This window comes from Molothrus ater, chromosome 9, assembly GCF_012460135.2.
Source record: "Molothrus ater isolate BHLD 08-10-18 breed brown headed cowbird chromosome 9, BPBGC_Mater_1.1, whole genome shotgun sequence".
Lineage (NCBI taxonomy): Eukaryota > Metazoa > Chordata > Aves > Passeriformes > Icteridae > Molothrus > Molothrus ater.
The window spans coordinates 8,545,338-8,795,960 of record NC_050486.2 but is presented as its reverse complement, the minus strand read 5'-3'; the positions used below and the strand labels follow the sequence as shown (position 1 = coordinate 8,795,960).

The 250,623-nt window shown below is 38.2% G+C and overlaps 2 protein-coding genes and 5 long non-coding RNA genes across 8 annotated transcripts; 1 reads left to right on the top strand and 6 right to left on the bottom strand.

Annotated features, from left to right (window-relative positions):
- Nucleotides 1–9,712: 9,712 nt before the first annotated feature.
- KCNT2 (potassium sodium-activated channel subfamily T member 2) lies at nt 9,713–124,790 on the top strand. 2 transcript variants are annotated; one of them, XM_036387642.2, is made up of 30 exons: nt 9,713–9,949; nt 37,779–37,858; nt 43,282–43,381; nt 46,257–46,313; nt 47,012–47,060; nt 48,355–48,414; nt 51,656–51,730; nt 52,232–52,315; nt 52,884–52,978; nt 72,219–72,399; nt 74,455–74,619; nt 76,150–76,286; nt 78,085–78,148; nt 82,801–82,909; nt 88,193–88,301; nt 90,539–90,595; nt 91,676–91,825; nt 92,956–93,185; nt 93,907–94,123; nt 95,365–95,470; nt 95,700–95,872; nt 97,546–97,617; nt 100,339–100,473; nt 104,632–104,743; nt 108,460–108,561; nt 111,300–111,383; nt 112,669–112,797; nt 118,991–119,291; nt 121,158–121,242; nt 121,576–124,790. In XM_036387642.2, the coding sequence occupies exons 1-30, from the start codon at nt 9,855–9,857 to the stop codon at nt 121,685–121,687; spliced, it is 3,525 nt and encodes a 1,174-aa protein (XP_036243535.1). In that variant the 5' UTR covers nt 9,713–9,854; the 3' UTR covers nt 121,688–124,790. The 2 variants fall into 2 exon arrangements, with proteins under 2 accessions (XP_036243535.1, XP_054371699.1); XM_054515724.1 differs by lacking the exon at nt 97,546–97,617.
- On the bottom strand, nt 63,319–74,150 carry LOC118689397 (uncharacterized). Its single transcript, XR_004980612.1, has 4 exons — nt 73,642–74,150; nt 66,598–66,845; nt 65,810–65,899; nt 63,319–64,551 (listed from the first exon to the last, which is right to left on the bottom strand). It is a non-coding gene; the product is annotated as an uncharacterized LOC118689397 (long non-coding RNA).
- LOC118689399 (uncharacterized) lies at nt 78,049–86,716 on the bottom strand. Its single transcript, XR_004980614.1, has 3 exons — nt 86,562–86,716; nt 81,146–81,265; nt 78,049–78,146 (listed from the first exon to the last, which is right to left on the bottom strand). It is a non-coding gene; the product is annotated as an uncharacterized LOC118689399 (long non-coding RNA).
- LOC118689398 (uncharacterized) lies at nt 110,005–120,753 on the bottom strand. Its single transcript, XR_004980613.1, has 4 exons — nt 120,617–120,753; nt 115,291–115,371; nt 114,967–115,207; nt 110,005–110,129 (listed from the first exon to the last, which is right to left on the bottom strand). It is a non-coding gene; the product is annotated as an uncharacterized LOC118689398 (long non-coding RNA).
- Nucleotides 124,791–128,769: 3,979 nt separating the features above from the next.
- LOC118689396 (beta-1,3-galactosyltransferase 1-like) lies at nt 128,770–130,159 on the bottom strand. The gene has a single exon (XM_036387643.1). The coding sequence runs from the start codon at nt 130,055–130,057 to the stop codon at nt 128,870–128,872; it is 1,188 nt and encodes a 395-aa protein (XP_036243536.1). The 5' UTR covers nt 130,058–130,159; the 3' UTR covers nt 128,770–128,869.
- A 1,690-nt stretch (nt 130,160–131,849) lies between these two features.
- LOC118689848 (uncharacterized) lies at nt 131,850–137,545 on the bottom strand. Its single transcript, XR_004980686.2, has 3 exons — nt 137,449–137,545; nt 134,222–134,321; nt 131,850–132,082 (listed from the first exon to the last, which is right to left on the bottom strand). It is a non-coding gene; the product is annotated as an uncharacterized LOC118689848 (long non-coding RNA).
- Nucleotides 137,546–139,934: 2,389 nt separating this feature from the next.
- On the bottom strand, nt 139,935–144,750 carry LOC118689849 (uncharacterized). Its single transcript, XR_004980687.1, has 3 exons — nt 144,609–144,750; nt 142,408–142,500; nt 139,935–140,032 (listed from the first exon to the last, which is right to left on the bottom strand). It is a non-coding gene; the product is annotated as an uncharacterized LOC118689849 (long non-coding RNA).
- Nucleotides 144,751–250,623: the final 105,873 nt, after the last annotated feature.

Here is a 250,623-nt window from a genome sequence, read left to right as displayed (position 1 = left end):
AAATTCGTGTGAATTGTGTGTAAAAATGAACTTCTCTACACATACAATTCCAAATATAGGTTGCAAACAATCAAAATAAAAAGCAGGCAAAAGTACAGAGTGACTAAGGGGTCACTCACTGGTTCTTATAGAAGATCACCAACTACCCACAGCAAAGGAAATGCATTTGGTCATATTCCTCATTAAATAAACCCAGGTGATGTTGAAGCACTTCAGCATCACATGAGAAATGATAAAAAGGAGAAGATTTGAATGCATTGTAACACAGATAACGAACCTTCCAAAATAAAATATAAAGCTATGCAGAAAGGAACATATATATATGTATATATATACACACATATATATATATGCCTAACAAAGGAACTTCCCATGGGTTTATGTAAGCAATGGTCTTAGCAACAATTTCATGAAATGTCTTGGCTTTACAAGTGCTCTCCAGTGGAAATGTAGATCATATGAAGAGAATTGTTTGAGACTGAGAATTAGGGAGAAAAAAAAAAGTAATAGTACAAAGTGCTCACAGGAGATGAACATAAAACAACCACAGGCCAGATGCCCCACAATGGTGATGTCTGACTGGATGGAGTACACACAGATCCATCTTGTGCATGTTCCTAAAAACCCACATAACATATCCTTAAAAATCACTAGCTTAGTTAGTGTGCTGCTATAGGATAAAAACAAGTGTCTACAGATCAGATCTCAAATCAAACCTGAATTCTACAGCATTTACAGCAGTTAAAACTTTTTCTCTTCTTAAAATGCAGGTGGAATATTTATTTTTTAATTTTGGGCTGTGTTTTCAGTCACCAATTCTCAGAAATGGTCTTAGTAAAACTGGCATTCAACTGTTTCTCCTGCAGAAATGACTTCAGAGAACAAAATGTCTCCTCCTTTCCCTTCCCCTTGACAAATGACTCCTGTGGAGAATGAACTCTCACCATGCTCCATGACCCTGTGATGATCGATCTGCATCCAGTTTGCAGTTACGGGTGCACACCTTATCAGTAAATGGATATTTCATGCACCCGTTGAAGTTGCAATTTCTCCAGTTTTAAGTATTAAATAGTCTGATGCCATGAAGCTCAAATTGGTTCAGGTTTTATCAAACTGCTTTTGGGTTATCAAACCAGATCAGATAATATGGGCTTGAAATACAGTCAAATAATTATGGGCTTGAAATACAGTCAAAGATACTTTCAGGTACAGCTGAACCAGAACTGGAAGTGATATCACAAATTTCTGGACTGCTCTCTATAAGTACAGGCATCGCTAAAACTATTTAAGCTAAAAGATAAGCACACAAAACCAGATATAAAATGTCTATGAACAGATTTAAACTGAAAATTAGAAGACTCAGTCGGTAAAGCTTTGAAGCAGTATTTGTATACACATAACATAGGCCTATACAAAAAAAACCCCCATCTTCAATCACAAAGTAAAGACCACAAAGACTCAGTCCTTCCCAGTCCTGGGTTTGTGACCTTCTTAGGTCATCTATTAAACTTACCCTAGGCAAATAGAAATAGAATTAGGAGCTTAAACTTTCTTTCCTTCCTCACCTCTTCCATGGGCTATCAAGTTCAAGATCTATTGTCTTTAATTTGGTCTCACTTTGTTCAGCCACCTCCAGTCTCAACCAAAACATAGTACACAGACAAACCATGCCTCAGGACCTCTAAGGCAAGGAGAAAAAAAACCTCATTTTTAGAGTTTACCTCCTACTCATGAGAAAAGCAGAAACATCAAAGTAGTTATGCAACCAAGAGCAGCTGGATTTCATCTAAGGAAGCAGAGCTGCTGCTTTGAGAACTGGTGTGACTGCACTCAAAATACTGCTGTGGACACAGCCAGACAGCCACAACGTCACCACATATTCTCTGTACTGCATGTCAAGGTGTGAGATCATAGGAAAGTACAGGTTGGAAGTTATCTTGCCCAAAACTCCTCCACAAAGCAGAGTCAGTGTGAGGTCAGAATAAGGTACTCAGGTTTTTATTAGTTCCTTACTCAACATGGAGGCTCAAAGTTCAGAGTGTTTGTCCAAACCAGAATAATTTTGAGACCAGTGTTTGGAAGCCATTTTGTGTTAGGAACACAGATCTCAGGAAGTCAATGTATTCCGTAGGGGACTAATGATAACTGGTAACAGAAGCTTAATTAGCCACAGCTGAAATAGTATCTCTGGCCAGTATAATTTCAGCATGTTCTAACAGCATGCTTGCTGTCACACTTGAGTTTAATGACCTCATTAGAGCACACAGAAGCATCAGCCACTGCTCTGCCCAACAATTGCCATGAAAATGTCCTATCCCACTGCATTAATAGTGAGATTGTCTTTGCAACCTCAACATTTGTCTCTCCTCCCACTAGCACACGACTTCTGTGACTCATAATTATATTAACACATCAAATAACTGCTACAATCACAACCTAAGGGTGTGACAGGGAAAAACTGCTCACTTTATTTCATTTAAAGCAAATCATAATCAAACTGGTTTATTGATTTATTAATAGAACACAATTAACTGGCAATCAGTGAAATATACTTTCAGGTTCAGTATGGGCAATACACTGTTAAACAAAATGTCAATAAACACCTAACAAATAAAGAACCTTTCTTCACTAATCCCCCAAAGTTCTAATCATGCACACAAAGCTGTGCACCCACCCACCCACAGCTGTACACAGAGTTTCCCTCTCACAGGTACCCCCGCAGGAGATGTGGGTACTTACCGTGCACTTGGCTGCTCCTCACCACCTGCTGATGCACACAGCAGGGAGGAGGCACCACGTCCCAGCTGCCAGTCCCGACCTGTCCCAGCTGCCCGGTCACTGTCCGAGCGGGACAAAGGCTGCTGGCATGTCCACACGGAGTTCGTGATGGCAGGGGCTGAACGTATAACAAATGGCGTCAAACCCGCCTCCTCTGGTTTCGACCACTTGCTCCATTCCCACTGTTTTCCCTCCTGTTACAATTTGTCCCATACATTTATTTCCAAATTGGCCCTTCCCTTATTTCAGAACTCACTTGATAACTCCCTAACAGTTCACCATCCCCTTTAACAGGATCAGCTGTGCCACAGGCACTCTCAGACAGGTTTGGATGCTTGAACTTGCATTCCTGTCTCAACAGCTGTTGCCCTTCAGGCCATTTTACCAAGAATGGACCATGGGAGCATCCTTGCAAATAGAAACACAGTATTAGGAATTCTTTAGGAATATTCCTTCAGCTTCTCCTAAGGTAAATTAGGTAACAGCACGTGCTTAGACACTCCTGTCTAATATATATAGCATGTCCAATTCTAAATTTAATATAAACCTACTTCTGATTACTTGTGTTTAACTACCACCACATTCTCCTGCCTTGGTGCTCTATACTCAAAAAGTGAAGTGAAAATTACTTGAAAGGGTGTTCTTTGCAAAAAAAAGATGTTCTCCTCCTATATAAAAGCAGCTGTCAGTAACCCTACTTTGAAATGAAGTTAGTCCTCCTACTCACAGCCAAGTGAGGATTTACTGGAAGGCAATTCCCAGGTTATCACCATTTCCCAGCAGCTTGCTCTGCTCTCCTGTGATGCAGTGTGCTGCTCTCGTGGTCCTGCAGCTCCTTTCCAGGTCACACAGATGCCAGAGGGTTGGAGTGCACCAGGCCCCAGGTGGCCCTGAAGTGTGCACTGTCCCTTTCAGATCTCTCCTCTGATGCCTTAGCACAATAAAACAATAAAAGGATCAGGTGATATTGGATGTCCTGTGTCTCAAACAACTCTCTACAGATCGTGCAGATCGTACAGATCGTGAGTCCTGCTCACTGGGCTATGGAAAACATGCCTTCTACCTACCAACACTGCAGTTTAATTAGATACATGAAACCACCAAACCACCTCCTTTTTTTTTTTTTTTTGCAATGCTTTCAGAGGAGTTATCAAATTTGAAATCCCTCATTTCACTTTGTGCCCTAGCTTTGGAGCTTTACAGTGACCTTAAAACTCTGTTCTCACTTTGGGCTATTTCAGTCTGTTACTGTTTCTGAATCACTATCAAACCTTTCACGCCAGCAGAACAGTCTGCTACTGCACAGCCATTTAAAAAAACAGGCATCAAGTGGAAAGATAGAAGGACTCCAAGAACATTTTTTCCCCTGAAGTTTAAACCATTCCAAACATTGCAGCATTGCACTCTGGAAGATATATCAGACAATAAAATAAAGAGATGTGCAAAATAGACAATAACAAGTAAATGGTATAAATAAAGACTTAAAGGTACATAAGAAGGTATACAAGAATAAAGGCATATAAGAATAGCTAGACTTGCTTAGAAATAAAAAAAAAACCCAAACAACAAAAACCAGCATGGAGCAGTCTGGAGATTGAAAAAAAAAATAAAAATCATAATTTTTTACAAAGTTTTATTGCATATCAGTAGTATTCCCCCAGTGGTTGTACTTTCCTAAAGGACAATTAAAGTTACCATCAACTCTCCCTGTTACTAGTCCAGCATATGACCCAGCTACCTAGCAAGGAGGTGACACAAGCATTTCTTTCTGCAGAAACTTACTGTCTACACTATCATTTTTATGCTATGGTAATACTCAGATCCCACCCCCACACTGTACTGTAAAATTGAGAATAAAGCAAAAATGGGCCTTATTCCCAAAAGCCAAGAATCCCATTTGTGTAAAAGCAAACAAACAAGGACAAACCCAATAAGCTAACATTGCCCTAACTCCCTAGGAAGTCCTTTTTAAGAAAGGGATGTGAAAGAGAAGAGTGGGATTGCAGTGACAATTCCTTTGCAGGAAGGGAGAAGTAAGAAAATGATAATGCTTTCACATTATAATGTGTGTGAGCAGAGGCTGTTAGGAAAAGATGCAAGACGAGTAATCATCTGAATAGGAAATGATGCAAAAGAATAGGGCAGAGTCTATGCAGTTGATGGAGCTGAAATGGAAATAAACAGTTTGGTGGTATGGTCACAAAAATGGAGAAGATAAAACAGGCTGCCCTCACCCAGCAGTAAATGACACAGAAAATAGGCCTAAGAGATTTTATTTTAGATTACATGAAGAAAATGTGCAAGAATGAGATACTGTGGAGGTAAGGATCTAAAAGCACGATCTCAAAGTGCTGTGGGCTCTACAAATGTTGCACTGCTCAGCAACATCCCTTTGCTTTCCATCAGCCTCAAGAAGCACAAATACTGAGTGCAGATAAACCAAAGGCTATAGAACTTCTAGGTCATTGTGCCCTCCTCCAACTCAATGCCCCCTTTGGCATCCTGGCCAAGGTCCATTAATAAGGATTATCAGGGGGCAGTAGTTTTAAAAATTAAAAATTGCAGTCAATGAGTTTAAACCCATTCAGACATTCACTGATGTATTCTTTAGTCCTACACTCCACATCATTAAATAACAATCCTGTACCAAGGCAGGTAAACAGGGAGTGTCCTCAAAACACACCTCTCACCAGTTTTTGCTCCTGATTTGATTTAACCTCTCAGATCCATTCACATTCCAGGATGCTGAGACTCAGCCTAGCACAGCCAGTTTTAGTCCAATAAGGCACCTGTACTTCAGATTTGAGATTCCTTTTGCAGTTGATGGTCTGAAAGCCCCAGGAAAGAAAAAAAGATGGTAACAAATTTATTTTAAAAGTAAACAATGTTGTTTTTTAACTGAGAAGTATGCCTTTCTTAATGCTGAAATTCAGTTTTCTGATGTAAGGAGTATTTATCAGCAAGGATTATTCAGGCTTCCATCTAGGTACATTTTAACAAATATAGTCATGATGCTTTTTCCTACCAACTATTTTGGAAATGAAACTGCAGCCTAAGTAAATAAAAGATTAATGAAGTACAGTTTACTAATCTAAACCCCAAATAATTTTTGAACTCTGGATGCTGAGTTCCTAAATATTCTATTCAGCTCCCAAATGTGCAGAACTATCAGTACTGTAGTTCCCTGTTCTAGCCTTAAACCCAAAGCCACACAAACATACTTGAGTGAGAAATGATCACCTGGCAGAAATGTGAGAGTTCCAAAGTTCCCAACAGCAACACAAACATCCACATACTTCTTAATTATGGGGAAGAAAAATAAAAAAAAATAAAAAAGAGACTTGGGAAAAAACCTCAAAATGAGCTTGATTTTTTTTTGTTTAGCCAACCAATTTTTCAGCCTGCCTAACCCTTTAGTAACACCAACAGACAAATCAAAAATAAACACACAAACTCTGCAGAGAAGGAATTTCCACTGACCATTTTCCACTTCTGCCCAGACTACACCTTACAGTGCCTTGTGCATGAGTTACCTGAATGCCATCCAGACAATACCAGACTATTTTCCTTGAAAGGACAATAAATACAAGTTATTGATGTTACAGAACTCCTTAAAAGGTCTACCATGCATTAACACCTCATCTTTCTTCACCCTTCTGTCAAAAAATTTGTATTTACTGATGTTCTTTCTTCCCCAAAACTCAGACTGTTATTTAGGAGAATAAAAACAATGGTTGAGATGATAAGCTTATCAGCTGGGGAGGGCAAGTCTCTGAGCCAGGGTAGACATTTGAGCATCAACGGAGGGAACAGGGCAGAAATGTGTCTGGCAGGACAGGACTATTTCAGCACCTCAGTGCTGAGGACCAGCAACACACTCACAAGCTGAAAAGGAGCAGTTTATCATGGCCAAGATGCTTCTCCAACTCCAATAAAGTTTGGCTTTGTTTTACCTGAATAATTTTAGGTATCAATACCATCACTCAGGAATGCCCCAGTGGTTCTCAATAATCAAACTGATTAATTAAAGAGAACCTTGCAAGCATTTTGAGCAAAATATCAAAACCTAACCTGCTTATCTGATTTACTTTATTACAGAAGATTGCATAATTCAGATAGCAGGGGAGAACATCTTGAATTAAGAACACTATTAATAACCCATGTTTCCCTCCATATACACTGCTATTGTTCAAAAAGTCCTGAAGCCATTTGCATTGCTTCCATCTGTTTTACCTATATACCATCAAAAATATGGTAACCTAAAAAGAAAAACCAAATATTTCTTTTGTTCTTTCTGTACCTGAGTATGATCCAGGATTTAAATCCAGTCACTAGCAGTAAACTCAGATACACAGTTCTTAAATGCCCTCTCTTTCTCAGACTTCAGAGTCAACTACTGAGAGCTACCCAGCTGTACCCACTTCGACAAAAAAGAATGGATCAATTGAAGTCTGTTTTCAGTCCCTAAGTCAGGGTCACAGATGCACCTGACACTTCTCAGGGCCAGAACCATCCCAAAAGCACAAACCTACATTTGCTCCTGAGTGTGGCTCACAGTTTTTCTTTAACACAAACACCTAACAAGGAACACCTGGCTTGAGCACGGTGACCCAGTATAATGGCTCATAAGCAGCACCTGTCTCCAAGCAGATGACTCTGTCTCCTCTGCTTGAAGACAAAAGTTGCCCAAGTGTTTTGAGTTACTAATCAAAATATTGGATTTAGCTGACTAAAACCCCCTTTCTGCCCAATTTTATACACTTACAGCTTTTCAGAGGGATCAGGCATTGGACAGTCAGACATGTAAAAACACATTTTACATTGCAAAGAGTTTCTATTACTTGGGAGCACAGAATTAAGCATCTGTATAAATTATATGACTATAGCCTCAGTAATGAGTTTGTTTTCTATTAGCTCTGCTCAACTGCTCACCAGGTTGCTCATTTCCCAGTCAGCTATTACCTGTCTGAAGTGCATTTCCATGGTAGAAAAAGAGCAGAAGCTTCTCCTGCTACTTAGCTCCTCAAGTATGAAAACACATGTTAAATTAATCAACTCAGGTGGAAAAATTAATGAGGCTGCTAGAAGGTAGAGTAGAAACACCATTAATTTCCCAGCTAGTCTAGGATTCATAGACTTCAGAAAAGGACTGAAGTCAGCCTTAACTGCTTTGCTTTTATAACAAAACATTATAACATACAGGCTTCACCCCACCTCATGTTTTGGTAAAATGAAAGATACTCAGGCAGAGAAAGGAAACAATGTTTTCTTACAAGAGAGAGCTCCTTTAACTGGACAAGCAACTGAGAAAGAATAAAGCGGGCAGCACACAACAAATATTCTGAAGAAAGATCCTAGACTTTTTAAAATTAGACTTTTAGAGAACTCTGACCTCAGAACACACCATAGTAAAAATGGCAAGAACATGGATGCAGAATAATTCACTATTTTATTTATTTCCTATATCAGCCAAAGCAAAGAACAAGTTACCTTTGGACTCTTGCCACATACATCTGTTTTGCTTCACCTAACAAGGCTTTCTGAGAAGCACATTGTAAATGCTGAGTGCAGCAAGCTGTGAAAAAGGGTAAGCATCATACTCCAGTGATCCCAGCGTTTTACAGGGCCGGGGACTCTACACTACAACTCTCCAAAGAAACAGCAGTCACCGAAGCTGTGCTTAACAGCTCTGTGCTAAAGAAGCAAGGAAAGATGCAATGACTGTAACAACAGCACAGGAAATCTGAGTCCTGCACTGAGCGACCTGTTGGTTACCTGAGGAAATCTGTGCATCACAGAATGGAGCTCAGAGCTGGATTCTCATCAGGGCACATTGCTGTGTGACACATGCCAGGCTGCCATACTTGGGCTGATCCTACGTGTCTAAAACACTTTTAGAGTGTCTCACGCTTACAGGCATTACCTGCAAATCTCAACTATGGGAATAGTTCAACTTCTCTGTGGTTTTTCTCTTTTACAGGGCCCGCACCACCTGCTAGTCCAAGAGCAATTAAGCAGGTTCAGAAATTGACGGAACGCGGAGCGGGCTGCACCTGGCATTGTGAGAGGAGCTCTGGCTGTGCCCAGGTGTGCCCGGTTACCGCGGGCTGCACCCGGCGTTCCAGAGAAGCTCTGGCTGTGCCCAGGTGTGCCCGGTTACCGCGGGCTGCACCTGGCGTTGAGAGAGGAGCTCTGGCTGTGCCCAGGTGTGCCCGGTTACCGCGGGCTGCACCTGGCATTGTGAGAGGAGCTCTGGCTGTGCCCGGGTGTGCCCGGTTACCGCGGGCTGCACCTGGCGTTCCAGAGGAGCTCTGGCTGTGCCCGGGTGTGCCCGGTTACCGCGGGCTGCACCCGGCGTTCCAGAGGAGCTCTGGCTGTGCCCGGGTGTGCCCGGTTACCGCGGGCAGCACCCGGCGTTCCAGAGGAGCTCTGGCTGTGCCCGGGTGTGCCCGGTTACCGCGGGCTGCACCCGGCGTTTCAGAGGAGCTCCTGGCGTTCCAGAGAAGCTCTGGCTGTGCCCGGGTGTGCCCGGTTACCGCGGGCAGCGGCCGAGGCTGTGCCAGCCCCAGCCGTGCCCAGATGGCCGCACCGTCACCAACACAGCGGTTTCTGCCTGAGGTACGACACCCGTTTCTCACGTTTCGGGGCCTACAGAGAAGCACCCCTGAGGCAGCCCCGGGGGGAGGGGAGCAGGCAGGGAGCAGCTCGGGGGGCGAGGCGGCTGCGGAGCCCGGCGCGGTGCCGCCGGCCCGGCCGTGGCACGGCCCTTTGTTGTGGGCCGCGGCGGCGCGCTCGCCGCCCGCTCGCTGTGAGGGTGGGCGTGGGCGGGGGGCGGTCGCGCCGCCGCCGAGGCCGCCGCCCGCCGCCACCTGCCTCCCCCCGGGGCGGGACTTGGCTCCCGGGGCCGAGAGGCTCCCGCTGAGCCGCCGGGGACCGCGGGGGCAGCCCCGCCGCGCCTTTGTGCGGGGCCAGCCCGCTCCGCGCCGCTGCCGCCGCGCCGCTCCTGCCCCCTACACGCCCGGGCGGGTCCGGCCGCTCCTCGGGCGGCGCGGCGGGGCTTCCCCTCTCTGGGCAGCATGGTGGACCTGGACAGCGAGGTGCCGCCGCTGCCGCCGCGGTACCGCTTTCGGGACTTGCTGCTGGGCGACCAGGGCTGGCAGAGCGACGACAGGTGAGCGCGGGCGCGGTGTCCCCGGCGGGGTGGCGGCGCCGGGCAGCGGCCCCGGGGGAAACTTCGCCGGGAAGGGGCTGCGAGGGCCGGCTGGGGCTGCGGTGCCGCAGCCGGGGCGAGCCGGGCCGGCGCCCCTGGGCCAGCGCGGGGCATCCCGCGGGTCCGGAGCGCTCCCGCCGGCGGCCGAGCCGTGCCCTGCCCCGCGGCACGGCAGGAGCAGCGCAGGTAAGGATCGTGTCCCTGTGAAAACGTCCCGAAGAAAACATGCTTTTGCCGTTTGTCCAAAGGCTAACTGCGGTATGCTTTCGTTGTCCTATACCCAGGCTTCTTCACATGCAGTTTCTTTCCATGCTCGGATCCTAGGCATGGGCGCAACTACCATGATTTTATTCCTTTATGAATTCTTTCAAGTCTGTCGGTGTCTTTATTCACACCCGATAGAAAAAGACTTGTTTGTTTCAAGTCAAATGTTTTCCTTAAAATCATAAACAAAGAGCCCTTTACATTGAAAGAAACAAGCAAACCGTGTGCATGTGTGTTCAGTTTCAAGATGTTGAATGAAGAGCGTTCGTGAACAGCACCAGCATCATTCCACTCTGCTGGACCATACAACGTTGTGTCTCAACAGACTATTACATGATCCCATTGCAAAATTATGTGTCATATCCACTCTCTACTAACACTGTCTTGTAGTCAAATGTCAGAAAAGCAAAATTGGCAACATATTTAATTCAATATATTTGAATTGTCAGAGTATGTCTTTAACTTGGCAGTCAGAAACTTTTGATTTTAATGCTGTTCTACATTGGTCAGATTTTCACTACTTTTCTAAGGAGATATGGATTCTTAGTGATTGATAATCACAAGATCATGCAAATATGTAACTAAATATTACCCTTGTTTAGGAGAATATGCTCTTCACTGAAGCAGTTCAACAAATGCTGTTTATTCAGACAGTTATGAAATGGTTAATGACATCTTAATATAGTCACAAAAATGAATGCTGTTGGTTGGAAATGACAACATTGTAACTACCTAATGGAGACTTAAATAGTATGCTTATCAAAGCATGTTTTTACTGTGTAAAAAATTGTAAGTGTATTGTAATGTAGTCATTACTTCTGATTCTTTGAGATTTTAGAAAATGTAATCTTAGCGTCTTACACCTGCATCTTATTTCCTACTGGAATAGGAAAAAACCTCCACAACCTTTCTTATTTTAACAACTTCTTTTATTTGTTTTGGGTTTTGATGGCTAAAATTTACAAAATATGCTTAGTATACCTTTTTGGATCACTCTGGGGCTTTACACTTTTTCCACCTCTAGTTTAAACTTCTGTCAAGCATTTCCCAGATGCCAATTGTTTGACTTGCACTTCATGAAGTTACCTTCCACAGAAGAAGCATCATCTGGTCTCAAATTGCAAATACTGTAACTGCACAACCCAGAGCATCCTTTTAGCTATTATCTATTTCAGGTCTATGTGCACTTAATAAAATCAAAGTAAATAATCCTTAAAACAATCTTGATAGCAGAATTATAGCACAGAAGTCTCCCAGAGCATGGTTACCATTTAAAAACTCCAGCAAAGAACTGGTGAAAAATTAACGGTCAATTTTAATTATTTCATTAATATTCCAACAAACATTACAAGAGAGATCTCTGGCACAATCTGAAATACAGAAATGTGAATGGCTTTCTAGATCTTTATGCACTGTCTGTGCTGAGGCTGGGCACAGCTGCTCAGTGGTAGGAAGGTGTGCAGGGAATTCCCCACAATGCAAGCAAGATTGTGTTTTACACGAGGCTGTGACAGCAGCACGCTCTCCTCCAGCTCTGCAAGTTACCATAGCAGTGTTTTTGGATACCAGCTGTAACTGAAGGAGAGCCATTCTTACAAAGATCTTGTGTATTATCTGTTGTTTGTCTGTCCAGATTCTTACTTTCCTGAACTGGAGGCTATCATGTAATATTGAAGTATTCATTCCTTCCTATGTTGCTAGAATATTACTATCCATTATAGAAAAAGCTTGCATGCTCTGCATAGAAATAGTGCCAAGTGGAATGTTTAGAATATTAGACATACTTCCAGGAAATACTGAATGAGAAAGAATGCAGACCTATGGGGACCCTGAGATCAGCTTCCTATTAGTTTGCAAGATTGGTGTTACACAAAAATATATTATGTTTGTCTGCTTTATTGTCTTTTCTTTGCACTCTTAGGTAAATGGCTCTTGGTTGGTTTTGGTGAAGCACATCCTTTGTATTCTTTTCTAAGCAGTGTGCAGTATAGTCGGGTTTGTAACCTTCAGTTGAATGGATGTTAACTATGAATGGAATATCTGAATACTGAAACACAGTTAAAGTAGCCTTAATAGCTACTATAGGCTGCACATGATCAAGATAGTTCATTTTAGTTATTGGACTTTGGCCGAGATGCTGCAAAAATTTTCTGCCTGTTTCCAGTTCACTGCAACTTTTTAATTCCACTTGCTCTCGACTCTGGCAGGGTGATGTTTGCTAAGGGTTTTCCATCTGTGTCATCTGTGAACTTCTGGTCTCTTACCAGCCAAACTCTGTCTTGTCTTAGTTCCATTCTCTTTTTGATCTTCCCAGCTTGTTTATCCTTGGGGGATCTCTTTTCTCATTCCCTTTTGCCCTTTCTGGAATAATGCTTGCTTTTTGCTGATAGGATCCATCTCCTGGTTTTCAGATGCTTGTTGGTTTTTTAGAGTGGAGAGGAGATGGAATTATTCCCACCCAGGATTTTGTGTCACCAAATCATTTTTATAGCATAGTTTGCCATTGTATGTCATGGTAGTGTTTAATATGACTGAAATTATGTGACCTCTCCTCTTTTTGTTCAAAGATATATTTCTGACATAATCATAGTTCAATTTTGAAACCTTAATGGTTATGTTTCTTTAGGGCGAGAGTTTCATCACCTATTTCTTTTAAATGTTTCTGTTAATTGATAAAATGCGCATGTGCTAAAATGCTTAGCTGATTATAAAAGAACTCTCATTCGGGAATTTTGTTCTTAGATCTCTACCTGTTTGGAAACAGCTATTTTTTTTTTCTTGGGGACTTCTATAGTAGAGCTTCACTCAGACATTTTTTTTAGCTATCTAGTTCATGATCCATTCCTTACCTGATACCATTCCTGTATTTTTTCAATACAGTAGCATCCATCTCACTGCTTTTGCATTTCTGTTCCCTCCCCCCAGAAATTCTGCTTTCATAGCTTAGATTCATAGCCAGCCTTGCAGTTGGCTTCAGTAACAGATGGGTTCTGGGCTGTCATCTTCCACAAACCGCCAAATTGGATTGTATATTATTTTTCATAAAAAAAGTTGTTCAAAAAAGATGTTGCACATTCAGAAGAACATGCTGAATCTTTGACGAATGATTTTGTTCAGTAAGAAAGCTACTTCGAATGATTTATTGGCATTCTTGAATTTGCTGAATGGTTTGGGTTTTTTTCCAAAAAAAGGACGTTAAAATCAGTTTTGGTTTTTGCAAAGCTAGATTTTCAAAGGAACCTGGTTCCCTTTGGAAACTGGAGATGATGTTTGATGCTACACTCCACTCATTTTATACAGAGAACACTTCTACAAGGCAGCTAGAGCATGTGTGTGTGTCAAGTGGGTGAATTCTGTGGCAAGTAGGGTGATGGCTCAGGTTTCCTCTGGCCACAGAAATATCCCAGGCACTGGGCTAAAGGTAAAGAGAAGATTGGATCCTTGACTTTTTCACTTGTTCTGTAAATATTGCTAATATCCCTTTGTGAATCTTACATTTTGCTTTCATTATTGAAAGTATCTGAAGATGAAACAGAGTGTTTTGATTTGCTGGATATTCTGAGATGTTTATTGACCTTCATGATGAAATTTACCTTTCAGTTTGGCTGCTGGGAAATGAGCAGAAATAGAGGGGGAACTAAGTGATTAGCACAATTATTCACCTATTAATTCAGCCAGATTTCACTAAATTGTGATTGTAATAATAAACTATGCAATGAAATGTTTCATAACCCTACTGATCATCAGTCCTTATTCTTACCAGCTGTGTGGAAAAGCTACACAAATAAAATTAGAAAACATCCTACCTGGTGAAGAGGTGACATGTTCAAAGTTGGTCAATTGCTGCAGAGGGGAGGATAAAAGAGAATGTTTATTTTTAGGTTCCAATGTAAGTTTGGGAAGGCTACAATGAAGAGGTTTTTGTGTACATAAATAGTTACCACGTGCTTCAAAACAGTCAAGCCACAGCATGCTAGAGGTGTAAAGAAAGAATTCCAAGTTAAAAATTAAAAGCATTTACATTCTCTCCATATCACTGCCTTTTTATTAAGGCCTTTTGTATCTTGCAGAGCACAGTTTACCTCACATTTCTTAAATCATTTATGCCCAGACATTTAATCCTTTCTTTAGAAGCTCTTGAAGATATAAAAATTGCATTCATTTGGTTTAGTGAATTCTAGCAAGACGGGAATGTTTCTCACCACTGAAGCATGACTGCTTATTCTGATGAACTGTTCAAATTCTCCTCTGCCTGCTCTGACAAAAATGTCTTGAACTCTGCAGGAATGGTTTGGCAGCTGGAGTGTCCAAGGAAACAATATGAACAGATAACTTGTGGGTTGTTCAACCCCCACCTTCAAAGCATCCCATTTCATAACTTTTCTATATGCTGCTGCAAGATATTTTTACAGTTTCAGTCATGGAACAAAAATTTACATTTTCCAATTCTGTAAATTTTTTTTCTATTCTGTACAGATATAACAAGAACATTAACTGGTACTGGAAATTCATTTCAAATCCTGCTTCTGTATTGAGATTAAAATTTGAGTCATTTTGCTACAGTATATACTTCAATTTTAAAACTATAGAGCTAAATTTTACCTTTGTGAAAGAACTGTTCTTACACTGAGTACTTATAGGATTAAATTAAAATCAGCCCTCCATTCTGGTGTGCTTTCTGCATAAATGCACATTACCACCTAGCTGGAAAGGAAGGAGATTCACATAATACAGAACACCTCCACACATCACTTGGACAATTGTATCCTGCTGGCTCTCATGTTGACTGCTGACTTTCAAGGAACAGCTCCCCACTGTAAATCTCAGAAGGCACTTTAACAGTCATTTGTCACGGTGTGAATTAGTGAGTGAAGCCTTCCTCGTGCCTTTCCTTTTGGAAATCACCTGAGATTGTTAAACTAAAAAGGGATAAAAAGCCCACACGTTTCTGATTCAAGTGATTTAAAACAACTGAGTCTAGATTCAACTTGACAAAAAATTCTATTATAATTTCCTCAAAAGAAAATTCTATTGCAGTTTCTTCAAAATAATCCTCCTCTTTCCTTCAAGAAATACTTTAGTCAATTTGGCATCCACATTTTAGAAAACATTAGCTTACAGAAATTCTTTCATTTAACAGAGGCTTGAGCAGATATTGTCAAATTTATCTCGATTTGCCCTTGTAACTAAATTTTCAAAACCCATAAAGAGATTTAGAAGCATAAATTCTAATGTAAATGCTTGATTTTTATTGAAATCGCTCTAGATCCTAACTGTCTAATTCTCTAAGAGAGCAAGTGCTATGCTTTTCTGCATAGCAGTAGTTGAAAAGTTTGAGTTTCCCTAAACCCTGAAAAAACTTGCTGTGTGTACAGGCCATTTTTTTTTCACTGCTTAAAAAAAAATTATGATAAATATTGATGTTGATGAAACGTCTGCATTTACCAAAGCAAAAGGCCTGAGTTTACACTCTTGTGGGAGGTTTAGGAGCACAGTCCCAGGAAAGTAAACTGGTAATATATTTCCATACTCACCATCCTTCTAAACTGATCTTGACTGGGTCCCTGTTACAGATCAGACACCTGTGGGTAGAGGAGAAGAAGCAATGCTTTGTAGCAGGCAGTGCCATTAGCCCCATTCTAATTTGTGTTTTACCATATTGCTTGCAACAACAACAGAGGCCAAAATGCATTGTTTCTGTGTTCCTGTATTCCACTTAAACTAGCACACACTGTGGAACTGGGAAAGGACACGGAAAGAAAAGAGTAATTTCAGTGCTGCTATGACTGGATCTGTCCAAAGTCGTTGGTAGCACATCCCAGCAGAAGTTTTATACAGCACAAACCATTTAAGTGTCTCATCTTGAAAACTCTCCCAGACCAAGTAGTTTTCCTCCTCTGGGACAACATGATGTGCAGTTTGTAAATGTACTTGGTACTTCAATCATTACTTAATTATAGATTTATTGCTAAAGCTCTTATTTTTCCATCTACAACTTGACACATACTACTTTACATCTGGCAGACTCTATAACACTCCATGGGGAGCTAAAGCAGTTCTTTCACTCCTAATTTTATGATTATTATTCTATCACACCCAACGATTAAGACTATTTATTTTATAATAGTAAGTTCTGTGCTGCACTCTGCCTTTCTTTCATAGTGACTCTTCTTTAAGAAATGGTAGGATTGATTCATATTGTCTTCCCTTTATCCTGTAACAAAGAAATAGATCACTTGGAGCATCAGAAATGTCTGCACTTTCTTTTATAGAAAGAGTAAAGTTGTAAAATCTGCTAACCATTGCTGTGCTATACGTTCAGTTTCTAGACTTCACAATCAAAGGTGATCTTATCTGAATTCTGACACAGTATGCCCAAATGCTTGTACTAATCCACTAAACACGTTAAATGTGGTTTCTTCACCTTTTTTCCAAGCAAATGAACAAGTTATGTCTTCCTGGAGGGCTCCACTCCATGGTCCCATAATCTGTGTCATTGGAGAGAATGCCATTCAAGAGCTGGAAGTATTCTGCAGCACAGAATATTTGGTGCAGAATGCTTTAAAACAGCTGTTAAAGATTTCAGCCTCCCCCGTGCAATCATCTGCTAATTATGTTAGCAGTCAACTTCCTGGTGGGAAGTAGCAATAAAACAGAAACAGTCATTAGGAGACAAAACCCAGTGTTTATCCTCACAGATAAAAACAGAGATATTATTATTTACTCAGAGGTATCTTGAGGGACAAATCCTGTCTCCACTTAGGGAGATACCTGTTGGGAAGTGCAATATTTTTGTGGTGGAAAGCAGGTTGCCAAGTCTGTCATTTCTGTGCCTGCCTTGCCAAGTACCAAGCTATGGAAGATGTGGAAGGAAGGAATTAGATTGTGATCAGTGCAAGTTATCTACTGAGGTAGCAAAAAAGAGAAAACTGCCTACCCCTGTGCCTGGGTGTGACAAGTCTCCTGCCAGATTTAGCCATTAATAACTGCATCTCCAGCAGCCACCAGCACAAGGGTCATGTGCCTAGCAGGGACAGTGACACAGTTTGAGCAGCAGTCCTCTCTGTGGGCTAGCTCTGCCAGGAAAGTCTGGCCCTCCCTCCTGGATTCTGTACCCTGAGTCAAACCCCTTCGGCATTTTGTAAAGAAAATTGTTTTGCCCTTTAGCTTTCTGTGATGTTAAAGTTAATGGCATTTGCTGTATTTATAACTTAAAGTTACAGAGCTCCTTCACAGCATAGTGATTGTTAAAATATGTAATGAGGAGTAAACATTGAAAAATGGCCTTGCTAATTAATTGTTCTGAATAACCAAAAATGTTCTAGAGGTTTTATGTCTTTCTCACTTTGTTTTCTCTTGCCCTTGTGGCTCAAGGAAACTGCAATACAGACAAAACCAGGGTTACCAAACCCAATCTGAACCAAATGCCCATGGGAAAAAAAACCAACCTGCTGCACTGCAAATGGAAAACTGTGGTTATACTTGTCACTTATGAATAACAGCTGTTGATATACAACATTCCCTGACCCTGGAATGGGATATAGTTTTTCATCTTCACACCAAATTCAAGAGAAGCTGAGGGCACTGGTCACACATCACTGTTGCCCTGTAGTTCTCACCATGGAGCAGAGACAGCTCTAACAGGGGGACTGAAGGCTAAGCTCTATATTTAGCTGAATGTTCCCTTTTGAGAAGTGGGCAAGCCATGTTTTCACTGTGTACGGCAATCTAGAATTTGATCGTTGCTCAAAGGGGTTTCAGTTCAACAAATACCTTTTGAAAAGCAATTTTTGTAGATAATGTCCTATCCAAAACAGTTTAATTACTGTTTTGCTCTCTCAGTAGTAATTCAAAGAACATAATACAAACACAAAAAGTAGAGCGACCTACTCTGTAATGGGCAGATGTTGATTAGTCAACCTCATTTTATAAAGACTATCAAAATCTTAAGTAGATTTTTCACCCACCTAAAATTCTCATCAGAGAGAAGCTAATCTCACCAGAGCCATTGCAGATATCCTGTGTCTCACTGACACTGAGGACTGCATTCAAACAGTGACCCACATGATCATTTATATTTGTACCAGCACTGACCACAGATTGCAAGAAAACTACAATTTAGCTAAAATGGTACAAACAACATTGAAAATGCACTGAGTTAATTTTAAAGTCTTGATTAGTTTTCCCTTCATTTTTTCCTATTTTTTTTGGCAGTTCACAAATCACAGTTTGAGTTCAGAAAAGAACAATAAAGTGAGTTAAATTCATGCAACATTATGAATCTATTTAAGACAATTAATTGTGGCAGTCACTGTGACCAGCTCAGCTGGTGATTCAGAATGTTGGGATTTCAGTGTGATGTAGCCAGAGCATTTCATGTAGGAAGAAGAAGGCTGGCTGCTGGGAATGTTTCAGATTATGGAGGAAGTACCTCTGAGTGTGTAGGAGAGAGGAGAATTTCAGGAGCCTCTACAAGGCACTCTGCTGTGATACAGCATGGGCTAGCCTGAGAGTGTTGTGGAAGACCTCAGGTTTTGCTCCTAATTTCAGATAAGAACAAGCTGTTAGAAGATCACTGTTATCAAGATTATAAGGTGGCTGTCTTCTTCTAAGGCAGATGAGTGAGGACACAGAGCTCTGCAGCACCCTGCTGCTACCTGACTTCAGGCTAAGCTGAACTGAGCATTTAGAAATTCCTTCCCTTTCTGGGATGGCAGAGCCACTTTGCAGTGACAAAAGTGGCCAGACGGAGAGAGCTGGGAATACTGGGATATTACTGTGGGAATATTACTGTGCTTTCTTGTATCACCCTAGACATTGGAGAATTGGCTGTCAGACCTCCTGGCATCCATACACCCTGTTCTCTCCTTGTTGTATCCACATATCCCACCTAAATCTGATCAGCACTAAGGCCTAGGTCAGACTTGCAAACAAGATGACAGAACAACACCTGTCCTGACCCACCTCACTGATGCAGTTAGCTAAAGAGATTTTAAATAACCTGTCAAAAAAGCCAACAAAATCTGAAATTTATGCATTCATTTTGGAAGTTATATTTAAGGGGAAAAAAATTAGTGTTTACATTGACTATCCCAGTATTCTGAAGGCACTTGCTAAATGATTTTCTAAGCACACACTAGGCACATTTTGAAAGCTTGACGTCATTATTCTGAAAAATTAAATACTGGGCAAACTATTCTGCCAGCCTTAAAATGGATGAACAGCATTTTACTTCAGAGAGTACTAAGTGTTATTTAATATGAATAAAGATGACAGAATTAAACTTTTAAAATATTGTGAAATTTGATATTTTAAATTTTTCTAAAACTAATGAAGAGATAATTAAAACCATGTCGTATGATTAATCAGGAAGTGTAATAGCTCACTCTGAATAAGGAGACTGAGATTTATATGAAGTAAGTAATTATGTGTACCCTGTTAGCTGTGGAGAGAGTAGAATCAGACAGGTGACATTTTAGAGGTAATAGTGACTTTTAAAAGCACTTGTTCAATTAAGCGTTCAGAGTTCTTGAATCATTGCCACTCGTTAATGAGACATTTATAATTTATATGAAAATTTTGTAATTTTTTTCCATGTAAAACAATAATCATATCTGTGCATCAGGCTGCATTTGAAAGGAAGGAATCCATTCCAATCCACTGTCAGATATATTGCACTGTATATGTATGTGAAGCTGCAAGTATTACTTCAGAAATCCTACATATTTTATCTTCCATCTGGATGTCATCATTGGAGCCAAAGCAGCTTTAAGTACTAGAGAATAAAGACAGATATGTATCAAGGTGCAATTCTTTTGGAAGGAGTCATCAGCAGGAAATGTCATCAGCACTCTTTTCCTGATGATTTGGTAGAGGAAGGGGAGTCTCCACAACCTTTATCTGTGGAAGAGAGGAGAGACTGTCTCTGTGGGGAGCATCAGGAGAGGCACCTCCTGTCAAGTACTGGGCTTTTGGTTTATGTCTGTTCCTGAGTCTTTGCTGAATTCTCCTTCTCTTTGTATTTCTCTGTTAAAATACTCTCCTGTTGTGCACAGCTCCCATCACTTCAGGAAAATTGCTATAATCTGATATTCAGCCCAGTATTACTTCTCAGAGTTGTTGGCATTCTAATGGCATATTTTGGGGTGTTGTCTAAGTGTTTCCAGATTGCATATGTGGACTGTCTCAATATGTAACTTTAAAAAGACACTCCTTTTTATAAAGTTACCCTGCTCCTGGGCATGTGTAAAAAGCATATGTGGTATAATTTTTTTTTCTTTTTCACTTTTTAACACTTCAGCTATAAATGGAATCTCAGAAAAGTTCTTTCTAGGCTTGTTAAGGTGTCTGTGGGAAGTTCCTGACAAATTTCATTTGACTTCTTATGACTTTTTCCCTTCCAGATCAGGCATGGCTCCCATAATTTCTTGCCCTGTAATAAACAAATACTTTTAATCTAAGTAAACCTGTGGACAGGTGGGGAATCGAGCAGAGTACAGAAAAAAAAGATTTAAGTTTTTAAACTAATTTTATGTATTGCCCATGATGTCATTGTCTTGCATCCTACCTAATCCTTTCCAGCTAGAAGGAAAAATGTAGCTTGGAGAAGAAATAAACACGCAAGGAAAAATTAGATGACCTCATGTAATGCTATTCCATGCTGCTGCGTGTTTTGTGACAATGGTCAGTACATAATTTTGGAATATGATCTGAAAGATAATGGTGTAATATTTTCAGTTACTAAAAACTCTAAAAATAGTAAAAATATAATATCATTACCTTTAGGAGTGCTGTTATTAACTAGTGATATTTCTCCTTTGGGAATACTTCTGACTATGACTAGAATCAAGAAAGAGCTCTAAAATTTCAACCTCTTTGTCTATTGTTTTGGGTGTTTTCCTTACAGATAAATTAAAAACCCAAATAGCAGCTCTGTTCCTTATTTGCCACGCTCTCCTCTTTTCCTAGTCACTCCACCTCCAACAGATCTATAGTTGAAACTGTGAAACTGTGAAAGCCAAACACCAGTGTTTTACCTGTGAGATTGCCATGCCACCTAAAGTGCATTTGTACTAATTGTCCATCACTAGTGTGCATTATTGTTTTGGCTAGAGTTGTATTCCCTATGTGTCACTGAAATACTGTACACCTACTAAATCTACATGAAGAGAGTTAGCCAGAAAGTGTCCTGGCAGATATGGAAGATTTTCATCTTTTCATGTTGAGTACCACCTTCTAAAGAGAAGTTCATTTCACGGGTCTCAGTCTTAGTAGAAGAGGGTTTTTTTTTTCCATTGAAGTACCAGGCAATACAGTATCATGACATCTCATCAACTTCATTTAGTGCACCTTGATCCAGTGTAACTTATTAAGGCAGCAGCTATAACTGCAGAGATTTCCCAATATATGGAAATCTCAAAGCTAGCTTCAATTGCCTTTATCACTAGAATAAATATAGGCATAATAGGTAAAATAGAAACACAATTGAAACAAAAGTCCTGTAAATTCTGTACTGAATTTTTCACTATCAAATGTGAAATAATAGTTTATTACTGTAAGTCTCAGTTTGATAAATGAGTCATGAGAAATGCATGATTACATTTTCAGCCCCTACAGAGTTAGGATGCACGTATAAGTAGTTGGAATTGGAATATATGTATTCCATGTATAATTGGAAACCATCCTGTGCTACCCTGTATTGAAGTTCATGGAGCATTCTTCCAGTGTCCCCCTCTTATTTTCTATATTTTAAATGGCAATGCATACTGTCAGTTCCTAAATAGAGTATTTCAGGTGACAGCTTAGCCACCAGTGTTTGACAATCTAAAAATATTCTAGGAGATTGAGAGGTTCACAGATAAGACATGTATCAGTCAAAATGTTGAAAAGAATATGCTAATTTGTTGTTATTCAGTATTCTGAGGATGGAGGTGCTTTGGGTGCTTACGTAAATACAACCTCTCTACAAGTCCAATGCTAAACAACAAGCAGATACAAAAATAATAACTGCATATTATAGCACTTGGTTTTCTTGCAAACCTTAGCACCAGATCCCATTTCAAGTATTATTTAAAGAGAATGTAAACTGGCTAATTTGGAGTATCAGGAGCCTGGGAAACTAATAATATTAAGAACCAAAGTATGACCAGTATTTTATTTTAATTTGGAAAGCACCCCAGGCTGAAGTTTACAGTGCCAAATAATAAACTGAAATATTCTTTCTTTTGTGTGTAAAACTTGACTTTAAAATGTAATTTATCATCAGAGATAAGCTAGCATTAAAGTAGGTGGCATTTAGGTAGGCAAGAGGAAGTTCTGCTCTCATTAACCTTACAAAGAAGTCTCTATAAATTACTACATAGCTCTTTAACCATAGACAGAAGATCTAAATCTTACTCTGAAGTCCTGCTGAGATTTTGATAGAATGTTACAAAGATAAGCATTAAAAAAAAATTACATGTCAAGTTGGTCTTCAGAATAAAAAAAAATGTAGTCATATGTGTTTAAAGTTAATTCAGCAGCTTCACTGAAAATTTGGTGATTTTTAAAGGCATGATAGAGAAAAGCCAGAGTGGTATAGAAAATTTCTCATTGGTATTTGATCATCTCACCCATTATATGGCAGCATAAGTGGGATTGCTGGATAAATGCTGAAATACTGCCATAGATAGACTCCATAAATACAGTAGGAATGCTATCTAACAGTATATTTGAATATATCTGAGACACATTTTTCCGTTTCCAGAGGAAAAATAGTTCAATACAGTCAACTGGAATAAAATTAGTCTATTGATAAATTATACTAATTTCCTTTTCAACTGTGCAGAATTGGAAAAAAAAAAAGATTCTGAGGAAAACAAAACCAAAAATCCAGGTAGACTAATTTATTTAATCTCTGAGTCTAGACTGAATTTGCTGCAGCTTTCCCATCAAATTCCCCCAAGTCAGCCATTATTGCACAGCTTCATTAGTGATAAGAATCTGGACGATTTTGAAGACAAGGCATTTTACACTCCATCATCTTAACTGAGACTGTTTCATTCACATTTTACTGATTATGATGTACATTTCACAGCACTCTGAGGTATGAGAGCCTGATTTTATAACTTTTATCTGTTTGTCGTTTTTGTGGAAACCTTTTAGAGCTGGAGAGTAGAGTGCTGAAATAAGCAAGTGACCACAGACAACATGGGAAGCCCAGGCTACAGCAGGGATTGGAATCAAAGACATGCAAGAGAAGGGCATGTTTTGTCTTAGTGCCTATGATAAAATGAGTGGATTGGATGTGTAAAATGCAGGTAGCAACAGAACCATTGTTTTCCTGCTCTTCCAGTGAAGTTGGTAAACTACAAGTCCTAAGCTTGGCATTGCCTTTCAGATAATTTTTCAGACTTCCAGCTGTAACAATGCAATTTTAGACCCTTAGTTCAGTCACAGAGGTACCAGGAGAAAAAGATGGATAGAGCTATTAGAAAGGGAAGAAAAATTATTAAAGGCCTTGGAACTGTTTGATTTTCCAAGCTGCACAATCCTGGAAATTGTTCATACTTCTTTTCCCTTGTTAAAAATATATACCCTCCACTTGCATTGCAAGATAAAATCCTAGGAAGGGGTGCATGCAGTAGAATATCAGGAAACCTGAGCTTGAAAAGCTACTGAAGTAGACTAATTTCCTTATAACAAAGGGATGTAGACTGAAAAGTGAGCACAAAAATCAAAGTTCTTACCTCTGCTCCTGCTTTATGAGACATGAAGATGAATTCTTAGCCTGTGGCGAGACAAACAGCAAAAATCTCATTTAATGTAGCAGAATATATTGCTTAGGGGGCAATTGTATATGGGTCTTTTTAGCATCTCTATGAGCAGATGCACAGAGGTCAGAGTGTGGTTAATAAATATTGATGAACATATTTTTACCTAAACAATTAATGTATCCACACCATAGAAAGAGACTAAAGTATATTGACTCACAATTCCTTTGAGTTCAACTAAGTAGATGTATACAATTTGAAAAATATTTATTAAATGCTGTTGCTTTATGTTCTTATTGTCTGGTTTCAAGGCAAATAAAGATTAATTTTGCTTTGCTTTATTTCTGCTTTATAGCTGCAGCCAGCCTCTGCTTTGCTATGTCAATAAGTTACCTGTTTTATTCTACTAGAAGGCTCTCTGTTCTATGTGTACATTCCTTTATGAAACAGGGGTTTGTGCTATATTTTTTTTCAAGTTGTTACCTTCTAATTCAGTATGTTCTTCTCCTCTGTGACTTTTAAGCTGATTTATTATATTAAAAATACAAAAAAGGCATGTTTCTACAGTATTTTTACTGATCATAGGCACTCACTTTATGATATATCAGAACCTGTTTAATTTTTGTGTTGTTTACTTCTTTTCCTTTGTATGAGCATGTGATTTTTTACCTTCAGTATCAACCTCTAGAGAACCTTTTGAAATGCCTTATAAAAATTTTAGTACATGATGTTCACTTTAGACTTCCCCCTTATCTATCTCTTCCAATTATCTCATAATGGAGCAGAGTGCTACAGCTCATAGTCTATTTATATCTGTCATTTGCTTCATTCTTAGTTTGTTCCCAGGCTAATCCAACTTGTAGATCTTGGCATGGGGGCCATTTATTCTTTTTTCATCTCTTGTTGACATGCTAATCAGTAGTTATATTTTTATGTCGATGCACATTATGAGAATATTTTGGGTCGCCTTTTGCCGTGGTTTTGTTTACCTGCTATTTTTAACTTTACTCTTATCTGTAATGCTGTGGTTACAAAATATGTCAACTCAGTGTCTGGCATTGAAGCCTAGACACTGTAGAGAAACAGAGCAGCACAGGATTCCCCTCTCAAAAAGAGTGGGGCAGATGTCAAGCCATGTGCAGTGAGTAGATGGGGGCACAGGACCAGGATGTACAGATCAAATATGAATTGAACAATGAAAAATTCAGGGTACTGAACAACCCTTAATCTGGAAGATAAATGACACTTGAAAGATGCTGTTAGAGGGTTTTGAGGTTGGCTTGGTTTTCTAAAGACATTTGAAGACAGCAAACATGAAAGTGGAAGAATGAATGCAGGAAAAAGGGCCAAGATTACAGCAGTAAATGGAACACAGCCTTCCCCTGGGCAGAGCAGTGGCTCGATAGCCTTCAGGTGTAGACTTGTGTTTGTGTAGTAGTGTGGGACAGGGGATTTAGCTATTGACTCTGGCTATCTGCAGCTTCTCCAGAATCAGTTTAGCACAAAAATATGACCCTGTGAAAGCCTCCTTTTGGGAATACTGTGTTTGTGCACCTTCTTACTTGTATGTCTGAATTGCACTTCTGACTATGCCTGTAAAAGGATCAATTTTGATTTTATAAACACTACAAATTGAAATAGGGAATTACAGAATGCTTTATTTTAGTAACCTAGCAGTGTATAATGCTGTTTCAGTTGATGCTGAAAATTTACACAGTTGAAATTTAAGTTCATAATTTTTCTAAATGCCATTGTTAAAAGGGGGAAAGCTCTTAGAATTTTTTTTTTGCCAGCCATATTTGTCTTTCCTCAATTAGGTTTCTTTTAAAAACTGAAGGGAGTCTGCACAAAGGCAGACTTAGTCTGTTACTTAGCAGAATGAACTGGTCTGTTTGGTCATTTATTTAGCAGACAATGGTTAAGTGATAAAAGGAAATAATGTAAGAGCAGAGCAAGTAACACACTGTTACTGATTTTAATATAGCCTCATTCTGGTATACTCCCTTTCTGAACATTTCCCTCCATCAACACATCTCATTTCCACAAATTTCCATATTATCTTAATTTTGTTCTTACCATCAGTATAGTTATTATTGAAACAAGTCATCAGCATTGTCCCAGTGACACCCAAGTGGTCCACATGCTGTGTTCTGAAGTGCTAAAATGTCCTCTGGAGCTTTCTGTTAGTTAACATTTACAGGCAGTGTCATTAAGAAAAGGTTGCAGAGAAGCATTTGTAGCATCTTAGACAGGAGTAACTTGTGTTTGTGAAAAGGGCTTTCAATGGATGATTATTAGCATGGTCAAGTAATAATGTGATGTGTTCTGCAAAAACTACCTCTGTGATCACAGTTAGGAATGCACTTCACCCTGCACAATCCTACAGCAGAGCTTTTGGTTGTTGTCTCCCCACCCATCCTTTCTTCCCATTATTTTGTTTACTTGGACATCTAAGAATTTGTCCATTGTGGCAGCAAATTTCTGCTGTCTTTTACACCATTACAAAGAGGCTGCAATCACTGTAAGTCAAACACTGCCTTTTCCACTGTCCCACAGTGCTTACTCCCGCTCTACCTTTGCATTAGGTGTTGGAATCACAATGATGAAAATAAGTGTGATCAACAAACTGATCTGATTGAAAATCTCCAAAGGAAAGAATATAGACAGTGTCCAGGTAGAGCAGAGTCCCAGTCAGACTAATCTAGAAATCACTCATTTTTAGGGGTGTGAGCAGAGACACTCTCCCTCACTTGTACAGATGGCAGCTTCTTCCACTGGTCATAAAACAACAGCCTCACTTGACCACGTGCCTCCTGCTGTCTGCCAGCAGTCAGCACTGCCTGACTTGGGTGATGTGGAGTCTGTATCTGGTTTGTACATGAATCTGTACTGGTGCTTTATCTGGTAATGAGCAAATCAAGTGTTGGTTGGTCACTACTGATAGATTTAATGATAGCTGGCAAGCAATTGCATTGTTGAGAGCAGTGAACTACGTGTTCATAAATAATCAACTGTCTAGTTCCAATGTAAATCAAACAGCTACTGTCTCTGTAAACTAAAAACTGCCTAGATGACTCTCCTGAAAGCCTGATAAACATCCCACAGATGATTAAGTGAAAGCATACAGCTGACTATTCCTTAATGATTTTGCTGCTTCTGCAGAGATCCTAAATATATACTTATAAAAGAGTCTATGCTGAATAGACACACACAAGCACAAACATTTCCCAAGCTGTGTATGTCCTTGCCTACAAGTTTACCAGTCTTACCCCTGATGTTCTGAACCCCTCTGCATTGCCAGGCTCTGGCACAGCTCTCTAATAGCAAGCTCAAAGCAAAGCCCAAGGCTTGGCCCTGTCCTCCTGTCAGGGCTGCTCTTTGCTGCTCTGCAGGCTGCAGGAGAAAGGGAACTTTGTGCCCTCTGTTCCAGCAGGCTGAGCCTGATGACACTGTGTGCTTGCTGCTACAGACACTGAAATCATGGGCAGCTGCTTTTATTTGCTACATCATAATGCTTTGCTACTGCTTCCACCAACCTGTGCCTAAGCCTTTTTGTGGCGGTTGCTCACTATGACTCCTTTGTAACATTTTTTTTTCATACTTTTATGTTTCTGTTTGTTTATCTTCTAGTTGTGTTTTTTTTTAAAGACACAGCTGGAGAAATAATAAGTGCTATTATTTTGGCCTTTGTGGATTTCTGCTGCAATAGTGATTTGGACTGTCAGACTTCTATTTACACCCTGTTGCACTACAAGGCACCTGTCAAGCACAGTTTTCAGGCAATTTCTATGGAAGTACAATAATCTTAACTTGTCAGTCCTATATAAATAAACATGTTTACACTGCAACGTAGATATATATAAGGATTTACCTTGCACATAGCACATCTCAGCCAGCCTTGTTTGTGCTGTATGAGCTGCTCTGAGCCACTCTGCTGCAGAGGGCCCTGGAGAGCAGCTTTGGCACCTATTCCACACTCATCACATCCCTCTCCGGAGGGGATGAGGAGGTGACAAAGCAAACTGTGCTGACAGCTAGGGGGTGGCAGGAGGAAGTTGCGAGGATTAGGGATGGGAGGAAGGGAGTAAGTAGCAAAGGTGATAACAAGGAGTGAAATTGAGCACTTGTCTTTCCTGAGCTGAAGGAAACAGCCAAGAGGTCAAATAATGGGAATCAAAGATGTGTGTATCACAGGTGTGGAGACTGCACACACACAGGCTACAGATAAGAGCACTGAAGACTAAAACTTCATTCTGGTTAAGTCAGATTTAAATATGTGAAGGTTATTGTGTCTTAGGAATTTCACTGCTTACTTTCCTGTGACATGGCAGTAAGCCCACTGGTATCTGAAAATGTAGCTCGTACCTGGATAGCCTTTGCAGAAAAATGGGCATGGGCGAGTTGAAGACTGAGTTCCAAACTTTCACTGGAGATGAATTTTACCTGCAAGATTTTTTCTGCAGCAGAGTAAATAGTTTTTGAGGGAATTATGTGAGTCAGGTTTTGAGGCATCATCTTATTATCACATCACAGGAAATATAGAAGGCACATTCTGTTTTAATTGGGTCAAAAATCCCAGGTAGTGTTAAAATTGAAATGAAAACAAAACAATACTTTGGTTGATGAATGCATTTTCCTTGGAAAAACTGAGTCTATTTTCTACTTAAAGAACTGTAAAGAAAATATAAAATACAATTACCTCATTGAACAAAATTTTCAGAGGGGAAAAAAGGACATGTTTTTACATGACATGTTGACATTTCTATCTTAGAACATTGCATTTCTGAAATTTCTCTCCTTATGAAATGTTAATCAGTGGGTAAGACTCCATATAATATTGTGTAAATTCACACTGAATGCTGTAGTTTAATACAATTTTTCATAAAGATCCATTTCCTTTTGGGTAGGTATGGCTAATATTCCCCTGTAATTTTCCCCTATAATCCCCCTATAAGGTAAAAGTATAGATTAACTTACTAAATCCCAATATTTGAGTTTGGAAAAAACCCCAGAGCCTTTGAAATACATTTTTCTGACTTGATATAATTGTACTGTGCATTTGTTTCAGGAAACACTGAATAAATTGTTGGCTATAATTGAAGACTGCCAAGTATAACTAGCATAATACAGTAAAAAAGAACAAAAGAACAAAAGCTAGCAAACAGAAGTAATAATAGAAAAAGATGGTGACAATAAAAAGCTGTGGAATTATATTAGAGTAAATATATAGATATAGATTAAATATGCTCTATTGAATCTCACATTGACCTCCCAGTTAAATGTAAAATATGTTGTACAGTTGATACAGAAAGAAATTTACCTTTATTTTAGGTGAAAAATACTAATTAAATGCTTTAAGCAATAGGAAAATATCTAGTTTGAATGTTTTTACTATTTGATTATTTTACTCAGCTTTAAGTGAATATAATGTTCCATTAATCTCAGTGACTGGATCAAATCTGCTAGGAATAGGGTTCTGGTTTCAGGTTACATATTAACAAGTCTTATTCTTATTTAATATAATACTTTACACTTGGTCATGTGATACTTAAAAATGACAGATTTGGATTCACCCACAAGTTTTTTTTTTTAAATTTATTTTTCTATCCATCTGCTTTTTTACTTCCTTCTGCTTTACTTCTGCTGTGATTCCAGAAAATTAAATCTCCTTATATCAAAGTAAAAATAAAACTGGGATTAGCCATCTAATCTGTGGGGATACCAAGGCGCTCAGCCTTGTTCTGCTTGCTGGTTTTGAAAAGATGAAAAATGAGAAGTACAAGATACCTTACTGAAGAGGAGTAACAGAACAGTCAGAGCCTTAGAAATGAGAAGTAGAGTTTAAGTAAATAGTGATTTGAATTTCTGCGGTAATCAGAAGCTAACTGGTCCCTTGCAAGGGACCAAAGTGAGAAGAGTTTGTTCAGCATTTCCTTCATGTTAAGACATGGATTTACCCTTTCTCTTGTTAACAGGAGACCAGAGTTCACACAGTGTCTCTTGCTGGCTTAAGGTCTGGACTATTACACCTACACCAAAAACCCCCAAACCAACCAAACCAAAAAACAAGCAAAGATGACACGTTTCATTCACAGGTATTTCTTGATGTGTAAGAAAGGTGTATGGACCTGTAAACTGCCATATCTAAAGTAAGCAATGAGTCTCCAAGATTTTTGTTCATGTAATTCTTTAGGCATAACAAAATCTACCAGAACAGTTTGAGGCTGTTATTTCTCTGAACACCTGTTTCTATCTTTATCTCGATAATCTCCATGACAATGTCCCTCATCGTGTTTACTGCTTGTTTTCTAAGAGAAAAGTGTTAAATGGGGGGCAAATTGAATCAAAACTTATTAAAATAAAATCCACAGAGAAATAACATCACATGTTAAACGTTTGGGTCGGAGTGACTCAACTCCATCACTACCATCCATCTATTTTGGACATAGAGTGGATGTTTTTACAAGTGGTCACCAAGTGGGCTTGAGGAAGAAGGATTTTTAAGGGCCATAGCACCAAAACTGAGATGCCCACGTGGCATTTAGGCAGTGCTGCAGAGTTTATTTATTAAAGCCCTGATATTTGTTGGGTATCCTAATGTGCAATAATGGAAGTAGACTTGAGGGAATAATTCAAGAGTAGAGAAAAGGTAAACATCTCAAAAGACAGGTTTCTCAAAGTCATGAAATGATAACTTTAGGAATAGTGAAGCTACAGAGTCCAAGTTACAATTCCAGATGGTGAGAATGTAAAGAAGAAAGATATGTTGAAAGCAAAGGTCCATGTAGGGAATTAGAGCAAAGAAAAACCCCATGGGTGGGACAGTGTGCCATTTCCTCAGCGTTTTCAAGTCAAATAGTGAAATTGTGTCATCCTCAGAGAAAGGAAGGAAGGAAGGAAGGAAGGAAGGAAGGAAGGAAGGAAGGAAGGAAGGAAGGAAGGAAGGAAGGAAGGAAGGAAGGAAGGAAGGAAGGAAGGAAGGAAGGAAGGAAGGAAGGAAGGAAGGAAGGAAGGAAGGAAGGAAGGAAGGAAGGAAGGAAGGAAGGAAGGAAGGAAGGAAGGAAGGAAGGAAGGAAGGAAGGAAGGAAGGAAGGAAGGGTGAAATCTGCAAGGAACTAGACAAAAGGAACTGTTAAAGAAGGGACTGTAAGTTTTCTTAAAATCTGGATGGAAGAACAGGAAGAAGGAGGTGCAATGAGAGGACTGTGGACAGTAAACTGTGGACTCTGAGCATGGATGAAGTAGCAGGGAAAAGGTTTCAGAGAACCAAAGAAAGAGACTGGGGGCAAGAAGGCAAATAGATGGAGGGCTACCAAACTCCTTAAACTACCACTGACCCTACAGACTTTCTTCAGGATAGACATGGGTGTATCTACTTAGGAAAATAATTAAGGGGTTTTTTTTTTGAGAGAACAAGAGTCTTACTGAGGTAACAATTAACTGGCAACATTACATGCACACAGAGAAGTTTGGTAAGCAAAAATAAATAGCTCCAAATGAAAGGTGTGCAGTGCTCAGCATTAAAATCCCGTAGCAGAAAGTACTGTTACAGTTTAAATCAACAACTCGAGACATGTTGTTACTCAAGAACAGTAACTTGTGTGTGAGATGTTTGCGCAAACTGCCTGACCCAGTGTGTGCTTCAGCTATCACAGCGGGGACAGGGGGAGTGCTGGGGTTGCAGGGGAAGGATCTTTGTTTTAGATCAACCACGGATAAGGGATGAGCAGCTGTGATACAGAGGAATAGAGTGCAACAAATAGCTTGCAATGGGTTACTTTGTATTTTGATCCTAATGCTCGAATACAGTTAAACCCAGGCTGGCAGAAAGGAGTTATCACAGAACACTTGATTTCAACGAGTTCCTTTCAAGTCTGTTTTTGACAAATAGTTGCCACTACTATAAAAAGAAAACAAAAAGCAACAAATTAACTATCCTGCTCTTCAGGTTTGGTTAATTGGCACAACTCCATAAAACTGAGCAGTGCCTGGAATCAAACTCATGGAGCACATCCTGTTACTCAGACTTAGCCAGTAAAAACCCTTGCATAATGGATTTTCATTGCAGCAGCTCTGTGCTGGTGGTATCCTACATGTGAAGTATTTTTGCCCAGAAGTTAAAAAGAGCTATTTTTACATGCAATAAAAATATTTTAAAATATCCATTTCCTCACCTTGTATGGGATAAAAAAGTCTTAGAAAATCTACTAAGCATCTTCCTTCAGTGGTTTTCTTTGAAACTTTAGCTTCAAAGTGCACTATTAATGCATCATTCACATTTGTTTTATTAACTTTCTCACCTCAGCTAATATTTGCAGTAAAAAGTCAAGAGTGTGAAGGAAACTACTTAAAGATTTCTTTTCCCATAGTAAAGCATGATAGTATTTTCTCCTTTAACAAAATTTCTAATGACAATTATTACAGATTGCAAACTCATTATTTTTATTACTACACCATTACTAGAATGGTGAATTCTTGATGGATTTTCATGAATGCAGGGATGAGATAATAATTTCCTTTTTTGAGTGTACAAGACTGTGAATAAGGGATTAAATCAAAAGTATTATTAATTGATTGAAAACCATGCATACTACCTGCTGCTGAGTCTCATCTCTTGCTGTTAGTGTTTCTCTTAAAAATCTTTCCCTCAAAGGAATGAAAAAAATTGAGATATCTTCCACAGAAATGTTTGATAATGTCATTTCCTCTCTCTGTTGCTGTAATATTAAATTGCTGCCATAGACCTGTATCGGTTTCACGAGGACAATTTTATGTAACTAATTGCAAAAAGGAGGATGAAGCTGGCTACATTCAGATTTCAAGATACATTTCTATTTATATCCATAAAAATACAGACACATGTACTATTTAAATTGTAAGGAAGATAGTTTTAATTAAGGGTTGAATTTTTTTAGCATTTTGATGTTTGAACAGTTAAGTAAATGAAAAGTTTGCCTTGACATAGAAAGTATTTTTTTTGTGGTTGCAGATACAAATTTTTACTGTGTGCAAGCTGAAAAATTTGGTTTCGCCAGTTTTTTGATGCTGTCTTAGTTTTGTTTCAATCAAAGCAGCACTTATGGAAGGGAGACACTAAAAAGAATTTGAGCATAAGATACAGTTCTGATCTCTAAGATTATTTGTACATCCTTAATCCTTTATTTTATAGCTTGTTATTAACTCAGATTATGCTATTTCTGTTTCATTAAAGCAGAGAATAATTTACAGTGACACTGGTAACACCTGGTATCTATAAATCTGTTAGTTATGTTAACATCCAATTACATCACCTAGTGAATATAGGTAAGCTTGGAAAAACACTAAAGAGTTTAACTCAGATTCACTGATATGAAAGGGAGCTTCTAACTAAAAATCCCTGTGGAACCTGTGTTCTGTCATGTAGTTTCCCAGTGTCAGATATCATAAAGAATCTACAAGACAATACTGCACATACACAGTTCTGCAGAGATCTTGAAAATATTTATTGGTTTGTTCCTACTAAACTGATGAGAATCCCCATCAGAAAATGATCTTATACCTGTCAATTTTAAGTACTCTGTACTTGTTAGAACCATATTTCAGAAAGTGCAGGACCATATTGCAAAAGTTAGATTTTACCAGCACACTGCATGGCAAACACCTTCAGTAAGTGTTCTTACTGTGCTTTTAAAAGAGTTCCGAGTGCTTCAGAACTTGCAAAACTTCAAATAGAAGTGTTACCCATGACAGTCATCCTTAAAACACACTAATCCTTTTCATGGAAGCTATAAGAAAAAAATACCTATTTCCTTTTTTATTGCAGTAAAGTAAGATCTCATAATAGCAGTTCACTTTAGCAGTTCAGGTGCTTCATTTTTAAGCACCCATCTATACCCTATATAATAAGCTTTCAGGTCTGAAATCTAACAGGATTTCACATATATTGAATTGGCAAATCCCAATAAAAAAAAACCTCCATATTCCTTTCCTATTTTGAGGCTTTCTTTGAAGGAAAAATATGAGATGTCCTTTTCCAAAATGACAGATTTAAATAAATGTAAGTATTTTTCTTCAGATTGGCTCTGTTTGTACACTTAATACCTTTTCTTGATTCCAACATCAATAAATAGTAAACATAAGCATTTACAGCTCTTGGCATGCATGTAGTGAGAAATCCAGCTCATACTTTCATTTGTGAAATGATTATTTCTGCCAAATCTGGTTTTTTAACATGAAAGAAAGACAATTTGTCGCTTTGAGGGTGCAAGATAATACTGTTACTATAGTAAAGTGTGGCTATGGGGTTAGAATGACATTGTAGATAGTGATGGAAAAATGCAGGAAAAATTAGTTAAGTAGCCACAGCACAGAGAGATTGGTGCCAATCTTTTACAGCCACCAGCTGTGTTCTGCATTAGTGTCCTTGACAGGAATTAGGATTTTCCTTCTATACTTTGTATTACATTAAAGTATACTTCTCAAATTGCATCTTAACTGCATTATAACAATGCAGTGAGGACTTGGGGTACTTCAAGATGATTGTTGCAGTTTGAAAGATTTGAAATTATTTCAGTGATGTCACTTTTCTTTGGGTTTAAACTAGTGATGGCCACTACCAATGGTAGTGAGTTTTAACACACCACTCTGTTTTCAGGACAATAACAGAGCTTCAGTAGTTTTTGCTACAGGTGCATCATGTATATGTGCATTTTCAACACAGCTGAAGTAAGAGTCAGTAAACATAAGACCTGTTCTTTTAACATCCAAAAGCAGCTTTTCATGGAATATTCAATACCAGCTACATGCACTGAAAAATTCTGAAGCTATTAACTGACTACAAAAACAAAATCTTTACATTCATCAACCATTTCTCTCCCATTTTAATCCTTCAGCTTGACTTCCTTCTGGTTAGGGTGGACTGTCTTTTACAGGAAGATAAACATGAAGCAAATTGTTGAAACTACGTTTTCAAGTTACATTATAAGTACTGAATAAACCCAAATGTATTCTGTAGGCCAGGTGATTTGCATGTACAAATACTATAACCCTGATCTGTGTGGTGGGCCATTTTGTCAAAACCGTTTGCTTGCAATCAAATTTCAAATATCCTGCAACAGAGTAATCATGTTTTATCAGAGTAATCAAGTTTTATATAAGTGTATCCCAAGAATTTCATTCCCTCACTTGAAATATCCTTAATAACCTGTACCAATTTAGTCCAGGAAAATCTTGTTCAAGCCCTTTACCACTGCTGCTACAAAATGTTATCAATATTTCAATGGGGGGGTCAAAATTTATTTTTTGTAGGTTCCCCAAAACCTCCTTTTCTAGGCTACACTACATAGTGGGAAAATACAGAGAAGAGCAAATACTTGAGTTAAAACATTAACCATTTAAAGATTGTAAGGAACATTCAAGTAGAATGAGGGTTCTCCTTAGAAATAATAAGTAGTCTTGGGAAAGATCAGTATCTAGAGATTTATCTCCTTGCCAAGGGCTCCTTCAGCCAGTCATACTTAACTTTACTTATCAAATAGCAAACTTCAGCAAACAAACTGAAATATTCTCTGGTAGCCAGAGTATCAGGTGAGTGCATTGATTATAGATGTGTGATAATGTATTTCTGCAAGTGTAGAAGGCCACTACAGTTTTTACTAAAGTTTAAAGAAGTCAGGGGATAGAGAAGGAGCCACAGAAGTGGCATTAGCAGCATTTGCAATCCATTTTGCCATGGAAACTGCTGCACTGTGGAATCCCAGTTTCCTGTGAGCCCAGGTTTCTAAGAAAAGCCAAGTGGACAGCTGTTAGAAGGCCATCAGAGCAATTCATAGTGCTGGTGATAGGAGGGTGATTAGCTTCCACAGCCACTTCCCTCTTTATCATTAAATCATGGCCCACTATTAACATGTTGCTTTTTCATGGTAAGTGATTACTGAAATTTTCTTACCAGAATGCTGATAGATTAATTCAGAATGTGTTAAAAAAAAACAAAAACCAAACACATCATGCATCTTTTCAATAACATCCCTTACTTCAGTAGCTTGTGCCACTTCGTTTAACTCTTGAAATATATCCTTGAAGATTAAATATGTACACTTAGCATGTGGCAGCTGCCAAATCATGGGAGATGTTTCCCACTAAAACTGTCACTGCATTAATGACAGTAAGTACCTTGGAAAATAGATTCTTGAAAATAAGGTTGTGTTTGTGCTTCCTTTGAATAGGAAGTAGTGTAAATTACCCATGCTGTAAGAAACACTAGAATAAAACACACCAAAGGCAATGACTAGTTAAAATTGACTGACTTCACTGAGTGAATCACAGAGCCTTCTTTTTATGACCCTGTCCTACAAAGTGATATGTCTAAACTTCTCGTAATAGGCAAGCATGAAAAGTCACATTGCCTGAGATGTCACCCATTCTAAGCCCATAAGTAAATAACCCATCAATTCCATAAGTGCATGGAAAGATCTGGTATAGACAACTTTTTGAGAGACACTACAGGTAACAGTATATCGTACAAAAATTGTTTCACCAAAAGGCTTCACATGCAAGAAGGGAAAAACTAAGGTCAGGATTCTGCTAGAAGAATATGACTACCTATAAAACCAAGTAGTTGAAGTTATGTGATGAAAGACTGCTGAGAAGAAATGCTGAAATAAAGTTCAAGCATGCTTATGAACAGAAAAGTACATGCAGCTGTGCAAAACATGATGCACTACAGAGAAAGGGAGATGTTGGGAATTAACTTACTCATGTGGTGTTACTTTATTCTTGAGCAATAATAGACCTTCCCCAGCTGAGCTCTGAGTGCTCAGGAAGACACAGATGTGCTGGGGTAGAGATTCATTGCTCGAGGACAACTGGCTTGGGGAGGGAGAGTCAGTAATTTGGGTAGAGCAGGGACTTAGTGAGAATGAGAGTAATGCTGCTCTCATCTTCCAGCAAGCACTGCAGCTCCACAACTCTGAACAGCCCGAGGTTTTCTACGGAACTGGAACACACCTTCCTCCCTGGCCAGTCCCTGCAACAGTTCTCTCTTCTAGTCTGTGTAACTATTGCATGAGCGGTACTCAGGTGAACTGAGGGACAAAAAGATGAAATATATCCAGGCACCTCTGAGGGAATGGAGGAAAGATGCCCTTGTTGCTTTAATATAATCAGGAGGAGAGTTATTTTCTGTACAATATTGTGTGAGTGCAACATAATTTTGCATTCAGCTCTCACTGTTTCATGGTGACAAAACCAAGTTCAGAGAGGGTTGTTTTGTTTGGTACACAAGTGATGATAAGGGAGTACAAACAAATGGACTGAAACATGAACATTCAACAGAAATATGAAGAAGACAGAAAAAAGAAGGATCATTAGAATGTCACTTTTACAGGAAAGGAGTTAAACTGAGATGGGAGGCTTAACCTGGACATCAAGGAAATCTTCCCTACTAACATGCAAATAAGAGAACGGTCATCCAATGAAAATCCCAAAAGCATAGAGCCTTCATATTTTCCAGTGTACACTGTTTGAGTAATATGAAAATAATTCTGCATGTAAAGGGGATAAATGAAAGGTCTTCTGCTTGGTGGTGGTGTTGGGGGTTTTTGTTTATTTGGTTTGGGCTTTTTTTTAAACTTTCAACATTAGTCATTCCAGGCCAAGTGAGCTTTTGGCTGTACACTCACTATAAGTCCCTTCAATTTTATATCAAGAACAGATGATTAGAGAAACAAACTATTATGAAATACTGATTTATTATCTTTCATAGCCAATCCTAATATTTTCTTTTTTTATTATTTCAGGGTGCAAGTTGAATTCTATATGAATGAAAATACATTTAAAGAGAGACTAAAGCTCTTCTTCATCAAAAACCAAAGATCAAGTAAGCAGTTGGATTAATTTCTGTTAAGCATATTTATGATACTTTTAAGTAAAATCAAATTCAGTTGAAGGCCACAGTGAAGTTATTAATTTTCTTCTGAGTTAAAATATTTAAATTTGAAAATAATGTGCTCGTGCAGGATCAAACAATCAGTGATGTCACAAACTGTTAAAAAAATCATAGTTTTATTTCTGTGTCGTGACCAAGTTGACTACTTTGCAATGATCTACCAGCAATGCTCATTGATAAGTCGTGACCTTGTGACTAGGAAAGGAAAGACACTTAGTATGGTAAAGGAAAAAAGCTGCAAAAGTACTCAGCTTTTTGAAGCCTTAAGTATTCCTAAAATTTCAAACTTTATCTGACCGAAAAAAAATAAAATTTGGAAATGAGACTATTGGGGAGGTGGTACTTCAGAAATGTAGTCCTGGTCATTAGCCTATAGTCTAACTTAACTTCTAGTCTCAACAATATAGTCTAACCTAAATCTATCTTCATTGAGATATGTGCTTAATGTCATTGGCCTCATGGAAGAAAATAAGGTGGAGGAATTAAGATATTCATCTTTTTAAATGCATCCATGCAGCTGGTCCAAGTGGGTGGAAACATGGAATATTATCCAATCTTGGTTAGAACAGTGGAGCTCATAGGTCAGAAGATCAGTAACTGACCACAATTTTCTTCTGTGTAGCAGGACTGAAGTTACCTCTCTTTGCCTTTCACATGTAAAAACTAAAATTACAATAGCTTTATACATAAAGCTTTTAGACTACAGAGAATACATTTTTCCTTTGTGCAGTTAAAATTGTTTCATGGTTTTGTGTCTGGAAAAAGACAGAAAAAATAAAATAAATTTGATGTCCCAGTCTGAAAATATCCAGACAAACAAAACTGGGGAGACTAGATCAAGCTTTCAAAAATAAGACATAGCAAAAAATCTTCTATCTGTAAAAGCTAGCAATAAATAAATACTAGCTTTATATCACAGAACTTGATAATTTTATTGGCTAAGCTTCTTTTATTTTCCAAGTGTAGGAAGAAAAATATTCCTCTAAAAGGAAAGAAAAAAAAATAAAAGGCATCACGAGTAACAAGAAAAATCCCCAAGCCAAAGTGGTCAGTATTAATAAGTGCAAACACTCCTTCTGCTTATGCAGATCTTGGTTCTTGTCCAAATACTCAGAACCAGAATCTCCCTAAGGAAAGCCTCCAAAGAGCTGCTGCTGACACTGTAACCTGCCTCTCAGTACAGTTATGTGTACTCATTCAGTCCTGCACTGAGACAGGAGGAGTCTCTTGCCCAGAGGTATCAGGGAGCTGATAAACAAAGATAAGAGATTTTAGACATTGTTCAGGGAGAGCACTAAAAACCTTCCTTCACATATTAAAGATGGACTTGCTGTCATTGAGAAAAAAATTGTCAGTAGAATGTTTTGGATAGTGTAACTAAGTCAAACCTGTTCACCAAACAGTTTTTGATAATATCACATGGTTTTGCCAACCAGAGCAGTCAGGGCTAGAATTTATAAGCATTTTCTACAGAATAGTGTCCTGATCTAAATCACATATGGGCCAGTAACTTGAAACATCAACTGTATTATTAATTATTATCCTTGTGTAAACTGATAAAACTAGCCTTAATCTGTGTCTCATGTCAATCTAGTTTCCACTCAATCTTCTGCAAGCAAATGTCTAATCAAATTCAAACAATTTATAAAAAAATATTGTACAAAGGTGTCACTCAGCACCCTCACAAAAAAAAAAAGAGAGAAAGAGAAAGTGATATAGTCATACAGGCATGACTTGCTTGTAACTTGCCAGGACCACACACTGGATTATCACAGCCAAAATAAGTCACAAAGGGAAAAGATAAGTGAAGTTTCAAGTCAATGAAGAGGGAATAAAGGATAACTATCACTAGGATATGAGCTATTAAGAGCATATTTTGGTCCAGCTCCTAAAGCCAGCTGCCACTGAAATAATTTTGCTGAAAATCAGCAATATATTAGTGACTTATGGGAAAGGAATAATAGGAGATAATTCTAAAATCCTCACCTGGAATCTGTCACTCTGTTTAGACCAACTCTCTAAATATGACATTTAATCTACAAAAATGCTTGCAAGGAGAGCATGAAGAAATTATAATAAAAGTGAAAGTCACAGTCAGAAGTGGTAAAACATAGTGTATCACTCTATACTTAAAAATGCTTGCAAAAATAGCAAATGCTTGTTTAAACTGAGAAGGAAATGTTAAGATTTGACATAGTTATATTTAGTTCACAAAACAAGCAGCTTTTTAAATGTTATTATCAATTCTTCTTTTAAATAAGACATGTATGTATGTAACAACCTTATTACATAAAACAGTGAAATTGCATTCCCATTAAACAATATATAACTGCATAACAGTGCATGAAGGCTGGAGCTGAACACAAGTTTCAGGCACCACTCATATCCAAAACATAGAGATATTCTGTGCCAATGACCCTGCTACTTAAGCAATCTGGCTCTGAATGGAGGAAAAGAAATTAAGTCAAGCAGACAACGTTGATCCATTGACAGCATGTGAAAAACAGAACAGAAATAGACAGGAAGCAAACAAATATGAAATGCTTCCTTTGTACCAGAATAATGATTGAAAACCTGTTTTAAATGCCTTCTGTAGTGTTTGTGCACTTCCTTCCCCCATTTGAAATCCTACATCTCCATGATAGTGGAACACATGCATTGCTTCCAACTCACATGAGAATCCTCAGCTATGAGGCTGCAGATTCTTTCTACCAGAGTAAAAACCCCATTTTTTAGGCCTGCATTAATTACCCAAACTTTAGCAAGGGTGGCTGCATATGTTACTAATGGCTGAGGCACACAGAGCAAGGAGAGGTGACCCAGGACAGACTTGAAGCCTGTTTTTCCTATTTATATTTTAGTAACTGACCCAATCACCTACGCTACAGAACCTGTACTTTGCCTTGCTTTATAACAGTCCCAGCCACAAAATGCACTCTCTACTGAAAGCCTTAGATGAAAACATGGCTGGTTTGAAAACCCTGCCTCCCATTCTGTAGGAAACAGCCATTCCTATGGAGATATCCAAAGCCTGAGTTCCAGAGCTATCAGAACTCAGATTTGAGAGTTAAGGATTTGAGGCATCAGGCTGAACCATCAGGCTGCTGTATTGATGTAGCTTTTAATCAGAAAAGAACCATTTTCTCTTGCCATTTAAACCAACATATAATTTCAAAGGATGATTAGAAACCAGGCCATTATCAATGCAGAAAACAAGTGTTTCACACGAAGAATAACATTAACAGAGCTAAAAAACAGGAGAAAAACAACAGACTTTTCTACTTACTCAAGAAAGTTAGAAAATACAAAATTAGTAGGGTTTTTTTGTTAGTTTAGGTTTAGGGGCTTTTTTAAACATTATCTGCTTTCCTAGTTGTAATAGCCTGGCAACCAATAGGGCAATCATTCATATTCCAGCAGACTTCTACAAAAGGCTTAGGACAAACAAATAATTCATGTTTTCTTCAGCAACAGTTCAAAAAAAGCTGCAAATGAGGATCATATCAATAGCCAAGTCAAATAACAGGATAACACTTCCATGCTTCCTTCTGTCCTTCCCCTCTTCAGGCATGTTGGGGAATAAATAATCAGTGACTAATTACTCTTGATAGGGGAGCAGGAATCCTTTAGCTTAATGTTCTCAAGCCCAATTGCCAGTAACAGCTGTGGGACTTCTCATGGGATTTTAACCCTTAGTTCACAAAACAAGGTGCTGTTAAAGTCCATCCAGTTCTTCTGTGATAACTGCAACTTCACAGTTAAAGTAATAAGCAGTTTTATGTAATAAACCTAAAGATTTTGCTCAGAAATTGCATAGTAAAATATTTAAGAATCCATTTCCTATTTTTCTGTGTTTTTAGTAGATGGAGTTTTAATGGGAAAGGAACTAGGAGACATAAAAACTGATTTATCAGTTTTATCTCATTTTGAAGATTTTGAACTTAGGACTGAGTAAAGTTAAAAAGAAAAAAAGTAATATTACCATAAAATGATTGTGATTCTCTCCTTAGAAGGGAATGTATGCACACAGCTTTGGGTATGCATTATTTGGGTAGTTGCTAAACTGCAGAAGTATTTACATTGAGTTCCACAGACCTGCTGAAGGATTTGCAACACAACAATAAAGCACAATGTTCTTGCTGTGACTGGGGCAAGGGAAGTCACATCTGGGTAAGACTCAGAGAATTCTGCTTTAGATAGAAGGGCTCAGCCACACAGAACTGGCCTCTCAGTTTGCAAGACTAAAAAAAAATATTGCTTAAGTGACCTCCAATCACCTAACATTAGTCAACTAACAGTTTTAAATTGATTAGTAAATGAATGCTTACCTCTAAGAGTCAGATGAAAATATTCACACTAGCAAAAAAGTCTGCTGAATTCAATAGCAGAACTAAAAATTTAAACCTTAATCCTCTAATGACTGCAAAATCACATAAAAATACAAAAAAGTTCAATTTCAGTAGATAACGGCTCCAGTTGGCAGTGAAATAAATTACCTGTGTGATAGCAGTAGGTGTCCATGTGGATCCATTTGATGGAATCCTGTCTGTGCATTAAACCTATGTTTGTGGGAAATAGTGTAATATTCTGTGATAGTATTTGTGGCCTATCTATTCAGCTAGAATATTTACATGGTCTGTAGTACAAGCTGTTGATTCAGTTCAGTTGTGCATTCAGCATGTCCTGATTCTTGAATGCATAGTTATTCAACTTCAGCATTAAATAACTCCAGTTTAAAATTTTATAAGTTGGAATAGAGTTATATATTCTGTATGTGCAGCTACTGCATGAAGACTTTTTTAGATATTAATATTTAAATGCTTGCCACTGCATACCCCCTGGCTATGGCTGAAAGTTTGTCTCTTCATGTTGCTGTATCCTGTTTCTCAAAAAGCATTACATAGTTCTGGTTCCCCTCCCAAGAAAGCAAACTTTTCAAACTACCAAAGACCCAAAGAATGGCATCAGTGAAGGATTAACAGCATAGAATAGCTTTCAAACAAATGACTGCATAGTCCTTTACATTTACATTGGTTCCTTTTATTTTTATCTTGAAGGTCAGTAAAATTTTAAAACCCCTGAACTTATTTTCTTCTTTTCTTCTTCATATCTCTTCTCTTCTCTTCTCTTCTCTTCTCTTCTCTTCTCTTCTCTTCTCTTCTCTTCTCTTCTCTTCTCTTCTCTTCTCTTCTCTTCTCTTCTCTTCTCTTCTCTTCTCTTCTCTTCTCTTCTCTTCTCTTCTCTTCTCTTCTCTTCTCTTCTCTTCTCTTCTCTCTCTCTCTCTCTCTCTCTCTCTCTCTCTCTCTCTCTCTTTCTCTTCTCTTTTCTCTTCCTCTTCTCTTCTCTCTCTTCAGGTCTGAGAATACGATTATTCAATTTCTCTCTCAAGCTCCTAAGCTGTTTCCTATACATAGTTCGTGTGCTCCTGGATGATCCTACACAAGGACTTGGATGGTAACGTTTGGGTTTTTTTTTCCTCATTTCTGCTCTCAAAGCATTATTTAAGCTATAAGAAATAAATTATTAAATACATGAAGGATTTGTTTTATGTCTTCCAGATATTTTGAAAGAATTGCAAAGCTGCTCTTACATTGTGACTGGAAATAAGAACTAAAATAACAGCATTATTTTTTCCCTTTACCCCTAAAATAATCCTGTCTCTCTCCTTAGATACTGTGCATCAGATGTAATTGTGCAAACATATATTTGAGATGTATTATTACATGACATTTCTATGTAAAATTGAAAATGTCTGATTCCCAGTTTATGCAACAATTCTTTTTGGATTTTGCTTAAATTACTTAAAACCCCAGATCCCAGAAATGGACAGACAAACATGTGAAATTGAGCTTTCATGCAGATGATATTGATGATCATTTTATAGCCTTCTGCTTTCTCTAAACACTTCAGAAGAGTGAGACCAAAGGTACTCACAATAATTTAGGGATATAAGGAATGATGTAGCACACCCAGAATTGCCAGTATGGTATTCTCTATCACCCTTTTTTTTAACGTGTTACACAATTAATCAACAAATGTAGAAGAAATTGAAATTTATTTAATCCTGTACTTCTGTTGTATTTATATCCTGGGAATATTGAATCTCCTCAATTTTTAATGCTAATAAGCATCACATTTTATTAATGTACTTCCTTTCATTTGATTTGATTCTTTTGTCTTTAAATGCTGAAAGAAACAAAGAACATAAGAAAATATTCGGTTTAGGATGATGGAACCAGCAGCCTTCACACAATTTTACCTAGACCCACATACTTCACACAATTTTTACATAGAGTTTGATTTCTAATTTTAATATTTGGATATCAGTTATATCTAGTAAGGGTAACACCAAAAAATCTAATGCAGGAGAAATACTCTACTTTGCAAGAATGAAATCCAAAGAAAGAGAAGTTAAGAATATTTGCTTTATTCAGCAGTGCATGAGAGAAGGATATGCGAATAGGAAGTACAGAAGATACATTTGAGAATTTTTTTGATCAAAATTTATTGTGAGAAATTGTGAGAAATTGTAAGTTCTGAAAAAGGGCCATGAAGGAATTTCCTTGAAAAACAAGACCCGTAAAAAAATACTTTTGACTCTACAGATACTTTAGAATGTCTCTTCAATCAGAGCAAACAAACAGTAAAGTTTCCACAAGAAGTTGTGGAGAAGAAGAAATCCATCCTTAGATGTTTAGGCATTTTAGCAACTCAGGGATTTAACATTTTCCATCTAATCATGGCTTCTGGCATGCTGCAATTCCTTCATTATGCAGCCTCTGGTGAGCCCAGATGAATATATTGTACTGCATGGTTCTGTCTGGGTGTGCAGGACAGGTTAGAATATCAGACCTTGTGCCAAATATACTTTTGTATTTCTGTGCCAAGATGCATATTCATATACATCTGCAGACTGCTGAATGCCTCACACTCCTCCTGGCATGTCCTTCAATCCAAGTGTTTTACAATTCACCAGAGAGTGTATTTATATTTTCTATACATGTTATTCCCTTACATGGTGTTGTGGTCCATCTAAGAGAGTAGTTGGTGTGTTCTGTCTCTGAATAACATTTGTCTGCCTGAGAAGATTCAGGTAAGTCCTTCTGCCTGCTTACTAAGGCCCTAATCTTAGAAGCTGTGCCAGACAAACAAATGCCATCCCATTAGGGCCCTAGAGATCCTGAGGGCTTGATACCAAAACTCCTGCTTGAATGCATTCTTAAAGATGTGGTGATGTGAAAGAAAAAATAATTTCTAGGTACTGTGTCATAACCCGATGAAAGAAACTGTTCAGCATGCTGAGAGTGTGGCCACAGAAAATGTTTTCACCTTGTTGGTTTTAAAGTGACAAATCTGGGAGGAATTCTTTTCATCAGATTTATTTCCTGTTTTTCAGAAATGCCTGCACAAGTTGGTGTCTTTCATTTACTCTTTCAGGCACAGTGGGTGTACAGGAAAGAGTTCAGGACATAAAGCATCCTTATTAATGGGTACAGTTTAGCACTGTCCCACTCAGAGCTGGTCCATGTACAGTTGTTGCTGATCTGTGGGCTGCAGATCCCTTTATTTTCTGCTGACCTTGCTTGCTAAGGATGAGCAAGGACATTTGTCATCACTTACAAATGATATATTCCCACATCCTTATGTGACCATGTAAGATGAAGATTTGTGCCAGCAATTAAAGGCAAGATAACATCATGTGTATAATGCCAATGTATATTTTTACTTGGGTATCACCAGTTTTGTACTTGAAATCCTGCTGCTTGCATCTCCAGCCCTCCTCACATCCTCAGAAGAGGTTAGCAAGAGTCGTTTGCTGCAGTCTTTCCTGTTGAGAACATGCTCTTTGTATCACAGCCTATCCATGGGATAGGATTTCTAGGGTCTCTTGATCTTCAGTATATATTGTGTACTTAGTTCATCTTTATAAAGTATCATTTCAGTTGTCTTGTTCTTAAATTTGAAAAGAAATCTTAAAAAAATGTAACCTGGAATGCTTCAGACTCCTTTATCTACAGATATGGAACACATAGAGCAGTACTTTCTAAAAGTTACTTTACTTTTAAAAATGTCAAAAAAATGTAACCTGGAATGCTTCACACTCCTTTATCTACAGATATGGAACACATAGAGCAGTACTTTCTAAAAGTTACTTTACTTTTAAAAATGTCTGTATTGATTGCCTTGGGTTTCAAACTATTGCATGCATTTCTTAGACCAATTAGTGATGTAATTAATATCCCTTTCCTCCCATATGTTTTTATGACTGTGTTCCCATATACATTTGCTAATGGAAATGGACTTTGCATGGATGTATGGCAACTATCAGTAAGGAATTAAACCGGAGTTGTTCCCATCAAAACTACACACCTGGAACAATTGATTGGTGAGTTCCTAAGTTAAAACTGCAACCCAAAAGTCCACAGAATGGTGGGAAGGGACACAGGAAGACAAATCCATTTCCATCTGGAATGGTGGCATTTTAAAATATAGTAGGGATGTTTCTATAAATCTCTAGCCATTACTTATATTTCTGAATGTTCAAACTGCATTTAATATTTTAATTATTTCTCTTGATTGCAAAGTGAACTGCTGGACTGGCTGCTGGTGTGAGATCTGGGTTCCATCAATGCTGACACCTTGCAGAAATAAAAAAGAATGCCCTTAACTTAAAACAACCAGTTCTGAGTAGCAGTAAATGATTAACAGGAATTTATTGTGCCATTGAGAATGTCCCATTCCAGTGGTGCTGTATCAAATGCCTATTAGCATTAATAGGATTATTCCAAGATATGAGAGCCCCTAAGAGTTAGATACCATTTATATCATTGTATAGATAGCAAATTGTTCAGTTTTCCACAGGATTGTCAGTTTTCCACAGGAACCTAATGATTTGCTGTGGATTAGAAATACAAGACATGTCAATACTCAGTAGGTAACTACTGATTTAAAGTTTTTATTACTGAGAATTTTTTTTTTCAATAAGTCTGCTCTAATTTCCATTCACATGCACAACTTTTTTTTTTTGTCTGAGACACCAGATTATGATTAATTTCATATTTATTTCCTTACTGTAATGAACAGGTCTCCCATTATTTGGGTGAATCGAAGCTTACCTTTATGGGGATTACAGGTAATATGTAAATGACAAATTCAATTATTTCCATGTAACAACTGCAGATGATACTGATTTATAAAATTTTAGCAGTATTAAAGGATACTTGGAAATGTTGCTGATTTGTCAGCAAGAAAATCTTGAACACCAAGTACAGCAAAAGCATAAAGATCAGCTGATCTGTACTGATTCTCTCTGCGAAATGTAGTTTTTCACTAAGAAAAAACTTACTACTTAAGCTTCCAGATAGATTATACCATTATATTCTCTCACCATGACTGGTGCAATGCCAATGCAATGATTGTACCACTATGTAATACACAATTTTCCAAGGGAAGAAGCCCTTGAAAATACTGTAGAATATTCACAGTTTGAATAATTTTGACCTAGTGTTCAGATTATTAAATTTAATTTAAAAATACTGAGATATTTATTTGTCTATGCATGCAGTCCTTTTCTAATATGTCTATTTAGTAAGGGTAGGAATTTATTTGAAAATAAAGGCTGAGTTTATCTAAAACTAATAATATATCAGCTTTGGAGAAGCTGATATATTTTGACTGCCTATTTTAAATCTTTCCCAAATCATAGCATCTTTTTTTACTTCTAGATAAAGACACTGTGCACCCTTCAGAGTTTTCAGCTGTAGGGAGCATTAATTTAAAATTTAAAATTTAAAATCCTGAGGCTTGACCTCAGGCTCCAGCCTGGTATAGCCATCTTGATGGAATATCCCCATAATACACATTAAAATACAAATACTTTCTGTGCAAAGAACATCAGTGAATTCTTAATATCTATAAAGTAAGATAAGTATAAGGTATTTTGTTTTACTATTTTGATATTTGGCTATTTAAATATTTTAAACTATTTAATACACCCACTAACTACATAATCTAATTGGAGGCTGGTAAATTGAGCTCTGCAGCATTTAAATCTTAAAATCAATAATTATTCATCTGTATAATTTTTTTCTGCTTTGAACTTTCTGCATTATACACAGTAAGAAAAACAGTTGCTATTCCACACATTCACAACATCTTCACAAGAAAGTAAAGAGCTGACTGAGTTTGCTTATTTACAGTTTCTTTCTCTCTCTCTCTGTCATGTGGGAAGATTTTGGTACTGCTTAGGAATAAATGAAACTCGGAAAAATAACAATATCTAAGCTTCAAGCAAAATGCTCTTAGCTGAGAGAGTTTCAGAGGTTTCATGGAAGAGCTGTTTTATATAATCTTTTATTTTCATTGTAATGTTAATATCTATTCTCTAGAAGCTGGTATTAATACACTTTTTTTTCACTTCACTTAAGGTGTCTGTGGCTGTAATAAGTCTCTTTGAAACTCTGTTGCTAAGTTATCTAAGTTACAAGGTAAGTATTCTTTGTTACTTTTAGGCAGAATTAATTAAAAAATAATGAGTTAAATATTTCAATCTAAAGTTTATGTACCTGTGCCCATGCTGGTGTACAAAGCAGGGAGTTGAGAAAAACACACTTTTCGAGGATGGCATAAAACACACAGGCAGCCCTGTTTCCCAAATTTATGAGCAAACTCTAATATCTAAAGAGTGGAAGTCAATAATTAAATGCTCATTGTTTTCCATTGTAATTTGAAAACACATTCTCAGAGGTGACCTTGATTTTTTGACACTGATTTTAAGTTGTGCAATTTTATTTGTCTGTCCATAATGTATTGGACACAATTGTCATTGATTTGAAAGCTGTATCTACTCAATACATATAATTCAAGGTTTAGTCCTCTAAAACTGTGCCCAGAAAAACTAGGCCAAGACAGTACTTAAAAAAAAAAAAGATATCAGATATTTACATACTTATGTTCATCTGTTTGATGCTATTGGAATATAATTTCAAAATGTCTTGAAGTCATTTGATGTGAATACAATATATTTTTGTATTTGCATTCTCCTTTAAAAGTTAATTTTTTAAATATAATTATTCAGTTTTCTTCATTCCATTTTGTTCTGCTATACTCTGCATTTTTAGTATCTCTAGGAGAAAACCACTAAAAGCATTTGAAATCATTTACCAAAGAAAATATGAAAATACTTGGTTTCTAAAGCTGAAAATATCTTGGGGGATAATTTTTTTTTGTATTATACTTTGTATTACTGACACTCAGTAGCTATCAGAGCCACTGCTGAATTTAGAGACATGTATTTCAGTGTGCTTACTGAGTGATTATGGCATGAATGTTTTCCTTAGTGCCCAATAATGCTAAGAGGCTTGCAGTTGTCCGCTGTCTAAAAATTATTCTTCTTAATCCTTGGAGCATATATTATTTAAAGGTTGGGGTTATAAGTGCAAATCAATTATGAGCAGAAATAGTCCAAAATTTATATCCTGGTGTCTAAACAGTAAAGGGCAATCACAGTTTGTGCTGTTCCTGAGTTTATTGGGCAGCATTTTATCCTCATCCATTCTGCTTGTAATTTGTTTCAGTTTCAGTGGGTACAAAAGATGAATTCTTGGCAAATCTGCTTCCATGAGAAGTTACTCATCAGTGTGTGATGGATGGGAAGCTCCACTGATTTGCTGCATACACCTGCCACAGAAGTTGAGGCAATTTTGTGATTCCACTCCCCTTAAGAGAAAGAACTAAGGGATTAATCTGAGGAACAACAAAATTTGTCAGTCACATCAATCCACTTGATGCAAACGCCTCCTTTCCTCTGGTCCTGTTTTCCTAGTTTTATTTACACCATTCTCTTGAAGCTAAGCATGGTATTATTTCACCCACCGTAAGGCTTTTCTGCACAGCCAAGGTGACCAAGGGTGCCTTGGTTCATGTAAATCTGTGGCAGGTTACTTATTTTATGGAAACATTTTCAAAGCTTTCACCTTTAAGGTAACTAACTTCTACAAGTCAGAGAATTAGCAAGCGAGAAAACAAGAAAAAGATGATTGTGTTTGCATTGGAGTGCACATTACTAGGATTTCACAAATAACCTGTAAAATGAATAAAACAGTCATTTGAGAGAATACTCTGAGATTGACCTTTCTGATACCTGGTCCATGACATATGAGAAATGATTCAACATGCAGAATAGTGAGGGCAGAGTAGCATATCATGCTACTGTGATACAGCGAATTTGCATTTTTTATAGCTTTTAAATGGAGAGGAATGCAAAGGATGTAGCACTGTGTTGTGATGCTGATCACTTGGATCAGGCAATGGAAGGTTTACAATCTGCATTCTCACAGCCTGAAGTATTACAGGAAGGTTTGTCCTTAGCCAGAATTCTGAAAGATGTCTATGTCAAAAACCTCCATTGTCAAAAGGTACCAGAGACATCTGGCAATGCTGCTTATGCCTGGTGCTCAGGTACTCTGAGGGCTTTGAGCAGCATCATACATTCTCACTGCAAAAGGCAGTTTTGCAGAACTCATGATGCATTTATGCATTTCCATGTGGAAGCCAGAATCCTACAGCTGCACACATCCCTAATTACCTGGAGCCCATCCAAACTGGCACTTTGCCTGCACAGTTAAATTATGTGACATTTTTTCTCTGTAATGCAGAGGAGGAAACTCCTAATGTTAAAAATGAGGAAATTCGTGAAATCACAAAATGGTTCAGTTTGAAAAATCAGATTTGATTTTGATTTTACTCTTCATACAAAACCCTCTCAGTTTGCAGCCTCATGATTTCACTTGTATGTCTGACTCCAAACAATTGCAATTATGTGGAAGACAATAATCCGTGTCCCTGAGATATAGTGGCTTCCAGATGTGGAGAGTTAAAAATAGAGAAAGAATTATATATGATATAGAGGTTGTATTTAATTTTAAGTGGCTGTATCTGGTGGTTATTTTTTCAGGGAAGATGAACATGTTATTGCAACTGAAAATATAACGCTCTACTGTAAATTCTTGTAATACTGCCATGGTATGTGCTACACTATTATTGCATTACCTATGATGGAGTCCTGCTACACAGCATTAGTAAAGCTGTGAGTCACTGAAGTTCAACTACCTTCCTTTTCTAATATGTGGATTTTCATCTCAACATTTAATCAGTCACAGCCACTACGCAGATTTGGAAAAAAAGTAGAATTATCCCCATCCTGTTGCTAGCAGTAAGCAAATTAAAAGATCAATGCCACTCCACTGAAATATGTGGGAAGACCTCTCATTTCATGGAAGCAAGATCAAGTTCCAAAAAGCCCTGAAGTGTTCAGAACAACACTGTTCTGAAGTGTTGGTGGCAGAAACAGAGAACTTGATATTGTAGTCCTAATTCAAATATTAAACACTTGATTTGTTCCTTACTTCCCTCGCCAAAACCGACGGGAAAGAAAAAATACAAAGTAAAGATAAATGATAAATGCAAAGTATGAAAGGAAGGAGATTTAAAAGTACATATCTTTTACTTGGGAAGTACATTATGATAACCTGTAGGAAAAAGGATCCACAGTGATCTATATTCCATATTCACATTTTCCACGTGTTTAAATCTGAGATAAATGATATTCCTGAATTTCAGGTGTGGGAGAGACTCCCTGTGTTTCATTGGGTCATCACATGTATTTCTCTTCAGAAATTTGTTTATAAGCTGACTGACATTGTGGTGTTTTTTTCCTTTTCTTTGAAGGGAAATATCTGGGAACAAATTCTGAGAATACCCTTTCTCCTGGAAATAATTAATGCTGTCCCTTTCATCATCACGGTAAACATATTTGAATTAATACATTTGCACATTACACTTCTATAGCTGCACAAATATTCTTACTTTTTAAAAATAAAATTTATTCTAATGTGGATGATGAGTTTGTGCCTATGGGAACAGAAATTTGCCAACAAGAAGAAGATAATTTGCTGCTGGAGTAAAGCCATACAAATAACTTTTCACTTCTTCTTCCATGGGCACAATCAAAACCAAAACCCTCTAACTCCAACTACAGCACAAGCAATAAAATAAACCAGATGGTTGTAGAAATGTAAGAATCACTCATGTCTGCAGTGAAAACTGACTGTGTTCCTATTTTATCTAATTATCTTGCATGTGGTTAATCACAAAGGAAGACAAAAATGTTATTTAAAGCCAAATCTCACACTAGAAACACATTAATAGTAAGTATTTTTCCCAAGTTTTTCATTGCTGCTTGAATAGTAAAGCTCTATTCCTCATCAGAAAAGCTCCTAATGAATTTGTTAATTCTTCTTGCAGATTTTCTGGCCAGTCCTAAGAAACCTGTTTATTCCTGTATTTTTAAATTGCTGGCTGGCAAAGCATGCTTTAGAAAATATGATTGTAAGTATGCAAAGGAAATAAATATTCTAGAGTTGTGAGTTTTTTTGTATATTGTCTTTAGTGGGATTTTGGCAGTACAGTCTAACCGTAATAGGAAGCTAACCAGATCTGTATTTAGATTATCCAAATGGTCAAGCATTACTAAACTGCTTTCTGCATCAAAATGAGAAAAAAGTAAGACATGAAATGAAATCTCAATTAGTATAAATTGTTACTGTGCCAATACAGGAAATGGCAGTGGATGGTTCTTTTGCTACTCTGCCATTCATACACAATTGCAGGGAACTCAACTGTTGGGCCATAATTGGGCCTTGCAGCCTGTAATTTGTAAGCTAGACATGAGCAGACCTCAAGGCAGCTTGCAGTAGGATCAGAATTGTGCTGGGATGAACAAAGAACTACTTAAATAATCACAGAATCACAGCTGGCCCTTCTGCACCTTCTGTATTATCAGAAAATGCGTAAGTGCATTTGGGTGACTGCAGGGTACTGCATATTTCCTCTACAGAATCAGATCCTGACTTATTGGTTCAAAGCCAAAAATAACACCTATTTTCCATTACTACAGAATGATCTTCACCGAGCCATCCAACGCACACAGTCCGCAATGTTTAACCAAGTCCTCATTTTAATATCTACCTTACTATGTCTCATCTTCACTTGGTAAGTGGCCAAATCCCCTCTGTTTTTATTATACATGTTGGCTTGCCTGGTGGAAAGCATGCAGTGAAATAAGAAGGGTGAAACACTTCAGTGAAAGTGTTAACTACCACCTGTACTGCTGGGGTGTGGATGCACTGGGTTTGGAAACAGAATGTGCATGCATGGGAAAAGGAATCCTTCTCACTCTAAAGAAGGAAATACAGATGATGCAAAAACACAGGGGGAGCTTTACATATATACCAACCTCAGCAGAGAAGTCACTCACATGTGAAGAGTACCAACAGAAGTAAATTGACCCACACCAAGGTCACCTTCCTCTGTCTGCTGGGACAGAGAAGAGTGTGCAATGTCTCAGCCATAAGACTTTGACTGAGTCAGGTTCCCCTAAGGATTACAGGGCATAGCTGTTTATAATCCAGATTACAGACAGTGCAGAATGCATTAATCTAGAGTACTGATGGCACTGGATGGTAGGTTCAAACAACCAAAATGTATTACTCTGAAGAACGTTTTGCTGCGAGAAAAACTTCACATGCACAGGAAACACCACTCCATTGCCCCATGTTTACATTGTGCCAGAGAGATATGGTGTTAGCCAGGGCTGGAGGCACATGAAGGAGACTATATGATTAGTCTGGCTATCCAGTAGCTCTGTAGCTTACTTAACATACAGAACTTTCTCACCAGGAGTGCCTGAGAATTGAGAATCATACTCAGGGGGAATACAGGGCTGTGTACAGTGTGATACAAGCTGGTGTACTAGAGGACAGTGAAGAGAGAAGATGGTTCTGTGTGGAAAGGCTAAATCACCTGTATTTGTTTTGCCAGACAAGATGCCTTTAGGTCAGCACATTGATAAAGTTTGGTGTGTCATTTTGGAGACAGTAATTAGATATTCTCCTACTTTATTTCTCTAGCTTGCTTTTCTGATAGTCACTGTTATGTGCTGCCTTACCCTTTTGGTAATAAGTGTAACATAGCACATGGCTTTTTAGAGGAGAAGTTTGCTCTACCCAGGCTAAATGATTGGTCCAATTTTACCCTCTGTCTTAGGGCTACACACATGCTTAATAACAAATGCTGCCTGTTCTAGACAGTAATGAATTTTTGTGATATTTAATCTCCTGTTGAACATGATGTAATTTTATATGCATAAGGACTTGGACATTTTTAATTTTGCTTTTTAGTTTTTTAAAGTACAAGGTGCTATTGAGTAAATAATCCTTCACCTCTTTTACCTCCGTACTTCAATATTTTACTGAAATGCTGCACAGCAGCAAAATGCTTCTCACCAGCAAGCACTGTGGTAACTGACAGTAAAACATGCAGGAAGTGGCAAGCTCACCTGTAATTATGGCTGGGCTCAACAGCTGCAGATACTGCTTCATTATAGTGCATTATTTACTGACCTAGGACTGACCCTGCTAGACTTGAAAATAAGCTAAATGAAATGAAGACACCCAATGAACAGTAACTAAGGAAACTTTTTGGCTGAGAATAGTAGTTCAAACATCTGCAGCTTCTCTAAGACTGGAGTTATGTTCAAGTGATTGTTACTCTTGTCTATGTGAACACACATAATGGCATTTTTACACATTTTTTCTTTATACTACTGGTTTTATATTTAAAAGACCCAAAACAACATCTATAAACAGTCCAACTCAATTAACTTAAGAGTCTTTGATTATGTTATATCTATGGCGAAGTTGAGAGGAGTGTTTAATTTTATAGACATCATTAGAGCTGATATGAGTTCCTTCCTGCTGAAGGAGGACCCAAGTCCACTGCTGGAATCTGTGCACCTAAGGGTGCCTTTCACCAGACTGATCTTTCATGTTTTCTGCAAAGGCAGGCAGTACCCAGGTCAGTATCCTCAAACATGTCTGGGAGCCAGCACTGGCACAACACACAAAACTTTTCAACCATCACCAGTCTGTTCTCATAAGCATGCTTTGGTTCCATTTAGAAACACTGCCCTGCTCCATGTAGTGCCATGGCTTCAGTAAAGCAAAATGACTAAGCCTGGATTAGTACAGTGCCTTCAGTAGCAGAGCACTTTCCCCTCAGAGGATGAGGGACATGCTCATGGTGTGCTTTTGGCACCACTGGTACCTGCCCTCATCGAGCCTCCCTGCTGACACTCAGGGCCTGGGTGGATTCAACTGAAACCCCACAGCCCCCATAGCTCCTGCTTGCCAGGCTTGTGCCATCTGCTGCAAGAGCAACATCAGCACTTGTGAAGCCAATATAGCTTTAAAACACAGGGTTTTCTGTTCAAAGCCACCTTTTTTTGGCAGACACATAGACAGAGATGGAATGGAGCTTTTTATGGGAATTACATGATAAGATGGTATGAAGCCCAGAAAGATTCCTCATTGGCTTTGTTCCTGTCTGCATATAATAAGAATTTTCAAAATAACTTTACCATAACTAGCAGGAAACCCACAGAAAATGATTTTCACCTCATGCATCATTTGTAAAGCCATCATTTACATCTCTTAAAAGTAGTGGTTACAAAGATAGGCACGTGCCAGCTTACGTCTTACAACTCAGGTGGAAGCTTTCCAATGAAAGCTAAAAGAAATAAGTTATCTGAGGTTACAACTGATTGGCTAATCTCACAGTTTTTAGATACCATTTTTCAGGCTGTCCTTTGCACTTAGAGTACAGTAGAAAAAGACTTTTTCTGTGTTTTTGTACAGAGCTGACAATTTTCAATGTTATTATGGAACAAACAGTAATCACAACAAAATTTATGCTCTACCCCACTCTTTGCTCTTTGGTGATAATTGTTTATGGATGTGGGGGTGGAACTCATTTGCAGGTCAGTAAATCTATAAGACCATTTTCAGGTATCTGTAATTTATAGATTACATACAAGGGGTTTTTTTTTCTGTCTTATTTCCTGACTTCAAAGATAGATTAGGCTGTCCAATGATTTTCTTTCTTTAAACATCTCAGTGGCCTTGTAGCCAGAGCAATTTTACATCTACTAAAATATGTGTGCTCCAGTATGACAGACTGTTCAGCAGTTACTATTGAGAGTGTTCTACTGAGAGTTACAGACCTAGTCATAATATGTGTTGTGTCATTAAGCTAATGGATGTTTGCACTTGTTTGTCAAATGGAATACTAATTATTTCTGTAAACTGTACAAGAAGACAAATAACAGTGAATGAGTATTTCAGGCATCTTTGTGTGACACAGTGAATCATCTATTAAGAGTTATTTTGAATTTTAAAGCAGTGTTAGTCATATATCACCAGTGTAGAGTGATTAGCTTGTGAAGGAAGTGGCTACAAATTCTTTGAGATGGACAGTTATTTTTTCATACTCAAACCTGCCCAAACTTTGCTTATGCTTTCATGGAAAGCTCACTGAGGTCAGTCTTAACATGTTTTTACACTTCAGTGCTTTCAGCATCAGAAAATAAGGATGTAACAGTAACTTGCAGAATACCTGTAGAATGCCAGTGCTGTAGCCTCAATGGCAGTTACCCACTCACAGTTCTCATCCAGAGGAAGCAGTAGGAGTGAGTTGCTTGAAGGGATGAAGACAAATCCCAACAATGATCTAGTCCAAACAAGACAAGTCAAGACTGTAAATAATACAAAATGAATTATTCAGCTATTACAAGAACCCCACAAAACACTGAAGTAATAGCAGTGATACTTTTCTTTCTCTGAAACAAAGCAGATCTGTCAGGAACGTGTTTGTTTCAAACACAGGATCTCTGTTTTTTGTTTTGAAGTATTCCAGTGCAGTGCTCTCCAAACATCAGCAAGTAGATCTGGAAGTAGGGCAGTACTGGCTCATGCAGTACCTTTCACATCCATTGGAGCAATCCCACCCTCCCCCTGTCCTGCTGCTCAGTTCCTGGAACCAGGGCAGCCTGGATGGGTGCTTTCTCTGGGCATGTGTGCAATGAAAATTGAGGTCGAGTTCAGACACTGCTTTAACACTTCCTTAGGTGAGGGACGATGAAAAGGCTGTGCAGCTCCTGGGAGGTCAACAGCAAAGCATTTCCTGAAATATCCACTTGCCATTTGTGAGGAAATAATCTACAAATTCAGCTAGAGTTTATGTGAAGTACTGCCTTCTGGGAAAAACCGTGTGCCTGAAATCAAGGCCAACATTTTTGTGAGCTTTGGTAGGAGAAACACATATTGAATACAGAGTTTATCTCTTTTAGGTACAGAAACTTCTAAGGTGGCTTTGCTGAAATCTGCTGTATGAGACACATGCAAAAACAGTGTTGCCAAAAATAGTTGCTAATTCTGATTATTTAAATGAAAGAAATTCAGATAAAACTCCTAGAGTTTCTTTTGGAATTTATGGGATAGCCACACTTCTTTCACCATTGCTAGCACTGGGATCCATCTGCTTACATGCCCATGATTAGTACTTAAATGGCCAAGGCTTTTCAAAAGGTGAGCAAATGTAATAGAAAATTACCATGAAAGAATGAAATAAACCCCGCAATTGTTTCTTTGATTAATGCCTTTTCATATTTTTATGCAACTATTGTATTGTGACAAAACAGGAATATTACCGTATACAATTTTCTTTTTTGCTAGCTCTGTATTTGTAATAATACACTTAAAATATTTTTGCATATTTAAGTTCAAGAGTTCAGATCTGAAAAAAGCATGTGGTTGATTAGTGCTTTTGAGGAGTGTTGCTGAAGATTGTAGGATAAGGATGGGTGCTGGTTGGCTGTTTGTGAAAGGCAGATCAGAAATCATGTATTACAGGGAGAGCAGAAGTATTGAAGCTCAATCAGAAGTCTTTTTGGCTACCCATCAAAGACAGTTTCTATGGAAACCTAGATAATTATACAGTGATTTTCATGCTATTTTAGTTATTAATTTGGTAGTGACATAATATTTCCTTTGTTAATCTTTTTAGATGTTTCTACATAGTTATTTCTAAAATAATTAGGTCAGCATCTTTCCCATGGCTCATGCAGGGAATTCTCTGAGCCACTGATGTAATGGAATATTTAAAACTAGACACAGACACCAGCAAAATTAATAACAATTTAAAGAGTCTATTTACTGTGATCTGTGGAAAAAAGTCATAAAGGTTAGAAGGTTCAATCTCAATTATCTTCTTAGTGTGAGAGATACATTTGTAGTCATCTTGTTTGCTTAAAATAAAAAATAATCAGACTAAATGATAGCTCAGAAAGCTGCCTTCACAAAGCCTCTCTAAAATGGAGTATCAACAGCATTATTTATAAGCAAATTCTCCTATTTGGAATATATATAGAAATATTAAATTAAGCAATTAACAGTGTGATTATCTTCTTTATTTCACCCTGGAAAATGAGTCAGCTTCATGTACTTGTGATCTTTTCAAGCTACAAACTTTGCTAATTTGACCAGGTTGCAAGTCATTTGTTAATCTGAAAATCAGTAGTTCCAAACTGAATGTAGATAAAGGTGTGCAAAGTTAAATTTGTATAAATTTGAAAGGCAAAATTAACTTACCCACATTTTTTGGTCTCTGTTGTAGCACACAATATCTCAGTATTTCAGTACAATATGGTGTGTACCTTTACATTATGGGTCAGGTGAATCATCCTTTGACAATTAATGTAATTGCAATTTCACAGTCTGTCCTGTGTATAGTATATTCTATAAATCAGTATTTTAAATTGACACTGGGAAGAATTTTCAGCCTCTCTTGCAAGGCCTTTACTCTTGGTGGAAGTCAGACATTGAAGCACTTACTTACCTTTCTGAAAGTTCCAGCCTCTATCCTCTGAAGCATTTTTATCTTTCTCTTCTAACAATTTTTAATGCCATGTGAAGTACTGAAACTTCAGTAATCAGAATATACATATTTAAGGAGAGTGCAAATCATTTACTCAAAATTAAGCCCCTGCCCAAAAAGGAGATAAAATGTCACTCAGGCTCTTTCCCAATATTCCCCAATAACTTCCATGGGACGTAAAAATCTCTCTCAAATAGAAAGGGCTGCTAATATTTACATCAATAATCTTGACTAAATTTCATTAAAGATGCATTGAGACTATTAGGGAGTCACAATATTTTGGAAAACGTTATGGACTCTGAATATGCAATTGGGAGAATTTCAGCTTTTATTATCATGACATCTTGCAATAGAGTAATAATATTACCAGATACCATGACAAGCAGAGCTTGTTCTGGCAGCAGAGACCAATTACCATTACAAATGGAGGAAAAAAAAGCAAATGATTTTGAGTCATATAACATTTGGACTGTTAGAAATACAGTTCTAAGACTGCATTTCTATGGTGTCCTTTCTCCAGCAATTGTATTTCGAATTCTGTGAGAGATAATAAAATCAAGCTTATTGCGAATATTAACTAATTATGGCTTGCCAACACATGCAAAGCAACATGTAAAATTCCTCAAAGTTGGTCTAAATGCATTCCTGTTCTTGTTCCTTTGCAGGAACAAACCATAAAATAGAGTGACTGTGAGGAATCTGTAATGCCTCAGTAAAATAAAAAAAATTAAATGTAGCAAAATATGTCATAAAATGGGGTTTGGAGAAAATCTAGAAGTGATTATCCAAAGAGCAAGGATAAATAAGGAATAACAAAGAAAAAAAGAATGCTATATTCCATTAAAAAACCCCAAACAATGACTGTATTTTAATATGTGCAACATGCATTTGAGATGTGCATGTTTTCAAAATTATCAACACTTGACAAAGATGCACAGGAAAAATGCAGCCAGATGAAAGGATTTGACATAGGGAGCCAGAGAAGTGAACTAAGCAGGCATGCAGATTATTAGGATGTAAGTTTTCTAATTGCTTTCCATTGTTTTATAAACACACAAACTTGTAAATAGATCCCTTGTGTGAAAATGTAAATGTTACATATGCAAAAGATGTTTGTTACCTTCAGAACAAAGGTGACAAGAATAACTTCTTGTTAAAAGTAAAATGCTGGAATGAAAGTTGATCTGGAGAGTAACCAGAGACTGCAGGATGTGAAATACTGTGGGATCATACTGGCAAAATAAATCTTAGGTTTTGGTTTGGATTTGGGAAGACGTAAATAAAAACAGGTAAAGTTCCCCTTAAAGGGTCAATTTGATGTACAAAATAAGTGTTAGAACCTTCAGTCTTCCATCTCTTTCCTTACAAGAAGGCATTACATTTCATAAGCTTCATTTTTTCTTTGCACTAAAAAGAAAAACCTGATACTCACATGCTGTCTTTGAAAATATTCTATCATTTTAGACAGTAGCAAATAGAATGCCAAGTGTAACAATGGTGAGTAACTGTGTTGAGAATGTTCATGGTAAATACTTCACCATTCAGTAGCTGGCATCAAGCCATCATCACTCACAATTCCTGGCTCAAAAATGAAGTTGTCATTAGCATGCAGACTTAAAAAAATAAATATATCTTTCATTGACTGATTTATTAGGCTGATAAACCATTTATTTTACTTTACAAAGATTTGGTGTTTGTAGTGGTTTATGCTAACACATGTAACTGTGTTATCAGATGCCATCAGCTATTCTGGTTCTCCAGTGGGCATTATGGTGATTTGGGATCAGCATAACCTCTTCAGTGCTTTATTGGCTTTTGTTGTCTGTTTCACATTCCAACTATATTTTAAGGGTGTGAAATTTAGCAAAGTTCATATTTCTCAAATGAGAAAGAGAAGAGTTAAAAAAGTTGTTTGATATGCCTTTGGCCATACAAACAGAACTTGACTCCAGCCTCCAGGAACTGTTCCCTCACTCTGTGTCTGTATTCAGCATAACATTCTGGCATGTTGAAAGCACATCTCAGAGGCTTTGTCAGAGATCAGATTGTGATACAAGTTCATCTAAAAAGAAGGGTTTTAATGCACTTACCATGGCTTTTAAAAGGAAAAAATTACATCTAGAATGCACTAAAAAAAATCTATTCTGTATAGTTGATATTCCATTAGAAATTACTATAATGTTTAGACAGATGTTTTTCAAAGAAGTGAAGAGTAGAGGCACGGTCAGCCATAGAGTGTCACACTTGGGTGATAAATACACATAAACCAGTAGTTTGTAGATATAGACATTTTAGGGTATAATCCAAATAAACAGCACTCTGATTAGTGAGTTCTGTACTTCCACTAGCAATTAAAACCTTCTAAAAAAAGTTTAAAAAGTTAGTACATTAGTTGAGTTGTGTTACCTCAACCTCAGTAAAACAGCTATTATAAAGGAAGTTAGATATATCCCAAAAGCTGAACATATGCCCCCATTCTTTGCTCAAACACAGGTGTATTTTTTTCACATTTCTGGAAGTTGTGCATTTCTGCCATATAGAAGTGTATATTAGAGTGGAAGTGCCTGAGTCACAGCAATAAGGCACTAAAAATAATCCATGTTCATTTGTAAAAACTGAAGACCAAGCCATGGGTTGACTTTGTGGACTGCAAGCTTAACAGCAGGCATGAAATGTGATTGTCAGTTCCTCTGGGCACAGAGCACTGTGATGACCCTGCAGAGCAAACAGGGCATTCCCTCCTGCTGAAGGGGTAGGGGATCACAGCAGAGGCAGGGCTGTTTAGAGGTACCCAATACCTTACAGTCTGCTGGGACTGCAGGCTTTGTTCAGAACTAAACTCTTTGTGGCATTCCATTTCAGTTACTTTTTTTTTATATTTTAGGTCATTATTACCATTGGCTTTTGTACATGACAAGCCTTAGTCAACTGCTGAGAATGAGCACTTAATCTGCTTTTTGGTTTAAATACAGTTAAAATATTTTGCAAGTTTCTTTTCATTAGAGATGAGCAGAGGAAAAACAAGTAAATGCAAATATCTTACGCAAAGGAGTTAAAAATAAAGTTACTGATGAGAGGGCACAGCTACATATGGGCATGTACTTACATTTACTAAAATTGGATAAATCACTGAATATTTCAAGTTGGAAGGAACCCATCATCAAGTCTAACTCCCTGCTCCTACAGGGTTACCTAAAACTAAATCATATGACTAAAAGCTTTGTCCAGATGGTTCTTGAACTCTGACAGGCTTGGTGCCAGGACCGCTTCCCAGGGGAGCCTCTTGCAGTGCCCAAACACCCTCTCAGTAGAGAAATTTACTTCTGTTTTACCTCTCCCTGTGGCAAAAAGAATGACCATGGGTCATCTTTTAAGTGTCCTCCTTCACTTGATCTCTTTTTGTTCACTTCACTAGCATTTGAAAACTATAAAAGAAAAAAAATGCACAAAATATTCAGCCAACTTTAAGACAAATATGAAATGCTTCCTCTTGAATATTCAGAGTGAAAATCTAATTTTATGAGTTGTAGTGTGTGTGTTTGTAGTAAGAATAAAATCTTACTGAATATTCTCCATTCTCCATGGGACAAGCAATCAAGGGGAAAACATGCCAGACAAAACATACCAGAGATTATAGAATATGCTGTCAGTCCTGGTAGGCACAGTGATCTTCCTTCTTCTTCCTCCCTGCCTTCACCTCTCTGGTGTTGTGATCATTAATCCTATTTTCCTGGCTGGTGGATGAAGTTCCCCTTCTCACCCACGTGTCTCCTGTTTTTTGGTCATTCTGACACCACCTGTGCCCTTGTTTTAGATGATGAGTATTAATTACATACACTATTTTTTTTCCTAAACATGCTTGTGTTTGTTAAACAGTTAAACCTCGCATTTCAAGAGTCTTGTGAGGTTTTGGATTTCAATGATTTCTAAAGAGAGTAATATGTATACACCCATTTGAATTTCAGCCAAAGTAACTAATAGATTTGGAAATTTTTTTCAAGCAAGCACATTGTCAAAACAGGTGTCCCAAAGAAAATTTCTCTTTCAGAAAATTTTAAGTATTAGAAGTTCAGGATTTTTCACTCAACTAAAAAATTTCATTGAAATCACCGGATTTCAATGGAAACCAGTGTTAACTGTAGTGAGGAGCAGGAGGAGGAAAATTATGATGATGGTGAAATCCCAGAGCTTGCTGATCAAACTGAACAATACACAGGGAGTTCAAAGTATACAAGCTCTCTGGCTCATGGCTAAAAGAATTGCTGGGTTTCCAAGCAGGAACTCCAACCACAGAGGAGTCTACCCTGTAAAGCATGACAGAATATATTGCTTTTATCTCCTCACAGATTACCTCCTGTAATTTTCACCCCATTACACAACCTCTATTTAACACTTCCCCCCTTTCTGGTGTTTTAGCAAACCTAAGCATTAAGTCTGGTGCTTAATTATATCTTTTTCACAGGCCAGTTGTTTCCTTGGCCCTGTCCAGAGGGTTGTCTCTAGCTAAGACTGTAGGTCAACAAGGAAGTGACTCTGAAGTAAAAACACCTTTCCAGAAGGAACACAAACAAGGAGAATTTATTTATGTGGCACACATTTTCATGTGTGCTCCTGTTTTTTTCATAACAATTGTTATGAATTAAAAGAGCCAAAGCATACCATGTGAGTATTTAAAAAAACCCAGGCTATATTTTAGATGACATTGCATTTCCATACACCCCTTTATATCTTTATCTCTGCAGTGAACTTTCTGCTCATCAGGAATCTGCAGACAGTCTTCTAAATGGACAGACTGGGTATATCAGTGCACTTTTCTTGGGTCTGCCCATAGAGCCACCCCTCTAAGCAGCTGTGTGGACGCTCCCCTTGCAAAGCAGCAGCACAGCAAATGCTTCCATTTAGTTCACTGCCTGTTTGAAATGTCTTTGCCTTAAGACTGTCATGGAATCTAGCAGCTACATTGAGGACAAAGGGAACACACAATGCAGAGGGTTTACTTTTGTAAACCCAGATTCAGCAAACATTGCTGGCAAGCTGCAGACCTCTCTCTGTAATTATTGGCCAGATTTTCTATTTCTAATGTTGACAGGAAGGTTACAGATCTGACAGTAACTTGTGGCCTTTGTTCCTTACTGTATAGGTGACCTCACTGACAGAGGTACCAACACTTAGAATACCTAGGCATATGAAAGAAGCTTAAATGATGCCAAATTTGTGCATGTAACAGCCAAAATATTGAAGGGAAACACTCACCATGAGAATAATAACCATAGATGAGTCAGTGTTTTTACAGGGCATCTTGAAATGCAAGAAATGTACACCACTGTCCTCACATGATCTGACTAGAGCCTTTTATCTTAAACACTCTTTCTATATTTATTTTCCAGAAGGGAGACCAATAGAAAGTTTCCCATTACCCCAAGTCTCAGGAAATTTAAGCTGGAAAGGGAAAGTCTACTTGAGAGCTTTCCAAAGGGCTGCATGCCTCATGGCTGTGGTTAAGGGGGATAAGACAAGAGGCATTTGATTCGAATCACTTGCAAGTTTTAGACCACTCCAGCCTGTATTTGTTACTCGTTTGAGTTTCACAGCAGGATAAGCACTACAAGAAAGTCCATTTTCCTGAATATTACTTATCTGTTATTTTTTTAAGTTCTTTTTTGTTTATTGTGCTAGCAACCATAAAATGTTGCAGCTGGAGTAAGGTAACTCAGCTTGTCCTGAAGCAGTTGTTTCAATAGCAGCAATGAGAGCAGCAAAAAGAAGTTGCACTCAAAGAGCAGACAGATGAAAGGCTGTCAAGGAGATATAAAAATGGATGTCAGCGTAAGGACGATCCATGAATATCCTTAAAAATCAAATGAAAATGCAAAGTCTGATAAGGAGAGAATTTTGACTTAACAATAAAATTAAATCCACTTGACATTAAAATATGCCATGACTTGAGTTAGGTTGAAAATTAACAAAAGGTTTCTGTCACTAGCTAACAGAATATTCTACATGCTGGGTTAGCTTTTTCTTATGCACATTTAACAAATACTCAGATAATGAATCTTTCAATTGTTAGTTCAGTTTGATTGAGGGAGTGTGGGTGGTTTGCATAACAACTGTTACACCATAAGAGTGTTTCAAAACTATTGCAAGAAACATTAAACATGATGTTCTAAAGCATAACTTACCGGGTGTATTAAATTAGAGGTTTGAATTTGAATTTTCCAGCACAACACATACAATTTTTGAATATTATAAATAGATTACTTAATTATTCTTCCCAAGGAAGGATAGGTATAGAATGTCACCTAATTCTGTAGCACTCTGCAGGTGAGGAGTATCTGGTGGTTAAGGAGTGAGTGCACGATTCTGTTTCTCGAGTAGTTCCTGACTCCTTGTGTGAGCAGACCAGAGCCTCAGGCTCCAGCAGGCTCTTGGGTGCCACAGTGTTGACACACTGAAGCTGGGCTGCCAAATTTTACTTTGTTTACCATCAAAGCTCAGGGGCAGACTGAGGGCACACACAAATACAAGTGCTCATTTGAGCTTAGAGGCTGAAGTGTGGCCAGACCTGCCTGTGCAAGCACACTGAGCTGAAGGCTGCCCACAGAGGCACCCTGCTAGTGCAGCCTCAATGACCAGAGCTCCTCAACTGCAGCTCCACTTCTTATCCCACCAAAGGCAGCAGCAGGAGTAGAAAGGTTCTCACTCAGATTCAACAAATATTTATATACACTTGGTCATTTCATAATACCCTATTCTGCTTAACAAGATGTTCTGCAGTTGCTGGAAGTCACATGAGTTCCTAGGGGGAGAGTTTATTTTTATAAGTTGAGCTTTTGCAACCATTAGCTGCATATAATGTTCTGATCTTTGGGGAAGGAAAATGCTTATAAAGGACACCATGGGTAAGTAATAATCATATCATCAAACATCATCATTTGGGATAAAGATAAAATTGGAATACAAACAAAAATGACCTTTCCATCTGAAGAGAAAGTCTGAATTAATTTCTGACATGGTGGCATTGTTGTGTAGTGAAAGTAAATTCATCGCCCTTACCTCAACTTGTGTTCCAAGTCCCACAGAACTGAAAAGTGTGATTCAAAGCCTGCTGAATTAATCCAAGTCTTACCCTTCCCTATTATGATTCTAAAAAAAAAAAAAAAAAAAGGGACAGTGTTGTATGAAAATAAATGCTGGTCTCTGAAAAAAACATATCTGAAAAAATAGAAAGATTTATGTTGAACTGTCAGATGAAGTGACATTAGAGTTGCAAAAATGTCTGAGATTGTTACAACTTTTGTCCATTAATATTAAGAAACCACAGTGTCCAGTGTCTGTTTTTTCCTGTCAGGGACTACCTTGCAGCTGATCTGCTGCATTTGTTAGATCAGTTGTTGCCAACTAAGAACAGCAAGGGAATTTCTCTACCTATTTACTTTAAAGGCACCATGACAACCTTCATCTTTCCAGTCAGAAGTTCTCCCTCATTTCTTTCACTGTCTTGTATGAAATTAATATTTTCTTTGCCATGAAATTCAGTAATTCCTACAGCTTTAAAGCCTTTTATGTGGAATGAAAGATGAAAATAGCAACTTCTCATTGTAATGCTTAAATTTGATACATTTTACATGATATATTTTACCAAATTCTGTCATATTAACTTTATGAAAATTGTACATCTACTTAAACTAGTGGGTTTTTTTTTCCTATTTTAATATTGTTTATGGAAAATTGCTTTTAGAAAATAAATTAGAAAAAATCCATTGATTTTAGAAAGACCTGAGAAGAGGCACAAGGCTTGGAAAAAATTGAAGTATTTGGTTTTTAGCAAGTTAAAAGCTCACCTTCAGGGTTTTTGGATGGGATTAGCATTTTGTTATTGGTCAGAGTATTTTGTGATTGTTGCTTCACTCTTGCTGCATTTTCTGCATACCCTTGTTCTTTTTGTTTGCCTCTTCATTATTTACACAAGAGTCAGGATTTCTATCAGAAGGCATCAGGTTTTTAGGTCACAGGTAGGGTGATTACCAACACCTTCACATTCTGCATGTATTGTCACTCAGAAGTCAACAGACAGTATTTCCATATGCATCTGATACAGGGAATGAAAAAGAAATGCACTTTAATGTCACTCCAGTTATATTAGTATTCAACCCGGAGTTTGTGAAAATTGCATGTCTAATGATCACATGAATACTAAATCTCCACACTGAGAATTGCTGTTCCATAATGTCTAATTTTAAAATATGGGACAAAACTGCATCTGGCTCTACATGATGTTCTAGAGAAGACTGAACACCCCACAGAGACAATTTCTAGTACGAAAAACTGTTTTCCTCTGTGAAAAGCAGGGCATTCTCCAAATACAGCATTAGTCCCAACACCATTTTAATTTCAAGGATTTAAGACTGGCACCAGCTTAATATTAACGTCTTTGGCAAGTAGTGAGCACCTTTTGCCAATTTTAAGCAAGACCTCTATAAATTTATCAGGCTTTTTTGAGATATTACATCCTCTAGAGTGAGACTGAAGAATGAAATGTTCTATAGGTACATTTTATTTTGGTGTAGAGATTGAGGAAGTTTCCATAAGCAGTTACAGTCACTAACATGGTAGAATATGTCTCAAATGTATTTCCTGGAAAGTCAACATGATCCTTTTCTTCAGTATTTTTCTGTATTTGTACTTTACCCATGAATATTTGCTAGAGTTAGTGGTCTGTCAACAGTTTTGTTGACTGATAGTTCATTCCAATTTTTCTCATAGAGAAAAAAGAAAAAAACTGTGATAGTAAGCTCATAAATTGTTAAAATAACATTAACAACAATTGGCAGTACAGGACAATCAAATAATGAGAGTTTAATTTCTAATTTTTTCTAGCATCACAATTCTCTGGTAGGATATGAGGAAATTGTTCAGAGTTTTAGATGTGAGAAACTACTGAGGACATTTGCTTGAGCAGGATTGCTACTCTTGTGAGTGAGTTCAGGTGTAGCTTGTGTAGTAGAGAAGCACTGAGCCTTTGCCCCAGAATCACACTGAATCTGCTAAAATGGATCCATGTGGATTTCAACACATTCATTAGCCAGGCCCTTCAGCCAGTGGCTGCAAACATGGCAAAGTCATTACACAAGGTGGAGCTCAAAGGTACAGGTCCAAAGGGAAGTGCTGGCAATTGCTGCCTAATCCTCAGCACACAGAAACAGCTCTGACTTTTGGCTCAGCCTCTGGTGCATTATTCTAGACCTCAAGAAGCTGTATGTGTAAACAATAATTTTCTCTAGAAGTGAAAATGTAGAAATCAGATTAATTTGTCAACGCTGACAAATGAAAATATAAATTGATATCGAATAGACTCTAAACAATTGGTTATAAATAAGGATAGTTAATGTACAGTGTTTGCAAAATACTATCCAAATGGTTCTTGTTACATCCATTTCTGTGACAAGCTTCTGCAGCATGATAAAAAACTGACTGTCTCAGGAATTATTTTACTCTGCAGTATTTATTTCTGCAGGGCATTTAGAGACAGCTTATTTACAAACAGGAGTTGGTTTTGGCACATAAGATACTCAAGCAAACAAAGGTTCCTGGAACTGGAAAGAAAGCTTCCAGTAAAACAGAGACTGAACTCTCAAAAGTTCAAATAATACCCAAAATAAACATTACCAATCTTCAGAGATTACATGTTATTCTCTTCACTTTTTGTTTTTCAAGTGCAGTGGTAGCAGAGTGTTTGGAAAGATACTTCTATCCTCTGGATGTTTATAATGCATTTTCTAATACTACTTTTGCTTCAGCAGACACTTAGTTTGGCTTTCTGTGGTTTTTTTAAAAAATACTAAATCTCTGCATTGAAGCAATTCTGTTTTGTTTTGAGTGTCTCCCTTAGATCCATTGTGAAAAGACAACCTTCCTGAATTCACAGGAGTCCTAAAACTGGCGTAGAAGGTGCTGAATTGGCCTTAAGTTTGACTAGGGACTCTCTGTGTACTGATTATTACAGTGGTTTATTTTCTCCACAAAAACAAGTAGGTGTTAGCATTGCCTTTACTGTACGTTCCTTTCCTGCTTGAAATAATTTTGTTTATCAAGGATGACTAAATAAATTACTTAGCTTCAGGAGATGAAAGAGGAAGAGGAAGCAAACAAGGAGGTAAAAATATCAAACCAGGCAAAATATGAAGCCTGAATTACTGCACATTTCATTATGTTGGGAAACATAAGAAATAAGTGTACTTTTCCATGCAGAATTTATGCTGAAAGTTATGATTAACACTTCATTTCTGAAAAAGAAAGCTGATACTACTATTTATCTAGGAATTGGGATGTATTAAAAGATGTCAATGAGCTGTGGGGAATGGAATAACTAATCCACGTGGACTTGGCTTCTTGGGCATCCACTGATGTTCCACTGCACTCTCTGCAGTGTAATCAGGTAATTCCCAGACAGATGGGAATGTGCTATCAATGTAACATTTCTCTAAAGGCATAGTTGGTGAGCTAAAGTGTAATGTTCTTGGGAGAGTAGTCACAGAGGTAATATTTTAATTTTTAATTAGACTCCCTTAAAGTTGTCTCTTTGAAAATTGGTTTTTTTCTGCAGTTTGGTGCTCTCTGGCTCCAGTAAAGACAAATAGCAGAGCACCAAAACACCCAGACTTGGTAACCTGATTTTGGATTTATTATTCATTCCCTTGTATACAGGGTGAGGGCTTCAAGTACAGTTTGGTAGAACTGCAAATGAGGTGCAAATAATTTTGAGAAAGGAAATAAATTTGATCAACAAGTTGTTAAAAGAGCTGAATTTCTTCTTCAGCAAAGAAGCAGCTCCCTCATCTTGCTGACTTTAATTGTTAACTAAATGTGGGAAGCTCTGGCTCATGCCCACTAAGTTCAATGAGAAACATCTTGAATCCACATTTTGGATCAGACACATTATTTTGATGGCTTCAAGGAATAGGAATACATAGATCTATAAGGGGATAGACCTGATCAAATGAAATCTTGATCTCACCAAATTCAATGGGAATTCTGTTGTTCATTTAGAAAAAGCTGAAATGGTTCATGGTATATTACCTTATTTCAATTCAGCTGGGTGGGCTGGCTATGGAAATCTTACTAATAACAACAACAACAGCAATAATTCAAGACCTGAATTTTTCTATCATCAAACTATTAAAAATGTTAAGGTTTTACAAAAAAAGCAAGAAATAAACATTACTAATTCCTCGAAAATTAGAAAAAAACAGCCTGATGGTACCAAATTTTTATATTTTAATCCATCCTGTCAGATAGAGGTGGTAAAGCTGACCTTTTGCATTTACAAACACCAAGCAATTTCACAGGTATGAGCACCAGAAAAATTACATTTCCACCAATGATAGGCTGATGCATTATGGTTCAATACAACCCCATCTACAGATATTTAATCTGCTGAGGGCAGTGGTGTAATAGTCCTGTTAGAGGGGGAACCATATCCCTGGCTCAATGCAACCATTGCATTCCTGGCCCTTGTGAGCTGAAATCCTTAAGTGAAGGTTATGTATTTTGGGATATATTCACAAAAGGCAACTATAGACAAGAAAATGCACACAGGTGAATAGGAATAATAAAAATAAAGAATTAAAAATCCATTTCCATTCTGCGTTTAAAACTACATGTAACGTATCTGAATATTGATATTAAAATAGCTCATTTTTCCATGCTTCAGTGCCTTTATAATATACTTCATTATTTCATATTAAAGCTAGAAAAGGCTTTAGCTGAGAAACTTCCTTGTCTGAGACCAAAAGAAAGCTTCATTAGCATAATTACTTACAGTCCTTCTGTTAGTATTTTCAGGGACAAAAATATAATTATCCTTTTACTAAAAAAAACCCAAAAAAAAAACTCCAGTAAAACTGTGAACATAGTGAAATAATGGAAGATCTGGATTACAACTCCAGTGAAAAATGTGGGATGAACTGGATAGGAATATAAATATCAGTTCTGACTGAAGTATGAAACTTAGGCAAACAACAGGGAAAAAAGCCCACCCTTTTTAGAACATTTTGAGATGTGTGAAAACTACAAATGCTAGAACTGTGAAAAGGAAACAGGGAATTTGATCCATATGTTCTGGAAATGCCACTGCCCACAGCTAAATTATATTTGGAGAACAGAACAGAGAAAAGAAGAACAACTGCTAACACTGTTATAAACACAGGGTCTCCCTGGTGATGCAAAGGTCTTCCCATGGCAGATATTAATGAGGGACTCTTACCATCTGGATACCATACATGAAGAAATAATATTTAGTACGTTCTAGAATAATTACTGAGGAATATGATATGATTTATTAATTATTTATCTAATTCTCTGAGGAGAAATCATCCTGCTAGCTCCAAGGGGAAAAAGTGCTGTTCAGGGTTGTTCACACATTGAGTTTTTTGTTTTTTTGGTTTTTTTTTACGTAGATGAATATAATTTAAAAGCCTGAACTGAACTAAGTAATTCCACTGTATCAGAGAAGATCGTATTTTAAGCTTGGGGAGCTCTTTGCCGTGATACATATTTACAAAGTGAAATATTTTTGAAATCTGCAATGTTTGAAATAGCAGGATGACCTCTGGTGAGATTCTGTTACAGCTTCTCAAAACCAAAAGCACATCATGCTGATTCCAAGAAAAGTAATTACCAGTTAACTTGGGCTGCTGTTTACTTCTTCTCAGGAATGTGTGACTGGAAGGGGTGAACTCCACTGGCTCTGCTATTACAGACCCAGCCCAGCCCCGTATTTCTACTCTGTACCTTCAGCGAGCAGAATCTCACCAGTTGCCACCTCCCACTTCCTACCTGAAGGCTGACCTTGGATGCTCTTTCCTCTGATAACTCAGTACTCTGCAGTTCTCACATTCACTTTGTTCCAGACAGTCAGTACCCATTTGTCCCAAGAGAAACCTCCCAGTATTCAACGTGTGCTCTCATAACTGGTTCACATCAGTAACTCTGCCACAGAAAGGGCCAGAGCCCAGCACAAAGAGAGACAGATTTACAGAAAGCTGTATGTGCAGTTTTCTTGGCCACGGCAGCAAGCCTCCCTGAAAAAGTTGAAACATATCTATAAAAAATGTTGAATGGTGGCAGCTCTATACCATCTGTTTTGTTCTGGTTTAGAAAGGAATTGCATCAATCCATGATGTTCTATATACCACCTCTCCTTCACAACAGCCACTAAGCAAAACCTAGCAACAGTTGTGCCTATCATATTAGAATAATCAAAAATGTGTTTCTTTTATTACAAATGACTCTTGAAAGTTGTAACAATATAACACTTCTGGTTTGATATTAATTTTTACTTTTCTTTGAAAAAAATATCTTTGCTAAGCAATTTATAAATTCTGAAAATAGTTCTCTGCACGTATAATCATCAAGCTTGAACAGTTTTTATTTTTCATGTCTTTATTCATTCTTTTCTACGTAGTATTTGTGGAATTCAGCATCTGGAACGAGCAGGAAACAGGTTGACTCTCTTTGACTCCCTTTATTTCTGCATAGTGACATTTTCTACTGTGGGCTTTGGGGATGTTACACCCAAGATATGGCCTTCAAAGCTGCTTGTTGTCATTATGATCTGTGTTGCTCTTGTGGTGTTGCCCATACAGGTAAATCTGGATTTTTTTTTTTCTCTTTAGAATTGTTTTTGAAACAAAGGAATAATAACTGAAATAATTCATTGTTACTGTTATTATTGCACAGAAAATGTCAGAAAAAAGAACCACCTATCTCTCCTAGGGTTTTTCCCCTTTTGTGGGTTTTTCCCCTTTTTCCTGTATGTTCTCCTATACTCTAGATTTATACTAAAAAAACAGGGTATTGATAACAGTTTTCAAGTGCTGATGAAAGTTTTCTGCACCAGTCATGTACTACAGAGGCCTTCCTTTATCCTGAGATATGGATTTGTTATTAATGGAGCAATTACAAAAAAACCCCCACAACAGTAGCCAGCACTTTCTTTATGAGTACAGCTTTTCCTCTGCAGGCTCTCCCTGTTTCTAATCTTGGTTCTCTCCACTTCCTCTCTTACTCTTACAGCTCAGTGCTAACTTGAAAAAAATCTCATTAAATCTGCAACTCAAGCAAATTGGGTTCACAGCTGTGTATGGAACACATGCACACAGAGCCAGCAGCACAGTTAGGAATTTTTCATGCCTGCCTAAGTTTAGGACTTCTAACAGTTTCAACAGGGAAAGAGCAATTTATGAAAATCCAAGTATTTCAAGGAGTCAGTCAGCTTTGTTAAATTTGTACCAAGCGTTTTCCAGCTCATTAGGTGAGGCTGGATGACAGAAACCCTGAGGTTACGTGGGAAACCCTGCCAGGATGTTCACTGTTCCACACAGGGTGATCCCTCAGCCCTTGTGCCAGCAAAAGAGGATTTGGGAGACACTCTGCATTTTTATCAAAGCTTACAGTAGACCTGCTAGACCATGAAGCTCCAAAGTTTCTCACACAGCCATAGTTTCCAGTCTCTGCTTCTTTGGCAGAGAACTAAAGCTCAGTGTGGGCAGACAACACACAAGCCCTGGGAGAGTGGAAGCTCAGGCTTTGAGCATTAATTTTCTTGAAGTTATTTAACACTCTAATTAAATATTGAATGTATGTATTCATAGCCATATGCACCACCACAATTATATTCTCACTCAGTGAAAAATTAGTAAAATATATATTCTATTGAAAACTAAAATGTGCTGTGTTTAAGACATTTGGAATTTTCTAGGACATAGAAATTTCATCCTTAAGGTGGTTCTGATAGATACTTCAGGCTCCCACAGGAGCAGTAAATAACCTAGAATCTACTGGAATTTCAAATAAATTTACCTATTATTAGCTACTTTATTTTATACCTTTGTAGTGATAATGAGGCTTCATATAGTTTTCCATACACATAATGGAGTGGGAGGCATTCTCTCCTGAGCCCTGCAATGAAATGAAATCAGTTATTATTCATGATCCAGCCTCTCCATCAGTGGAAGGTGGAGGAGAAAAAGATGCTATCACACAGCCATACAGTTAAATTGATCTCAGTATTAAGCACGTGTTACTTACAAGAAGCTTTAACTGGCATTTGTATGTTTCTTTATATTCTCTTACCTGCATATATTGTTCAGCTGACAAAGGCAACATTTCTGTATCAGCAGCTGCTGTGTATTTAAGTTGTATCTAAAATTATAAGGCAGTTAAGAGAGTTTACAGAACATCACCTTCAGGACATTATAAAATCTCTGGGAACATTTACTGCCCAAACTAAGAGAAAATGGTGCCTCTTTCCAAGTCTATTCACAGTATGTGTGTGAAAACTTAGCCTTTCATACAAGGGAAGCAATTATGTCACAATACTAGAAAAAGAGAGCTTAGAGGCATAAAATACTTAAAGGAATGAGGTACCAGCCTTCATTTTTTTCTAAACTCCTGTGATTTAGTGTATTCCCATGGTATTTTAATGAATTTTCACTGCTGTTTGTGTGTGATAGATTCTGGCACTATTGCTGTGGTTTGTGATCCCTTATTAGGGAACATTTTACAAAGAAAAGATAATGGGGCTAAAGGCAGCCTTTCATAGGGGGGTGAGATGAACAGTGCAACATTGCCAAGTCATTCTAGAGTTGTAGCCCTCACCTACTGGTCTCTATTTTACTGACAACCAGCATCTCTTGCAGTTTGAACAGCTGGCGTATTTGTGGATGGAGAGGCAAAAGTCCGGAGGAAACTACAGCAGATACAGAGCTCAGACGGAAAAACACGTTGTGCTGTGTGTGAGCTCTCTGAAGATTGACTTACTCATGGATTTCTTAAATGAATTCTATGCCCACCCCAGACTGCAGGTACTGAGAATGAAAAATAAACCCCCAAAAATCCCCCAAAAAACACTGTTTGTTTGTTGTTTTGGTTTTTGTTTGGTTTTTTTGTTTGTTTTAAGAAAAGTATCTGAAAATGTTTTTAATTTGTAAAACTGATTTTGGGAATAGATAGTTGAATTGGGAAGGTATACCTGCAGTAAGAAGCTGAGATACATAGTTTGGAGGCATTTTAAATTGAGGTATTGAGGGGAAAAGACTAAATAGGTAGAATTAGTGTCTTGTTGAATTGTGCCAATGCTTTAGAAACAGGTATTTCCATGCAAATTCCTTAGATTCTACCCTAAACCAGAAAATAAATGAAAGCTATTGAATTTATTTTTTCCCATTGTTTTGGGACTGGATCCAAAAATCCTCACAATTAAAAACATCCTTTGATTTTCACATTGTGCTTTGTTTTTTGCCAGTGCTAGGAATCACAGTATGGGTCAGGTTGGAAAGCACCACTGGGGATCATCTGGTCTAACCTCCCTGCTCAGGCAGGGTCGTCCTAGAACACATTGTACAGGATTGCAGAGATAAGATCCTCTTGGAATTGTGGAAATGAAGAAATAAGTACATGTACTTTATAGGACAAAGATGTTGACAGAACACACAGATTTTGTTAGTGCATACATATTCCCTAGGTAATGTAAACTTGTCATATAGCTGGAACATACAGAAGCTTATTTCTATGAGATATCTATTTGGATTTATTATCAGTGTCTTTGCTACAGACTCTCCCTTTTAGTAAAACTTCTCTGTTTCTTTTGCTAAGTTACCTGTGGTATCATGCTTCATTAACTACTGCAAGAATCACACAAATACAACCCTCAAAGAGCTGAGCAGCAATTTGCCAAATCCCAAATCCAAAATATTCCCCAAAACAATTAGCTAGTAAGAGGCATAAGCAATTGCACAAAGAAATCCAGTTCTTTATAGATACAAACACAAATTGAAATACAACACTTCGTTAACTAAGCTGAAGAATGAGTCAGGCTCTGTGATACACTGGAAACAAAGAAGAAAAGCCCTAATACTACACAAGTAACTTAAAAGGGCTCATATACGTTCCCTTCACAGCTGAAATTGAGTAGGACTCAATGATCTTGGAGATCTTTTCCAACCTTAATGATTCTGTGTACCAAGAAGCTGAAGGATTACAGATGGTGCACTGCATCCAATGCCATTTTTCTTTCTGCAGAAATCTCTCTGTTGGAGAAAAGGAGATTTCTATGACCAGCCTGGTCTAAGCTCTCACTCTCCTCTCCCATGTTCCATTTATCCCTCCTTTTCATTTGTGCACTTATGGATCCTTCAAACCATCCTTGCTTTTCCAAGCAGCACAGGAAGCAGCTTGGAACTGGCCCAGTAATGTGAAGAAGAAATTTTGAGGAAATAAATTCTGCCTGTCAGCATCTTATCTGAGACATTTTTGACATCTCAAGTCACTGGTGACTCATTCTCCAACAACATTAACCATGACTATTTCCCCTTTTTTTTTTTCTATTTTGACAGGACTATTATGTGGTTATTTTGTGTCCTACGGAGATGGATGCTCAGGTCCGAAGGGTGTTACAAATCCCAATGTGGTCCCAAAGAGTTATCTACCTGCAAGGCTCAGCCCTAAAAGATCAAGACCTATTGAGAGCTAAGTAGGCAAATACTGACCATTCTTTTTTTACTTTTTCATTAATACTGTTTGATAAATGAGTTTAACAAGCAACAAAAGCTGTGCTGGAAGGAAAGCTGTATTTATTTAGAAGGTGAAGCAAAGCTCTTTGATAGAACTTGTTTCTCTTAATATCTGAAATTTTGAACCCAATGTACAGTTTTGTTTTTTTTACGTTCAGCCTGGTAACATTAAGCAGCTCTTCTGCTATAGATACCTGAACTCTTCAGGGCCCTCCTCTTACCACATACTTCCACCACTGCTAAGAGATGCCCTCTGCCAATTAATAGTGAGTGACATTTATCAAAACACATCAGTCAAGCAGAGTTCCTCACACACACTTCCCTCCAGTACTCAATCAGTTGAGCTGCAAAGGAATTCACAGTGAAATTCATGCAGAAGGGTCATCTCTTTAAACTCTCCAAAGAGAGGGAAAGCAAATAACTGATTTAACTCATCTGCATTTCTCTGTGCTGTAGATAACTAAAATTAAGCCATTACCTGTCTGGCTATTTGTGTCATTCTTTACCTGAGGGGAGTTATTTCCAAGAATCTCATCTGTGAGGAGATTCATGAGCCGTGTTACCTTCTCAGACTTCTGCCACTGAAAAAACAGTGTTTAAAATTTGACAAGACAAGAAAGCTTTGTTCAGGATTAGAAATTTTCTTTTGGAGAGATCCTTCTTTCTTTTTTTTTTTTCCTTTTGCTTTCTTGCTGATTTCAAGAAGGAATTCATATGTGAATTTAGCTGACATTTCTTCTACACATTACAAGAATTAAAATTAGGCTGTTCCCTAAATATAATCTTGAATTTCACTTATAATAACCTGGAGGTAGTCAGCTGTTGAACTGTGCTTTTTCCTGCAGAACATGTAATTGAATGTACCTGTCACAGAATAATTTCAGCCTCTCCTGAGGGAAGAAGCACAGTGGGAATTTAATAGAACATTGGATATGAAATATAACCCAGTACCCAAGATGTTTAGTGCATTTGTTTTTAATGAGAACATAATGTACTGAGGAGCTAATAAGGCACATGATAAAATTCTTTTAATAAATAAAGTAATATTTACCAACAACAAAAAAAATAATTGAGAAGGGTCTCATTATCAAAATGTATCCCTATATTATATGTGAACCAATGTTAAAATAATATGATAAAGATAACACCAAAAAGTAAAGGAATACAAACAGTTGGGTGACTGCATCAGCAGTGAATAGCCAATTACAAAAGACTGCATTTTTGCAAAAAAATCTCATCTGATTTTACTGAATTTTCTTTCCTATGACATCTTTCCTGTCTTCCCAGTACTACTCCTATGCTTAGCTGAAATTACTCATAGAGCTCCCATGACTTCTTCTAATCAAAGAGACTGTGAACTGGAATACTTCATTTAATGCATATATACACAGAAATGTCTGTTATTTATCCCAAACACATTATTCTTGTACATCTACCCAACCTTCTGCTCTCACTAGGCAAGACAAGTCTATTACCTGCCCCTCTTGTTCATTCTCACCAGCAATAAGTTGGGCATATTGCACTATTACACACCAGGCAGACTGGTGCTCTTTATTCACCCTCCATACTCATGGCAGATAAATACTTTGCAAATTGAGTTGGAGGCCACTCTGCTTTTACTACTTTGGTACAGCTTTTACTGTCAGCAGGGTAAGAAATGAGAACAGACTCAGCTTTGTCTGTGCAAGATCTGACTGTGAGACACGAGTCCAGTGGGTACCTGCTTGGGCTGTGACAGGTTTGTCTCCTCTCTTCCAGGATGGACAATGCTGAAGCCTGTTTCATCCTGAGCAGCCGCTGTGAGGTGGACAGGACAGCAGCTGTAAGTGGGGAGGGAGAAATGACAGGATGGACAGGTTTTACTGCCATTACTCCTTCTCAGCTCTTTATTATGCAACAAGGGCAGAATAACATAAAAGTACTGTCGTAGTAGATACATGGACACATTGATAACTGGTCATTAATCACTTCCAAGAATGCTGCTCTGTCAATATTCCGAGTACCTGAACTGCTCTAGATATTCAATTTAATCCGTTGTATTTATTAAATCAGAAAAGAGACAGGTATCAACTGACTGGTATATTCAGAACTAATGAAGTAAAGCCTGAATTCAACTTCAAAAATAAATTTGTGTCTAATACAAGTAACCAATATATATGACATTATTTGACCATTTTTCATATTGGTCATTTTTAAAAATGAAAAACTGCAAGATTCTTTAAATAAGGTTCTGTGGGTTTGCCCATGCTGGTTGTTATTTGCAGTCAGGTAAGTTACTGTCCACAAAGGAACACTGCTAATACCAACTTCTGTGCAGTGCATCTGTGATAAAAGAATAAAACTGTATGAACTAGAACTCCTACAGCTAATGAAATTATCTACTGATCACAGATATCCAGAAAAAATTCCACTGAGGATGGATTTATGAACATGAAATCTTTCACCATGTGCACTACAATAAATTCTTGCAGTCTTGCCTCATTCTGTTCAATCTTGAACTCCAAAGGGGTTCAGTATTTGTCTGAATATCCCTGAAGATGCTTGTAAATTGGCTAACAAGACAGAACCAGTATTTATAATTCAGTAATTATATTTTAAGCAATCTCAACTAAAAATACTGTTTTGATGCTACATTGTAATAAATAGCAATTATTTTTCTAAATGTTGAAAACAGGTATAGTAAAAAATGGGAAATGAGAGCTTTGCATGACATGTGTAGCATTACTTAATATATTTTCTATCACTTATTACTTCATCTGCCATCAGAATTTAGTTAAAAGATCTTAGCTAAAGATCCTGTTCTGGACCCATCCCTTGCAGAAATTCACTGAGTTCCCTGAGACATTAACCTGTGCTCCAGCTATAATATTTAAACTTACTGACCTAAGGACTCTGAATTTGATTCATCAGCAATAGACTCCTGAAAATACAGCAGTGAAAGCCACTGAACTGGCAGTAAGTAATCCCAGAGTAGTCAAGCAAGGCAGAACTACTGCTTGGAAGTGACAGAGGGTCTGGGGTATTTAAAGGTAAGAACAAGCAGGAGTTCTTGCAAATACCTGTAACTTCTAGGAGGCTGAAAAATTCCAAAATAGCCCAGGTGTCTTAGCTAAATCAGCCATGATTTCGTAATTCAGAATAAATCAGCTACAACATCTCATTTCACATAATGTACTTGAGAGTTGCACAGTGGTTACAAATGAGAAACCCCATAAAATCAGTGTGTGATTTATACTGCACTAGGAGAGTTTATGCAGCATTAAGGACAGCAATACCACCAGTCAGCTGTTCATCTCTGCTCATAACTGCTTCAGAATTTATGCAGAGAAAAGCCAATTTTCAGCTCTGCTGGACTCTGCTGTAGGGCAGGCAGTGGGCTCTGCATGGAGCTCCCATCCATTGTGGCCAGCATGGTGCAGCTCTGGCTCTGGAGCCATGGCCCACTGCAGCTCTTCCTTTCTGCCCTCAGGAAACACTAGAATGGTACCTGGCACACTTCAGCTGCCACTACAGACTTCTACTAAATCTCATTTCTCTTTGTACCTGGAGCACACAAACAGGCACATCTCACTAAACTCTCTCTCCTGATCCCTTCCCCTGGGCCACAGTGATATCTCAGGGTCAGTGGGATCTGAAGCTTTGAAACAAGGTGTCACCTCTCTGCCTTGTTCTCTCTTTTGCTGTCAGAGTACATTTTCACAGGGAATGCAATTGTTTATACTGCAAGTAGAAAATTCTTAAATTTTTTAGAAACTATTTTGTCTTACTGCCCCCTAGGGCTGTGAAATGAAATTTATTGTATTTCCTACACTGCTCCAGCCTCGTGTTAATATACAGAAGGTTTGTTTGTCACAGGGCAGAAGGAAGTTCAGCTGTCATCCCAGTAACAATCTTTATGAGTACCACTGATTTTCCACCCTGCTGTTGCTGAGAAGCTGACAAACTGCTAAAAGAGCCTTGGATCCTCTCCTATGCATGACACCTGTCAAAATAAAAGGAGGAGATTCCTGACCAGAAGAGCTGTTGTTACTCAAGTGATTTTTGGAGGGTTTTTATCCCCCCAGCTACAATGCTCAAGCAGAGGATTTACTCATTTGCCATGGATACCCCTGGCTGTTCATTGCTTGCTATTTTGTTAGTTAATAACTTCTAGTGACAACACTTCTGCTGTTGCTGACGGCTTTGTTCTGATGCTTTCTGAAAATTCAGAGATGGTCCAATTCAAGCTTGCACCTTTTTTTTTTCCCCCTTTCATTAATCAAATTGTGTGACTCTGCTGTACTGGTAATCTAAATTACAATGCCGTAATGGCATCACAATATGGATGCAAACATAGCAGGGTATAACTAATTTATATAATTTATCAGGTTATGTGTGACAAAAAAGAGATTCAATTAACAGAACTACTTTAAAATACATATTAAATGCATTTCCTTGAGTTCTTATGATTGAAATACACCCACTTTAAACTTGCAGCTTTTCATACATGAACTTAAATATCACCTCTATATTAATCACCATTTGGATCTGTGGTAATTTTTGATCACTGACTGCAGTTCATTGTGTGGAGATCACATAGAAGAGAATATATTTTTTCACTCACCTTCCAAAGACACAAATGTTTAATAATGGGAACAGAAGCATAATTTTGTTTCAGTTACCTCTGTTTGTTGTGTGTACATATATACCATATATTGGGAGAAAGGTGAACATTTTTTAAAGTGACTGCAATATAGCATAGAAATTGCTACATTTTAAAACAGAGAGCCACAATACTGTATGAAGAGACTGAATCTAAGAAATCACTTAAGGTGCCTACCTGTATTTTTCTTTCTCTCCCCTGGAGTGCTTCTTCAGAGTGGAATTTGGGTGAATAACTGAGCAAAAAACTTGGGAACCAAATAAGCAGCTTTTGTACACAAACACATGGATATACCAACTGGAAAGAGAAAAAAAGAAACAATAATGCAAGGTTATTAGATTAACAGTGCATACCCACTGAGTTGATCTATGGGTCTAGGTTTGTTTGAGTTTTTAACAAAATAGTGTAATTTGAATCATTTTATAATGAAAGCTTCATTCTTATATTTAACAATCATTGCACATTCTGATAAAACCGGGCTTAAAAAAATTATAATTTAAAAAAATCCAAGAAAATATCTAATATAGACATAATTGTATTTCTAGGCATGTAGCATAGCTGTTTGACAGCCATCTAGCACATTACCCAGTCATTTGCTGCTTCTAAGCTGTGTTGGTATGTCATTACCTTAAGAAAAACAGAAAAAAACCCAACAGCACACACAAACACAAAATCCTGAGGAGGGTAACTTGCCATATGTTATAGAAAAGTAAAAAAAAAAAAGTGGCTGCATACAAGGAAAACCTACAGCAGGTTACACCCATGCTCTTAAATCTCCTGGCTGGCAGAGCAATCCTACGTCTATAAAACTACTAATAAGAAAGATGTGAAATAAGATATTTTGCCATCCTCTTATGACTCCATTTTAGTTTTTCTAGTAGAAAAACTTGCTAACATCTCAATTGATAAGAAAATATTATAGTTTGAAAATGTCAATTACACACTCTGTTCCAGGCAGAGATTTTCCCTTGTGTTCACAAGTCTGAAACCTTTTCTTACTGCTGATGCTGCAAACATAATGAATCATTCTTTATATTTTATCTTTAAATACCACCAATTTCATTACTAGGTAAGGCATTTCAATCCAGGAATGGATTCCTAGATACTGCTCTGAAATGTTTCTTTTTGTTTTGAAATAAATAAAAACTGATGGATGATACACTGGAATTAGTCTTACATCACAAAATTCAAACTATGAACGCACTATCACATAGATGACTTTTATGGATAGCAGTGTTCACCCTGCAGTTAACTCATTCTTGCCACTTGGTAACATGAACAAAAACTAACAGCCTGAAAAATCTCTCGGAATCTTTGGTTAATAGCTGGCTAAATCCTGACATTGGTTGTGCAAATGTTTTAGTTCCACAAAAATTCAGATCTGCTTTTAATTAAACTGATATTTTTAGAATTACCCACAATTTTAAACTCTCAGTTCCTGATGTCGTCATTTAATGCTATTTTAATTATGAGTCTCTTTGTAAGGACATCTATGCCACATAATTCTTGATTAATTAGACATAACTAATCACTGCTATCTTAAGTTTTCACACAATCATTCCATATCCAAATGCTACCCCTTTCCAAATAACACAATCATTAGCATTTGCAGAAAGATAGGAGAGGGTCAAAATACCTTATTAGTGGAAGATTGCTGGAAATTAATAAGTGATAGTAATTATATAACTTGCACATAAACATCCATACCAGCTGGTGCCACATGGTCTTAAAATGAGTTTTCTTCAATGGAGCAAGTCTGATAATAGACTCCTTTTCTAATCTGACATGGTTATTTTTATTTCATTGGCACCCTCTCATACTCTTATTTCTAGGATCACCAAACTATTTTAAGAGCATGGGCAGTTAAAGACTTTGCTCCAAATTGTCCTTTGTATGTTCAGATACTGAAGCCTGAGAATAAATTCCACATCAAGTTTGCAGGTAAGTGGAAGATTGCTGGCATTTGAAGCACTTGTTAGTGTTTGATGGTTTGTTTCATGAACACAACAAAGTGAGAATACCTGGGCATATTTACTACTTAGAAACTGATTAAATGTGCAGTTTTGTAAAATAATATACATCCTAGCCATGATAAAGACTTACTTACAAGCACTTTAAAGAATTAATAGTTTCATGCTACATAATATAGAGAGTATGATTATGTGATGTATAACTGCTCCTTCATTCCAGATCCAGGTAAGTCTCCAGCTTACTGCACCCATGGCTGAAATTCACCTCTGTCTACTAAAACATAGTTACTAAGGGGTATATAAGAAGATCTATTCAGATTTAGTCCAACAAATTATTGAGGGAAAAATCTTCTCATTGGACTGTTTTTTACCAAGTGGTATGGAAAACATGATTTTAATTACTTGCAAATATTTTGGAAAGAGATATATAATTTAATTCTCTATCTAGTAAAATGCATGCCTTAGAAACCATGGCATAAAATGCAAAATGATGTTAAGAAATCTGAGAAAATCACTCTTGTAAGAAGAGATTACCACCTTTTATTTGACAAACTATTTCTCTGCATTATATGTTTCTCTTTCTTTCTGTCTATATCAAACAGTCACATATGCAAGTACGTAGATGTACAAATGCTCATGTGCAAAAACACACAAATACTTTTGGAGAAATAGCTCTGAAGTAAAAGAGAAGCTTTCCTTTTCAGCTGCAATTTTGAAAATTCAATTTTCTTGAATGATATTCCAAGGAAGAAAAGATTGCTGATTCATGCAAAAATAAAAAAAAAAAACTCTATGGAAAAATATTAGTCTCCTCCATCATCCCAGGATGTGATGAAAAAGTAAATTCCAGCAGAATGGCTCCAGAGCAACAGTTAAAGCTGTAATTTTAAAAGCTGTGGAATTTACCACTGGGTTAGAAAGAAGAAGAAACCCCATCAGTGGCAGTTCTGAAGTTATAAAAGTGTAATCTCAAGCTATGAAATGGCACAGAGGGGAATAAGGCTCATGCTGTGATGAGAATGATGGTACTTTTTCATCTCCCCCTTAAAACCAGCCAGCACAAACATAATCCCTGCTCCCTTAGCCATGGCCACTTTCCTTTATCAGTAACAGTGTTAATTTGTTGTTCCAAATTGTGCTTTTAAGAGAGTGTCATTATTCCTAATGGCTTGTCTCTGTAGGAGCTTATATACAACTAGACTTTTGAAACAGAGGCAATTTTTCATGTCTGTTCAAAGTGATATAGAATTTGGACTATATTTAAAAAAAAAACAAAACAAAACAACAAAAAAACCCCACCAAAAAACAAAAACAACCAAAAAACCCAGAAAACCTCTTTTGGTAAAATTTCCTTCAACTGAACTTCAGCATCACTACTGGATGTTCCCCTATTGCAAATGGTTAGGCACTGCTGGAGCCACGAGAACAATATTAGCTGGCATACATTTTCCTGAGAGGATCTCCCTTTGGTATTGACGTCACCCAACACTTCATCATCCTGAAACATGTACCCAGTGGGGGCTGCAGACTACAGACCTGTCCAGAGTGTTTACGAGTGAAATTTGTCACAACCATCTGGAATATTTTTCTAAGTGCTTTTCCTATTATGATTCAGGGCTGCTTTATTACTGCCTTAATGTAAAAGCTTCTTTTAAATCTGATATTCCTTGAAAAAATGGCTATTTTCTTCCAGAGGTTTCCCAAAACAATACTGGGCATTTTTATAAACCTGAAATGCTCAGTAATAGGATTTCTTCTTCTTCCTTTTTTTTTATTTTTTCTTTACACACAAGTTTAGAGACTACAGCTGTCAAATATGACGAAATACAACCAAATAGACCTCCTAACTGAAGTTTAACTTTTAAATACATTAAAAGTGTATAAAGCACTAGAAGTCCAGTTTCTCAGCAGCTTATATTAGGTTGACCAGTCCTCCTAGATTGCATGAGGCAGTCCTGAAATTCAGACACTGACTGCCTGTTCCTATAGGAGTAGGGAACAGTATATGGGAAAAGCAATTGTTATAATGTATTCCCATCCTGCAAACAAGAGTTAAACATCCTCCCTGTCTTTAATGAGAGAATGAGAACTTATTTTTGTCCTCAAAGCAAGAGAATGGAGGCACTTTGGCCAGGCTCATATGACCTGTCAGAAAGTCAGGTTTCCTGACTTCCACCTGGTGCCACACACACATCCTTGCATTCTGTGCCTTCTGATATTTTTTACAGTGAATTTCAACTACTTTGTTTAAAATATTAACCTGCTTAACATTGCTACAGTGGCATAAATGTTTGTCCCAGCAAAGCCCTTTGCAAGTTTAAGGTGTGAACACTTTAAATACACAGCCACTGTTAACATGACAGTTATCTGATGGGGAACTATCTTATCTCTTAAGCTGAAATACTTTGATTTCTCCCTAGTAAGTTCCAAAATAAAAATGCCTTAACATGCCCAGTTTTTCTTTCAATAATGCTGGCAGTTAGATTCTTAATCTTCCCACTTTTCTGTCAAACACACAAGTCTACAAAAGGCCATGTACCCGTGGTGCAAGCTCCTGGCCTTGCATTTCAGCACAAATGGGAAATAAAGTGAAGATTTTCCACAGCAGAGCAATATATTTTTGCAATTCACAGACTACTAAATTCAATATTTTCTGAGCTGAACTTAAAACTTTTATAATTTTTGTGTGTGTGTATGTGTGTGTATATATATCCTTTACTCTGAATATTTGGAAATTACATATAGTTACAATTCCAGGAAATGGGGATACATTTTGACATTCTCTATCTATTCAAAATGCACCCATGAATTAGCACGGACTGTTGAAGTCTGACATCAAAGCTTCAGTAGTTTATTTCAAAGAAACATAGTCCAGATTCACCTAAATGGATATTAAATGCAGCAGATGATTAATCTGTCCAATTACAGATAAAAATAGTCCAGAGGTAATGGATGGGCATTTTTCTCTATCAGATCTGGTAGTGGTCATGTTAACTTATCAAATTGACAAAAGTAAGGTTTCTCAGAATAATTGTGCCAGGTCTAGGTCATTCTTCCCACATGGCTGCTGCTGCAGGCATAAATCAGTATTTTGAGTCTGTTTTATCCTCAGTAACATCACAGAAACCATAACTCACCCCACTGCATTACTACATCCATTTGAGACAGACTTAGCAACAAAACTGCCTTCAAAATAGATTTTCAACAGAAACAGCAACTTACAGAAATTCTACATGTAATATTTCTTTAGTATAAACTCAATCAAAATGCTTCTTTTTCTGGCAAGCTGACATGACATATTTAATACTCACTTCAAGACAAACTGCAATTTCCTGGGCTGCCTCACTGTCGCACTGCATGAGTAATTTGCTGATTCTGGTGCCTGCTGTCAGGGGCCATGACTGATGTCCCAGACCTGAGGAGGGGGAGAGCTGTCCTCCAGCTCCCTCCCTGCTCACCTCTGAAAGATGCAGCAGACAAAGTTCTGTGTAATTCTCCTCAAGACAAGGCCTGAGCATACACAGAAAACACAGGAACATTATAGGAAGGCTAGAAACTGTCAAATAATTGGAGAAATGAGCAAGGCATTTTTGACCTGGTCTGTGTCTAATATAGGAACTTACCTGTGGAAGGTCAGAGTCTCCAACAGGTGCAGAAATAGTCCGCAAGTCCAGCTCCAAGGCTCCTGATGTAAAAACACTTGACAACACCATGGGAATCTCTTACACAGACATAATTAAGAGGCTATTGTAGGACAGCAGTCTGTTTGCTGTGTGCTGTATTCTTTGGTAACATTATATTTTACATAAAGATCTGCCAAGAAAGTTCACCATAGATGTTAGAGAGTAGAATGCATCTGGAGGGTAGAAGTTACAGTTTTCATCTTCATTGTGCCATCTGTGATTTATTAACTTCCGTTTGTATATATTTGGGCCAGTGTGTACATTTGGGTTCAAATACAAGATCTGAAATAACGGGATGAAATCATTACCCTGTGTATTTTTTCTTTCTTGTATTTTCAAAATGTTTAGCGATAATATGACAACATTCCAAACAAAAAATAAGGGGAGGTTATTTGGCAAAATCCTATACAAATTAAAAAATCGCAAGAATTCTCTTTCTTTCAGTGTCAGGAAGTTGGTATTCACTTCCATATATCTTTGTCATCTCACTAATGGTAATGGACTGCAGATATTCTGTTCAAGCCACCAACTATGCCTTACCCTCTCTAGTTTGAAATTCAAGTAGGTTTATTAATGGCATATGGTCAACTAAAAGAACATATTTCTATCTGAAACATTTTCTGCAGAAAATATTTAATTGCTACAGCTGAAATATATTTACAGGAAGAAAAATCTAATTTTGTCCTATATTTGACAGTGTCTTTATATAACTAAATTCATCCCTTCCCTATGACATTTAAATAGGCCCTGATCTTCAGAAAATAGGAGAATTAATTACTCAATTCAGTAGTAAATGATTCTGTTACTGAAAAGCCTCTAGATATTTCAAAGGAAAAGGAACAGAGAAGGCACAGTATGCCTTCACTTTTATTTTCAGGAAGTGTCATGCTTATAGCTATAAAATAAATTCTGCTAGGAAAGCAGCTTAGAGAGGCATGGTGGTTCTAAGGATTTCAGTGTCACGTTGGTGAAACCAGAAGCAGAGAAATTAGATGTGCAGAGTTCAAGTCTAGCTGGGGAGGTTGTTTGCCTGCCTTTACTCAGCAATTTTCATGTGCCTATGTTTTGATCATCAACTGTACTACTTGTAATATTCTTTCTGTTTAGGAGCAAATTCTGATCCCATCGAAAGAACCAAAGACGAAATTCAGAGGGGAAAAAACTGACTTGGTATTAAATGCCTTCATGGTTTTACAAAACCTCTCTGACTTTATGTTTCTACACTGACAAGCAGTTACAAGTTTTGTGCTTGTCCCTTTTAATAGCCATTTCAATACTGTCACAGGTATATGGGAATTACATTAAAAAATTATTTCTATTTCCTTTTCATGCCATCAGCAAGCACTGGAGAGCATTTAACTGTGATCTGGATTTAAAACAGTAGCCATCCATGTTAGATAGCACAGACAGGGAAAATCATACACAGCTGATTTTCAAGTTCAAGCAGAAAATGAAGATGTTGGGCCAACTTTTGATTGATCCATCTTCACCATCTTCCTAGACCAAGGAAGTGATAATTCTGTTCTATTAATTTTGTAAAATAATTTGTATCCTTCTTTTTTCCCCTACAGATCATGTTGTATGTGAAGAGGAATTCAAATATGCTATGCTAGCTCTAAATTGTATATGTCCAGCTACTTCTACATTAATCACTCTGCTGGTTCATACATCTAGGGGACAGTAAGTACATACTACCATAGAAAAAGTCATAGCTGATATTTGGAAAACAGCTTACCCTGGATTCCCACACAACTACAGTTTTAAAAAAGAAAATTGAACTTTCTGCACAATAAAAGCATCAAAACGCCTTACTCAAGGCAGTGTAGTTTTGAAGAGAACACCCCTTCCCCCAGTGTTTAAGGGTTTGTTGCATGCCATTGTGCCTTCCACAATATAAAATATGAAAAAACTGAATTTCTAGTTTAGTTGATTGAAGTGTCTCTATCACAAAGTTCTACTCATGAGCAGTAACAAGTCCTAAGAATACCTATTCTAATAGATTAATTTGAAGGTGTGTTTCAATGAACTAAAAAAATGGTTTTCTGATGACTTATGGTATTTGCTTCTCTGTGCCTGTATGTTAAGAGGCAAACAAACATCCATGATTTTTATTTTTAACATGACCACACTGCTGGAAGGGGTGCAGAATTATGGTGTCTCTGCAGACTGCATAATCACACTAAAACTTCTCTGAATTTACTAAAATAATTTTACCAGATCTGGTGTACCTCTTTTATGCTTATTCTTGGAATAATAAGGTATTCTTAATTTGAAATGTTGAGGGCACACAGATGCAATAAAGAGAGAATCTCTAAATATATTTGTAGAAATGGAATAGCTGCATATACACTACAGAAGTCTTGTAACATGTTAACTTCTTTTTCAAGTAATCATGAACCCAGTAAATATATATATTTATAAGCAGAGTTATTTGACCTTCTATATGACATTTCTAGTATTCCCCTTTACCCAGAATGGGGAAAACAGAAATTATTCCTGGAACTGTTACTACTGAGAACAACAAATGTCAAGATTTTAGTGGCATTGTGCACTAGAATCTGCTAGTAGGAAGACAACAAAACATTGTTTGGATACCTGCTGAGCACTGTGGTGAAGAACATTCTTTATACATTATTTTATCTGCTTACCTTGTAATTCTGTGACATGCACAGAATCCAGAGCCTGTTCCAGTTATTTCAGATTACATGCATGTAAAAGAAGAGCAGTGTTCCTAACAGCTGTCAGGGATTTTTCCTTCAGCACAAAACCATACACAGAAAAGGGAAATGATTTCTGCTGTACTTAGGAACTTCAGCATTTCATTGTTTAACACAGTCACATTGATCATTTACAGATTCCCAACTGTGATGCAAAGTAACTGTCACAGGATTCAAAAGTGCTTAAGATTTCTTTTGCAATCAGTTAATAGATGTAACCAGCATAATAAAAGAGACTCTTTTCTAGTCTGGTCATTGTATACTAGGAGCAAAAAGAAAAAAGTTTTTGCACAAATAGTTGTAGCATTACTTTGAATCCAGAAGGATTAAAATAATGTGTGTTTCAGTAAGAATGTACACTATATGTTACTGTAAGAATTCTCTTCTGTATTTAAACAGAAAGACTGAAAAAGTGAAAATGTCTAGTTATTAATTATCTACTGTAGTCAGCACTGTTCAGAGCATTTATTCTCAGACTTCAAAATAAGGACATTTGTCATTGTACTGCAGAGATAAACTGCTTGGGATTTGACCAACTTATGGTTCAGAGAGAGGTTTGTTTTTTTTTTTTTCTTTTCCAGATGTATTCTGTTGTTGAACAAGAGGTAAATTAACTGCTAGTTGTTAAAGAAGGTGAAATTACCATTATTTATGCATATGAAAGATGAAGTGAGATGAGCAGTTGAGTTAGGCTAAGTAAAAATATCAGGTGAAAGCAAATTATTTAAACTGCAAATAAAAATTTTATATACATGTATTTATAAACCAAACCAAATACTAAATTAGATCTACATAATGAAAATAATTTGTTAAATAGACTTCCCAATGTTAATAGTGAAGTGCTTTCCTTTACATTACTTCCTGTTTAATTATCCTTTTATCATCATGGTTGCTATTAACACCTGCATTAAACCTTATGTAGGACTCAAATTTTAAATACCTGTTCAGGAGGTGCAAATAATCCTGTTGTCTTCTCAGCTGTTTGTGGAATTCAAAACTTTAGTCTGTGAGACACCAAAATTCTACCTTGAATCTTATTTATAATCTCATTATTAATTGTAATTAATCATCTTAACATTTATATTTAACTGTTACCTGTTTATCTAAACTAGTAATACAACTCTATTAGGGTTTGTTTGATGATACAAAATACTGGAAGAAAATAACCTTTCTGACTTGGAGTTAATGTGATCTTTACAGTACAGCCCCATGGGAAGCTTTCAGACAACTCACTGGAACCAAGCAGACATTAAACAGGTGACCATTTTATTTTAGGGGGAAAAGTGAAATAAGGGAAAATGCTCTGAAATTACACAGCTAATTCTGCTGATCTATACCTACTACACTATTTATAGTATTGTAACAAAAATGGTTCACGTATTTTCATCTTGAAACAAAATGTTTTCATGATGAGAGTGAAGAAACATGGTAAATGGGAGAAAAATATAAATTGTGTTAAGGTATTGAGAATGTATAAATGAGCATTAAAGGAGCATGTCCAGGGACCTTGAGATCTTCACTCCAAGTGGCAAAACACAGGACACACTTGGCAGATTCATGACCTATCTGCACATATCTGTGTGTATATGCACCAGTTGCCTCCAGTGAAAATCATGCAGGCAGAACCTTGTTTCCATGTGAAACTTAATCAAGAAGTTCCCAGGAGCTCCAGGGCTACAAGTGCTGGAGTTGCTGCAGTTTGGAAATTTGCACTGAACTGTTTGCATTAAGGGCAGCAGCTGCATAGAGTAAAGGGTGATCTGCTTTGTAATTTATTTTCTTGCACTAGAGAAAAGAAGCTATGTGCTTGTAATAGTCTACAAGACACAGGAACCAAAAATCCCCAGAGAGTATAAAGATCAGTGATAAGCAAATGCAGAAAAATTTCTCTTACAGAGCAAATGACCAAAGACAAGTGACTCTTTCCTACATAAGTTGGTATTAATGATACTCAGACAGGAACCAAAGAGTCTGCCACAAAGCATGTGAAGGAACTGTCTTTATGAATGTCATGAGAGTGCTGCTGGTTTTACCTGTCATCGTCAAGCTGCCATGGATGGACTTATTATGGTGTGATTTTAAAGTAATTGAGCCACCTCTCTCCTGATAATAAAGTACATACTCTCATATGTCTATTACGTAGCAGAAAATGCTCTTTAATAACATCAAAATAATCTGTGTACTTAAAATATTACCAAGATTTGATCTCAAATACTTCTTTCAGATTAGCCTATGGGACCTTTTCAGTAGACATTTGTAGTTTCTATTTACAGGAAATACCATTCTGATTAATAAGAATTTTGCATTAAGTGTTAAATTATTCTCTTTATGTTTCAGGGAGAGTCAGCAATCACCAGAACAATGGCAGAAAATGTATGGCAGATGCTCTGGTAATGAAGTGTATCACATCAACCTGGAAGAAAGTACAGTTTTTGCAGAGTATGAGGGGAAGAGCTTCACGTATGCTTCTTTCCATGCACATAAAAAGTATGTTTATTTTTCTTATCAACCATCAAAAGTTCAAAGAAATAATTACTTGTTTTGCCTGCAACGTAGCTCTGCACTAAAGGCACAGTACTGCACATTGATCTGTTCCTGGGTTTAAGTATCTGGCCACTAATATGGATTTATTTCTGTGAGTTGGAGCTGGTCAGGTAAAAGCTTATGTTCATCCTGAACAGCCCACCTCAGTCTAAGAGAACAGTGTTCTACAGATATAAAGGATAAGCTGGACAACCAGAAAAAAAGGGCACTTTTTGGAGGTTTTTCAAGAACAACAATCCTTTTCCAAGTCCAAAACAATCTAGAAATGAATGGGTGGGAGGGTGTGGGGTTTTTAAAATTTATTTAGGACTCAGCTGGAAATCTGGCTTCCTTTGTGGCTTGTTCATATGAAGGAAAATGTTCAGTTTAAAGGTGTCACATGGTACATTCTGGTAATTGTTCAAACGTAAAAATCTTTTTTCTGTTAGATGATAACATACCTGCTTTAAGGTCCAGATGATGCACCACTTTTCCAGTGCTGCTCCGTGAGATAAACATGCAAAATAAACACAAATCACGTATGTTTATATATTTGATAAAATAAGCATTTATCAAATCCTAAATGCTGGGTTCATTGTCATACTTAATCAAGAAGAGAAAGAGGTTTTTTTTTCTATAATTCCTTCTTTTCTATCACTAATCAAATACATTTTTAAAAGTGAATTGGAAAAATGAATTATGAAAATGGTCTCCATTTCATACTTATAAATAATGGAACAATTTAACATGATTAATAATTTTTCGTATCGTGTATCCATTTTTCTACCAATATTTTCCCAAAAAGGACTATTCATCTGACAGAAAAAATCAACTAGAATAACATTAGGAGAATATTATGGGCATTACAAAAAACACTCAACTGCCTAGGAATTCATGAGCTCATAAAATCTGCTTGATTTGATGTGGCCTATTTAGCAGAAGACATTTTTCAAACATCCTTGTCATCCAGAAAGCTGCAAATGTTCATAATGTGCAAAGAATAAGAATATACCTGAGGTTCATTTTTGACAATGGAAATTCTGGTGTTTGCAGGACTATGCAAAATGAACCATGCCTTTCCTTTTCTAATTAAGGTTTGGAGTCTGTCTGATTGGTGTTAGAAAGGAAGATAACAAAAACATTTTGCTGAATCCAGGTCCTCGATATATCATGAGTTCTACTGATATATGCTTTTATATAAATATCACCAAAGAAGAGAATTCTGCTTTTAAGAAGCAAGAAAAGCATAGAAAAAACCATGAATCAAAATTATCTTATCATGGAGCATCTAGGTTACCAGTACACAGTATAATAGCCAGCATGGGTAAGTAAAAAAAAAATAAAAAATTTCAAGATCACAACATATTCTTATTTAATGAGTAGCACATTTTAAAGCATCTTCCTAAACTTTTAAGAAACTGTAATTATGAATAGAGAGAATGAATATCAAAACTTCAAACATTTGCTATCATATTTTAAAAAAACCACAGACAAACAACAAAACCCAAACCAAACCAAAGAAAAACTCAGACAAAAACAAGCAGGCAAACCAAAACCCCCAAACAAACAAATGGAATTTGATTTCTCTTTTACTTGACAAGGTGGAAGTAAACTACTTAAGACTGTAGTATAAAAAAGTAATAATGAAGCACATGCAAAGCAAAACCAGTGGGTAAATCATATGAGTACTTCTTTGTCATTCATACCTGATTGTTTGTAAGAAGTTTTCATGAGCTTCTTTAATTTAAAAAACACCTTAAGTAAAATCTGCAGGTTGTTGATGCATATTAATGCGGACTGATTATATAAGGTATGATTTTAAAGAGGCACTTAACAAGAAGACACAGACTAATTGTCAGGAAAAGCGTTGCTTTCCTTGAGTACAGCTGAAGTATTTGTTTTATTTTAATGGAATAAACACACCCAGCACAGTGTAGCTGCCAGTCCTTTGCCATGCAGCCAGGCAGTCCCCAGTAAATGCGGGAATGCCGTTCGCAGGTTCTGAGCAGCACTGAGGAGATGTTTTCCCTGTTTTCCTGCCCTAGGGACCGTGGCCATCGATTTGCAGGACACGGGGTGCCGCGGGGCCAGCGGTGCCACGCTGGCACTGCCCGCCCAGGGGGGCAGGGAGGGCAGGAGGCCCAGCATCGCCCCCGTGCTGGAGGTGGCTGACTCCTCCTCCCTGCCCACCTGCGACCTGCTCAGCGACCAGTCCGAGGATGAAACCACCCCCTCCGACGAGGAGGTCTCTGCAGGCTTTGAGTACGTATGTTAAATAAAGCGAAAAGTTAACGCTATATGTAAAAAGCATCGATAATCTTTTTGGGAATGCAGATCAATCTGAGCACTTCTAGGACAGAAGTCCCATGAAGTCCAATTATGGAATTATTTCCATCAAGGAAATGCTAGCAGAATGCTATAAGCCTACTTGGCAATACAAAACCACCCAACAGATAAACTCGTCTGTTTGCTGGAGATTTTCTCTTTGCGGTTCTAAAAGCTGAGGTTATGTATTGCAATGGATTCATAGCATATTCTAGGGCCTTTTATTTTATTTCTATAATTATTACATTAGCACTCAACAAATTTGTAAACAGATAAGTATTCCTGTCATGAAAATGTAGTGATAATCAGATCATCCAACAGGCTTTGGAACTCTGGAGCTCGGTGTGTGACTTCAAAATGCAGGAATGACAAAAAAACAATACGGGACAAAATTATCTCATCTAATTCAAAATGCTTGTTAGTGTGTTACTGAAAGTAATGATGCATTACTCAGATAAACCCAGAAGATTCAATCTTGCTGTGCAGATGAGCAATTATGTTTATTGGGTTGCTGACAGGGGTGTTAAAACTGAAATACACAATTAAGCCAGTGCCTCAACCAGCAGAGTTTCCCATCTCCACCAATGGCAAGCATGAGAAGCCCCAGGGAAGATTATCAAGCTCCAGAGAAAAAAATAATAGGAAAAGTCATGTTAAATGTGCAGACTGAAACAGCAGGATTTAAAAGGTCTCCTCTAAAAAAGCACTAAGACCAATTAGAAATTTCACCTCTTTGGGAAGAGGGTTTGCCATTTAGAATTTATTTCAGCCATTTTGAAAGTACATTATTAAAGCTAAAAGGTAATGACTTCACTTATTCTTGGTAAATGTTTGAAAAAAAAATTGGAGAAGGAAGAGCAGAAGTACAGTTACTTCTTTTTTCTTTCCTCCCTTTTTTAATTTTTCCAGTTCAAAACACTATGACAGCACACTATGAAAAAACAGACTTTTCAAAAACCCAAGCAAAATTCCTTCAGTCCCCAAAAGCATGGCAGCTTTCACTAAGTTCTGTTGAACTGGCTGCAAAATACATTCTTTTGACCTCTGTTAAACATAGTTCATTTTATGTGCTTGGTCTGAAACTTGGACGTATGTATAAACATCCCATAAAACACTTGGGTAGGAAGCTGTGTTTTGCTAATTTGCTATACTGAAAAATGGGTTTTTTTCTATTTTAGGTATGCCAAAGGCTATCCTCCTTACTCTCCTTATATTGGAAGTTCTCCCACCTTTTGTCATCTTCTGCATGAAAAAGTACCCTTCTGTTGTCTAAGACTAGATAAGGTAAAGGGGGCTTCTGCTACTGGATAATCCTGCACTCTCATTCGTCTCTTGCATCTGAGCAGAGCCAAATTCTGATTTCTCCTTAGAGATGAAGTTTGTGCAGTATTTTCTATAATACTATATTCTCTCCTCCCTTTCATGACCAAGTGTTTATGTCTAACCAGGTCTCTGTTGGGTCATCTAATACAATGTTCACATCCACTGAACTTGTTTTTTACTCTGATTTTAGGGATGCCAGCATAACTACTATGAAGATGCCAAAGCCTATGGATTCAAAAACAAACTGATTATAGTTGCAGCAGAAACTGCTGGAAATGGCTTATACAACTTCATTGTCCCACTGAGAGCTTATTACCGACCAAAGAAAGAACTAAACCCCATTGTATTACTGCTGGATAACCCGTAAGGAAAATGTTTTTTTTTCCCTTTCTGATAAGTTTTAAACTCATTTTACCATTATTCAATAGATGACCCCTTTTCACATGGCCGGCTGAAAATCAAAAACATTATGGCACACTTATCTTTGAGAAAAGTTAGTGACAAAAATCATACTGCATGTTCACTGTCATATACAAAACTGAACTTTTATTGACTGTTAACGGCCATAGTAAACTTAAATGTTCTTATTCTTCATGGCCAATGTTTCAGCTAAGTTTTTTTTTTTAAATCACCCCCAAAAATGTGAATGTTACTGCTAAAATTAAATAGCTTAATAAACACTGTAAAAAGCAAGCTGTATAACAGTTTCACAGCTACATGACAGCACTAACCTACTTAACACAATGCACTTAGTGGCCTGGACCAGTTAGGTATATTTTTAATAACTCTACACTCAAAGATAAACAGTTCTTTAAGCCAAAAGGACACCCCCAGACACATTTTATCTAAAACTATTTAAAGCCATGGAGGAAAATTTAAACCTGCAGTATTACTGTTACTTTTATATTTCTTGGTGACTACTGGAATTTTTCTCGTTGCCTGATTTTAATATTTCAGAGAAATTTGCCTATGTCAAGACTGGTTCATTTATAATCTGATAATTAATTAGCTTCTTGGGGTTTTTTTTGCAACACTTTGGTACAGCTCAGCTACTTAAAATCACAGTTTGAAAGACACAGAAATGGAGGTTACCTGTACACAGAATAGTAGAACAAGCTAAGAAAGCAAAAATGTCTTGTAGGTTGTGATTCCAGGGCTGACACTTCCATTTGTGCAGATCTGTTGCAGTTTAAGTGATTTTTTCTACAAAGGCCTGCTTTGTAGAAAACCTATTTCCTGCTGTGAAGTGTCCCACTTTCCCTCAGGCAGCTCCTTAGTCACCTGTGTTGGCAAAACAGAAGGTTTTTATGTAGGTACTATGACATACAGTGAATTACACAAATTAAGAAGCCTAAATGAGGCTAAATCACTTCCACTGACAGTGTGAGAGCAAAGCCACGGGCACAGGGGGCCCTCTAGTGCCAGCTCCTTTTGCCAGCACAGTGCCCAACTTCACACACTTCAATGCTGTTGTGACACTTTATAGCTAAACACACTTTTGATGGATTAATGTGAAGTAAAAGCTCTGCTTGCTAATTAAACCAGCGCCCTTACTGTTGTCTCTCTCTATGCAGAGCTTGCAGTGACTCCTCTGAAAGGGAGTAGGCTTGAAAGCAGTAGGTGTCACAAAGCCCAAATGATGATTTGATTTCCACTTTACATTTTAATTAAGAGTTGTTGATGCTTATTTTACGTCCTCCTAAGACACCCATGGGAGTATAACTTGGTAGTGTGTCTTTGACATTACTCATTTGTTCTTATATTTGGAATTGTCCTGTGCCATAACATTTCTGATTTTAGAGGTGCATTTACTAATATAAGCATGTTAATTCTGATCATTCTTTATGATCACAGCAAAGTGTTGATTCACAGCTTTCTGAAAACCTATTTCCTGCTTTAACTGACATCATAATGCCAAAGTTTAAGAAAGTTATTTTTTTTAAAAAACCCCAAACTACCAGTTGATTAAAATATTTTGGAAGAGATGCTGCTGTTGTGATACTGTGTTTCATTTTGTAATTCCATCTGCTGCTTAGGCCAGATATGCATTTTCTGGATGCAATCTGTTGGTTTCCAATGGTTTACTACATGGTGGGCTCTATCGACAAGTAGGTGAAATAACTGTTAGCAAACTTACCTTTGTAGTCTCAGTGGTTTGGTGTGTGTATTGTCATTGCATGCTCTGCTGTGTGTGTTGTAGTTGGAGATGAGCTTTCTGCATGCATAGTCTGTGTCTGTCTGCTGTAATTTGGGATTTCACATTTCTGATTTATAAAGGAGCCCATTTGCGAAAAGCATGACAGGGAGCACAAGTTAACATGTTCAAAACCGTAAGATTAACACTTATTTAGGTGAGTTTATATGTTTCTACAAATGAACAGATTATAGCCCTGATTCTAGTGTCAGTCTGTACTGAATTAAAATTTCTTGGAATTCATTGACTCAGGTTTTGTAAAGACAGCTACAGAACGTAAACAGTCTTGAATGTGTCCAAAAGTCTTCATCTTACACCCCTAAATTATCACTTACTCCTACATTTCTGTCTTCACCTCTGCTAATACATGTTTATGGATATAGGTTTAGCAACAGAACCTTAATGTGAAAATCAGGCAGAAACAAGAGAAGAGCAAGGACTCATGAATATTTTAGTAAACTCCTCAGTGTAGATTGTAAATTTAAAGAAAACTGCTTCACTACATAGTGCATACTGAACTGGGGCTACAAGCCCATAATATTAATTAGACATCAAAAAGCTTATTTCCTGCTTGTAATAGTGATACATTTAACAATTTACCTTGGTGATACCAGGTCCTTGTGAGGTTTATGAAGACCCCACAGAAGTGTTACTTACTTTACATTTTTTTCTACGCAGCAAGAAAGTGTCACACGTTATTACTATCTACTACTTTATTAACTCTTAAATACTTAATAATTATAAAAAGAACTCATAATGGCAGAATAATTAAATTGTTGCCTTTTTCCCAACCTGGAAATGAAACATGAGATAGTTTTAGTAAGGAGATGATATAAAAGGAAAAAGACAAAACCCAAATAGCATCAAAATGTGTACTCAAGAGGGAATACTCAAAGTATTTAAAGTAATTAATAACTCAGATGTTAACCTGTTCTACTAATGTAGAAAATTAAACTCTGTTTAAATTTACTGAGTTTATTTCAAAATGGAAATTTCCAAATCCCTCCCTAATGATGTTTTGTTGTTCTTTCAGAATTAAATGCATTTTTAAAAAAATGAAGCATGTAGTCTTTGGAATAAGTGATTATTCAGAATTCAGAAGTTCACAGTAATACCAGCATGAACTTCTGCATCTTTTCTGATGCAAAAATCACTTTAATTCCTGGTGCAATAGGCAACTGCAGTTTGTAGAGGGTTTTTTTGACATCTGTTATCATTAATAAGAATACTTCTAAAAATATAGTTCGTACATATTCCTTGTGTTTTCCTCACCATGTTTTTAAATCTTATACAACTAACAGATCTGACCATCTGTAGATAAGAAATACTTTGTAAAATATGCACATTTTCCTTTCTTCATTAAGGAGTATAAAATACATTCTCAAAGTACCACCTACTATCTATAAGTATATAAAATATTTATCATTTGTTAACCAGCAATGAAGTATCATAATCTCAGAGAGAAAACCACCAAAGAAATTACTTTCATTTACCATTCTTTTTTTGTTAGAAGTAGATTGTCCACCAAAAAACAGCTTTACCAGAATTCATAGCAGAGATCACTTCATCAAAATGTGTCAATTAGTAGGTACCTCTCCCCCAGCCCTTGGATAGGATTTGAGATCTGTAACTGAACAGATTTCAAAGTTGTGTAGAACTCTAGTCAATCTTGAGAAATCTTTAGCTCGAGGTACCTGAGAAGTAGAATTATAATACTTCCACATTAGCATTTTTCAAATTCTCCACAAGCCAGCCACATGTAACTGCTAAAATAAGAATAGCTGTTGAGCTTATGAAACACTGAAATGCAGAAAACCTGGATATTTCAGAATATGCTGGTATTTTCAGGGATCAACTGAAAGTCTAAAAAAGCAGAAATACAAATTATTTAGAAAAAAGTTTGGACTTCTACTTATGCACTGCAGTTGTTCATAGATCACATAAAATCAGTTTTTCTTTTGTTGTAGTGAACCATCAGTGATATTGCAGTTTCAAAAATAATGGTATAAATTCTTCCAAAATAAATTGTTAAAAAAACCCACCACAGTTGTCAAAAGGTGCTTAGGATCTGTGGAAAATGTTGTAGCTACAACAGCTGAAACATGCTTCATTTTGGAGACAAAGCTACAAGGCATGATGAGAACTGTAACTCAGCTGTCTGTGAGTGTTTTCTGTGGTTGGGCTTCACACAAACATTGTCCAGCTGTTCACAAAGTTCTGCTGCTCTGCAGCTGCTCCTAAAAGCATCCTGAGAACATTCCAGCTAATTAATTAACATTTTGAAACCAAAATAAAACTGTGGGAACGAACAACCAGGAGCATTTATTTGGGTTTTTCTATTGTCAGATGTAACTGCAGTGGAGCAATTTGTTGCAGTGGATAAGGCCAAAGTGTTCCCAAGTAACTGTCAAAGGCTTATTAAAAAAAATAAATTTATCATTAACAAAAGAGAGGGACTATAACAACCTACTGAAGTAGATTCTATATTCTATTCTGCCAATTAATTGAGATGCAGTCCTTGATTATATTAGAAGCTGTTACGTAGCTGATCTGCAGATGCCAACCCATGGCTAATCTTTCAGGTGTTCCATATTTAAGTTGCTTGTTTCTTTCTCCCTCTTTCTCTTCACAAAAGCCTAGATGACTTATTAAGGTGTGGGGTCACCTTTGCAGCTAACATGGTGGTGGTGGACAAGGAAAGCACGATGAGTGCTGAGGAAGACTACATGGCAGATGCCAAGACTATTGTGAATGTTCAAACCCTCTTCAGGTAAAGCATTTTTGAAATCTAGCTACACATCCTCACTAATTGTGAAATACTTCATGCCTCTTGTGCCAAGAGCTTATTCTTTTTTTTTTTTTTTATTCTACTTAAGTTTTCCCTTGTATGAATTTGTGTCTTACATGGGCAAACTTTTTCCCACCCTGCTTAGCAATTCTCTTAGAATCCTGAGGTATTCTCCTGATAGCTCAAATAAAATGCTTTGCATCCCAAAACCAGATAATCATTTTACAAGTTAGCTGTCAGGTTTACAGAAGGAAAATAAAGTTACTCTTGAAGACTTAGGACAAAAGATAGTTGAGAAAAGAAAATTCACAATAATGCTAAAGCCCACATGGAAAACAGATCCTTCTAATGCTGAAAGGTAAGCACTGCATCACTGTGAAGTTAGTGGTACGTGTTCACATTCTGAATATTTAGTTTTGCACAAAAGTTAGGTTTTTAGGCACATATATACAACATTACATCTGACAGCAACATGGCAAGAGTCATGAGAGTATAATATGATCAGTCTAGTAAACAGGCTGAGGAGTCTGTGATGAAAATGAGATCTGCTGTTCCTTTTAACAACTCTCCTAATTAAAGCCTTTGTGTTCAATATCTTGGTTCAGTGAGTATGAAGAAAATATGTCACTTTGAGTTGAGAAAAATATTATTTTCTGAATAAAAACACCCCAAAAATCTCACACAAAACAAAAAACAGTACACAGTCAGCTATGAAATGCCTCCCTGATTTGGGGTTTAAGCCTAGCACTTCCTGGTGTTCATTCTAATAAGACCTGGAAGTATGATTCAATGTTGCTTTCATTGCAGTTACCTGTTTTCTGTGGCAAACCTTCCACAAAAGACCAGAGAGAGATGCATAGTAAAGTGGTTTGAATCCAGTGGTTTAGAAAACTGAGCTCATTGAAATACAAAGGAGCTTTTTTTGTAAATGCAGCTCTGTGAGAATGCAGTTAAATGCTCTTTGCATTTCTGCATGTGCTCAAAGGAAGCAAAAGCTGCATTGCACAAGAAACGTTAATTCTGTATTTTTCTAACATTTCAGTTTCTGAATTGGTATCTGATACTTGCACAGGTGTGTGATTCATACTCACACCTATGAAATTTGGGTTGACTCTATAATTGAACTTTATCTGTGCATCACTCAGATCTACTCCTAACCATACAGTGCTAGGGCACTCACCGAAGTTGTTCACATATATCAGTTTTTCAGAAATACAGTTTACCCCCAAATGGAAAAAGGAGCTGTATCAAAAGTAAACTTGTAAAATTGGTTTTTCCCTAGCTGTGTTCTACTCTGTAAAAGAGAAATTACATATGATACGATGCCATTAGATGTTAGTGTACACTCCTTCAGTTGTCTTGCACATTGTTTGCAACTAGATGGCAGCTCTAAGTCGAGTACAAACTCTGTGTCTGGGTCAGTATTGTTTTAACACTGCATATTTACAATCAAAGTAATTTAAAATAAATATTTTGGTTTAGGACTTTACAACACTTTTTCATAAAACTTTGTAAACTTTCACAAATAGTGTATTGTATAAACTAGTTTTCTTTTTTTTTCCCTAGAACACATATAATAATTTCACTGCATTTTTATATTATGTGAATGTTGTAGAAATAAGTAAGCTTTGGGAAGAGGCATAAAGTAGTGGCATTCACCTGTTCTACAGAATAAACTACATTCATAGCACTAAGGTAAATAGTTTTGTAAATGACCTTTGAGAACATATTGAAAGCTTTTTCATTACTTATGAATAATTAATAATATCAGAAAGTAATGAAGAAAAGACTGGACATGGTAGAGAGCAAGAGCACTCAACACCAACTGTCGTGTTAAAGAGGGATTTTAACCCCCTGGATTTAATATGCTGCTTTCAATAATATCACATCACTGACAAAGGTTCCACTTTGGTGTCACCAGGTGAGACCATTCAGAGGGTACAGGCTGATCTAAACACCCCTGGTGTGAGTTACTGAGGCCTGAAAAAGCCATGTCAGAGCTGCAGTAACCCAGGCTCTTCAGCCCAGGCTGGCAGTTCTCACACACCAGTGGTGTCATTATTCCCCGATTTACATAAATTAGCAATCCTGCTTTGCAGGAGAGTGTGCTTCCCACCCTGGAAGTCAGAGGCATTGTTTGTAAGGACAGGGTTATTAGCACCTTTAGGGCTACAAGCTGTGCCAGCCCAATTAAATCTGTGACACAGCACTGACTTACCTGACATTGGAGTACAGAAGTGTGACTCAAATGGGCACGCTAAGAACGAGTTATCACAGCTTAAACATAAAAGGAGAAATTAATAGTCTTGGACTACACCTTAAGATGCTTTTCACTTTTGAAAATTAAAGAGGAAGCCAAGCACTGAGTCCCTGTGGACAGGCCTAAGCCTTCCTCAGTAAAACAGCACATTTCCCCAGGCAGTAGGTCTGTACCACTATAGAGTTTTATTAGTTAACCTCTTCAAGGCTGTGTTTCAAATCCTGCAGGAAGCCTGTTGCCAGCAGTACAGATTACAGGTCAGTGTTTTGGCTGGTATTTAGCTGTCATCATCAATTGAGAGATAAACCAAATGAGGTGCTATGATGACATTGCATGATTTTCTGGGTTTGTCATTGTGGTTTGGGAAAGAACTACATGTCTCCCTTGCTTGTCTGATTTCCAAATATGAGTTCAACAGCAAGCCATGCCTCCCATCAGGCTGGTGAGGGCTTTTTCTTCCCCATCCAGTCCTTTCTTACTAGAATGGGGTAGAAGAGACGGATCTTTGCCCAGAAGGAGCCTTTCCAGTGCTAAAAGCTGACAGGCAGTGTGCCTTACACCCAGGGCAAGATGAAATCTGCCCCTGACTTCCTAGAGAGCAATTTCCCCTAAATCAGCTAAAAGGCAATCGTAAGTAAAATATTTTACCAATACCAGTTTTTAAACTGATTTCCTAATATAAATTAGTTTTCATATCTCAGTGAAAGATAGGAAACCATCTTTAAGAGAAACATAGCAGCCTGCATTTTTCCTGCTGTGTATATTTTATCATGAGATTAGCTTTTAATTTCCTATTACTCCTAATTCTGAATTCAGTAGTGTTAGTTTTCAAATACAGTGTGGGATTAACACATATTGGCAGACAGTCTGGATATATGTTTCCTCACATTTAGTCTCTGCTTGAATTGCCATTTCAGTGATGTTTCTCCCTGCAAAAGTGAGGAAAAAGGACAAGACTTGCAAAAGGGTGCACTGAATTCCATTTGACACTAACTTATCAAATGCTGCTTCCATGGAAAGTGAGACAGAAGCCACATCAATGATGTACTTAGTACTACAATTACATATTGCTAAGTGTAGATAAGTAGCCCCAGGGTCAGCAAAAGAGGCTACAAATGTACATCTCACTTTCTGACACAATCTGTTAAGATTTAAATAATAATATGTGTTCTACTCCAACTTGTTTCATATTTAAATAGTGTAAACTATGATTTTCTATCTGTTTCTTGGAGCCCTGAGTAGTGGGGAGGGGCTCTTGAGTCTGCTGCTTGAAGATCTGTGTAATTCAGCCAGTTCACAGTAGAGATCTCTTCACTGCTTTTAGTTACTGGAAGGCTGAATTAGTGTTAAGTTATAAATACTTTGTATGTGTAAATATTTCAAAGTGAGAACATAAGTATACATAAACATACATTTTCTCAGCAACTCCCACAAGTGTCACTTTTCATCTATATTGCTCAGACTGTAGTCACAGCATACAAACAGACCTCAAGAAAGAAAAACCAACTGAAAGGGTACATAAATCATACTTTACATGCAACCAGGTACCAAGTACAAGCTTTAAACTTTTGCATTTTTTGTTGTTTCCTATAGATTTGTGATATTGTACCAACTATTAAATAAAAATAATGAAATTAAGTTGTTTTTTTCCAGCATTTAAGTATTTTGTGAGCTCAGTGTGTGCTTCTTGGTGAATTCTACAGAGAATGTGTTGTAGTTTCCTCTGCTGTTGGACCAGCAATTCACTGGACCCAGACCCACCACAGGTTCAGGGACTTCATTTAAAACATGGGCACAAGCACAAGCTGAAGCTGTGTAGAGCCTTACATTTGTAACTGTTACAATTAGAAGTATAACCATGACATTCTTTTAAAATGCAGGTTGTTCTCCAGCCTGAGCATTATCACAGAGCTAACTCACCCAGCCAACATGAGATTCATGCAGTTCAGAGCCAAAGACTGCTATTCTCTCGCTCTGTCCAAATTGGAAAAGGTAAGGAGATCAGTTTAAATGTTACAGTTTTATTACTTTTTCTGATTTTGTAACAAAGATTTCAAAACAAGTGGAAACAGTGAAGTGATTTATGGTTGTAGAGCTACTGTAAAAGATAATGTTTTTTCAAAAATCTGCCCTCATTTAAGAATAAAGTTTGTTTTGATTGAATCATTTTACAATATAATATTAATCAACCAACTCTCTGGTGGAGTCTGCTCATGGAAAATGAAATATTTTTTGATAATTAAATATTTAGAGCTAATGTTGGTGTCCAAGAGGCTGACACAGGCAATTAACATGGAACAGCTTTTAACTGACTAAATGCTTAAAACATACAGCTTTTAATAGAATGTATTTTTTAATTCCTCTTCATTTTAAAGGCACTATAATTGTGTCTTCTATACACATTTCTGTGTACCTGTTGGAGATACTGGCATTAATGGGACAGTTTGAGAACAGTAATTGTTCTCTGTCAGAATGAGAGGGACAGTGACAGTACTTAAATGTTAGCTAAAACCTTCATATTCTATATGCATATTTGGCATTTTCAAATTGTGGAACTGTGGCTGTATGGAGATAAATCTAATCTGCTCATTCAAAACACTGTTACTTAAAACAGGTGAGCATATGAAGTAATATTGTGCATCTGTTTAACTCTCTAACCTCAAGCACAATCCTCTTTCTCACAAATCTTCCCTGGTGATCTGACCTACCCACCATGTTCTAAGTTTGTGAGAGACAAATAATATCAGCTATGACAGTCTCCAAGGGCAGAAATCCTTCACTGCATTCTTTTCTTTCTCCCTATCAGTCTCTCAATCAGTCTGGGTTTTCTTATGTACCCTCCCAACTGGTGCACCTCAGATATCTTACATGTCTTGGTGAATTTGAATTCATGCCAAAATCATTACCATTATACAGATTTAACATATAATTTCCATTTCCTAGGTGTACCATAAATTTCCTAAATTTTGGGGATTTCAAAGTTCACTATTTACTGTACAATATTTATGTAGGTAATTTTAATATATACTTCATGGAAAAGAGCCTTTCCATAGAAACTTACCTTCCCAGTCCAGGTTCTTCAGAGGGACTGAATGCTAAAATTCAGCCTGTGTGGATGAGAGGATGAGGATGAGAAGTAAATCTTTTACTCGATTGAATATCACACTTACATGTACATATTTACACAAGATGTAAATACCTGGGTGGCCTTTAGTGACTTGTTATCTTTACCTGTAGCAGCATGAAGGCTTTATCTTGTGTCTAGGTGGTGTTCTGACAGAGACATAGCCTGGAGAGCAGTGAGGAAACCAGACAAAAGTTAAAGAGGAGCTGTTTGAGGAAGGAGGCTCAGCTTTGCTGTGATAATGCCACCCCCACTACCCTTTAAGGTTTGCCCTTGTGGCTCCTGCAGTTCCTCCCTCTGTGGTAAATCCATGAAGGATAAGCTCCAACTGGCTGGAATCTGCATTGCCAGTTCTTTGAGGGGAACAAGGGCCAGCAGCTGGCTGGGACCTTCAACACTGTGTTTCAACCAAGCTTAATGTCTTGGTATACAATGACTGACTATGTATAATTTGAAATTATTTGTTAACATATTCCCTTAATCCGATTCCAGTTGGATTCTGGAATTCTCTGTGGGCTTTCTACTTCAATGCAGTGAAACCAGGATTTTTATCTCAGTTCTTTCTTTCTTTACTTAGGCTCCTTAATTTTTCAAGCAAATATTCTGGAAATACTTAAGAATATTTTAACTTCTTGACTATCTTGTTAATTTATTGTGCAAAAGTTGTGAGGAAGGTTGAAAGCTGAACAGTTAATGAACTTCCTATCCAAACTATGCTCTGCTGAAACAGAGGTAGATAATTTATCTTAAAGAAAGAACATTTTCTTCACTGCTCTTGCAGTTGCCTGCTGTTAATATTTCCCAGTCACTTCATCTTAACATTTGCAGGGTGAACTTCACAGGTGGTGCTGTAGTTCATTTGATCTTTCAGAACTCCCTCATGCAAAATGAAAGGCAATTAAAAACTCCAGTAAAAATTACCTAAAGCAGTCAGACATACAGCTGCTTGTTATTTCTGCATTAAGCGCCTCATTTTCAGAAAGACTGAGAATATCAGGCAAGCTGCCTTGAGGTAGCAGTGAAACACTTGCAAAATTGGCTTTTCAACCTAATGGGCTGCAGAAGACAGATACACAAATCAGATGTCCATCTGCTGTTGCAGCTGCAACTTTTCTCATTTTAGAGATAAATAAATCTGACAGTAAACTCAGCACTGACATAGGAGAACGCAGTGGCCTTTATACAACAGAGAAAAGGAAAAACAAAACACCCACACTCTGAACTTGACATCTGTGTTCTCCGTTTGTCTTGCATAACAAGAAAACTGAGGTAACCACTCCCTCTTTCTTGAAAGAAACGGTTTGTAGTGTTTTGGATAGGATTCAGACTTCAGTTTGCTATGGCTTTGTTCCAAGTAAATATTGCAGGTGTTACTGACAAAAATTCTAAAGCTGTAAGTGATCATTTTGAAATAAGTACAAGGTTCCTATATCTTTTAATCAAACCCAATCCTGTGATTTTGTATCTTCCACAGGGATAAGCACACAGATGTTAGGTGAGCAGAAGTCTAGCTGGGATGGCCCAGTATATTTGCAGTAATTTACACACAGGCAGGCTGCTTTTTTAACCTTCAGGATGGGGCCTCCTATTTCCTGTCTCCATTTTTTTTTCTTTAATATAATTCAGGTATTAAACAGATTTGAATTAACATTAAGTAATAAAAAACAATAATGACATATGAGTTATAAAAAGAGATTGGTACCTCTTATTATTTGTGTCTTATTCTACATAGATTTCTAACAATTTACATAAATTCTAAAATTGTACTAGCAATTGGCACACAAATTTGACTGTTGAACTGACAGGTTTTTAGGAAGTTGTTCCATATCAACACCAGAAAAATAATTTATTCTTTCCTAGAAAGTAGGATAATATTTCTCACACATCTCTTTGAAGCAAGGATAAAGGAAAAGCAAGGCTGCAGAAGAGATGGAAGGAAACTAAACCAGCCTGGTCCAGTTGTATGAGGGTCAGCAAGGCCAAGGGCCAGGTCCTGCCCTTGGGTCACCATCCCCTCTGCAGCACTGCAGGATGGGGCAGAGTGGCTGGAAGGCTGCTCAGAGATGGGGGTGCTGGTTGACAGCCTGAGCCAGGCTGTGTCCAGGTGGCCACAAGGCAAATGGCATCCTGCTCAGTGCCAGAAAGAGTGTGGCCAGCAGCACCAGGGCACTGATTGACCCCTGTGCCATTCCTGCCCTTCTGTACCAGATTCTGCTCCTGTTTCCTGTTCCTAGGAGACTTCCTGGACCAGCATCACAGTCCACTGTCAGCACCAAGGAATTGGAGCAGGTTAACAGGAGCTGAGCACAGCTGATATCCCTCCATCTTTTAAAACTGAATGGGTGGAATGTGCCCATGCAGTTTGAGATGTGATGACTGAAATAACATATACATTGATCGATGTCTTTCAACCTGAAAAACTGCACCTGTTGAACAAAGATGCTGCATATTTGTAGGAAGAAACTATGTTTAAAGGACTTTTACACTTTTGACTTATTTCAAGATAATATCTATTTCATGTTTTTGTTACAGTCCTTCCAAAACCAGCATTAAAAATGTTTTATGTGTTTTAATTCCTTAACAGAAAGAGCGAGAGAAGGGATCTAATCTGGCATTTATGTTTCGACTGCCCTTTGCTGCTGGCAGGGTTTTCAGCATCAGCATGTTGGACACACTGCTTTATCAGGTACTATAAACAGTAATGTGACTTAACACAAGTATTGCCATCCATTTTATTGTGCTTAATTGCTAGATGACCCTATTTTCTGCCATAGGATCCATTAAAGTGTGTTTATACTGGGAGCAGTCAATGGCAAAAGACAATGGAGCATGCTTGATGTGTTAGTTCAGTTTTCAATCCCAAAATCACCCCCCTGTGACTGCACAAAATCTGGTATTAGATAATTTGATACTGTTAATGTATCTCCCCACAGTCAAATAGCTTTGATAAGGCCTACATAAATTACAGATTATATAGAATAATAAGGCTTGTACTCTGCAATAAAAAACGCAGTGCCCATTCCCACACATTGTGTCCCTAACAGAAAGGAACAGAGTTACTTTAATATGTAATTTATTGTCTCCTGCATTTGCTGATAAAGGCCTCAATTACTTCCTAGTGTCCTCTCCTCTTACTCATGTTGACTAGAGCTGCAGAGGCCCTGTCATTACACTGTAAAGTAAGCCATGCTTGCCCTTGCAAGGAATGCATTCAGTCGTTACAAAGAGACAGTGGGGGAAGAAAAGGCAACAATTCCACCTTGTGGCTCAGAATCCAGGAAGTATTGATGACAGTGAGAATCAGGGAAGAGCACAGCTTCAGAGAGTTGAAGAAAAAAAAATCAGAAAATACAGTCAGGGCAAATGGAGGCAGTAGTTGCTAGTTTCAGGGAGGAAAATAGGCCAACATTGCTCAGTCTTCAGCAGTGCCCATGTTTCTGCACACTCTGACACACCAGGGTGCCCAAGGAGCAGCCCCCAGCACCACCCTGCAAGGATCAAGGCACACAGCTTCAGCAGGAACACACATCATCTGCTCACTTGAGCACCCTCCTGCCTTGCCTCTACCTGGGGATAGCCTGTGGAGCTTTAGTACTCAGGTGGAAAACATCCTTGCAGGGAAATGAATTTACTTTGTAATTTGGTGCATGAAAGGTGTTCTTTCATCGCAATTCTACTTCCAAATCAATTTCCTGAAAGCAAATCAAACATAAATAGAAAAATTCCTGGAGCTAAACTTTTCTCAAGAAGCCATTAATATAAAAACCAGTTGTGTATATGGGCATATATATTTAAGGTTCTAGAAATAAATGTATTTGCATATAAAACATCTTCATAATCATGCCCCAGAATATAAGTATCATGTACCACAATATTAAAAAAGAAATATAGCAAAATATAGTAAATAATATAGTAAATATAATAAAAATACCAAAGACATATATATAGAAACAGATCTGTTAATCATCAATGGCTCCTACCAGCACATAAGTGACTTCCATATTTTCTATTTGCTCCTAGACATGAATAATCATGCAATGACTTGACAGAGTAACACCACTCACCAGAAAGTGTTTAAAACAATAAGCATCACATGCTCATTTTCACTTTCATTCCACCTGTCCTTCCTTTGAACTGCTATTGCTCATAGGTGATTTGTCATTTTTCTAGAATTATCTTTCTTACTCCAAGTTAGAAATTCTATAACAGCAGCTCTTTGTTCTTTTTCATAGTCCCATTTTCTGTCTTTTTCTTCTGCAAGAAACAGAGGAAATGACATGGGGAACATCAGGTTTCAGCTGGTGCTTCCCATTATAGGCTGAAAGAAAAGCCTTCAAATTATCTTTAGGACAGTGACTGAAAAAGGAAAACTTGGTCTTGCAAATCCTGGTGAATAAACTTGTTAAACTAATGAAAATTCCATGGCAGAAACGATGCTGCCAAGATAACAAATATGTTTAATTTGCAAACAAAGTTTACTTGAGATGCTCCTTGACATTTAGCCCATCACAACTGGGAGATTACCAGTGCAAAAATTAAAATAGTTCAATCACTATGTATCAAATGAAATCCATCTAGCTTCTGAGTTTGAACAAATCCAGATTCCATAGCTCTAAAGGATTTCTGTAATACCTTTGTGGGGTATTTCTTTGTGAAACCTTCTTGGTTAGCTGTGTATTTGCATGAAGCCAGCAGAGCTACGGCGTGTGTTGCGTCCCAAGGGCTGCAATGCTGTCCTGCTACACCTGAGTGAGTACAGGTGGCAAAGAACAGCTCAGCCACAGCTAAAAGAGCCCCCCCATGGCCCCCTCATTCCAGCAGCCCAACCCAGGAGGAGAAATATTTGTGATTTTAGCTGCTCTGATGTCCGTTCCTGGTCTTAGTCTACACTTCTACACTAAGCTTAATTTCTACCTATTAACCAATAGCAACACACTTTTTAGCAGAGCAACAAGGCATATTAACCCTTAAAAATCCTTCAGATTATTCACTGGAATAAAATAATAGCAGTGTCACCTCAGAGGGACCCACTGAGGACTGCAGAGCCATCTAACATCTGCCAGTGTTTCTTTTGCACAGAGGAGTTCATTATCATTTCACACCTCGTAGGGCTAACACCACACTCCACTGACACATCCATCTTTGCTTTTCCTGTGCCTTGTTATGCCTTAGTCTGCTGAATCTTGTACATTCCTTGCATGCACATGCAGAGCCAATTTGGGAAAACTTCCTTTATATAAGTAAATTCAGCCAAAAGAAAGGGATTGGTATTCCTACAGTGATTAAGATACTTAAAGAGATGGACTGTAAACACAGATGTATAATTCCTTTGAAAGTCATACATAGTGCTAATGGTTGCCTACTCCTCTGTTCATTAAAGCTTTTTTCTTTCTCTTCTGTCTCTCCTGTTAAAATATCTTGCAGTCATTTGTGAAAGATTATATGATTTCTATCACAAGACTTCTGCTGGGACTTGACACCACACCAGGATCTGGGTTTCTTTGTTCTGTAAGTTATTAAAAAAACCCAATCAGTACAGAGTACCAGAGAAGATTCTGTACTGTCTGCAAAATACTTCAACTTTCTTTGTATGGCATTTCCTTTTGTGAAAGTTCAAGGAAGGCCATCTGTTTCTTTTTTCATCAGGGAGAAGGCAAGGACATTAAACAGAAAACATACCCATTTTTAGTTCCATAGCAAAAACCATCTCCCTGAGAAAACACAATGCATTTTATTCAGCAGAAAATTGGAAAGTCAGGAAAACACAGGAATAGCGCAGTTTATATGAAATAGCAATGGCAGTTCGGCAACCAGTAGATAAAAGCCAGGAACCTGCATTGTGCAACCTGACCAGGACTATCTCCCAGTCCCCATTCCTATGGGCAGTAAAGGCCATGAGTAGTTTTTATATAAAGATCAGATGTATTAAATGACTAGGAGTTGGAGTTCAAAAGTCATCTTTTTATTATATGTGTCAATATTCCTCAATGCAGTTTAACTGCGTATATACACAAATAAAAACACAACAGAAGTAATTTTTACTAAAATAAACCCCACTTTTCTGTTTCCTCCCATACCCACTATACTCTGGGTAGCAAACAGATCACTACAAGTTGAGTTATTTACAACTTGCTTTGTGGCCATCTATAAAGAATGGCAGGAAGGTATCAATGATGGTTTAAAAAAGTTGTTTAAATATAAATGATGTATTTCTTGGCCAATCACTAAGCTTCATTACAGTGAATGTAAGAACACTTGAGAGTACAATTGACTCTCTATAAAGGAACCCATACATCTCAAAATAAAGCTAGTAATGAAGTAAGTGAGCTTCATGTAAGACTTTTTATGCCACTTATGCTTAGTGTACTACTTCCTCCCCACATATTCAGCCTGCAGTCTGGTGGACAAAATTCAACATACTCATGCACTCCAGTTTGTCCACACCAGTTTCTTACTGCTGAGAATATTTAGTTTATTCATTTAAATTTTAGTCAAAAATAGACACTGGGTGAAGGCTGCCATGTAAATTTTAAGTAGTCTTAAACCAAGACCAGAAGTTCATAATGCTAAACTGCTTCTGCTACAATGTCTTCTAAACAGGGAGAAAGCAAAAGAAACAGTCTGACAAACTCAATAGAAGTTGCAGATTTGTTGCAGAGCAAAGGTGCAACACTACAATGGGATAATTACCAGCTAGTCTTTAGTTTTGGGGTTTTCTTTCATGAGTTGCATAGTGAACAAGTGATAAACCCTCAACAGTTAAAATTCCTCTCTCCTATTATTATTTGCTCAGATGAAAATCACAGAAGAGGATCTGTGGATTAGGACATACGCCAGACTGTACCAGAAGCTTTGTTCCTCTACAGGAGACATTCCAATTGGAGTCTACAGGACAGAATCCCAGAAGCTCACAACATCTGAGGTGGGTCACTCACCCTGCTTTCCATATGTGTCTGACTGCAGAGTGCACGAGGCCTCTGCTGACACTGGCTGGTCACACAACCCAGGCTGAGCCCCAGGCTCCAGCAGTGCCCAGGGCCAGGGCACACCTGGCCTTTGGTTCCTGTGCTCCCCTCCTGGGGATGCATGGGTGGAGCCAAGGGGCAGCTGGGCACGGCTCAGGAGTGAGCTCGGCTCTGACCTCGCTGTGCTCACTAACAGCAGGGTTTGCACCAAACCCTCCACCAGGCCCTCTGGCCCTTGTGCCAACAATGTGTCCATGTCTCAAAACAGGTGGCATTTCATGCTCATGTGACCTTCTAATTCATTCTCTTGTTGCTCATTTCTAGTTAGTGTTATTTTAAGTACTGTGGGATCTTTCTAAATTTAGCTGCCAAACAGTGATAATATTTTATATATGTATTTCTGTGTTTGCCACAAATGTGTACATTTCTCCATCTCTCTGTTTATAAAAAATGGCAAAAATACTTTTCCCTGACTATTTAACATACTTTTGTTGTTTGGGCAGCTTTGACTTCTGTCATGTATTATCCATGTGTTTACATGACCATTAGTACTGCCATCTCATTAAACCATGGCTTTCAAGTGCAACAGTGAGCAACAAGCCTCTCCTTTCTTCTGAAATACTCAGACATAGTTTAAACTAATTTCCAAGATAGGTAATTTATATTTTCTTTTCCATATTTCAGAAAAATATTAGAAAACATTCAGGCATATAATGCTTAATGGCAAGATTTGCTCCTGAGGAAGTACATTCAGCTGAAGTTAGTTTTATAAAAGGATGATAAAAGAGCTGTGGAAGATTCCACCCAGCTCATGGGAATATCTCTTTGTGGACTATCACTTTCTCTGCAGGTGGCTTTTACAGCTTAGCCAGTGGACTCTGTCACTGCAATAATCTCTTTTGAACTATAGCAGCCTTAACATAATCCATCAGAATCATTCCTTGGAGAAGAAGTCAGCCTCACTGCTAATATGAAAAAAAGGTCTGTAACAGCCTTCCACAAAACAGAGGACATACTAGATTTTAAGAATTCATTAAATAAGGATAAAAATCATGGAAATGCTTTATTCTCACATTCAGGGCTGGCTCTTTAACTTCAGGTCCACAAAAAGAGAATGAGGAGTTCTGCTATTACTTCCTATCAACTTTCACAAGTAATATCACAAAGAATTTGAGTTAAATCAGGTAGAAGATTAAGGAAGGGAGGTTGGAGAAACCTTCTAGTTAAATTTTCAAATTGTCAGGTGTTGGAAAAATGTGGAAGAATGGCACTCCTCCTTTATTAAGTGAAGAAAATGCAGTTGCTGGTCTTTCTAGGCTGAAGTCTCTGAATGCAGACCTTTAATGTTATTTTCACACAAATACTTGTGCAATTTCTTGTTTAGTGAATCAGAATTTGTACAACCTTTCCCCTCTAGAGAGGGGCAGGAGAATCTCCCCTCACCTACCTATTCCCCAGAATGCAAAAGAGCAACATCTTGCTCTGCATCTGTGGCCTTTATGGATAGAGACCTACAAACACGGAGATGCTGAAAGCCCTAATCTTTCTGCAAAGTGTTTGTTTTGAAGTTAAAGGATTTTTTTACTTATTTCACTAATGAAATATTAGCATAGGTTATCATTTTAGCTTTTCAATACATTAAGCCAGAAGAATGTCATTGGGTAAGGTCTTTAAAAGAGAAAAAAGAGAAAAGTAGTTCACTCTTTTTACTCAGGAACTATGTACTTATAGCCATAAATTTGAAGGTTTATAACTCAGAGAACCTTCAACATGATTATCAATTTGAGTTTAAACAGAGATAAGAAAATTTGTACTGCACATACCTGGATGCTGTCCTGTAATAGCAAGGGTAATTTGAGTCATGAGGACACAATATGCCAATATTCATATTTAATATGTACAGTTGATCTTTTGGCTCTCCCTTTTTCACTATGCAAATGAGAAGCTCTCACTTCACTGACAGATACTCATAACTTCTTTAAAAATAAAGCAAGATTTCAGTGACCCAGTAACTAAATAAGAAGTGAATCTAGCCAGCCTCTCAATGACTATCACACCTATGACCCAAACCATTTCCACTACACTCAAAAAATATAAAAAAGAGATACGAAATCTTTTTTCATTACCTGTATGGCTGCTTTTCTGTGGCTCCTGTTTAACAGTCCATATTTGTTTCTTTAGATTCACTTCTGTTTAAATTGTCTTTTGTTTTCTTGTTCCCCTTCCTTTGTCAGTCACGACAAATGGCTTCACAAGTAAGTATTTGCTTATTCTCTGCCTGTTTCTGGGTGTCCTGGTTGAGGCAAGCCTCACACAGCTGCTGGCTTGCTTGCTCCCCCAAGATGGGATGGGAAGAAAACTGGGAGGCTGAAAGGGAGAAATCTCTGAGGCTCAGGTAAAGGCAGTTTGATAACTGAAGTAAAAGCAAAACAAGCAAATAGTTTGCTCACACTTCTGATGGGTGTTTGGCCATCTCCAGGAAAGCAGAGCTCCATCAAGCATTTCATTCCTCCATCTTCTTGCAGTTGTTCCTGCAGAGCAAAGCACCCTGGATAAGGGATATCACTTTGGTCATTTGGGATCAGGTGTCCTGGCTGTGTCCCCTCCCCACTTCTTGTGCTCTCCCCAGCCCCCTTGCTGCTGGGCTGGGTGAGAAGCAGAAAAAGCCTTGGCTCAGTGTAAGCACCACTCAGCAGTAAGGAAAACATCCCCATTATCAACACATTATCATCACACATCCAAAACACAGTCCCATACAGGCTGCTATGAAGAAATGTTACTCAATCCAAGCCAGAAACTGTACAATTGGTTCAATTGTGGGAGTGAAATCCTAGAGAAAATGGAACTGTGCCATGGATCATCCTTGAGTAAATGGATGTTAAAGTTAGTCCATTGTTCTGGACACAAACAGCTTGCTAAAATCTGAAAGCTGACAGACTGGGAATTTCAAAGATGTCCCGTGGAATTCTGGTTCCTTTTGGGCCTGCTCCCATTGAATTCTGAAAGTAACAAATAATCCTTACAAGTGAAAAGATCATCTGGTGAAAGCCTTAAGCTTACACACATTAAATGCTAGTGGAGCAAAATCCCCAAGTTTATCACAGAAGGAAAAGGTGGCTGTACTTAGCAATGGTTTAGCCAGCTTTTGGAGCAGAAAAGCATTTCTAGAGCCCTGGATGCAAGTAGCACTCTTGGTAGGCAGAGCAGTAAAATTTAGTTAGTATAGAACTTGCAGTAAGGTAAAAAATAAGTCACTGCTTCAGACTGGAACAGATGAAACTACACCTTCAAATATTTCACATCTTACATACAGCTCCCAGGGAGCAGCAAGGCAAGGGAGCAAAAATCTGAGGTGAATCACTGTTTGGTGTTACCAGCACAGATATCTCAATCACCATCACCTCAAATATGTACACTGGTGTGCCTGTGAGTACATTCCCATTCCTGCCATGTGTTGACCAGCCTAATGTTTAAATTTTAGGGCCTGAAACATTCTATTAGAGCATCATGCCTGAGTAGGTCACAGCTGTCTGGCAGCACAAGTGAGCAATCACACCCTTCAGGACACACAGTGAGACAGGAACCTGCCCTTAAAAACAAAAAGCAAACAAAACCAAGGGTTTAAAGGCAAGTTTTTCTTCTCTGCGTGGCACAGGAGTGACACCATGGCATCAATTATGCTTCTCATGCAACAGATTTACCTGATATGGAACAAGAAAATGAAATTCAGTGAAAACAATCAAACCTCAAAGTAATGATAATTATGAAAGTATTTTTAAATGAAGTTCAAGACTGGTTAAATCAGAGGGGGACACAGAGAAGTACTTTGCACTGGAATTTTATCTTCTGTGTGTTTAACAGCTGCTACTGGCAGACACACTTTTGTGCTGCTTTTGAAAGAGAGTCTGGGCTTTGATTTTGCTTTGTCTTTAAGTTGAATTTCTTCTTCTTGCATACAGCAAAGAGCCATTCTGCACGTTCTCAACAGGCAGGATAAAAGCTTCATCATTGCTGAAGTAAATATTTAGCTTTATCACCTTCCCTTGTGCTTCCAGCTCACCTATGCCAGTGTTTCAAAACTTCAAGCTAAGGATTTACAGATTTCACAGAAACAAAATACTTATTCTTTCATTTGGCCTCACCCATTTAATCTCTGACTCAAGAAGTGACTTACCTATCACTTCTGTAGTGATGATGATTGGTCTCTGCCTTTACTGCTGCCAGCAGGTCTGGTTATTTCTTTTGCCAAGAGCTTGACAAGGAAAGCTGCCAATGCAGGCAGGAAGAAAGGCAAAACAAGACCATCCTCTACACTTACTTAGTTCATACCAATACCAATTTCTTCCTACCAAATAGCTCCTTCCTACCCATAAGTAGCACCTTTTCCTATGGAATATACTCTGCCTACCTTAGTCCTTGCTGTAAAATGCCCACAAACCCAAAATGACAGTCCACCAAACACCAAAATCAAATTACATTCCTGTTCAAAGGGATCCAGGTTCTCTCTTCTTCCCTAACCTCAGTGGAGTCAGTAACAAAACTTCAAAAAATCAGGTTGTTTAAAAAAAAAAAATCCAACCAGAAATCCCTTTTCTATTGCAGACTAAGCTGAAGAGCCTCAATAAATTAGCTGGTCTTTATTTGAGGCTTATTGCAAGATCCTAGTCTAGAATATTAAAAATGTGATTTTACTTGAAGTGCTACAACATAAACATCTGTAGTGTTCTTTTTAATTATGGGGTTTGGTTGTTTTGCTGTTTGATTTGGTTTGCTTGTTGCTTTTTTCTTTTACACAGATAAAAGCTGTTTTGTTCTAAAGTGAAAAATACAAGTATCTTTCACACTGTATCCAGCTTACTCATATCAAATACTATTTTATGGACCCCAGAAACCTCACAGATCTGTGGTGAGCCTCTTACAGAAAGGTTGTATTCAGCACTGATTAGGTCAACAGAATCTTGCTTTCAGATTTCATGTTAGTGGACAAAGGACATTCAGTAGCTCCTCTGTTAAATTTCCCTTATTCACTGATTGCTACCAGCATATTCTGTCTGAGGGGATTCCCACAAACTCAGCCTCGTCATCTTTGTTTTATACTTTGTGTATTTATTTTAAACACTCACCACATTGAAATCTGTGACCAGTAACTGGGCAATGTGCTTGTACTGACACCATCAAGGACTTTGCTATTCCAGCATCAATAAAAGATATTCAAATAGCACAAGAAGAACTCAGGATTGTTAAGGAACTGGTTTTGAAAATAGAAATTAAACTACTCATTAAATTTAAAATACACATTGAAACAATTTATCTTAACAAAAGTTATCTTTTGAATTGTTTCCTCTTATGTTCTCTAGGAACTTTTGTATGATAGAAATGCACCTGTAGTCCATCCACCTGTGTTATTTCAGTACTTGTACGTGCACATACCACTGGTCTTATTTGGGTGGCATAAGGAAAACACAGCAACAGAGCAACAGATTTTGGCTCTTAATTTTGGGGGGGATTTGTCTCTACATGAGTACTGTCACTATTCCTTTATAAGGTAGGAATCAATTACTGCTTTCACAAGAGGTGCCCTGAATCACACTGAAGGTTATGCATCCTAATTTCATGTGTCCTGGAAGGTCAGGAAGACCTGGGAATTTGAGACACAGTTAACAGGCACGTTGTACCTGAGGTCACAAGAGAGTACTGAAAACAATGCAGCCAAAGTTGAAACATTACTTAATGAATCCACAACACACATGTAAAAAGCAGTTACACAAGTTGGATTTCTGAAAATATGCAGATTGGGAAGAAAGTAATTCAGAACTGATTCCTAGATTCAGGAAGGGCAATATCAGAAGGCTAAATGTGCTCTTCTTGGAATCACAGTGCAATTGGGCAGAAAGTAACACTTACCTGCTTTTGCACTTGATGAAAGTATTTATGTTATAAATGAAAGTATTCATGTTTTTACATGAAAAGTCAAAGTCTAGTAAAGGGTGCCCAGTTCAGGAACACTTGCTAAGTACAAAGAGCTGAATCCCCTCAGCTCCTTTGCAGCCAAACCCCATGTCCAGCTGCACTGTAAGAAAGAGGAGAGAACATCTTCATCGGCTTCCATCTAATACAGCCCTTCATCTCTCTTGTCCTTTTCCTTTCAAGTCTCAAATCTCCATCAGTGTGGAGGATTGGGAGGACACCAAAGACACCAAAGAGCAGTTCAGCTGCCGCGGCAACCACCGCAACTCCACCTCCAGCGACCAGTCCGACCACCCGCTGCTGCGCAGGAAGAGCATGCAGTGGGCACGGCGCCTGAGCAGGAGGGCCCCCAGGCACTCTGCTAAAACTGCTGAGAAGATCAACCAGCAGAGAATGAACCTCTACAGGAGGTCAGAAAGGCAGGAGCTCGCTGAACTCGTGAAGAACAGAATGAAGCACCTGGGCCTTTCTCCAGCAGGATACGGTACCGCTATACAGTACTTCAATAGCAACATTTGCATGGTGCAAGGTGAACTATTTGTAAGAAATGATGGAGCCAAAACCAAAATACTAAGTTTATGATAGTGCTTTTTGTTTTGCTGGTTTAGGTTTGGGTTGTTTTTTTTATTAAATTTACCAAGAGTAACTGGGAGTCTTTTTAATTCTCACCCATTCCTATGCTGAGATGGAAGGCTCAAAAGGTAGCACGTCAGTCACATTTATATTTAGTAGATGATATGTGCATACTGAATTTATAAACATTCCCCAGTCATTGAACAGCTGCACCACATTTCCACAAAGCTCTTGAAATAAAGATGAAAACAGGGCTGTTGTGAAGTTCACTCATATGTCAGGGTGAGGAGTTGTTTATATGTGAGGGATGTTGCCTTTTCCCCACAATTTTCAAAAATAACGCCAAATTATCATATGAAGTCATTTTTAGAAAGCATGTTTCACTAGGTCTTTAGATGCCATTTTTATCCATCAAATCATTCTCCAGCAAGGCTGGTTCAGGTTGCTTTTTAATTTGTAGGATTGTTTTGGGGTTTTTTAAGCTATGGACAAGAGCTCTGTAGTACTTTTTAACACATGCACCACAGCTGCCTAGGTTGCCTTTCTCCAGCCTTGGCCCTGTAGCATGTTGGGTGGAAACCCCAGGACTATGGGTTCTGATTTCCTAGAAACACCAGTAATTTCTAGATCTGTAAATACAGGCTCTTTACTTCACAGCCCATCTGAATAATTTCTATGCCTTCTTTCTTACAACATGTTTCTATACAACTCTCTGCAGAAAGATTCAGGCCTAAATATTTTCCAGGGATTTTACAGGCCACAATAACATTTGATCAAACAGAAAAATGTTTTGTAAATTTAATTAATATTTATATTAATAACAAGAAAACTTTGTTGTATTTTTGCTTTTCTTTTCAAATCCTAGTTAAAAGCCAAAAGTAAATATTCATTTCATTACTCAAATTTAGGACTATTAGATACCATCTACAAAGCAGTAAAATCTTGATAGTTAAATGCTTTACCTGATTACATTTATCTGATTCTGAGTTGTACATTTTCCTAAAAAATACAGAGGATTTAACACAGAAGCACTGCCTTCTCCTTTTGCCTCTCCTCTTTAGTCTGATAAGATTAAAACCAGTCTCACTGCAGCAGCCCAAGGAGTGCTCCAACAAAAAATGATACAAAAGATATTGCAATGGCAGCTACAAAAGTGTAGGTTAGACCTTAAAAATAAAAATTATCAGCCTTCTTTTCAGCCCATCATTAGAACAGTTAAAAATGCAAGAGACATACCACTTTCCATTTATACAGCCTTCACATTTCAAGCCCTTGGCACGGGTGATAAAAGGAAAGCGCTTCCTAGATAAACAGAAAAAAGGGAAAAAAAGGTTTATGTCAACCAAATCTGGATATGGATGAGAATGCCATACACCTGCATTTAACCTTGGTCATCATTTGAACTTGATGCCAGCCAAGCACAGGAGTCCCTGCTCAGCAGAAACTTACCTAAGCTTCAGGACAGATTGGTAAATCACACAGAAACTGGGTTACATTCAAATTGCTATGACTGAAAAAAAAACCAGAAGATTTCTAAACATTAGAAAACAGGATGTTTTTACAGCTGATAACTCAAAAGATAACCTGATAATGTCAGGTAGTTTCAATATGAGTACAGTTGAAAAGAAATTGCTAAACTTATTTGAAATCACTCTGACACCAGACACTTTTCTGCAGCTCTATGAACTTTAATCAAATTAATATGTCAGAAGTAGTGCTTTTCACAATTCATTTGTAAATGTAATTTACTTGGTACTTTTTTTCCCCTGTCCTCTAGATGAAATGAATGATCATCAGAACACCCTTTCCTACATCCTGATCAACCCTTCTCCAGATACAAGATTAGAGCTGAATGATATAGTGTAAGTTAAAGCCACACATAAAAAAATAGCCGCAAGACCTGAAAAAAAAAAGAGACACGTCTATTTAAAGAAGCATCTAATTATACTATATCTGTATATACTTTAAAAACACATATAAATATATAATAAATATATTTATAATGTTGTTAACTTGTCATCCTCCTCTTACTCTGCATTTTAAATCGAAAAAATCTAACCAATGCTACCACAGGAACTAAACCAAACTCCTTCAAAGTCTAAGTCCTGCTCAGATCTTTTCAACATTACAACTGTCTGCACTTACCCTGGCTTGCAGCATATTGTTTTAGTAACAGCTGTGGTTTCTTTTTGTAGATACTTGATCCGACCCGACCCATTGACTTATGTTCCAAATGCTGGACCCAGCCGAAAGAACAGCTTCTGCAATACAGTGGGACAGGACACCAGGGAGGAGACACAACTTTGATATGGAACTCACCACAACATTCAGAGACAGTTTTATACACATGTTGTTTCCACTAACCATTTTGCAAACTGAGTGGTATATTTTGTTCAGATTTTGGAAACAAAATGACAGTGGGTAAGTGACCAAATGCAGAAATGTGGTGCCTAGAAACTCTGATTTCAGGGATTGTCAGGTCTATGGCCTGTTCAGTATGGAAGTTGAACTTTGTCAGCCTAACAGAATGATGACATGACACCTGTTGCTATTCAACCCACATGAACAAATGTCAGATTCCACCACATTTTGCTTAGATGTTCCTAAGCATATTTAGGTGGCAGCATGTCAGCGACTGAGTTTTTGACCAATGTCAGATTATCTGATGCCCACAGAGAGACAATGCCTGATTTGAAGTAGCAAATATGTTAATACCTAAAGCTGCCAACAAGGCTTTGTGTGTCAAGAATTCAGTCTTTGAAATTATTTTCAATCTCAGCCTGTCATCCATTTTTTATTAGCACAGATTAGTTTCAGTCCCATTTCAGCCTCCAGGACCTGGGTTTTTGTTCCTTGGCTTTACACAGACCAGGTTGAATGACACAACCTGGTCACACTGCAGAGGCTGAGAGTGAGACACATCAGTGACAGAAGAGCCCAGCTGCAGGAAAGTCCCTCCCATCTCACACAGGCAGCTCTCCCAACACTGGCAAAAATCTGGGACGTTACTGTGTGAAGCTGCATACAGTGGTAGCTCAGGTGAAACAATCCTTTGAACCTTGGTGGGATTTTCTATAGAAACCTGAGTTGATTATAACACAGAAGTGAGAGCATCCCTCTAGGGAATGATTCCTACAACAAGCCCTGAACATTTTCATGACTATGCCAGAACTACAGTTTGTCCATAGCATTTCATGCCTAGTCATCCAGATTACCCAAAAGTGATACCTTTTTACATGAAATTATGTATCTCATTGAAGATTAAAGAGATTTATAACCCATTCCACTAAAAGAATGTAATTCCACATAGTGTGAAAAAGCATTATGGATCTAAAACCTCTGCTGTGGCATGATATACACACAAAAGCATCTGCTTGTGTAAGAAGCAACTACAATTGGTCAAGCTTTCTACAGAATTAAGCATGTCTGTCCATGATCTTCCAAGATCACTGTCACAAATGGGGAAGAACATACTTGAGGTTTTAAACTCCCTTCTGTTACAAGTATCCACATAGAACCAAGTAATTTTGCAGGTAGTCTAATATGGGAAAAATGATTATTCTCTGAACTCTCTTGATGTCCTATTTGTAAAAAAAACCCAAAAAACAGTCAAAACTGTTTCTATTCTCTTCAATATTAATTGGTAGACGTATTTCTGTTTCTAAAACAGAAACTACAACCAGATTGCCCAGTTAGCAGCTCGTGGATGTGAGCCTGTTTATCAGCGTTTTAAGGATACTGAAATCAAGTCACGTTCATATTAGGAATGACAGCAAATCTGCTTTTACTTCCTGCTTTCCTCTTAATGATTCCAAGGTTTAACAATTCAGTGGTTCTGCTTAGAGTCCATTATTGCTCAGTGCTTTTCCACACTTGAGTCATTCACTAGTTTATTCACAGATAAAGTATTTCAAATGGGCACTGTGGGAAACAAAGAAACAATTGAAACAGCTGCACAGACTGAAGTCTGCATTTTTTCAGAAAGAAAAAGAAACAGTATATGGTACAGGATCCTGTCCAAGACCTGTCATAGAAGTTACCCAGAAGAGTTTGCATGTGCAGTGTGAATAACTTTTCTATTTTTAATACCTTCAGGGAGAAGACTCTATTCCAGTCAAATATTTTTTTTAAAAAAACAAGTTTCTTAAAAATGTTCATTCCAAAATATTGGAAGGCTCTGTTTTTGCATACTGAAGGCTTCTTTAATGGAGTCTCAAGGAGGCAGAGAGGCTTCCAGAACCATGGCTATCCCTCCAGCAGGCAAGCTGGATATTCTGCTTTTAGCCTGAGTCACAGTTCACAGGAATTCCTGTGTGTGTACACCACACACCACTGATTTAAGGACTCTCTGCCAGAAGGACCCATAGCAAGGGCTTGAGTCCTCCTATTTAACAGCCCATAAAGCAGCAGAAACAAGCAGTCAGCTGTGTCCATTTGCCCACTTAACTCAGCAGAGTTGCTGCTTGGCTAGATTGGAATTGTGGCATCTAATGTGACCCGGTATTTCTCCAGGCTTAATGAATTTCTAATTGCTCATTAGCCCCAGAAGATTTGCTAAAGCAAACACAAAGACAGCTGGAGACACTTGGAGTCCCTAAAATGAATGCAAGGCAATCATTGTGAACCAAACACTTAGTTCTCTTCAAAAGACAAGCAAGGTAGTAAAAACTAACAGCAGCTTCTGATGAAGCAGAAGTTCTAATAACTCATGAATAATGTATCACAAAGTTCAGCTGTTCAGAATAATGCTGTCTTTCATGTTGAAAGCAGAACAGGTTTGCTTCCTCTGGAATATCTTCACAAACAGACTGCATTCTAGTGGGATTTTGATCTTCCAAGACCAGCCTAAGCACCGCTACATTATCCCTGAATGAGACAGTATGCACGGTCCCTCAGTGGCCAGGGAGGTCATTCTTTAATGGTCATCCTACAGGCAATCTTATGTTCACACACTTTTTTCTCATCATGATTATTAGAAATGTAACACAAGCCTAATTGGACTGGAGACCAGACTGAGGAACAGGAGTCTCAAGGCTCAGTGCTGGAGAAGGGATGATGAAGTTCTAGAATGAGCAGGGTCAAATGACTGTTGAACAGAGAGGTTTGAGCAGGCAACAGTTCACTCAGTAGAGGGAGAAATGTGGACCTGTGCAAAAAAGATTATTTCTATCTGTGCTACCTGTATGTATTTTTCCTCCTGGCTCACTTCTATCAACAACCCAAAGACGGCCCTCGTCCCCAGCACTGCCTTAGCACAGCCCAAGCATTTGGTACGCAGAGTCACAGACCCAGAGAGGGAAGTGCTAGCTGATAATAACTGCTTCATTCTCAAGGGAATTTCCAGCAAAGCAGGAACCTATGAAAATGTGTTACCTAGTCTGCAATAAAAAAGTCTCAAGAACTCCTTCAATGGCATGCAGTGTGTTTCCTTAACTGTTCCACTCCAATTCCACAACACACATGAATTCACGTACAAAGTAAAAAGCATAAAGTTCTTGAGTTTTTAAAAGCTGCAGTGGAAATGAATTAGTGAAGTTGTGACATTTTGTCTCAGAAATTAAGAGCGGTTATTTCCCAGCATAGATATTTTCTCTCTCACAAACAACTTTATACCACAACTATACTTTAACAACTTCCAAGTATACAAATGCCTATTACTGAATATTACACCGCTTTATTTACCCATGCACCAAAAAGAGCTAAAGAACAAATAAATGTTAGGCTTCAGCAGTGAAGGAAAACTGAAATGACATCAAATGCAGCAGAGGTAACACATAATTCTCTAGTTTCTAGAGATTTAGGGCTGAAAGCAATCATTCTGTAATTTTGGAACACTGACCTGAAATTTTGCAGCATTGAATTCTGCTTGATATCCAATGGAAACCAGCCACTAAAATCTGGAAATGAATCAATAATGTGAAGCAGCTCTATGCAGGTACATCAATTTGTACCTCAAGGTTATAAAAATACTTCTTCAAGGCAGTGCTATAAATGTAGAATTTATAAAACTAAGCAATATGCATGAAATATGGTTGCATATTCTTGATATTCTATTAGAAACAACCCTACCCACCTTGAAACAGATGTACAATGAATAAATGTCTAAAGAGCAGCACTTCAAAATTTCAGCCACTGTTCTTTGTGCTTGTATGGTATGCACTGCAGTGATACAGGAAATGAGTTAATAATTCATATTAAGTTATTAATTCATATTAAGTTATGAGATCACCCAGATTTTGCTTCTTTTCATTTTCTGAAGTTAATTGAAAATATTAATGATAATATTGTTATATACTTAATTATTGCCTCCACTGCCAATACAAGGATGTCAATAATGGTAATTTAACACAAATATAAACTCCTAAGAAGCTTAAAAAGGCAAATATTTCTATTTCATTAATTAAAAAAACAAGCATTTGACATTCCTGTGAACTAAATTTTCTACAAAATCTAGACTTTAAACTGTTATGATTTGGAACTGGCCCATGCCAACCAGCAGAGAGACTGGGAGGCAAACTATGGAAATGAAAGAGTAAGAACTACTTCATGTGCACACCAATTACTGATCCTACTGATCACTTCTCCTATTTCTTCTATCCTTTCACCAGTATGGGCTGGCTGATGAACTGGTTCATTTTGCTGGCAAGTCTATAGCTTTTAATAGTTTTAGGTTTGGTATTTATTTCTGCTAGGATTTATAAACTCTCACTGTTTCCATAAATGTACAGTGGTGTGGCAGACTCCACAGACTCCAAACAAAAGCAAGGGATTAGTATCTTTATAGCCTTTTATTTGTACAGCTGGCCAGTCTTTGTTAATGCACGTTAGTGATTACGCTGCTTGTGCACTCAGCTTCAGGGTGTGGTGAAGCCTCCATTACCTTATCTTATACAATCATGGAATCATTAGGGTTGGAAAATGCCTCCAGGATCATTTAGTCCAGCCTTTCACCAAGCACCTCCATGCCAACTAAACCACACCACTGAATGCTACGTGCCACGTCCTGTCACTTCTTGGGACACCTCCAGCAATCTTGACTCCACGACTTCCTTGGGCAGCCTGTTCAAATGCTTGACAGCTCCTTTCCATGAAGAAATTATTGCTGATGGCCAACCTGAATCTCCCCTGGTGCAGCTTGAGGCCATTTCCTCTCATCCTATCTCTGGTTGCCTGGCAGAAGAAACCAACCACCTCTCTATAACCTCCTTTCAGGCAGTTGTAGAATGTCTCCCCTGAGCCTCCTTACCTCCAGGCTCCTCATCAGACCTGTGCTCCAGGCCCTTCCAGGCTCGGTTGTCCTTCTCTGGACTCACTGCAGCATCTCCAAGTCTTCCTTGGACTGGGGGGCTCAGAGCTGGACACAGGATTTGAGGTAAGGCCTCACCAGTGCTGGGTACAGAGGGACAATCCCTTCCCTGGTCCTGCTGGGCACACTATCCCTGCTAAAATCCAGGATGCCCTTGGCATCCTTGGCACAGCTGGCTCTGGGTCAGCTGCTCTCAGCCAGCACCTCCAAGTCCTTTTCTGCTGGGCCCCATCTTCAGGAATTACTGAATGACCTGGAGAACTTCACTGCCATCCAGGCAATAGGAGAACATGTGAGGGTTGAGTTTGTTTGGTTTTGCTCACCTTCGTGGGTTGTTACTGCACAACCATGCATGACATGGTGCTCCCCACCCAGGTAAAGGGAACAGACTGCAGAGCTGAGCTCATTGCATTGTTTAATGTAAGATAAAGTTGTCAGCTATATAAGTGATGCCTTAAGTTTTAGCTTTCATGTTTTTCAGATTCTGTACTGCCTAGGGGTGTAGCTCTGAGCTTCATATGAAGTGTCAGTAAGTTCTCTTCACAAGGTAGGTAGACAAAACAATCCTATTCCAGCTTGAGATCGAGGACAACCATTACAATTTTCAGGCCCAAAAGTATAAGCAATGGAGAACTGAAGAGAGCAACAAGGAGGATGGAACTTCATAACCTGAAGCTGTAATTGGACAATTAACCCCAATAGGCAAATGAACCAAGACTTATAAAAGTGAGAGGCCAGTCATCCATTTTTGTGACCATTTTGGGTCCATCTTAGGTGTAGCCCTGGGCAGGCTCTTGTGCTGCCCAAGGTGTATTCATTGAGGCCTTATAATAAATAACTACTTTATTCCTTTAGTTCTGTCTAGTCTCTGTTCCAGGTTCAGCCTGTCTAGGCATCACAAGATGTCATGGCTTCTGTCAAGTAATCAACATATTATGTCCAAAAAGACTCATTTTTAAAACATAACTTCCTGTAAAACTTTTAAAATTTTAGCAAATACTGGGAGACCTCAGGGCCAGGAAAGCCCTGAGGGAGAGTTGTCCTTGCTAGCTGTATCTTTCCCAAGGTAAACACAAAAAGGTCTTGCAAGTCCAGATGAATAGGTGCCCATTTGAGATAGAAAAATTGTCCTGTGTAGGTATTAGCTGAGTAATAATATTGCTTAATAAAAAGGTCTAAGACCAAATTCCTGTAAGGGAGAAATGCATTGTGTTCAGTGGTTGCACCACAGGTTCCCACTGTCTTTCAGTCCTGGGTGGAATGGAGCTGCACAGAGCACACAAAGATTGCACTGCAGGATTCAGGGGCTTCTTCATGAAACACCATCATGTACATTTACAAAATGTCATTGGGGATGCATATAATGTATACTCACTTTCTCACTTCCAGCTGAAGTGTTTGGTGTTCATGTGATTGACATTTTGATTTCCATGTGCATCTGATAGAGATTTGGACTGAAACTTTTATCTTCTGAGGTTAGTAAGCACCATCTTATTTTTTACTTAACTATGAGGATATTTCATACACAGCCGAATGCCCTAAAATGTAATTTAATATACCACTGACAGGACAATCTGCATTTAATTTTCCTCTTTTTATTACATCTCCATGATAACAAATAAGTGGTATCTTGTGTGTGAGGTTTTCTATGTATATGTAACCACAGAGAGCAATAGCCTCTCTGGGCACTGAGATCTGGGAAATGCTAATGTCAGATTTTCTGAAGAAGCAGTTTCTGCCCACATTTCTGGCACTAATTCCCCAGCACAGGATATCTTGTATGCTCTCTTCTTTGGTCACACTGGAATGCCACATGAGTACATTTAATGGTACATAAGCAAATTACATCCGAGCAGTATGAAATTAACACATTAACTTATTCATTTTTAATGAAAGAACGAGCTTTATTGCATCGTCTTTGCTTTTTCTTCAGTAGGGTTGATATAGTCTCTTGCTGGCTTTAAAAATTAATTGATGCTTCATCCAAAACTAAATAAGGTAAATCAGAATTCACTCAACAGAGAAAGGCTTCTTTATGGAGGAAAAATCCTTTGAATTCAACGTAATACAAAACTTAGGCACCTGATTGAGGATGTCCGTGGACCTTGAAAGTTATCATTACACAGATGTTCTGTTGCTACTAAGAAAACATCTGCTGCTTTGCCCATTGTCAAAGCAAGTTCCTAGGATGCTCCAGGATGGATCTTTCTTTCCTGACACGTGTGTTTCTTCTCTTGCAGTGTTTCCCAATAGATTATGTGCTCATGTGGCTCAATGTGATGAGATGTAATTAGTTCATTGTACGCACAAGGAGAAAATGGGACCTTGTGTATGTTAAACAGGGAATGAGGAGGTGGTGCTATTTCTACTCCCTTTGCATTAAGACAAAACCCTACGTAAACATCTTCCAAATGTATAAATTTAATCATTAAAGAAGCATCTACAATTTTTGGAGCCAGGTCTCCAGAAAAGACGTAGCCAGTTCCCGAACAGAAAGGGTGGTATCTGTTTTCTGGGAATTCTTCTTCTGATATGTACCATTTACTGGCTTTATTCCGAATAGGGCTGTGCCCTGTCATTAAATGGCCTGTGAAATAATTCTGTGTTAGAGGTGGGAGAGGCCTGAGGAGCTTTTCAATCAGGTGCATCGTGTTGACAAAAACGTCACTGTCTGTCTTCATTGCAAACCTCGTGCCACTGCAGTAGGTGGCCACCCAGCTCATGCCCATCAGAGTTTTAAGAGTTAAGTTGTTGTAAGTGTCCAGGAAGTCCTGCTGGATGATGTCGTGATACTGCTCACTTTCTCTCAGCAGAACGTCCCCGTTGTCACCCTTGGTGTCTCTGCCCAGCATGAACAGCCGAACGACATCCGCGCCGGGAACCTCTGCTTCGCTGCCCCAGCTCTTCCGGATGGCATTTCTGTGCTGCAGCTCGGCTGCTGTTGTTGATATCAGCAATACCAAGAAAGGTGTTCTAGCTTTACACTTCTCTTCTTCATTAATAATGAATGCAAATAGCTGTGTTCGAGTGGATGTAGTTTTATTCCCAGATTTCTCATTTTCAGGTGTGGGTGTGGCTTTATTCCCAGATTTCTCATTTTCAGGCGTGGGTGCGGCTTTATTCCCAGATTTCTCATTTTCAGGTGGTAGTTCTCCATTTTGTTTCCCTGAGATTTGTTTGAAATTTGTCCATAATTTTCTAAGTAAACTCTTTTCACTTTCCATGTGAAGATCATTACTTTTAGGTCGAGCAGCAAGGTGAGAAGTATAAAAATAGGAAATCAAATATATTGTAAAAGAGATGGTGAAAACCAGGAAAAGACTTCTCTTGGGGCATTCCATGGGAGAGAAGATTCTACTACAATAGCTCATGTTGGTAGCTGTGACTGAGTGCACAAGAAGTGCAGATACTTTGTCAGAGTAGCAGCTAATTGTTTTCCTCTGTGACACAAAGTTAAAACCTGCCTTCAGGCTTCTGATTCTTCAGGATTCCTTTCAGTTTGTTATGATTAAAAGAATCCTATTATTTCATTTTAGAATAAAATGCAAAAATTTTTATCAAAAACAAAAAAAAAATTAAAATTTCTGTATTAAATTTTCAGGCTTTTCTTCCTAAGAGAAATACAGTATGATAGAAATAGTAAGAAATAAATGAAACTACATAAATACACTATTAAAAGTAATAATTTCATCAGATCGAACAGAAATTATTCAGCTCTATATTTAAATATTGAAATAAACGTAAAATATAAAGACATTTTAACTTCCTGTAGGCTTTACAAAAAGTTATCATATAATTGAATCATCCAGAGTTAATGAAATATTATGATTGATTATGGATTCATTGCATTGGAGGCTATTATGATAAATCAAAACTTTAATGCATGGCTGAAAGTGATTGTCTGGGCTCTATAAAACATTAATGCAGACAGACTTTGAGATTAAGTGCCCCTTGCCAGCAACTATCTCTGTAGAGAATGCCTGAAAAAACTGTCTTAATCTAGATCCATACATTTCAAATGGCTTCTTCAGCTGAGGGATCGTCCCAGACTGCAGACAGGTAAAGTGTAAATACTGGCTCTATGCACATACTGTAGCTTTGGGTAGATCTTTGTGATTTCCATAATAGCCAGTTTCAAATTTTGGCTTCCTTCAATGAAACAATACAAAAAATTATCTAAGCCTTGGAGATGCTCCACAGTTTACAGGGAGAAGAATGTAATCACATGTATCCCTCACACCATGAACTGCTTACACCCAAGAATGCCACCTGGAGAGAAGGGCAAGTTAACTGTGTTCAAGTGCTTTCCTGGTCTCTACATGTATTAGAAAGGGACATGCAAAAGTATAGTAAATCAGGTTTTTTTTCAGATTTTTTTTGTACCAAAACTCTTTTTAACAGATGCAATGTGTAGCTCACAGTCGAACAGCAAAATTAAACACTTCTTACCATCATCTTTGAAACTGTAGATTCATCCCAGTCATACAACCATGTGGTTTTTTTGGTAGATTCTTTAGTAGTTTGTTGCTGGTCCACAAAGAAATGACAGATTTAGGAGGACTGAAATAATCAGGAATCCTACCTCTGTACCCATGGAGAATCTGAGGACAAGCTCAAAGGTCCTTGACTTTCTGTTTGAAGCCTTTTCCAGAGGAATTGTGTATTAACACGAAGGAAAATGCAGCAGGACATTCATCTTTCTATTTGATAAAACACTCTGTCACTTGTAGCAATGAAGAGACAGCCTATAAAAAGAGATTGGATTTAATAATTTTAGAATATGCAATAGAAATGCAAAGTAAAAAATCAATTTATGCTCAGCTATAATTTAATCTGAGTAAAATAGATCTTGTTTAATAGAAATGTAAATAATGTGGTGGATAATATAAATAACGTGGATAACGTTTGGCCAGCATCCAAACACTCACCCACATGCTCACCCCACTTACCCTCAGGAGGACAAGGGGAGAAAATAGGATGAAAGAGTTCATGGGTCAGGGTAAAGGGCAGGGAGATCACTTACTGGACACCATCTAGGGCAGAACAAAGCCAGCCAAAAGGAATTTAAATGTACTGCTATTTAAAATACATTTGGATAGTGAGAAACAGAAACAAAAATAAAACCCAATAGCTCCTCCCCATCTTTTCCTGAGCCCAACTCAACTTCTTTTCCTGCTCCTTCAACAGCAGAATGGGGTTGGGGATTAAGGTCCCTCCCTATTTTTCCTCCTGTTCAAAAAAATCTGCTCCAGTGAGAGCTCTCCAAGGGCCACAATACCTGCAAGGAATGTCCAGCTGCTGGAGGTTGAGAGAAAAAGGGCACAAATAAATGTGTGTGGTGAATAAACTGTGATAAACTGGTCAGTAGTTTAATGCAGCTCACATGTACCACACACCTGTAAAACATTAAGAACACAGCAAGTAAAAGCTTAGCTCTAGCAATCTTTCTTCTTATGTTTCTAGCTGTTTAGAAACAGTATGTTTTGGCATCATAACATATTAAACATCCAGGATCCAAAAAACAAAGTAATGTAAGAAAGAACAGGGTCTCTAAGACATCAGAAGTAGAGAGGCATTTCTGTTCCAATTAACTGCTTTACTGTTATTTGAAATATAAGAATTTCAGCACGTGAAAATAAAAGAGCAGAAAGTAATGTTCAATGTTCTAAGTCTACTTCTGTACTGCAGTTTTCTTGAAGAAGCTAAAAAAATTTTGTCAAGGTGTTTGACTTTTGTTTATGTTGACAGTGCAATTCCATTAGATGAAATCCTAGTTCCAATGTGCAAAGAACAGAAACTTCAGAGAAGACTTTTCTAAGAGGCAGCTAGAATATTTATTGTTTGAATTTGATTGAGTTATTACAAGATTAGTAGAAAATTCATGCTGCTAAAGAGAATCTATGTCTTCAAAAATAGTTATAGTTTATCTTGGTTATGACTTTTTAAAATGCCAAGAAGCTCTCAAAATACAATACTCCTTTTTCTATTAATTTTTTTTACAGAAAAAAGAAAAATACTTTAGAAATAAATGCTTGCCCACAATAATTACCCATAGCATTAAACTGAAACAATTGTAATTATGAAAGTTATTTTCTAAAACCAATTGTGTAGCAAAATGCAAAGTGCACATTAGGTTGCCTTGGGATACACTGATTATTCAGATGCACACACATTTAACTACATTCAGATTTTAAAACTACTTCACATGTGCTAAACTCCCCCCCTCCTCATAATTAGGCCTTATTAAAATAATAAAAAGGAAGAAGATGACTGAAAAGGAGTAGAGAAAACAGGAAAGGCATAGGGAAAAAAGGTAAAATTAATATGGTACTGTTTTCTTGGCACTCCTGTTTATGTTATCTTTGCCTTATTTATTAGAAAAGACAGATTTGAGAGCTCTTGAGTGAAAATCTTCCTCACAATTTTCTAATTCTACCCTATCCCATCACAGATTTTGGGAAGATATAAAACTAACAAAACCAACACCTCACATCATAGCAATGCTTTGATATTTTCCCAAATTCTTGAAGTAAGGAGTTGAAGTGCAGGCCATTGAAGGTGCTCCCACAAATGGCAAATTTCTAAGTAATCTTTTGAGGAAATGCTAGGTGTGTTTGAAGGCTGCCAGAAAGCACGAGGTAGGGCTGATTTAATCCCAGACTGCCAGTTGGCAAACAGATCACAGCATCTCTGCTACTTGGCCTTGGCTTAGTTAAGCCAGCTTTTAGGTGAAATGTCCAAAAAAGACTAAACTGGGGAGTGGGGAGGAGCAGGAGATGGGGAGTAGTGGGGGAAGAGCAGGAGATGGGGAATAGTGGGGGAAGAGCAGGAGATGGGGAATAGTGGGGGAAGAGCAGGAGATGGGGAATAGTGGGGGAAGAGCAGGAGATGGGCAGTGGGGAAGAGCAGGAGATGGGGAATAGTGGGGGAAGAGCAGGAGATGGGCAGTGGGGAAGAGCAGGAGATGGGCAGTGGGGAAGAGCAGGAGATGGGCAGTGGGGGGGAGCAGGAGATGGGGAATAGTGGGGGAAGAGCAGGAGATGGGGAATAGTGGGGGAAGAGCAGGAGATGGGGAATAGTGGGGGAAGAGCAGGAGATGGGCAGTGGGGAGGAGCAGGAGATGCACCCACCTGGACTGAAGGCAGTGTCTCCTGGAGAGGAGCTCTGCCAGTGTCCCGCAGCCCTTTGGCTCAGCACAGACTCACTGTTCCTTAGGGAAGAGCAAGCTGTGCAAAGTCCTGGCCCCACCTCCTGCAGGTTGTCTAGGGGCTCCCAGGGGCAGTCCTGGAGTCTGTGAGATGAACCTGTAACTTGTCCACCCTTCTTTTTTGAATCCTCTGTTCAATTTCAATCCCCCGTGCCTCAGTATTTGGAGGATGAAGTTGGGCATTGCAGTGAATTTGATCTCGGTGGTTCCAAAGAGAAGCAGAGATGTTGCAGTTTCTGTCTGTACTATTTTGTTATTGGGTTATGGGTGGAAAAAAGCTGTCTTGAAACCACACAAGGAGCAGAGAGCTGCTTGTGCTCCCTCTTACCTGCACCATTTGGCTTCCCAGAGAACCCAGGCAACCCTTTTGTGGTTACACGTAGAAACTCATCTAAACATGTGCTGCTGAGGTGTGACATGGTTCCATGCTGGAGACAAGAGAGTGAGGAAATAAAATTATCTTGATGTGTATTGTTGGAAACACCTACACTCAGTTTTTCAAAATTTAAAATAAGATTTTTATGAGTAAAAGACATGGTCTGTGATCCTTAAAACGACTGCCTGTTACAATGATTACAGCAATTTGAACAGCAGAGGGCTTAATTGACTGTGAAGAGAATCAAGCACTTTGCATAAAGCACCGAAGAAGTATATTAATAACAATTGCACATATTTAAGGAGCATATGGAATTAATTTAAGAAATTTATAAAGTATTTTTCTGCTAGTGTAGTGTAAAATCTTTGTATATGTCCTTTTCTGATTTAAATTACGCATAGACTGAGGCAATCTCATCAAAATGCTAATTCTGTAGAGGAATAGCACCTTTTTCCCCCATTGGAATATTAATACTTTAAAAAAAAAAAAAAGTGAAAAATTGAAGAAGAATTTTAAGTTCTTTTTTCTTTGCATAAATGCATGTTGGATTTAAAAATAGTCTCCAAAGAGAAGCAAACAGCAACAGCTATCCTAGAATTTGCTTGTCCCTAGCTATCTGCCATATCCTAGAATTTGCTTGTCCCTGGTTATCTACTATATATATTTTTTTTCTTAAAGTACATACAGAAATATGGCTGCTGTATAATTAATCAGCTATAAACAGCACAATTCCCTCTCTGCTTTCCTGGAAGTGAAGTGCAGTAAAGCTTGTCATGGGACAGAAGGGGAGCACACTGTCTGCAGGAAGCCAAGAATTTCTTGTTAGTCTAACAAGTGTCCTATCAGAAAATAGCTATTGGTTTGTTATCAGCAAAGGGGGGAGTGAAGAAAGGAAAATAGTTCTGCATGCAGTCCCTGGTACCTCCCTCTCTTCTCTCTTGTCACATTCACCTTCTTCAATGCCCCTCCTGAGTCAGTGGCACCAGCTTTTCTCAAGGAGATGGACAAGGAGAGGAGTCTGTGGCAAACTGCCAGTGTCCCACAGTCTCTACCAGAAAGAACATCCTGATGTTGATGGCAGGCCTTAGCCCTCCTGGCTCTTGGTAGCAAATTTTCACGTGTTTGGCAAGACAACACTTTTTCTTTCTTGGTTCTCAGTTGCACGTGAAGCCTGATTTTATTACCCAAGGTCAACACAGCATGTGTATTTCCTCCTTGTGTTCTTTGACTAAATGACTATGACTGAATCCAGCTTTATGCACTGCCAACTGTGCAGCTATTATCATTGCAGTGAGTAATTAGCTATTGGTCATACTTTTCCTCAGTTAGCATCCCATATCTACATTTCTCTATACTTCTATTTCAGGGCCATAAAAACATACTCAACAGAACAGCTATTTACTGCAGAAATAAAGACAGGTAACTAGCAGGCTTTGGGCCACACAGTTGTGGAAAGGAATTGAGTAACAGAAGTAATTCACTACACAATTTGCTGTTCCAGCTTTAAAGAGCTAGAAGAAAGCTCCACCCTCTATCCTGTGAACTGACCTGATCACTCAGTATCCATGTGAATGATAAACTATCTATAGCTATTAACAGTAGTTATTTAGTACAAATATAACTATGTCCTTGGGAGCACAGTACACAGAATAATCTAATTATACTACAGCAATTTGCTATCTCGTTTATCTTTACTATAATTAACTGTTAGCAGCATGTAGATAGGTCAGTGTGAAAAAAATCACTTTGAGATCTGGAATCAGCAAGGAGAGAGTTTATATTTTAACACAACAAAGAAAAGGTAGCTTAGACAAAGGTTGGAAACATGAGATTCAATATTTGTTTGCTGCAGCTGTGTCTGGATTCTTAACGAAATTTATCATGGGCACAAGAACAAGAACTGCACCACTTTTCTTTATTAACTTTAGTACTTGGCTCAGTTTTTATTGGAATTGGAATAAATTAGAATAGCTATTTGTATTAGAGATGTTTAGCTAATTTATATTTTATAATTAAAAGTTCTGACAAAAAGGAGTTACTTAGATCAGTTACAACAAAAATTAACATAAATTTAATTATGGATGTTTATGTGTGGCTAGTTCATAAACAACTCATCTGCAGGATTAGTCTCTCCTAATGCCTTATGTGGAGCCCTATAAAAGCTGCAGGATGCTGAAGTCTTTCTTGCCTCATCTCTTGGTTAATCATGAACTTCTGTAATTTAATTCAGCTAAAAATGACATTTATAAAGCCCAGTATTTGCTAGAACATGAGCTCCTAGCTTTGTCTGCACAGGGGGATGTGCACATGGGAAGTCCTGAGTGTTTCTGTTCACCTGCCACGGGGGCAGATTCAAGGGGCTCATTCCCTGCAGGGGCTGGGAACGTTCCTGCACCAGTGGGACCATGTGTGTCCCATGTTCTTCAGTGCATGGACTCACCACAGGATGCCAGAACACAGGACCAGGAAAAGCAGAACCCCCTTGGTTGGGAAAGGCACTGAACCAGCCCTCTCCTCTCCTGGATGAAGTGCTGCCTTCATCTCCTGTGGGTGCTGCCACATATTTTAACGTCACTCTTACACAGGCATGAGCAATGAATGCTCCTCAGATCCCCAGAAGATGAAATCAAACTGTCATCGCATTTGTTCTGACTCAGAGGTGAGTTATGGGGAGCTGGGGAGAAGCTGGCAGCCTTTTCCACACAGTTGCTGCTGTGAGCATGGGCAGAGACACTACACAGAGACCCTGAGAAACACAAGCACCAGTGGATTTTTGGGTGCTGTGAGGATAGATTGGAGATTAGCTGAGACTTTCAGTTGTGACTCTGTACATCTGCACTCCAGTCCATGTGCTGCTGTATTTGGTAAATAATTTCACTATCTAAAGCTACACAAGGACACACAAGGTGATGCTGACCACTGGAGCTCCCAGAGTTGTTGAGAGCTACCTGATCCAGGCACAGCTTTCACCATCTGTATTTTTAGGTTTGTGCTTCTTTTCTAAACCCTTAAAGATAAGCTGCCATAAATGAGGGGGGAAATCATCTTCATTCAGGGCTTGTAATAAAAATATGTAAAGAATTATATCTTACTGAGGAAAATATGTCATGAATTTCACACAGATTAAATCCTCATTTTTAGACAATTCCAAAGAAATACCAGCATAGTGATGCACTTACCTCTCATCATCTAACTTGGCCAAAGACATCTGCAAATACAGATGCAAAGGTGTCTGGTCTTCTGGCATAACTGTTTCAAAACCACATCATCACATTTCATTCCTAAAATAATGAGAAGATGCAAAGAGCAGGGCTAAATAAAATTTAAAATAACTTTTACTTCGCTGAGTGAGAATATCTAAACTATATTCTTCCTGACAAATACTTCACCTTTCTGCTGGATCCCCAGGGATTTACTCTCTGTCCTGACAGTCAAGAAGGATTAATTTAGGAGATATTTAGCAAGTTGTCATATATTTGCCACTGGCAGGCAATTGCACTGTCTCATTTGGACAGGTTTCAGCAAAATGGGCCATAAAAGGGCAAAATTTTGGTATGCAAAAGGTACTTCAAAACAGAACTTCTTACAAGTATTCTTAAACCCAAAATACCTTCTGAGCTGATTTTTTTAAAGAAATTCTGGGAAGGAAGATTTTTCTCATATTATGACTTTGCATTACAAGGGGAAATAAGGTTTTGTATCATGTCTTAAATCCCCCATTAGGCTAAAAATAAGCATGCACTGAGATGATCATATGAATCACACTGGACTGAAGGATGAGTATAAACAGGACTCACTTTTCTGGCACTCACACAAATGTTCAGGTTACACAGTAACTCTTCTACAGAAGGCAGAAGAGTTTTCACTGTGATGAGATGCTCTACAGGCTGTACTTTGGTTACACACAACTAGTTTAAAATATTTGTATGTATCAGTTCAAAGAGGAGCTAATAATTATTCTGTGGGGGTAACTGGTATCCCTTTATCTTGCCTCAGTCTTGGCTGGGCCTGTAGATGGTGCTGTAACATCAGTGATATTAGTAGTGGACCACGGGGATATTCCCTTTGTCACTGGCCAATACCCAGCTCACATTACAGAGTAGTCATAAAATCCATGTTATCAGTCTCCATAAAACCAGCTGCAAGTACCAGTTCAGGTTTATTGGAAGAACGTCTGGTTTACAGCACCTGAGTTTGACTTCTTATTGTCCATGACAGCCAAATCATTATTTCCTACAACAGATTCCTCTGAAAATACTCCACTGTAACAAAATAAGAGTTTCTTAATATTCCTGTAGGAAAAAAGGTATTTAAATTCTCATTTTAGTCTGGTACCTAAACAAACATTACTTTTATGTCAGCAGTCTTTAAAACAGCAGCCTTGTGGCTACAAATTCTTAGAATGTATCATGCAGTCTTTACAGTACATACTTTTGACTACTTTAAAAAGCAGAACAAGAAAGTAAATTTGAAGTATTTACCAATAAACTTCATCAGTTCAGAATGAATTTATGCATAAACTGTGCCAAGAGAAAATGCATGTGTCTTCTATATTAAACAATGGGTTGTGATGACTGAGCTGATTGCATTGAAAGTATTTCATATGTATTTTTGGTTCAAAAGAAACTTCACTTCCTGTGGACAGAGTTTCTGAGTTTGAAAACTCAACTTTCAAAGTCTCTTCTACAAAGCTTGAAGAAAGTGTACTTTCCTGGTCATTAAGGAGACCATTATACTTAACATAAGGAGATAATTTTCAGTTCTTTGATCACCTCTCAGACTGGATTCTGAAATGAAGAATAAGATACCCTTTTCCTTATGTCATGGTATTTGCAGTGGAGTAGGTTCCTAGCACAGTTTTATGGGGTTCTCTTGACTGGGTTGCAATTCACATCACAGGAGCTGTGTGAACTTGTTTATACAAGCACAGTTAGTTCACATCATTTGTGAACAATGGAGAGGGTTTAATCTACAGCTTTCTCAAACACTGTAAAAAAAGATCAGATCAGCCATTAAAAATATTTAGCTTTCAAACATGAAGTTAAACTGTTACTTCCTTGTCAAAGACTCAGAACATTTTCCTCACAGTTCTGGATTATACTGCTGTGTTTTAAAGACAAGATTATGATGGCTACTAGGAAGTTATGTGAGCAACAGAATTGGAAATTATGAAAAATTGATTACAGCATATTTGATGCATATGGCTGGCCTAGGAAAGCAATGATGTCTGCAATGTTCTAAAATTAGTATATACAAAGTGGTAAAAACCTATGACTATTTTGATGACTTGCATTATTCTTCAGTTATGCTCTCCCTATTTCTCTTAGTGGTTTCTGCTATACCAAATAATGTAGTAGCTGAAAATAAATGTAGTTTAAAATTGCCTCAAGGCAAGTACAGAAAGAAGTATTTAGACATGCATATTTTTTTTCCCTGAGTTCTAATGTTCTTCCATTTTCTACCACACCCTGAGCTCCTATATTTTGTTTACATGGTCTATAAATCAGTTTTGTACTGCAGATCACTGTCACATATAATGAGAACCATAGTTTTGAAATGTCGGAGTTATTTGTCATGACATGGAAGTAGCAGAAAAAGGGAAGCTACACTCAGCAAAGAAAGCAGTGGAAAGCAAAATTAGTGATGCTGCACAGACTTACCCAGTTCTCAGAATTAGCACTTTGTTGGGTATTTCTCATAATCAAAAGTTTCCAAAGGAAGAAAGAGCAACTGCTCCCTGCTATCCTCAGAGGATCAAGTAACCTAAAAAGCAAAGGCTGAAGCTCTAGAACTCTGTGACCACTGGCAGATTTATTCCTTACCGTGAAAGCAATGAGGTATTTTCAGCCTTTGCATGACTGAAATACAACAGAGTGAGGGACTAGGAAGGGGAACAGAGCATTGAGAGCTGTAACAATACTAATGTGTGCTAAATTTAGAGATAATCAGGTCATCATAAACAAAGGAGCAAGACCTTTGGAAAATCTGACAATATTTTAATATAAACTTGCTTATTCTTCATGGTTAGGATTGAAGTAAAGAAAATCTTATGGAAGTAATAAATTATTCTATTGTTTTATCTATGGCAAAAGTAACAATCAGTTGGAAGCTTCTAACTAAATTTTGATGGCAAATGCATGTCCCTTTTACAAGCTGGCTGTTCACTTTGCCTGGCATGGAGCAGAGTCCCTTAATTCACCTGTTTTGGGGTTATCTCCATGGGCTTAGAAAAGAACTTTTCCCTTCAAACCACACTGACCACTGAAACAAACCTGGGTTTCACACATCCCAGGATACTGCTTCACTTGAACCAATATACACACACTGCTATTTTTTTTCCTCCTTTAAAGCTTCTGTTTAAGGGCTGAAGATGGGAAAACCATCAATTTTCTAGTAAATGTAAAAGGTTTCGATTGTTTATTAGGGCAGTTGAAACATTTCTGAGTATAGGAAACTCTCAGCATTAGTAAAAATACTTGAGCTGTGTTCATGAAAAACTAAATTTCTTTCCTTTAAGACCATGGTGTGTTGGAATGCAGCTTTTGTCCCTCCTTTCTTTCATATCTTGTTCCTGAAGTGTGGGAAATAATCAAATTCCCAACACCACCCCCCTAATTTCTTATGCACAACTATGCAAATACCACAATTTAAAACAGTGCTTATGATTTCCTTCCTTACAGAAGCTGCCACAGTCACTTTATTTCCTTGTAGAAATAGTTTTGTAAATAATAGTAAATGGTTCTTCTGCTAGACAATTCACATTATTGCTCACAAGGGCCATTAAGTTATGGATGCACTAAAGGGCAGCAGGAATAAAATATCTACCACCTTAGGGCTTATGATGTGTCCAAAAATCTTGGAAATTCTAATAGGCTATGATGCATTTTGCCACTGCAAGTGACTTTCACAACTCATTGTGCAACAAATTATTTAACCCTTGCCAGTCTGTTCTTGGGAATCAAAGGCATTAATTAAAATGCACTTTTATGGATATTTACAATGCCATCCTCCCATAAATAGAAATGCATGGAGAAGAAATCCCTCTTCAGTGTGAACTTCAGCTAGCAGGGGGAGAACTAGTTTGAGAAGCTTTTGAAATAGCCCTAAAAAAATGTCACAGAAGCATTACTTCAGCTTTAGGGTGGTGCCTGTGTGTGTCAGAAGATGTAAGGTAGGCTGTGGAACTATGTGAAGCTGTTATTTAAGTCTACTACCATTTTATTTTCCTCGTGCTTCTGTTTCCAGCTTTCTTTTTCTTCATCCAATTTTAATTTAACCTTTATGACTTGTGTAAGAATATTTATGTGAAACTGAAACCCTACCCTCTCTTAAGAGGATACATCCTGATCCAAACCCAGTGTTCTTAGTAGCTTTAAATTTGGTATGGAACAAAAAACAACCCTAAAGGATGTCTTCTGTGCACATACAATAAAATGTGCAAACCATTCTATGAAATAATACATAAACTTTATTTCCTACCTGTCTAACTGCACTGCAACATGATATACTTTACATTAGCTATTATTTCTGCAAATTCTCATTTTCTCTGTCAAATGATGCATGAAAGTGAGAATCACTGTAGCTTAATGGAATAAGCCTCTTATCAGTGCTATATATCAAAGGCATCCCTCTCTGAACACCTAAGGACAGAAGGATCATATGTTCCAAAACAGTTTCACTTGGATTCACAGTAGGTGGCTGAGTTTGAGGTTTTGCTGCTGCTGTGTATTTTTCCCTTGCTGTGGGGACAGTGGTCAGCATTTTGCTGTTATTTGTTCTGTACAGGCTTAAGTGTGCTGGGGGTCAGCAGGGGGGTTACAGAAAAGGAATGATGACAAGAGGGACTCCTCTGTCTTTAAAGAAGCACTGGATTTGTCTCTAGTGCTCAAGTTTGGAAAAGAAAAAATACATGTTTGAAATAATTTATATAATAATATCAATGACTGCTGTAACAGCATCAACATAATATGAATAATATAATAATTAATAATTGATGAAGGAGCCAAAAGGAGGCTGAAAACAGTGTTTTATATCCAAGGCTGTTGCCACATAGGCTCTGCCCAAAGAACAAAACACAGGTTTGAGGTAAGCCACAAGGCAGGAAAGGGGAGAGAAAGAGAATTCAAGTCCATGACTACCTTGACCTGGGCTGATCTCCTCTGCATCTCTCCTGAGCCTGTGCTAGCAGTATTTTGTAGCTGCAAGGCAGACAGCATGATTCAAGTACCATCCTGGAAGAGAGGCAAACACGTGTATGAGGGGTTGTGTCTTTCATTAATGGAAATCATAAAAAAATATTCCCAATTTACCTCTGTAGAGGGCAGAGGGTAGTCCAGGGCTGTGTAAAAGGTTTCAAACAGCACTGCAGGAATTAATTTCGAAAACTTCATACATGTCCGGTTTTTGCACATTGTTGAAAGCCAAACTTCAGCTGTCATTTTCTTTAATCATACCCAGCTTTTGATGTTGTGGGAGAAAGTGAGTCTGAGTGAAAGAGTTCAGCTGGCTGCCTACTGTTACTTCCCTTTCCAAAGTCCCACTTTCATTATGAAGCTGCATCTTAGCTACATCTTCTACCTCTATGGAGATTTATCTTATACAAACTCTGCTTCATCTTCTTAGCTGCACCCTCTTTTAGATTCAGTCAAATGGTATTTGATTCTTTTTCCATGGGACTATGTTATTTTAATGACTTTCATATTATTCTTACTTTATAGGATGTGTTTCTTGTCTTGAGAAAAGGGCTGTGCCCACAACATAGTCTATGCTCCAGAACTTTTGACTTCAATCTAATTTTTTTTGGTCATTTCTTGGTCACTCTGACATTGCATTTATCTAGGATGATTTTCTCTATCTTAGCAAATTCCAGCAGCATCCAGATGAATCAAAGAAAGAGTGAATTATTTCAGTTAAATTTGACAAAGTTTGAAAAAAGCTAATAGATATTTGAATATTTTTAAGAAGCTGGACAAACAGATTTGAAAAAGTTTCTGCATTTGCAGCAGAGTAGTGCTGTAACACTGTGCCCATGAGTATTCAGCTCACAGGTGAAGCAGTGGGAGCAAGAATGGGACCCAGATGGAAAAGTGCTGACAGAGGCAGCTGTACAGCTTCCCAGGTATGAAGGGACAGTACAGCTGGAAGCACAGAACTGATATTAATTCATTTTTTTCTTTGTGAGGCCATGAAGGCTTTATTTTTCTAACCCTTTATTCTCAGTTCAAAGAACATTTGACAAGGGCTGACTTGGTGAACCAATCTTTTTAGTGTGATTTATAGAATCAAGTCATGAATCTTTAAACCTGGTGATATAAATGGTCTCTTCAAAGTATCATGAATTGCTGAATATTATATTATTTTCCAGTTTTAATAGTTCTGAAGCAGAGAGCAAAACCAGCACTGTATGATGAATGCCATCAATTACACAACACAAAATCAGCACTGATCCTATAGGTTACATGGGGCCCTAAGTAAAGAGGATCTGTAAACTCCAAATTCAAGAATAGAGCAACCAGATTAATAAAAAGGGCTGAGTGTGATCATAGATATTAGCAACAAATACTGAAATATTTCCATCGTGTTTAATGATCATACTTTGTCTATTCCTAACACTTCTGAACTTTGCTGTTGTATTGAAAATGACGAGCTATTTCCTCACCCATACACATCTACCTATGTAAAGAAATGGCTGACAATCAACTCTCCTTTCAAAGCCACATTATCTCTACAGGACCTGCTTCCTCTGCAGGTGAGGTTGCCTGACCAGTTCAAGGATAACAAGTGAGAATGCTGGAATGAACAAAAGAACTTAGCACTTAGCAGAAACCAGGGGAGACGGGGCAAAACCACCAGTCAGCACACTGCATTAAACAAGAAAAAAGCAAGATATATTTGGGAAAAGGTGCAAAACTACTCCACACTCATCAGTATCTTAACAAAATCCATGTTTGTCTCAGTCCCTCATTACAATGACATCACAGCAGAGAGAGCATAACCCTATAATCAACCCAATTGTTCAAAGCCAATACTCAGTGCTCACACCCCATTTCCTTACTTGTGCAACTCTAACTCCAAGGATTTTACACTGATAATGAGATCAGAATCTCACTTCCTAAAAAAAAGAACCAAAAAACAACAAAGTAATGAACAAATATATTTTAAAAAGACAAAGAGCAGTTTAGATCCCAGTTTCAGAAAAAAGAGTAAATCTCTGCCATGTTTCTCACCACTGACAATAAGAGGAGACAAGATAACGAGTCTGGATGTGAACAAATGTATTTATGATATTTTCTGAAATAGATCCCACCCCTTCCTAGCCCTGTCTTCACTGATTACTTACTCATGCTCCTTCCTCTTGTTATGGTCAGCATTTTCTTCCATTGTGATCACATAATTAATGCTTATTATTTGTACTGTAACAGAAAGTCTGCAGTTAGTTATAAACATAAACACTCTAAAATGTTAAAATATATTTTCCACCTTTTATTTAATGTCAAATAACACTTTAATTCCATATAACATAGTGATACCCAGAAATAAACCAGAATGTTCACTGAGATGTTAATTTGCATTATTATAGCTGAAGCATCAGTTACATTGCTGGGTGCAAGGCACAGGTCTGATCTTAACTGAAAATAGCTAAGTTAAAGGGGAGCTTTGTTTATCAATATGATAATTTTGTGGGGGGAGGGGGAGAGCAGAATGAAGCTGCACATATATTTTGCACAATAAACATATGTGATCAGAAAAATTCTTTGTAATTCAAATAAAAAACCAGTCATCAAGAACCTTACAGAAGGATAAGCCTAAGGTTGGATTTTTTCTAGTTATTATTAGTTATTACTTGTAATAGTAATTAGTTATTACTTTGTAGGTGACAAAAGAATCCTATGTATGAAACAAAATTTTTGTTTGAAAATGCATCACAAGTCCTTGGGATTTTTGGTTAGATATTGAGCTAGGTTTTCACCTGGCTAGATATCCCCCAGTCCACCAAGAGCCCCTGTGCCAACATGACTCCAGATGCTCCAGCCAGCCTAATCCTGGGGGCTGCTTTGACTTCCATCTCTGCCAGCTGAATCATTAGCAGGAAGCTGCCACATTTCCCTGTAGGATACCTGTAACCCCCTCTTTTCACTTCTCTACTTTTCAGTTTACTTCCCCATCCCTACTATCAGCTCCCTTTTTTGCCCCCTTTCCACCTTTTTATCTGCTCTGTCTCCTAATTTCCAATCATCTTCTGCCTCTGGTCAGGCCACTAGAAACTCTTGATTCTCCATCAGATTACAAATCCCTTTCCAAGATTTCAATCAGGTACCCCAGGGTTGTTTCTCCTCCTGCCTGGAAGTTCACCTGAGGGAAGGTGTGTACCTGCTCTCACAGGGGGGCTGCCACATTTCCCTTGTAACTGCAACAGAAAAACACCAAAATCAATCGTTTCAAGGAGATGTGAATCTTCCTTTTAGGAGCTTCCCCCCTCAGCTGTGCCCAGGTCTCTGCCTGCTTCTAACCAAAGCCTTTTATCCTCCTGTCTTGCTCTGGGCATGCAGACAGTGCATCTATCTAAAATCCAGAATTAAGGAGTATGGATGTAAAGCTGCTGTTCCTTTCCCTGACTCCTTGAAGGGACTAAACATGGATTATAAAAACACAGAGATTTTTTTTTCTCTATACCTCTCATTTCAGTAGGTATTTATCAGGGGTTAGAGGATGCGCAATCAAGCATTAGTGTAAATTAACCAGGTTGAAGTAGGAAAACCAGTTACAGGCTGGTCACCTGAGCTGATCCCAATCTTGCTGTAAATCAAAACAAGCAAACAATAAATAAATCCAACTGAAGACAGAGGATTTCCATTGCTGTACACTGGTGGATTTGGTCTCGAGCACTCAGTGCCTCACTGGTATCACAGTGTGTGATCACTTCATGCCTGTGCATAGGGATTAGCAAGCAGAGGGTTTTGTTTCACCTGACAAAACACAAATTGGCATTTGGGATGGAGGGTCAATGGGCAATCAAGCTGCAGGGCCAGCAGGGTGAGGAGAGCACCAGGCACTGATGGCAGCAGGAAGGACAGAAAGCAGCTCCCTGCTGCAGCCAGGGCTGCTCTCACTGCCCCTCTCTGTCCCTGTTTGACCATCTCACACACTGCCTCCTGCCAGCTCCACTATTGCATCTGTCACTGGGACTGTCACTCTCTTACTCCAAAATAATCTCTGCATTACCTGAACAGAATATGAGGAAGATCTACTTTTCTCCTGATGAGTCTCCTGGGTGTGGATCACCTCTGGCTGGATCAGAAAGTGGAATGTACTGTTAGTTCTGGCAGGGGAGAGCTTTCTGTGGTCACTGCAAATGGCACAAGCACTCTATTAAATAAAGTATGATTTGAATTAATTTTTATTCCTAAGTGTACCAACATGAACGTCTGGCAAGCCAGGACAGTAATTAATAATATCTGTAAACAATATTATTTGTTTTGATTACATTCATAACTCTGAACCACTACTGATGGAATTGCCAAAGTAAACAAGTTGTTTTTTTTTTTACTCTTCCCCCATGTTCATATAGTTCTGATTTCTTCAGCTGCTGACATTTTATAAATGTCATAGTTTATGAGGAAATAATAAAACCCCAGGTAACACCACACAACACCATGACCTTTAGCTGAGGGATTGCTCTAAGTTCTTTAGTAAGCTCAGTAAAGAAATTTGGAGGTGAAAATTCGGGTTCTAGGAAGTAATTGAAGACTTCAAAGGTCACAGATTTTCTGTCTGTGAGTCAGACTCAGAAATATATTTTTTTTTCTAACCTGATGTTTGGGATTTGATTTTGCTAATGACTTACTTCAGCAATGAATGATAAACGGCTTTAACTGAAAATGTGAAAATTTTTCATCATTATTTGGAACTGAATTTGTTTATAGTGACCAGTCTAGTCAAACCTAAAGGCATTCCCACCATTAGGATTTTTGCCTAGGAAGTAGATTTTGTGAATATTCCCACAACAGCATTTCTGGTAGATCCTCTTAATGGATACACATTGGCATTTAATGAACCAGTCCCAAAACCCTGTAAGAGAAAAATGGATTTTGCTGATACTTAAAAAAGACTCAGAATCACTTTGAAGAAACTTGACTTCTGTCATAACTTCAATAGATGTTTTGACATTTGAAGGTGTTATCGTAACTTATCTGTCATGAAATTTGAGGAAGAATCCTCCTCTAGAGAGAATATCTGTTATATCTGTTCTTCCCATGAGCCTAGGCATGTGGATCCCAGTAGAATTACACAGATTTTTAATCCCCAGACTTCAAGAGCTGAGGAGAGTGCACCAGTTTAGTTTATACTGCCTAGAAAATGGAATTGGACACAGAATGTCAAGCTCTTTAGATTTTCTAATAGGACAGACATGAAACCACTTCTTACCACTAAAACAGCTCCATCTAAAGCTGCATTAACATAAAGCTACAATAACCAGAAGCACTAGAACTAAAAACCTAAAGCTAAACAATTAATACTTAGCCAAGAAATCACTATGAGTAGAAGAAGGAGAAATAAAAATAAGCATATTGTATGTAGGTACTCGATAAAGTAAGTCAGGGCAGTGCAGATTTAAAATAACTGCAGTGACAGTGCCACAAAGGCAAGAATAGTCCCAGCTTTTCTGTGTGCTGCATTTGGAATAAAAGCAGGAAGAACCAGCCATTCTCCGGGAAGTTGCAGGGATGGAAACTTTACTATAGGCAGCACAAATGACAATGGACAACTTCCTCCAAAATGAAGCATTACTAACCCCAGAACAGGCAGAGAGGAGATCCAACGTAAAGGAGACACGTTTGTTGCGATGACATAAATTTTCAGAGAGATTGGTGACATTGGAAAAAGTGAATGTCAAGTCACTGCTATAGGACAGTTGTCATTTTGTTCAAATGCTCTTAAACCCACAACTTGTGCTTTAATACTCCTGGGTTGAGAAAACATAAATTATATTGTTGGGATAGAAGAGGAGGTCTGCAATACACTCAGAACTTGTCCTGGACAAGCCCTTCAGAGTGAGCTCACGTGAGAGCTGTGGTTTGAGCCATGAACTTGCTGCACACACATATAAAAAGAGGTATTTTCCTGCCTGGGTTCACAGCTCCTTCCTACTCCAATCATGATTTCCAATAGATTAATTCCTCACTTTGAGAAAAAAGTGCCAATACAGAACATAGAACAAGAACGTAATTCACACTTGCCTTAGCCTCAGGTTTAAATGACTTCACTCAACTCCTAAAGCATCTTGATCACGATTCAAAAAATCCCAACAATTGACAAGTGGTGAAATGAGTTGTTTGATCAAAGTCTGAAGTCAGCACTTTGTTGCAGAGTCTGCCATCTGTTCATTACTGCCATGCAAGGAACACACCAGCTTGCTGCTGGAATGGTGTGAATTGTGACACTGCTGGCACACACACCCTTAGGAGCACTGCTATAATACTGATAATTTTGCAAGAGCAAAGGAAGCATTTGAGCAGTTTGCCATTTGTAGCCCCAATGAGCTATAAATGTTAATGCTGGTGTGAGCACTGGAGGTCTCTGAACTCTCCAAGTCATGCTGCTTTTAGGTAAGAACTGAGAAGTCAGTTCTAAAATAAATATTAAAAAAAATTCAAAAGTATTTTCAGCACATGGAGAAACATCTCAGTAGTAGGTCACTTGGTAATTCCATAGAGAAATTTTAGCATTTTGGTGAATTAATGCATCCTGTAAATAATGCAAAAAAAGGGTAACCACTGCCTCACTATAACTCTCTGAATTCTAGTGGTGCCATTTTGTAACATTTATTAAAAAATATCACAAAGACATCAAACTTACCAGCTTCTTGTGTCATGCACTCTATTCTCCTAAAGCCTGAATTGTAGGAAGAAATTTCTGTAAAATCTCTCCCCTAGGCTACAAATTCCTCTTCTATGTCCTTCTCCATTCACATTTTATGAATGCCACTTTTTTGCAGCTCACACTTTCAAATTTATTAAGTCTACTTACCTTTTTTTTTGTCCAAAGCCACAGTTTGTGCTTAGAAGGCTTTTGCATGTCATTGCTGCTTGGACCTCAGTAAAATGATCTATCATTACATCTCAGTCCTCCACTACCTACATATATAATGGATTTTAGAATAAAAGATTCATCAGAAAAAGAGTAGATGAAATCATAGATTTGCCTGTTAATAAGGGAACTCTTGCACTCACACAGAATAATTTTAGGGAAAAGCCTATTTTATACCCAGATATAACTATCTCTTCCTTAAATCTTGAAAAAGAAATTTGCTATTCCAGTTGCCTACTTTTAGCTGTAAAATCCACACAAAATTATGATTATAATTGTACAATAAACAACATTACTATTGATAAATAATAGAGGCTTTGCCAATGTAAAAAATGCATTTCTTTAAACTCAACTTGCAATGATTATGAAAGACAGCATGAGCTTTTTCTCTACAGATTTTGCAGCGTGACTCATTCATAATAACCTTTAATACTCTCCAACAAAAATCTGCTAAAACTTATTCTGTCATTAAAATGAATATTTTAAATACTTTGCACATCTAACACCAATTTATCAATTCATTTTTTCTAGAGTTGTATTTTGCACTTATATTGCACATCTTAAAAAAAATAAATTTGGGGTGACCCCACAGACACCAGCAGTGTTTTGTCACAGTTGTGACTGAATATAATAATTGCTGGGCATTGGAAAGGAGTAAGAAATAGATTTCCTATGTAGAGCAGCATGGGGAAAGTATTAATTAGAAGTTCTTAGGAACCTAATCTGAAGGTCATTTAGGAAAGGTCAGGTGGAACCATTTCAAAGAGGAAATGGAATATGAATGCCTCTCTGCTTCCCCCTTCCATCATTAAGCACTCATTAGGAGACATGATTAAGGGAGGTGTTGGAAATCCTACAATGAGTTCCTCAGTCTGTGCAGCAGCTGGTTAAAGATCCTCCTGCAATAGACTGAGCCATCTAATGAGATGGTCTGATAAAGATTTCAAGCAGAAGGAATTGTGTTCTTCAAAAATCCTCAGAGACTGAATTTTCTTATGTGTTGGAATTTTTTTTTTGTGAAGAGAGAAAATGATAAATTCCTATACAAACCCATTTGTCCCTGAAGGAAATTAGCTTTGTAAGGGGCAGGGGGTCAGGAAACTGGAATTCTCTATTCAAGATTCACTAGTAAGAGAATCTGTTCAAGGTATTTCATTATAACTTTGGCAAGAATGAGGGGGAAAATATACCTTGTTCTCATTCTTGAGGAAATTTTGCAAAGATTTGCTGCAACAGCAAAGCAGTGCTCTGAAGCAGCATCAGGGAGATCTGAATTTTTCATGTGAGCTGTTGAGAGGTCTTAAGGTGGGGAGATGGAAGTCTGATAACACAGCTCCTATTGGGGCTCCTGTTTCAGGAGGCTGTGGATGGAAGTGGAAATCTCTGCTTATCTCCTCACTGATCCATTAAATCCACCACTGGTTCACTGATCATCTTTGAGGGTAACTTCAAAAAGTTCCTGTGGTTTGTAGGAGTTAATGGCTTTGATTTCCCAGTGCATCAGAGGTTTGGGGTTTTATTGCAAGTGAGGCAGAAGCCAGCTGCTATGGGATACAGCAGGGGACTGTCCCTGGAAGTCACTTCAGTGACACTTCTGGCTCTGGCTGCAGGAAACACAACCAAGGAAGAAAGGATGCACTTTGCACTCCTTCCTCAAGAAATCCTCTAAAAAGAGGATGTCCTCTGTGGCCTGGATTATAAAACAGACTTCAGCCTACTTGGCTGATAGAGACACCTGGTTCCCATTCAGCAAACCTGTGGGAAGGGATCACTCCATAAATGCCACATCATGGATGGCTCCAGTCACAAGTCTGACACCTCCTCAGAGCTGGGGCTGCCTTTCCTCTCTAAACCTACTCTGTCCCTGCCAAATCTCCCTGCACCAAATCACAGGCTTAAATCAGCTCCTCCAGTCCCCTGGTGGAGATGCAATAAGGTTACTTCTCTTGGGACTTACTGATTTCTGCACAAGGTATGTAAATATTTAGAAGGAAACAGTAATCCTAAGAAGGGACATGTGTGCTGCTGTCCTGTCCAGGTGTAAGGGAATGTTTTTAACCAAGTAATTTTTTATTTTCTAATTTATTTTTGATTTTTGCTACATTAAACAATCCAAAGACATTCAGATTGGCTTCTACTTGGTACCAAGCACTTGTTCAGATACAAAATTGAAGAAAACTAAAAAACAACCACCTAAGCTATCTGCTCAAAATAAAGCCTCCTTTTTGAAATGGAAAGGTTTTCAAACCACCTTATTATAAAACTATCATAAGTAACTGACATTAATTAAAGTTTTAGGAGATGAAAAAACTTATTTTGCATTTCTTCCCATTTTCCTCCAACTAGGACAAAAATACCTGTGCATTCAGCTTAATACACTCATCAATACAATCCTATGGAAAAAAGGTATTCAAGGAGCAGACATTCTCCTGGTACATAACTTCATTCTCAGCTTAGTCATAATTTATGAAGAAAGAGCTTTCACTGTCTCCCAAATGCAGCAGCCACTTTGGTGCACATCATTTTGTCTGAAACAGTGAAATTACTCAGTCTCAAATGCACCACTGAAACAGCCATTTCTGCTAAACATTTGCAACAATTATTTTTTGAATGGCATTTAGAGATAAACCAAAAAAATATAAAAGTCCCAAATCAATATAAAGATTTTTAAAAAGCCTCAGTGTTTGGTTAAGAGTTTTCAATTGCTGGCAGCAGCAAACTTTATTTTTCTGGAGAAGCACCTTTGTCTTTCTCACGATTACCTTAAGAGCTGTATCCCATCTTCCTCTCCAAATGATATTCATATTTCCAGATTCTTCCTCAGAGCTGTTTGCAGAACAAGAATTCCACTTGACTAAGATTCTGAGAATTTAAAATATGGGTTTGCTCTGATTCTAAAAGAAAACATTATAATTCATAAAGGCAATACATTTAGCTGAAGACAATTTGTTTTTGCTCCAAGCAGATAATTTTTTAACTTTATATTTGGTATTATAATATCAAAAATAGCCTATATAATATTATACTATATATATAAAATATATAGGAAATACATAATATGGGTATTATAAGCTAAAAATAAAAAAATTAAAACTTGTTCTAAAAAATGTTATACTGTTTGTAACATGTTTTAACATAGAATAACGAATGTTTCCAGGCCCTTTTCTTATTTTCAGATGTTTACTTTTTTTGAAACACATTTCTAAGAATAAACCCCTGATTTTAATTGAGGATTTACAGAAATAGCTGTGAATCATTTCCTACCTGGATCAGTGAGAAACTCTTGCCACAGTGGAGTTGGTGCAGTGAAGTGTCCACTTTAGGGTGTCCTGTACAGACACTGCCAGACTGGGCTGATTTCCACACTTGCTGTGGGAAATTTAGGTGTACCCTTAAAAAAAAATCCCATTCTCTGGTGGCTAAACTCTGTCTGAACTCAGATGCCCTGCAGGAATTCCGAGGTATGGGATCCCTGAGAGGATTTCACTGAGAGCAAGTCACAGAACCAGCCTGACAAGTTTCATGTGGACAAAATCACTGTTAGTTCTTTCCAGTGATTCTTAAATATTCTGCACATATCGCTGTGTGAATGTCAAAGCAAAGTGCAACAATAAAAATGTTTGTCTATTCCACACAATGCTGTTATTACATTGATTTTTTCCCAAATTCCTCTGTTTCGGAAATCACTTAAAGTCCTTCATGTTTCAAACATCACACTCCACGCTCTTCTGAGTGACAAGTCCACCTCCCTCACAAAGCTCCTTGTTTGATTCAGTACAAAAGCATAACCAGCACCAAGATACTGAGAGTGGCAATGGCTTTTCAGTAAGATATCTTAATGCATTTAAAGCATTTTTAATGGTTTGTTTAGTGAAACTTATCAATATTTATGTATAAACTAGAAACTCTAAAAATGTCTATACTTATCCTTTCAAAATCCATTTGGATTCTTGGACTATTATTGAGGGAGCATCAGGCACTGATGTCCATACACTTAAATTTACTGTCCATCACCACTGCATTCAGGTATGCAACACTTTTTATTTATTTGCAAACCTTGTGCAAACTAAGTCCAGAATAAAAGACTGTATGAAACAGCCTTGGTTCTGAGCAGAAGCACCACCTTGAGCCCTTACCCAACAACACAGGGAAATAAAATGCATGTTCTGTGCCATAACACACTCATCTCTTTCCCTTATACATGAGAAGGGAATTATGAAAAGTTACACATTTGGAATAAAACAACAACCCTTGATTTTTTTTAAATGATGATTAAGCATCCTCCTTCTTCCAGGAGCTGCTCATTAACTATTTGCCAGCTGCCCACAGGAATATCCCAAGGATCCCAGTTCTCTCAGTGCCTTACACCAAATTTTGCATACTGCAGCACTAACCTGGGTGTCCTCCTTCAGGTCCATCTAAAGCTGGCCATGCAAGGAGTGCCAGCAGGAAATCCAGCTTAATTATTTTATTGCTTTGGCTTTTCTTAAGCCATTGGAACTTTGCTAGTATCACTTCTTCTGCCTCTCAGGCAAAAATCTTTACACCAAGAGAAGATAAGGATAAGATCTGTCCTTGGAACATTAAATACTTGTAGATTCTATCATAAATCAGGAAAACCTTTCCTTCCTTCACTTCCCTTCACATAAAATAAAGATTTATAATGGGCCACTAAAGAGTGTGAACAAAGTCTATAAAGGTAGAGCTTCTCATAGCAGATTTTAAATGTTTACTTTATCCACAACAGCCTGGAGATAGAGAATGCTGTTTCCATGGACATTTTAGTTCCAGGGCCACATTGTCTACTTCCACTCTTCTGAGACAATGTTTTTGGGTTTTTTTTTTCCATTAAAATACCTATTTCTACCTAGTGCACTTGCATCTGTCTATATAACTTTCTTCACATGCCTGCCTATCCCTTCTCCAGAAATACAAGCTGCTTTTCCATTTGGCTGCTGTACTGCACCTTGGGAATGTTCTCTATTCTGCCTGAAATGTCTTGGATTTTTGCAAAGTGTTCTGTTATGCCACGAGGATGAGTTTTGATACCCAGCACTGTCCCAGAGTGAATGAAAGGAACCTTTGGAACAGGTCTGTCTGTGTGGCCTCCTCGTGTCTGTCACAGAACAGAAGCCATTTGCTGGGTAGAAGATGTACCCAACTGAACCAGGGATGATTTGTTCCACAAGACAAGTCCTGTCAGAGTGAAGATCGTGTTCAGTTATCAGGCTGACACCTGCAATCCAAATAGTGATTATGCACTCCAAAGAGAATGGCTCATCAGCTACACCCTTGGAGTTAGAAGCAAATTAAGCAGGATGGTTTTAAAAAGGTCCAGTTTTCCACTGCTTGGGAGGAGAATTTCCCTCTATTTCAGAAGGACAATGAGCGCACTCCATGACCACTCATCTTAATTATGAGAGGCACTCATTGCTTCAAAACCCAAGAATCTTATTTCTCCACAGAAAACAAGGCAAGTATTCTGTTAGCTTCAGGAATTATAATCCTGTCATTAATGGTTTTTTTTATCTACAGAGTTTAGGCTGCTTTATTTTATTACAGATAAACCAACACATCACAGGTTTGACAGTGGTTGTATTGAGCAGACAGACACACATCTTATTTTAGACAGATTAATGAGAGGTTTTATGAAGGAGAGAGCTCATTTAGGAATTATGTCTGAGGCTGCATTGCAAAGTCTTGTCTGCACGAGTACATTAAAGGTGATAAAATATTTAGAACTACTTTAATGAATCTATTCTTATCTCCTAAAGAAAAAGAGAGGGGGGCAATACATGCAGTTAGAGCTTAATGGAAGAGGTTTATGTGCTGATGTGTACTGTTTTGTTAACCTCCCTCTAGTTAATTCATTATCTATTACTGAAAAGGCCTCTCACAAGACATGGTAAGAGATTTTCTCCTGTAAGCCAGGCCCAATAATTAAGAGAGTGAGCTGCCCTGGGTTGATACTACCACCAGTATCAGCCATGCTTCTCTGTGTCATCTACTACATACTCAAGATCTTACAGGTGCAGCCTTTTGTCTGCCCTTGTTATACAGAAGAAAGAAAAAATAAAGCGGGAAAACCACAGATAAAGTAGTGCAAAAACACTGTGCAAAACCTGCAGATAATATAAGAGCACACTGACTTAAGTAAAAGGGTTTTCATTAGCTCTGGTAAAAATATGAGGGTTTTTTCATTCGCTTCAGTGGCAGTGCTTTTATTCTAAAGCAGATTTTACTGGAAGAACTTCTGCCAAATTCACTTCTATTTTAACTGGGAAAGACTGGAAAAGCAATTCCTTTTCCTCTCACTTGGCTCATTCTTGTCCAACAATGTGTTTTCTGGTGTTTAAAAGTCATACTTTTAAAAATTTACACAATATTTATTCCCTGTTTCTATTAATTTTCACCAATGAAACATGGTATGTGAATTTTCTATCCAAATATTGCTGGATTCTCTGCTACGAAGAGACCCACTGGCTTCTTCTCTATGTGACAGAAATGTCTTAATGGCAATGAAAAATGTATTTTTTCCCATTAGAGCAAAGCATGCTGTATCATTAAAGCAAGGACTGAGAGTTGAATGATCAGGGTCATCGAGCAGCTGAGGGCAGATCATTTAGAGCAGCCTTCCCCAAGCCATTGAATCAGACAGCCAATTTAGATTTCACATATGCAACATCCATGAAAATCAGGTCAGTCATCTGCAGTGGCCCTATCCCAGTTTATCACACATGCCTTGTGAGATAATGGTCACCTCTGTGACAGTGTTTCTCCATATCTAAGGTTAAAAATGTTTTGGGTCTTTCACAAAGGTATCTAATATGGGTTAACTAATTAATTCAATGCACAACTATTACTAAGTAATTAAACCTCTTGAAGATCCACAGATGAAAGCTGCTAATGAAGCTCTGTCCTCAGGAAGCTGGTGCTAAGAAATGTGCAGTTGTTGGAAGCAGTTCTAATGAGGTCCAAACATACATCCCTCACTTCTCACTGGCCATAATAACCCATTTGGATTGGACAAAGAATGGTAACAGGTTTTTCTTCTTCCATGATTACAAGAAAGAAGGGTGAAAATATACTTACTGCTCATCCTGTGCTGCAAATTGTGACACTGAAGGGCTGACAACTGCATTTCTGTATGAAAGAAGACATTAAAGGTTTAGAAAGATTAGAGAAGAAGCTGATTTAGAGTGTAACATTATCCTCTGACCTACTACATATAATGAGTAATGTGTTCTAAAATTGGAGAGCATGTCCAGACAGGATGTGGAAAGGTTATGTCTGAATGATGCAGCATTATTAATTGCTGACTATTCGAGGCAGGTTCCAACACAAAGACACTTCCTGAATCTCTCAGGATTTTTGTCTCCCACTTCCTACAAATATGCAGTTATAGAGAAAAATATTTTCTTCCACTTTGTTGAAGACTCATGGGACTTTACCTAACTAGTGACTTAAAAAAAATAGCTAAAACTAGCTGCTATCATAAAAATTCTGGGTTTTGCAAGTTTAAAATTCAAAGTTGAATACTGTAGGTCCCCGTTTTACATGCAGTACTCCTCATGCAGCAAGCAGAGACCTTATCAGTGCCCTACAGATCAATTTGGCCTCAAGCAGGCTATGCTCACGAGTTATCAGTGTAATAATGTCTAATTATTTTACAAGTGCCTCCAAAACCAAAGAATATCCAGGTTAAATCATATCAAAGATAATGACCTTGAGCAGAGCTTTAGAAGTACACCTCACCCTGGAAAGCCTTTGATGCACAGGCTGAAGGAGACTCCAGTGCCCTTTTTTCCCACTTGAACTGGCTTTGCTGAGCCAAGACAGCAGAGAAGCCATTGCTCACTTCTATTATCAAACAAGAACTTGAAAAATTGCAGAAAGGTTTGGAAAACAAATGCAAAAGTTGCAGCAGCCTCTTAGAAGTACTTTTTGAACACTGACCAGTGCCTAACATCACAGCACATTAAACACTCTGTCTCCTCCCTATTTCCTCTTGTACCAGATACTTGCAAGAGCAGCACTTTAGAAATTTTGTGCACTCTCTCTTTTCACTTTGAAATCAAGCCCCAAAACTTTCTGTCAAACCAGCTCATTAGTATAAAAAGACTCTCCACAGCTAAAAGCTGTGTGATATACTTAGCACATCATGAGGGCACAGTGTTAATTGTTTATAACAGTGGAGATGACTTTGCTGTTTCCTTTCCTGATCACCACTTCCACAAAAAAATTCATGATGGCTATTGCATTATGTAAAACTGTGTTCAATAAAGCCTTTTTTAACATTTTTTTTCTCTTAATGTACATTGGATACAGTAAATATGAAATGTGCAAACTAGTGTCACATCCCTAGTTATGTTTCCATGTAATTGATTCAAACATCATATACAATTAGAAACTACAGAAGTGAAAGAATTTTATTCTTCCTGATTGAGGTAGGTCAGCTCTGTCCCAGCTGAGCCATCTTAACTCTTCTGAGGCAAATAATATTTGAGGATCCTTCCATGAGAAGTGTTATAACACATAAGGATTTTTTCCCCATACTAGATCATACAGTATTTAGTTATTTTTTCTGTAATTTACCACATTATATAATGCAGTATTGGAAACCACCAATGCAACTGTTGAGGGAAAATATGCCACTGTTTCATGATCCTTTAGCTGACATGGTGGACTGGGTGCTCTGGGGTGACTTTGTTTTAAAAGACAGATGAACGGAAACAGTACCCTGAAAAAAACACCCATGGAAAAAAAAACAGCTGAGAAGGAAACCCCATAAAGTAGCAACTTACATCTACAAGTCAAAGGCATCACTGAGACTGCAGCATCTAAACAGGCAAGAGCTTCAGAGCCTGCAATCCTCTTCAAATGCCAGCAAGCAAGAGACTGAAGTACTTCTGTACATTAGAACAGAGAGAGCTTTTAAAAATGAACATACAAATGTGTAATGCAGAGAAGGGCCTGTTAGCCCTGGGAAGCACAGAGGATACATTACAGCAGCAAGATGACTTTGTTATTTAGTAATATAATTTGGTACACAGGAGTATCTGAGTTAGGCTTAGATTTTCTTTCTCTCTCTGAACTGAGGCTGGGGTGAATGTGTAGCCATGTGGCATCATTCAGGAGCAGAGGCAGAGACAGTGTGAACAGACATAAAACAAAGTAAAAGAATCCTGTCAACAGTTCATGGTCTGAGCTTCCAAGGCACGAACCCCCTTTGTTTCCAGACAGGGACTGTGTTTGCATTATAAACATTCCAGAGTACAAAGCAGCAAGGGTTCAGTACTGCTTGGAACATCAGAGCCAAGGGTTTGCACAAGATGAGTCAGTCATAAAAGCCCCCAAGCAAGTTTCAGACAAAACAGTGAGGAGAGGAGCTGAACTGAAAGCCCAGGGAGGAGAAGCCACAGGGGCAGCACTGGCACCCCTGGTGGAGACCCCAGCTGCCCCACTGAGCAGGGAGGGTTCCACAGGCAGTGCTGCCTCCAGGACAGGCACTTCATCCTCTCACCTGAGCAGCAAAGCTGCAGCAGAGGAGAGCACCCCACTCCCCCCAGCACGAGCAGCTCTGCCAGGGAGGGAGAGAGCTGGAAACAGGGAATTGCTGAAAGCTGGAGAAAGGAGCCCCATCCACAACTGCCCTTGCCTCAGACCAAGCTCCAGCACTGCCATCAGCTGGTTTTATACAGGGCAATGCTGAAATTCCTTTTTTTATTAAGACATAGCACACTTAGAAGAAACTAAAATAAATATAGGACAAGGAGTGACAATTTGCCTGTCCCGAAATATTAAAGCAAAACCCAAAATCTTTGACCACACAAGGAGCTGTGAGGCCCATTTTTAAAATATGGGTATTAGTGTTGGATGTTTGTCAGTAATGGCAGCTGACTCTGTCCATGATTCATGGGACAGGTTCCTAACCCCCACAGAGATACAAACAGAACTACACCAGTGTGGGAAGGGATCTGCTGAGTGGAGACCAGAGTTTAAAGTAGTGATGCCACCAAAACCTGCTCTGTGCTCCTGATGGGGCAACCCTAGCACTGACAGCCCCTTGCTGCAGGGAGGTGATCACTGACTGCCCTCAAATCACATTTAGTCAGCTTAACACCAAAACACAGTGTGGCAATTCCACAAGTGCTGTGTCCCTCAGCATCCAGACACTGGTTAAGTGTCACATCTGACAACCCTCAGATCAAAGTGCTGGTTCCACACAATCACAACTGCATCTTTAGATTGCTTTAAAAACAAACAAACAGCAAAAAAACCCACCCAAAACACAAAAAGCCCTGAGGGGGAAAGAAGAAACAACCAAACCAAAACCCCCAACCCAAACAAACAAAAACCCAAACTCACAAAACAAACAAACCAACACCCCAAAGAGCTCCAGAAAGAAACTGGTCAGATAGAAAAGAAAGACTGATGGTAATACTAAAAATTCTTTGATAGGAGAGTATCAGAAAGGAGAAATTGCTATATTCATTCTGGAGTGCAAACAAACTTTAGATTGCCTGTTAATGAATATTGGGGTTTTAGACCCATATAACTGTCCAGTTGTGCACTTGCAGACTGTTACAAAACCTCACATGAAATAAAACAAGTGCAGTGTCTTTGGATCCTTCACAATCCACAGAGAATTATTCATGCTGTGCCACAAAATTTAAGGTTGAAAAAACATGAGATCCATGTAAAAGGAAACTTATCAGTATTAAACAATGAGAACCCTAATTTTCATATCTTTATCTAAAGAATGTTTTAAAATGGTGACAGAAAACCCAAAGTCCATAAATCTGGATGCAGAACAATAAATCTCCTAGCAATGATCGACAGATAATTGAAAAAAATTCTCATCAGTTTCAACAAACTGTAAATCAGGCTTGAGTATATTTGTGGATAATAAACTCCTTTATATGTATTTCCACAGATATGCATCTTTTTAATCTGTATTTTTATACATTCAGAAGATGAAAGAGGCAGTAAATGCTGCTTTCTGGATTCATTTTCTCTCTCTTGCTAATCAGTTCTCAGTGATCTGACTGTGAAAATATCACCTTATTTTTCACCAATGAGGTTTTATCTCTGAATACAGCATCACAGATCTGGAATAGATTCAGTTAGGGAAAAGTAACTAAATCACCAGTTCTGAATGCAAAAGAAATCTCAGACATGCCAGGTCCTAATAAAGACCCCCAGCCTTAGCAGGAATGGAGCCTTCTTTTGCCTTCCACAAATTCTTTCATTAATTAAACACTCAACCTTAATAGGTCACACAACTCCAGAGATGATTTTTTTTCAAGCCCACTGCCTGTTTTACATTCAAAGAACATAGAAAATAGCATTTTTGCTTATGAGTTCACAAAGCTCCTGGCATAATGGGAATATAAAGCAGAATGTATGCTCTTCCCTGGAGCACTGGGGTTTGCATAACGTGTGTTACATGCTAAGCAATACTGACAAAGTGATATTTTTAATCTCCCCACAAAACACAGGCTGGTATTCCCAGCTGCCCCATGAGCAGCCTTTCTCTGAGCAGCTCCAGTAGCATTAATGGAATTCTACAAGCACAGGTGGCTGTAATTCAGATCAGCTGATTAGAGTCTGTTTTTCTAGGTATGAAATCCTCCCAATAAAAAATAAAAAAAATTCCCACATTAAAAGCCTGAAAGATTAGGTCCAGCCAGCCAATAAAACTCTAATTGAGGAAGAACTCAGAGAGAAAGATAAAGGATAGCATGAAAATCTGCATCTTGGTTTTAATGTAGAACTTCAGCTCTACTTTGATTAGGCATTCAGACAGCTCTGATGGCCTTCTGACATTTCTAAACTAACAGCAAAAATAATAAAGATGGGAGCAATATGATTGTATCTTAAAGCATAGCTTCCTAAAATCCAACTCATGCAGTTATTTTTTGGTTTGCTGTCTTAGCTTGGGGTTTTCTTTTGTTTTTTGCTCTAAGATATATTTTATGAATAGAATTGATTTCTTTAGAAATATGCCATTAATAGCATTTTAATTACATTTATAATATAGAACAAGGCTAATTAAAGATGGCAAAAAATTGATTTTTACCAGTGCTATCTTTATACAGCAATTGATAACTGCAACTTCACTAATATGTAATTTTAATTTACTACTGTCCATTTTATCAAGCACAGTTGATTAACAGGAAAACTGAATGGATTTCTAAATTTAGGTCTCAGTTGGCAATAATTTTGTGAGATGTGATTTCCATTGCAGTTTCTGCTGTGTACAATAAAGCTGTTACCACTGAGAAGGTAAACTACATTCAGGCTCACAATTTGGGAGACACTTAAATCTTTGCATTTTGCCAAATTTATTTTGTAACTTTATTAGCAGCAGGCAGTGTAATTCTGCCTGTGTCACTGCATCCAACACAACCAAACCCACAGTCTGAACACAGCAATTTCTAAGAATGCTTTCTCTTCAAATACTTGCTATGGACTTGATCTCATCTGGTTGGAAAAAGGGAGGACTTTTCAGCAGTCCATTCAAAATTGGAGGAGCGTGGAAATCAGGCATCAGCAGGAACATCAAGTGGTTTCTGGATTTGCTCTGTGTACAATGAGATGAAGCAGCACATCTGTTCTGTTCAAAACAAAGTAAGGCAGAGTTCCAGCCCACCAGCCCACACAGCAGCCTTGCTGTAATAGGGGCTGCTATTGGTAAAGCAATTTATTTCTAAGGACAGATGTGAGTTTGCATTGCACAGATAGCAGGATTTAATAACAACTGTATCTCCCCACAGGTAATTGAACATAATTCTGCCATTTGTATCAACAGGGGCGTAATGTTGTCATGTTCCAGTTCCAAGGAATATACCATTAAGTTATTATTACCAAATAGTCTACATCAAGTTAATTAGAACTAATAGCTAAGTGATAGCACTTAGTATTTATGGCATCATGCACTTACACTGGAATTCTGCAGGCTTTTAATTTGCCTGTAAATGCTTTGTTTGGGATATTCTGGGATTTTCTATTTTGCTGCTAAGAGGTGAAGCACAGTTTCCTCAGGCCTCAGTAACTTCAGTTTTAAGGAAGCTTTTTGCCCTCCCTCACATGGCCTACAGTTGTTAAAGGACAGGGTCTGTAAAATGACAGCATTTGCCATTTCAGAGCTCTTGAGCCACTCTCCTGTTAATCCATCACTTTCCAAGGGATCATATGAGGCTCTCCAGCCAGACATTCCCAGCAGCACAGCTTAAATACCCCTGTAGGAAATCAGGTTTTTCTGCATAGCACAAAAGACACAGAATGAAAGCAGCAACTCTCCTCCAGCATTTGTCACCTCTAAGGACTTAAGCCAATGCTGTGGCTGGACATGGATTAGGAAAGTCATCCTCAGAACCCAGGCAGAATTCAGAAGAAAAGTAATAAAGAAATGTAGCTAACCAAGGCTGGTACTGCCTGTTCTCTATGCAGAATTATTATTATTTAAAAAAGGCAAGAAAAGAAAGCTCCATACAATAAGAGGACACAGAACTGGAGAATGGTGGAGGCAGAAGAACCCTCTGCTCAAGCAGGGTCACCTGGAGCAGGTTTCATGCTCACTCTCATGTGCTCTACAGATGACAAAGCATCAACCCTGCAAGCCTCTACACTTGTAAGGCTGCTGAAGACTTTGGGATCTCTGCAGCAGATTTCACCTAAGCTCATCTCACCCAACTGTTTCCTGAATGAGATAATTTTATAACTCAGGCCAACACTAGAAGTAATTCTGAGAACATGCTAAAAGCAAACCCATACATTGCCTTACCAGGATGAGCAAGAAGCAGTTCATTACACAGCTCCCAAATATCATCCTTCTGGTATTTTAGCTTGTTTTGTAAGAATGTTGGTTTTTTCTAACTGACTAGAGGTGAAGGGTCAGGCTTTGCCATGCTTCATATACTCATCAAAGAATAAAATATTTAAGTATAAACACATTTCTGATCATCACTTGGGGGGCTACAGAAGATGTGTCTAAAGCATTACTGGCTGCCATGAGAGGGGAGTAAATTCCCCCTAAAATCAGAAGCTCTGGGGACCTGAAATTCAGCATTAAAACCTTTTGCCCCTAACAGCATCCAAGGACTGACCTAAGGACAGTGTTATGCACTTAGGCCTGAGAACTTCCACACTGTGGATGTCAAAGCCTCAGAGAAGCAGCAGCCAAAGGCTCAGGTGTTGTAGAAAACCTCCCCCTAACATCTCACTTCCAAAATGTGAAATAGTTTCCTGCAAACTACAGAGAGGTAAACTGGATTTTTTTGTTCTAAGTGGACAGCAACATCTTGCATTTATTATGTAGCCATATGGTTATGAAAAATAAGTGTCTTCATGTACATTTGCTACAGTGCATATTCCCACAGGCCTGTATAAGGAAAAATCCTGAGGATAATGAGACCATTCAAAAATTCCATTTCCTTGCAGATATCCTCTATTTCCAAGGATAGGTTCTTATCACATGTTGTTTCAGAAATCCTCATCTGCATATCTGTGAAATACCCAAGTCAGAGCCATACATATCCAACAATTAAGCAAGATAAAGACAAAATTAAATATTTAAGTCTCAATAAATAACCAGATGTATTTAGAACATGCACTTAAACTTTCTTGCCATGTGGTCTCCAAAATCTGTAATGAACAAAACCAGAACAAAGCCTGAAATGCCAGACTGATTTAATCTGGAAAAGTGAGGATTTCTGCCTTTGAACTTTGATGCAGTCTCCCAGTTATACCTAACTGACATCTACTTTCACAGAATAAAAAGTTACCTCAGAGTGATGAGTCTGTGGAAATTTCTGACATAAGGTACTCATTTAGGATAGCAAATGTTCCTAAAACCTGTAAAGTAACAGGAAACAGAGTAACCCTCTGTTTAAAGGTTTAGATTAAAACTCAGAAATAAAGCTCATTATACAAATGACTAAGAAATTTGTTTTTGAAATAAGTGAGGATTTAATGTTTAAAAAATACATTATGTTTATATCAAAATACTTTTGGCATGGCTCTCTGAATTTCAACAGTGATCTACATACATCAAAACAGAAATCCACATCCTTCCTAACAGCTTGCCACTCACCCACTTGGTGCTGCAGATGGTACCAGAATGTTTTCCTAAATATCTAAGCTTCTCTAAGACAGAAGAGATGAAACAGCCTTTCTTCACCAGGAATCAACCTAAGTTTAGCTTTCAATTGTGACCTTTTGTATTTTCAACAACTGAGGAATAGGGAAAATTTGTGTTTCATCTCTGTGCTTTTTCATCTCCATTTTCCTTTTGAAGTATAAAGACATTTTCCAGTCAGTGTAGGATGCTAATGGCTCATTACATCTCCAGGCTAGGAAATGCTGCAGCTCCAGCTGCACAGCATTCTATGGGTCTGCTGGTTCCCAAATTAATGGGAAGATTTTGATGTGGAATCCTGTAATGTTGACTTTGCTGTTCATTGAGTGAAAGCTGTGCTGCTGTCTCTAGTGTGGTACTCACTCAGACTATCACAGAAACACAGGAACAATTGAGTCAGAAAAGAACTTTAAAATCATTGAGGGCAATAATCATCCCAGCACTGCCCTGTTCACCACCAAACCATGGCCCCCAGTGCCACAGCTGCACCTCTTCCATCCAAACTCCTCCAGGATGGGGACCCCAGCACTGACCTGGGCTGACAGCCCTTCTGGGGCTCCCAGAGATCTGTGAGAAGAGACCAAGCCATGGGCTTGTAATGACTCAGGTGCAGGACCTGGAACTTGGCCTTGTTGCACTTGGCAGAGCTGACCTTGGCCCATCCTTCCAGCCTCTCCTCAGCATAGAACAGCTGTTGTTTGACACCTGCTCCAACACACTTGGAGAACATTTATAACTCCAAAGCACTTTAGAAGCATTAGCAGAATTCACTATGTGGGCCAATTATCTTGGGTTTGCTGTGATATCTGCCAATATCTGAACATAAATCCCTTCAACATTTCCTTTTCCATCTGAAGGAGTGAGAAAACTGACCAGCTTCAGAAGTTTGTCAGCTGGCACTCAAACACAGGTAACAAATCACAGGATGACACTAAAACTTTTTGTGCATAAGGAAGCTGGGACTGGTAAGGGTATTTTGAATGTAAAATGTTCAGTTAACTGCTTAAAATTCCCAGGGAAAAACATTACAATCATGCAGGGGCTCTTTGATGGACTGTGTGAAGTGAATAGCTGTTAGCTATTGATTTATGATGGAAAACAGACAGTTCTTCCTACTAAATATCACAACCTGGTTTCCACTTGTCCTGTTCTGAATTTTAATAGAATTGACACTTGAAGTTAAAAAAATATATATATAACCATGTGCAATAGTTCCACTTATAAGACTTGAAAATGCAACAGAAATTGTAAAATAAGAACTCCTAGCTTCTATTTGCAGTACTGGGACAAAATTTACTGCACAGCATTCACCAGAAAAAAAATAATTCTAAAACAATTGTGACTATCAACCATTAGCCTTAAATGGTAGAAAAAGAATGATTCTGTAATGAAAGCAAAACTACAAAAAAAAGTGATCTACTTGGCTTCCTGCCTAGTCACAATGGTCCATCAAAAGGAGAAATGCTATGAAATAATCAATCTCTGACTTAGTGGCTCTTAAATACTGTATCTTCCACGTCTCTAGAAGAAATGAAAAAAACAAACAGCACCACAGGGAGTCAGACTTGATCCTAACTTGATCCTAACTTTGGGCACAGTTTCACCACGTGTCCATCTGTGATGAGAACTGCTTCAGCATGGCCACACCTGCATGGCAGGAGAGGAGGGCAAGTAACAACCAAGACAAAAAGCACAAACAGGATAAGCTATGCAATGAATGAAACCTGGATACTCAATGGAGAAAATTATAAAATGATACCAAGGCAGTCTGTCAGTCCAGAAGGCTCAGAAAGCCACACACAAGAAATGTAAGAAAATGTTCTTCGTATATGAATGTATGAAAATGTCTTTCTTCTGGCAGAATAGTCACTCATAGCTGAAGTTGCAGTCCTCAAAATAGCTAAACACCTTCTATTTAATACTAGAGTCGAGGTGAAGGTATCTAAAAATCCATCATATTACTTTCTCTCAACAAGCATCAAAAATTTTCCTTCTAGGCTTGAAAAGATATGCACTCTGTTGATATAAATGAGCAGCTTCAAGTAAAATCAGCATTTAAAAGGAAACATAGGAAAATTTAACCCATTTTGGATTTTTAAATAGCTAAATTAGTCCCTGATATTTTAAAGAAATTAGGAATCTCTCCAAATTAGAGGGGACAAGAATGTTTTGACACAAATAGCCCTAAGATGTATGCTTCCTCAAAATGTTACAGAAGAAAGACAAATTGCTTATGTCTTTAATTGCATGAAGTGTGTGGAGAAATCATTAAAAAATATACAGGTAATTATCTGGAGTATGGATGAGAAGACATTTAAATGTCAGCAATTTCATTAATTTTGTAAAGAAGACTGAGAGCTGGCAGAGCAGAGGGTAACAAAGCATGAATGGCTGTCATTAGGGGCTAATAGAGTGTTAGGGTGGTTCTGGTTCTGTAAAATTCTGTAAAACAGGTTGGTTTGGAGGTACATGCAGAAACACAGCAATGTGTTACCACTGCTGTGTACAAACAGTTACCAACATCCTCAAACCTTCCCAGTCAGGCCCACTGTAGAAAATGATTCATGATATTGTGATTATTGACTCTGCTGCCTGAACTCTGTGGTTTATGGACAGGACACAAAGATTTATCATGACAATGCAGGTGCCTCATGTGCTTTTAGCAGGACTTTAATCCAAAATCTACTCGAGAGGATAAAAATGCTCAGTTCGTGCAAACCCTACAAGGAAAGCATGGGGTGCACTTCAAGGCATTAAAAGGAGGAATTAAAAATTCACAAAGGTACTATGGCTAAGCAGAAATTTACTCTAGCAATGGAAAGGTTAGGGTCAACTTGGAAGACTATAAATGACAAACAAAGTCACTAACTTTAGAGATGAATTATTCAAACACAAAATTCCTATCCCCACACACTTCATGCAATTCCTATTCCAAAAGTCCAAACTTTCCATCTTTCCTAAGCCCCACTTTCTCCATGTGGGGGAGTCAGTCTGCCTATACAGAGTGGTGTCAGAAAAACAGAGCCATGCACTTGTTCAGAATTTTCTTCCTTAAGATGGGCATTTTGGTCCTTGTTTTCAGAGGACACGGGATTCCAGCTGGAATTTCCAGTCTATGGAGATCAGTCTTAAAGGATACAGAAGTCACAGTCATCCTTCCCACAAGGAAATATTCCCTCCCCAACAGAATGGGGCAGCTTCAAGTGATCAAGGGACATTTAACTGCTCCCTCTTGCTAGAGCAGAAATACAGACTGGCAACCATAATTTGGTGGCACAAATTACAGTACCACGTTCTGTGACATCCAAAATTTAGTTTATGTTCTCTCATAGTAGTGCTTAAATACCATTGGTTACTATAAATGTGATTAATACACTTTATACAGTTTAGCAGTTCTAGTTGTTTGAAAAGCATTTAAGTGTTTGCGTTTTGATTCAATAAAGTAACACATGGAAAGAATGTGTCTCAGATTTCTTTAGGAAAGACACTGCAAGCCCACCTAGACAAGAGACAAGAAGTGTTTTTGGGGAAACAATATTGATTGTGTAAACACAAAATCAATTAGATTTTGATCAACATCCTGAGCAGTTTGTCAAGAAGCATTAAGACAAATCAGTAATCTACCACAATGACAATATCTCAAGTATTTTATCCACCCTTTCTATAAGAATAAACAATGACAAGCAAAAAGTGAATTTTTTCCATTTCAAGAGCATGGTCCTTGACATTAAAAATCAGACCCCAGAAAGGTGTTGTTTTTTTTTTGTTGTTGTTTTTTCCTGAAAAGATAATAAAAAAATTAATTCCATATTATTTATCTGTCCCTGTTATTCAGTTCCTGGATAATTAGAACAGAGTTTTCATCCCTTGTCAGGCAAAATACTGTGTGGAAAGCTAATGATGCCACCTCCAAAATATCATTAGGTTACTTGATGGAGAACATGATTTATGTATGTTATGGAAGCACTTACTCCAGGGATCTTTTTCAAGTCAGCAAGAGCAAAATTTTGTTCTCTGATAAACAGAAACGTAATGACACGCTATTACTTTTGGGTGGCTGATGTTTGACTTCCTGGAGTTACAAAGAGAGCCTGCATTTGTTCTAATAGCATGATATATTTCTGTGGTGGAAATAATTAATGACTGTGCAAACTTTGGCCAGCACTGCACTGGAAAATACTGTTCAGTTGTACTCTTACACATAGGTAAGTTTTAGAGTAAATCAAATTCAACCTCCATTTCAGAAAGTAGCACAGAAAAGTTATCTCCAATTCCTGCATATTCACAGGCTTTATACCTGGGCAGAAAAAAAAGTTTTACTTTTCAGATCTGTTTAAAAATTAGGTTCAGCTACTTTATTCATAAAGAAGTGCAGCCAGAGAAGTATTTAATTCCTGAGAAAAGATGAAGGTAGAGAAGTACCTTCACTCACAGCTACTACTGCAGAACTGTGCCATCACCTACTGAGCTGAACAGCACCCTGTGAAGGAGGTTAACTGGATGAAGCTGTTCTTAAGTCCCAAAAGGAAGAGAAAACACCAAGATCAAAGGTTTGGAGGTTTCCCCCCCTTCTTCCCTCGCCCATTCTCCCCTCCCCAGCAGCAGCAGCATAATTTGCTCCACTAAAGCCTTAAATCTAAGGGAAGTATGAATTCAGGTATCTAACTTTGCAATGACTTTACAAGTGAAATACTTCAATTGATAATCACAGAAAAAAAAACCAAGCAACTTGCAGATAAAAAAGCTTGGGACTTGCACATAAACTAAGCTTGGGACACATTGGGTAAAAGGCAAGGCAGCTCCAAGGTGCAGTTAACAAATTCATACACCACGAGACAGCAGCCTCTTCATTTTGGCTCAGGGTAACCAAAGAGTTAAAAGTTTGCTTGTTAACAGAAATAAATGAAAATTTCAGGCCCCAAAGATGCAGAGAACATACACAGAGTCCTTACCAATTATGAGCTGAACACAGGTTAAAGGCACTTGCTCCTTATCTCACTGCTGTGCACGTTCTGATATATGGGAGAGAACATCTGTGAACTTTTCATGTGCTATTTTCTCCTGCTGGACCATGTAAGCAGTGCTAGAACTGCCTGCTCCACCACATCAGCTATGAGCCACCCTTCTCATTTTTTATGATCCTGGAGGTTTTTCCCTTTCCCTTGTCAGGCTACCACATTTGGCAGTCTGAGTGATGTGAGGAGTTTCTAGCACACAAAGTGTCACTGTCAGCACTGGAGGCTATGTTGGTATGACAAGCAGAGGAATATTAACCACAGTAAAATATCCAAGATATGGAAAGCTCAGCAAAAAGGATGAAGTGTTTAAAGCCATCTTGTAGATTCCTCCTATCCTCTTCATCTTCTAACCATAATGTATCAAAATTCTTTGGCTTGCTTAAAATTCTTAGTGAAATGTGACTTTACAGATAATAACAACTGAATGATTGCAGAAGGCATCTGCAGAATTGATTTTGAAAAAATAAGAAATATTTAAACAGTACTGGGCATAACATTTTCTTTACAAATGAGCACTGAATCTGTAGAACCAAATTTAGTTATATTTGCATTTGTTCATTTCACACCTTCATCAGACTGATGTTAATAGAAGTAACCTTAGGGTATGAAGGAAATTAAATTGCTGAAAGTATCCAAAAGCATTTTGCTAACCTCAAGCTACTTGGGAAATAAGGTGCAGCTCTGCAGACTTTTATTGTGAAGTAATTATTATAATTTACATTCTGGGTTCTTACAGGTACATGCAGCCAAATGCTTCTAATCCCTTGGGTCCAGTTACCTCATGATAATCATGCCAGTTGGTGCCATATTTAGCTTTACTCAAAATACAATGCTCAAAGTTAAAATTGACTCTTTCTGAATCTAGAGAAACCTGTCAACTTTTTTTCCTTGTGGGTTACTGTGTGGGATGAGAAGTCCTTCATAAATAGCCTGTGAGCTGTGAATTTCTTTCCAGAGGTCAAAAACTCTGAGTAGCTTAAACTGCTTTTAAGAAAAACCCCAAACTTATTCCTTCAAAAGAAAAATCATTCCAGAGCTGGTAACTACAAGTCACAAGACAGGTTTACAAGTAACTTGGTAGCATCAACCTTTATAAAAGATCACTCCTGACCACTAGAATATTTTCTTATAACATGTGAAAAGATAAAGTTGGGTATGTTCATACCTGAGTGCAAGATGAAACCACTGAGAGATGCACAGGACTTTTCAAAGCAGAACCTTCCACTGCAAAATAAGTCTGGACTTCCCTCCTGGCACTCTGAATTTCCAGCTGGACTTGCCATGCCTGCAATGGCAAAGGTAAAATTTTGTGAACCGCAGGAAATTGGCATTGGGCAACTGCTTTGGCTCATAGGGAGATGTGGCAATACATTAAGGAGAACCATTTCCACACAGCAAGTGAAAAAAGTTTACTGAGAAGTGAAATGAATTTACAGAACCAATTATACATAGTCCCAGGTGCCTAAAGAAGTAGTGCTGTAAAGAATGTTGATATGTAACCTGAATAAACAATATCATCACACACTGCACCAAAATTCACAGCTCCTGAGGGGATATCTGCCTGAAAGCTTCATGAACAATCGCAAACAACTGCTCACATATGCATTTCCCAGCAAATAGCAGGTTACACTATAGTGACATTTTATTTTGAATTTCCAAGTTTTCTGTAGTGTGCCACATTACTGAGCACAGGGCAGATGCATCTCCTTGGAGGGCAGATGTTTGATATCTGGATTACCAAAAGTGGAATGCAGACACTCGAACCTGGAAATCTCACCTGGAACCAATACTTTGAAACTCTTCAAAACAAAAAGAAAACCCAACATTCTCAGTCTACATGAAAGGATGTTAATGTTATCCTGTTTTAGCCACTGGAAACTAAGATGATTTTTGCTTTAGAGGTGACTGAGCTTTCCATAACTTGATCTTTCATTCCCCTTAATCCTGTAATCTCAGACCTTAACTAATACCTCGCATCTCAATTCCTCATAAGGAAATTCCTTCTTGCACCTTGTAAATGCTGCATACACTAATTAGTACCTCAGATCTGGATTGAACTGTTAAAATCCCTCTACTGAATTGATGTAGAATCTCAGAAAACACACAAGAAACTTGTTACTGATGGTTTTTAGTATCTCATCAACCAGTGTGGTGGGATTTGGTCTAGAAACTGGCCTGAAACCCAGCCCTCACTTGCTGAGAGACAGAATAACTTAACAGAGCACACAATTCTTACCAGCTCCAGCATTATTTATTGTGAACTAATTTACATGGCAGCAAGCAGAGGCTTTCTGTTATTTAGAAAAATGAGAGCTCTTGCAGAGCACAGTTCCAATATATAAAAATGTTAAATTAGGAAATTAGCATTCTAATATATACACTTTTTAAAATCAGTATTTTAGGTAGCAGGACTTCATTGTAAATGCAAACTCTACTTCAAAATCAGTGAAGAACTAATAAAATTCATATTTTTTCCTGTGTCCAAAGAATTTATGGTGGTTTAGCACTGCATTAAAATAGAATACTTATATTTTACAGATATTTTAGATGCTACCTTCCCTACCATCAGTGTGGTTTTATGCCAGATACTTTTCAGTCATTACTTCACAAACAAAGAGCAACATGAAGAAAGTACTGAAGAGTGGAAGAAGGATTTGGGTAGTAATTTATCCAAGGTGTCTTTCCAACAGTGAAGTTCGTTATCTCAGCATGGTCAATTATCTTGATGATGTTCTGTCCCCCTGCTGTGCTTTAAGCTCACCACTGTGTTCAGGTGATTCACGAGGGGTTGTGGTGAAGAGCATGACAGAAATTGTCATTTAGAGAGATTTTAGGCAGCTAAAAAACCCAAAACTACCTCCACAACAACAAAAGCCAACACATTTGAGCAAATGTCTTTGTAGACAGTAAAAAGATCCTTATAGTTGAGAAGGAAAAAGTGTAATTTCCATTGGATATATTTCTTACGTTTTCACCTGATCACTGCATTGACAGTGATACACATCCATTAACTGCATACATAGGTTCATAACAAATTTTGTTTTACTAAAGTCAAACAGATAAAGAAAACATTAATGTAGGGCAGAAAAGGACAGATTCTGTTCTTCAAACTATTAGCAGTTTCCATATACTATGAAATGGAGAAGGAGGAGAAACAATTTTCATTACATAAATTTGGACAGTTACTGAACTCCAGGGATATAAATGTCCTTAAAGAAAAATTCTTTAAAAATGAAAATATTTTTTATAATTACAATAATGGTATTTTTCCAATTTAAAAAAGCAGTGTCACCCACAATTCCTGTGAGTAGCTTGTATGTGGATGGCATCACTTGTGTTTTCACTTTTTCATGGGAATCCATAAAAACCAAAAATCACATAATGCTTTCATTTGCATTTACATTCTTTAACAGGACTTTTAAAAATAGAAATCTTACTTTGAGCTGAGCATTTCAACCCCAAAACCATAACTGCTGTCTCATGACCCTAATGGGTTTGGCTTGCTGGGACACAGAGCTGTGAAACCGCAGCCTGGAGTGGCAGAGCTTGGCCTGAGAGGGTGCCTGAAGCAGGTGCAGATCATTAAAGGCAAACGCAGATCCCCTCTGCTCTCTATTCCCCTGGAGCTCCCCTCTCCCTCTGTGTATATGGGCTTTTTTAATTCATAATTTCCAGTGTCTGAAAAGACACATAATGAGGGCAATCATCCTTTTAATGACAGCAACTTTGACAGGCAGGCCATGAAACCAGGGCCCTCAGTGCATCACAGAGAGAGGGACAGGCAACACTGCTGCCATCCTCCAGGCAGAGACACACACCCATTAAAATCACAAGCAGCTGCACTTTAGGAGAGATTTGTGCATTACTAAGCAACATATTGTAATAAAGAAAAATATACTGTGCTGCAGCAAGGATTATGAAATACCTAAGAGAGTGGTAAAACATAATTAATAGGATATTGCAGATTTATAAAGCTGTAATGACAAATTTGCTGTTCATAATTTAAATTAAACTGAACAGTTGGATGTGCTCTTCACAGGCACTGTAAAGACAGGTGAGCTCTTTCAACACCAACCTTTTTCTGAATATGGCTTTTGCCTACAATTAACATGAGGGTGACTCAGAAGCAATCTTTTATATTTGTGTTTTGTGGAACCATCTTAACTGTACAGGGGTGAGCAACAAAAATGCATAAATCAGGTTGGTAAAGAACTTTGTTTATCACAAAATGTTTAACTATAGAGTCCAGTAGTTTGACTTCTCTATTCAAACTGATGAAAAATCTTTAAAGAAAAAATAAAAACTGACTCATCCATAGCAAGACAGCACATGACCAGCCAGGCTGTGGATTAGGAGCACACTGACCAATTCCACTCATGCAGTGAATTTAGTTCAGCACAGGAATCACTCCTGGTGAAAACTCAAAGCATTTGCTAGGGACCACTGAGGAGCACACAGTGAATACAAAATTCACAGCTGGCTCTGTACAGCCAATTTTACAGCTCACAACCAAGTCTCCTCTGGATCTACAGCTCCAAAGTTACTCTAATTGCTCAGAAAATTTCTCTCTGAATTTGTGCACCAGAACAGGAAACAAAGGCTTTACCTCATGATCTGAAGCATGCCCTAGCCATAAGAATATGCCATAATTTGAAAAACATAAGGAAAAGAATATTCAAAATTAAGGTGCTTTTTCATTGCAGCTGAATATATCCACCCAGCACGGATGAATTTTTCTGTCTGTCAGCAAATCACTCCAGGGCTTTCCACAAATTTGGTAATGAGACACCTTCAGTCAGTTTGTGCTGACTCTAAATGGGCCTGTGCCAATTCCCACAGGGGAACAATCTCCCTTGTCATCTCTTTATTTGTTACTATCATCTCTCAGCCATATGAGGACCATTTTAATGCTTTTGGTTTATTAAATATTTCACCTGTTTTAAGGCAGGGTTTGCATTTTAAACACATTTAAGATGAGCTATTCAATTGAAGTTAACCATTTGATTGGATTCAGTGTGAAAAGTTTTTAATTTTGTCAAAATTTGAGAACAGATTGATTTCACTAAGAAAGCTTTCCATGCCTCTTAAATCACAGATAATTTAATTTATAAATGACACAAAGGGAAAGGAAGTGCTAAGACCTAGCTTTAATCTTCCTTGTACTACAAGATTATTGGTCAATAATTTTTCAGTATTTTTATTTTCCAAATTTTAGAAGGTTAAGCATAGCTTATCCAAGTAGTTTATTTTTCCAGAACCCCTTTCTTTCTTGCCAAATATTCAGGGTCTTCTGCCACTTTCCATTGTGAGCTTCTCCAGAAGCTGAGCAAAACCAGTGAATGCTCTTGACAGGTCCTCCATTATAATTTATAATTTTTAGTAGCTGAAGTGGTTTTGCCTCACTAAAACTGACTGTCAAATAATTCCAAGTGATGAAAAAGGAAAAAGACAGGTGGTCAAATTCTGAAGCAACACAAGATGAAAATCAAGGATCTCCAAGATACAGCCCCAGTAATCCAGAAACGGACATTAATTCAGTTTGAAATGATGTTGTTTTTCAGAGACAGCACTAACAGAACCAAAGAGCAAAACAGTCATGTGGAGCTCTGGCTATGGAATAACTTCAAATCAGAATCAGCTTGGGTGGGAGAAAAACAAGGGGCACCACACCCACCAGGTAAGAGCAATAGCTTGGGAATGAAACAAAGAGAACTCGAAACAAAGAAACAAACAAACCCCAGCAAAATAACCTATCCCCCCCCAAATCCCTTAATATCTGAGAAAAAGAGTAAATCACCTCAAATCTCTCATTCTGGAATTCCCAGGAATGCCATATGATAGGCTAGGAATGGACTTGAGCTACTCTAAATTTACAGGGAATTATTAAAATTGCCTCACTGGAATTATGTCAGTTATGTAGGTATTGTAAGTGTTAAGGAGCAGATTAACTAAAATGAGAAAAAATTTTAAAAATAAATCAAGAACAGTTTTAGTCAAATAGCCTAAAGTGAGTTATTTGGTCACAGAACAAATTTGAGAGTTTATTATTATCAATATTTAGGTAAACAGATCCTTATTTGGGATCTGTCAATTTTCAAAATGTTATTTTTTGCTCAGCTCATCTTCAAAAACATTTTGGATCCTGTGATACAATCCAGAGAAACTTCTGTGGGGAATTTTCAGATTTGGGCCAGAATAAATAAAATAATTTGTGTGCAGCATTGGAACTACAAGGTTCGTTTTGAAACACGTCTCTTATCACTACCTCTGCTGTGACCCAAATGAAAGAAAATGCCAGTTCTGGGCTCCCAGAGGATGAAATCTGAAGCACAGAAATGGTGGGATTCCTAGTCCCTGTGACTGAACAAATGGGAATACATCTCAGGGAAAAGATTCATAAGTTTTATGGAAATAGGAAACAATATCTGCATGTATAATTAAGGCATTTACAATCGAAAATCTTGGGAAAATACTGAAAATCAGCCAACTGTGAAGCAGAACATAACATAAACAAACAGGTTGCAGAGCAATTTAGAAACTCAAGAAGTGATGTAATTCTCATTATCATTCATGTATCACAGGCAACTAATAATGGTATCACGAGGCATGACTTTTTTATTAGCATAATTTCCTTCTTGATGCTACCATTATGGCTGTCTTGTGTTGACAAATGACTGCTGCCCATTCCTACATCTGCTCCCATCTCCCTTAGACAAATTATTTCATGGTTCTGTCCTACCTAAAACAAAAAACAACCCCCCCAAACAATCCTTTTTATTTTGTTACTGTCTAATGACTTAGTTTTCTATATTCATTTGTGCCATGTTTTTGTATGGTTACAGCTAGTTGAATTACACAGTTGTATGTTGAGGATCACGAAAAATTTTCTAAGTGTAACCTTTGAGAAATATTAATTCTGCTTCTTACTAATCATTATGGATATATATTCTACTGTAACTGTGTTCTGGTTGGGATGTACTCTGAGTGTATTCTGCATTATAATTTCTGTATGGGGAAAACCACCTGGAAACAATTTTTAGATGAAACAATTACAATAAACCATTATTGTATTGTATTGCTCAAAGTCCCATGCAGTTGTTAAATTAATGCAATTTATTTGCTCTACAGCAGAGTAACAATATCCAGAAACTGTGAAGATGGTGTTTAAAGCACAGAGCTGTCATTATAGATCAGATTTTCTAGGAGTATGGACCCTACAAAATTAATTTTAATACAGATTAAATTTAAATTTAAATCCTGGCATCCTGAGCCAGGATTTTGAACCAAAGTTTCCTCCAGTCCTTGAAGTGCTCCATTGGTTTTCAGTAATGCCACCTACGGAGGTACTCTCCATGGAAATTAAAGGAATACCACAGTTCTTTTCATTAGGGGCTTTTCAGCAGTGCTAAAAACCCCTTAAGTCTGTAACACTGCGCTCTTTCTGAGGAAAATCTATAATGTCTGGCAACAGATTATTAAAAATATATGATTTAGCAATTCTTGCATATTCTCAGTATTTATGAAAAATGTTTCTACTGAATTCATTAGCTGGCTTTTTAAGGATTCACTAATTTGTTATTACCTAAAGATTTTTAGCTGGCGAGTAAAAAACTCCATGCAACTATTAATAGCAGTGGCAAAATAATTAGGTTGAAAATTTCTTTTTCTACTTTTACTTGTAAGAAGAAAGCAAACTCACAGGAAAAAAAGACAAGAAAATGAAAAATAGCTTACCCTTTGTCCTCCCAAATCAATAGGTTAATCAAAAGAATCTTAAATTACATGACATTGGAATGCCCTACAGAAATGAGCCACTCTAAGATCTATACTATCTTTACCAAGGACAAGATAACCTTAGATTGGGCATGTTGCGTACAAAATTGATTGGTTTTGTTTAAATGCAATGTTCTTAGGTTAACTGAATACAAAACCTATCACAAAATAGAAAGTAAACTATGATTTTGCTCTACCAAAAAAAAAAAAGTTTAAGCATTGAAGTTAACGCACACAAATTTGATGTAACATTCTTAAAATATTAATCAACGTCAGCATGCTAAATTAAAAACCAAACCAAACAAAAAAAAAAGTCTCTTAAATCTCAAAAAGAAGCTCACCCTCCAAAAAGAGCATTGGAAAGGCATCAACAGTTATGCTAGTGTGTGGGGTAGGAAATAAGGGATTAATGAATGCTGGAAACTCCTCTGGAGCTGACATTGTGCCTTGCTGCTGCCAGTCAGGGCACAACCAAGCAGCCAGATTTTCTGAAAGTGTGTTTCTGTACTCTACAGCAGAAGAGTTACCTAAAGAATTTCAAACCGTCTTGCACAGTTGAGAGTCATTGGTTATTGGCTCAGATGTAGGTGTCTGTGTAAATATATTATTATTTTTACGGCAAAGCTCGTGTCATGCCATGCATTCTGCTCTGCCGTGGATTTTCCAGGCTGTTCAGATAGCTGGGCAATGCAGAGCTGTTTTCAGTAATTCAGACAGGAGTCAAAAGCCATCTGAAGCAGGCCCAGAGTTTTGTCAGCTAAACTCTGCTGCAGGGGTTGGTCAGGGCTCAGCTGCTGCAGCCCCAGCACCGAGCGCTGCCTCGGGGCTCAGAGAGCTCCGAGTGCTGCTCATGGACAGGACAGGAGCTGGGCACCCTGGCACTGCTAAAATGGCACTGGCTGCTTCTCACAGGCAGCTAGCTGCTGCATGCCCAGAGCACACCACAGGCTTTGCAGGTAAGAATTAAAGAGTTTCAAAACAGTTTGGGTCCTGCTGCCAATGCAGACACGCTCTGGAGTGGCAGGAGCAGGATGGGATTAGCTAAAATACACTAACACACACGAGACAGGGGCCAAACCAGCAGCACACAAGAGCAGTGAGCTGGAGGCCCATGCAAAGTCAGACCTTGCTGTCCATTCACAAGCCCATTTCCTGCTGTTTCAGCAGCAAAACCAGAGATTTGCCATTGCATCAGCCTGCCCCTCGCAGGGCACAGCTCTCTCCAAGGCACCCATCAGAGGAACAGCAAAGAGAACCAGGCTTAGTGTGTCCAGCTTCTCACACCTATCAGCACCTGCTGCTCAGGACTGAGCAACAGCCATGCTCTAAAACAAAGAGGAATTTCTGGCAGAAATCTACAGAGTTCAGTACTGGAGAGCAATGCACTTATCAGGGACTAGGAGACTATCACAGCCAGGAATTGCTTCTTGCACACAACTTTTCCATACAATGAAACGTTACTGAAACATTTCATTATATGAAACATTGCACCACAGAACATACAACTGTTGAAGGCATTTAAAACTGGTCAGCACAATCATTGTTTATTCAGCTTTTTCATTTTGTCCCCTGAAGGTTTCTTCTGATGGTATACAAGCAAACATATTACTGTACCAGAGATGTGAAATAATGAGCTAACCATAAATATTAATTTAGTACTATAAAACAGCAGCGCAATTACTGTCATGACTTGATGTTCATTATAATAATATTACGCTACAAATCCTAAAAAGAAATTTATAGATATTGATACTTTATTAATGGCAATTTTTTCTCACTGTTTAGTTTGAATTTATATACTTTTCATAAATTTCAATACTTCAAATTACTTTCTAAGTTTTCTATCATCAGGCACTAAAATGAGAGCCCAACATTTTTCTGAACGGATTAAAACACTGAAAAACTTTCTTTGAAGTATTTGTGTGTGTGTATGTATTCAGGAAGGCTGGCAGAGCTGATGACTAATAGCAAAATCAGTATCTGACCACAATTATCTATATTCCCCCATCAATGGCAAAATCAAACCTGGGATTCTAAGAGATGAGCAATGTGGAAGCAATAGTCACTTGGCTAAAAATAGATTTAGGTTGAACTTTGAGGGTTTAGTGAGGTCAAAAAACTGCAACATTTTTGTTTCAGTGTGATCTACCTTCCTCAGGTTCTAAGAACTGCACATATGGTGTCTAACTTTAACAGTCTCATAGAAAAAAAAATTGTCTTTCAGCTTCCAAGTCTCAGATCTAATATAGATTCTGGCACATCTGTCATTCTAACAATGATAAAACTGGCTGCTCTGAGATCAGATCTCATTTTTCTAGAACTCAGACAGCTGTTATCTTAAAAGAAACAAAAATTGAGATCTTAGCTGCCTTTTAGCCAAAGGACTCTTGTTACTCTGATGACTGCTTATCATTCCATCCTCTTCCATTTTTAGAACTAAATTATACATTTAACAAATTTTTAAAATCAAACAAACAGAAACCTGTGTGAGGAGGCTGGGGAACCCAGGGCTTTCTTCCCTTGTCAGTAGCTTCATAAAGAGCTTAACAGACATTTGCTATGTTCCTGCAGGGAAGTGGAAGGATCCAAGCATGCAGGATTTTTAAAACTATGGAAACAAAGACCCACAGCATCCCACACTGTAGAAAGTGAAAGGGTTTAAAAACATGACTGCTTGAAAATGCTTTCTCATGTAAACACCGTGTGAAGGAAAGCTCAGAAGGAGAAAATGAATAACTGAAAACATCAGCAAGGAAAAAAAACCTCATAGTTAGAATTTGCTTCCAAAATTAAGTTCACGGGATCCAGAAGTGAACAGGCAAAAGTCAAAATGCACTGCTGTTGTCTACAAAATTGGACCTCAAAGGCTCAGCATTTGTACATAAGGGACTCATTGCTCACTTTTACCTCTATTGCCACCATCGCCAAAACCAGGAATTAAAAATAATGTATGATGTTATGCAATTTTCTGTTTAAAGCTCTGCAGACATAGAAATCACAACCAAATCACATTATTATCCCAAAATTATCACCCCAATATCTTCCCAAAAGCAATTAGTATTTTAAATCACAAGCACCTGCCTGCTAATAGAAAGAAGCTCCATAGCCAGTCAAGGCACGCTCCAAAAAAGTCTGTTACTGCATGGAAACCAAAACACCAGCACCCACAAGAAAAGGAGAGAGCTTCAGGGAGACTCTCCAACCAAAGTCTTTGTACAAAGTTCAGAGACTCTGTACAGCTGCCCACGGGTCCTGCTTCCCCCCACTGGTGCAAGTGAATCCCCTCCTGTGGGAGCAGTTCCTGGCCAGACACACCAGGATGGGGCTGCCTGGAGCTTCCTGTCTGTCTAACAGGGAGAGCTGGCACAAACAGGACAGCTGAACACTAAAAATTGCCTTCTGTTTGTCCTATTGGACTTGTCAAATAAATGACATCTCTGGGAGCTGTGTCTCTGGATAAGTGGTTTATTCCAGTGTTTCTACCTTTCCCACACAAGCTTCTGTCAACTGCAATCTAAGTGCCAGGTGAAAAACTTGACCAACACTGTTGCTGCAATAATTAAGAATTTAGTTAAGTGTTTACATCTGAAGAAATCAGTTCCTAATGATGCTCAGTATCTACAGTTCAGTTTCTGGATTCCCAGTATCTCTTAAAAACCTGAAAACAGTTTGACTCCTGTGCATGTCACATGGAAAGCTCCAGGCATTTTTTTTTCTCATTACAGTTTAAATTTCTCTCAATCCACTTATAAAGAAGATGGAATAGTGGAAAATGCATCTTGTCACACTTTCTTTATTGCATTCTTGTAAACAGGCCAAAATCCCACTTACTTCTTACAGAGACTAAACATTTAGTTCCTCGGCAAAGATCAAAACATAAAGTGAAAGAAAAGCCTTAATGTATCCCTTGGAACAGCAGACAGCATTACAGCACATCCCACAAAATTAGAGGGCAAGAGAGACTTTGCAAAAGGCTTCTCAAAACAAACAAGTTTTTAAACTGGGAAAATTCCCCCCAGAATTTCACAATTTTCACACACCGAAAGAATGAAAGGCAAGAACAAAGTTTGCTTGGCAATCTGATATTGTTACAGATTGAGAACTTCCAGGTTTAGACAATCAGGACCATGGCACCAGGCAACAAGGATTTGCAGCTGTAGCCTCCATCTTAGAGTTTTCCTCTTAAAAGGCATGTTAACCAGGATTTTCTTTTTATGTTTGTTTCTTTCTTCATTGCATTCACAACAAGGCCTGTCAAGATGTCCTCAAGATGTATCTTGAGGTCTGGCAAAGTTACAATTTTCTACTGGGCAGATGAGCTAACACTGCACATCTTAAGGACAAACACACAGTTATTTCAGGTGGTGAGAATTTTCTAAATTTTTCACAGACCAAGTGGAGAATTGGGCTCCATTTTCATATACAAGACATCTTAACAGGGCCTGCAGTTAAAATTAATTTTCTGACTCAAACTGCACTGATTTGTTCTGGAATCATTCCAAACACCAGGAAGAAAATCCTCACTGTTTACAAGTTACTTACTGGGTAAATCCACAAGCATGTTAAAGGTGACTTCCAAAGCCTACATTAAAACAACCATCAAATACTGTAACCTTCCAATAAAAATCAAATATTCTAGGCTATTATCTAAAGTAAAATAAAGCATTTCACAAGTGCAATGCCAAATGAAATTGAGCATGATAATATCTTAAATTAAGTGGCGGTGTCTAAAATTATTGGTAATTCTCACCATTGAGAAGATGTACAAAACATGCATAGAGATCAAAGTTATATAAAAAGAAGGAAAAAATACCTAAAAATTATTTCACATGTGTGAAAGACTATGTACAAGGGGAATGACTACCCTTCTAAAATGACCTCAGAAGCCCAAGTAACTTCAAAATTCCAGCACTTTTGTAACACCTTTTATTCTGCCTCCCTTCTCTCCATGACAGATTAATAAGAACTTTAATACCAGCTTTTAGGTGAAAATACTAGCTTTAGATGAAACCCATATTGCTCCAACTTTTGAAAACTATACTAAGTGGAGAGTATTCAAAGACAGGCATATTAGATATAATTTCACTGTATTCTGAATATTGCAGATCTCATACAATATTGTTTATGAAGATAATGAATTGGGTGCTATGACTATTCGTGTTTCTATGGCATTTTGTGGCATGAATTAGTTAATTTTCTTCCTTAAATGAGTCTGATAGATACAGGAGGATAAGAAGTTACAGGAAACCTTAATACAGGTAGGTTCTTTATCCCTGTTCATACTGCTAAAGACAAATACTAGAAGAGCCAGTTATACCTGAAGATTATTCCATTTTCCCACTTTTATTACATTTTTCTGCTTTTAAATTGATAACATAAATTTCATTAGTTTAAGCTTTTCAATTCCTGACTCCTACAGAACTGGACATGACTGAATGAGCACAAAAATTTTACTCCTTTTTCAAAAGGACACTTTTCATAAATTAGCAGCCTAAGCTCTGCTGGGAATTGGTTCAGCCTGAAGAGAAGTTTTGCTGGTAGGCTGAGGTTAAATGAATGGCTTTTGTTGCATTTAATGGAATCGCAGGCTATACCTTCAATTGCAGTTATAGTGTTTGAAAAATTTCTAAACCAAATTCCAATCTTAGGTTTGAACTAACCTTTCCACCTCTTCAACAAATGCAAAGAGAAAGTGTGAAAGGTCAAGGCTGTAAGTTGTTTATATAGAAAGATATTGAAAATAACCTCAGGAAAAAAAAAAACCAACAAAACACCAGTGAGATCTAGAACAGAAATTAATCATCTGCTTCTACACAGCTGATGAAACAACTCTTGCTGCATTTGATCCAGTGAAGCATTAAACTTTAACTATAGTGGGACAGGGAATGTTGTCCAACAGAGCCCTCAACAGTCAATTGATGTAAATGCTTCAGGTCATAAATTATGGTAAAAACAGCTTCTGGTCTTTATTTCTGAGCATGCATGTGCACATACTGCATGCAATGAAAGCTAATTACTAGTTCAATATTGCTGCTGATTTTAATGAGAAAAAAATTTCAGCTAAGCACAAAAATATAGTTGTATGTACTTTCAAAAGAAAGCATATCACAGTTTCTTGAAGCTTTATTGTCCACACTTTTTGTATTTTGGTGGTGGTGATAATGCACAGTTATGTACAGTTTATGTATTCAGTGAATCCACACAGATGAACCAAGAGAAACTTCTCTGACTGAAAAAATCCAAGCAGGGACTTCCAAAGCCCATCACTGCCATAAACAAAGTATTTCTAGTTCCAAAGCTAGAGAGGGGTATGGACATCTAAATTCAGAGAGAGCTCATAATCACTTGGTTCAAGCTGGAATCTCTTGCACACCACCAGAGAGTCATGGTACACATAATAACCAGCAGAACACAGAAATGCCTGCCAAGATAAGAAACTCTGACACTGGGCAGAGTGAGAAAAGTGAGAAAAAACCACTATTTCAGTGCTCCAGACTGAAACCCAGTAATTATAAAGAAAAATAAAACTCCCTAGGTTTCAGATAACTATTTTTCTATGTAACTGATACTGTGTGAGCATTTGTTACTTTTATCCTTTATTCTTCTCCGGTAGGTGATGTTACTAAGCCTGGTACAAGTACTCATGGGAATAGCATTTAAATCATTGTCCCCTCACAATTTTCTGTGCTTGACTCTCTTTGTAAGCCCTAAAGCTTAAAAGCCCATAAGCTCTAAACAACTGCCTTTTCAAACAGATATTTTAACACCTTATTGTTTATTCCTCCACATATAATGTGGTTTTCTTTCAAAATTATACTTTCTGGGATCTTCAGTTTTACATCTTTACTCTTGGTCTTACCTTGCTAATAGCTAAAATTTGGGTGCACTTGAACTCCCACCCCATCAGGACACAACAGAAACTGCAGCTGTGGCAGCCAGGGCTGCTTTCCACAGGGCTGTAAGGCTCAGCTGCAGAGCCCTGGTTTTATCAGTGTGGCTCATGCTCGTGTTTGACTGATGGTAAAACTGGGAATAATCCAAAGTGCATATGTGAGTTCCATTTGTTTTACACTCCTGCAACGCCACTGACTCGGGCGTCACAGCTACTCCTGATTTACACTGCTATAAATCAAACTGCAATCACAGCCTGGGACTACCTCAGCCAGCCAAAACCTGGCATTTCCACATAATTAATGTTCCAAAGAGTTAATGTCCCACTTATTTTTCAGAATTCTTTACATTGTGGTTTTCATCTCTGCTGATTTAGCTGTGTAATTACTTTTCAGTGGTGGCAACAGAGAACGTGCTTTCTCCTTGCTATCAAGGCAGCATTTGTTTTGTCACTGAGACTGAGAGTAACCAGCAGGAGGCCAAAAAACCAGAGGGGGTAAGAAACAGGCCAAATGGTGTAAATAATTCAGTTCAAGAAATGCATTTTTTTGTCCTCCCAAAAATGGCATCACAGGAGTAAAAAAAAAAAATCATATATCGACTATCACATAAAAATGAAACAAAAAGTAAAAAGAATTAAAGGAACTATTTCATAATTATAATGACTTAAGGAAGTTGGGGTGTGGAGAGAGCAGAAGAGGAAGTCAGGGTATCCTAACCACAATTAATTGCCATAGCCAGTTATGTGCCAGCTACTGAAATGACACTGCTGAGCCTCAAAACTCCCAGAGATGGCCCAGAATTGAACACTGCACACTCAGAGCATTTTGGGGGAGAGTATTTTAAAATGTATTTTTCAAAAAAATCAAGTTATTCTGTGCTAGATATTATCAGTGGGACCGAGGCAAACCACAGAGAAGCTTTAACTGAAGCACATTTTCAATTATTTACTTTAGGCACTGACAATAAACTGGTCAGGGCAACATGAAACTCATTATGAGCTAATTTATATTGCTGAGCTCTGTGCTGCTGCAGTTAGCCTGATACAGTCACCCTCAGCTGAGAATTTGTACATTACACTGTATCTCCTAACAGGCAGTTTATGTTTTAGGATTACCAGTCTAATCCTATCAAATTCAATGCTGCCAATATGTAATCCTGATTAATGTTACTGTTTTCAAGAGTGGCACCAGATCAAAAGTCATCAGCAGAAGTCAAATGAAAACACCCCCTCCCTGGAATTTAAACCATACATATTGAATAAAATTTCTGCATTATCAAGATTTCTGCTTCCACAAATGGAACACAGTTTGGTGAAATAAATAAAAGGGCCATAAAAATGAAGCAAATTATTTTTTCTACTAGAGCAAGAAGCCAATAGTTTCCAGCTCAAGGACAAATCATCCAACCAGTAGAATGGGATGCAGTCATTACTGCTTTACTGCTTCTACAGTTAATGCATAAATGGAAGAACTAGACATTATAGAAGCCCTTATCTAGATATTCTGCTAAAAGCAATAATGGGATTTTAGCACTTAAAAAGGGAATCTAAACTCTTAAATACAAAATTGCAAGTTCCTGTTTAAGCCATAGAGATACCTAAATTAGTTGGTTAAGAAATGTGCCTTAAATATCTGCTGGCACCTAAAATTATTCTCAGTATTTTTTGCAAACCTTTAAATGTTGACAAGGGCAAATAACTCAGTGCTTAAGATCAGTCAAGACTCTAGCAACCTGTCATGGTGAACTGCTCTAGAACTACTTAATTGCTCAAACATGTTCTTGTGCTTAAATCTTTCTCAGAATTACATGGTGTGGGGTTAGGAAGGAAAGGTAAAAAAACAAGGCAAAAGCTGTTTTACATATCTGCTCTATAAAATAAGACTCAGAGTATCTTTAATTCTTGCATATACCCCAGTGTAAAAGTGTAGAAAAACACCCATCTCCAAGGATAAGAGTGAGTGTATCCTAAACATTCTCCATTTTCTGTCAGCTTGAACAGCAGCAGTGACCGTGGGTGAGAAGTTTCATGTATGAACACTCACGACTCTTTTGCATCAGAGCTCCCACCTTTGGGAGAGGACATTGGGATTTGGTTCCTCTGGTAGCAATTTTTCACATGTATTTTCCATCAGACAATCACTAAATAAAACATCCCATGAGGTGGGGTAGGGACAGAGCCCTGCAACCCCTCAGGGGACGGTTTTAAACACGAGGTTTAAATTTAAACCTGTGATTGTACATTTCCTTCCTCTCCATCTCAAAGAAGGGGTTTTTTCCCCTTTTCAAAGGTGTGCAGCCATAAGAGATGAAAAGTGCAGTTCAATCCATCTCCAATACTTCATAGAAAAGTTTCAAACACATTGCTTAAGAAAGTAACTTTTCTACAGTCCCTTCAAAGAATAAACTTGCTTTTAGGTGTCAGCTTCAGGTGACACTGCATGTCTCTGAAAATTTGGTTGGCGACAGATGCCACCCTGCTGGGTTTAGAGTGCATTTCAGAATGAAAGTACAAAATTAGGAAGACTTCCTCAGTGGTTTTCTGATCAGTACAAAGACTGGGTTTTATTCCACTTTCACTCTAAGGGGGCAAACTTTCAAAGCATTGCTTAAAAGCCAATACCTAACACCAAAACTCTACATGATTCTACACAATGGTTTTAGGGAAGAATTCTGCTTTTGGGGATGAAATAAAGGACTTAAAAATTATGCCTATTATCTGGAAAACTCATATTTTCAGCCCCTTTCAAGACAAAACTTTTTACATTGCAATATTCATCTTCCAAACATTTTTTCATACACCTGATTACTCTACACATCAGAGATTACAAGCTTGATCTTCAAAGCCCCACTGATTTTAATAAGAACATTTATATAAAGGGATGATTAATCTCAGTTTTTGAAGTAGGACAAATACAGAACAACTAAATTGAGAGTTCTAAACAGTAATAGCAATAATCAAGAATATTTCACAGATGAATTTGAGATGGTCTTGAAGATCAGAAAACTGTTTTTGTTTGTAGAGGACATCTGTCACAGACTGAGATGCACTTCTGAACAGAAACACACAAAATGATGAATAAAGCATTGTACATATCCAGCAACTATTGTGGAGACCACTCAATCACATCACTGAAATGGGGAGAAGTATATGAACAAAACCTTTAAAATTATGGTGTCTGTGCTTTTTTCCTCCATCAGGGTGTTAAAGGCATTAAGCAATGACCATATAAATAGTTTATGGTGCATTTTAGAGTTGGTGTACTTAGGGGGAGGAGTATACTTATAATCAATTTCATTTTAAGGAAAGACTTTTAGGAGACACCTTTCACACATGACATGAAAACAAGAATCTGAAAGTTTCATACACTATGTAATCTAAAGTTTTTAAGTCCTGAAAATGCAATGCAGCTGTCAATTAAAAGGTTAAAATGAAAATTATTGCAGCAGTATGAGAAAAACCCAAATGGCAACTAGAAAATATAGTTAAAGGACAAATCAAGCACGATCCTATGATTGATTGAACCTCATCTGAGGTTCTATGAACTGATCAACCCATCATCTGTCTTAAATAAGGTCTTCTTGCTGAAGATGACCACTTTATTTATTGTTGTGGCTTATTAAGCCCTATCATTGCTATTTGCAGGCTGCAGACACCTCTCCCCTGAGAACTGCACTGAGCCCAGCCTGGAGAGTCATCCTGAAGCAATTAAAGCTCCATATGTTCAAAGGGCTACAGGAATGAACCCTGGCTGATAATTCCTGCCAGCATCATCCTCAACGTGGAACTTCATCATTGTGGGGTCACTGTGGGGCAGAGGGGTGGGGCTGAGGTAAAATGACACTGCCAAGGATAACTAATGGACAACCTTGGAACTGCCCCTCTCAAGTGTGATGACCAAACAGTCTTTTGGTTGGTCAGGAAAATGAATGAATTACTTTTCTCCACAGAATTTGTTTTACATTCTAGAAATATTAATATTAGTTCACCATTCTGAAGAAACTTTCGGATTTCAGAAGCTACTAATACAGTTTTAAGTGTTTTTTTTTTTCTACCCTGAAAACAAAAGCTTGTAGCTTTAGCTTTTTTTTGATTTTCAATTTTATTAATAGAGATAAATTCAGAATCTCCTCAGCATAGAAATGATTGAAATTTTTCTTGATTTCTTTTCAAGAGCTAAGCAAGTATTACAGCATCAGTTTTTCTAATCAGCCTAAATCCTCCCTGTCTCACAGGAACAGCCCACAGATAGTGATAAGGGCCAGAAAGCAAGGTGATCAGCATAGAATATACACTTCTTCATCAGGAAAAAATGCATCACAGTTTAAAATCTCAAGGTCTTAATTGGCGTGAAAAGAGCTTCTGAGGGAAAAGATAGCAAAAATTGATACAGATTTTTCCCTGCAGCGAAAAAATAACATAAGGTTTATTGGCATAAGCAAAGAGAAAAATAAGACTGTTATTTGTGAGGCTAAGAGTTTATAAGAATTCACTGGGGAGGACTGGATCTCAGTGGGCATACATAAATTTGTTATTAAAAAAATAAGAAGAACTAAACTACCAAGAGAGACTGAGGAACATGGTGTTAAGGAGATAAGTATTGCACTACAACAGCATTAGCAATAACTACCACAAAAAAAAAAAAACCAAACAAACCAACCAAACAAAAAAACCCACCAAAACAAAACTGAACCAAACCAAAAGCACCCAATGAAAGAAAAAGCTTGTGAGTCTGCCCTGAACTCCACATGGTCTCCACGTGAACAGCAGCTCCACATAAGGCTGCTCCTGCTTGGTTTAAAGTCAGCTTTAGAACATTTTGCTTTTGCTCTGTGCTGCTGTCCTGCAAGGATGGACAACTCATGGATGAGACCTTGCAAACTCCAGGGCTCCAGCACACACCAGTCTCACTGGGGAGTGACTGACCCAGGTGTGCAAACAAACCAGCAAAACCCCAACACATCCAACATACCAGGGGGCTCCATCACTGGGGGCTGGAATGAAGCAGGGACCCAGAGCAGGCCCACAAAGCTGCTCTCTGCTCAGATTTCCCCACAGCTCCTCTTGCTTCTGCCAAAGATCTCAGGAATTTACACACTGGACACTACAAACCCCTACAGACACTTCAGTGCAAGATCTTGAGGTTCAGACATAAACAACATCGAAGCTTTATTCATATATGCAACAGAAAATCAAATTATGTCTATTTAGTTCTTCATGGTGACTTTTAATGCTGCTGTAATGAGTTAAAAATGTATTTCAACAGCCTTATTCAAACCTGTCTGTAGAAAAAATGCAGAAAAACTGCAATAGGAAATAGCTATAACTGTAACATCTTTAAACCTCAGCCCAAAGCATCCCAAATCTTAAATGATTTCCTGGACTCTCATTCAAGAATCATTGCTTTCTTCCAGAGAGTATTCCTAGGTTTTTGTAGGATACATTGTGTGCTTTACAGGACAACATTATATTATTTAGCTTATGAATAGTCCTTAAACCATCTACTTTAATTATAACATTTCTAACTTTGTCAGTTTAATCTTATCACTAGGAACATTCACTTACATTTCCTGTCCTATTTTTTTTTACAGTAGAATTGAATTATTTTCTGTCACAATAAGATATTATAGCACATAAATAAATTCCCCTTTTATTCCTAAAGAAAGTACTGAGTGAAGCCACCAGAACATGACCTGTGCATCTTAAGCACATATCACAAACCAGAGCAAGGAAATCAAAGTTCATAACTACAAAAATGGCAAGGCCCAAATGCTGAAAGCAGTTTTAGGCTGTTTCCAACCTGTGTTGGTACTGTTCCATTTTCCCACCCCTGTCCAGGTTAAAGAGAACAAGACCCCCAGCAGTTCATTTTTGCACCTCGGGGTGTCTGTCAGCAGCTTCCTTCCCACTGTCACCCTGCAAGAGTCTCATGCAGCAGCCAGTGTGCGCTAAAAAATCCACTTTTCTATGGCAAAGCACAGAAATGGATAATTCTATAAACCCCATTTTTCCAAGCAGAATATTATTTCACAGACCATTAAACCTCTTAGCATGGTGATGTTGGGAGATCACCGAGTCCATACTACAATGGAGGATCTGATTATTGTTGTTGCTTTATAGAAAACAGCAACATGCTAAACAGATATTTCTAGTATTTTTTAATTGAAATACTACTAGGCTAAGGGCATGTAGAAGACATTTCATGACTGAATAGATCTCTAAAAAAAAGGTTTTGTAATGAAAACATTAACACAAAATGTAGCTATCACACTGCTATGAAAACTGTTATCCTCCTTTTCAATGTGACAGATGCTGTGGTGCTTTAGGCTTTTGTCACTGAAAGGAGGAGTCCAAAAGCCCCACACAACTATCTGGGTTGTTCTTCCCCACCCTATGTCTGTGAAGGTGATGAATCTCATCCAAGTGTGCTGCCCTTCATTTGTCACTACTGAATTTCTTATAGGTTTTCCATATAGATTTGGAACCTTGTTCGGTTTTTTTTGATGTTGGTTTGGGGTTTTTTGTTTTGCTTTAAGATCATTCTTAAATGATTCATCATAGGATAGAATATCTTCCAATAAAATGAAGGCTTATGAGGTTCATTAGGACAATATATGTTTTTAAGCCAGGTACTGTCAAAAAATCCATATTTATTTAGTCATAATGAATAAGCCACTCTGATAAAGTATCACGTCTGAAAGAAAAAAACTATGAAGCTGATTTAAAAGGAAAAGAATAGCATGCATCAAATATTCACTGGCCTCCTAATTAGTGTTCATTTCTGTTTTCTCTTAAGTGACACAGGAACATAGCAAATGGAAAAAAAAGTTACAACACAAGCAATATTTAAAATATAGATGTCACTTAGCTCACCAAACTCATTATTTTCTCCTTTTTTCTCAGGCTATAAACAGCATGCCAAGGAAAACAGTTCTGTGTGTGGTCATTTCTATGCATTAATGTATTTTACAATTTTCTGAGGAACCATTTCAATTCAGTGCAAAAAATGCTGGAGGCAACTGTGGACTATTTGATTTTTTCCAGCTGAATGGTTTTACTATGTGATTCCAATAACTGTCAGTTTTATCAAATAGCACAACTTTTCCATTTACTAAATTCTGCTTATTTCATTAATTTAAGACCTGCTCTAGACCACTTGTCAGTGTTTCAGTTCGTCTTTACTCCACAGACCATTCCAAGACATCCAACAGGAAACAGCAAATCCAAGTTACTCCACTATTCACTAAGTGTGCAACCAATGAATCCATTAATTACTCCATGGAGGCATTTCAAATGGTTCACATTTCACTGAAATCAGGCTACTGAGACCCTTGGAGTAATCTGACCAAGACTTAATCAGGAGTGAAGTCCTATCTCGTGCTACCCTCTCTCAACAGGCCTTTGCACGCCAAGAAGCCTCTTCTCCCTCAATACTATAGCAGTCTTCTCTGGGATAAACAACACCAAAAAGAATGCAGCTCAGAAATATGACAGAAATCATTGCTAAAATGTACGGGCAGCTTGCCATAATCATAATAATAATCATGCCACCATTTGAAAAAACTTGATCTATGTGTTTTGGCATTCACAGAATTAATTTAGGTTTTCAGTATGTCGCTGCTTCAATCAATTGCAAGTGTCTGTTGCCCCAAATTCAGCTGGTGTCAGAGCTACCCACTGAAGAACCAGGACACATTTTAGGGTAACATTTACCCCATGAATACAGTCCATCTATCTCTGCAGGCTACCTTGCCTGTATTCTTGGCCCCAAGCCATGTTTAGAGCCCTAGATGCTGGGTCACATGGTGCTCACATTCATGTTCCTAGAGGAACAGTGACACAAGGAACTGACACTTAGGTTGCTGCAGTTCTTTCAAGACAAGTCATATTGCTGACACAAAATAAACCTATGGGGGTTCAGAATGCACTTATCAGCAAAAGGGGTGCTGCATCCTTGCTAGGAATACTTTCCAAATCTAGGGCATCTGCAACACACCAAGCTTGATTTCTTTTGCCTCTGTTTGGAGGCATTTCTTCTGCTTCTGCAGAAATGTGAGTGCAGAAAATTTAAGTCTGGTAAGAATAAAGGAGCTGTAGGTGTGTTCAGAGGTAAGAATGATCTGCCTCACAGGAAAGCTACAAACAAATGGTGAGAAAAAAACCAAAATGCTATACATCTATTTAAACTATTTAGCCACTAGTTAGGATTATTAGTTATTAAGTGCAATGTGAAGTACAGATAATGACATCATCACTGACAGAGATTTGATCTGTTAATCAAAAGGGTTGAGAAACAGACCTGTTAATAGTTAAGTACAGATTCGACAATGGATTTATCTGTATAACTCTGAATATAAATGAAAAGCTAAAGAGTGAGGCCATCCCTGAGTACAGCTGTAGAGTGGCTGTGATGATCCTTGGCTGGGATAGTTTTCAATCCTGAACTTATGTAAGGCCACGTAGCCAGGAGGAGAGGTTCCTGGGAGGGAAAGGAGGAACACAAGAGCATGGAAGCAAAAAAATTGAGATCTTGTAGTCATTCATATATATATATAATGTATGTGTGTAGACATCCACATGAAAGCACATCCCTCCTTGTCTGCCACATAACCAACACTGTCCTGTCTGCTGCCAGGCTCCCTCACTGCTCCTGATTCCTGTTTTCAGCAATGCATGGCACTGTGCAATCTCCTCACTCACAAGCTTAAGCCTGTACAACACATGCCAGTAGGTGGAGAGAAATCTTTATCAGTGATTCTAAGAGCATTTACTATTTAGAAAGACTTTGACAGGTCTTTTCACATTAAAGGCAAAGGGGAACTTAGATAAAAATAATTCAAAGCAGGGGATGTCTCAGGCTGGCTGTCAAATGGTTTGGAGCAAGCATAAAGACAGCCAGTTTTAATTGGAAAAGCAAGATTATCCACACAGGTTTGGACAATGCCTCTCTCTTCAGAGGGGGGAAAACAGCTTGCCTGTAAAACTATTTGTTAAACAAATCTGGGATGGCAGAAATACAAGAATATTTCCAGAGACTCCATTCAGTCTGGCTTTGATTTGGCTAATCTCCTCAGAGACCTGCAAGGCCAACTACACAAGCTACAAAAATGACTAAATAGTTTAGCTCTCACATAAGGTTGACACTTTTAATCAGCATCTGTTTTGTTCAGTTAACCAACAATCTCAATGTTAGCTGTCAGAACGAAGGGGATCACATCTGATAATATTTAATTCTATTTCAACCTCTGAAGTGCTACAGCATTTCAGGCTTTCATAAAGTAAACCTGAATTTTCACTGTAGTGTGGCATGCTTCAGAATATTTGCACATATATACAGCCTAGCACATAATGAGAGGCTCTCATTCACCCTCAATGTTTCATGATCTTACACATTTTTAATGATGTTTGCAGATACAGGAGATGAAATAAATATTTACCAATTTCAGACATTAGTTACTACTGAAAAATAATGACTTCTTGAAAACTATTGACCTGTAGATTATAACAGCAGCTGAAAGTACTAGGTACCCTTAGATGTTTCAAATTCAGGGTATTCACTTAGTAAAAGATGGGTGGCTAAGGGATTACTTTTTTTACACTGTGATAATCCATCATTCTATGTGTGATTCTTTCCACACAACAAGAAGTGAGCTCAAATGTTGCACAAAGCTGGCTTAGTGGAGACTGAGCAAATTACAGCTGGTAGGCAGAGGGAGTCCTTTATTTTTTCACAGTCTTTCAGAACCAAACAACCATCTGAGTGTCTAAGGAGGAAGCATCTGAATTAATTAATGACAGAATCATCTGAAATGACAGAGCAAGCTGCTTTCCTACCAGCTAAAATTACACAGACTGTCAGACCTTTCTCTCTATTAATTTCTCTTTAATCCTCAGGTGCATAAGTCCCTGAATTATGAGACTGATCCACTACACCAGTAAAAAAGTATTGTAGAGATTGAATAAAGAGTTTCATTGAATTTGCAACATGCACAAGCGAGAAACCAGCAAAGACCAACAGAATCCCACATGTGCTTAATGTGCAAAAATGGTCTGTAGGTGAGAAATCCTCAGGTATAGCAGCCCAAATGCCTCACAAACAGATCACAAATAGTCCTCAAAGAAACATCAGGGAAAGTTAAAAGAGACTCCCCAAATAATTCTGTTGGTGGCTTACTCAGGTCAGCTCAGAACAAAATTCTCCATGCAAAATAAATAAAATAAACCCCCTGCTTTCAGAAATCCATTTTTAGGAAGTCTTTAAATGTGAACTGACTCTGGGACAGTCCTTGGACCCAAGTCCTCACACTAATTTCTCCTTGTGGTTCCAATTGACTCAATTTCTCTGCACACTCTGGTCCATTTTCTAGGGAACTTTAAACTGTGAATGACAAAACCATGGATGCAGCATCCAGAAGCCATGGACCTCATCTTCCAGATCAATTTTATGCTGTTACACGTGAAGTGAAAAAAGACATTGCCACTGGTAAAGGTGGCACCTTTTCCTCCTCCACCTGTGCTTTACACGTTGCCCACCTGCTCAGGGTGGCACTCGCCCTGCTTGTGTTGTTTCCATTGCTGAGAGACCAGTTTTAACCTGCCACTAGCCAAGGAAAATCTGTCAGAGCCCATCATGCTGTGCAGGCAGTGCTCACTCACTGACAAGCTCTCCCCTTCTCCTGGAGAATTAGAGAGAGATCACAGCAGCTGAACTGAGTGAGCATAGCACAGTGGATCACAAGCCAGCACCAGAATCCTCATGGCTCATCTCCACAGCTTTCAACAAGAGATTCAGACATTGCCCAGCTATTTTCTCAGTTTTTCAATACTTTTTGGAATACCTTAGAAAAACCTAGAGTGTCACAAACTGAAATGTTAACAGTGCATGGAACAGACAACGCCTCACAAATTTGCTGCGAGCAAGCAGCATTATCTACAATCTTCCTTACCAGAATGAAATCCTAAATAACCAGATGACTGGTCAGCTTTAACACTGACTGACAAAGGTGCATGAATGAGAAAAATGCACTCTAGGAAGCATGCAAGAGTCAGAAAATATCATAATCATTAGCTGTCCAGATGGTGCTCTTACTGTTGCTTAGCTTTGAATCATGAACTAAGCAGTACAGAAAATTCTTGACAATCTGCATTTTCAACAAGAGTGAGTCTTTTCCAGATGATTCCACAAAAAAAAAAGTGGACAAAGATACATTCTTTTGAGCTTGTTCTTTTTATTTTCTAGTGAACTTCTGCTTCTTTTAACTCAGACTTTAATCAATGTTTTCAGGTTGTCCTACTTGCAGAAATGATGACCTGTTTATACAGTGGGTGTGCTGGTGATTTGTAAGAACAGGAAAAGTTGTTGAATTTCTCTCTCTAGCTCATCTGAGCTCTTCAGAAGTGTTTCAGTACACACAGCCATAGCGTAACTGTGTAATAGCCTCAGGTAGCACAAGCAAGCAAGACAGGAGAACAAAAATGAACCACCTGTGGTCAGGCTGCAGAGAGCTTGCACCAATAGCAGTGTCCACAGTTAGACAAAACTGCAGGATTTTAAAGAGAATATATTTTGAGAGAACTCACAGAAGACAAGCATTAGAATGGAACAGAAAGCTACTAGAATGGGATAGATTCACCCTTTGACAAAATCAGTCTCTCAGAAAAGAAAAAGGAATAAACCTATTTTTAAGCTCCCAAAGTACTGACTATATCACTCACAATCCTCTAAAGGATTCCAGAGATAAAAGTCCAAGCAAGAACTTCAGTCCCACATAGAACACTCTACAGCCATATCTGTCCATTTGAGTCCTCTTTTTCTAGAATCCTGCACAACTAAATGTCACAATTATTTTAATGTTCCACCTGTTTAGGCACACTCAGTAACTATTCTGCCTCATTATGCTGACACACAGATAGTGCAGCCAGCAAAACCTTGAGACTCATCATAAAACACTACTATGTTTCATGAATAAAATAGCAAATTGAATGATGATGAACACAGGTTTGCTTTAGAGTGAAAAAGAGTCCTGGACTGTGATGGAATCCAAGATATTTTATCATCGTTTCCTGATCAGATGTCTTTATACTACTGATTTCAATCCCAAATATATAAAAAGTTATTCAAATGTCACCTCTAAAAAAATCGCCTTTTCTTTAAGAGAAGCCTACTGGAAACCTCTCTTCCATCTCCAGCTTCCTGCAAGGCACTCTGTTTTGAGGGTACTTGTTACAATGCAAAATATTCTATTTTCAGCAAGACATCCTGCAAGTTCAACCTTGCTCCTGCCTCTGCTGTGAAAACTTGGCAGAAAATGGGACAATCCACCATTATCCACTGTAGAGGGAGCAGCATCTGATTGTAAAACAGCACTCACAGATAATTGCATTAAAAACCTGGCAACAAAAAGCAATGAAAAACCTTTTAACCTTACTCAGCTGATAGCAGATATTGGTTGCAGGATATTTTTAAACTTTTGATTTCCTTAGTGAAAAGTAGCCCAAAAATTTACCTGTATCTTCAGCAGACATATCAGCATAACAGTGTGGGAGCAGAGCATTTACTCTAAAAATATTGTCTTCTTTAGTAGCTGAAAATAGTTTCCTATCTTAAATATTTTCAGTTATCCAAATGACATAATCTGGAAATTCTCTGCTAAATGTAATGCCTGGGGGTTTTTTCCCCCCAAAAAAATGCAATCAGCCCTTTATTTAGCTTATATGAAAAATATCCCCTGATTCAGCTGCCCAGTTTTTCATCACAGGTAATGGATGGCTGAGGAAAATGAAAACAGGTGTATTTTATACTCATGTTTGTCCAGTTTGTCTCATGAATTAAGGAATATATTTATAGAAACCAGGAGTAATATACCGAATACTCACAGATTAAGAAAATATTAGTAAAATACTCACTGTACAATGAATAATTTAAAGAAAGATTATTTTAGAGATTCTTTGCTATCCTCATTTCTAGGTCACAGATGCTCTTTGTTTATTAAGGCCTTGTCATTTGCTCCTCAGGAATACCCTGGAATTTTAAAATCATGAGGAACATAAAGAATTTACAATATAGGAAAATCAAATAAAAATCTTTCCATTACTGTACCGTATAGAAAGTTATTAAAGAAATTAGTATTTTTCAGCATTAGTTATTTATTATTATTATCTAAGGAGAAAAAAAAATCCCAAACCCTTAATTCCAACTCTTTTTTTGTTCCTATCATTTGAAGAATATTTCTCTATCAGAGATTTATGAACCAAACCTAATTACCTTTTATCTTTCAGAATGCTCTGAAAGTTGCCTTTCTGAAATCCTGAAATATTAAATAAGGCCAAAAGAACCCCAAGAATATTAAACGGGTAAATTACAAACTTGGTTTGCAGACATTAAAAGCAAATATACCCTTGTCATTTTTTTCCTTGCAGTTCAACTGCCAATTTTCTCATCAATATCTCCTTTTATTTGCCTTGCTCACTTCCTCCTGAGGCATTCAGTTGAAATAATCTGTGGCACATCAACTGATTTAAACTTAACTACAAAATGGTTGTACCTGTCAGGAGTATATTTACTTTGAATATTACACAATTTGAAACCATGAGAAAAATGAAATTTCAGCAGTCTCTTTTTGGAATAGAATGACTGAATATATCTGAAGACTGATTAGAAAAGGAATGACATTAAATTTTTGCCTAAGATACAAGGATCAACAACTGAGCAACACAAGAATTTTCTTCCAGTTTTAAATTCCAAAGCAAACCAACTAAAATCCCCACCACCTGCTTTATCCAAAGCCCCCAAATCATAATTTTCCTTCTGTCTTGACTCCTAAAAGACTCTAGGCTCCAAAAATACTCCTGTTTTCCTGCTTTATCCTGACAAAGAATCTCTCTCATCCTACCTTCATCCCAATTTTCTATGCATCTCCTGTTCCTGTTCTATTTTTTACTGTAAGTTCAATTGTACAGCATTCATTCTCTATTTTATCCTTTGCTCCTCACATCCTAGTTCTCTTCATTCCTTTTTAGCCTTCAAATCAATTTTTCTCACTGCCCTCTTTTCCTGGACCATACCCTTAGCAGGCTCCCAGTGTCAACAGTCCCTCTAAAGTTTCCCTTCACACAGCTGCAGGGACCTTGATGCAAAGAAAATCTTTATGACTCCATGGCTCTTCTTAAAGAACTGCACTGAGTGTGCTTCAAAAACAACAATACTTCAGTGTTTTGCATTTCACATAAAATATTTCCTACCACAGCAAACACTGTAGATCACAAATGCATTTCAACCACTGGCTCACAAGACTAAAATGCAAGAAAAGAAAGTACTTTTTCTCCTTTCATATTTGTTAAAGTTTGCTTCTATTAAAAAAAAGAACTTATTCAAACCACATCTACAAACAAAATATAAAAGCTGATCAGACCTCCCTGAGCTTTAGTCTGTTAGATTTAAAGATACAGTATTATCATATATTTCCTGAATATATATATATTCGTTTTCATAGCAAAAATATCCTCAATATACCAAAACTACTTTTGAAGTTAATATTAATACTAATTTTGAAAAAAGTCCAAACACAAAGTAGCCAGTTCCCTTTGAAAGACATCTTCCTCAGGCTGCTGCAAGTAAATCTTTAGAAATTACATTTACTGTTACCAAATTTGTATATTCCATTTCAAAGGTATGTTTATTTCCCTTCTGCTTTTTTTTCATTTAAATCTCATTATACTCTAGCTCGATTCAGGGTCCATGAGTCACAAAGAAAACTTCTTTAAATCTACTCCTGCAAGGTATGAACAATCCCTGAGTTTTGAAATCACAGTTCATCTTTTGAAGAAAATTAATTATTTAAAAGACCAAAAGGTACAAGTCCTAAGCTGAACAACAGGAAGTTGATCTAATTAGCCACAAAAATCAGGCAAGTTGGGAAAGAGAGGGTGAATCAGTGCTGGTTGTATGCAAATGGATCTAAGGCACACTAATTTTAACATAAAAATGTGTTGGAAGAACTTTTTCTGGCAATGACCACAAAAAGTTCCATCTAAGCCTGCCCTGCAGATAAGAGAGATAAGGTATTATGGTCTGTGCAGCATTAAGGATTTTTCTTAGAGGAACAAGGATTTTCTGATTAAAAGGAGGATTTTTTTCTCATTACTTCAATAATCCCTAGTGTTTTTCCAATACTCATAGGTCTTGTTTTCCCTTGCAAAATAGAAATGAATTTTCTTTGGTGAATAAAAATGAATTGTCAATCTAATGGTTCTGATCATATTCTGGAGTCCTACATTCACATGTTTCCCCACACCCTGCTGTTCAAGGCAGCCACTTCTGTTCAATGATTTCATGACACTGCTGACACCCTTGCCCTTACTCTAGAAATACCACTAAGCACTTTTGTCCTTCAATTTTTATCAGTTGATTCCCCTCACTTCCTCATCTTTTCACCATTTAAAAGCATTAATCAGTGTAAGCTAGAGAAAGATGCACTTTTCCTTGGTTTCTGTGTTGTTTTCTTGCACCTCACTAAGTCACAGTGAAAAACCCACTGGATACTGCAAGTAGGAAAGAGAACCCTCCTTTCCTGTTTGTTTAACATAAGTTAAATAAACAGTTCCTTGCCTAAATGACATCCAAGTGGGCAACTCCCTTCCAAGGCTCTCTCTCACCAGGTAGGAAACCCCAGGGCTCCTCTGTGCATGGCAGCAGCCACGTGTGCCCAAGGGGTCAGTCAGAGAGAGCATCCCTTGCCTGCCAAAGCTGCCTCCTGGGCTGAAGCTGATCTGGAATCTCTCTCATGGATCCATCCTTGGATTTCAAACCAGCACCTCCCATTTGTGAAGCACAGCTCTGAAGTCCTGGATGCTTTTCTTCATTCCAGCCTGGCTCAGAGCTTCCCAGGGTAGGGACTGCAATGTTTAATCAGCAGTCAAGCTTTGTCAGGAGCAAAGGCACAGCACTTTTAACTCTCTGCATCTTTGTTAAATCCAATTCAGCTTTTCAGCTGCTGCCTTCAAACCAGATGCCTCTCAGCTCAGGCCTCAGACAGCTAGAACAGCTATCCCCTCATTAATCTTGTGTTTAATTAGGCTGGAAACTGCTATGGCACAAGAAGGAAGAGAGCAGGATAATGGATTTGGTGATCGAAATGAATCGGCCCAGAGTGGTGAAGCCCAAAGGAAAGTTGAGAAGCTCAGAACATCAGGAGCAGCCAACTTCAAGGTGACTGTACAACCTTATATTGGTTTGTCATTTTCTGTCTAGAGATAGCAAGAAAATTGAGGCTGAGCATTTCAACAGAGGTTAAGAAAGTGAAAATTACCCTTTTGGTCACAACCATGTTTTTCATTACCAGGGAAACATGTCCTAACCTTGACAAAAGCTATAATGAGAAAACTATTTTCTAACCATAAACTTATTTATATTCTCAGATTTACCCCAATGTTCACAATATTCCATCTCCCCCCCCCAGTTCCAGAGCTTCAGAGGCCTTATTTCCCCAAACCAAACCAGTTCATCTGCCTCCCTCTTTTGCTGAGTCTTCTTGGGCAAACCCAATATTCTTAACAGGAACATCTTTCATTACTCCTTAGAATCTAGCTCTGAGTTATGATTAAAACTGAAAGAAACAGCTCATCTCATTTGATCAGTGCTGCTATTTCTCTTCATATTTCTGCCTTTTTCATAGTCCTACTTTCCAGTATCTATTGTCAATACCTATCCTTTTTGTTCCTTCAGTCTGAGAAAACATCAATTTGACTAGAATTACAAAAACCAGAGACCATTAGTTACTGTGAAAATATTTTCCCCCTCCTGGGCACAATCAAGGAAAACCCATACACTGAATATAGGTAAATATTAAATGAAATGCCTCAACAATATAGGAAAATATTGTACATCATAATTCTCACTTTGAGAATTATGATATACAATAAAAATGGATGCTTGCAGTGCCTCATCAGCTTCACAGAAAACGTTGAGTTGACTTTGTCTGTCACACAGGAACTCTGAGGGGTGAATATATTTCATTATATTTCAAATATTGAACAGCAATATTGTACTGAGTATTTACTTGATATGGTGTTTAGATGAGTTTGCCTGAGGCAAGAAGTAAATGATGCTTTATCTCCTCTCAATGTCAAGTACACAGCAATGCAGGGAATGGAACTAGTGCACAATTTGACACAATTGCTGCTCTGTTATGGGCATATCTAACCCCTGAATATCTGCTTGAATTTCCTTCCTCCTCCAGGGTTCATTACATGTGGATTTGAAGAAAGCATGTGCTCCACCAGGCTGCCTTCTCTCTGCAGTCTGGGAAAGGGACAACTCTGCTCATCACAGCAGCCACTTCTTATAAACCCAACTGAGCCCAAGGCTGAGTGGGCAATGACTTGTGCAAATAACTGCACCCAGAATGCTCTGTACATTGTTTCAGAGCAAAAAAGGAAGAACCTGAAGGCCCACAGGTCCTTGAATTTCCCCAGGTTTTGTTTCAAGTTTTATATGCAGGGGACATTGGCTTTTTCTGTACCATAGTCAGCCATTCAATTATAGAGGAAATTATTATTTACCAATCTTAAAAAATGATGTTTCCATAATGTCTCCTTCAGCTCTAATACAGGCTATCATGTAAATCTGCAACTCTATTTAGGCATTCAATAAATCACATCTGTATCAGCTCTAAGGAGTATTCAGGGATTTGAAGATCTGATTGGAACAATCCACGCTAACAGGCAAGGTTATTATGGTCTGTTTGGTCAATCAGGCTGTAATATGTGAGAATTTGGTGTTCAACGCAAGGAATCTCCATGAGATTTTTTAAGTCTTGAGAAATTCCAATGTCATTGTGTCATTGATTAGCTTCTGTGTCTCAGTAGATTCACATATGAGAGAGGAAAACACTCAGTGATTTCTGATTGCAGCAGGGGAGAGGAGAAAAGCCACTGTTCTTTCCCTTCACTGTATCCTAATTCTTAGCTGGGAAATGACAAAAATTTCTTTCCTAGAACCTTTATCTAGGACAGAGAAGGGTACCGTAATAAAGAAGGTTATTGGACCCTGGGGTTTAAAATTATTTATGGATTTACATTTATTAATGAAAGGCAAAAAAAAAATCTACCTCACTACTCCTCATTATACAAACATGGTATAGGACATTTCTCCTAAAAACTGCGTATCTTGATAACACTTTCTGTCTGATTACCTTGAATAAATCTTTACAGGTGAGTACAAAGATTGTCTTAAAACCATATCTCATTTTACTTTCCATTGAGCTTAAGAAACCCTGCAAATGAAAAACAGTTCCAAGATTATCACCTTCTCATTTCTCCACCAAAAATATAAGCATAAAAGCCTATTTATTATTGTTGTCTTTTGTTGCATATGCTACTGGCATTCAAGCAGCCCCATTAAGTGTAATTTGGTTTTATCTGAAGATGCATTTCCTGACCAAATGAGCCTCCTTTCTCCCTAGATACTAATCCATATATAAGAATACTATGCTGTTCCAACCTCAAGCAATTTAAAAGATCATGACCATCTGTTAAGTATTACTTGCAAATTATGCACGGGCATCTTTACTTGTTGACACACAAAAAAAAAAAATATTAAAAAACCCAAACCAAAAGAACCCAGCCCCAAGCTTATTAACTTATATTAACTCACATATTAACTTATTTAGGATTGAGAGCAACTCAGATTAGTCTTCACTGTTCTCCCTCCCTTCTGAGGTCCAGAAGCACATTCCATAGGCTCTACACAGATACCTGGACATGTTTCCAAACTTTAGAGAACCCACGTTTTGTTTTGCAAGCAGTGCATAATATCTTGTATTCCTGAACAAGACTGCTTTAGCACTGTCACATGCAAACTGGTGAATTTACTTAAAGTATGGTTTTCCAGTAGAAACTATGTAAACCTTTCACCGGTAAGTGTTACTCAGGACATTTCTCCCAGTCAAGTTGCAAAATCATTTTTAAATCAGTAGGAAACAAAGTAGGTGTTGCAGGATAGGCAGATTGTTTTGTTTACTAAGATGGCCCTTTGTGCTGCAGAAGTCATGTTCCAGATGAAAGGCACTTTCAGCTGCTGTCAGGGGAAAAGAACGTGGAGAGCTGGCTCCATGATGATGTGGCACTGTGAGATGACAAGGTGACACACGAGGGAACCAGCGTGGCCCAGCAAGGCTGCCTGCTGAGTGAAGCATTGCAGATGGAATTGTCACAAGTGCCCAACGTGGCTCCTGAGCTGACACCAAGTGACAGAGCAGTGTACTCCCAGGAGAGCAGATGCTGGGATTGCTTAGAGCACTCTGTGAACACGGGCAGCCTACACGCACTGCACAGAACATAAAGGAATCCCTTTATACATGATATGGCAAAACCCCCATCCATTGCATTGTAGTGCCTTGCATGAGCTGCTGTGCACTCCAGAACACACCAATGGCTTCTCCAGCAGAAGCCAACCAAACACATGGGCATATCAAAAACAGGCAAACAAAACAAGTTTTATGCCTGCAACCCAACAACTGAAAAACAGCAACTGAAAACCCGGCTGGTTTCTTCTCTGATACAGGGCTCGTCTAGGTCTCAGAGGCTGTCATGCTCCATATTCTTCAACCATTAAGAGATGATCATTGACTCCTTTTGTCCTGTGCAAAATCCAATCCATGGGTGATTCTTAGTGAATAACTGCCTCTCAAAGGGAAGGCAGGAATGCTGGGCTCCAAGAAATGCCTTCAATGATTTTAACTTTTAAAACAACGGGAAGCAATGTTAGAACAAACAGCCTGATAAGGACTGATAAACAACACCCAAAGAAAATTTGGGGTGTCACCTGCTGCTCATGACAACAGTGCTGGGACAAGGACAGGCTTGCAGCTTGACTCAGGGCCACACTGTCACAAAGAGTGGGACACCATGGCTGCAGCAAGACCTGGCAAAGGGCTGAGACAGAAGCCTGGTCAAAGGGACAGACCAGGCTTAGTGAGAATGCTCAAAACAAAGCTGTGCATCTAAAGGAAAAAGTGTTCTCTGGAATACAAATCAACAGCTTGGAATGAAAGATCCAAGTGCAGAGAATGTTCAAAGAGTCAGGACAGAGCCTGGCCTGTAAACTTTTATTTGAAAAAGACATTAATCCCATAGCACAGGCTGGGAGATCAATAGTAAGTAAATAAATAAATAAACTGGAATAAAGGAGCCAGTGAGAAAGCTGTGGGCATTAAGTCTGCTTAATGGACTTAATAGCAAGAGTGTATTTTTCTGTTTTCTTACTTTCTTTCTCCTACTTCCCAAACTCATTAACACCATGTTTCTGGACGATATTAGTCCTTATAATTTGTAAGGTTCCCTCATATCAACCTTAACATATCAATAAAGCACACCCCAAAATCAATTTTCCTACTACGACTTTTTGTTAAATCAACTTCTTATTCAAGACCCATAATATTTATGTGCTTCTGACTCAGATTTAAACCCCATACCACACCATATCAATTATTCCCAATTGCATGCTTTAAACAACTATTCATTGCCACTGAAGTCTGAAAGTGTACTTACACAGTTAAAATTAGGTGCATGACTCCACTTTTGGACTGAGGTCACAGTTTAACACCCTAAGATTGATTCTGTAAATCTACACATTGAAAACAGTACCAAATGAAACCTTTCTTCAAGGGAAGGAAAAAAAAATAACTCTGGTAACTCTGCAAGAAAATTAATCCAGTTATAAAATAATTATTAAATGTATGAGCAAGCAGATTGCTAATTAGGAGAAGACTTAATCACCTGAAAATATTCTTCAAACATAATGGTAGAACAACTGGCAAGTGACAAGGACTGTTCTGGAATCATAATAAAGGCTACTGGGACTACATTAAAAGAAAGTTACTTTATTTAATATAGCAGCTGATAAGACCTTTCATATGCACTAAACACAACTGAAATTCTTATTTATTGCATAATCAAAAACATGTTTTGCTCTATGCTGCTACTAACCCTAATACAATACAAGTCATGAGTATTCCAGGAAAATAGTTCTGGTAGAAGGAGGGGTGAAAATAGTCATTTACTAATGGCCTTTGTTTCCAGTTAAAGCTGAACAGTGAATTCTCCATCTTTTCAAACACTACAAAAATGTTACTCTAGAACAAATAGGGATTTTTCAATGAAATTATAGAAGTTGCAAAGTGGAGCAAAAGAGTATCCTTAACTCCAATTCCAACCTTTCTCCACAGACTGTATCTGCATGCTGTAACGCAGAACCTGCCTGGTGACAGAAAAGGAATTGCTGAAAGCACTGTTAAGGTCCCTGAAAGGTGACTAATTTTGGAGTAGGCAGGCACAACTGATAGTATAATAGTTGATTTTACAAGGTGACCTAACAAACGGTTTGACAAGGTAAAAGGTATTGCCATTTGTGTGGCAATACCCAGTAACTTGGCTTTGTTATTAACAGGAGAATAATGTAGCAGGAAACTGAGCAACCTACTTTTAAAAAGCAATTCTTGCTTCTTTATTGTCTCGCAAACAGCTTATTCTCAATCAGTCATATTTACATTTATTTCCTTATCAGTTATCACCAGAATGCTTGACAGCAAAAGTGCATTTTAATCTGTTGTGCAAATGCTTAGAATTAATTTATATCCTAAAACTAATTTAGTCAATTTACCTTAGTACTCACACAAACTTTTAAAAATAGCTGTAGACCTATTTTCCTTCTCACAGATGGACAAAGTTATTTTGCAGCTCATTTAATTTGCCACAGATACTGAAAGGAATGGCAGAAGTCATTTCCTTTTCTGTCACATGGACAAAACTTGACTACAGTTCAAGTAGTCCTGTTCAGGACTCCAGATTATTTTCTCCAGTTATACCTCTATAAAGAATTGGAATCTGAGCTTGATACCAAACAAATATTCCAGAAAAACTAAATCTCAATTACTGAATAAACCCACTGGAAGTTTTAAGTGAATTCAAATATTTTCCATGTGGACACAATCAATTTTCAGGTATTTCAGTTTGCTGATATGCAGAGCTATGCAAAGAAAGAGAGGGAGGACTGGAAGCTATCTGCCAGATTGTCACATAGACTACTCCAAATGTGGAAGAAATTCTCTCTGCTGCTCCCTTCAGCAACCCCCAGCTTTGATACACCTCTGCCTTTCTTTTTTTCCTTACAGACATCAGACCCAACAGAGCTGAAAATCTACAGCTTAAGTTTCATCATGACAGACAAGAGGCACAAGCCATGAACTAGAGAAATGACTTGAAACAAAAGTGGGAAGGGGAACACTGATCCTCAGCTGGTTACAAGCATGGAACAGGACCTTCCCTTCCAATTCCTGCTCTGACCCTGGCACTGCAGAGCCTGCAGTGTGTCCAGGGACCTGGGACAGTCCTTGTTTAGCCACATCTCAGATGTGCCAGGGTTTCTCTGCTCTTCTGACAGATGCTGCCCCTCACACAGAGCTCCCCTCTCCCCTGCCCTCACACTCACCCATCCCTCTGAGCCTTCCAGCAGCTCCACAGTGCTCCAGGGTCAGCCAGGGAGGACAATCCTGAGGCACCTCCCAGCCTGCCAGCCATGGTCTTGGAGAGCACGGCAGAAAAACCCCTGGAAACAAATCAAACCAAGATTTCCCTGTTAGAATTGACATAAAAGTGAATAAGCTGGAGCTGTTTTAGGAAGGCAGTGATGACAGCAGGTCAGAGCAGAGCACACTGTACACACTTGCATTTTATTGCTCCCATCAGCTTCTCCCATTTATTTCAAGAGCTCCTGTCTCAGTGTCAACTGCTGCCATCACCAATCCTGCACTATCTGCCTTACCCTATAGCTTTAAAATACCTGAGTTTAACTTGCTCACAGATTTCTTCGAACCTACAGTGCACACTGGGGATTACTTGATACCTTTGTGGACAACAGCAGGAAAATAGATTTGAGAATGGGTCAGGTAAGGACCATCAGGGAAAACCAGATCAACATCAAAAGTTTAGAAAAAACTCAAACCTCAAAATAGTCATTTTTACTCCGGTTATATATTCAGCACTGAGTTTTCAAAGGATCCTTTAAACGTGAGCTCTACTCCCTATTTCCAAAGGTTTTCAAAATTCTAATCTTAGTGGACAAAACCACTAAGTTCTGCAGCAACTTCGTCTTTAGAGGGTTTTAAGATCATAACACATCAAGCATTTGTCATAATGTCAAACCAAATTGATTTACAAAACTAAGATTTAAACTATGTTCCCACCAAAACTTGGCTATTTCCTACAGATAAAGTAAATACTTTCTCGTTCTCTTTCTTCTGCATTAATTTAAATATGTTGGTGGCTAAAAAGCAGTTTTACTGGAACCAGAACAGGAGGAACTTTAGGTGACTTAATGATAATCCCTCTCTAACAATGGATATAATTTCACAATAAAAGTTAACATTTGGTAAATTCAACAATAAAATGTACCCTTCTCAAATACAGCACGCATGCCTACAGCAATATGTGTGCGAACAAATGGAAATTGTCAGTTTTGCTGAGAAAGCAAAAAGAAAAAGTGAAACAAATGAAATGAAGGAAGTAATTAGAATATACTAAGTGAATATACTGGCATAACATTATCACGTAGATATTTTTCCAATTAATTTTTGGGGTTGCTATATGAGAGACTTTTGTAAAGTCCTAATTAGCTGATCCAGTGTCCTTTAGTTCTCATAACAATGATAATTCATGAGACTTACTGCACACCAATTATATCTCTCAGTAGAAATGACTTGCAGAACTCTTTTGCTTTCCTATATTAAAATGGCAGACACTACTTTGTCCTTCACTATTCCCTCGGCCATAAAAAATAGATCTCCTTGGATTTTAATGAGGTTAAAAGAGGTAGAAATTATAACAGACATATAAAATATTGTTTCTGAAAATAAATCATTTGATAGATCGTTTATAGCTCCTAATTTACAGAGATTTAAAGGATGTTAATATGAAATGTTCTATGTGATAAAGAAGTTAACCTCCTGCCTTTCTAGCTTTTCTGGCTTGCTCATATGAACTGAACTTTGAGAAAATTTCTTCTTTTTAACCTTTTTTCCCCACTCTCCCTGGGAAAATAAAACTTATGTTTAGACAAAGAAGATCATGTATAACCTTCTCTATCCAGTTGTACTGGGAAGAACCTCACACCTCTCTCTTGAACCTTTGATCATAAATGTTATATTCATACAGATTGCAAGCCAAGTGCAGGACATTCTCCAAAAGACAAATTACAACAAGTAATACAAATCCTGGGCTGGCTCAGTGACTGTGACCCTGCAGAAGGAAATCACAGAATCACTTGGCTTGTAAAACCCCTTCAGATCATGGAGCTCAAGCTCCAAGTGCTAAGCCAGCACAGAGTGGCAGGACATGTACACCCCCAACCCTCTCTTCCACAGACAGCTGGTGCATAAAGAGATAACCTGGGCTGAAAGGCCCAGCAAGGGGGCATCTCTGGCCCCCAAAGGGCTCAGAATCAACATCTTGGTCTGGGTAGCAGATGTGGGAAGAGATACAAGAAGTATTCTTGACTGAGAGATGCTGCTTTACAACCTAGAAAAGACACAGAGTTATCACAGAGACCTCTTACACCCTAACAAGGGTTTGAGACTTCTCCCTGGGGATTGAGGGTGAGGATCTTGATGGGTGCCCAGCAGCCACTGGATGGTAAGGTACACTGAAAGCTAAGTTACATTATTTCTTTGCTAGCTGTAACATCAACAGGTACCTTTCACCCAGTGCTGTACTTGTTTACTATGACATTCTTTTTGTCCTTATTCCCATGTAGTATTAGTTTAAGTCTCATGTCTATTAGCTTTGTGTCTATTCAATAAATAATTCACTCTATAATAGACTGAATCAGCCATTATTAAAGAACTTGGGGAAGAGAGGGGGTTTTGGGGTGCTGGCTGCCTCAATAAACCCCCTGCCTGCTGTCAGAGCCTGGCAAAAGGCAAGGACTTTTCCATTACAGCCTTTGTAACACACAGCCAAGCTACCACTGAACCCTGTCCCCAAGTGCCACACCTGAACCTCTTGGGAAAACCTCCAGGAGTGGTAACTAAACCTTTTCCTGGGAAAACCTGTTCCAGTGCTACATAAACCTTCTGGTGAAGATATTTCTCCTAAAAACTAACATAAAACTGACAAATAATACCAGAATACTTCTATGTCTGGGCACTTCACGACACTACTTCCCAAAATAATCTTTGCAGATAAATATTGCCCTTCACACCCATTTTTCCCTCCATAAGATTTCCAAGAATGCCATGGGCTTTAGTCTGCTCAAGTTTTATTTACCTCCATTCCTTTAGTGACAGATACAGAACCATAGCAAACACTGTACAATCATCCTAATCTCTCACAAATGTACCATATTCTAGCCAAGAGTAGCTGGAGTCCTTTATTATAAAGCTGGAAAAAAATTATAAAAGAAAAATATTTGCAATGAAATTAATTTCTTGTTCTTGTCATAATTCAGAAATTTCCCAGAGCAATTATCAGCCACAGTACTCCAGGGAGCAAATTAAGTATTGCCTCTTGAGGGAGTCCACTTCTGCTCCTTTTCCCGAGGTTTTCTGCTGTACTTCAATTCATCAAAGAAAGATCCTTTAATGATCTCTTAATTTCCTTATTAATTAAATGTCCTGTAATATTTTGTATAGCCTTTATTGATCCCCTTTGTCTACTTAAGAATGCTAATCAAGTACCCTTTAGTTTAAAAGTTACTTCACTGGTATCCCCAGAGAGCTGATTCTTGCACTTCTGTGTGCCTTTATGCCAGAACTGCAATTACATAACTGTGAGATTTAACAAATCTCCCAATATCTAGATATTTTCATTGAGGAACCCAATTTTTCTTTAATGATTTTTTTTTAGAGAGACTAAACCTGATTTTAGGAATGTTGCTCAAGCAGGTGCAGTCACCAAACAGCTTTTAGCATATGTGCAGTTGATCATTATTGTACTTTATTCACACAGAAGCAGCAATGGATTAATTCCACTTTTCAGATCTGGAGGTCACTGGGAAAATAAAGTTCTCCTTAGGTAGCATGAGCTGCCTTCAGCCCACCACACCAACCAGGAACAAAGCATTAAATTCTTCCTAGAATCAAGACCTGCATTACCTCCCACAGCTGCACATCCCTGCCAGACATTTGGCTTTCTTACGGGCTAAAGCCAGGTCTTCATTCACTCTCCTGGTTTAATATTACCATAAGGCATTATGGAAAAGCGGAGGACTGCAAAGAGCAGTGGCTCAGGATTGCAACAGAAACAGAAAATTTGCGTAACAACAAATCCTTATTGGCACTGTGACCAGTGTTACCAGTTAAGAGGTTAAAGTTTGTGGGCTGCCAAGAACAGTTTACCAGGCACCCCAAATGCTCTGCACCTGACCAAACTCAAATCAGGGAGGTGGGCAGCAGTGACTGAATCAGCTGAACGTTAGTTCAGGGCTCTGATTTCTCGATGTGTTGTGCTCTGAAACTGCTTTTCTGAACATATGGCTTACCTAATTGAGGGTTTGGACTAGCACCAAAATTACAAACTGCGTATGCAGGCTGAAAATACAATGATGTATGCTTTACAGGAACCCAAAAATAGAGGATGAGGCTAGGGGGTCATAAAAGCAAAAGCAAGAATTAATTACAAGGAAAAGAGAAGTAGTTAATTAAAATCATGAGCTTACAATCAGAGCTGGAAAAACTAAAACTGAAATCCCAGCAACTCGGCATGCTCTGATTCACAGCCAAACAACTCCAAACACAGCTGTGAGAAGGAAATACGTTCCATTGGGCTGCTCTCCTCCCCAGGCAGAGAAAATGCACAAGCAAGCACTTCCAAAAGTGACTCTCCAGCACTCTGTGGAGCGTGGAACACCCAGTGAAACACACTGCAGCCTGCCTGGGGGCTCTGACACACTGCAGCCTGCCTGGGGCTCTGACACACACTGCAGCCTGCCTGGGGGCTCTGACACGCACTGCAGCCTGCCTGGGGGCTCTGACACGCACTGCAGCCTGCCTGGGGCTCTGACACACACTGCAGCCTGCCTGGGGGCTGTGCTGGAAGGGTGCAAACACAAACACACTGCATGCTGCCTGGGAGCTGGAAGGGCTGCAGTGCACAGCTGCCTGATAAAGATCTACTCATGAAATTTACTTAACCAGAAACAGTGACTGGAAACAGTTTGGAATCAACCATTACATCACGCTTCCTTACAGATATTGATCATAAACATGACAGCTGTTTACCTAAACAGCCTGTTCTGAAACATCTCTCGTGCCGATAAGAGTCCTGAATTGATGTGAATTTTTTCTTTTGACTACACGTCATTCAGCTCATTTTTTTAAGCATTAAACCTTAAGTCAATTGCAAATAAAAAATATTCTCAGAAATCTAAGTCACAAAGTTTTGGTTTTTTTCTGTCTCCTTATTGGGTTTGCTTTGAAGGTTTTTCTGCTAGTGCAATTCCTTTCAGCTCAGTTTTGTTTGATTTTTCTGAAACTTTCAATGCATTATTAAAAACAATTTTTACCTGGAATGCATAATGACAAGGGGGTTTTTTAGTCATGTTAGATGAAAAACTCAGATTATGGAGTATAAAATGTCAGTTTTCACATTAAATAAATCCAAATCCTATAGGCAGGCAAACCTCACAATTTGTATTCTACACTTCCTTTTTCTCATTTAGAACAGCTATGCAGAAATGAATAGAGTAGCATGTTATTAAATATTACTATTTTCCTGAAATTTTGTGTGCTGAGGAATGCAAAGCTGTTTCATTTAGAGGACATGAATCACCCCTTAAAATACAGTGACAGATGGCAACATTGCATGTGTGTGTGAGAAGAATCAGGTCCAAGCACAGAGAAACATGGTACCCCAATGCAGTAAACAATTATTCTGTGTGGTTTGTGTGTTTGTTTTTGAAAGCTCCAGAAAGTACTAGGTAATACAAGAGCTAGCATCTGAAAATGCTGTCAGGAAACACATGGGAACTAAGGATGTTACCTAGGAAGTTTAGCAGCCCACCTCCATGGGAAGAAATGGAGCAACTTGAGAGGAGGTGATTAGCTGAAACCCTAATTGACTCAGCACAGCACGACTGCTACAGAAATTCTCAGGTGAGACCTTCAGCCAGTCCCAGAGATTCCCCCAGGCAGCCTGTGCCAAGCATTTACCACCTGACAGGCACTCCTGAATCCTTCAATGCTTCAGTAACACTGAGAGAGGCACAGGGGTGTCTCAGCAGCTTCCCCAGGTAGCTCCTGGTTTAGAAGCAAATTCTACCCTTTTTCAGTAGAGAAGACACTTTGTGAGAAGAGACCTCCTGCAGATGAAAGAATTGTCCCATATGGCTCTCTCCTGGTGATGCTTTGCCCAGAACTTCAAATAATTGAAGGAAACATCACACATCAATTGGAGTCGTCAGGCAGAACCCCAGGCCAGCTGGATACAAGAAATCAGCAGAACAACAAAACTGTCCAGGGAGTCTTGGCTCAGTCCATCAAGTCACCATGCCAGGATCATAAGATGATCTAAATAAGCTTCTTATTTTAATGAGTTCCCACTCTGTGAGGTGAATACAATCAGCTCTTGAGAAGCTTCAGGTTCTCCTGACAATCTTGAAACTCTTTTATATTTTTTGGCCAAAAGTAGTTGTAAACATCACATGACTTATTTCTCACTAAATGATTCAATTCCTTGATGAAGAACTGAATAATATACGCAATACAAACACATAATTTGTTATTCGGTACAAAAATCTAGGTATGTCAATGTATACAGGAGTCTGAAAAGTAATTATTCACAGTGGAACAAAATGAGTTGAGAGAACTTTCTGGACAACTATAGGATACAGTTTTTATAGGTTTTTATAGTTTTTATAGCTAGAGTTATTTAAAGGTGATGCTATATAAACCTGGAGGGTGGAAGCCTGAAGATGAGAAAAACAGTGCACAAGAGCATTACACCATTTCATGCAAACAAACACTTGAGAAGCAGAAAATGGTTGGTTTCTAGCCCAAAGTCAATGCCAGCCTCTCTAATAAAACTAAAAACCGGTAAAAAGTTAAATTGTGACATTGTGATATGGACATGAGCCTGCAAAAGCTGGTGACAGTCTAGAAAAAGGAAATTAAACAAAGAAAAAACCATTTATTTCAAGGTGAAATACAAAAGCATAAACTATTTTAGACTAAGGTGAGAGAAGGATTCTCTTTTCAAAGTAATATTCTCTGTGATGCTTGAAAAGTGCCTGGAAGTATTTTACACTGCAAATGTTTTGAGATATAATGGTTTGAAGAAGAGGAGGAGGAGGAGAAGTGGAGGACAGTTTACACCTTGTTTTTCATTTCACAAGTGTTTAGACTTCAAAGCTATGTTGTGATAGTGCCTGTTTAGTGGGTGGGAGGGTATGTTCTTTAATTGAAGTTATGTAAGCACCAAATACTTAGGATGGGGTTCTTCAGAAACATTCATCAAGTTCAATTAGTATTAATAAAGCCTATAGGAAAAAAAGTGTAAAACCTGACTGCCAAAAATAAGACAAACTAGAAAAATGGAATTTTCTTTCACGGCTGAAAATTCAGTATCTTCTGTTTTTCACTAGTGCATCAATCCAACTTCAAAGATCAGAATTTTAAATGGTGATTATCAGTATTTTTGAGAGCACTCCCTTAATGACATCAATGACAGTCAGTGGGTATAATTGGGAGGGAAGATTTAGAGAGTTCTATAGTTTTTAGACTACCTGAAAAATCTCAACTGTCCAATTAACCTCACACTCAAAACAAAAAACAAACAAACTCAACCAAAAAAACCCAAAATAAAACAAAATGAAACCCCAAAAAGCATATTCCTACTTGCAAAACCCAAACACATTTCTATTTCAAATTGTTTGCTTGAGGCTTTCCAGGCTTCAGGGCTCTGCTCCTTTTCCACTGCTTTCAGTTATTTAGTGAGCAAGCTGTGCACTGCACACAGCACTTGGGCAGCTGAGGATTTTGTCTGCCACTTCCAAAATACTCATGGCCTAACTCTCATTCAGGTATTCCACTCTGGAGACAATAAAAGCTGTGGCTTTTTATGATTTCTGTACAGAAAAAACCTCACAGTCTCCCAAAAGTCAAAAGACAGGAATGGAAAACTGCAATTCTCCATGTTTTCTTTAGTGCTGACCTTACTCAAAATAAAGAAGATTCATGATCTAACTTCACTCTCAACCAGCTCAACTCTGTAGCACCCACCCAACCTTTTACTCCAGGCATAAAAAGCTAAGGACATATAAATACTATTGAACTCACATTATTATAAGGATCAAAGAAATGTGTTTTAATGTATTGCATTTTTACTGTTCCAAACTTGAAGTTGTAAGTACAGATTATTTTCTTTTTAATATTCATATGTAATTTTCTTCAATTCAAATAAAATGTCTGCTTCACTGCAGAAGCATGTCAGGAAAAAAAAAGAGCAACTGTAAAGTGAATGAATTAGAATCTAGGCACACTTATTGAATGAGAGACTTTGTTATTGCAGTGTCTAAGGAAGAAAAGCAGCTCATTTGAGCCTCCTACCAAGATGTAAACAGGGAGAGTTAGTAAGACAGGAGCAGTTTGAATAGCAGAATGGAGCACAAAGTGACTCCTTTACTGTGAGAGGGGGTTAACCAAGCAAATTCAGGATTTTTCCTGAGAGAGGTAAACAAAAACATCAAACAAACTTGCACGGTGTAATTTCAGTGTGCCACAAAACACTATCCAAAAACATAAAAAGGTATTTGGTAAGAGCATTATGAGTTGGACATCAGGGAAAGAACCTCTGTCTGCCCCGCAGTGTTCTAAGAACACTGACTGTGGTTTTGAAAAGATCCATTATTGCAATAGATAAACAAGGCTTTCATAAATTTATGCACTAGATAAGCATCACTTATCTATACTTTGGTCTTTTGCTATTTAAAATCTGTTATTTGATACCTGGTAATTTGCTTTGTGACTTTATCAATGAAAGCCATAGTTTATAAATGACACATAGAGAAAAAAAAATCCCTTTAATGGAACACAGCTAAGCTTTTTCTCTTTTTTTTTTTCCTGAAGACAAATTGACAAAAGACAAGTGAAGCACACTCAGCTGACAATGATACAAGAAGTACAGGAAACAGACTATGAAACAGGTATCTAACTGCTTTTCTCTTCAGACAACAAGGATCATCATTAAAGAGAAAGATAGTACATCATTGCTAAGAAGGCATGTGCTGTAAATCTTCACATCCTATCCTATGATTTAGAAAAGGAGATGTAGGAAGGGAGATTTAAAAATGAGGGGAAGACAACAATCTGTACCAAATGGCTTGGAAAGAACTGGTTATCCTTCAGGGAGGGATAATTATCTCTGGCTATATCCATACTGTCTTCTGCTGGCACCAATGTGTTCCACAGTGTGAAACAGATGGTGCACACTCTCAAAGCTTCATGGTCTTATTAAAGGGATAAACAAAGCCATGAAACACAGGAATAGATTGTGGGGACAGAGGATTTTGTATGCTGAGAAGCTGGGCTAAAGAGAACTCTGACTCTAATCCCTGCACAAGCCCCATTACCAGAAGAACATAATCTTTGAGCTCACAGAAGAATGGGGCTGGCTATCTCAGCTCTTTCACTGCAGCCATTGCTGCATCACAGCACATCAGGTGACCAAGCTCCCTGGAGAGCCACTGGGCAGCTCCTTCTCCAGTGTGGGCACTGTCTGATGGAGAGAAAACCCCAGAAATTGTCCCAAAGCCTCTTCAGCTACTCCCCTCCCTCCACTCTGGTGAGAGCCCTCCTGGAGCCCTTGGTGTGGGACAGACGTGGATCTGTCAGGGGGGTGCAGAGCAGGACCATCGAGGTGCCCAAAGGCTGCAGCATGTCTGCTGTGAGGACAGGCTGAGAGAGCTGGGCTTGTCGAGCCTGGAGGTGAGAGCCTCCGGGGAGACCTTAACGCTTGCCATGCTCAAAGGGGGCTTGCCACAGAGACGGGCCAGACCATTACTAGGGCCTGTGGCAACAGGACACGGGGTAGTGGTAGATTCATACCAGATGGGAAAAGGACATTTTTACACGTACAGTGGTGAAACACTGAAAGATTTCCCAGAGAGGTGGTAGATGTCTCAGCCCTGGAAATATTAAAGGTTAGGTCAGACACTGGGCTCTGAGCAACCTGATCTGGCTGAAGATGTCCCTGTTGACTACATAGGGGTTGAACTTTAAGACCTTTAAAGGTCCCTTCCAACCCAAACCATTATAGGATTCTACAGAAAACCACAAAATCAAAAGAGTTGATGTTGGAAGGGCCTTGTAAAGGTCATTCTGTCCAAACCTCCTCCTCAAGCAGATTCCTAGAGAGGGTTGAGCAGGACTAAATATTCCCTCTTTGTGTGAGCAGGAGCTCCTGGCAGGTGTTGGTAACCCCATGGGACTTATCAAACTGTTTCTTTTTGATGGAATATTCATAGGAAACACAAAGAGATTAAAAACAGACAAAACTAACACTGTGTTAGTTACATAAGACCTAGGAGTGACTACAGAAACCACCAAATGCAGACAGGGCATCTCTTGAGCTTGGCCTTCCCTTGAGAAGCTGTATGGACACACACTACTAATAAATGCTCTGTACTGGTCAATCAGAACATTCCTACTAAAATGGAAAGAGAAATAAGCTAATATTTCCTCACAAGTGTTTGAAAGGATCTCAGATGCTGAGCTGACGGCATAGGAAAAATCTTAAAAGAGGCTGAAGATTTGAAACCCAAGCCACCAATGGAAAAACAGATTAAAGCCATTTTTTGAGAGGACTGAATCACATAAAATGATACCAAATGTATAACTCAGGTAAAAATTTAAAAGAGCAGAAATTAGTTAATGCTTTTAGTTTAATGGAACATGGTTCCACTACATCAGATTAATAATAGCCTTTTTTCATAACAATTACTCATAATATTAACTTCATAAATAATACTAATACAGTCAAACAAACCAATTGCATAAAGAGCTCTGCTGGAAAGCCAAATTTTTTAGATGACATGTGTGTTTCCAGACCCTTTAAAGTCTGTAGGATAACCAATAGATTTTAGCCCTCCTCAAATGAAAATATCAAGAGCAGGCTAAAGGATGGGCTGCTGGCTCTGAAGCACATCCTGCAATAAACTTAGTCCTGTGCTTAATGAAATGCTAAACCAAAATGAAGCCTAGAGTCTTGAATAATTTCTGTTACAACTAATGAGGAAAGAGTAAATTTCAACTGTGGCTTTCTATTTACTTGTGTCATAGAAATTAAAGGCCTTGGGACATTTTCACCTATGAATTCAGAATATTGTTTCACTGTTGCTGAAAATTTCCTTTAAAATGCTATTTCAATACTGAAATTACATTTTCAGATGTCAAAATAACGTCGAAGTCGCAATATTCCTTATTTTTTAGGGCTAAAACCCTTCCTGATTAAGTTAAAAATGACACCACACCCTAATATCCTGATATACCAGCACAATATGCAAGTCAAATATAATTGCTATGGATTTGGTAAGTAACTTTCACAGTTCCATCACCCACTTGCCCCAAGTGTCACTTTATGTGTATTCATGGGATGCACAACGGTCATGCAAAGGGCAATGGGGATTTCTTACAAACACTGAGGCTCTTTTCATTATTTTGTAGTCAATAAATATAAATATACAGCCCAGGGTTTTTTTCTAGAAAAAAAATACAGTGTACATCACTACGATACTCTTTGTATTAATGTCATGAATTGAAACCTTTTACAGGACAGCACTTTGTTGTTAATTGAACATCTCTGGAGAACAGTAGCCCATTTTTATGGGTTTCAACTCAGGAACTTGCTCAAAGTTACAGCTTTATAATAAATGCATAATTACTTTATGAAGGCAGGGGTGCAGGTGTGAGTGTTCATCTCTCTCTTTATCATTAGCTAGATTACAAGTGAAAAACCCATTCATATTCTTGCTTCAAAGTGCAGAAAAAGGTTCTGCCCTGGGTGACCCAACATTTAGTAAGGCTCATGCATCTCAGAAAAGAAAAATGCAAAATTTCTTCTAGTCAGATAACAAAAGGGAATATTAAAGGCCTGACAATAGATGATTAAAAGGTTTACCTAAATCTTTCCTATTCAAAGATAATGTGTTTTTTATGGCATTCTTTTTATAAAAACTGTAAAAGTGTATTTCATCAGATTTCTGTAATTAAACCTCTCATTACAAGGTGCCCAATCATACATTAGAAGCCCTTTCTACAACATGAAGAAAATTATCCTGCAAGCTCTTGGAGTGGAGTTTTTGCAGTCACAAACAGAACATAAATGACATGCCTTGATAATTAAGAAACCTAGACTCAGATTTCTAATATCATTATTATAATTCAAATTCTGAGAAGGATATTCAATGTCTTACACCTCAATGAAGAATTTCAAAGGATCAGCCATTAAGCTGCCAAATACACTGACATGTGCTTTAAAATCTAGGCCCCATTAGAAATACCATCTGACAAATCAACATTAAGAATGCTAAAATTTAACATATTTTTAAAAGTAAGTATAATTCCAAATTAAGCAAAAAATTATATATAGACAATTAACTTAGGCAAATGAGTGACCCTGGTGTATGGGGTACTTTGCATTCCATCCACCCAGAAAAATTACAAGTTTTAAACTATAGACAATAACCTGTGTATAATTCAAGTATAAACTATAGTTTCTATTGTCTAAACATAGGTTTAAATGTATTACATGGAACAATGACCCCTTTTTAATCAAAATAAACCTTCATTGGGACTGCTCAGACATTGCCAAGTTCTGCTGAAGGAACCTGTACTGTGCTGAGTGATGTGGGCACACCCTGGCCGCCCCTGAGAACAAGCTGCTGCAAACAGGGCACTGCTGCTGCTCATCTGACACTGCCGACAGCAACACCATCCCTGCACCCCCTGTGTTCCTTGCAGCATTTGAAACCACCCAGCCTCTTCCAAAGAAATCCTTGAGCCGCTGCTGCTGTGAGAGTTTCTGTACACTACGTACAGAAACACCTGTTGGATCAGAGCCCCCAGTATTCAAAACGTTTTCTATTCAGCTGAATCCAACACTTCCATAGCGGGCAAACTTGATGCACATTAAGGCAAACCTGCTCACAAATTTCCTCTGTTTACCCTGTCTTCTATGTTGCTTTTTTTTTTTTTGTTAAATATCACTGAGTATGTGTGTAAAAACAGAAAGCATTCTCATACAATCAAATTATCTACAGCCTTTATAAAAAGCACCATTTCAAGCATTAACTATCAGAATTTTTATTAAGGAGATTTAGTCCTCTGGCTGTAAAACTGTACTGATAAGACAAGCCTGAATTGTCAGTCTTTTTTTTTGTTTTTTTAAATTCTAAGTGAAATAGATTAAGCTCTGAACAGATAATGGTTCATGCAGAAAGCACTGAACTATTGAAAAACTTATTCTACCAAATATATTAGACACAATATAGCCCTGCAAAAAAAGACCACCAATAAAAAGCAATATTCAAAATGACATCGAGGGTCATTGGAGATATTTTCTAAATTTAAGACCCATTGCATTCAAAGCTGTATTATTATGTAGCTAATGATATCTGCATTGGAGGTTGATGGTAAAGAACTGCATAGTGATTTTTCCCCCCCACAAAAGTCTTGTTTCGATCCTGTTGTTTACTACATTTGAATAAAACTTCTTTTTTCTTTTCTGTTCACATCAGCTACTCAGGTTTATAGCAAGGGTGCTCCTTCTCTCAGGACAAGAGGGAAAATCCTATTTTGATGACATTTCCAGTGCCTCCAGGCTATGACAATTCCAGCAGGCTTGTGCTCCAAGGGTGCCCTCTGTCTTTCCTCAAGAGGAGAGTTTAGCTGACTACCTTGGATTTAACTCCAGCTGCTCTGGATGCAAACAGCTTCATTTGTCTGCGTTCACTGCTGCTGCACCCAGGAACAGCAGAAGCTGCAGTGCGCAAACCGCTCCTGCTCAGGCTGACAGATCCTTCAGGATCTTTCCAGACACACGCTGGTCTTCACCTTCTTGTCTGGAGAATGCCAGCTGTGACAAAGTATGCAAATTGAATTTAATGCTTTAATGGTTTGTGTCAGATTCATTAGGGAGCATGCTTTTTTTTTTTAATTAACTTTGCAAAAGATGACTTCTGACCACTTTGAAGTTGAACACGTGTTTGCAATTCATAAACACGCCAAACTCAATACCCTGCTCTTTCTGCTGACAGTTTTCAGACATTACTGTCCTACAGCAGATGGCTGAAGATCCTAATAAAGTGATGTACAAAAAAAGGCTTGAACCTGGAGTTATCACAAAAAAACTCCAAAACAAAACAAACAAACCCTTCAAAAAACAAACAAACAAACAAAAAACCCCCACCAAACAAACCTGACTACAAAGCTCCCTATCTAATGCACAGATATAATTCCTACAAATAACTTTATGGGCTTGTAACACACTATCAAAAAGTCCTTCCCTGGATCAACAACCTCTCTGGGAAAGGAAAGCTGCAACAACAGAAAACTCAGATGGCTTTTACTGAGCCTTGACCCTCTGTGACCTGGGCACTGATAGAAAATTCCATCTCTTCTTGTTCTCCAGTATTTCCTTTCATATTCTCCTGTTGAACACTTCCTCCAGGTCCCTGAGTCATTCTGTGTGCCCTCACTCTGCTTTCTTCACACTTCTCTACACCTCAGCTAGGGACAAGAGACAAACATGGGCAAAGAGTTTACTTGAGAACATTTGTAGTGTTCTCCTTAGAAAAAGTTAAAGATGCACTGATGGCTTCCCAGAAATCTAAAGGAAACTCCAATTGAATCAGTCTCCTCAAGTTTGGCTTTACTGAAAGTCTGTGGTATTTTGGGGTTTTCTGTTTCGATTTGGATGATTTTTAATCTGTTATTCATCTTTTAATTATTTCAAAATCAGAATCACAATCCTAACTTAGAACACCACTAAAAATGTAATTAAACAGGCACTGTGGTTGATTTCCTCTTGGCCAAAACATGGATATGCAGTTTTTTGGTATAAAACAATATGATTCTTGGGTGTTATTTTTCAGTTTTACTTAATCTCACAATGCAATCACTGTGGCAAAGTGCTGCCTTCATTTATTCAGTCAGAACAAATAGTTGTCCTCTTCCCTAAAATTCTTAATTACAACACAGACAGAAATCCTAAATTGGATTTAGATTTAATTGTTGAGATGTTTGGTCTTTTGGTTTTGTTTTTTAGTTGTTATTATTATTATTCTTAACTTCAGATCTGAGTAAATGCACCAATACTGTATGTTAGTTCAGACTGCAATAGGGCTGGATTCTACAAAAACCACCACTAGGCAAAGATAGAAAATTTAGAAAGGGACAGGATGCCATGGTGACACCACTGCACCTTTAATACAGAACCCACTGAGGACAATATTTGTGGCTGGACAAGCCACACTTGACACACAGAATGCAATTAGGTTTTACAGTCAATGTTCACAGATTATTTCTGAGCACTCTGTGTGTGCATAATGAAAACTCTTTTAACGTCTGAGAAGGAGGATTATTAAAATCACTTCTGTGTGAATAACATTTAAAAACTCAACCAAATCTTTACATTTTCTTTGCATGTGTGATTTGAGTTGGCTCTGCTGTGAGCCAATCAAATTTCAGCTTTTAGCTTAAATCAAAATCTAATCAAGTCATAGCTGACAATTTCCTTGCTGCAGTTTGCCTGACTGCATGTTTGTTTATTGGAAGTGGTAGTGCTTAACTCACATGTCAAATACAGAAATCTGCAGAAATATACCAGAATATAGCAACAAAATTCACAATCTGCTTTGGAACAATATATACATATTAACTACGGAAATTTGGGAATTCATTACCTAAGACAAATGAGCAGTTACTTCATTTTTCTATGTTCCCATTGATATCTGGGGTCCCAGAGAAGCCTAAATGCTGCCTGTATGCCCAAACTGTATGAAATTAAATGGTACATGTAGGTGCAGTGAAGTAAGACAGCATCTAAATATTTAAGATCAGGTAAAAAAGTGTTTCATAGCCCTTGTTCTCAAAAATAGTAAGTTTGTTTTAGTCAGGAGTTTGTCTCCTATTTCTAAATTGCTGCAGTTATCTATAAGAAAAGAACACAAGCTCATGCCCTTCCCAAACACATTTTCACAAACACTCTGTATCCCTATTTGCTGGAGTATTTGGTAAGTACATGAATATAAACTGAAGAAGGGAGATAATAGAAAAATACAGATTTTTCTATTTAGTTTTCATTTCATAGAGGATGATACCATCTTATGAATTCCCAGTTTAGGTTGGTGCAAGCAACAGCTCTGTGTTTTGCATTGTTTTGTAAACACAAAGCATCAGAGTGGAGGACTTGGGTCAAAGACATCAGACAGAGAGAAATCCTCGAAATTAGTCTTAATTAGCTCCATACCCTCACAGAGGTAGGACCAATGGCTACAGGAAGGAAAAAAATGGGTACAGGCTGGGCTTAAATAAGAGCCTAAAGGACCTCCCTGAGATGTTCCCCAGCCTCAGCCAAAGAAAACATCATGGTAAGATTTCTTCTAACACTGCAGATAATTCTAAGAGTGATAAATGAAGACAGCAGTAGGTTTGTGAATTCACTGAGTAGACTGAGCCTTGAATTGGCCTGTGCAAAATGGTTTCTTTAATCTTAGATTAATGAGCAACTAACATGAAGTCAAGGCTTGTAATCAATTGCAGCACTTCCTAGCAGTTACAAACAGATCAGGCTCAATGGCCTAATTTCTGCTGCTGTCAGACATTCAACTTCTTTAAGAGAGACAAGAACCCAGGGATCTACAAATTCTTGGGACTAAGAGCTCACTCTCAGTTGTGAAAATCCAGTTTCCTTAACACAGCACCAAACTTGCACACAAAGAGCTGCCTCAGCTAACAGGCTCTTTCAGGAAATATTTCATTGCTGCAAGCATGCATCAAAATGGCATTAAAATTCAGTAGAAGTTAGATGACTAATTCCTATCAGAACTCTGGAAAATTCCAATTAATGAGCTTGGGAACATGGAGGCTAATAAGTGAAAATGCAGTTATTTTTAATTAAAAGGCACAGTGCTAATAAGGACCGTGAGCATCACAAAGAGCACACAAAGCAGACATGAAGGGAGCAGAACTGGCCCCCATAACTCCTGTGGAGTGGCACAGTGGCCATTGCCTTGAATCCTTTTCATCAGCACTTGACTGCTTGTTTGTTCCAGCAAATTACATTTTGTTAGAAAATATCAGTTTCACTCGGTAGGAATGACAAAAGATCAATAAAGTCACAAACAGGGAATGTATAATCAGCTCCTCCAGAGCTGGGAATATGGACAGTGGGTATGACAGATTGTTTCTGTGCTGCTGCAGAATATTGTGACATGCTCAACAGCACAGCTTTTGCACTTCCCAGCTTTCTTTAAAGGGGCAAAATTAGACCACTTCTGAAAAAGGTTTGTAAAAACTTCTGTAGTGAGGTTTGCAGATGAAATAGACAGGGAATGTTCACAAAACTCTCTGCTTTTTCTGGTTTTGTTCTGCAATGCCCCATGTGAAAACAGACCAGCTGAAACGTGTCCAACAAACTGAAAGCACAATCAGACTGAGATGAACAAATGAAAGAACCCTGCTTGAACTGTAGGGAGTGTAGTTTTGAAAACATCACAAGCCATGCCTGTATATCCTAAAATGAAATATTGTGACAACCTCCTGCAATGATTTTGGCAAGTAAAGCAGAGGGCTGGCTATAAATACAGCATAAAGGCACAATAGTCAAGACACCTAATCTATAAATCTTGGCCTTCTCTTTGATTAATCTCTCTAGTACATTGTATATTATTTACATGTTTCTGAGCTGTTTTAGCTAAACAGTCTCATTTAAGAATAATTTACCCAAATTAGAACTTGCATTGTATTTATCTCTAATATTTTTCCTTGAACTTCCAGCCTTCTCCCACACATGAAAATTCTCAGATGCTTTTGAATTTACCAAGCTTTTAATTTCATCCACATTTAGATTTGTAAGTAGAACAAAGAACAGAACTTTATTTCTCTAGCCCACGGAAGATCTATTAAAATAAAATATCCAATGAGTCTGCCTGTGGTTTGAGGAAAAAAATTGTAAGATTGTAAATAAACTTTAATTTTATAAAAGTGACATATTTTAAAGCTCCTATAAATATAGCTCTAATCCATTAATGTGAAACATTTTGGGCATGTCAGGCAACAAGCTGTGTATTTAATGACATTTATTTTACCAATTTAATAAGGGCACTCTTGCAAGTATTCAAATGTTCCTCTGAAAACAGAATGTAAATCACTAGAAAATTATATTTCATAGTAGGAAAAAATACTATAAGCTGCAATGAAGGCTTGAATAGCTTGCCTGAGAAACCACCCTTTAATAAACAAATGCACATGTAATTTTAAAGCAGCCAAGCCAAATTTGAATTGACCGAATCTCCAACATTTCACTTTCCTGACAAGGCATTCCTGCCCATAAACTAAAAATAAAATTGGTTTTATTTTTAACCAACTATACCACACTATACACTCCCAAGAATTATTTATGTTAAGGAGTTTTGTTCCCTTTTTGAGTTTTTCTCCAAAAATTGGAAAAAAGTACACTAAAATCCTGGGAGTCAGAAGCCAGAGGTTATACATATGGTAAAGGAAAATCCTAAGTATTTTAAATTTTTTTCTGAGTCGTCTATGATGTTTCTGCACACAGAAAGAACTTGCCAAGTCTTTCCTAGAGGATTGTCCCACCCATTCAGAACAGAGTCAGCACAGTGACAGAACACTCTAATTAAAGGGATTGCCACTCATATTATCATTATTATTGCCTTCTGTGCATCCCTGTAAAACACCAGGTTTTCTCTGACTAGTACACAAGCAAAAGAACATTGGAGTCTTTGTGCATGGATAAAAGCATACATGTAATAATGAGGTGAATCACAGAGTGACTCCCCCACAGCCCCACTGCAGATCAGCCCTGAGCATCCTCAGGACAAAGCCCAAGGACCCTGTGGGTGGCTGGGTCACTCCCAGGTGTCCCTGGGACCTGCTGCAAGGGGCAATTGCCTGGCCCAGGGAGAGGGAGAAGGACCATAATCGTGCAGCTATGTATGCTGCAACCATTACAACTGTAGAAAAGGCTGTTTTAATGAAAATATGGGAAAAATACATGGCAATAACTAGAGCTGATAGTTTTGGGAAACTTGCAGGTCCAGGAAGAACAATTTGCTAAATTAAGTCCTGAGAACCCTGTAAAAGAGGAGGAAAATTGAGGGGTTTGGACTTTTTTCTTTCTTTAAGCCATAGGAATTCATATGCTGCTGATTGCTCCTAAAGGGATCAGAGCATGCTATAGAATAGGAATTATCAAATTATAGATCTCAACTTTCCAGAGGCAGAGTCAATCTAAGGTGTCAACATACTTTACAACCTCCTGGGGTCTTTAGGTGGCAGCACAGCATATTAACAACCTGCTTGTCTCTTTTCCTCACAGGCAACAAATCTGCTTTCACTTCCCTGAAACAGGGTTAAGACTAAAGCAATACAAGAGCTGCATCACTTCATTTTGGGGAGCTCTTCCATGAGGCTGCACAGGGCTTCCTGTGCTTGGGAGCTGTGATTCCTGAAGGTATGGGGCAGGAGGTTTCCTAACAAAACAACAGCTGCATCTCACTACTGGGGTTAAACACCTGAGCACCACAGATGCTAAAGATGATCTGGAGCAAGCCAGGGATTCTGGAGGCTCTCTAGGATGGTGCTGAAGCCAATCTACTGAAAAGGAATACCCTGTGGCTGTGCCGGATAATTTTGAAATTCATACCACAAAGTTCTGAATGGAAAAAAAAGATTTCTAGCATTTTTAAACCCAAATGCTCATACTCAGTCTGCATAACCAGCAACAGCCTTTTGAAACAACATTTGGGTAAACTTTTAACTATGAATGGAAAAGTGCTGTTAATACATGGTGAAAAAAGCACCAGAGACCACAAGCCCCCCTCACAGCTGGTGGCTTTCACATATAAAACTTAAGTTCAATTGACATATGGTCTCATGCTGCTACCTTTGCTCCTTTCCTGTCTCATTTTTCCACAGGAGGATGCTGATGGAGAGGAGGAAGAATAAGCAGTTGGTTTTACAGCTCCTTGCAGTGAAATTGAATCAGTAATAAGAGTCTGCACTGGAAACAGAACATGTAGAACTCCTACTGCCACCATCCCAAAGAACCCAACTTTTTGCAGCCACTGGGAGATACGGCAGGGAAGATGGGGGCAAAGAGAATGGCAAGTTCAGTTCTTGTTTGGCAACTGCCAAATTGCTCCCAACACAGCTCTTGAAAACTTATCTGGAAGGAATTTTCCTGCAAGAGTGAGTCATGTTTTTATGAAACTGTTTTTACAAATCTGATTTCCAAGATGGTCTTAAAAGTAACTATAGTCTTAGTGTTATTTGGTGCTGCAGGAATAAACACAGAAGATACCATGGAAAAAATTAAACTGAATTAATGAATGCAAAAGCAATTATCAAGATGCAATGAAGGCATCCTTCCTTCTCCCACCAGCACTGCTGTGCATAAGCAGGTGAGTATTTAATGTGCTGAAACTCTGGAGAGTTTACCTTGCACTGCTCTATTTCCTGACTGACTTACAGCTTCTGAAATACAGACAGACACCTTTATTGCCTTGATTTCCAAAGGAAGGCTCAGGTGTGTTATTTCTGGTAGTCAGTCAGTCCGGTTCAAGTCACATCTGTGTCACTGCTGTCACGTCTCACACACAACCTCAATGTCCCTGCACTGTTCCATGGCTGAGGTACATGGGGATAGAGAGGACAGCTATCAGCAAGATAAGTCACAAGGTGAGTACATAGTTCTCTACCTGCTGTTTCACTCACACCAGAACTGGACTTCTTCCTCTGCATTTCAGTCCCTGTGTGAAACCTTACAGCTCACTGAACAACAATTAGTTACCAAGGAGAGAAGCATTTTGGCCGGAAAAGACTTGTAAGATTACCAGATCCATTAATTTTCTGCTCATCTTCCAGAAATTTAAATATATACAGTTCTAGGGATGTAAAATTGCTGAGAGAAAATGTTATTGCCCTCTAAACTGAGCAGGAAAGAAACTTGACTATAATTAAACAGATTCTCCAGGCAATCATGGGTATCTTCTGCCATGTGCTAATGATGGCAGCCTTTACATCACAGTCCTTTTCCTACAGAAAGATTGAGATATTATTCCTTATTCTTCCCTAGGAAACCTGTGACAGAAGAGAGAAAACGGAAGAGGAAAGAAAAAAAGGGAAGTGTGCCCTCGACACCCTCCTTGTTTTTCATTGCCTACAAAAATGTTCCTGCCTCTCACAGCAAAGCAGTTCAGCTGTGCTACTCCATTCCTTCTCCTTTATACAGGAATTACAAACTCCTGCTCTATCCCCCCAGGCTGCTTTACTCAATCCAGCTAGGAAATGCAGATAAATTCTAAGCTCTATTCCCTCTGAATCACTCTATGCATGCTGAGTTCGGGGAGGAGATGATGTGTGGGCAGCATTGCACAAAACTGTTCTCAATCAACACCTATTTCTACACCTGAATTTTCATATAGCAAGGAAAATTCGTATTTACTCCCTTCTCACTTCTCGCCTGAATCCAAGATTCAGAGCCTTTCATGTCACAGATAGATGGGAATGTTTCATAAACAAAGTTCAACCCTGTGAAAATCAGACAAAGCATGGCAAAAACAAATAAATGTGCCATAGATTTAGCTTCTTATCTCTTACTTTTCTGCATTACCTTTTGCATCCTTATCCTGAAGACCAGGGGTTTTTTCTAACTCTAAGTCTCTCCAAACTTGTTTGGTACCAAAATAAGACATACAAAGAGCTCCTGGCTGCTGATACCACATCTATGTTCATTCCTACCTTATAAGCTGCCTGTTTTGCCTATCCTCTTTTTTGTCCTCTCTTAAGTATAAAAAAAAAAAAACCAAGGTGGGTCAGAACAACTCATTCCATAACCCCTTGCAAGGATACAATCCCATGTCCCCATCTCATCTGTGGCTCTCAAATTTTGGCATTTTTAAATTTCCTTCAGTTGCCTTTTTTTTCTTGGCTTCTGGTTTGTTTTTTTTTAATAAAAAAATTGATGAAACTAGAAGGTAATTTCATGCAAGTGTCATGGGATAACAGAATAAATTCTTGCCCTATTTTAATTGGAATGTGAATCCTACTGAGTTTAATTATGCCTTCTTATAAATTTGACAATGGGGACAACCTGCCAGAAAATACCCTTTTTTTGTTTGTTTTCCAGGAAAAGCTGTCACGGTCCATTTGCATCTCAGATTCACATGACAGTGTAGTCTGTGATTTAAACTTTGTTTCATGAATACAACAAACAAACCTGACACTCTGGGGCTCAATCCCCTTTGGTCCAGACTGGTCTGACACGTGAACTCCTGTATTCACCATTCCAGCCTTGAGGGCAGGCACAGCCCGGGCAGGGCTGAGGCAACAGCTCCACCAGCTCAGGGCTTTCTGGGGCTACATTTACTAGAACTGGACAATATCTGCTGGAATGGAATATTCACATTTACTAGAATAGGAGAACATTTACTAGAATAGTTGTATTTATAATTTTATTAGCGACAGCAACAATTATCTTCTCATATTTAATTCCTACTACTTAGTAATTCTAATATTAAAATGTATGATTTTATGGTTTATTTTTTTTCCCCACAGCACTCTAATAAAAGTCTCCTGTTTCTAAACATAATTAAACGTCATAGATGCAGCCAATTTAGAAATATTCTAAATGTAAAAACCTTTATAACACTCTATATTTATATCCTTATTGAAATTTCATGATTCATACCAGTAATAATTTATTTACCTGCATTTTTTCAATATGTTGATTAACAGAGAGCTAAATTTGTAGCTTCATAAACAGCAGTGCAGTAATGTATATACTAGACATGAAAAATAATTGTTATATTAATCTTTTTACCTTACAAATATGGCAAAACATGAGAAGTTGTATTTATGCTTCCCCAATCCAACTATTAAATAAAAAATATTGCTTTAATTTGAACTGCACTTGAAAAAAAAAGTCTTGCCATTCCTCCTGCAATTCCTCTCAATTAGTACCCTCACTAATGGATTTAGCAGTCCCTTAAAAGCAATTAAATGGGGAAGTGTTACACAAACAACTATTTTCATTTGTAGGGCACTAGAATGGATCTGAAATTTTCCTACAAACAATATTTGGCAAAAAGAATCCTCTTAAGTATAACAGAACCTGAACAAGCAATGGGTGTAATAACACAGCACTAACCTTATTCCTGTCTCAAATAGGAAGAAATGTTAAGGAATAATAGAGGTGGAAAGTAATAAGAACTTCTTTTGGAAACAAGTTTCTAATAAGAAACTCTGAGTATTCTAATTCAACTTCTATGAGTATTTAAGTCACTTAATAATGTGCTTCCTATTCATGCTTAGTTGATCTAGAGAAAGAAATTATATCAAGTATTTAATATTTGGGGAGATGGTGAGCCTACTTATTTGCTTTATACAGCGTAGCAATATAACTTAAACCAGTAAACCTCTTGACTGAAGAAATCCACTGCTACTGCTACATGCTTCTCGTCCTCCCCATGCCAGTGTGAAATGGAGATATTATGGAAGGCCTACTAAGCTGCTCTGTATTTTATACAGATATGTACATATTGTTGTCATCTTATTGAAGGGGTTCCATGCTGCTGTCTCCTTATCACAAAAGTTCCCTACCTCCTTGGTGTTTCTCATGGGCAGCTCCTCAGAGCACTGACTCTCTCTTCTTCACAAAGCAGCCACTGACTCCAGTTCCCCTCTCACCCAGCCACCCCCACTCTTTTACAGCATCTTCTTCTCATTGCTTACAGCTGTGGCCTGTTAAAGTCAGGCCTGTTCCTAATCTTTGATAATTGGCCCAGCTGCAACTCCTTAGGGGTTAGATTACTTTCTACACTATCTTTATTTTCTTATATTCTATCTCCCTACATATATAATGTGATTTATTGTTAATAGGGAGTCTGAAGACCAGAGCACATCTTCCACCTTCAGATAAAGCTGTGCTGCCAAGCCACAGAGTATTTCCTAATTTACTGTGCAGTTCGGCCTTGTTTACACACACAATGTGTTTAATAAACACCAGGAGACATCATAATGACCAGAATGAAGGCAAGAGAAATTCCAAATAACCATGATTTTAAAAGGAGAAAATGATGAGGATACTTGGGGAAATTGTATGCTAAATTTCAAATATAACATATGGGCTTGGTGTTTAAATCCCCTAATGAGCTCCTAGCAGTGTTCAGACTCAGAAGACCTTGCTAATTCCATTTTGTGGCTCTAAAAACCAGTGATGACAGAGACCACTTGAAGTGAATTCCAAGAAAACAAGATCTTCCCTGCCTAATATATTTATATTTTTAGTAGCATAACTCCCTCTTGCAAACATACTTCATAATCCTAATTTAAAAAAAAATTAATATCAGGACATTTACAAGTATTTCAGCAACACAAACTGTGAATTCCTTCCTAAAAATAATAAAGACAGATGAGCTCCTGAGGAAAACAAAGGTAAATAGAATTGAGAGTAATGAACTTAAGTGAAAAGGGGAAAATATTCATCCAGGGAAGTGAAATGATGGAATAGAAATACATGGAACAAAACCTGTGAACACAGGAAGAGCTATGCAACAAAGTCCATAAATCAAGATCACAGCATGTAAATCAGGTAGGAGGAAACAAGGTGGAAACGAGGAAAAATATTCTAATAATAATAAAAATACATTTTTAAATACATGACAGCTAGTAGGAAAAAGAGCTATTTAGCTACATTAGTTTGTGAAAAGGAGTATACGATGGCAAGTTTGCTGATGAACGGACAGAACACACCAAAGAACTGTGCCAGCTGTCATTGCCTGACTGCTGTGCCTCCCAACAGGGACAGCATTGTCCTCTGCAAAGATCCCCAAGTATTGATTTCTGAGTGAAATAAAAGGCATTTTCTCAGGTAAGCACCTCATAATTCAGCATAAAGCAGAAAACTGCACTCTGAAAACAGCTCCACTGTTTACTCAGAACTATGAATTCTGTGCTGGTTTAAAGTGGTTTGGATTCAGGCAAACGTGTAGAACAAGGCAGGAAATAAGGAAACAGACCCTGTGAGAGCAAGAAATCATTCAGATAGATCAATTCACTTATGGTGCCTCAGTTTTGGGGCTTTTTTGGTTGGTTTGAGGGTTTTTTCCTAGCAGAGATGTGTTACCCAACCAATCAACACTATCACCATCTCCATCAATGATGTCTCAGGTCTCCAAGCCATGGGTTTTGACTCAGATTAGGGGAGTTTCAGAATGAAGAAGTCAAAATTCAATTCTAATTCTATTAGAATTCAATTCTAATCAATTCTACTCTAATTCTAATAAATTCTATCAATTCAATTCTAATCCTACAACAAGTGTGGTCAGGGGTAACTTTGGGAGAGACCCATAAGAGACCCTGAGCAGAAGCAGAATGAACGCCACAGCCCTGGAGCATCTGTCTTTGAGCAGCACAGCTGGAACCCCTGTGCTGACCCACTGGACCTTCCCTGAGAGCACACCACCTCTCTTGGTTATTTCATTTGTTGTGCCTGACATCAGAATGTCCTGACATCAGCCCCATTTAGTCTCCATGCTGACAGCTTGGTCTCAAGACAAGCACAGCTTAAAAGTACACCTCTGTTAGAAGGCACCAAGGGTTTTTGGATACTGCAGTGCTTGTTATGATTTAGGATACATGGAATCCTTCCTCCTCCATGAATTTTTTCTCTTTTACAACTGGTCTCCTGGGGAACTTGAAGGAGCCAACTGGATTGTTTCCAGAGTTACTTTTCAACTCCAGGGTTTTGAACGGATATAGTAAATTAGTTATAGAGAGACCTAAGAGTTATTAACACATAAAAACTACTTCATTAATCCTTTGAAAAAATATTCTCTTGATGCTAGTTATCCTATCATTCACCTACAAAAATCTCTTCAACAAACAAAACCAAGCTGAGATTCTGGCCTGAGGTGCAACATGGTTTTCATTTAAGAAATCATCACTCTTAATTTTGAAAAGCCCAAAGGCTATTAGGAAATATCAGTGCATATGAATTGCAATATCATAAGTTTCTGATTTGCATGCTATGGTATACAAAACACTGAAAAATTTCAGAGCAGCTCTTCACACAGTATATGGTCTACACTCATCCTTCTTATTCAACTTCTGTGCTAGCATGATTTGGAGTTCAGCTCAGTCACAACACAAACCTGATAAATGCAATAACAACTCAGATTATACCTGGAAAATATCATTTGTATTCAAATCAGAAAAATGTATTCATTCTAATTTAGGAATCTGGCAACATAAGGACAGTGGCATTTGCAGTACTGTCAGTTTTGGAAAGACTTTCTGACTGCATTTATTAGCCACATAAATAGAATAGGATTCTGTATTCTTAGAAATTATAAAGTAAATTACATTTCATTTGCTTGTTGATAGGTTAGTTGAATTCACCTTTCCCTTCAGAAGCATTCTCCATCTATAAGCTAAGAACTACTTATTATTTATAACAGAACTATTAGCCACTAAGTATTTTGATGCACATGACATCCAGCTGACAAACAAATTGGGTTTTCTCCAGAAGTTTTCAAAATAACATTTACCTTTAAAAAGGACACCCCACAATTACACATCAGGCCAGATAATTGTTTTCCTACTTCTTTTTTAATCCAGAGAAATTCTAACACACTCACTGCAATTTTTGTGAGTTCACATGACAGTAATTGAAATCAGAATCTGGATCAGTTTTTCAAATACAACAGTTGTTTGTTCAGCTGGTCACACATTTGGAAGTAATTTCTAGTGCTTTAAAATCATGTCAAATGGATCCATCTCCCTTCTCCTACCTCTCACAGAATGAAATTAAATTTTCTGTAGCTCAGAAAATGTCCAATCCTGCAACATCCTACACATTTTCAGGGAAGTTATCCATGGCAATCTTGTAACAGTTGAATAGATCTTTCCCCTACATAAACTAACTGATATACTTGTAGCAGCTATCCTGCTTTGAAATTAGAACAGTGTTGTCATCTTATTGCAAAGCTTCCATACCTTCTTGGTGATTTCTCAGGGGCATCTCCTCACAGCACTGACTCCTTCTTCTTCTTCTTCTCAGCACAACCAACAGGCTCCAACTCCCCTCCTCCACCAGCTAACCCAACTCTTTTGTAGCACTAATCCTTATTGGACACAGCTGTGGCCTGTTAAGGGCAGGCCTGTTCCTAATCTTTGGTAATTAGTGCAGCTGCAACTCCTCAGGTGTGAGACTACCTTCTGCACTAGCTTTATTTTCTTACATTCTATCCCTCCACAGAACAGGACAAGACCCATAATCTTATTTAGTTTACTCATTACAAGATTAATTTCTGGCATTACTCCCCAGAGTAAAACATGTCTGGAGAAAGCAGTCAAGAAATTCTCATACACCTATATAACATATTTGTAAAAAAAAAAAAAATCTGTACAGGTTTTACACCTAGCCTGGAAATGTGGTGATGAAACACCCTGTGTGACTTATGCTGCTGAAAGTGCACAAGAAAGACATCAATGGAAAGATTTGAAAGAAAACACTTGCTCAGGAGGAAGTTAAACTGAAATGTGTGGCATACACTAGCAAAAGCTCACAGCCACCCCTGGCCACTGCCCTCACAACTCCTTCCATAAGGGATTTTCTCCTATAAGTGGGATTATTTTATTTGCATTATTCTGCTCTTAAATCAGCTCCCAGAGGGGGAATCATGGCTTATTTCTCTGAAAGGTGCTTGGCAGTGGTATCATAGTTACCTTAGATAAAGGTCTGTACACAACGACGAGGACAGCATGCTGCTTTAAGAGCTGTTATGGTTTCACTGGAAGTCTTTTGGAAACAGCAGGAGATTCTACAACTGTCTTAAAGGTTTGCATGAATATGAAATAGACCATCTAATAGCCAAAAATTACAATATATAAAGTATGCAAAGGTAAACTGAGGAACTATGAAACTAAAACATTAAGTTACTCATTGTAACTTACCCAGAGTTGGTAGAGCTCCGTGTCCCCAGAACTTCTCACATAACACAGAAGCTCATCCCTGCCCCAGGCACCTCAAGAGCCCCAGTTTAGGCAGGAGCCTGCAGCTGCCATCACACCACTGCTGTTGGTATCCATCACCAGCCAGACCTGCTCCTCAGGGTGAGTGAGGATGGATTTTATGTCCACTGGATGTCACAGCACATGGCACAGTTGGGACAGCCACTCCGCACAGAGTATCATCATACAATATCAGATGGCTTCAAGCATTCAGCCACACAGAGCGTGAGTGAATTGCACTCCAGAAGGCTGCAAACTCTGCCCTTCTTGTTCTGTGGCCCAGCCTTTTATCCCCTCCTGTTGATGCCCTGCCCCTGTGTGCCCTCTGCTCCCTTTGGTGGTTGCTCAGTGCCCCTGGGCACTCCATGGCTCATTGCTGTCAGTGCTGCTCACCTGCTGCTCACAGCTGCACCCACTGGGGATGAGGCTGGGCCAGCCCCACTCCCAACCACCACACACTGTGTGCCTACAACTGGAGGCACCGAGGGCTGACCTCTCTCCATAAATATCAGGTCAGGTCTGTCTAGCTGGATGTGATGGTCCATCAGGAATGCTGGAATCACTGCTCATGAGCCAGTCCTCCTTGCAAGCCCCTCAGGCAGCAGTTCCCATGGCTGGTGACATCTGTCCAACCCAGCATCCTGAGCCCAAGGGCAATACCCAGTGCCTGCCATTCCAGTAGGACACAGCAAGGTGCAGCAGTTGTCTTACATTGATTCATGCAAGTAAAGCTTAATGGGTTCAGTGTTATTTGTTCAACACTCCCATGCTGCTCACAAGATATTTAGAGAGGCTGTGTCCTCTCACAGCTCCATAATTCTCAAATATTTCTTTTCTTGCCTATTTCACCCACTTGTACAGCATAACCAACAATTACACCTGAGGAAACAATGCTACATCACGTTTTTTTCATTTCAGGCCATTTTCAACCATCCCTTTTACTGGTTTTATGGGATCACTGCAATGGTGCAATAGCACAAAATGTCTAACTGTAGAAAGTTCTGTCCACCTCTTCTAAGAGCCAGAAAATTCTCTATGTCTCACTTTGTGCATTTGGTGTAACAGACATAAATTAAAGACATAAAATGATAATGAAGTAACATTACAGACAATATCTCACCCATAAGAAAAAACAAAACCTAAAATTCTATTGTTATTCATAACTGGTGGTCAGTTAAAAAAAGAGTATCTGACAGCTCTGGCTGAAAACAGTGCAAAAGCTGAAAAATTCAATGATTCAAAAGAAAGGCTTTGAAGTCAATGAAGTGCAGAGTCAGGATCTTATTCAGCAAGATGCAGGAATACATGCCTAACTTCAAACATGTAAGTAGGCCAGTTCAATTTATTTGCATTAAGGCACCTTTATATAAAAATGCAAATGAGAATCAGATACATCTACTTCAAAGAGCCTCTCCTGAAAGTGTACTCTGAAACCAGCTGGGTTCAGAACTGAATTGCACACACTTTATGGCCATGTGAAATCCTAGGAAGGTACTGCCTCATACTTCAGTTCCAGGCAAGGTTATTTAGTATTATTTCTTATAACCACTTCATTTGCACAGTTCTGGACCTCTCAGAAGATCATAGGCTTCCACCTGAGTAACGAGACAGCCTGAGTTAGAGGTGCTCTAATCTGATATTACATTCCCACAAAGATCTTGGCATGAGAAAAAGCCCCCAAACTAGTTAAATGCAAAAATGATATATGAATTATCAGATGCATCTGCTCTGGAAGGATGCAGACCTTGTAACAAGTCAGAATCTTTGCATTGTTCAAAAATTTAGAAAACAATAGCAACACATAAAATATTATGAAGCTCAATTTGTGGATCTGTGCAAGTACTGTCAGCTACTAACGTGTCTGTGTCAAACTGCAATGAAAAGGAAGATATTACTTCATTTACTGGAGGTTATGAATATTTGATAGAGACTGCTCTACTACCTTAATGAAATCCCTCAGGGACATAAAAATACAAAGTTAGCTCAAGGTGGTATCTCAGCAACACAGTCAACTCAAACCTAAGGTTGTTCCTCAGTGCAGAACATAAAATGAATTGCTCAGTACAAATAGTTTTATAAGTCAATGAAATTAGCTTGTAGACTGTTTTAAAAGGTTTTGGCAGTAAGATGAGTTTACTAATGCCAGTAACTTTGGGAGAGTGCAGCACTATACGGGTGCTGATGGCATTATATTTCCCTCCTTTGCCACTGGTGAGGTTCTAATGGGATTGTCTAATAAAGATATAAAATAACCTGATCTAGGAGTCTAGTCTGTGCTTCACAGAGTTTAGCAATTTCTCAAAAGTGTTCCAAGGACAGGCTAGATAATGGGAAAGTTAGAATAAATTAAGAGACAAAAATAAATTTGTGCAGCATGTAGACTGTGCACAACAGGCAGACAAGTTTGAGGGGAAGTCTGGTAACTGAAAAACTGCAGCTGAACTCTCTTACTCTGCAGCCTGTTCTGCTATTTTTATGGTGTTTTTTACAAATTCCGTAATAAAAAAATGGTTCAGATTATAGAGTTTTATATTTGAGTTTGAAACAAATAATTTAAAACTACAACTATCTTTTTCTACCTTTCTATGCATTTTCTGTCTATAAGTGTACAGATGTCTTAATTTCTTTGCTGTGTCACTGTTTCCTATATGTATTTGTAAAAGACAAACTAAACAGTACAGATATTTTTAAGCCATCTTTTTCAACTGGTCATTTTTCATACTGTACATCAGATTTTCCTTTTAGACCTCTACTCATCTACTTTGTTATTCAGTCCCAGCTTTCACTTATGTGCCTCACTGGAACAATGTAAGGATGACCTCCAGTCCTACAGATTGAAATTACACCTTTCAAAACACAAGTGTTATTATTTGTATTACTTTTTGGGGGTTTGAAACATGGTTCAAGCTAACATATATTTTCACTAAATGAAGATATTAAGAAGGTAAAAAGAGAATCAAGTATTCATTACCCTCTCCACCCAGAGTGGAGAACACAAACATATATGCAAGCCCAAAAAAATACTCCCAGAAGATTTTGGGGGGTTGGCATTTCAAATAAATTTACTTCCAAAGATGTAATTCTGTATTTAGCACACTACTGCCTGAAAAAGTACTTCAAGGCATTTTACTTCCATCAGAGATCCACACCTTCCAGGGGTTTCATCACCTTATAAGCCCCCCCAAAAATGGAAAATGGTACTGCCTCCCAGCCTTCAGATTTTTTGGATTGTATTCTGGAAGAGACAAGAACTTGAGTTTTTAAAGAAAAAATGGGCAAATAATTGTTTTCCTAATTAAGATGCTGGATTTCTATTGTGCATTTATGAAATATTATGAAATCTTTAGGAATTTGTTTTGATGCTTAACATGAAAGTTAAAATAATTGTAAATGTCACTACTTGTCTGTGTACTGAGAAATTATAACTACCCACTCCAGCAGTATCTTCATGTAATGATTTACCAATCCCTCTAATTTCAACTATTTTCTTCACTCAGCTAGTGCACATTTCCCCCGCCCCAGTCTCAATCTTTTTCATGCCTGTACTGTTCTCCAGTATTCATCTTCTCTTTTCTTGCAATGTTAGATGTTTAGACATCTATCAAATGGTTTTTTTGCCATTTTGTTTTGTGTAGCAACAGAACTTCTGCAGCCCACCTTGCATTCACAGACCTAAAAGTACTGTGTAAGGTATTCTTGATCCCTCTTTATTGTATTACCCTGCCTGCACATTAGGACTTGTTTTTTTCTTATTCTACAGCTGTAGATGACATTATATTTCCCTCTATGTGCCATCAATGCCAGTGAGTTCAGGGAGGCTCAGATGCAGACATTTTACTTGGCTCTGCTGTCACAGCAGGAACCCTATGGCAGCAGCAGGCAAGGCCTCTGAATTATCCCATTTTTAATGCTCACTGCAACCAAGGGTCTCTGTTTTAGCACCATATTCTCCAGCTCCAAGCAGACAGTCAGCAATAGAGCTATTTCTAAGCTCTAGACCTGTCATTTTATGTCACCTCATTAAAGGTTGTTTTTGAATACCCTGCGGACTGTAGGAAACATCCACAGAGCACGACTGAAAACTGAATTTCCTCCCCTGTCAGCAAGAAGGCCCTACTGCAGTGCAGTCCCCCTGCAACAGGAGGATTGGCAATGGACTGAAGCAAAATCTTCCTCTTTAACAATCTGTACTGCCTAAGTACTGTAAATGCAGTCTTGGGACTTGAGTGGTGCTGCTGTGAACAGTCTCAGGTTCATTAAGGCTGGCAAAGCACTGCATCACTAATTCAGGGCTGGCTGTGGCACTTCTGTCACATCCTTCATGGACAGCTGCAGAGAAAAGGGACCATTCAGGCTCCTCATGAAACGAAATGGCCCCATTCAGAGTTGCACTTGCCATTAGCTGAGGAGATGCTTCTCTCAGATTAGAGATTAGTTGACAGAATGTTTGTTCTGCAGGCATTTATGACCTCAGCTACCCCTACACGCATAAATGTTCGACCAAAACTTTGAGCACTAGTAAAACACCAATCCAAAGACCATAACAATCCAAATGAACAAGAACTAGAGACAAGAGAACTCAGAATAATGCAGCAGGTGATTCTGGAAGGATTGCATTGCAGCAGTATAAAATCAATTCATGTCATTCAAGTCTAAAGGTTATTCTCAGGATCATTCAGTGAGTGTTTGTCAAAACACTCATTTGTTGACACATCAGAATGGCACTGTTTATCAAATATTGATAACCTGTATCATCATCATCCACTTATATTCAAAACAGAACTATATTAGGGGACAACTGATCTCACTCATATCAGGTTGGTATTTCAAAAATCTGAACCCTGAAGAAGCAAAGGCTAAGGAATACAGAGAGTAACAGAATATGAATGGTCTTGGAAAAATATAAGTGAGCCACAGATGTCACAGCCTATAACTAAAGTGTTCTTTTTGGCTCAAAATAAACAGAAATTAATGGCTCTAATGTGGAATGCATGTATTGACTGTGCAACTGACAACTTTTGCTCAGTACATTTGATTTCAACAGGTCAGCTAAAGGCAAATGTTTAAGGGTGAACTGTGGCAATTGCCACACGCTAAACTTTTTCTCCAAGGCACAGACTAACACTTTAGCTACCTGCATTCTAAAGAAATACTAGTGTATATTATTTATTGTTGATTCTATTTACAGGTATATTTGGAAAAAAAAAAAAGAAAGTTCAGCAGGGCCACGAGGACTATTTATGAAAGAAGCTTGAAAGTTCCAGTGCTGCTCTGAACAACCTACGTCCACCCAAATAATTTGATAATATCACTGAAATAACGCAAGACAAACACAAACATTGCCAAGAGCTGTCTGAGACCCTCTTTGGGAATTACCTCCACAAGAAAACAGCAGTTGGGTTCCACCACCCAACTTCACTCTTGCTTTCCCTAGAAGGCACTGTCACACTCTGGCTCAGCAATAAGCTTATCTGAGTTTGTCTGCTGTGATCAAGAGAGATTCTTTCAATACTTGGTATTCAAAGAATTGAAAGCTTTGATTGAGCTCAGAAGCCCAAGTTTACCTTCTAAACCTTATTTAATAAAGAGTGTCTGAATATGATCAGTCACTGCCTTTGCCCCAGTCATTATCAGTGATACTTTGTCCTGCAAACAAGAATTTTACTGAGCTGCTTGGTAGGTAACCTACTCATAATGGTAAATAGATTTGCTCTGTTTGAAAACACCTGGCCTGAGTGTGCTATAAATACCTTCACATCAACTTTAAAATCTTATGGCATTTCCCTTAGTTCCATTTCAAATTATTTTTATTTCAGAAAATAGTTCTATTAGAAAAAATAAATTGAAAAAAAATCTCAGCCTGATCTGTTTCTGGAATTCTAATCTGAGATGCAGTTAGGAATGGGCAGGATCTTTAAAATCCAATTCTCTTATATGATCAAACGCCTTTGCTTATCTCTTGCTAAAATATTCCAGAGCAATTTATTCTCTACAATAACAGCACACACCAACAAATAAATCACTCTTTTTCTCTCTCCCTTGTGTCAGAGTGCAAGGCAAGTACCCACAAATGCAGATCATCCATTTTCATCTGATGTTTGCCTCCTTTTCAACACTGGTAAGTAAAGCTTGATAATAGAATCATTTTTGCCCAAGCAAGAGGACAAAAGACAACAAAAACATGTAAATTGTATCACTTGACCTACTGCTGGATTTCTGCAGCCCCAACTCAGGAAGGCAAAGCAAAAGCACTGACAAGAGTCCAGAGGATTTCAGTGAACCTTAACAAGAATGGCAGTGACTGACATCAGCTGAGCATTTATTCCACTCTTCAAGACAAGATTAACCAGGGCAAGAGCAAATAAATCTGCCCATTTTCAATTGATTCAGCCTTAATTAAGAAGAATGAGATAAAGACAAGTGCATCTGATAGCACCCTGTGTTATCCTTTCATATGAATTTTGGTCTTAATTCAGTTTTGAATGCTGGAGTAACATCTCTGATCCCTGTGGGGACTCCTCGTGTCATTTGTCAAGTTCAGTGCTTGTCTGACAAAACCCTGCAGAAGATATTGAATAAACAATCATGAAAATGAAGAACAGATAGAGATTTACAAACATAATCTGCAGAAAAGGAGATCTTTCAGATATGCCATTTGTCAGAGCTCTGCATATAAATTCCACTGAAATTCAAGGAACAATTCTGATAACTTTAAACTGCAGGGAAGCAAGGGGCTTCACTCTTTGTGGTGCATTACTGGAACAAAAAAGCTCCTTACACACTTCTGAGATACTGAAGGATACCTTGACCCAGCTATAAAGAGACCTCACTTTGATCAGTCATTGATGAGAAGAAGAGCCATGTTCATGTGATTAAAAGGAAAATTCAGTACAGCTACATTTGTAATTGTGTGCATGGACACATTTTTTGAAAACATGACACTACTGACAAACTGAGAACCAATTTCCGATTGAGGTAACAAATGATGCAATAGGAATAAATTTTCATAACACTTACCTATAAAATAAATATGTAAAACACTAAACATGTAGAAAGGAGAAACAGAAAAGAACAACAGAAATTAGTTACTTGAAATTATTAAGGTATCACAAGCAGCTCCTTTGATTCCTCAAGCCCAGTTGCTCAGCTCAATTTCAAGAAAGATGACACACCCATAGAGTTATCCAACATCCAGATTCTGATACAAAATAGTAGCTTTTTTTTTTTCTAGCACATCAGTGATATTCATGAATTTAAACAAGGATTAGAAGTTGAGCTGGGATTCAGATTTCCTACCTTACACAGACTTAATTCTTGTTTTCCATACTGCAGGCATTTGTGTAACAGCAGGCAAGAGCCATGCCAGCTGTGCTGTTTATTCAAAAGGCAGAGAAGGAGCTCCCTCCATCCCTCTGTCTCTCAGTCCTGCCTCTTTGCCTTCCTTTCCCTTCCCACAAATAGTGTCATGTCTTTGAAAATCTAGGGCCAGGGGTCTGGTGGGGAAGAAGGGGTTGAGGAACAGAGAGGTTCCAAAATTTTACTGTACATTGTCAATAAAAAGAGCCATATTTTTAATTAATTATGTTTGTTATATTTCATAAAACCCCTCAGTATTATAGGATTAGACTGCACATACATCTGTATTTATTTCACTGAGCAAACCACTCCAAGAGAGAGACACAAGAGGCAGTGCCTTGCATAAAACTCCTGCAAGTCAGACATGTAACATTAACAAAGGGATAACTTAGATAAAGCCTCCCTGGAACATCCTTCACCCCACACAGAGGAACTTCCAGATTATGGAGCATTCTTTAATGATCTTGGGGAGGATAGCATTGTGCCCTGCTACTATCACACTGCAAGCATGTGTAGCACCTATAAAAGTGGGTTGTACCTAAATGGAAAGCATTTATTATCTAGCAAGTAGGAGTCAACAAATTTCAGCATCTGGTAGCATGACAGAACTTGGATACAATGTAATTTGAGCAAGAATGTAGTAGAATTTTTCCTCATTTTGGCTACTGGGGTTTTTTTGTGTGTGTGTTTGGGATAGAGACAGCTTCCTCATACTGTTTTTCCTCCTTCTCTGCTGAGGAGGTGAATCTCATCTCCCTCTATACAGCACAAATACATTTATTCTTAAAACAGTACCTGTGGATTTGCTTCAGAAAACTTGGACACATAGGGACTAAACACTTGTAAACAGAGCAGTTATATGCAGGAAAGAGGCCTCAGTTCAGAAAGAAAAACCTCTAAGATGCATAAATACAGCACTGTTAGGCCCAGGGCTCAAACTATTCCACCCAGCTGTAATGTGGCAGCTCATCTCTCAGCAAACACTCAGAGCAAGCAGCCTCAATCTTCCAGCAAAACACTTGATTGTGTTAGTCTGTTGTGATCAGTATTTGATCATCACTTGAAGGTGCATACTTATGTCCAGCTTTTGCAATCTGTTTGCAGCTTCACAGGGCAGAAAAAGGCTGTCAGCTTGCTCTGACTCGCATCATTTTCCTACTCTCCATCCAGGTTAAATTGCAGCTGGCATTTGTAGGTGATTCTTTTCCAACACTTCCTCATCTAAGCTGTACCTACCAAAGAGAGATGGCTCTGCGTCCTTTACTTCCCTCTCCTGTGGAGAACCTTGCCATGCCAACAAAGCAGTCACAACTGAATGGACATTGTTCTCAAGGGTAGAAGTCAATATTCCAAGGGAAAAAATGCCAATCAAAGGGGGAAAAAACCCCACAGAAACCTAAGGGTCAAAACCAAAGATAGGCTGAAGGCATTTTATCCCTGGGCCTGTTTCTCTACAGCAAGAACACACAGCACAAAAAAAAAGTTGAAGAAAAAAGAAGAAATGGTTTGCAATAGAAACTGCTCAAGATTGAAACTGAAGAATAGCTGCAAGATGAAAAGCCAGCACCTCAGAACAGGTACATCAATTTGTGTAATGGAAGAAATTAATTAAAAGTAATTTTTCAGTTTTGTTGGTTCTTAAGAGTTGTAAGAAATGATACCCTGCACAGCTACTAGGAAGCCTTAGTATAATATCAATTTCATTAAGATTCTTCCAACAAACTGCATTTATCTAAAACTTTTAGGAGGAATCATAGACAATAGCAGCAAAAGTTCTACAGAATTAAACAGAGTCAGGACTGCCTTTTTTTTCCTAATAAAGCTGACCCTTGAAACTTTATTTAGCTTTTTAATTGATTTGCTTATTTGCTTTAAAACTGTTAATTTAGAGGTTTTTTCAAAACAGAATGGGTTTGCTGCTCAGAGAGGTGAACTGGTTTGGACAAGACTAACTACTAACCTAGCAGTCGATGAGAAATACAATGTAGACCACTAACAGAAGTTTCCAGAACTCTATCCCTGTTTCCACAGTTCAAAAGTGCTCAATATCTTTCTTGCAAAGGGATGTAATTATCTGCCACCAAAGCCATGATGGAGGTCTATTGATAATACCAAGATGAGTACTCTGGAAAAAGCTGGATTTTAGCCCTCTAGATACTGCCCAAACCTTTCGTCTATAGAACAGACAAGGAAAATTCAGTGCCTGGGCTAAATGCCAAAACAGTCCTGCAGCTTCAGGTCACTCCTTCCCTCCACATGACCTAGAGAGGTCATTTGAATTATTCCACAGACCCCATGTGGGACACATCAGCTTTACATCATGCTCCTCCATGTCAGAAATCAGGGAGCTCTTTCCCACAGTGATAAGTGGGACTCTACAGGACTTTGCCTGAAGTTCCCATATTTTTCACTGCTAATATGCAGGAAAAGATACAGCGCAGCCAAGGGTATTTAATGAAGTCTCCACACTGGAATAAACCCACAGAAGACCCCTCAGCATGCAATGCCATGATGGTTTGCATTACCACCTAACAAGATTCTATTATGCACTCCTTGCATCTCAATAAAATGAGTATGCAGAGATTTTTTTTTGTAACATGCCTTTAAAGAACAACAAATATAGCTAAAAATGAGTCTGAAACAGTGCATGGCTATACATTAAATTAATATTAAATCTGATTCCTGAGAGAGAGCTGAAAGCCCTGTTTCTGCCAGCTCCTTGTCTCCTGTCATTTCTGATTACTGATGCAATATGTGTCAATGTTCAATAATGACTGCTGAAGTCTTCATGCTTGATGGCTTAGGATGTCATAATCAAAGTACAAGCTTTATTAATCCTCTCATCAATAGAAGCCACAGGGTGTCTGTCACATTATATTTGTGTGTGCCAAGAGTAAATAAACTGCAGCAAATGAAAAGTGTTTATAAATATGGACAGATGTCAAGTGCTTTACACAGTTACCCAGGCTGATGTTTCCTATTATGAATTTCCAGGCTTTACACAACGCTGATAGAGCCAGACTTGAAGATATCTCTGTTTACATGGGTATTTTGCAACAACTCTGAATAAAATGAAAATAAAAATGATGAAACTAATGGCCAAGTGGGAAGAATTTCTTATCTCAGTCTGACTCACAACTTTTATTCAGCTAGCAATTGCCTATTAGGGCAAACTACACCATTTGAGAATCTGATTTGCAATGAAAGGGCAATGTACAATGTGGTAACAAACATTGTACTTCCTGGATTTTGGGCATTCAGGTGAGAGATGGAAGACATTCTGCTCAGAAGTGCACCCTGCAAGCTCATGCAGGTATTCCCCTTGGCAAGCTGTAGTTACCCCTGCTTTAACAGGACTGGGGGGAGCTCTCTGAGATACAGAGCAGATTGTGCTGGAAGACAAATTATGACCAGCTCACTTTACACATGGAAACTTCCAGGCAAGAGGAGATAATGTTATTTATTTGCTCATATCCCTGTGTTTTGTTCCTGACTCAGTTTCCTGGTTTGGAACATAATGAGCTTGCAAAAGTTTGTAGAAATCACCAGGATCTTCACAATAACAAATGATTTGGTGATAAAAACAGTAATCAAAATTGACTGTAATTGAACATTTTAAGGTGATGCATGCAAGAAAGAGCTGCAATTTTTGCCTGAACACAATGAAGCCTGAACATGAACATGCAAAAAAGAGACTCAGGAGTTGAAATACACGGTCTTACTGGGGAAAAAAAGAATGATCTCAGTAATGTTCAGAGAGCAAACAGCATTCACTGTCACTGCTTACAGAGGAGCAGAGCCAGATGAGATGCAATAATGTCATCATGCAAACCCATGGAGCACTTGGATGAGTGCTCAGTTTAGAGTTTAGTAAAGGAGCCAGGACAGAGTGAAAAGGCATAGCCCAAGGAGGGAGGCAGCTCTGGGTCAGACAGAAACTCTTGCAGGGAACCTGTGGCAGGGAATCAACTCCCCCACAAAGCAGCCCTAGAGGATCATGGTGCTTGGGCCTGCCCAAGATTCCCATGAGTGACCCAGTGCTAAGAGCTCCTGAGGGAGCAAGGCAGGCTGCAACAGGAATGGGTCTGGGGGATCAGATCTCATGGCCCTGGACATGGCTGTATTTCTGCTCTGCAAAGATCACAGGTGTTCTTAGCCAAAAGAGGGAGGGCAGTCACTGACAGCAAAATCCCATTGATATACCCGCAGGGACACTAAAACTGTATGTGCAGCTAATGAAAGAAGAAACAACCAACCACATCCCTAAAAAACCAAACCAAACAAAAACAAACCCAAAAATCCCACCGTTAATTTCAGTGAAGAAATCTATCCAAAAATACCAAAATGAATTCACTTTCTATTAAACTTGTAAATGCAATATCAAATCATGGCTCAAACTGTTTTGCTGATGTGATCCACTCAGGGCTCCTGCTCAGTGTCTCCAGTGAAGCCCAAGCTGTTGCAAGGTGCAGGCCCTGGAATTTCTGTAAGCTCCTCCTAACAGATGCTTCTCAGGTGTGCCCTGTCTGAGCTTCATTTGGTGCAGCTGTAACAGCAGTTTTTCCAGTTGAGTGTTTATCACCAATTTTGCTCACACATATCTTTCTATCTATATCATATCATAGATACTGTACATTTCCCATGGCCTCTAAACTAGATTTTGAGTGCAACACCTTCCATGCAGTCAATAGTTTAGGGAATCATAAACAAATGGTAGCAAAGATATGCTCTGTTCACAATTTTGATTATCTGCTCAGAGCAACAGTTGTAAACACCCCTCATGGTGTCTCATATTTCAGAACCATTTATGTCCCAATTATCCTCAGCAGCACCTAATTAAAGCCTGCTGTTCTCTACTAGAAGTCAACAGTTATTTCTAAATTTATATCCCTTTTATAGCCTGACACCTGAAAGTTAGGAAAATAAAAACACATTTTTACTGGAATGAACTCAAATTTCCAGTTAATTCAGGAAATTTTACACAATACATGGACTTCTTACATCATCATTCAGAGAAATCAGACTTTGATAATACACCAAGGGACAGCTCCTTCTATAAACATACTGAAGTAAAGCTTTAAAAGTACTGTATGAAATTTTGTTTACTAAAAGGCATTCTGTGGGCATAAATAATTAAGTCAAATACAAAGATGGTAGCTTGTTAAGAATGGAGAAAGCCACAATTAACATTTTTAACCATAGAGTAATGATACAAAAAAAAGGGAAACCAATAAAAACATATGCAGTCAAGCTTTCATTTTAACAGTTTCTCTAGCACTCCTTTCCTGCAGCCACACGCGTTCTGTGCATGTGAGAGATTACAACCTGTATTTCTCTTGTCTTTAGGGGAAATGGGAAAAAACTCAACAAAAAAGCAACCAAACCAAAACACTAAAACTCACTAAAGATTGCTTTCTTTTTGAGAAGGAGGAAAAAAAAAACAACAAAAAAGTTGGTTTGTGATGAAGTCAGCTTTTCATTGACCTCTGATTTAAGAGGAGCTGATGTTGTGCAAGTCAGAAATCCAGTTCTTTTGTAGGTCTTTGTAGCCAATTTAAATTTAAAGGCTCTTTTGGTATCCTGTTTATCCAGCACATTACACAGTAGATTTGTGTTTCCCTGCCTTCCAGCCATTCTGTTGTAGTTAATAAAAAATTAAATTAAACAGGTCTGTAATTTCAAAGGCAAGCTGCATTTCAGGACAGTCTTTGCAGATTAACTGATACAATGGCAATATTTTTTGCTAATAAATTTGAAACCCATTTTCAAGTTTCTGGCCTGTACCTGATCTATTACATGACCCCACAAGAGTAACAATATGTTTTATATCTCACTTAATCATATGTCTGTAAGGAAAATAGTATTTCCTTATCTCTTGGAACAAAGGGTTAGTAGATAGTTAACAGTGATGAAGCTTTCAAATGCCTTATCTAGGTTGTAAGATCAGGCTGGATTTCCTGCTTTCAGCCAGAAGCTAGCTAGCAGGGCTGTTGTGGGATTGACTGACACAGACTCTGCTTTGCCAGCAAGGCAAAGCCAGTTCACTGCACCATTTTAGCAGTATTTATGGGTCACTATGTTGCTGCAAGACTTCCCACTCCAACCCCTTTGTCCTGGTCCCCTTTAGAAACACAACCTCCTGCTTATTCTCCTTACACTGGTGATGTCCTTGTTATCTCTTTCAGCAGCCAAGTCCTTGTTAGCTCTCCCCTTGTCAGAGGGACAGAGTGACCAGACAAGGTGTCCTCACTTCTGTTCACCTTGAGGACACCTGCCCCAGGGCCCAAAGGCCTGCAGTGCTGCAGCTCAGCTCCTGGGGCCGCCTGCTCTGCAACTGCCTGGCTATGCAATTCCATTGAACCAGAAGCAAACCACTCACAGAAATCAATTACTGCAGGATTAATTAGGATATCTCACTGGGTCAGTTCAACTACACTTGTACAAACATATTCTCATTTGTAATACAGGCATTTCTGAATGCTGTGGGTTTTATGAACACAGATTCAGGGATCACTCTGTCACATGCTGCACCCCTGGGCCTGGTATGTCCATTGATTTCTGTAGCATCTTCAATGTCTAAAGTGCTAGGCCTGATGAAAATATATACAAACTATTATTTATTTATATATCATTTCAGTAAAAATTAATTTACATATGATACCAACATTAAGAACAAGGACTCTTATCTACATCATATCCTACTGGAGAATGCAGTTTGCTCTATAAAACTAAGAAGTGTAGATCAGAAATGTTCATTTGCAGACAAATAGAGGACATGGTGGCTGTTCTTAATTTTTATTCCTATACCAACAGGCAAGAATGATGTATCTTTTCCACCAGTGAACAGCTGGCAGATTTGAGCCAACACATTCTATCAGGGAAATACAGTGTTAGATCCAGACCACTGCATTTTCCATCCCTGTCTAACAGCAGTGGAACAAATGCAGTGCAGACTCATGTCCCAGTGCATCCATAAAACAAGAATTTAACCCTCAGAAGGAGGTAAAACTCCAAAGAGTAATTTTGTCAATGGCACATATAAGCACCAAAACAACATCTGCACTCCCACTGCACTTTCTCCAAGCTGCTTGTGGAATTTAGTGAAATGGACATATTTGTGTAAGAGCTATAATTTTATCTTTTTTTTTTTTTCTGAAGGAAAACAAGGGAATTCTACAGAGCTCTCCATATCAATAATCCCATGGCATTTCACATGTGTCCATTTCAAAGGAGTGACTCCTCTCTAATTTAAAAATCTAGATGAGTAAATGCTTAATTCAGGTTAGAGGATTCTTAAATAGTAATATTTAATTTAGTCCAATGGAAATATTTTCAAAAACTTCAAAGGAAACAGAAAAGGAGATAGAGGAATGGGACATCACAGAATAAATAGAGCTGTTGTTCTGAAATAGGAAAGGGCAAGTATATTAATATACTTTTATATTTACTATTTTTAGTTTATTTCCAGTTATGAATCAGGTTGTATTGTAATTCTATCTTTAGATGAATCAATATTTACTAAAATAAATCTACAGATATTCTTCTACGGCCCCCATTACTTTTCCCTATAAACTATATCTTTATAAATTATAGAAAGCAAGCTACTGAATGACTATTTCTTGGCAAGCACTACAAAAATGATACACATACACTGATGCTGGGGGGAGGTTCCTCTGGCTTTTGTGTCTTCTGTATTTACCCGGCTCAATGCTATTCATTCTGATCTAGTAAAGGAAATCTTGAAAAATGAGGCAGTCTGTTAATTTGTATTTAATATGGTGAAAAACCTGTAAAGCACACCTTAAAGGACCTGATTAGACAGCAAAGATGACAGCAGGAAGGCTCTGGCCAGAAATGGAGCATTATGTGATGGAACTGGTGCATCTAAAGACAGAGGCAGACCCAGGTGTCTTCCTGCTGCAGGGCAGAATTGTGTGTCCCCTAAAACCCTGAAATCAGCCCCTGGCTGCCAGGAATCTGCAGGGGTTTGGAAAGAAAAGTACAACAGATCCTTGACTAATCACTGCAATTGTCACAGACATCTCTTCCCAGAGCAGTGCAGCACTGGCCCTCTGTCCACTACAGCACACAGAGGCAGCACTGCCAGCCATTCCTCACAGGAAGGGGGATGCAGGAATGTAAACGGAACTGGGATCTGAGGGAACCTGGCTCCCAGCCAGGGTAACAGCCAGAAATCCCGAGCTGGGGCTAAGATGTCTCACTGGTAATTCCCCTTGGTTAAATTATTCAGACATTGCTCTACAGAGGACAATTCCCCTGGCATTGCCCAAGGAGTGCAGCCATTTCTCCCAGCAGGAGCATTTGAACCCAAAGCTGATTGCTGTTCTAGGGATCTCTGCTGTCACACCTACATCCCTGGAGGCAAATATTTTTATTTCTGCAGTCTAAACAAATTTTAAAAGAAACTTGTGAAAGAATTTATTTTCAGGCAAGAATTTTGAACAAAGAATAACTTCCCTAACAGAAGTTCATTTGCCATTTTACTTTTTCTTTTTAAAATAAATGCATTTCATATGTTCTGTTGGTGTTGTGTTTCTGTCTTGCTGTTTCAGCCACCTGATATAGCTGCCAAAACCAGATGCTTAATATTTGATAGCAAACAATATCTGTGGTATTATTTATTAATTCAAGTGTGGTAGATATTAAGAGTTCTAATTCTATCACACTGGAGGTTTCATAAGCATATCTTCTCACAACTTTCAGTGTATGTAAAAAACCCAAAACACAACAAACAGGATCCCTTGAGTTCTAAACAGTGTCTAACT

Bases quoted from the DNA above. Each gene is read 5' to 3' on its own strand.
- KCNT2 (XM_036387642.2), top strand. From the start codon at position 9,855: ATGGTGGACCTGGACAGCGAGGTGCCGCCGCTGCCGCCGCGGTACCGC. The intron at 9,950-37,778 runs GTGAGCGCGGGC...TTATTATTTCAG, and splicing joins GGCTGGCAGAGCGACGACAG to GGTGCAAGTTGAATTCTATA. The intron at 90,596-91,675 runs GTGACCATTTTA...TTTATGTTTCAG, and splicing joins ACCAAGCAGACATTAAACAG to GGAGAGTCAGCAATCACCAG.
- LOC118689396 (XM_036387643.1), bottom strand. From the start codon at position 130,057: ATGAGCTATTGTAGTAGAATCTTCTCTCCCATGGAATGCCCCAAGAGA.